The sequence below is a fragment of the Artemia franciscana genome, chromosome 14 (genome assembly GCF_032884065.1).
Source record: "Artemia franciscana chromosome 14, ASM3288406v1, whole genome shotgun sequence".
Taxonomy (NCBI): domain Eukaryota; kingdom Metazoa; phylum Arthropoda; class Branchiopoda; order Anostraca; family Artemiidae; genus Artemia; species Artemia franciscana.
Window position 1 is genome coordinate 33,928,353 of NC_088876.1, and position 286,679 is coordinate 34,215,031.

At 34.9% G+C, this 286,679-nt stretch overlaps 6 protein-coding genes and 1 long non-coding RNA gene across 13 annotated transcripts; 2 read left to right on the forward strand and 5 right to left on the reverse strand.

Moving 5' to 3' along the window:
* Positions 1-214: 214 nt before the first annotated feature.
* LOC136035620 (uncharacterized) lies at positions 215-1,907 on the reverse strand. The gene is made up of 2 exons (XR_010619484.1): positions 1,564-1,907; positions 215-776 (listed from the first exon to the last, which is right to left on the reverse strand). It is a non-coding gene; the product is annotated as an uncharacterized LOC136035620 (long non-coding RNA).
* Positions 1,908-20,057: 18,150 nt separating this feature from the next.
* On the reverse strand, positions 20,058-43,369 carry LOC136035621 (rab5 GDP/GTP exchange factor-like). 2 transcript variants are annotated; one of them, XM_065717508.1, is made up of 2 exons: positions 43,255-43,369; positions 20,058-21,929 (listed from the first exon to the last, which is right to left on the reverse strand). In XM_065717508.1, exon 2 carries the CDS (start codon positions 21,791-21,793, stop codon positions 20,174-20,176), a length of 1,620 nt encoding a protein of 539 aa, XP_065573580.1. In that variant the 5' UTR covers positions 21,794-21,929; positions 43,255-43,369; the 3' UTR covers positions 20,058-20,173. The 2 variants fall into 2 exon arrangements, with proteins under 2 accessions (XP_065573580.1, XP_065573579.1); XM_065717507.1 differs by lacking the exon at positions 43,255-43,369 and adding an exon at positions 37,420-37,721.
* Positions 43,370-81,953: 38,584 nt separating this feature from the next.
* LOC136035628 (uncharacterized) lies at positions 81,954-157,708 on the forward strand. The gene is made up of 9 exons (XM_065717522.1): positions 81,954-82,085; positions 100,902-101,064; positions 109,255-109,366; positions 120,237-120,339; positions 122,146-122,336; positions 129,961-130,094; positions 149,065-149,317; positions 152,295-152,411; positions 157,457-157,708. The coding sequence occupies exons 1-9, from the start codon at positions 82,043-82,045 to the stop codon at positions 157,607-157,609; spliced, it is 1,269 nt and encodes a 422-aa protein (XP_065573594.1). The 5' UTR covers positions 81,954-82,042; the 3' UTR covers positions 157,610-157,708.
* On the reverse strand, positions 153,922-200,743 carry LOC136035626 (DNA-(apurinic or apyrimidinic site) endonuclease 2-like). Of its 5 annotated transcripts, none has more exons than XM_065717519.1 (8): positions 200,666-200,743; positions 197,606-197,749; positions 193,764-193,847; positions 185,445-185,629; positions 177,168-177,386; positions 175,023-175,649; positions 166,403-166,606; positions 153,922-154,077 (listed from the first exon to the last, which is right to left on the reverse strand). In XM_065717519.1, the coding sequence occupies exons 2-7, from the start codon at positions 197,715-197,717 to the stop codon at positions 166,406-166,408; spliced, it is 1,428 nt and encodes a 475-aa protein (XP_065573591.1). In that variant the 5' UTR covers positions 197,718-197,749; positions 200,666-200,743; the 3' UTR covers positions 153,922-154,077; positions 166,403-166,405. The 5 variants fall into 5 exon arrangements, with proteins under 5 accessions (XP_065573591.1, XP_065573592.1, XP_065573588.1 ...); XM_065717520.1 differs by lacking the exon at positions 153,922-154,077 and adding an exon at positions 165,801-165,819; XM_065717516.1 differs by lacking the exon at positions 153,922-154,077 and having other exon boundaries at positions 166,337-166,606.
* LOC136035783 (piggyBac transposable element-derived protein 3-like) lies at positions 159,572-161,017 on the reverse strand. Its single transcript, XM_065717757.1, has one exon. The coding sequence runs from the start codon at positions 161,015-161,017 to the stop codon at positions 159,572-159,574; it is 1,446 nt and encodes a 481-aa protein (XP_065573829.1).
* Positions 200,744-214,337: 13,594 nt separating the features above from the next.
* On the forward strand, positions 214,338-221,895 carry LOC136035841 (uncharacterized). 2 transcript variants are annotated; one of them, XM_065717802.1, is made up of 2 exons: positions 214,338-214,504; positions 221,093-221,895. In XM_065717802.1, exons 1-2 carry the CDS (start codon positions 214,487-214,489, stop codon positions 221,822-221,824), a joined length of 750 nt encoding a protein of 249 aa, XP_065573874.1. In that variant the 5' UTR covers positions 214,338-214,486; the 3' UTR covers positions 221,825-221,895. The 2 variants fall into 2 exon arrangements, with proteins under 2 accessions (XP_065573874.1, XP_065573872.1); XM_065717800.1 differs by lacking the exon at positions 214,338-214,504 and adding an exon at positions 217,550-217,697.
* A 2,240-nt stretch (positions 221,896-224,135) lies between these two features.
* LOC136035629 (selenocysteine-specific elongation factor-like) lies at positions 224,136-278,465 on the reverse strand. The gene is made up of 9 exons (XM_065717523.1): positions 278,160-278,465; positions 273,348-273,517; positions 269,858-269,960; positions 261,297-261,457; positions 251,238-251,394; positions 246,489-246,641; positions 232,893-233,018; positions 225,879-226,235; positions 224,136-224,306 (listed from the first exon to the last, which is right to left on the reverse strand). Exons 1-9 carry the CDS (start codon positions 278,428-278,430, stop codon positions 224,155-224,157), a joined length of 1,650 nt encoding a protein of 549 aa, XP_065573595.1. The 5' UTR covers positions 278,431-278,465; the 3' UTR covers positions 224,136-224,154.
* Between the last annotated feature and the right edge of the window lie 8,214 nt (positions 278,466-286,679).

Here is a 286,679-nt window from a genome sequence, read left to right on the forward strand (position 1 = left end):
CATTGTCTTTGCAAATAAATAAATTGTCAGGTTTTACCGACTCTTGAACATGCAACATATAATGGTCCATGGGAAAACAATCTGTATTCAGATCTATACCTCATGATTCTAATGATTGCCCTTGAGCTTTGTTGATGGTGATTGCTAATCGACCATTCCCTGTCCCGGTGTCCCGGTCGTCATTTATATCCCCCTGTTTCCCCCGGTGTCCCCGTTGTAGTTGTGTCCCTGTGTCCCGGTCGTCATTTATATTCCCTGTGTCCCGGTCGTCATTTGTATCCCGGTGTCCCGGTCTGTATATACATTCGTTGTTTAGTTTTGTTTTTCTCCTTTATTTTTTTCCTTTTTTTTTCTTTTTTAGTTTATTTAGATTTTTAGATTTTTTAGTTTTTTTATTAGTTTTTAGTTTTTTTTTCTTTTTAGTTTTTTTGTAGTTTTTACCTTCTTTTTAGTTTTGTTAGTTTTTTTTTTTACTTATGTCCTGGTCGTCATTTATACTCCCTGTGTCCCGGTGCATTGTTGATTGCTAATCGAACATTCCTTTTGTCCTGGTCGCTTTCTCTTTGAGTGTCGTCATTTATTTTTTTCCTTTTTTTGTCTTTTAGTTTTTACCTTTTTTAGTTTTTTTTTAGTTTTTTAGATGAAATTTTTTTTTAGTTTTTTCCTTTTTTTCTTTTTAGTTTTTTATTGGTTTTTACCTTTATTTTAGCTTATTTTTCAGTTTTTTCCTTTTTTTTTAGTTTTTTTTTATTTTTTATTTTTTTTTAGTTTTTTACCTTTTTTTAGTTTTTTTTATTTTTTTTAGTTTTTTAGCTTTTTTACTTTTTTTATTAGTTTTTAGTTTTTTTGTAGTTTTTGCCTTTTTTTTAGTTTTTTCAGTCTTTTTTTTAGTTTTTTATTGGTTTTTACCTTTATTTTAGCTTATTTTTCAGTTTTTTCCTTTTTTTTAGTTTTTTTTAGTTTTTAGTTTTTTTAGTTTTTTACCTTTTTTTAGTTTTTTAGCTTTTTTATTAGTTTTTAGTTTTTTTTGTAGTTTTTGCCTTTTTTTAGTTTTTTTAGTTTTTTAGCTTTTTTATTAGTTTTTAGTTTTTTTGTAGTTTTTACCTTCTTTTTAGTTTTGTTAGTTTTTTTTTTTACTTATGTCCTGGTCGTCATTTATACTCCCTGTGTCCCGGTGCTTTGTTGATTGCTAATCAAACATTCCTTTTGTCCTGGTCGCTTTCTCTTTGAGTGTCGTCATTTATTTTTTTCTTTTTTAGTTCTTTTAGTTTTTAACTTTTTTAGTTTTTTTTAGTTTTCAGTTTTTTTAGTTTTTTACCTTTTTTTAGTTTTTTTAGTTTTTTAGCTTTTTTATTTTTTTTATTAGTTTTTAGTTTTTTTGTAGTTTTTGCCTTTTTTTTTAGTTTTTTGTCCTGGTCGCTTTCTCTTTGAGTGTCGTCATTTATTAGTTTTTTCCTTTTTTTTTTTAGTTTTTTATTGGTTTTTACCTTTATTTTAGCTTATTTTTCAGTTTTTTCCTTTTTTTTAGTTTTTTTTTATTTTTTATTTTTTTTAGTTTTTTACCTTTTTTTAGTTTTTTTAGTTTTTTTAGTTTTTTAGCTTTTTTACTTTTTTTATTAGTTTTTAGTTTTTTTTTGTAGTTTTTGCCTTTTTTTAGTTTTTTCAGTTTTTTTTTTAGTTTTTTATTGGTTTTTACCTTTATAGTTTTTTTAGTTTTTTAGCTTTTTTATTTTTTTTATTAGTTTTTAGTTTTTTTTGTAGTTTTTGCCTTTTTTTAGTTTTTTCAGTTTTGACGTCACCTAATCCAGTTTTTTCAGGTGACGTCACCTGACACATCCATCCACACATCCATCCACACATCCATCCACAGACAACTTATTTTTATATATATAGATATATATATATATATATATATATATATATATATATATATATATATATATATATATATATATATATATATATATATACTAGCTGTTGGGGTGGCGCTTCGCGCCACCCCAACACCTAGTTGGTGGGGGCGCTTCGCGCCCCCCCCAAGCCCCCCCGCGCGCGTAAGTCGTTACGCGCCATAATAGTTACGCGCCATTGTAGTTGTGTCCCTATGTCCCACCTGTGAATATAGATATATATATATATATATGGTTTTAACTACGTAAAACTTGCGAATATACAACATTCTTTGCTGTCCCATTGTCTTTGCATATAAATAGATTGTCAGGTTATCCCCCTGTTTCCCCCGGTGTCCCCGTTGTAGTTGTGTCCCTGTGTCCCGGTCGTCATTTATATTCCCTGTGTCCCGGGTCCCGGTCATCATTTGTATCCCGGTGTCCCGGTCTGTATATACATTCGTTTTTTAGTTTTGTTTTTCTCCTTTATTTTTTTCCTTTTTTTTTCTTTTTTAGCTTATTTAGATTTTTAGATTTTTTAGTTTTTTTTATTAGTTTTTAGTTTTTATTTCTTTTTAGTTTTTTTGTCCCGGTCGTCATTTATATCCCCCTGTTTCCCCCGGTGTCCCCGTTGTAGTTGTGTCCCTGTGTCCCGGTCGTTATTTATATTCCCTGTGTCCCGGTCGTCATTTGTATCCCGGTGTACCGGTCTGTATATACATTCGTTTTTTAGTTTTGTTTTTCTCCTTTATTTTTTTCCTTTTTTTTTCTTTTTTAGTTTATTTAGATTTTTAGATTTTTTAGTTTTTTTATTAGTTTTTAGTTTTTTTTTCTTTTTAGTTTTTTTGTAGTTTTTACCTTCTTTTTAGTTTTGTTAATTTTTTTTTTTACTTGTGTCCTGGTCGTCATTTATACTCCCTGTGTCCCGGTGCTTTGTTGATTGCTAATCGAACATTCCTTTTGTCCTGGTCGCTTTCTCTTTGAGTGTCGTCATTTATTTTTTTCTTTTTTAGTTCTTTTAGTTTTTACCTTTTTTAGTTTTTTTTTAGTTTTTAGTTTTTTTAGTTTTTTACCTTTTTTTAGTTTTTTTAGTTTTTTAGCTTTTTTATTTTTTTTATTAGTTTTTAGTTTTTTTGTAGTTTTTGCCTTTTTTTTTAGTTTTTTGTCCTGGTCGCTTTCTCTTTGAGTGTCGTCATTTATTAGTTTTTTCCTTTTTTTTTTTAGTTTTTTATTGGTTTTTACCTTTATTTTAGCTTATTTTTCAGTTTTTTCCTTTTTTTTAGTTTTTTTTTATTTTTTATTTTTTTTAGTTTTTTACCTTTTTTTAGTTTTTTTAGTTTTTTTAGTTTTTTAGCTTTTTTACTTTTTTTATTAGTTTTTAGTTTTTTTTTGTAGTTTTTGCCTTTTTTTAGTTTTTTCAGTTTTTTTTTTAGTTTTTTATTGGTTTTTACCTTTATAGTTTTTTTAGTTTTTTAGCTTTTTTATTTTTTTTATTAGTTTTTAGTTTTTTTTGTAGTTTTTGCCTTTTTTTAGTTTTTTCAGTTTTGACGTCACCTAATCCAGTTTTTTCAGGTGACGTCACCTGACACATCCATCCACACATCCATCCATCCATCCATCCACAGACAACTTATTTTTATATATATAGATATATATATATATATATATGGTTTTAACTACGTAAAACTTGCGAATATACAACATTCTTTGCTGTCCCATTGTCTTTGCATATAAATAGATTGTCAGGTTTACCGACTCTTGAACATGCAACATATAATGGTCCATTGGAAAACAATCTGTATTCAGATCTATACCTCATGATTCTAATGATTGCCCTTGAGCTTTGTTGATGGTGATTGCTAATCGACCATTCCCTGTCCCGGTCGTCATTTATATCCCCCTGTTTCCCCCGGTGTCCCCGTTGTAGTTGTGTCCCTGTGTCCCGGTCGTCATTTATATTCCCTGTGTCCCGGTCGTCATTTTTATCCCGGTGTCCCGGTCTGTATATACATTCGTTTTTTAGTTTTGTTTTGCTCCTTTATTTTTTTCCTTTTTTTCTTTTTTAGTTTATTTAGATTTTTAGATTTTTTAGTTTTTTTATTAGTTTTTAGTTTTTTTTTCTTTTTAGTGTTTTTGTAGTTTTTACCTTCTTTTTAGTTTTGTTAGTTTTTTTTTACTTATGTCCTGGTCGTCATTTATACTCCCTGTGTCCCGGTGGTTTTTTCTTTTTAGTTTTTTATTGGTTTTTACCTTTATTTTAGCTTATTTTTCAGTTTTTTCCTTTTTTTTAGTTTTTTTTTATTTTTTATTTTTTTTAGTTTTTTACCTTTTTTTAGTTTTTTTAGTTTTTTTAGTTTTTTAGCTTTTTTACTTTTTTTTATTAGTTTTTAGTTTTTTTTGTAGTTTTTGCCTTTTTTTAGTTTTTTCAGTTTTTTTTAAGTTTTTTATTGGTTTTTACCTTTATTTTAGCTTATTTTTCAGTTTTTTCCTTTTTTTAGTTTTTTTTAGTTTTTACTTTTTAGTTTTTTACCTTTTTTTAGTTTTTTTAGTTTTTTAGCTTTTTTATTTTTTTTATTAGTTTTTAGTTTTTTTTGTAGTTTTTGCCTTTTTTTAGTTTTTTTAGTTTTTTAGCTTTTTTATTAGTTTTTAGTTTTTTTTTGTAGTTTTTGCCTTTTTTTTAGTTTTTTTAGTTTTTTAGCTTTTTTATTTTTTTATTAGTTTTTAGTTTTTTTGGTAGTTTTTGCCTTTTTTTAGTTTTTTCAGTTTTGACGTCACCTGATCCAGTTTTTTCAGGTGACGTCACCTGATCCACAGATCCACACACAGACAACTTATTTTTATATATATAGATATATATATATATATATATATATATATATATATATATATATATATATATATATATATATATATATATATATATATATATATATATATATATATATATAAATATATATAAATAAGTTGTCTGTGTTTGTGTCGAGTGACGTCATGTTTGTGTGTCGACTGACGTCATGTTTGTCGACTGACGAAATTACAGACCGGGACATCGGGACACAAATGACTACCGGGACACCAGGACATCCATATATATAAAAATAAGTTGTCTGTGTGTGTGTCGAGTGACGTCATGTTTCTGTGTCAACTGACGTCATGTTTGTCGACTGACGTCATTATAAGGATTGAGCTGTATGCGTCATGAAGTTGTTTGTCGACTGACGTCATATTTGTCAACTGATGAAATTACATACCGGGACACCGGGACACAAATGACGACCGGGACACAGGGAATATAAATGACGACCAGGACACAGGGGCACAACTACAACGGGGACGCCGGGGGCACAGGCGGGATATATAAATGACGACCGGGATATATATATATATATATATATATATATATATATATATATATATATATATATATATATATATATATATATATATATATATATATATATATATATATATATATATATATATATATATATATATATATATATATATATATATATATATATATATATATATATATATATATATTCTCTGAGACAAACCTGACTGTCATACATAATAATGATAGATGGTAATAAGCTTACCTAAGCTATGGATGTCCCCTCCGCAATCCCTCGCTCTTTACGCTAAAGTTTGACTCTTTGCCACAATGCTACTTTTTAAAACAATTAAAAGCTTTAGCGTAAAGAGCGAGGGATTGGGGAGGGGACAACTCATTTCATATACGGAGTAATTTATGTTCGTTTTAAGTTTTAATGTCGCTCCTTACTTTCAGCTAAAAAAAATTAGTTTTTTTTATTTAATTAGTAATTAAGGACGTAAATAAGGCTTGGTCAAATCCAGACAATCCATTTGGATTTAAGGAAGGCTATAGTCGGGAACACGTTGATTTTGTATTTGATAGCGTTCTGATGGATACAGAGAACAGCGGCAAGTTTCTCGTCCTTTGGGCTCATAATGTCTCTCGTGCTTTGGATTCTACTATAAAGACTAAGAAACTAAATAAACAATCATAGCAAATAAACATACAACATGTACTAATATAAATGATTTCTTTTCCTCATAGGAGTCGATGTCCCCTGAGTGTTTGTTCATGATGTAAGGTTGTCTTCTCTGCACTTTGACTCCCAGGCCTCATGTATGTTATCTTTTTCATTTTATGTGTTATTAGCCTATTCTTCTGTTTTTTTTTTATGTGGTTGCTTACATTGTATTTTTATAGTATCCCCCTTGTATCCCTGGCCATGGAACCTTTCGAGGAGGAATAAGAGTATTGTATTTCCATTTTGTATTTATTGGTGAACACTTTTCTTCTTCAGAATGCTATTGTACTTTTTCTTCTTCACAATACTACTCTACTTATTCTTCTTAAGAACACTCCTCTACTTCTTATTCAGAAGATTACTCTACTTCTTCTTCAGAATACTATTATACTTGTTCTTCTTCAGGATAATATTCTACTTTTTCTTCTTCAGAATACTACTCTACTTCTTCTTTTCTTTTTCTTCAGTTATAGTCAGAACCTATTTTAACAAAAGGCTAAAAGCCCAGATTGAAACCTGATTTCATCAATTACGTTCAACTTTTTGTCTGTCAGAACCGCCCACACGCGCAGTAGGGTAGTGGGTTAAGATTTCTGAACCAGTAGGCATCCAAATATAATATTTTTATATTACGATGAGAAACATGTAATTGCCACAAGGTATTGAACGTATTTAATATGTATTTAGCGTTTAATATATTATAAGGTGGCTAAAGGTTTAATTCTAATATCAAACAGTTCGTGGTAACGAACTGTAGAAAGGAGCGACCCGTCTCAATAATAAACGAAAATCTAAAAAATAGAATTTTGATACTACTAGATATAGCAAAAGAATCAGATTTTTAAGCTGATTTTAAGTATATAAGTTTCATTAAATTTAGTCTTACTCATCAAAAGTTACGAACCTGAGAAAATTTGCCTTGTTTTAGAAAATAGGGGGAAACACCCCCTAAAAATTAGAGGATCTTAACAAAAATCACAGCGTCGCATTCAGCGTATTAGAGAACCCTACTGTAGAAGTTTCAAGCTCATATCTACAAAAATGTGGAACTTAGTATTTTTTGCCAGAAAACCAATGACGGGTGCGTGTTTATTTGTTTGTTTTTTTTCCAGGGGTGATCGTATCGACCAAGTGGTCTTAGAATGTCGCAGGAGGGCTCATTCTAACAGAAATTAAGTTTTCTAGTGCCCTTTTAAGTGACCTAAAAAATTGGAGGGCACCTAGGCCCCCTCCCACAGTCATTTTTTCCCAAAGTCAACGGATCAAAATTTTGAGATAGCCATTTTCCTCAGCATAGTCGAAAAACATAATAACCATGTCTTTGGGGCTGACTAACTCACCCACAGTCCCCAGGGGAGGGGCTGTGGAAGCCTAGATTTGAAGGCGTTCGACCTATTGAACGAAAAGCCTGGCTTTGGAGGCGTTCGACCTATTACGCTTACTCCTATTTTTTCAAAATTGTATGAAGGATTCCTTGCAGATTTGCTGAAGGAAAAAATCCTACCTCTTACTGACCTGAAGCAATTCGGAAACCTAAAATCAACTTATACTTCCCACTACCTCGTTTCTCTTATTGACCACATAGGGAAAATCCTCGAAGAGCCTAATTCCTGGCTAAACTTAATTTCCATTGACCTTCAGAAAGCCTTTGACCTTGCTAACCACAATATTTTAATTTAGAAACTAGAAAGCGAGTTCAATATCGATCCCTTCCTGGTAAAATTGGTTGCCTCCTTTTTAACAAATAGATAAGCCGTCCTGGCCGAGTGGGTTGGTGCGCTTGATTCGGGATCCTTTGTCTAAGAGGACACGGGTTCGAATCCCAGTGTACCCAATTCTTCGGTTTGGGACGGGGGTCAGTGGCGTGACTCTGTAAGCTTAGCCAGAGTCGACCCAGCTCTAAATGGGTACCTGGAGAAATCTGGGGAAGGTAAACAGGAAGGGTGTGCAAAAGCACAGGATGGCTGGCCCCCAACCCTCCATTACACTTCCTGGCAGAAGGGCCAAGAAAATGAGATCAGCACCGCCGGTAATGACTGTAAAGTCTAATGCCGTATCCTTTCCCTTTTTTTTCTAACAAATAGATCGTAGGTGGTTAAATACCAGAACCATTACTCAAATCCTCTCCCTATCTACAATGGCATACCCCAAGGAACTCTCCTAGGCCCCCTCCTTTTTTCAGTCATGGTTAACAGCCTCGCGAAGGAAGTTACTGACCGTTGGAAATTTGTTGATGACCTAATGATTGTTGAAAGTTGCTTCAGAAATTTAATAAGCGACCTTATGAGTATTCTCAATGAAATTCGAAGTGAGGCTTAGGAACTAGATATGACTATAAACCCCTCTAAGTCCATGATAATGCCGATTTGTTTCCTCAAATCCTCGCCCTGTTTTCTTAATCCTATCCCTCCTGAAATTTATGCGTCCTCGGTTAAATTACTTGGAGTCACAATTTCTCCAAATTTAAAGTTGGATATCCACGTTAAAGATATAATCCATAAAGCTCATGCGTCTATCGCCCTCCTTAAGCTCCTAAATAAATATAGCGTCCCCCCCTTCTCACTCCTTAAGGTTATATACGTCTTTTGTCCGCCCGCATCTTGAATATGCTTGTCCAGTTTGGCACCCTCTTTGGCAATCCAAAAAAGAGCCTTGCGAATAATTTTCAAAAGAAGGCAAGGTGCCTTACTCTCTGCTCCTAAAAAAAGCTAGTTTGGAAACCCTTGAGCGAAGGAGGTCGTCGTTGTGCCTCCGTTTTTCAAAAAATGCAATAATGAACCCTTGGACGGCAAGTATTTTCCCCAAACGTCACTCACTATCCAGATTACGACAGCCTCGAGCTGTTTCTGAGCCTATCCCAGTTTTGTCCCCCATTCGCTGCGTTACTTCTAGATATGAAAAAACCTTTGTCCCCTTCATCGCAGAAAAAATAAATAAAATAGCCAACTAGTTTCTCCCCCCTTTTTTTTCATGTGAGGTGCTTTAGGTCGTTGCACTAATTTGCTTGCCCCCCGCTGTTTTGGTTTAGTTTCCCTTTTAATTCATATGTGTTTTTCGTGTGTTTTATGCTTCGTTCTTTTTTTTTTGAGTTTTTGGAGTGTCTCTTTTAATTTGTAGATATATATGTTTATTTCTTATTCTTTTCTGTATTATTAGATTTTTTTGTCCCCTTCCCTTTTTTTCTGACTTGTATTTGTTCAAGTTTAGTTTGACCGATTTTTTTTTGTTTGGCTCATAATTTGATTATTCATTATTATTAGTGTTTTTTTTGTTTGTTTGCTTCTTTAGTCGACTCCGAAGTCCAAATTCGGGCCTTTGAGGGCTTGTGATAGTGATCTTTTTGAAATAAATATCTTATCTTATATCTTACAAACTTTGACCAGCGTTTACATACAGTAATGGTTATTTGGAAGTGTACAGACCTTTTCAGGGGGTTTTTTGGTTGGGGAGGGAGGGTTTAGGGGAGGGGGCTACATAGGAGGATCTTTCCTTAGAGGAATTTGTCATGGGAGAAGAGAAATTCCATGAAGGGGGCGCAGGATTTTCTAGTACTATTTAAAAAAAAAAGAAAAATAAATATGAAAAACTTTTTTTCCACTGAAAGTAAGGACCAGCATTAAAACTTAAAACAAACAGAGATTATTACGCATATGGGGGGTTCATCTTTTCCTAAATACCTCGCTCTTTACCCTAAATTATTATAATATAAATTATTTAGTGTAAAGAGCGAGGTATTAACGATGGGGCAAACCTCCTCATATACATAAAAAAATATACGAATATAGAAGTTCGTTACGTAAGTTAATTTGTAAGTTACGTATATTTTTTACTAATAAAAAACGTTCGTTAAAAATTGAAAATTCTAGTTACCTTTTTAAGTAACCGACAAATTGGAGGTCAACTAGGCCTCCTCCCCCACCCTTTTTCTCAAAATCGTCTGATCAAAACTAAGAGAAAGCCATTTAGAAAAAAAAAATTAATACGCCAATTTCGTTTTAATTATTCATTTGCGGAGAGCCAAAATCAAACATGCATTCAATAAAAAAAAAGGAGCGACATTAAAACTTAAAACAAGATTTCAGTTTATTTTAAGTTTTAATGTTGCTCCTTACTTTCAGCTGAAAAACTTGTTTTTTTATTTAATATTATAAGGAGGCTAAAGGTTTAATTCTAATTGAATAAATAAAATTGAAAAGTAAAATTATTTTTATATAAATAAAATTGAACAAATAAAATTTGAATAGCGTAATGTCTATTTTTATCTCGATACTGTAATAACTGGAAAAGAGAATATTTGTAACATAATTCGCTTTCAATGAAGCGCCAATGACGCACTAATATTCAGATTTTTTAAAGTTAGGAAAAGAGGCAGTAGCTAAATTCTTGTTTGTAGTGTAACTAGATTTGTCGCGAACGGTCATAGGAAGAAATAAGGTTAAACTAAATATTTGATATATAATGATGAAGACTGCTGAAAAGTTTATCAGTTCAAAATTTGATTTTACTTTTTTTTCTTGCTTTACTCTTTTTTTTACGTTAATTTCTTTTTTATTTTCAATGTTGTAATAAGAATGAAAGAAAATAAAGTGCAAATTTCAATAAAGCGTCAGTGATGCAGTAGGTTTTGGACTTTAACAGTTAGGGAAGGAGACAGTATCCATGTTCTTTTCTAAATTGATTTTTGTTCGTTTCAAACTTATTTTGCATGTTTAATCAAAGCTTTATTCGTTTTAAGGTTTATTTATTAATTTATATAAGTACATGTTGTATGTTTATTTGCTATGATTGTTTATTTAGTTTCTGTTCGTTTTTGGTTTCATTTATGCTACGATAGTAAAATATTTGTGTTCGTTTTAAGCTTGATTTGCATATTCAGTTAAGTTGTACTTGTTTTAATATTTATTTATTCGTTTATATTAATTTAACAAAAAATAAGAACAAAAGCAATATGAACCAGAAAGATGGAACAACAATAACAATGCAAGAAGAGATAAACAACATTATTTAAAAGGAGCGCCAAAAACAATTGCTCCCCCTTGCTTCCCACACAAAAAAAGCATACCAAATGTATTTAAGCTACTCCAACCAAATCAGGGTAATAAAAGTCTTGCCTAATACAGGCTAGATTTTAATTACATATACTTTTAATGGAGAACAATTCTTATTTCCACATTCTCTTCTTTACTTAATTAGTCGCAATCACTTTTTTCTCATTGTTAGAGGTTTTTGGTCTTGTTTGGTTTTTATCGGCATTGAACATGCTTCGTTTTACGTGTATTTTTACAAACAAAATTAGCGTTCTTTTCTTATCTTTATTTCTCCTTTTTCGGTGGTTAGCGTTAACCCCTCCCCCCTTTATAAAATTCCCCCAGAAAATAGCCCTCCACTGATCTCTCTTGGAAAATTCCACCCCCTACACAAATAACTAGAACTCTCAATTTATGATCCAATGAGCACATTCTGAGTTTTCTGCGACCTCAAGTTGGAGGTGTGGATGAGGAAGGGACAGTCCTCCTCTAGAGAAAAACCTCTGCTCATTTTGGGGTTTAATTTTATTCTTTACTTTCATTATAACAGCCTAGACCAGAAATATTCCCAGAAATCGTAAGAGAGTGAATATCAGTTTCACATTTTCGAGATGTCTTTAAAGTTTCTTTTGTACTCCCTCCCCTAAGAAACCTTAACTGGAAAACACCGTTTTGCTGGGAAACTTTTCCACCGAGAAGGGGATCACTGGCATGATTTTAAAAATAATCCGAAACTAAATTATTTTTCAAATGAAAAAGTGCTGAGAAAAAAATTTCACCCCAGATCACCTACAAGAAATTTTCTGGTTGGAATTTTTACTAGAATAGAATTGTCTTGGGGACATTCCCGTGAAAAGGTGGGAGGGCGTTTTTGTGTCAAGACAACTTTCCACGGTGGATTTTTTCCGTGGGTGAAGGGATCTTTCAAGGAGGGAGGAGTCGGATTTCTCTGTGTTATTAAAAGATCAGAAATTGAATTAAAAAAAGTTTCTTCAACTGAAAGTAAGGAGCAACATCAAAACTTAAACGGAAAGGAATTGTTGGGTGTATGAAAGGGGCTTACCCCTCATCAAATCCTTGCTCTTTGTACTAAAGTTTTGACTGTTGTCTCAATTCCTTAAGAATGACTCCTGAAACACAATGACCGATTAATAAGAATAATAGGTTTTTTTTTTCAATTAACAATCACCTCTCATGAAAGAGTGTCGGTAGGTGCAGAGTGGGGAAAGGGGATAGTGCCTAAGACCACCTCGAGGGAGCCAGAGGACTTTCCAGCAAAATCTGATTAACAAACAGAAATAAAAATTTTAAAAGATACTTTTTTTACTTAAAGTACAGAACAATATTGAAAAAGACAAAAATTAGTCTATATATGAGTGGGGCTGCACCCTCCTGAATTTCAAGCTCATCAAACTAACGTCTCTATTGGTTTGACAAAGCTTTTTATTTTAATTAAACGACCCTAATGTTTGTGTAGTTTTTCTCAAGGAATTGGGAAAAAAGGCAGACCTTAGCGTACAGAAAGGGAGGTTTAAGCGGGAAAAGTCCCCTCATATATTGAAAAATTTTGTTTATTTACAGTTTAAATGTAAGTCCTAAATTTTAGTTGAAAATTTTTTTCTATTCAATTTCATAAAAGGGTTACTAAAATAAACGACGCATCATTAACACGGGATTCTGATTAATGGACAATTCTTCTGGGCTTGGTGTGTTTTGTTGGATGTTTTCAGACTTGAGAAAGCTCTTCCTAGCGAATTTATCTACTATGGGCTGCCTCCCCTTAGTAGCATAATATTTGTAGAAATGGATATACAATGAGCAGAAATTAATAGGCTTGAGAGTGTCTGTGCAGGATTTCGACTCTTATTGATAAAAGAGTATCGCCAAGTGCTGAAAACCATGTTGTGACAATTATAATCCCAGCAATGCGCAGTCTCCCTTCATACTCGAAGTCCCAGGGACTTCTTGCTGTCAGGTTCTAACCCGGCTTAAGCGCTTCGGTGTGGACTTGAGAAGATGTGTAGGTCCCCATCCTGCATAGGCATCCAGGAACAATGCTTTTCCTGAGGCCAAAATGATTTCAATGATTTAAAGAACAAGAAAATTTGAGCTTGGAATGTTTTGACGTTAAAAAATGAGTATCATATCGACATTTTGACGGACGAATTGAGACGATTCAAACTGAACTCACCAGGATTTTCAACTAATATCCCAGGGATAGGAAGCATGACATTAGGTTATGAATAATTTGATTTGAACTGGAATGATATTGGGAAAACAATTTATGAAGTTGCTTTTGGTATCTTAGGGAAGAAAGTTAGGACTGCAGAGTTAGGTTTTAAGTTTAATAGTGAGAAAGGGTTTGTACAAGAACTATCTGAGTGATAGATCATATGAAAACAAAAGGAATGTAAAGAAAGTGGAGAAAGCATTAGAATATGAGCGAAGGAGCTGTGAAATGAAAGTCATGGATAAAATTGTCGAAGATCTGGAAGATGCGATTAAGAGAGAACAGTCAATCTGACCTGTCCCAGTTAAAGACGAGGATGGGTCCACAATTAGTGATAAGGGAAGAGTTAAAGAGAGATGGGCAGAACATTTTGAGAATGTGCTAAACCAAGAGAGAGTTGCAGGAAAACATATAGAAGAAACCTAAAAAGTTTATGATACCTTAGATGTGAAGGAAGATTTGTTTTGTGAGGAAGAATTAGCGACAGTACTAAAAGAATTAAAAAATCATAAGGCTCCAGGTGCTGATATTGTGGTAAATATGTTTCTTAAATATTGCAGCTCTGAAGTTAGAAATAAGTTACTATTATGAATGAATATGAGTTTGAGAAAGGGGAAGTACCTAACAATTTTAGGAAAACCCTAATTAAACCACTATACCAAAAAGATAAGAGTGAGTGTGGTAATTATCGAGGCATTAATCTGGTCTCTATAAGTAGCAAATTGCTTAGTAATCAGATACTTTTTAGACTGAGAGATGCTGTAGACAAAGTTTCAAGAGAAGGACAATGTGTCGGCCAAGTTTTCACTATTAGGTTAATAATTGAGAAATACCTCAATCATCAAAAACCTTTAGTCCTCAGTTTCGTAAATTATGAACAAGCATTTGATTCTGTTGGTAGAAGAGTTTTAGTAAAGGTTTTATCCTTGTATGGTAAACCCTTTTATATGGGTCATTTTGATAGATTTATCTTAAGAGGCACAGGAAAGGCAACGGGAGAACATGAAATCAAATGGGGGGGGGGGAAATTCTTCTGGACTTAGATTTTGCTGATGATTTAAGTATCCTAGATCAAAATGTGAGTAAAATGTATTAGCTTTTAGAGGTTTTGCGAGTTCAGGGTGCTGGAATAGGTTTGGAATAAATGCCAAGAAGACTACGTCACTAAGGCTAGGAATAAGTGAAGATGAAAAGGTGACATTGGGTAACTAAAAGATTGATAAGATGGACAGTTTCACTTACCTTGGTAGCATTATTAGTAATGACGGTGGGAGCGGTGATGTTAAAAATAGCATAGTCAAGGCTCGGGGTATTTTTACGCAGTTAAAAACATTTTTTAAGAATAAGAAGATAAATCTGCAAACCAAGATTAGAATATTGAAAGCTAAAGTGATGACAGTGATCGAATACAGCTTGGAAACATGAGCGCTCCGAAAAGCAGATGAAGATTCACTAGATGTTTTCCAGACAGATTGCCTACGAATTGTTCTGGGTATCTGGCTGACTGTCCGTATTTCATACAGTAGCCTGTGCGAAAAGTGCGGTTCAATTCCGCTGTCAAGGGCAATAACGAGAGAAAGTTTGAGATGGCTAGGGCATCTTCTGCGGAGGAAGGATGGCAAATTCCCATAGATTGTCCTTTTTGGCCAACCGTCTAGGGCTAAGCGGAAAGCAGGTCGTCTGCAGTTGGGATGGAAGGGTGTAATAAACAAATATTTAAAGTAAATGGGAAATTCCTGGGAGGTTGTAAAGAGGGAGGCTTTGAATAGACTGGGATAAAGGAGTGTGGGTAACTATTTGGCCTCAGACGGTTTTGTGCTGCGGTAAGTTATTAGTAGTAGCATTGAATATTATGAATATTTTAATAACAAATAACTATATTATTGAAAAAATCAGTGCCAGCCTGGAAGTATAACGATTTCTGCTAATTTTTCATGTGGATATATTCTGGTGGAATCATCCGGGGGGTATTTTCCACGTTATTCAACGTGGATAAACAGGCTGAATCGTCCGCAAGCAGTTTTACAGGGAGGAGAGATCGATGGAACTGTCAGCAACAGGTCGGCAAGGATGGAACTGTCTGGGGGGAAGCTTTACTTCATCTTGGATGAAATTTCACAGAATTCCGCGAGGGGGAGGGTTGTCTCCTCCATATATGAAGGGTGTCCATATACTTATCTTGCTCTTTACGTAAAGTGTGACTGTTGGTCCCAATTTTTTAAGAGCGTTTACTGAAACACGAGGGCTTTTTAATTAGAATAGAAGGCTTTTTTTAAAAGAGCTTACAGCTTTAGCGTAGAGAATAAGGTAAAGAGAAGGGGGCAAACCTTCGCATAAGGAATAAATCTTCCAAAATTAATTTGCGAATTTATATACGGTGAGCCCAATTCGAACATGCAGTAGTTGAAAAACGTCCAAAATTTAAACGAAAAAACGAGATTGTTAATTGAAAGTAAGGAGCAATAGTAAAACTTGAAATAAACAGAAAGGATTCCGTATATGAAATGGGATTGTCCTCTCCTTAATGCCTCACTCTTTACGCTAAAGTTTTTATTTTTTTATAAAGAAGGATTGTGACAAAGAGTAAAACTTTAGCGTGAAGTGTTGAGCAGGCAATAGTACTTTTCATTTACGGAATAATTTCTCGTTTTCAGTTTTAATGTTGTTCCTTACTTCCAGTAAAAAAAAACTCGTTTTTTTCATCTAATTCAAAAAAGAAAAGCCCATTGCTTACACATAGCATTTGTTATTGGGAAGTAAACAGACATTTTTCGGGAGGCAAATTTTCTCTGGGGGAATTTACAGTGGGATGCCTCCTCTTAAATACTGCGCTCTTTACGCTAAAGTATAACTTTGTATCCCAATCCTTTATGAACAAAATATGAAACACGAGGTTAGTTGAATTGGAATAAGATGGCTTTTTGAACATTCTAAATAACGTTAGCGTTAAGAGCGAGGTATTGTGGAGGGGATGTCCTCCCCCTATCGTAATAATTTATGTTCGTTCAATTTTTAATCCTTGCTTTCAGTTGAAAAAAAAACTACTTTTTTGCTTAATCACGAAAAGGCACAAGCGATTCTAACACTGAAATGTCGCTGATTTTTAATAGCCCAAAATAACCAGTTATTTGTCTTTATCCTGAGGCTTAGCCCGTGTAATTTCAAATCTATATTTTATGGTATGCATTTATATCATCGAAGCTTGTCTTTATATTATTCAACATTAGGGGAAGATTGTGCAAAACGGTCTTTAATTACAATGTTCGTTATTGAACTTGGGCGAAGCGAAGAGTCAATTAATTTGATAAAAAAAAAAAGAACAAGAGCTAAGAGCTCATATGGCACTTGTGACGAGGTGGGGAGAGCCAAGAACCAAGAGCTCATATGGAATGAGCTATTGCAAAATTCTAAAAATCAATAGATTGATTTAAAAGGAAAATCAGAGGCTTAATACCGGTCAGGATTTAAAATAAGAGCTCTGAGACACGAGGTCCTTCTAAATATCGAGATTCAGTAAGATCCGATCACCCATTCATACGTTAAAAATACCTCAATTTTCTAATTTTCCTCTCCCTTCAGCCCTCCAGAAGGTCGAATCGGGGAAAACGACTTTATCAAGTGAATTTGTGCAGGAACTTGACAAGCCTGCCAATTTTATCGTCCTAGCACGTCCAGAACCACCGAGCTCTCCAAAGCAGGGGACCCCCCCATGACTCCCCCAAAGAGAGCGGATCCAGTCTGGTTACACTAATCACGTATCTACGACATTTGCTCATTCTACCCACATTCTACCTACAAGTTTAATCCCAATTTCACCACTCCAAGCGTTTTCAAAGATTTGCGGTTTCCCCCTCCAACTCCACCTAATGTGAACAGATCTGGTCAGAATTTAAAATAAAAGCCCATAGACATGAATTCCTTCTAAATATTAAATTTTATTAAGATCTGGTAGCCCATTCGTGTTAAAAATACCTCAATTTTTCATAATTAACACACACCCCCAAAGAGAGCGGATTCAGTCCGGTTATATCAATCACATATCTAAGACTTACGCTTATTTTTCCCACCAAGTTTCATCCCAAAATCTCCACTCTAAGCGTTTTCCAAGATTTCCCGTTTCCCCTTCAACTCCCCCCAATATCCCTGGACACGGTGGGGATTTAAGAAGAGCTCTAAGACACGATATTCTTCTACATACTAAATTTCTTTTAGATCCGATCACCCATCCATAAGTTGAAAATACCTTAATTTTTCAATTTTTCCTCTCTCTCCAGACCCATAGATGGTCGAATCGGGGAAACGACTGTTATCAAGTCAATCTGTCCAGGTACCTGACACGACTACCAATTTTTATCGTCCTGGCACATCCAGAAACCCCGAACTCACCAAAGCACTAGAAATCCCCCCAACTCCCCCAAAGAGAGCAGATCCGGTCCAGTTATGTCAATAATGTATCTAGAACTTGTGCTTATTCTTCCCATCAAGTTTCATCCTGATCTCCTCACTCTAAGTGTTTTCCAAGATTTCCGTTTTCCCTTCCACCCACCTATATCCCCGGGTCCAATTCGAATTGAAAATAGAGCATCTGAGACACAAGATCTTTCTATATATCAAGTTTCGTTAAGATCATATCACCCATTCTGAAGATAAAGAAACTCACTCAGTTTTCCCGTTTTCCAAAATTTCTGATTTTCTGCTCCAACTCCCCCCAACAATACCAGATCTGGTTGGGATTTTAAATAAGAGCACTGAAGCACAGGACCCTTCTAGATGTCAAATTTCATTAAGATCTGATCACCCCTTCATAAGTTAAGACCCCCCTCCAAAACCTCCCCAAAGAGAGGCAATCCGGTCTGATTATTTCAATCACGTATCTAGGACTTGCACTTATTCTTCCCACCAAGTATCATCACGATGTCTTCACTCTAAGCGTTTTTCAAGATTTCCGATTTCTTACTCCAACTCCCTCCAATGTCACTGGATCCGATCAGGATTTAAAATAAGAGCTCTGAGACACAAGGTCCTTCCAAAAATCAAATTTCATTAGGATCCGATCACCTGTTCGTATGTTAAAAATTTTCTGAATTATCGAATTAGGCCCCCCCCCCCCAAATTCCCGAGAGAGCAGATCCATTCCAGTTATGTCAATCACGTATCTCGGACTTGTGATTATTTTTCCCACCAAGCTTCATCCCGATCCCTCCACTCTAAGCGTTTTCTAAGATTTTAGGTCCCCCCCAACTCCCCCTAATGTCACCAGATCCGGTCAGGATTTAAACTAAGAGCTCTAAGACATGATATTCTTCTGAATATCAAATTTCATTGAGATCCGATCACCCGTTCGTAAGTTAAAAGCACCTCATTTTTTTCTATTTTTTGAATTAACCGTCCCCCCACTCCCCCAGATGGCTGAATCGGGGAAAAGACTATTTTAATTTAATCTGGTCTGGTCCCTGATACGCCTGCCAAATTTCATCGTCCAAGCTTATCTTGAAGTGCCCAAACTAGCAAAACCACGATAGACAGATAGACCGATAGAACGACAGAAATTGCGATCGTTAAATGTCACTTGGCAAACACCAAGTTCCATAAAAAAAAGAATCGGAGATATCGAAATCATTATAACAAATATTGAAATAATCTAAAAATATCTATATATTATTTAATCAAATTATCGCCCAACACATCGAATTTAAAGCGAAACCTCTCAACAAACTTATTTAATAACGGACTCGAAGCATAACAGTAGTTCGCTTTGGATGCATGATCTAATTGTCCATAGGCAGTTTTCCTCTGCGTCACCTTTGTCAACGTAGCACCAATCAGTCATTAAAAAGGAAAATGTGACTTAAATCATACAAACAAGGTGGAACATTTTTCTGGTGTTCTAACCATAACTGTCTTCTTCAGAATACTGCTTAACTTCTTCTGCTTCAGAACACTACTCTACTTGTTCCTCTTCAGAATACTACTCTACTTTTTCTCCTCCAGAATACTACTCTACTTAGTCTTCTTCAGAATACTACTTTACTTCTTCTTATTCAGACTACTATTCTACGTATTCTTCTTCAGAATATTAATCTATTTCTTATTTTCTTCTTCTACTTCACAATTCTACTTTCTTCTTTTTCTTCTGAGAACTTCGCTACCTCTTCTTCTTCAGAATACTGCTCTACTACTTCTTCAGAATCCTACCATATTGTCTTCTTCAGAAAACTACTCTACTTTTTCTATTTCAGAATACTACTTTACTTCTTCTTCTTCAGAATACTGCTCTACTTGGCGTATGAAACAAGAAAAAAAAGAAAAAAAGTAAAAACAATAAAAAAACAGCCAGAAATAAATAAAAGACAATTCACCAATTAAATTGGACAAGTATTCTTCGATTCTTTTATCTTCAAGTATTCTTAAAATGTATTTACTATCCTAATTCTTCTTCTTCTTGTTAACTTCCTTAAGAAAAGAGATAAGCTTCTACATTTATCAACATTTTTGAACGACTTTTTGACCTATTTTTCAATCTTAAAAGCGTTGCAAAGCTAATTCGAAATACTTATCCCGCAGATAGGTAAAGCTATCGAATGATGGTGAAATTGTTTTACGTTAAAACAGAAGATGCCCAAAAAAATAACATACGAAAAATTGCACTGGGAATATTAACTCAATTAAATGTACCAGACCTTAAAGGTAAGAGAACATAAAGATAAAAAGACATAAAAAATAGGGGGACATAAATCCTGAAGAGAATGAGAAAAGCTTCAATCAGCTAACATTTAACGTATCTACTGTTCAGATTCATCAGGTTCGCCTGAACAAAGAAATAACTCAAAGTTCTCTAATAAATCACTCAGTATTTCATTCTGGAATTTTATTTTTAACTCGTTTTCAAAAAGACAATTTAACAATACCTAGTCCTAAGGAAACCGTTGAATTTTCATCGCGGCAAAATTTTTTTTTTTTTTTTTTTTTTTACTGAAACTTGGGTATAACTGACTCTAGAGCACTCATGCCAAAGGCATCTACTTCAGAGGGTTCATTTGCTTCACAATGTATCACCGGAATTTTTTTTCCACCAACAAAAAATGCTTCATCCACTTGACTGAGTCCTGAAGAATGTGGACCAACTACAGTTGGAACTAAAGGAGGTGGTAAATCTTGGGGAGCATCGCCCAGAAAATCTAAATTCGGTCCCTTCAACTTCATTGGATACTGAGCTAGCACCTCCTTAACTTCCTTGGCAATATTTTCATTGAAATCCTGAATCTCTTTTTCAACAAGTACTGTATCACTTTCAAGTTCTTCATACTTTAATTGCATATCTTCCAACGTTTTTAAATTGTTATACATTACCTGTAATCCTTCTGATTGATAGTGACCATTTCTTAGAGCATTTAATGGAAATAATTCACCCGACATATAGGAGTTGAATTGCTCTTCGGTTAAATCCAGATCTTTCCCCGACATTTTCTCTATAAACTCAATAGCGATTCGGAAATTGGTAAAATAATATCCACTTTCACCTGATTCAGATCGGGCAGGATTGGCAAAATGAGTGATATACATAATATTCGACCACAATCGGGGAGGATTAGCCCTAAGCAGGATATAGATGAGCGTTGGTAAAAGATCATCCGCAGACCCACCAGTGTCACCCGAATTTTCAACAGACTCGCCAACAATCTGAAATGATAATTTACAGGTTTCTACAATCAGCTCAAGTTTGTCCTGAGGAATCCTCTTTGAATCGATTTCTATAAGATTCGATATTGCTTGTACCATTAGTTTTTGGACGGAGTCCAATTTCTCATTTACAACACAATCAATCATTTCTGGAGTTATCCAATTCATCTGCCTTATCTTCTTTTGCAAACTCAAATCTTTATCTTCCTCGACTGAGAAGCCATTATAAGTAAGCTTACGGTACAATCTTGTACAGAGGTACTGTTCAACCTTATCGGCTAAGGACTCCACATCATCAGAGCTTAAATGGTTAAAATTATGTTCTAATTTATCCTTGAAGCTTTGATATATGTCCTTGAAGATATTTGATAAATCTTCGTTGTGTGTTTGTTCATCATTAAGAGATTGCTCAATTTTCCTAAAAGCCTGCTTCACGAAGGAGAAAACCTCAGATTCGATATGAGAACCATGAGTCTTTAAAGAGGCGGATATGACTTCGACAACCCTTCGAGATTCTGGACTCAAGCTACGATCTTTAGAAGGACTCTTCCTAAGAAGCTTAGTTGCTGAACTCTTACCAAATGAAGGACTTGCAAGCTTTCGACGCTCATCGATACGAGGCAAAGACGATTTTGCTGATTGTAAAGTAGTTTTCATACTCTCACCAACGTCACTCACTGATCTTGACACTTTACTTTTCGTTTTCTCTAAAAAATCTAAAGGTTTTGCACGCGCTTTTCCAATGTTACCAGCCTCTTTACATTTTGAGCAATATCCACCCCATTCTGAATTACCATAAAAACCACAAGAATTTTTGCAAAGCAAGTCGACTTCACTAACGTAAAACCTCGCTGGAGCTTCTGATCGTCGTGAATGTCTGTTCTTCGAACGAACTTTCACAAAAGACATTTCTTCTCTAAAACTCCACTACTTCTTCTTCAACAAACGACGGATGAGATGCCACAAACAAAGGTGTATAACGTCGACGAAGCTCAAGTGCCTTCTCGTACAGGGGAATGTCAAGATAAGCAGCAGAACGATGAAACTAAAACAAAGAAAAAAAAACTTCAAAAACTAAGAAAGCTATCAATACCACGACAAAGTTCATTTTCAATATGAGGTGTAACATATCATTGTGAAGATAGAGGACGAATGGAAAATTGCAGTCTTAACAGTACCGACCAAAAAGGAATCCGATTGTTTAAACTGTTTAAATGGATATTTACACAACCATATACTACTAGTACTAAAAACTGACTGCAGCACCAAGCCACCTGAGGCCAACTCAGCTACGTACGCTTCTCCACCCTCCCACTCTATTCAAAGCCTCCCTCTTGACACCCTTTCAGGAGGTTCCCATTTCCCTTACGTCATCCTCCCACCGCGGTCGGGGACAAGCTGCTTTCCGTTTGACTCTAGACGGTTGGCCGACAAGGACAATATTTGGCAATTTTTCATCCTTGATCCGCAGAAAGGGCCCAAGCCATCTAAGCATTTCTCGCATTATCTCCTTTCTCTATGTACTTTCGTAAAGCCTATTATTTCAGTCAACCAAAAGATCAGTTTCAACAGTGTCACTGAATAATATTAACGGTAATGTGTTTTTTTTTTCGAAAATTAGCATGCATTATTTTGGTGTAAAAAATCTAGATAGGTGAAGACTTAGAAAAATTCGTTTAAAAGATCTAAAGCCGAACTGGCCAGCCATGACGAAAACAAAGAAATGGATACAAAGACGAAAAACATGTCCATGGCCATTAGATGAAAGTGAAGAGAAACAACAAAAATTCAACAAATATTTAGCCTTAATTTTGGACAAATATTTCTTCACGTAAATAACATCAGCTTGATAAAGTTATTCATATATAGTTACTACTCATTTAATAAGATGATGGATCTGGAAATCCTAACTTAAAAAAAAAAAGATAAAAAAAAGAAGATAGAATTCGACCTCATAACCAAAAATACTTACTGACACAAATTAAGTAGCCTATGGTATATGCTTTGAAAAAGTGGCTTTATTTTTCTTTGAATATCATTTGCTGCTTGTAATTTGATAAATAATTCCTTGAATTCTTTTGAATTCTTTTTTTTTTCCTTTTTTTTTGCACGAGGGACGGCTTGTATGAAAGCAGACGGGGACATGGTACCTTTACACTTATTGGCTAGGACTCTCCGAAAAAAGTTTTTTTTTCATTTATGGTTTAAAATTGAGCCATTTTGTTCTAAAACTGAAGTACAAGATGACACAATTTCAGGCCATAAAAATAATGTTTGTGCCTTCTCACTTGCAAAATAGTGTCCTTAGAAAGACTAAATGCGTTCTTTAAGTGGAGAGCTCTATTCAGTTTAAATATTATCTGCATTATTCATAAAATAAGAAATTAAAAAAAAAGCTAAAATCTAACCTCATTGAGAATATAAATTTAAAAAAAAGCGAAAATACTCAATAAAATAAAGAATATTACACGAAATTGAAAAATGAACAAAGATTGTGTTTACATTGCACCTGTAATTTTTTTTAGTTGATACTTAAATTTTGTATTAATATTTGAGCTCACACAATAAAAGCAATAAATGGGCAATAAAAATGGTGTTTGTCCAAACTTATTTCGTGTGCAACTAGGTTATCTAGGGAAAAAAGTCCGTTTGTGTGTCAATACGTGGTTTGCTGACAGTACAATTCCATTGCTTTCCATAATTTTCTTCTGTAGTTCCCGTAACTGTTAGTAATGTATTATATTTTCATCATATTTTGGTATATTTCAGCTAACTTCACTTCCTGAGCGGGGTTGCTTTAATACATAAGTACCCTATATCTTTAGGGATAAAATGACTCCCCCCTGTACGCGGGGAAAGGTCTGAAAGTTATAAAATTTGCACATTGTTTACGTATAGTATTTGTTATTGAGAAGTATACACAATATTTTTTTCTGGGGGGGTATGCTTTGGGTGGGTTTCCATAGGGAGAATTTTACGTGGAAAGGGAAATTTACAGTGGGTGAACTTTGTAGGGGAAATTTATAATGGGGATATTTGACATAATTCCTATACGAAACATTTTTAATTGTCTTACTTTCTCTTTGCCAACTCAATTTTGCAAGTGACTTATACTATGGGGAATTATCCGGAAGTATTTTCAGCATGTTTGGATTTCTGGGAAAAGAATTCAATGGAAGGGGGGATTTCTGGAGAGATCGAGAAAACAATAAAAATTAACATATTTTTCAAATGAAGGTATGCTAAGGACAATTTTTCTGGCTGAATAGTCCGCAAGAAATTTTACGGAAGGGGGTGGAGTGTATTTTATGTTTGATTAAATTTCTTTGGAGGAGTTTCATGTGAAGGGGAATTTTCCACAGAGGGTGAGCCAGATTTACCTGCCTTATTTTAAAATGGTCAGAAATTAAATAATAAAATTCAAGTTTTTTTCTTATTTGAAAGTAAGGAGCAACGTTAAAACTCAAATCAAACAGAAATTATTCCGTATATGAAGGGGTTGTCCGTCTTCTCAATACCTTCTTTGTTACGCAAAGATGTGACTGTTGTCCCAATTTTTGAGGAACGGCTACTGGGCGATTTAATTAGAATAGCAAGTTTTTTTAAGTGTTAAAAACTAGCGTAAAGAGCAAAGTATTGACGAGGGGGCGGCCCCTTCATACGGAATAATTTATCTTCATTCTGGGCTTTAATCTTGCTCCTTGCTTTCGGTTATTTTTTACTTAATTATTTAATTCAGTTTCTTAGAACGAGTGTCCAAGGAAAACACACTTTCAAATTTAGCTTCCAAAGAAATTTTCAAGACAAATTTTCTTGAAAGCGTTATTACCCGAAATTGTGGTTGGATACCACGTAATATTGTAATCCGTGAGCCATTTCTAGGCAAGTCAAAGAGTAAATAAAACTGCATAAATTGCTCCAAAAAAATGTATTCTGGCATTAGTTTTTATGTCCTCATAAAAAAATTTAATAAGTGAATTTATACTTTTTTACTGTATATTGTGTCAATGTTGCGGTCCTTATCCTTGGACTTTTTCTATTTAGGTTAGGTTAAGACCCTGCTATGGTTTTCTTCAATTTACCGAAAAATTTCTTTTTAATTTAGTGGTTTATATATCCATAATATCCAGCTACTTCAACCCCCTTCCACCTCCCGCATATTTCTCAAACATATTCTTAATCTTAGAACGAGTGTCCTGGCCGAAGAAGAAAAATAAAGGGTTAAGAAGAATGAAGGTGCTTTCCTCGACAATAAAACAGCATCCATTTAAAGAAGAACTACATTTATTTTCATCAAGTTTGGATGTAGCTGGAGTCTTGCGACCTCAACCTAGGATTTCTCGTTGTTTACTTCGGCAAAGGAGGTATCCACGTGGAAAAAATCAACCGCAACAAAATTTTTGGCAACAGAAAATGTTTTGTACATTAATTTTATATGCAAGCTTTAGTACCTGATATTGTAGACGAAAGAGCGCCACAGAATATGGCAATCTGTGAGCCATTGTTAGGTAAATTGACAGATAAATAAAACCCTCACAGATTCACGTTAGGTTAGTTTCTAGCTGAATTATTTTATACTTATGAATGCAATTACTCTATATTGCGCCTAAATACATGATTCTTAGCGGTCCTTGTCATTAAAATTTGTCTATTCAGGTTAGGATACGACCCTGGTAGGGTTTTCTTCAAAATTACCATTCATTTTACCTGTTTATGTAGTTAGAGTGTTCCAGCTAATTTCCCAGCCTATTTTTTGCAAATGCAATTAAAAATCATAGAACGATTTCCATTGGTAAACCCAAAGAAAAAACTCAGTTTTGAATCTGATCTTCAACGAAAATCTCAAGTTGTTTATGTATTTATAGTATCCTGATAATTCCGCTCCCCACGACCCAAAGAAAACACTTTTGAATTCGACTTTCTAAGATTTTTTTTTAGCTGTTTGCCCCCCCCCCCTCCCGGATGATTCGACGGTTACCCCTCGGAAGATTCTCCTTGCGATTGTAATTTTCCTCATTTGATAAAAAAAAAAACTCCAGTTCAATCAAAATTCCGTCTCTTGTACTTTTTTTCATCTGTCACGGTGCAATATATTCGTACAGACAAACATGGTTTAACTGATTCATTTCAAATGTCCAATTTATTTCAAATTCATTTCAATTCATACTAGTCAAACCACAAATTCTTGATTGATCTTGATAAATTTTTATTAGACTTTAAAAAGATTTTTATTAATTATATCAATATTAAATTACATTAAATTCATATTAGGTTATATTTAAATTATGTTAATTTATACATTAAACTAAATTAATCAATGTTATAAATAAATAGCAATGTTATCCTATTATAAATAAGCAGCATTTTAAAAAGCGATTATACCATTCTTCCATCAAAAAATATTAGCGGAAATTTTTACAATGATACATAAAAAGGGTAAAGATACTCCAAAACCATTGTTGGCACAGAGGACAATGGTTGCTGGGTCGTATTTACAGAGAGGGGTAAAAAGCCTGTCGCCTAACCGTCCGGCAGTGGGAATCAAAACCGGGGTCCCGTATTGCCAAGTAAAAGGTCAATCAGGGGAGTAACTCCAGCATTTTTAATGGGGGAGGGGGGTAGCAAGACGAATCCATATCTGGATAATCAAGGGAGATGGGCTATATAACAGTTTTTTCTCCAATTTAGGGGGAACTGCCCCCTTGTCCCCCCCAAAACGACGCCCCTGAGATCAATCCACTGTGCTACCACATCCACATCATATACCACAACCATGTATATCTTAAAAATAGGAAAATTGGGGCTTCAATTTTCTTGGGTATGCAGTTTTTTAGTACTCATGAGGAGGGAGGATAAACAGAAAAAAACCTGACCAAAAAAGAAACTAAAATAAAAAATAACCCAAAAACATACACTACCAAATTGCTTAAGGAGGTCAAGCCTTTTCCTTGGGAATCAACAAATTGTTGATTTTCACAGACAAAAGAAGTTGTTAAAGCACTAGTTTTCCCAGTTTGCCCTAACGGGTTGATGTGACAAGTCTGACGAAAATGTGGCACTACATTAAAACCTCATTTATTTTGAAACAACCAAACAAACAAAAACTTAGAAAATGACATTTTTCAAGTATTAACAGACCTAATATGATCTAATATGGTATTAACAGACCTAATAAGGGAGGGGATGTATGTAATTTGATGTCCTTTTTACTTTGAAAACTAAAAATGTGCATTAAGCATTTAAGCAAATTTCTACTACATAATTTGTTTGTGTACATTTGCATTTTCTGTTGTTATTACTGATTTGAGTTCTACTGAATCATACAGTTTAAGTTGGTGGTGCGTATCATTAGCAAAACTTGGAAATATTACTTGCACTAGGTCATCATTGCACATGGCGTAGATAGCTGTTTGAGGCATCTATTTAGATCATTAATGTATACAGTACAAGAAATAATAGGGGACCCAAGAAAGACCCCTGTGGCACATCACACTATACTGTCATCTCTTCTGACAGAACTGTGCCTAGCTGTACTCTTTGCGTTCCTCTTTCTAGAAATGAAGCTGTCAATTTCAGACTTTTAAAATGGAGTCCAGCATTTTCAAGCTTAACCAATAAAATCTCATGAATCAGCACAGTCAAAAGCCTTAATAGTATCCAGAAAAATTGAAGCCAAAAAAGCTAAAGTTAAAAATTGAAGTTACGGTGGTAAGTAATTTTGCTTTATGGTGTGTATTAATAAAAAAAAGAAGATTTTTAGCTAACTTCTATGATAAACGTCTAGATAAGTCAGGTTTCATCACTTTTTCAAAAAATTGCATAGCCTTTACGATTCTCCTATCATTGTCTATATTCTTATTTCTTAATTTATTAATTAATTAATTTATAAATTACTTATAATTATTTAATTTATATAATTAATTTATTAATTATTAATTAATTTATACATCCCGCCTGTGCCCCCGGCGTCCCCGTTGTAGTTGTGTCCCGGTCGTGATTTGTGTCCGGATGTCCCAGTCTGTAATTTCTCTTTGAGGTTCCCGGTCGTCATTTATATTCCCTGTGCCCCGGTCGTCATTTGTGTCCCGGTATGTAATTTCATCAGTTGCCAAACATGACGTCAGTCGACAAACAACTTCATGACGCATACAGCTCAATCCTTATAATGACGTAAGTCGACAATCATGACGTCAGTCGACACAGAAACATGACGTCACTCGACACACACACACAGACAACTTATTTTTATATATATACTAGCTGTTGGGGTGGCGCTTCGCGCCACCCCAACACCTAGTTAGTGGGGCGCTTCGCGCCCCCCAAGCCCCCCCGCGCGCGTAAGTCGTTACGCGCCATATCAGTTACGCGCCATTGTAGTTGTGTCCCTGTGTCCCACCTGTGAATATAGATAGATTTATATATGTGTTTCAAACTACGTAAAAATTGCGAATATACAACATTTTTGGCTTTCCCACTACTGGGAGCTTTCCGTTTCCAATTGCCAGCAATTGATCTGAAAATGTTTGACCAGAGTCATCGTTTTGCAATCGGACACGCATATTTTTAGTTAATTTTAATATTTTTATGTGTGCCCATAAATTAGAATTTTTCAGGCAAGCATTCATTTCGTCTGCAGGAGTTAAACTACGTAAAAATTGCGAATATACAACATTCTTGGCTTTCCCATTGTCTGTGCATATACAAAGCCGTATGTACTTATAATGACGTCACATGCAAACGCTCTTTTTACAAACAAACAAACATGCATACACACAACTCGTTTTTATATAGATATATAGATAGATAGATACAATACAAATTAACTGCGTAAAACTTGCGAATATACAACATTCTTCGCTGTCCAATTGTCGCTGCATATAAATAGATTGTCAGGTTTACCGACCCTCGAACATGCAACTTACAATTGTCCATGGGAAAAACAATCAGTATTAAGATCTATACCACATTTTTCTAATGATTGACCTTGAGCTTTGTTAATGGTGATTGCAAATGCTAATCGAATTGGGAATTGCAATCTTTTAAATTGAAAAGGCAGATCCGTTGGAATCATGGGAATGCGAGGAATAAGAACAGCCTCACCCTCAAAAGGCCCTGTCAAGATTGTGGCCTCTATTTGGTTTTCCATTGTTTTTTTTTACGGCAAGTCGCGTGCCATTGCAAAGCTTTGGTGGGTTGATATTTCTTAAAAGTATTATTGGTACGCCTATTTTTAGTTGTAGCACGTGTGGTAGAAACCCTGAAAGATCTATGGAATTTAAAAATTCAGATGGATAATTAACCGCTTCATTTGGTTCCAAAACTGTGTCTACTGACTTGTAAAGGACTGCCTGGTCTCGAATCTTGGTCAAAACAATATTGTTGATTTCGTGGACGTCTATATTTTTGGGTGCGAGAATCGCTCTTTCACTTAGCCATTTATTATTTCTATAATTTTTTAGAATATTCGGAAATACTTTTTCAATCAATTCATTTTTGGACGTCACTAAATTACAGAAATCAGCAGGTAGTTGTATACGTCCTGAAATTGAGTCTATCGTATCATAAATGTCTTTTTGTTCCGACGTTAACTTGGAAATGTTATTTTGTACATACGACAATAGATCACTCGTACTGTAACTTTGTTCACGATCCAATTCTACACATGTCGAAACAGCAGCGATACGGTTAGGTGAAGGCATTCCCAAATCCTGAAGAGGTTTGTTTGCCATACGTACGCACAAATCTTCTATAATAACTAAAGTGTAGTTATAAATTTCTGATGTAAAATCAAAAGTCATATCTGACGTCTCTAACTGTTTTCGATGGAGTATATCTTCGGACATTTTTGACTTATATTTTTCCCATAACTCTGTAGGAGCTGATGGAGAGCAAGTTGTTAAAATGATGCCAAACAATGCACGAATTTGACTTGGGATTGACGTTTCGCACGCGTCATTGATGCAGTTATCCCTGTGTTGGTCATTCTCCAATAAATTCAGAGCTTGGCATGCACTACGGTAAGTGTCATGTATAGTACCGTTTACAGTTCTCAAATACTCAAAGGATGTCGGACCGGGTACATTCACCAAAAGCAGGCGTAGAAAGAAGCATTCATGTTGATTGGGGTGAACGGTGTAGAGTCTTCCTATCGTGGTATCTTTGAGGATGGTAGGTTGGCCGTCGACTGACTTACCCTGTTTTCGACGTTCAAATACTTTATTTTTAGTATTCCACGTGTAATACGATGTTTTTGATAATAATGGGGAATATGGAACAACCCACTGGTTATCTACTTCGATGGTGGTACCGTTGTCATTGTAGGTTCTTCAGTCATTTTACAATTAGAAATTTCTCTTTCAACGGTCTTCTTACAATTAAAAATTTGTCTTCGAACGATATTCTTAAATACCTGTGTCCTGGTCGTCATTTATATTCCCTGTGTCCCGGTCGTCATTTGTGTCCCGGTATCCCAGTCTGTAATTTCTCTTTGAGTGTCCCAATCGTTATTTATATTCCCTCTGTCCCGGTCGTCATTTGTGTCCCGGTCTGTAATTTCTCTTTGAGTGTTTTTTCTTTTTAGTATTTTTTAGTTTTTTACATTTTTTCTTTTTTCAGTTTTCTTTTTCTTCTTTATTTTTCAGCTTCACTATGAAATACATATCGCCGAACCTTTGTTTTTTTAACTAAAATCTGGTAGGCATTGATGACCTTATCCAAGTCAAAATCCCAAACCCAATCATCATCGCTATCATTTTCAGTTTTGATATGTTTTGACTCTCGCTGTCCAGGTGGATCTTCATCTAACTGCGCGGTTTTGCGTTCTTTAGCCTCAAGCCTGTTTCCTTGCTGTTCTTTTGATTCCTCGGCACGCTTTCTTTTCTGACTTTCTCTATCAGCAGCAAGTTTTTTGGCATAGACTCTTTGAGCATCTTCATCGGCTTTTGCCATTGTAAGTTCATCAGTCATTTTAAACTTAAACATTAATAGATTTCTACGTGAACATGTATGTCTTAAATATCTTTAATGACGTCACCGTCATAGCAAAAATGACGACAACTAACTTCATGACGTCAGTCGACACAGAAACATGACGTCACCTAATCCACAGACAGACAGACAACTTATTTTTATATATATAGATATTTCTTATAGTCTATTAATTGTCTATTTCTTCAGTTATATCTATATTTCTTGTTTTGAAAAACCCTCCCCACTTCTACAAAAAAATTCCACGTGTATGCTAGATTTACATAGAAACCGAATTGCCAGTCACAACTAAATTATCGTCTAATTGGCCCGGAACCTACGCCTCCCTCAATTGGCGAATTCTCCCAGGGGACTACTTATCACTGAAACCTATTGAGAAGTCGTGATTTGATTATGGAATTTGATTGAAAAGATAATGGAATTGTGTTAGCAAAGTTTTCAATCAAAACCGGTTGCCGTACAGGAAATTCGAAGAGCTTTAAAATTAATTAAATGACATTTCATTTGAGATGATTTTTGGCATTTTCCTATCAAGTATGTTAGTGTTTCAGGGATAATCATTTCCTGAATTTTAAAACGAAAATTCTCAACCGTTTGATAGAAGAAAAAAAAAACAGAATTTAAACTTCCTAATTATATACGTCTCTAAAACTAAATATATGTATCAAACAGTTCGAGGTAACGAACTGTAGTAAGGAGCGACCCGGCTCAATAGTAACCGTTGCCAGAAGACAAATCACGGATGTGTATTAATTTGTTGTTTTTTTCCCAGGGGTGATCGTTATCGCCCCAGTGGTCCTAGAATGTCGCGAGAGGGCTCATTCTAACGGAAATTAAAAGTTCTAGTGGACTTTTTAAGTGACCAAAGAAATTGGAAGGCACCTAGGCCCCCTTCCACACTCATTTTTCCCCCAAAGTCACCGGATCAAAATTCTGAGATAGCCATTTAATTCACCATAGTCGAAAAACTTAATAACAATGTCTTTGGGGACGACTTACTCCCCCGTAGTCCCCGTGGGAGGGGTTGCTAGTCACAAACTTTGACCTGTGTTTACACACAGTAATGGTTACTGGGAAGTGTACGGACGTTTTCAGAAGGATTTTTTTGGTTTGGAGGGAGGGGGAGGAAAGTTTAGGTGGGTGGAGGGGGGCTACGTGGGAGGATCTTTCCATTGAAAAACTTCTCATGGGGGAAGAGACTTTCAATGAAGGGGCCGCAGGATCTAGCATTATTTAAAAAAAAACAATGAAAAAATAAATTTGAAAAGTTTTTTTCTACTGAAAGTGAGGAGCAGCATTAAAACTTAAAACGAGCAGAAATTATTACACATATGAGAGGTTTACCTCTTCGTAATACCTCGCTCTTTACGCCAAAGTATTTTTAGTAATTTCAACGATTTATTCTATGGCCTTTGTAATTCAAGGTTCATTCTTATGGAATTGGGACAAAATTTAAGCTTTAGTGTAAAGAGCGAGGTATCGACGAGGGGTGAACCCCCTCATATCTATATATATAAAAATAAGTTGTCTGTCTGTCTGTGGATCAGGTGACGTCATGTTTCTGTGTCAGCTGACGTCATGAAATTAGTTGTCAGGTGACGTCATGTTTCTGTGCATTGTGTCGATAACAACGTTGGAGAAATTTTCTTTTTGGATGCGCCAGGAGGTACTGGTAAAACGTTTGTGATAAAACTGATTCTGGCATCAATTCGATCAAAAAATGATATAGCGTTGGCAATTGCGTCGTCCGGAATAGCCGCAACATTGCTGCCTGGTGGAAGAACTGCTCATTCCGCTTTGAAATTGCCTCTGAACTTGCATTCTACAGAAACTCCCACGTGCAATATTTCCAAATCATCTGGGATGGGTAAAGTATTGCAGCAATGCAAACTTATTATTTGGGATGAGTGCACAATGGCACACAAAAAATCGCTCGAGGCTCTGGATCAATGCTTGAAAGATTTGCGAGGGAAGTCGAAACCCTTTGGCAGCACCTTAATATTGCTTGCGGGAGATTTCAGGCAAACATTACCTATAATACCTAGATCAACTCCTGCAGACGAAATGAATGCTTGCCTGAAAAATTCTAATTTATGGGCACACGTAAAAACATTAAATTTAACTACAAATATGCGTGTCCGATTGCAATACGATGACTCTGGTCAAACATTTTCAGATCAATTGCTGGCAATGGGAAACGGAAAGCTCCCAGCAGACTCAATTTCAGGACGTATACAACTACCTGCTGATTTCTTTAATTTAGTGACGTCCAAAAATGAATTGATTGAAAAAGTATTTCCGAATATTCTAAAAAATTATAAAAATAATAAATGGCTAAGTGAAAGAGCGATTCTCGCACCCAAAAATATAGACGTCCACGAAATCAACAATATTGTTTTGACCAAGATTCGAGACCAGGCAGTCCTTTACAAGTCAGTCGACACAGTTTTGGAACCAAATGAAGCGGTTAATTATCCATCTGAATTTTTAAATTCCATAGATCTTTCAGGGTTTCCACCACACGTGCTACAACTAAAAATGGGCGTACCAATAATACTTTTAAGAAATATAAACCCACCAAAGCTTTGCAATGGCACTCGACTTGCCGTAAAAAAAACAATGGAAAACCTAATAGAGGCCACAATCTTGACAGGGCCTTTTGAGGGTGACGCTGTTCTTATTCCTCGCATTCCCATGATTCCAACGGATCTGCCTTTTCAATTTAAAAGATTGCAATTCCCAATTCGATTATCATTTGCAATCACCATTAACAAAGCTCAAGGTCAATCATTAGAAAAATTTGGTATAGATCTTAATACTGATTGTTTTTCCCATGGACAATTGTATGTTGCATGTTCGAGGGTCGGTAAACCTGACAATCTATTTATATGCAGCGACAATTGGACAGCGAAGAATGTTGTATATTCGCAAGTTTTACGCAGTTAATTTGTATTTTGGAACCAAATGAAGCGGTTAATTATCCATCTGAATTTTTAAATTCCATAGATCCTTCAGGGTTTCCACCACACGTGCTACAACTAAAAATAGGCGTACCAATAATACTTTTAAGAAATATCAACCCACCAAAGCTTTGCAATGGCACGCGACTTGCCGTAAAAAAAGATTGGAAAACCTAATAGAGGCCACAATCTTGACAGGGCCTTATGAGGGTGAGGCTGTTCTTATTCCTCGCATTCCCATAATTCCAACGGATCTGCTTTTTCAATTTAAAAGATTACAATTCCCAATTCGATTAGCATTTGTAACCACCATCAACAAAGCTCAAGGGCAATCACTAGAAAAATGCGGTATAGATCTTAATACAGATTGCTTTACCAATGTACAATTGTATGTTGCATCTTTGAGGGTCAGTAAACCTGACAATCTATTTATACGCACAGACAATGGGACAGCGAAGACTGTTGTATATTCACAAGTTTTACGTAGTTAATTTGTATTGTATCTATCTATCTATCTATCTATCTATATAAAAACGAGTTGTGTGTATGCATGTTTGTTTGTTTGTAAAAAGAGTGTTTGCATATGACGTCATTATTAGTACATACGGCTTTGTATATGGACAGACAATGGGAAAGCCAAGAATGTTGTATATTCGCAATTTTTACGTAGTTTGAAACACATATATAAATCTATCTATATTCACAGGTGGGACACAGGGACACAACTACAATGGCGCGTAACTAATATGGCGCGTAACGACTTACGCGCGCGGGGGGGGCTCGGGGGGTGCGAAGCGCCCCACCAACTAGGTGTTGGGGTGGCGCGAAGCGCCACCCCAACAGCTAGTATGTAATAAAACATACGAATATAGAAGTTCGTTACGTAAATAATTCGTAAATTACGTATATCTTTACTAATGAAAATGTTCGTAAAAAATTAAAAGTTCTAGTTGCCTTTTTAAGTAATCAAAAATTGGAGGGCAACTAGGCTTCCTCCCTCGCTCCTTTTTTTCAAAATCTTCCGATTAAAACTATGAGAAAGCCATTTAGCCAAAAAAAATTAATATGCAAATTTCGTTTTAATTATTTATGTGCGGAGAGCCAAGATCAAAACATGCATTAATTAAAAAACGTCCAGAATTAAATAAAAAAATTTTTTTTAGTGAAAGTAAAGAGCGACATTAAAACTTAAAATGAAAAGAAATTACTCCGTATATGAAAAGGGCTTTTCCTCTTCAACGCCCCGCTCTTTACGCTAAAGTTTTTTACTGTTAAGAAGTTAAGTTTTACTGTTAAGAAGTAGAGTTAAGAGAAAGTCAAACTTTATCGTAAAGAACGGGGCGTTGAAGAGGAAAAGCCCCTTTCATATACGGAGTAATTTCTGTTCGTTTTAAGTCTTAATGTCGCTCCTTACTTTCATTTAAAAAAACTTGTTTTTTTTTATTTAATCTCCAGCACAAAACAAGAGAAGTTTAAAGTTTTTTCAAAGATTTCAGGGAAAGTAAATGTCGTCTTCTAGTTTTCTGTCGTTCATTCGAATCGCTTATGCAAGCTCTACAAATTAAGGCCCTGATTAAGTGAACTTGAAAACATCGAAATTCAAAATTGAAGTTAGGGTAGCCTTCTGTCTCTCAATTCTCTAGAGACCGTCGATTGTCAAAAACCCTTCAAATAGCACTTATTTATTGGCAGAAATAGCAGGTTAATTATACCAGCTTGTCAATCTGGTCCCTAGGGCGATCTGAACGATTCTTTCTGGCAAAAAAACTTAGGTAGCTGAAAATATTCTATGGGACTGTTCGAAAACAGGAAAATACATCGAAAAATGGTTCCAATCATCTTACAGGTTATTTTCTTCTGCTCATGATAGTATCAATTTTTTTCTAAAAGCAATATCCTTCATAGAGTACACTTGTGAAAAAGATCTAGACATTTTCTAAAATTTCTAAGCAATTAGAGGAAATAGGGCAAAATTTTGCAAACATTTTGTAGCATCTTCAAGAAGCTACAGTTTGATATTAAAAGCGGTATTTTTAGCTGAAGAATACTTGAGTACTATTTAAATATAAATCTTCAATTTTAACATGGAATTTTCAAGTTCCATCGGGTCACTTAATCACAGCCTTAAGGCCAGACCGCCCAATCAATTCTAAATAGTTTGGCCACAAAAACAAAAGAATTTACAATGGACGAGATAGGCTGAATCCTTATGGTATCAAATCCTTTTAAGAATTAATTTCTGATCTTCAAGTAATGTTGAATCGGATTAACGACGCTTCTTGACTACTTAGTCGTTACTTCATCATAGGATTAACGACACTTCTTGACTACTTAGTCATTACTTTGTCATAGGATTAACGACACTTCTTGACTACTAAGTCATTACTTCGCCATAGGATTAACGACACTTCTTGACTACTTAGTCATTACTTCGTCATAGGATTAAAGAAACTTCTTGACTACTTAGTCATTACTTCGTCATAGGATTAACGACACTTCTTGACTACTTAGTCATTAGTTCGTCATAGGATTAACGACACACCTTTCTTCGACCCTGCAGTGTATTGGATTCAAACATTGGATGCCATATTAACAAGCAGAGACCAAATCCACTGCGCCACCATAGGATTTTCATCTAGTTTACCTATCTTCCATACATTTTTGAATTAATCACTATTTTGATATAAAGAAAGAAAACCGCAAGGAAATTCCACTTTGAATTCCAAGTTGGGAATCCATTCCACTCCACTTAGAAATTCCAAGTCTTAGAGACACATAAGACATACCAATATATTCGTCATTCAGCCCTCTAATATTTAAATATCTTTCTTGAAAATTCTTTTTTGAGGTATCAAACACGTAATGCCCCTGAGCCTACTTAGGTATGCCATTATATAGATACATGATGGATTCCAAAATAACATGATAATTGGAGAAGGCAGCAGTGGTAAGCATATTTAAATACCATTCACCATTTCTTTTTTTAAAGGTATCAAACAAGTAGTGCCTACAAGTTAACTTCGGTTTGCCATTTCATGGATATATGATGGATCTTAAAAAAACAATGATAATTGAAGAAGGCATCAATGGTAAGCCTTGGACAAGTTCATTTTTAGGTTCATCATGGCGTACTTTGCTTTATTTTGTTAGCGTTTGAGGTCCTTTTGAAACGCCATTTATATGGTTTTTGTCCAAGAGAATAGATAAGGGGTGGGGGTGGATTACATCATTTTTTTTTTTTTACATTTTAGACAGCTTTTAAAGGTCAGTAAGATATTGCTTTGTGTTAATAAATGTACGAGACTTATTAGGAGATATTAGGTATCTCCATGACCCAGGGAGCATCCAGAATTTTGTTTGGGGCAGGGGGTTATTTTTGGTGGTGGGGTAGAATAGAAGCTCAAAAAGCTTATCAGAAATTTATTCATATACTTTTTTTACGTTTTTTCAAGTCGGAAGAAAATTCCTGAGGGAGGTAAAAACCTGGTCCTTCTTCCCCCCTTGGATACGTCCTTGTCCATTAGATATCTAATATGCAGCATAAATTGCAAAAGGAAGCAACAGAAAAGATAATAGAAAATTTTTTACCACAATAAGAACAAAAGCCCTCTTCCTCAAATCAAGACAGGCTTCACCAAAAATGAACAAAGTTTCTTCTAGTGGTGGTAACTGTTTACAAAGCCGAAAATCACAGAACAATTCATACGGTCCACCAGACTCACCCACACTTGACAATATCCCCGTGTTCACCAACGGATCGTATACAGAAATTCTGGCAACAATGCGCACTCTACGATTAGTCCAACCTTCTAAACTAGTTAGGGATGATAACTCTTCAACGGTAAAGTTTACAAACGGAAGTATAGTGTCGCCACAAGGCATTAACTACTCTATATCCTCAGGGTTGGGCAATGGCATGCCTATTTCTCTCATATACGATTTTCCAAGTTTTTCTCCTTTTTTAAGATGCTCCTGGGTTACTGGGTTTTCTGGCTCCCAAGGACGAGGTCCACGCTTATTCTCCCAGTTATTTAAATTCTTCTGAAAAAAAAAAAAAAAACAGCATCGATATAATACCTGAATATGATAATTAATAAGACGACTAAGAGCTGTCTCAATTACAGAAAAAATATAGCACTCGGTCAACTAGCAAGTGCCATAAAAAAAAAAGCTCTTTAGGTTTATTATACTATTTTCTTTTACAAATTTCTCAAGAAAAATTCACAAAAAAAACAAAGCATTTGGCAAGGGCAGATCTAGAGCAAAATCTTAAGGGCGTCAAAATTTACCAAATTGACAAATTTATTTATTTTTTTAAGTGAAAAAACACGGAATGAGGGTGCCAGATAAACATCTTGGGGGAGGGGGTACCCGCATCCCATCCACCAATGGCGTAAGGTACCTAATATCTTTAGATTCGACAATAAACCCACATCAAGTGCCTAGATTACAATATCTAATTATATATATTCTAAAAGCTCAGTTTAAAGAGTTAGTGAAACATTCTGACTCCATTTTTTCCCTTTACCCTGCTATATTACTTTGTTTACTATTAAAACAATTTCGTACTAAAGAGTGATGCTACACCATTTTCATCACAAACACAATTTCCCCGGCTAAAACCAACTTGTTATGAGGAATTTAAAAAAAAACGCGAAGTGTCATACATGATGTAATGTTTTAGCATTAAATGGCAAATCTATGAACACGTTTTATTCATCTGAAATTGTTGTTTCTGTGTTATTCTTGGAGGCACATATACCATCAAAGACTCGTTTCATTTTTGAGGCTGGCAGCAACATCAAAACATAGATGTCACAATTGAATAGCGAATTATCCGGTAATAACCCTAACTTAGAAGGTTTTTTTTCCCTCTCTCTCTCTCTCTATACTTCTGTGCCTGTTTCGTTATTAAAACAATTTCGTACTGAAAAGTGATGCTACATCATTTTCATCACAAACACATTTCTTCAGCTAAAATCAACTTCTTACAAGAAATAAAAAAAAGAAGTGTCATACACTGTGTACTTCAAGTTCTTTTTATTCTTTGACTTTACATATTAAAAAGTATTCACATAACATCCCCCCCCCCAGCAGGGAGACTGGCTCGAAAGCCGGGCGGCAATACAGACAGTATAAACAAACAAACCCAGAAGAAACGGATGTCATCACACTTCTCACTATCTCACACCAAAAAAAAAATGCCAAAAAGCATTTACTAAAATTATTGTCATGATTTATCTGATAGCTGAACGGCCGGGAGCTACTCACAGATTAATATTTACTAATTAGCAGAACTTTGATTTTAGTTTTTAATTAGTAGTGATAGACTCTGATCAAAAAAAGATTCATATGTGTTCCAATAATTTGTAATAATGTTTCTAGGTGAAAATCTATACTGTTCGGAGACAATGAAAGACAAGAAGCTTACTTAAAGGACAACGAGTATTCTATGGTCGGACTGAGGAAGGGCCTGGAAAAAATGATTTAATTTCCTTTAGCTAACAAACACGAAAAGTACACATTGGAAAGCTAAAATTTGTCTAGCCAGAATGATATTAAAATAGCTGTAAAGACTTCGTTGGAGATTTACAGGGAAGAGAAACTGGGGAATAAAATAACATCTTATGGATTCGCATTGCTTTATTTTGTAACTTCACTACTACTACTACTACTAATATTAATAATAATAATAATAATAATAATAACTCACTGCAGCACCAAGCCGCCTGAGGCCAACACAGCTACGCACGCTCCTCCCTCTTTACACCCTCCCAGGAAGTTCCCATTTCCTTTAAATCTTTATTTATGACATCCTCCCAACCCAGACAAGGACGACCTACTTTCCGTGTAGCCCCAGACGGTTGGCCAAATAAATAATCGAATGATAATTAATTTACGAATGAACAAGATAAAAATAGATTGATTTTAAAGCATAAAAAGGAAAAAAAATAAGACGATGCATTACACCACCGTTCCTTCCCAACTTAAGCCTTAGGCTAGTGATAAAGAGCTTTCCAGCTTAAATTCTGGTCAACAATGACTCCAAGATACCGAATTGTATAATGTTTTAGCATTAAATGGCAAATCCACAAACTAATTTTGTTCATCTGAAATTTTGTTTCTGTGTTGAGTTACCTTGTTTCAGTTGTTTCTGAGTGGAGTTAAATTTCTCTTGGAGTCAACATATGCCATCAAACACACACTTCATATTTGGAGCAACATCAAAACACACAGATTGCAAAATTTAACTGCAAATTATCAGGTGAGTAAAATACCCTAATTTAAAAGTATTTTTTCCTATCTACTTCTGTGCCTATTTCGATATTAAAACAATTTAGTACTGAAGAATGATGCTACAGCATTTTTGTCACAAAGATATTTCATCAGCTACAACCAACTTGTTAAGATAAATTTATAAAAAAAAACAACGCATCAAACTATGGTGTAATATTTTTACATTATATGAGAAATCTTAAACCTAAATTTATCCACTTCAAAATGTTTTTCACTTTGTCTTTGAATGTTTCTTTTTTTTAGATGGTTTATGACCTCAAACATATACTTCAGATTCGAAGCTGGTACCAACATCAACATGTGCCTATATTGCAAAATATAATTACAAATATTCTCAAAATTTCATTTTTTTAAAAAGGGAAATAAAATACCCTAATTTAAAAGTTTTTTTCTCTCTCTACTTCTGTGCTTATTTCAAAATTAAAAACTTTTTACAATTCTACAAATTTAGGGAAATATTGGGAGCCGGTTTATATGTACCCATATTTCAGATATATGTTGCATAAACTGCAAAGAAATACTTTCTGTTTGCTTTAAGTTTCATATTTGCTGATAAAAAAAATTGGTCATTTTAAATAAAAGGGTCATTGTAAATAAAATACCCTAATTTTAGGATATTTTCTTTTGTCTGTGCTACCATGCCTATTTTAATATTAGAACAATTTAGTATGGAATAATGTTGCTACATCATTTTCTTCACAACGGTATTACACCAACTATAGCCAATTTGCTATGAGAAATAAATAGTCATATTTAGTATAATATTGAATTCAATGACCAATTATGCTGACGATATTCTAAATATAAGGCGTACAATAAAAGGAACTGAATCGAATTTCCATATTCTTAATGCTGGGTATGGAGCACTATCTACAGATTAGTATGGGTTAGTTTCAAGGTCGCAGCCAGGGGGGAGAAAGAGAATTAACAAGTTTGGAACCCCCACCCACCAGAATTGTTGTCCAACTGATAAAAAAGTAACAAAAATGCATGTAAACAGCTTTTGATTTGTTTCGTTAAGTCTTTTTCGTACCCTCCCTCCACTCCCCCTGAGCAAAAATCCTATATAAGCCCTTGGTTAGTTTCCACGTTTCATCACCCACAGTGTATTTTTTTTTATTCTGTAAATTTATGGCGCCAGGTATGATTAAATATCTGGTTTGTCCTTAGTCTTTTATCAAGGCTTTTACATGACCTTTTGACAGAGTCAACAGAGAATATATTCCCACATGTCTTGGCTAACATACAACTTTTAAATAATTAGACTTCTTATTAAAAATATACCAAACTAGTCAAGTTAAACTAAAAGAATCAACTAAATTAATGAAAAATAAGTTTTTTTTTAACTAGAAGTAAGGGACAACATTAAAACTTCAAACAAACAGAAATTGCTCTGTATATGAGGAGGGGGTTGCGCCTTCCTCAGTCCTAGTTTTTTATGCTATAAGTCTTAAAAGCTCTTTAAAATACTAATCATTCAAATTAAACTCCCTTGTGTTTGAGCAGTCTTTCTTAAAGGATTGCAACAAAAATTCATACCTTAGCGTAAAAAGCGAGGGTTGGGGATGGGGAACTCCCATCTTATACAGAATAATTTCTGTTCCTTTAAAGTTCTAATGAAGCTCCTTACATTCAAAAAAACTTATTTTTCAAACCGTACAGGAAATCCCCTTCCCTCCCTCAAGTGAACTTGCCCCTGGAAAATTTCCCCTTCCCCAAAAAATCCGTATATTTCCCAATAACAAATACTAGGCTATGTGTGAACTATGAGCCCATTGCATAACTAGCAACCCTTTCCCCCAGGACTCTGGGGGGAGGTATCATACCCAAATCCATAGATATTGGGCCTATCAACTATGCTGAATGAAATGGCTATATTAAAATTTTGATCTGATGTCTTTAGGGGATAAGAGGCATTGGAGGGGGGGTTAGTTACCACCCAGCCTTTTTCAGTCAATTATAAAGTGTACTAAAATTTTTGATTTCTGTTGAAATGAGCCCTCTCTCAATATTCTAGGACTATTGGTTCAATACGATCACCCATAGGGAAAAAATGCATCTGTAATCTTTCCTCTGGTAAAAAATATGAATTCCATATTTTAAAAAATAGGAGCTTAAAACCTCTGCAGTAGGGTTCTCTGATATACTGAATCTGATAGTATGTTTTTATTAAGATCTCTTGACTTTTTTGGCATGTTTCTCCCTTTTATGAAAATCCGAGAAATATCGCAACCTTGTAGATTTAGATGGATAGCATTAAACTTAATAAATTTCATATATTTGAATTACTGAATAAAATTCAGTTCTTCTGATCTATCTATTGTTATCAAAATCCTGTTTTTAGAGTTTCAGCTACTATTTGGCTGAGTTACTTCTTACTGACAGTTTGTTACCACAGACTGATTTCAAAGTAACTTTTTTTGGATCCAGTCCAAGATATACTTTACTTCTCGGTAGGCTAAATAGTCAAATCCATACAGAAGGGAATCTTGTTTCTGGGAAGGTTTTTTTTTTTTTTTTTTTTTTTTTTTTTTTTTTTTAAATCTATCTAGATTCTCCTCCGTTTCCCAAGTCTTGTTCATCCTTTTGCATGATCTAAAAGTACTGTTGCACTTTTATATGAATCACATTTTTCACGTGGGTGCAGTCTATGACATACTTTTTTTAGTGGGTAGGCCACACAGTTAAACTTGATAGAGAGAAAAATATGAGGATTTTTTTCCAGAGGCAATTTCCTCTGCACACAATTTTAAAATGTAAATCAACTTTGATTTATGTGTTTTTTTCACGAGTGTTTTCTCATCTTTCTATTGACATGCGCCATTTTTTCTTTTCTTTTTTTTTGGGGGGGGGGGGTGAAAAAACTTAGGAAAGACATAAAAACGCATTGCTTATATATTGATTTTACTTTTACTTTTTACCAGTTAGATACACATTTATTTATTTTTTGGGAGGGGGGGGGGGTCAGCCCCCTATTTCCCCCCTTGGTGAAGCCTCTTTCTATACCATTTAATGGGCTGATATTTGTTTATGAAACATTTTGGCAAGCAGGTGTTTAAAATATATAAATCCATACCAATGGATCAAGCTAATACAGTCTCAGATATGCTTAAATTATTTATTTACCAGTTTAATTTTTTCAAATTCGGAATCAAGTGTAACTTCACCAGGCTTTTTCATTTTTATTCCATGTTTTTCTGCTTCTTCAACAGGTATACGCCTATTTTTAGCAGCATCATATCTAGAAACATCAAAAATTATTAAAGCTATATATTATGAAACTTGGCAAAATAACAAAATAAAGAGTCCAAAACAATCGAAACTCTTTTTGTCTCAAACATATCTTAACTGCGTCTTGTAACGAGACATGTGCTCATACACTTGAGAATAAAGGGAACTTTGCCCAAATAAAAATAAAAAAATAGTGGACTAGAAATTTACTTCATTGACGTTTCACACCTGTTATAGCATCATTACATTTAAGAATATATAATACCTATTACAGCTAGAAATTATAAAAATCAACGTGTAACAATTAGAATCTTACTTTCCCAAACTCATATCTTACCATGGAATTTAATGAAATAAACACCTATACACCCTGAATGGATTCAATAGTGTCTTCCAAAGACTTTTGTAAAGCTAACTCCTTCCATCCCCCCAAAAATGACTGAAAAAAAATCCTTTTCCCTTGTTTTTAGCCAGTTTTATTTAAATTTGTAGAAAGAAATATTTAATACGCATTGTAGGTCTAAAGGACAATGACAAGAATAAACAACAATTTAATGATGAATTATCATATAAAATTGAAATTGAAGTCCTATATTTCTCAACACATGTCTCAACACTGTCATATGAGGCACAAATATGCCCTTGGTAGTTAGTTAAGTTCATTAATAAAAATAGAACTTAACAAAATGCATATACATATATATAATACATGAAAAACAAAGTCAATTAACTAAATCTTCTAGTCTACCCTGGGGAAGATAGTGAAAGGTTTGCTTTCTGACTCCCCCGCCTTAAAATTTAAGCCCAAAAATTGCTTTTGTTCAGGTTTTGGTCCCTGTCCTCTGATGAAAAGCATATGTTACCCTCTCTCTAAGGGTCGGACCTGACGATACCGGCTTAGAGCTCTAGTTTATGCTCAGCACCATGCTATCAATTAAATATAAAAGTCCAAACCTTAGAGTAGGAGTACTAGAGTCATAAAACAACAATACTGAAAATGAGTTTTAGGAATAAAATCATCCCATCCATCTTCTACGTTGTCTAATTTGAAACTGTTCCATTTATTATTCAACTGTTCCTAGAAAGTTTTCTTTTATAATTATCCTCCTTGATTCTGCCAACCTCATCCTCTTTTGCTTAAAATTCTTTTTCTCCTCTTAATTGTGATACTTTCTCTATACCTTTTCTTGATTCATTGTTGTGGTTGGGTATAACTCTTACTAATAACTTTTCAAGTTTTTATCAGCACTTTGTTCCAGATATTTCTAAAAGAATACATTTTGGATATAAAAAAAAATTCTCAATCAAGGAAAATATAATAGACAGGCACTGGCAAAACTCTACTTTAACTATTATGATCATTCAGTCCTTTACACGGCAAAAATTTTCCTCATCCTGGGAAAAAAGAACTTTTCCTGAGAAAAATCCTGAGAAATAAGGACAGGTGCTGGCAAAACTTTACTTTAACCATTATGATCATTCAGTCCTTTACATGGCAAAAATTTTCCTCGTCCTGGGAAAAAGTGATTTTAAAAGATTTTAGAGTAGTTATTTCAGATATTGTAAGTTTTTTTCTTTCATTCCTCCTTGGACACATAACCAGATTCTAATTATTAAACGTAATATAGGCTACATGATATTAAAGTTAAAAAAGCTACACAGGAAGCTCTCAAATGCTTCACTTGATTGACTTTCTCCTCACAAATGCCTTGTTAAATTTTTTCTTCAGTTAACATTTTTGGCTTTTGTATGTTTTGTATTTTCTGTCTATTTTTAATTTTATTTTTTATTCTGCATTCTAATACTTATGTGCAGTGCTTTTGTGGGTTATTAATAACTTATTATCATTATTAATGATGACAAGGATATATAGCCCAAATTATATATACTCATAGAATTTTCAATACTTCAGTTCTTTTCTTCTGTTTATTCTGCAGTTCTTGTTTATTGTTATGTTAATAAGAAGAAAAGAGGTCCACTATTGAAAATCATTGAGTATACATAACATCGGCCATATATTTGTCTATTTGGAGGGATAGGGACGGAAATTAAAGATTGGTGGCCCATATTTTAGAATGATACAAGTAAGGTTAATGAATTACCATAAAATGCAGCTTGGAGTAATCTAAGGATTTCCTCCTTGTAGGCTCAGTGAAGAATTAAAGACGAGTTAAAGACTCATGGGCTTCCCAATCATATTTACACTCAACATCACTCCATTCAGCATCCACTCTTGATTTGAAAGTGTCAAGACAAGTTGCAGAGACGGCATATTCTGACAGTCTATTCCAAAGGCTGGTGGCTCTGTTTGAAAAGAACTGATTTCCCTGGTAGAGTCTGCATGACATCTTAGACAATTTCTTTGAGTGACGTCTGATAGAAAAGGGTGGCGGCACACGAGAATAATTCAAGGACGATATTTGTTGAAATAAGTTTGAAGGCAGTTATGAGGTGACAAAGACGTTCACAATAAGGGACTGTTTAGGAATTTGCTAATCAATTTCGTTGCTCGCCTTGGTGGTTTGCTGAGCCAGTTTATTTTCGTAATTTGATTTTAATTTTTTAGCATTATTTGTAACAAGATTTCTGGCTACCTGGTATCTTTCAAAGTTAAATGAGTTCCAATCTTTGCAATACCTTTTCCATGCTTTGGATTTTCTTTGGATGATATTAAGCAAAAAAGGAGTCAGATATGGCAGTGTTTTAGGCTACCTAATCATCATGACGCTAGTATGTCTCATTTCAGCACCAAGTAATAAAGTTTTGAAGATATGCCAAGATGTCTCAAGATCATCATCTGTGGTAAACCTTCAATTAATACACGCCAAATCTCTACATACAGCTTCATAATAAATAAATGAGCAACGTTTATAAGTAGTTTGTTTGCTGTGAATATTAATTGAAGAGAGAATTGTAACATGGTCGCTTTTTCCAGAGAGGGGGCAAATAATCATTGCTTATCAATATCTCAGGACTAGAAACAATAACTAGGTCAAGAAGGGATGAATTCTGATCACTACGAATTCTTTTAGGCTCATTCACAGTTTAATCACAGATAATTGTTTGATAGATAAGATGCAAAGGGAGAACCTGTAGTTTGTTTTTTGATGAACCATATTCATCAATCAATAAAATTTCTGGCAGGTTGAAATCACCAGCTATAATTGTCTAAAAAGATTTGATTTTTAAGATATCAGATACCATTTTCCGAAAGGGTGTATTCGCTAATAATCTGGCTTGGGGAACAAGGGCTATGATATGCACATGCAAAGCATATTATATTATCGTAAATAGTTAAAGTTAACCACACTGTCTCAATCCAAGGTCTATAATTGTTTGTGGAAATAATTACACCCACCTGCAGTTGCTACCTAACAAAAACAGCCACTCTACAATAAGGGTCCAATAAATTTGAAAAAAGTTTATAACCATTGATGCTGATGTAAGATTTTGTAAGTTTGTTATTGCTAAATTTGGGGCACACTTCCACAATTGCAAGTATACCAGCTTGTTCTTTTAAAAGAACAGAGGTGGCCTTGTTCTGATTATTTGAAAAACCATCAGCATTGGTACTGACAATTTTTATAATGTTTGGGTGAGGTGATGATTTAAAGTATTTTGTAAAGGTGATGCTGACAAAAAAAAAAGTTAGAGAAGCTAATTATAGGTGTGTGGAAGGAGCCAAAGGACGAAGCAGGACTTTCATTTGTGATAGACTTGAAGGATGGTTATTTGAGTTCATTAATACTTAAAAGCTCTTTACTATATGCTATATTACTATTTACACATCTTACAGGGCCTGTAAAAGGGGCATCTAATAGTCCATGGCCTGGTGGGAATGCCCTCTGCCTGGACAGATCAAGTTTGCAATAATCTTTTCATGGTTGATGGCCAGGTTTGGCTCACCTAGCTCAGTCTGGCACCTGAGTTCAGCAGCCAAGGATTTCCTTTTTTCCCAGTCTACCTGAGATGCATCTGCCCTAAACTGTATTTCTTGTCAGGGTTCATACAATCTATGCAAGATACGTTTTTTTACATCTAGGTTTTGAACAGAGAAAAGAATGGGAGGGGGACAACTTATGGTGGATTCTTGGTGACTTACACTTGCCAGTCTGACTGGTTGCTGGGTGATCAATGGCTTATTGGTATGTAGAATCCACCTAAAATTACCTATGCTTACATCAGTAATGCGTACTGCTCTATAAGATGTTTTATTTCAATTGCTTATTGCCATCTATTCCTGACTGCAAGAGGATACCATATGCAACTATGCTGTATTTCCTCCATTCCCTGTCCTTTTCCTGTCTGAATATTCTGCGGATTTTACCATCAAGTTGGAAGTCAATAGCCTGTTTCATTTTTGATGTTTCCTGCTGCATTACTGCGCTAACATGTTCTTTGGCCTCTAAAACAGTACATCTATCAGCCAAGTTTTTTTCTAGGTCATCAACATGCTCTTTGACTACATCTATCCTAGGGGTAATGTCATTTTTGAGCTCCTCTACCATGCCCTTCACTATTTCTACAATAACCAAGGCACCTGGGACCTTGGAAGTTATATTTGAAATTTCAGCTGGGGAACTAGAGTGCTTGCAGAATGGAAAGTACCACTGCATATCTCCAACACTTGAAATTTTTGTAAAAAGCTCTTACTCTGGGAGAGACATTTTTAGGCAGTCTATGCAGAGCCATTTTTCACATCCGTCACATATAACAGCTTTAGAGTTTGGGCAAAGACCTATTTTGCAGCCAGTACAGAAATCTAGGGACTTGGCTGGACTACACAATCTGTGTTTGCAATCTTGTTTAGACGCCATGCTATTAAAGAAGTTTCTAGATTTTTATGATGTTTAAACTGATAACATATATTCATTACTGCATGTATGCAAACATAGAATGTTTTTGACATTAATATCTCATAAATCAGTAAAATCCCAGGGGGTTAAGCACTCAAGTTGGGATTTGCTAAAGTACTGATTTGTATATTAGGCAAGGGTTAAAGAATGTATTGGAATAGTAGCCTACTATCATCCTTTAGCTTGTAAATTAATCAAGTATAAAAAATACCTAACTTAGACAGCCAAAAATACTAGAAATTGGCCAGCTTAGGCCTGTACTTGTATATTTATCTTAAAGATCATAGGAACAGCAATTGGTAAGTACATTTCAGTGGTTTGTGCTGCATCTCTACTTTTCAGAAGGCAACATAACGAACTATCAAAATTAGTTTAGAAAACAATCACTACTATTATTCTTTGAGATGTACAAATAAGCTTTGCCCCACCCCTCCACCTAATGGTCAAACATATACCCCAAAATATATATAGAAATAATGAAATTTCTATAAACTGAATTTGCTGGTCTATTGTTTGTTTGCCACTAAATACATTTGTAGAAAAGAATCACATACAAAAATTCATATTTTACTTGTTATACAATTTGGGGTAGGATAAGACACCAGTAGTCAAATAGTGCCTAACCTCAGAAAAATATTCTTAATTAAAATGCATCTTTCCGAAACATGAACAACTGGCTCTATATTCATAACTGCATGAATGCAGGTAAAGAATACATTTGACATTAATATATCATAAATGAATAAAATCAAAGGAGTGGGGTTAAGCACTCAAGTTGGGATTTGCCAAAGTATTGATTAGTATTTTTTTAAAGTATTAAAGAATGTGTTTGAATAGTGTTTTTATCTTTTAGCTTGTAATTAATCAAGCAAGAAAAAATTACCTAACTTATCAAATTACTTTAAACACTTACTGCTATCATTCCTTGAGCTGTACAACCCCCCCCCCCACCTAATGGTCAAACATATACCCCAAATAATACAAAAATAATGAAAATTCTATAAACTGAATTTGCTGGTCTTTTGCTTTTTTGTCACTAAATACATTTGTAGAAAAGAATCACATACAAAAATTCATATTTTACTTGTTATACAATTTGGGGTAGGATAAGACCCCAGCAGTCAAATAGTGCCCAGCCTCAGACAAAAATCTTAAGCACTCAAGTTGGGATTTGCCAAAGTACTGAATAGTATTTTTTAAAGTATTAAAGAATGTGTTTGAATGGTATTTTTATCTTTTAGCATGTAAATTAATCAAGCAAGAAAAAATTACCTAACTTATCAAATTACTTTAAACACTTACTGCTATCATTCCTTGAGATGTACAAAAAAACTTCACTCCCCCCCCCCTCTCACCTAATGGTCAAACATGTGCCCCAAATTGTATAAAAATAATGACAATTCTATAAACTGAATTTGCTGGTCTATTGTTTATTTGCAACTAAATAAATTTGGAGAAAAGAAACACATACAAAAAATCCATACTTTACTTGTTACACAATTTGGGGTAGGATAAGACCCCAGCAGTCAAATAGTGCCCAGCCTCAGACAAAAATCTTAATTAAAATGTATCTTTTCTAAACACAAACAACAAGCTCTTAGTCTTGAACACGATTTATGTTTGTTTCGTTTATTTTCTTTATTTCCCTCAAAAAGTGAGGAGTAGGCTACAATATAAAGATAAGAAAAGACAAATGATAACACTTACAATCAAAAAATATCAAATATTGATAAAACACTTAAAAAGAAAAAAAAGATGCAAAAACACTTGCTAAATAATTTAACCTGTAAATCACCAAGAGCCAGAACTGTTACTAAAAAATGGAAATAAATTGTGGCCTAAAAGGATAATTTCCACCTTGTCTTTAAATGTTTTATATTTTTTCTTTATACAAACTATGGAATCGTCCGCCTTAAGCTTTAAAACAATCTCAGTGTTACTAAAAGAAAGGGGGAAATCAAGTAAAAATTTACAAAATTTAAAAAAAGAAACTTTAATGGGCAAAAGATCAGAAGGTCTGAAATTACGGAAGAGGAGGGATGGGAACAATATGTGAGGCAGAGCAACAGCGCTATGTATACGACCAAGGACGTCCCAACAGTAAAGTCCCCGAAAACGAATTAAAAGACCAAATGCCTTGATTAGTTTCATCTGAACATGCTGAATAAAAGACTACTGGCGACAACTGGAAAATAACACTATTGCCGCAATCGAGAGTCGCCCTGACATTATCCTCTAAACAATTTACAACAAAAAATTGACATTTTTCAAAATGATAGAAAGGCCCAAATCTTCTAAACAATTAATTAAAATATTAAAATTAGAAACAACAATAGACTTGGACTGGCTTAGATGGATAATGTCATCAGCATATGCAATGTAAGACAGATTTCAAGATAATGAAACAAAAGAGCAAGAAAGAGAATTAAGGGCAGTAGCTAAACATGGATTAAATATATAAGGAGAAATAATTCCTCCTTGTCTAATTCCTCTACCCAGTTGAATTAATTTTGACTGAGATGAAGACAAACTCGAACAAATACGGATCTTTAATCCAGAATAGCCAGAGCAAGGACTCAAAGGACAGCTAGGGGCAATCCAGCATGGATTAAAGCTAGCAGTGCAGAGGCAGGAAAAATGTTATCAAAGGCCCCTTTGATATCAACCAAGAGGACATATAGTGATTGACCAGAAATTCAATAACTTTGCTGAAAGATGCATGGGCGTGGTCACATCCCAAACCTCTCTTGAAACCAACTTGATTAGAACCAACGTCAAGAATTTCAAAAAGATCCTTAAAACACAACTCGAACACTTTCCCAATCATAGAACACCTAGTAATTGGCCTCCAGGAACTACAAGATGACAAGTCTTTCTTCCTGCTCTTAGGAATAGACGTAACTATGCCAATACAGAATGACGATGGTACTAAGCCAGTCGTAAAAGGTTGAAAAATGTCAGTAGTCTGAGGTGATTAGAAAATACACCATCATGATCCTTAGCTGACTGCACCTTTAACGTTTTGATAGCTTTAGATAACATATCCTCATATATCCTGTAATCAGTTTAACAATTCTTCAACCTTTCATCTAATTGCAACACAACACTGTTAGAATCAAGCAAAGTCGACAACTTAGAAAATTAATTTTCCCACTCTTTTAGTGATGGTGTGAAATTAATATCAGGTGTGTTAGTCTGCCTGTTGCCTCAGGGAACCTTCCAAAGGAGATTCTTCTCCTTGTTATTATCTATGTTTGAAGAAGCTTCTTCTATGATCAGGTTATTATGATGGCGGAGCTCTGCTTGGAATTCGGCCTTTCTCTTTTTCATTAGCAAAAAAGCTGGATGCAAATCTCTAGGCTTACCAAGCGCCCGTCATTCCCAATACGCTTGTTTTGCCGCCTTATTAGAATTTACCAAAAACGGATTGAGGCTCCAAAAAGGTTTCTGCACACCCAATCTTATCCTATTAGTAGGAAAATCTGCCGCAGCACCATACTTTAAGCAATGGATTATTTCAAAATATATACAATTAATAGTCAAAATGGATTACTGTCCATTGCATCCAAACTATCAGGAATAAAAACTTTATCAATTAAAGCCTCAACTCTTTCTTGGTAAAGCAGTTTAAAATTTCAATTCCAATCAACCCAATCAAAAAATTTAGGAAGCTTACTAACTGAAATACGAACTGGGGAAGGATGAGAAGGCAAAGGGGGTAAAAGGAACTGAAGCAGCATGTGGTCACTAACAGGGAAATCTTCAATTACAATAATGACAGACAAAGGATCACTTGGGTTAGAAGAAAAAACATAATCAATATTAGTTATACTACCACTCCAATGAATATAAGTAAAATCCTGGGACTTCAGTAAAACAGAAAAATTAGGGAGACAAGATGACAAAATTGTACCCCTTTCATTCGCTATGTTTGGATCACAGTTAAAATCACCTAAAATAGAAGTACGAAAATTCGACTGTAAGCTAGAGACAAAACAACTAAGATTAAAACAGCATTGAGCAAATGCATCAAAAGAAATATCATCATGGTAATCAGTCAGGAAATAACAATTAATTAAAGCTATGTTTGAAAAACTACAAGCTAAAAAACGTGTATCAATTGCTAGAATAGTTGCATTAAGAGACTTGGGTAAAATAGTAGCTAAACCACCAGAAGGATGCCCACCAGTCAGTATAGCAGGAAGAGCAAAAATATCATGCTTAGTAGACAAACTAGAAAGCAGACTCAACAAATAATCAAGGAGGTGGTGTTCTTGAAGACATAATCATGATGATTTTTCATCAAAAAACTATGAAGTACAGGTAATTTCCCTAATACATTTGAATCAAAGGATGTAACACAAAGTAATTCATTCATTTACAAAATTTCTTTAAAATTGGACACCTAAAGCTGTAAACTGGATGATCATTTGAGCCACAACTGGCACTTGACATGGGGAGTCTTTAGTAGAAATGTGATTACCGCTACATCAGGCACATTTGAAACATTCAGATTTACATTGATTTTGAACATGGTTAAAACTTTGACATTTAAAACAACGCCTAGGCTGAATACAATCACGTTCCACTCAGAAAGGCTTCTAACCAAATTTGATGCCATGTGTGATGTAAAAATGCAGGTATTCTTCCGTTTGAAAAATAACTTATAGTTAGCAATTTTTCTAGCCAATTAAACTTGATTATACCTGGAAAGCCCAATGCATAGGCACTAACATTAAAATCAATGTCAACACTCCTGATAATTCTAAAAATTGCCATGGCTTGGATGTTATTATGCTTTCAGGAAAATCAACCTTTAGATCACAACTGAACTTCAATGCATCTTGACAAGGTACCAATACCATAACATTATCATTAGTTGCTTTAACATAATGAATATTTGCACACCCCATCTCATCAAATTCTTTCTTGTGGTAGACAGGATCCTTCAGTAGGAGAGTGAGTGGGTTTTTTATCACTATGGTCTCTAATGGAACAGTCTTTAGTAGGAGAGGCAACAATTCATGGGGGGAGGCACAGTGGGAGGACTGAGATCAAGATCATTGCCAGGCATTATTTTTTTCTCTAAATTAGATTCAACTTGATAGAAGACAGTGTTTTTTCAATCTTCCAGGAATAGTTGTAAACATGTTTATCAAGCCAGACACTGATGTCAGGCTTCAATACTGGACATTCAATGAAGCTCCATTGGACAATTACAGGCCATAAGAACTGCTCTGAATCAAGTTCTACTATAACACATACTGTGTTCAAAGACCATACAGTCTTTTCGGCTGCTTTTCCTCTCCTTTCTTGTAATCTACTAGCTTTACAACACAGACATGCAAGCAGCATTTTTGATACATTCAACTCTTCTACATGATAGAATCCTGCCATTGCATTAGATATTTCATCAATGCTTATTCCAGCTTTCAGCAAACCAAGAACAAAGAATAATATTGAATTAACTACAACATGCAAAATTCCCGTCTCAGACACAAAAGTCTTATCAAAATCGCATGCATTGAGAGGCTGGCTTGTGATGTCAGAGATATTGTCACTTAAATTTACTTTGTTGGAATGATTATTTGGTCTTGAAATAGACTGGACTGACAGGTTCACACTGTGGCTGCATGAATTTTCAGCTACAAAATTGGTATATGCAGGAATGGATTTTTCACTGCTGATTACTGGGGCAATACAGGAATTATTATTAGAGATGCAAGATTCATGAACTTCATTGTTATTTGAACAGATTAAGCAAATCCAATTTGGTTTTTCTTTTTGCTCAGTTGGAGACATGCCTGCACACTGTGGGTGAAACAACTTGATACACTTTGTGCATTGCAGGGTGATCCCCTTGCCATAAGATTGACCACAACCAGGGCAAATAAATATCAACATTTCTCACTCATTAGGTCTGGGACTAAACAAGCAAGGCAAAAAAAAAGACAGCAAAAAAATCGCCACTAAAGTCCCAAAACATTGCAACAAAGTCACACTAAAGTAGACCAGTTTTACTCATAGTTCATAAATATCCAATTTAAACCAGATAGGTTTAGATAACTAAGGTTGGTTGACAGTTAGGACTGGCTGACTACAATCTTTGAAAACTTATGGTTTTTCAATATTTAAATTTAGATGAAACTTACCCCTATAGTCTGCTACTACTACTAACAACTCACACCAGCACCAAGTCGATCTTTGAAAATTACAGGCTTAAAAAGCAGGATGGAAATACATTTTTCATATAGCTTATTGTTTGAAATATGACCAGTCAGATGGGTACCCAAAACTATCTGTAAGCTATTGTTCTGGAAAACATTTAACAAGCCTGAATTTATCTTCTTAAGCACCAATGTCTTGAGCCATATTTGGCAACTGTAGCTTCCAATATTCTCATCTTGGCTTCACAGACTTATTGTCCTATATTTCCATTTTTTCAAACTTCAAACAGGGATGGAGGAGTTTGAAAATCTTAAGATGTAAAAGTTATAGTAAAAAACAACAACTCATCTATAGGGAAAATACAGAATTACTTCTATGATAAAAAGGAAAAGCACAAGTCTAATTAGTGCATTATCAGTTTATCAAAGTTACAATCAAATAACTCAAAAATCTCTATAATCAAAGTGGGAGAGTCAATGGACTAGATGATCCCCTTTACCTGGTCTGGATAGATCATGGGTCTTTAACCCTAGGAAACTAGAAGGATCCATTTTTTCCTCACCTGGCAGGAATATGATCTTCAGCAAGCTGTCAGAAGAAGGAACATCAAGCTTCAACAGTGCAAAATACTTGTATTTGTTAATACCATCCCAGAAGAACAGTGCAATGAACCAACATCCATCCATGGAGCTTGGTGGGTAATTTGAACTTACTTTGGCTGCTGTTCCACTTGAAAGACTGTAAGGCCACCACTAGCTGGCTCATCAACAACTACTTCAGACTCACTCTTGCATTCTGACACATTAGGTGCGTTGAATTTGCACCTTGAATCCTCAACATTTCTAATGCTTTCCCCTGGTGCAATGCTTATGACCTTTGTGAATGATGGTTCTTGCTGATTTCTAAAATTGCAAAGCTACTGATCATCCAACTGTACCTGGTTGCTATATAACAAATCTGGAGCTTCAAAAGAAAAAATCTCATATTGCTATCAGCTGCAATTTAAGGTAATCACATGGTGCCTGTTTTTATGTTTCTTCTGAATTCAATAATTGCTTCTAGAGCAAAATCCATTTTGAGCCCTTAATGGGGTCCCAAAAGGTAACATAGTACCTTACCTATAGTTTTTAGACTATGAAGTAAAGCTAAAAACTAATTGGATATAAAAATTTGTTTATAAAAAATGCAATAAACAACTTTCCATGGTATTTTAGTGCCATTTTAGCAACAAAAAAGAAGAACAAAAAAAGATAAAGGGGAATTATCAATACTACCCATGCAAAAAATGTATTTTTCCTTGTTCTTCAAGGCAGAGGCTATGAGAAATAATAAGATTAATTATTATTCCTGAATCAAAATGCAAATATGCAAATGCAACCCCTCACACTGATGCTCCTATAGGCTATATATCAAAAGGAATAAGTATAAACAAAAAGAAAACACAAACAATGAAATTTGTACTGAATAATATGCATGATGTACAAGTTAACAATATTATCATGTTTCCTTCCTTTATTGTCTACTTTTCAAAGGTAAATTTATATATATATTCATATAATTTAGCTAGAGAGAAAGTGAATACATCTCTTGCTGCCATTTTTTTTTAGCTCATTCCAAATTTTGAGCCCTTATTCAATAGTAACCAAAATTTAAAAATTTTCATGGGGTTAAAGGTATTCTTTATAAATGACAGCAAATCTGACTAAAGGTCAATAATAAAAGGTAATACTATTGAGAAGGGAACACATGGAGAAAATAATTCCTACTTCATGATATGTAGAACAATTTTAGTTAACAGATTTTGCATGTAGCACTCATGTCATCCATTTTTGTTAAGCTTTTTCTCACTTTTTATAACAAATTTATTAGTTTTTAATAAGATTCTGCCACTGCATCTCTATTTTTCAACCTTTGTACCTGTACAATGAATCAACAGTGACAAAATAAGAACAAGAAAAACCAGTGTTAATTGGTGAATTGCATAGGAAATATATAATTTGGGCTATATATTTGTAGACTAGAGGGGTGAAAAGTATAGTGGAGCTACAGTCAAAATATATTAGTTACAATTATTCTGCACATTATGAAGTAAGAGTGGTTTTTTTTTACCATGTTTCCTTCTCAATAGCTCCTACTATAGAGTTCCAGTTCCAAAAATTGTAGGGAGGTATATGGACTAACAACAAGTCCTTTCACCTCTTTGACTTCTTCTTCAGAAAAACTAGCTACTGGAAGCGCTATTCTGCTCCAGTCTGCGAACAATGGATATATACAATTATGAACAATAATAAACTGTTATTGATTGTGGGAAGTGCGAGTACCTGAGCTACCTGTCCCCAGCAGTTTAAGGCACTAGGCCGGCCGGTACCAATACGGCTCTTCCTACTCATTCCCGCTCTCTTCTGCACAATCAAAAACTATGGATAAATTGCGTCCCATTAAAAATTGACTTCTTCAAGCTTTAATCCTTATTAAACAATATTTCTCTTCTTTAAGGTATCAATTGCTGCCTTAAATATCTTACGATCAATTTCCCATGGCAGGTTAGAATCCAGGATAGCTGTATAAGTATTTGGAATCTTAGCCAAGGAGCAGAAACGCTTAAGAGCAACAGTCTCCTCACTCTGAGCCTGGCAATCAAATAAAATATGCTGGATTGTTTCCTCTGTTGAAAAGCAGATTCGGCATAAAGGGGAATGATGTAGCTTCCAATTAAATAACAAGCTATTTAGAAGTAGGGCACCTGATTTCAGTCGGTAATGTAGCACTGTATTTAATCTTGTATGAAATGGAGATAACATTAATGTACTGTGATTAACTTTGGATCTTTGCCTGATAATATCTCGTGAATTGAGGTCAGAGGAAGGACTAGGAGATAACATGGAAGCCTTTGCTGCTAGAGAATCAGCCATATCATTATATTTTATACCTTTATGACTAGGAACATGTTGAAAATAAACTTCATTTTCCTTGATCTTAAGATTAAGAAGCTGTCTTCGAATATTATATAAATCTTTGTCATTAGCAATTCTATTAATATTTTGGATCAGTAGTAATGCTGATTTAGAGTCAGAGAGACAGAGTATATTTTCAGATTCAATGTTATAATTTATAAGAGCATCCAAGGCCAGGCGGATGGCACATAATTCAGCAGACAGGATAGAAGATCCCAATGGGAGAGGAGAATAAATATTCAAATTCAGGGATGGGATACATGCTCCTGCTCCAGCTCTTTCCCTCTGGACGGATCCATCAGTATATATTTTTCTATAGTTGGGGTAAGCCTTTGAGATGTGTTCAGCCAAAATAGTCTGGATCTCATAATTAGGAATCAAATCTTTACTAATAGAGATAAGTTCTACTTGACAGCTTGGAGGACTCATTTCCCATGGGGGGGACTCAGTAAAGGGATATGCATGAAGCGAATGTTGATTCCAGTTTGGGACCTCCAGTTGAAACTGATTCCATGATGAATGGGCATTGGGACAGGCTGACTTCTCAGCAAAGGTATGTGCATATACAGCATGCTTGGCTCCATAAGCCTGGATTTGCGAGAAATACTTTATCCTTAGACTAGATGCTCTTTCACTTAGGGACACCAATCCCGACAGTGTTCTTAACTTTGACAGAGGAGTATGCTTATGCACACCCAAAGCTATTCGAATAGCAGAATTTTGTAAAGATTCAAGGATTTTGAATGAGGATGGGGGACGAGCTGAAAATATTTGAATCCCATATTCTATATTTGAACGAATATATAATTTGTAAAAATCCAAAATAATCTTTGGGTGACATCCCCACTTACTTCCAGCAAGTCTTTTTAGAATACAAAGTCTCCGAATAATAAGAGATTTCAAAGAATTAATATGTTCATGCCACTGCATTTTAGAATCCATTAATAAACCAAGTAACTTCACTGAATTGCAATATGGGATCTCCCTTGAGAAAATTGTCAGTGGATTAGGAGGATCTAGAGTACCATTAGTAAATATAATGGCTTTAGTTTTACTGATTGATATTGGAAAGCCAAATGCTAAAGAGAATCTCTGGACTAGACTTATATCATGTTGAATAAGGCTTTGAAGAAGGCTAATATCCCTTCCTGACTTCCAAATGATCAAATCATCTGCATAAAGGCCAAATGATGCATGAGATACTTGAAATTCAGAAACATACAAGTTGAATAGAAGAGGACTCAATATTGCACCTTGAGGAAGTCCTCTCGTAATGGGGCATTGCTCACTTCTAGACTGATTTACTTGAACGTAAAAATATCTATCAGTTAGAAAAGACTTTATAAAACTTATAAAAGGATACGGGAAGTCAAGATTTATTAGGATTTCCAATAATTTATTGTGGACTACATTTCCATAGGCATTCGACCAGTCAAACAGAACAGCCATTGTGACATGTCTTTTTTTGAGGGAGTTACAAACATCAGTTTCTAGCCAGGTAATGTTATCTAAAGAGCTATGTCCTTTTCTGAAACCTGTTTGTTCACTAGGAAAGAGATTGTTGACTTCAGAAAACCACTCAATTCTTGATAAGACAAGCCTTTCCAGAACTTTACTAAAGGAAGGTAATACTGATATAGGACGGTAAGACTTGAGACCATTAGATGAATAAGAAGGTTTTAAAGCTGGGAATACCTGAGCAATCTTCCAGGCATCTGGGAACTTTTGACTTGACCAAATAAGATTATAAAGACTTAAGAGGGCTGTATGAAACACCTTTGGGGACTCAAGAATCCACTTCATATAAATACCATCATAACCTGGGGAAGACTTGATGTTAAGAGAATTAAGTGCTACACAAAATTCATCTTGGGAAAAAGGTTTCATCAGAGTACCCTTATAAGAACAGGTAAGAGGGAGATTACAAAAGGGAGGTCGGCTGGGATGAAAGTCTGAGCAATCATTTTTAAAAACATTGGAAACAGATCTGCCTTCTTTTTATCTGATACAATTGGATATCCATCCTGAATGATATCATATCTACGGTCATCATTAGGCTGCTTTCCACTATTTAGTTGGCTAATGAAATTATGGACCTTTGAAATTGGGGTTCTAAAACTGATACTTGAGCTGAAATTCAGCCATGTACTCTGTTTAGCTCTCCTACAAATTAGTTTCACCTTAGCACATGACTGCTTATAAAAGATTGCTGTTGACTGAGATGGGTGCTTTTGAAACATTTTACGAGCCTTTCTTTTTGCCAGAACTGCAACCCTACACTCATCATTCCACCAATTCTTGGGTCTTTTGGAGCCATTGTAAAAACGTACCCTAGTCATTGGAATTGCCGATTTAGCTGACTCCAGCAGGATTGATCTCAAATTAGACTCAATGGCATTAATATCATAATTAGGAGAAACAAAGGAAAAATCTACTTCATTTAATATCTCACGAAAAAGGGACCAATTACCTTTGGAGTTGATAAATGTAGGGACGTAGGGTTTGGGAGTGTAGCATAAATCTTGAAATGATGTAAGAATTGCACAATGATCAGATTGGAGAGACAACACCTTTACCATCTGAACTAAATCATAATATGAAGAAGGACCTAGAAGCAAATCTATAGTTGAGAAAGAGTTAGAAGAAATATTATACCTGGTCTGAAAGTCAAATGGAGTGAAAATCAAGGTGTCAGGAAAATTGGACAATATGTACTCTATTCCTCTTCCTGCTTTGTTGCTACCTGCTGATTGTTCCCAGAGAGGACTGTGGGCATTAAAATCACCAAAAATAAAGGTATTATTACCTGATAATTCTGTTTCCAAGATACTTTGGATGTCCTTACTCCCACATGGATTATAAAAGGATTTTATGGCAAGATGGTTACCATTAGCTAAGGTAATTAATATGCCTACAACATCTATTTCATCCCTGTAGATAGTTAAGGGTTGAGGGGAGTGTTGGATTGAATCATGAACAAAAATTGCCACACCCCCTCCCTTTCTGTTAGTTGATCTATCCCTTCCTGTAGCACTTGTACCCAGGCATTTTGATTTCTTGTACTGATGAAGATTAGTCTCTTGTAGACAAATAATTCCTATTCTCTATCATTTGCACATTGGATAAGATCAGCAAGTTTATTTGAATTTAAAGAGACGCAATTCCATTGTAGGATCTGCAGCTTAGTTAACATAGGAAGGGTTGAATAGGTGACATGCATGATATTTTGAGAGAATGGATGATAATTCTGTTCCTATTTCATTGAAAATAGAATTGGAAAAGTAGTATTCTGCAATTTCTTTTGTTATACTGGCTTTTTTATCTTTAGCCATATTTGATTGTAATATTAGGTCCACTGATGCAACATATTTAATTAAATTAGTAATATGAGGTCCAACTCTATCTTGCATAGTTATGGCTTGAGTAGAAATATTAGGAAGAGCTGCCACTCTTTCAGACCAAGATTTAGGCTTAGTTTTAGGATTGTTGAGGGATGGGCTAGCTTCAGCCACCTTGGGATGCTCCTTAGCCAATGGAGGGTAAGAAGTCTCAGTAGGAGGTATGAGTGCCTGATTTGGGTGGTTCTTGTGGACCTGTAGCCAGGGTTTTTGAGGAAGGGCTAAATTCCCTTCTTTGGCCTCATTACCTCTTGGACCTGATGGTACTTTGGACCGCTTGGCCAGCTCCATTGCAGCTATTGGGAAAGGAACATTTTCTTGAAGAGCAATCTTTAAAACTTTAGCTCGTTGAACATATTTAGGACATGAATTGTGATCTGTTGATTGATGTCTACCATCACAGTTTGTACATTTAGGCACTTCAGTGCATCTACTTTCTGTAGACAGGGAGTGATTACCAAGGCAACTAGGGCACCCTGGCACAGAAGAAGAACAATACTTAGATGAGTGACCAAGCTTAAAACATTTTGAGCATTGAAGAGGTTTTTCTTGGTATATTTTATGAGCTTTTTGCTGACCAAAAAGGAATACTGAGTCCAATTGGGAACAAGCAGGTAAGATAAAGAGGACACTCTTACTACTTCTTGTTCCCTTAGAATCTAGTTTGCCCATACGATGAACATCCAGAACCTCCAGCATTTCCCCCTTATTGTTCATAAGGCCATCTTTCAAGTCGTCATTTGACAGTTCCAATGGTATGTTGTACAGTACTATTTTCTGAGAATTTTTCAGGGTTGGTTTCCACCATTCAGGTGTAACAGGGATATTGCCAATTTTATTTAGGCTAAGGGCTTTGTAGGCTTCATTTCTGTCTAGAAACATAACCATTAGTGAACCATCTCTGTTCACATTCACAGTGAAGCTGCATCTAAAAGTTTTGAAAAGATTCATTCTAATGTTAGTAATATTTTTGATAGAGAAGGATTGATCTTTTACTGTTGGAGCAAAAAGGATAATGGATTTGTCCTTTATCTCCACAGCTGGATTTGGGTTTGAGAGTCCCATTATTTCAGGAGGACTCATAGAAGGTTTTTTTCGTTTCTGTTTTCTGCCTACTGTCTGAAAATCCTCATTTAGCAGGTTGTCAGTTTCAGAGATTGGTGGCTCAGAGACAGTAATCATGGTTTCATTCAGGCTATCATCATTGGATATTGGAGATACAACAATAGGAATATCAGCTTCTGATATCCAATTAGATGCTTGGCCCCCTTCCCTGAGGGGGCTAGAAGTGTTAGGAAACATTGGGTTCAGGAAAATTCCAGAAACTCTAACCACGCAATAAATTTATATGAAAAGGCAAAATAATACTTCTCAAACAAAAGTAGTAGCAAGAGCTTTAATTCCCTTCACTCAGAAAATAAATGAAATCAATAATATAAATTTTTCATCAATTCATTTGGGCAAGACCTTTGCCCAAATTTGTTTTCAAAATAACATTTTACAATTAAGACTAATGAAAATAATAATCACAATTCCTGATCAGCTACAAATGGTGTTTTTTCTGGTAAAATTCTAGTTAATTGACTTCTTGCTATCTCAGAAATGGCTTAGGTTAGGAAAATGAAACTTTCAGGGATGGGTCTACAGGCTAAAGTATGTCCTGGGAAGGTATTTTAAAGTACACACCTCCACTCCTTCTCTCTCTAGAGGGCCCTGAAATTTGCCTACATGACAGGTCTATACCTATTGAAATTCTGACAAAACAACATTTTGCCTTAATTTTCAGTTACCAGTTGCTTTTTCTCTGCCTTTAGTTCTGAAAATTCAACTCCTGTTATTTGAGTAGAATTTTGAGCCATATCAATGGTTTTTTTCAGAATTTAGGAAATCTATTTGTATATCTTTAAAACCTTACTGAAAACAATTTTGTTGTACTTCAATTTAGCAGAAGATTTATTTTGCAAGGTTTCACTTTTATTAACACACATTTTTAAAGGTCATCAAAGGTCTGGACCCTCTAGAGAGAGAAGGAGTGGAGTTAGTTGCTTCAAAATACCTTCCAGGGACATACTTTAGTCTGTAGGTTTATCCCTGAAAGTTTCATTTTCCTAACCTAAACTCTTTCTGAGAAAGCAAGAAGTCAATTAACTAGAATTTTACCTTTTTTCTTACTAGACAGTTCTTCTTAGAGTAGGCCTATATTTTTAAATGTTTGGTTAATATGGGATGTTTTGAGCTCTTTTAGGGGTAAATATAAAGCAATCCACATTTCTGACCGACAAATAAAGTGAACATACCACTTGATGCCTTTTTTATGTTTTTTCTAAATATAATAGGCTAATCACTTTTGTTACAAATTCAACTTTAATCCCTTTATAGACCCTCAACAATGACACTTTTTTCTCTTATTATAGATACAGCTTATATAGCATCACTCTTGTTAAAAACCCCTTTAAAACTCAAAATGAAAGCTGCCATAGAAGAAATTACTGAATTTGGAAAGAACAGCAAACACACATCAAGTGATAAGCCTAGCCTATATTCAATACCTTCCCAACCAAGTTATATGAAGATGTATAGCCTATAGATATTAACTTTTTAAAAATTATTTCAAATAATATTTTGGCAAATTACATAGGCTGGGCTAACTCTAATTTAAATGAAAATAAATTCCAAACCAATAAAAGCAAACCATAAAAGCAAACCTAAAAATAGCCTACAACTCAATTGAAGTAATGGAGAAACACATTATTAGGGCTATGTATATGTGACCATGAGGATAACAGGCACATTAGTGAGTGAAGCAATTATTATGTTTGGGAAGAACATAAAAAAGGAATCAATTGGCCTAGCCTAGCCATTAGTGGTAGGTCAATTCCTGAGAGAATCTTATTCAACTGGAAAGTAGGTCTATTTTAGGATAGTTTTCAAGATTTCATGGGCTACTGTTTCCTCCTAGAGGGTGAGAATGCAGAACTAGGCCTAACACTGAAATTGATTTGCCTAAAGGTAGTCAAAACAAGCTATTCAACACACCTAATCTGTGCAAAGTACTTCAAACCAAATGAACCACCAACAACCAAAGCAATGAATGGAGCTCCGAATCTAATAAATCGACTTCTCAAAAATCCTCCCACTTGTTTCATAATACAATTTCTTTTGCAAAACTACTTACGTTTAGTGTTTTCTAATGCCATCTATTATAGTAAAGTCCTGACTGATTAAAGGCCTACACACAAAAAGTATTGGTAACTCATAGTTACCCATATACATATTCCCGTGCCTTTTGGCCTACACAGACGTACCGTTTTGAAAACATACACAAGTGAATGACTAGTTGGTATATTCTTAGCAAATCGCATGAAAGTTCCAAAATAGAAATTCAACAAAGACAGTTTATTTGACCAGCATACCACTACGCAACCTCAATTTATTGGTGGCACACCGGCGTGCCACCGGTACCATCGGTGTGCCGCGGGTCTATTTGTTCTTAGCCTTATATTTTTGTAGTAATTTATTGATTTTGGTGAACTAATTAAGGTCTCCCGCCAAATAACTTTGTCAAAATCTATCAAAATTGGTTTCTAACCAAAAAATGGATATAAAGTTTTTCTGAGAAGCTTGTTTGCGAGAACTTGTTTTCTCATTTGCAGCAATCCTCTTAGTTTCTATCAGCATAGTTTAATAATTTATTTGAAGTGACTTGAAGCAAATTATATTTTCTTGTCCCTATGTCCCTATGGTCTTTATGTCCCTGTGCTTAAGTTTTCAACGTATTTCATTGCAAAGTTTTCGCTCTTTTTTCATTCTAATACAGTATTGAAAAAGCCATGGCATTTTAAATCTGTTTTTAGCTTCTCATCCTGAAAACTGGGGAGGAAAATATCTTCAACTGATATTATTTTTATTTTTTAACGCAGATGAAGACATTAGCAAAAATTAACGATTGAAAGTCAGGAATACTTCTAAGAAGCCACGAGTTGAAAATGTTCTTTCGCTATACAACCAAGGCCATATTTTGACTATTTTATTTTATTGCTCACTGTTAAACTTTGGCAAAAAAAAGATGAAAAACCAAATAGGTCAAAACAACGTAAAAGCAATAAATTTGATAAGCAAATAAAAATAGAATGAAGCATCCAATTGCATTTACATGTATTGTGGCTTCTAACGTACAAATCTTGTCCTTGTTAAGACTTTTTAACTACGTCTAATTTAAATGTTACAGAGTATTTGAAAGAAGTTTTTTTTTTTCTTCTTCCCCCAAACGATCTGAATTGTTAGTTTATTTTGTGTTCTGCTACGCATAAAGAACACAAGCTGCTTCGCTGATGTGAGATCGTTGGGTTGAAAAGTATACTACTGTGATTTCTGAGTTTCATTTAGTACAATGACAACTATAATGAAAACACAGACATGAAGAGATATTTTAACAAAAAAAATCCTCTATAAAAACACCCGTCTTGGTTTCTTTGCACAGCCCTTGCATTTTGGTACTAGAGGACATTCATTGAAGCTCTCCATGCATCGTTCCACGAGTAGACATAGAAGCCACCTCTTCAGCCAAAGAATCATCAATATGTGGAACCAGTTCTCTGAAGAAACAGTTTCTGCTACTTCAACTGACATGTTCAAGTCCCACCTTTATAGGGAATGACTCTGCCAAGAGTTCCTTTACAATTGGGAAACTGCAGAGTCCTCCACAAGAGTCTAGTCTAATAGCCACAATCTACACCAAACGAATTCTTTTTTTCATGGAGCATCACAAGGATGGATAATCCTTATATCGCTCCAAGCTGCGATTTCAGGTAATTTAAGGTAATGAATAGATGCGAACACTACCATTTATTGAAAAGCAAAAGATGAAAAAACCTGAAACAGGACTCTTGATGCTTTAGATTTGGAATGTTGTTGTTCGTGTCGCGTTTTCTACCAATTTAAGTTTGTCAGTTTATAATAGGCTGCTTGCCCTTGGAGTTCTAAAGGAATTCGGAAGACTCATCTGATTGTTTGGATTTGAGGCATCGTCACTCGGGGTGTTTTAGACAGATTTGAAACTCCTTACTGAAAGGATGACTGGCGTTAACTGACGGCATACTGCAAGGAAAAAATAGATGACGTGTCATGGTTCGCCGCTGTTCTCACTAATAACTTTCTATTTGCCACGAAAAATGAAAACCAGTTTGGCGTTGGGGTTTGTTGGTAAAACCATTAAGTAAGCTATTAAAATTTTCTACAAATATTATATCGATTATGAAAGGTAAAATTAGATAAAAGCAGAAAAAATCTGTTTTGATGTTGTGTGACTGTTGGGTCTTTGTACTATTTTAAGTTCTTTTCTTGATCCCAAAACACCGAAAGGACAACTCGTTCCTGTATCCTCATAATGGCGTTAAAGTGGACCTTTCACAAGTTTGTCTAACCAGAACCAGAACTGCATTGCGTGATGAGTGGCACCTTTTAGGGAAATTATAGCCTGCAACATAGTATTGCACTGAAATCCGATTAATGGACGATTTATAGGGGCTCTGTTTGTTTTGGTCGGCTTTTTAGGGATAATGAAACGCATCCCAATATGAATTTTGTAGGCATGAGCACGTAATGAGTCAGAGGTAAAAGGTCCCAGATTGCTTCTGGAGAATCCCAACTCTTATTAATGGAAGAGCATCACCAAAAGAGACCATGTGTTCACATGCATAGGCCTAGAAATTGCTAAGAAAAACTCTATTTAACTGCAGTTCCCGGCATTGGCACCCATAATCTAAATTATAAGGTTGAGCATCTATGAAAAATACTTTATGTCCTTGAATATCCATATATACTTTTTTATTTTCATTAGGAAGCACCTTATTGTACAGACACACAATTTTTCTAATAAAAATTTAAAACGTTGATGACAAAAGGTTTGGGGCTGACACCCTCCTCCCTTGTGGTCCGCCATAGTTCCAAGGGACTTCTTGCTTTCCGGTTCTAAGCTGGCTTAAGTGCATGTAGAATCAGGAATATGTATTAACCTCTGACCTATGTTGGTGGATCCTATTACTTTTCTGAGGTATAACAGTTTCAATGACTTAAGCAATGTGAAAATTGCAACATGGAACGAAACAACATTATAAAACAAATATCATATCGACATTTTGACTGACAAATTTAGACATTTTTACTTGACTTGTTAATAGTTTTGGAAACTATTGTCCGAGGGGTAGGTAAAATTTGCTCATATCGTATAGATTTTATTTACTCAGGTAGAAAGGAATAGTTATATAGCCAGGGAGTAGTGCTCATGATGAATAACTAAGCCGCTTAGTCTTACTCAGGCTGGGAATGTGCTAATAATTAAATTATAGGGCACTTGCATGAAATTCTCCCAACCGCTCAAGAAGTGAAGTTAAGTTAATCATAATCAGATATACCCAAGTATGATAAAAATATAATACTTTACAAACTAATTCGGGCTATATATTTGAACATTGTGGGGATTAGGGTAAAGTACATCAGGTCTGTATGCAAAATGTGTTAGCTGCAATTATTCTGATACTATGAAGTAGGAAATGTTTTCTGACTTCACAATGTCCAAATACTTTACCACCACACCCCTTAATGTGCAAATATATAGCCCAAATTACATGTTACCCATCCATTCTCTCACTTCTCTTTGTCTTAACTCCGCTAAGTTGAAAAAAAACTATCGAAAGAAACCGGTTTACTGTGCGTCAATGTATGAACAATTTGAGGGGTAGGGGGTATATCATACAAGTACCATTATAGTTTTCTATTTTTACTATTAAAAGACGAGAGGTATCAGTTATAATAGTATATACCCCCCGTAGGTTTGACTGATGGAGATACGAATGACTCAAATGAATTTTACTTACAGTTATAGGAACAAATAATAGGTATCCCAGGTAGAAATATTGTATTTTTATAAGTTCATTTTAATGCCCGGGTTGTTAGAAATAGTGATAGATGGTATCCTTGCCTACATTTGGTAAAGACACAAAAAAAAAACAATAGTCATAGACTACTTACTTTTTGTAGGTATAATATGTCGTTTTTACCACTGAAGTAATTTGGTTATAAAATGACTAATAAGTTAACATGGTATTCACATGATTGCAAGACAGCTAGCCTTATTAATTATGTTATGATAAATTAAAGACTTTGAGGATCAAAACAGGACACTATGTTATATAGCAGTGGTGTTACTGATGTCAAAAGTCACAATCACCTTCTAGTAGTGTCTAGAGTTAATCCAAAGATGAAATTTAGGAAGTATAACTACTCTTAGGGAAGCTATCACATTGATAGACTCAAGGATGAAAATATGAGAGAAACTTTCCAGCAAAAGTTAAATACTAAAGTAAGAAACGTAGTTCGGAATATTAGTGAAAACTTTTCAAGCTTCGAAAAAAGAAGAGAGTTTGTACAAGAAGAATTTTAGTTATAGACCTTCTGAAAATAAGAGGAATCTAAGGAAAATGTAGAAATCTTTATAATGTGAATTAAGAAGGTATTATGTAGAGGCCATGGATTTGGAAAATATGAAATATGCAGCCAGACAGTATAATAACAAAGCATTATACTTTGTTATAATGCTTTGTTATTATCAACTTTTCAACTAAAATGTTGAAAAATTTAGAAGGGGTAGTCCTTCTAAACATGTCCCAGCTAAAGGTAGGAACAGCGTCTTATTTAGGGACAAGAAAGGTTTAAAAATAGACAGGCGAAACATTTTGAGGATTTGTCAAACCGTTATACTTTGACTAACTTTGACTTAACAGTCTTGCTCAGCAGAATCACCAGCGAAGAGGGAACTGGTTGACAACACCGTCAGTCTTCTCCAAGTAGCCCTGTCCAGGGCTAAGGATGGGACCTCATTTGGGCTGATGTTGTGATTGAGAAGGCGTTGGCTCATTACATCAGCCCATCTAGTGCGTGACCCTACTGGAGAGTGTTTCCAGCCATTTCCCGAGGGATTGAATTCCGAGATGATCCTTGCGTGGGTATTTAGCAGGAGACGGAGTAGGTGGACGTACCACCTTAGAGAGCGGGCTTCTACTTGGGTTGAGAGGTTCGCCAGCTTGAAGGTCTTCAGGGTCTCAGTATTGCGGATCTTGTCATACCATTTGAAGCCTTCAACTCGACACAGATGTCTATTATATAATTCTATAATAAAGAATTATCTGTCTTTAAAGAAAATTAAATAAAAAAAACCAGTTCTTTGAAATGAATGTAAGGAGCGACATTAAAACTTACAACGAACACAAATTACTCCGTATATGAAAGGGGCTTTTCCTCCTCGACACCCCGCTCTTTACGCTAAAGTTTTTTATTGTTTTAAAAAGTAGAGTTGCGAGAAAGAATCAAACTTTAGCGCAAGGAGCGGGGTGTCAAGGAAGAAAAGACCCTTTCATATACAGAGTAATTTCTGTTCGTTTCAAGTTTTAATGTCGCACCTTACTTTCATTTCAAAAAACTTGTTTTTTTTTTATTTAATTTCTGAAAGTTTGTGAATTAATGCATGTCTGATTTTGGCTCTCCGTACATAAATTATTAAAATAAAATTTGCATATTAATTCTTTTTTTGGCTAAATGGCTTTCTCTTAGTTTCGATCAGACGATTTTGAGAAATAAGGGGTGGGGAAGGAGGCCTAGTTGCCCTCCAATTTTTCGGTTACTTAAAAAGGCAACTAGATCTTTTAATTTTTAACAAACGCTTTTATTAGTAAAAAATATACGTAACTTAAGAATTAACTTACGTAACAAACTTTTATATTCTTATATTTTTGATTATATATATGAGCGGGCTGGTCCCCTCGTTAATACCTCGCTCTTCACACTAAATCTTGTTTTGTCCAAATTCTTTAAGAATGACCACTGAATCAGAAAGGCCGTAGAATAAATAGTTGAAATTACTTTAAAAATTTTTAGCATAAAGATCGAAGTATTTATCTCCTCCTAAATACCTCGCTCTTTATGCTAAAGTATTTTTAGAAACCCTCATATGCGTAATAATCTCCGTTCTTTTTAAGTTTTAATGCCTCTCCTTACTTTCAATTGAAAAAACTTTTTCATGTTTATATTTTCATTGTTTTTTGTTTTTTTAATAGTAATGCTAGAAAATCCTGCGCCCTTTTCATTGAATTTCTCTTCCCCCATGAAATATTCCTCCAAGGAAAGATCCTCCCATATAGCCCTCTCCCCTGAACCCCACACCCAAACCAAAAAAATCCCCCTGATAACGTCGGTACACTTCCCAGTAACCATTACTGTATGTAAACATTGGTCAAAGTTTGTAACTTGCAGCCCCTCCCCCAGAGAATGTGGGGGGTAAGTCATCCCCAAAGACATAGTTATTATGGTTTTCGACTATGCAGAACAAAATGGCTATCTCAAAATTTTGATCCGTTGACTTTGGGAAAAAATGAGCGTGGGAGGGGGCCTAGGTGCCCTCCAATTTTTTTGGTCACTTAAAAAGGGCACTAGAACTTTTCATTTCCGTTAGAATGAGCCCTCTTGCAACACTCTAGGACCACTTGGTCGATACGATGACCCCTGGGAAAAAAAACAAACAAAAACATACAAACAAACACGCACCCGTGATTTGTCTTCAGGCAAAAAATAAGAAATTCCACATTTTTGTAGATTGGACCTTAAAATTTGTTATATAGGGTTTTCTGATACGCTGAATGCGATGGTGTGATTTTCGTTAAGATCCTAGGACTTTTAGGGGGTGTTACCCCTTATTTTCCAAAATAAGGCAAATTTTCTCAGGCTCGTAACTTTTGATGACAAAGACTAAATTTGATGAAACTTATATATTTAAAATCAGCATAAAAATCCAATTCTTTTTATATATCTTTTAGCATCGAAATTCCGTTTTTTAGGGTTTCGTTTACTATTGAGCCGGGTCGCTCCTTACTAAATTCGTTACCACGAACTGTTTGATAAAGACAGGTAGGGCAAGAGTCTGAATTTTGACTTCTAGTTCTTTTTCTTTTTTCGTAAGTTGTGTTTTTTCTTTGGCGTATAGTTGATGATTAATTGTGTTTTATGCCCTATTTTTCTTTTCCTACTCTTGTAGTGTATTTTACAATGTAACGATAGAAGGTAAAAATAGATAACATTTTTCAATTTTATAATAGAGAGTGTTATCTGCTCTTTACGAAAATGACAGTTTTAGCGTCCGAATTAAAATTTAAGTGCCTAGTTTTTTTCATTTTTCGTCACCTGTGTCTATTACTTTGTCTTGTAGTTGATGATTATATGTGCTCCTTTTTCGTTTTTTTTCTTTCTATACTCCCCAATGACAGATTCAATATCCAAAAAACAGTTTATGTTTCAAGTTGCTTTCTTTTTCTTAGCTTGTGTCTATCACTTTGTCGTACAGTTGTCGATCATTTATTTTCCTATTTTTACTTTATGTACTCCTCACTGACAGATTCAATGTCCGAATAATGATTTAAGTTTATTGTTTCTTTCTTTTTTCATCGCTTGTGTCTATCACTTTGTCGTATAATTTATGATTTTTTGTGTTTTTTTTCTTCTTTTTATGCTTCCCTAGTGAATTTTTGTAATGTAGAGAAAGGGGGTAACAATAAATTATCACTATTTTTATTGCAATATGCTGAAAAAATCAGAAAAATCAGAAAAAAACACAATCACAATTTCTTAAAGTAATCTAGATCACTACTCGTAGGTCCAATTTACTGAATTATTTAGTTTTTTATTGTTCGGTAAGAGCGACATGTATTCTGGTTAGTGACTAGTTGAAAAAGCAACTCAGTAAAACATGCGGTCTTCTAGCAAAAAGTAAATGGCAATTTGACAACTACACGTTTGGAAAGCTTTATAATTTTTTTTCTTTTCTACTCATTTTTCCAATCTATTCACCTTTGTTAATCATACCCCAAGAAACTGACTATTTCAGAATTAGCTGATAGGCTTGAAAGCAGCAAAACGTTGATGTCAGGCTGGAGTTTTGCATTGTTAAAAATCTTTCTAATATTTCCGAGCATTTTCCTAATAATCCTTCCTGATATCTTACTAACATATTTACTTTTTCTACTAGATGAATTGAAATCCAAAAATTAAATGGTTAAAAGATTTTGGAATAGTTTGCGAATATCCTCCTAATATATTTACTTTTTCACTAAATGACTTAACATCCAAATATTAAGTGGTTCAAGGATTCTGGTTTATCAAACAAAATCTTCTTTTCTCAGGATCAGAGAATTTCTTTTGATTCTATAATAAAGAGTTTAACTGTCTTTAAAGAAAGTAAAGACAGGTAGGGGCAAGAGTCTGAATTTTGATTTCTAGTTTTTTTTCTTTTTTCGTAAGTTGTGTTTTTACTTTGGCGTATAGTTGTTGATTATTTGTGTTTTATGCCCTATTTTTCTTTTTCTACTCTTCTAGTGTATTTTTATAATGTAACGATAGAACGTAAGAATAAAGAACATCTTGATTCTATAATAGAGGATGTTATCTGCCGTTGAAGAAAATAAGGACGTGGGGGGCACTTTTGTTTTTGAGGAAGATCTTCTGACAGTCTCAATGTCCGAATAACAATTTAAGTTTCTAGTTGATTTCTAGTTGAATGTCCGAATAAAGATTTACTTTTCTAGTTGCTTTCTTTTTTCTTCACTTGTGTCTATTACTTTGTCGTACTGTTGACGATTATTTGTGTTCCTTTTCCTTTTTGTTCTTTTTATACTCGCCAATGACAGAATAAAATGTCCGAATAACGACTTAAGTTTCTAGTTGTTTTCTTTTTCGGTCACTTATGTCTATTACTTTGTCGTATAGTTGAACATTATTTGTGTTCCTTTTTCTTTGTTTCCTTTTTTTTTTATACTCCCCACTGACAGATTCAATGTCCGAATAACAATTTAAGTTTCTAGGCATTTTCTTTTTTTGTCAGTTGCGTCTATTACTTTGTCGTATAGTTGAGGATTATTTGTGTTCCTTTCTCTTTTTCCTTGTTTTTTTTCTTTTTATGCTCCCCACTGACAGATTAAGTGTCCGAATAGCGATTTAAGTTTCTAGTTGTTTTCTTTTGTCGTCAGTTGTGTCTATTGCTTTGTCGTATAGTTGACGATTATTTGTGTGCCTTTTTCTTTTTTTCTTTTTTCCTTTTTTTTTTCTTTTTATACTCCCCACTGAAAGGTTCTATGTCCGAATAAAGATTTACTTTTCTAGTTGCTTTCTTTTTTCTTCACTTGGGTCTATTATTTTGTCGTACAGTTGACGATTATTTATGTTCCTTTTTCTTTTTTTTTATACGTGCCACTGACATAATAAAATGTCCGAACAAAGAACTAAGTTTCTAGTTGTTTTCTTTTTTCGTCACTTGTGTCTATTACTTTGTCGTATTGTTGACTATTATTTGTGTTCCTTTTTTTTCCTTTTTTTGTTTTTATACTCCCCACTGACAGATTCAATGTCCGAATAACGATTTAAGTTTCTAGGTGTTTTCTTTTTTCGTCAGTTGTGTCTATTACTTTGTCGTATAATTGAGGATTATTTGTGTTCCTTTCTCTTTCTTCCTTTTTTTCTTTTTATGCTCCCCACTGACAGATTAAGTGTCTGAATAACAATTTAAGTTTCTAGTTGTTTTCTTTTGTCGTCAATTACGTCTATTACTTTGTCGTACAGTTGAGGATTATTTGTGTTCCTTTTCCTTTTTTTTCTTTTTATACTCGCCACTGACAGAATAAAATGTCCAACTAAAGATTTAAGTTTCTACGTGTTTTCTTTTTCCGTCAGTTGCGTCTATTACTTTGTCGTATAGTTGAGGATTATTGTGTTCCTTTCTCTTTTTTCTTTGTTTTTCTTTTTATGCTCCTCACTGACAGATTAAGTGTCCGAATAATGATTTAAGTTTCTATTTGTTTTCTTTTGTCGTCAGTTGTGTCTATTACTTTGTCGTGTAGTTGATGATTATTAGTGTTCCATTCTCTTTTTTATTTGTTTTCTTTTTGCACTTCTCATTGACAAATTCAATATCTGAATAACGATTTAAATTTCTAATTTTTTTCTTTTTTAAGAACTTGTGTTTATTACTTATTCGCATAGTTGGTGATTATTTGTGTTACTTTTTCCTTTTTCACCATTTTGACTCCCCACTGATAGATTCAATCTCCAAATAACAATTGAAGTTTTTAGTTGTCTTCTTTATTCGTTAGTTGTGTCTATTATTTTGTCGTATAATTGACAATTATATGTTTTTCTTTCTTTTTTCCTTTTATTCTTTCAATATTCCCACTAACAGATTCAACATTTGAAAAAAAAAAATCAAATTTCAAGTTGTTTTCTTTTTTCCTCATTCGTATCTATTGCTTTGTCGTTTAGGTGACGATTATTTGTGTTCATTTTTCTTTTCTTTTTTTTTATGCTCCCTACTGACAGATTCAATATCCAAATAATAATTTAAGTTTCTAGCTGTTTTCCTTTTTTATCACTTATGTCTATTACTTGGTCATATAGTTGACGATTATTCGTGCGCCTTTTTCTCCTTTTCCTTTTTTTCCTTTTTACACTCCCCACTGACAGATTAAAATGTCCGAATAACGATTTAAGTTTCTAGTTGATTTCTTTTTTCGTCACTTGTGTCTATTACTTTGTCGTATAGTTGACAATTATTCGTTTTCCTTGTTCTTATTTTCCTTCAATACTAAGATAAGATAAAAATAAGATAAGATTTATTCATCACGAAACACACGTACAATATTACATTTTACAATTTCCCCAAAGGCTCTTTGGCCTGTAAAAAAGGGGAAAATGAACGAGCCACTTACTCAGAGAAAAAAAAAAAAATAATCACTTACTCAAAGAGAGAAGAGCAAAAAGGAAAAAAAAAATAATCACTTACTCAAAGAGAGAAGAGCAAAAAGGAGAAGAGAGGAAAATATAAATAAAATGAAAAACTATAGAAAAAAAAACTAAATAGACTAATAGATTGAACAGACTAAATTAATTATGTAGATCTGTAGATAAAAATAGACTCCAATGAAATAATAAGAAAATATATATGCATACATACACGCATATACACATATAAAAAGAGATAAAATAATTTCTAAGAAGCCAATGAATTTTTAATATTTTTTTTTTGAACAAATCGAATGAGTGGCACCGTCGAGCTGATTCGGGCAACTTATTCCATACAATATAACTCGCAATTAAAGGATTAAAGTCTGACCTTACACAAGGAGTAAAAGGAACTTGAAAATGATTTTCGGTATTGCGAAGATTATAATTATTCTGATCAGAGGTGAAAGATGGCTGAACACTTAGGGGACGGGGGAGGTCACCATGAAGCTGAGAAAAAGTAAAACATGCACACGAAAGAATATACAGTGACTCGAGATCAAGTAATGGGATAACTCTTGAACGGTTAGTTTCCTTAATGAGGTTTCTAGCTTTATTATAAACCTTAGAAAGTGGTTTTAACAGTGAAGGAAAGGTTGACATCCATACTATTGGACAGTAGGAAACGTAAGATTGGATCAAGGAGTGAAAAAGGATTTCCAAAATTGATCCAGGGAAAATATGTTTGAGTTTCCTTAAAATACCGAGACTCCTGCATATTTTCATTTTAATCAAATCAATGTGACGCTTGAAAGACAAGTTTTCATCAACAAGAATGCCCAAAAAACGAACATATCGATCTTTAGATCTGTGAATTATCCCATTTGGCTGATGAATTTCTGATAACTTGGGATAAATCTGAGAAACATGCGAAAATATCAAAAAATTTGATTTTGAATAATTTAGGGTAAGAAAATTAGCATCAAGCCATGAAATTACTCTCTCAAACAAGTATTCCAAGTTTAATCGAAGCTCGGATTCACATTTCCCCGAAGTCCCGAGTGTGCTATCATCAGCAAAACAAACAAGGACATCAGAAGATGGCGAACTATAGCTGGAACTATGGGCAAGGGAAGGTTTAGGATGACAGAGTCTACAGCAATGAATAGGTTTCTGCTTTTTTACTGCGTAAAAAAAAATCATTTATATAAATCAAAAAGTGGCCCTAAAACTGATCCCTGAGGGACGCCAAAATTCACTTGTGATTGACAGAAATTAAATTGTGGATTGACAGAAATTAACCTATCATTCAAATAAGATTGAAACCAAGAAAATACATTACCCCTAATGCCAAAATGAGACATCTTCGATAGAAGAATTTCATGGGTTAAGGAATCGAATGCCTTGCGAATATCCAGGAATATAGCAGCCGGAATTAATCCCGAATCCAATTCAGAATGTATAAAATTCAAAAGGGTCATACAGGCATGCTCAGTGGAGTGCTTCATTCGGAAACCAAATTGAAAATCATTAAGAAACTATTTAGATTTTAGAAATTTAAGCAGACGAGAAAGCATAGCCTTTTCAAAGATTTTACTAAAGACTGATAAAATTGAAATTGGTCAATAATTCTCTGGATCATTTCTTGGTCCACCTTTATACAGAACAATAATCCGAGCACGCTTGAGAGGATCTGGAAAAACCCCATATTTAAATGAAAGATTAACAAGTTTTGTAAGAGGCACAACTATTGAAGGAAGAATAGATTTAACTACCTTAGTAGGAATAGAATCTGGCCCAGATGAAGATGAGTCTTTCAAGCCATTAACAATTTTAGTAATTTCAATTTCTATTACTGGCTCTAGAAACATAGACTTAACAGAAGACGGTCCGAGGTAAGATCTAAAGTCCGACTTAGACCGAGAAAAAGTAGCTGTGGAAGCGATATTATTACCAATACTAGCGAAAAATGAAGTAAATGCTTCTTGGACATTAAGCTCACCCTCTACAATCTCATCACCAATGACCAGACTCAAAGGTAAAGAGCTATATTGAGAACCAGGTTTAAGCACAGAATTTATTGCCTTCCAAGTTTTACGAATATCCTTATTACACGCAGCAAAATTATTTAGATAATAGAGAGATTTGGCTTTCCTACACAAGGAATTATATATATTCCGGTAGATCTTGAATTGACAAAGACGAATAGCACTCGTTGAAAGTGTAGCGCATTTATAATACCTCCAGAGATTATTTTTCCTTCTCCAGCTTTTGAGAATTTCCAGATGTCATCCATGGGTTTAGAGGAATAATCCTTTTAGACTTGCGATTAGAAGGTGGTACTTTGCAAAGGCTAAGAATAGCCTCTTTTATGGTTCCTTAAAACGACTCAAATAAACAAGAAAAATCCTTGTCATTATCAAATAAGCTCCACGAATTTTTCGCTAATTTAGAACCAAGAAGAGATAACTCATTCTCACCAAACCTAATAGAATAGGAATCAAACACTTGAGCCCGGTTATTCCTTCTCCGATTAAAACTGAACCGAGAATATATGGGAAAATGATCGGAGATATCAGTAACTAAAATTGAGTTTTTCTTCAAGCAAAGCATAGAGAAGATATTGTCAATCAAAGAAGCTGTAACATTAGTTACTCGTGTGGGGATGGATGTAGTTGGTAGAGTTCCTGCGGCAAGCATGGTTGAAAGAAAATCAACTGAAGCCGAAGAATTTGAATCCATCAAATTTATATTAAAGTCACCCATTATGATTAACTGACACGGACGTTTCAATATTATGTCGAGTATTTCTTCAAGATTCCGAAAAAACAACAAAACCGCACCACTAGGAGAACGGTAAATATTGCCTATGATTAGATCAATACCATTAACTCTAATTTCTATAAATTGTGACTCAAAGATACATTCAAAATTCCTTGATAAGTCATCCCGTAAGCAATAATGCAAATTACTAGATATATACATGGCAAGACTTCCTTTAGTCATCTTGCAGCGGTTTATATGTTCCATTTTGTAGCCATGGATATCCAATAGCATTTCATTGCAAGAATCCATAAATGTCTCGCACAAACCAACAACATCAGGCTGTCCATCCGAAACTATTTGTCTTAAATTATCTATTGACGAGGAAAGACCCTGAATGTTAAGCTGAAGTGCAGTCAGAGAATAATTTCCATTGGTAACCTCCTCTCCCCCCAATTCCGAAACATATTTACTATTACAAACAGGGTTTATATTAGTCAGGTTTTGGTTAACCTGACCCACATAATTATTCACAATACTAATTAGATCAAAAGGATTATTTTCAAGCTCGCAAAGGCGACTTAAAATATTGACAAAAGCAGGTTTTACTTGGAGTCCATTTAAATCACCAGATGAACAAAAAAGAAATCTTTACCTAAATCTATTACGAAAGAAAAACCTGTCAAAGGATTATAGACACATAAATAATTTATAGCACAGAAGGTACTATCGGGATGAACCATGAGCATGAAAAAAAAAAAAAAAAAAAAAAAAAAAAAAAAAAAAAAAAAAAAAAAAAAAAAAATGAAACAGAATAAAAAGAAACTGTAAAAAAGAATGACTTAGGAAAGGATACGCATCAAGATAATATTAACCAGTGAGAGTAAATGAAATCTCCTACCAAAACAAATCTCTCTAAATGGAAAAAAAGCAAGAAAGAAAAAAATACATATAAAACGGAAAAAAAGAAAAGAAGAAAATATAAGCAAAAACCTTACAACAAAATAAACAAATGTAAAAAAAACACTAATCATAACATATGAAACTAAGTAACTAAATACAGTCGGTGATAGAACGGATTTTCATGACTGTTGACCCTGTACTAGGCTTTGCCAAAATTTGACCCTGATCTGACCAAACATTTCGTTGACCATACTTGTCTTTCGCTGCGTTCAAAATGTCCCGGCGACGTTTAGTTAGAGACTCCGATACAAAAACACCAGTTGAAGCAAGTTTAGCTTTTGCTTTAAACACTCTACGGGCCACATCTTTGCGAGAAAATTTAACAACGATCGGAGCAACTCTAATAGACCTTTCTTCATGCTGTGTAGTCGGATTATTCAATCGGAGACGGTATACATTAATCAAATCAGAAGAGGAGACGTCTGTCACAGACATTTTGCTATTTATAATGCGAGATATTGTCGTACGAGTGTCCTCACCAGGTAACTGTTTTACCCCATGAAAAACAAGACTATCGAGTAAGGATTCCTGATCATAATCATCAAGCTTTTTTTCTATTCTACTAATCCTCTCCTCCAAATTTTCAATTTGATTTCTCAGACTACTTAGAGTCTGCTCAATTTTTACAAACTTTGGATTAAACTCGAGTGTTACTGAGTCAAAAACCTGGCTGACTATCAGTTCAGTAGCCTCTTTCAGTGACCTTGGGTCTTTAAACTTTTCAGTCACTTTCTTTGTTATATTATCCAGCAGATCACTTCTGGTCTTCTCTAGTTGGGCTTCAGTTGCAACTAATTTGTCATAAATTGGGGCAATACTTGAAGAAACTGGGTTAGACCCTAATTTATCACTTGCTTTCAGGGCTAAAAAAGTCTTAGAAAGAGTTTTATAAACTTCGGGGGGTTTTGACAGCAGGTGTGGATGAATCTATCGTTTTAGGGTTATATTCTTGAAGATTCGCTTCTATTAGCCTAAATTCATCATGACTACCGTAACAAAAGACCAGATAAGTGGGCTTTCCGTACGAATCCTTTCCTATTTGCAAAATTCTCACAGGCCATAGGGGGTAGTTCTTGAGTTTAGCTAGCGCAACATCAAACTGCTTGAAACGCTGCATCTTTAACAGTATTTTATTTTTAGAAATCGATAAACAGAGCAAAAAGACTTATCTTTATGTGAGGGCCGAGCCTCCCTATTGCATCCAAGTGGATTCAAATCCAACCTGTATAAAGTCGGCCTAAAAGACTTTCCTTCGTATCAGTGAGCAGTGCACTTTCCAAAGAGGGCCAACAATTTACCAATTCCACAATAAATAATCCTCCAAAAAATTTCAGTCCCAATTTGCAAAACTTATTTCAGTAAGTGCAAGTTACTTCGTAACAACACATCTAATTCAAGGCAGTAGTTAGCTCAGATCATGAACAATGTGAAAAGATAATCCGATTAGTTTATATGTTGTAACCTTGAAAACTGGTAAATGCGACTGCATTGAATGAATGCTAGATGCAAACTCAACTAATGTTATTTGGACTAATGTCCAAATAACGATTTAAATCTCAAGTTGATTTCGTTCTCGTCATTCGTATCTATTACTTTGTCGTGTAGTTAACGATTATTTGTGTTCATTGTTCCTTTTTTTCATTTTTTTTCTTTTTATGCTCCCCACCGACAGATTCAATGTCCAAATAGCAACATAAGTTTCTATTGTTTTCTTTTTTTGTCAGTTGCGTCTATCACTTTGTCATATAGACGTTTATTTGTGTTCCTTCTTCTTTTTCCTTTTTTATTTTTAAATTCCCCACTGACGTATTCAATGTCTGAACAACGATTTAAGTTCCTAGTTGATTTCTTTTTTCGTCATTTGTGTCTATTACTGTGTCCCATAGTTGATGATTTGTTTTGTGTTTTTTTTTCTTTTCTTTTTCTTCTTTTTATACTCCCCTAGTGAATTTTCTTAATGTAGAGAAAGAGGGTAGAAATAAATTATAATTATTGTTATTCCAATATACTGAAAAAATCACATCATCTTAAATATCAGCCTTCAAATTAAACGTTATTTAAAAATAGAGATTCTATTAACTTTAAGGGCTATATATGTCCAACACAAAAGCTTAAGTGAGGTTCACACTCAGGACTCAGTCAAATCTCATTTACGAAAGTTCGACATAGCGTATTTCCCGCCTAACCTGATCTAATGTAATGCTGACCAATCTGATTCAACTTTAAATGGTTGACACTTAGCACTAGACTGAGTTTAGCGTCTGAATGCCATTTTAATGAGCCAAATGGCAAATTCTACTGATCAGCATATATACTCTTAGCAAAAATGTCTTAAAGCTCCTCTATTCAGATTTTCCTTTTCCATAGAGTATTGTTATATAATTATTATAGTATTAATTATAAATTATTATTATAAATTATTTTAAATATTTTGTTAATAAATAAAATTAATAATAAATATTAAAATCTACTTTTTATTTTATTAATAATTAATAAAAAATAAATAAATTATTTTAATAATAGATAATTTATTGTAGATTATTATAGTATAGTAAATTATAGTAATCAAAATATATTATTATTATAATTACTGTATTATTCCATAGAGTATACAAACTAAAGTATTATTGTAATTTCTTTAAGCTTGTCATTAATTTTTTTTACCACAAAAGTATTAAGCCAAGTTACACTGTATGGGGATCGTCATGCATATTTTAAGAGACTTTTTTATCTTCCCATTGAAGTTTTCATGTGCCACAGCGCTAAAATTAGGATTGTATCTTGTTTGTGTTTTAGGTCAACTTTTATCAAACACAAGAAATTACTACATTGGCTTATAATAAGGAGCTGTATAACAATGTCTGAAAGGTGCGTACGCATATAACTCATGGGTCCTTCCTTGTGTACAGCATAAAATTATAAAAAAATCAAAGAAATAAGAAAAACTGATATTCAATGTTTTATGCTTCTTGAATATTTTCAATTATAAGAAAAGAGCCAATCACTTAGGTTTTATTCACTGCCTTACTCATTGTCTTCACAAAATTCATCGAAATGTGCTTTTATTTTGTCTGATGGTAAGGCAGTGTGGTCTTTTTATTATTTACTTGCTTGGTAAGGTTTTTCAGCAGCAGGTAAGATAGAGAACGCAAAAGTATAGTGAAGACCAGCGTTGCCAACATCGTTCGATTTTGGTACAAATTATAGGTTTGATACATTTGAATATTGTTTTTTTTTTGGTTCAATACAAATTTTACCGTACATTTTAGTTTTGCTTTCTCCTTTCTAGCTTAGATATTTCATGTTTTGGTTTAGCAAAATTTTTCTTCTTTTCACGGCACCTCTTTCTCTAGCAAATAGGATTAAAGTTTTATTAATGTTTTGGCTCAGTGCACTAAATAACAGAGACAAGGCATTGAAATATTATTTTTTTCTATAATCGGACTCCGACTAATTTAATTTACTTCAGCGTTAAAGTCATTGCTGTGATTTTTTCTTTGTCATTTACCTCAACTGTTTTACTTATTTTGTTAAAAATAATTAACTACTTAACAGATTAATTCAAACAAAAGTAAAAAATTCTAATCAAAAACAAATAAAAAGCTGTCATTCACTGTCAATGTCCTTAAAAAACAATAAGACAAATCTAAATTTACCCACCAGTAATTGTCCTTAGTCTTTATGAGATAAGATATAAATCAAATCCTGACATTTGCTTGTTTGTGAAAAGACGAAGTAAATAATTTAGTAATAAAACTGATTTTCAATCATGAAGACTTTTCTTTTTCTATTTTTTCCCTTGGTGATAACAGGTAAGAGTTCATTTGATAAAAGAGGTTACTGGTGCAGCATGAGAGGCTTAAAGTAAGTTTTACAAATGTGACGTGCTTATCTCTGGTGCTTAATAAATTTTAGAAAAAAAAAATTACTACTTCTAACAACTCGCTGCAGCGACAAGTCACCTGAGGCCAACATAGCTACGCACGCTGCTCCACCCTCCCAATCTATTCAAAACCTCTTTACATCTTCCCAAAAATTTTCTACTGTCCTTCAATCTTTCTTTATGACATCCTACCCTTCATTCATTGACGGCTTGCTTTTGGGTTGGCCCTAGACGGTTGGCCGACAAAGAAAATCTTCGGCAATCTGTCATCCATCGTCCTCGAATAGTGTCCTATCCGTATGGATGGCAGGACTGACAAAAGAAAAGTGGAACAGAAAAGGTGCTATCTCATGAAATAATACTCCCTTCATTTTATGTAAAATAAATATAATTGCATAGAGGTAACACTAATTATCTTTTTATACTAAAGCATTAATTTTTAACTTTTATTATATTACGTCTCCGACTCATCACTTAAAATAACAAAGATATAAAAATAAATACCCCTTGGACCCGTCTTAGTTTAATCAATACCAGGAAATCATTACTTTCTAGAATTGTGTTTTGGTTGTATAAAAATTTTGTTTTCCTTGTTCACAGTGTTGCCACTTCGAACGGATAAAATAATTAAGCAAAACTAATTATTTAAGTTTGATAACGCTGTCTGTCTTCAAAAAATCAAACAATAACAATCTCCTTACTCACAAAGACAAACACACCTTTTTAAGCTGTTTGATGTCATATTTTTTTAATCTTATTTGTTGCTTCTTTTTACTTTATCACTTGCTACTAAGAAAAACCGTATAACCACTCATGGAGGTCTTTTTCATCAAAAACTGAAATTTCGGTTTTAATAATTATTTACGATAATTATGGTTGAATAAGTATTTACTTGACCCATTAGGATAACGTGAGAAAAATAACTGAAGGAATAAGACAAAATGTTATTTATGAGGCCTCTCCAATATCAAACGCTTTTAAAAAGCAGCGAATACAATTTAGCAACTACAAAATATGATTCTGGACCAGTGGTATCAAATGACGAAGATATAGGAGGGGGCACTCAAAGCTTAGGGGATACTATTTTGCTGTTTGTTTCAGTTTCCTATTAAAAATGGCATAAAAACGTTTTTTTTATAAAAGTTCCAAAAAGTCTTTTTTTTAAAGCGGGGAAAATATAGAGGGTGGGGGGAAAATATACCTCCCACCATGACCAACCTGTCAATTAACTTTCCAGGTCTGAAGACAGGCTGACTTTTTCACTCTGGTTGTTAACTTTACCAGAAAACCAATTTCAGAAAACGAAATCTTCAACGTTAAGAATACATATGAATTTCTTTATAATAAGAAATAATCAGGAGCATAGCAACAATGTTGTTTTTGGAGAGGTCAAAATTGTTCTAGGTAGGCTGAATTTTCCCTGAAAAGACTCGTTTATATATCTATATATATAAAAATAAGTTGTCTGTCTGTGTGTCTGTCTGTCTGTCAGGTGACGTCATGTTTCTGTGTTGACTGACGTCATGAAGTTAGTTGTCGTCATTTTTGCAATGACGGTGACGTCATTCAAGATATTTAAGACATGTTAGTTGTCGTCATTTTTGCAATGACGGTGACGTCATTCAAGATATTTAAGACATATGTTCACGTAGAAATCTATTAATGTTTAAGTTTAAAATGACTGATGAACTTACAATGGCAAAAGCCGATGAAGATGCTCAAAGAGTCTATGCCAAAAAACTTGCTGCTGATAGAGAAAGTCAGAAAAGAAAGCGTGCCGAGGAATCAAAAGAACAGCAAGGAAACAGGCTTGAGGCTGATAAAGAAAGAAAGAACAGAAAGCGTGCCGAGGAATCAAAAGAACAGCAAGGAAACAGGCTTGAGGCTGATAGAGAAAGAAAGAACAGAAAGCGTGCCGAGGAATCAAAAGAACAGCAAGGAAACAGGCTTGAGGCTGATAGAGAAAGAAAGAACAGAAAGCGTGCCGAGGAACTACCAGAGCAACGCGGAAGCAGACTTGCTGCTAAAAGAGAAAGTGAAAAAAGAAGGCGTGCCGAGGAATTACAAGAGCAGCAAGAAATCAGGCTTGCTGCTGATAGAGAAAGTAAGAAAAGAAAGCGCACCGAAGAATCACAAGAACAGCAAGAAATCAGGCTTGCTGCTGATAGAGAAAGTAAGAAAAGAAAGCGTGCCGAGGAATCAGAGCAACCTGAAAGTTATCGCCTGGCATTGAGGTACAACCCAGTCGATGATTATAGCTTGAGTAGATGTGTTCAAATCGGGACAATGTCTAAAATTTGTCCCTATTGCAAGGCCTTGAAATTCAATGGTGAAACAATGGGAATGTGTTGCGCCTCAGGAAAAGTTAAACCTCCTCTATTGGCTGCACCACCAAAGCCATTGAAGACTTTCCTTACTGGAACTACGTCAGAATCTAAGGTTTTTTTTGTCACAAATCAGAAAATACAACTCATGTTTCCAAATGACGTCGTTTGGAGCCCAAATCGAAAATCCAGATCAATTTATGTCTACTTTCAAAGTGAAAGGGCAAATTTATCATAGAGCAGGGTCCCTTCTACCATTCTCAGGCGAGAATCATAAATTTTTACAATTGTACTTCATCAGTGATAGAAATTCTGAATTGAATGCACGTTGCGAAATTTCTCCCAACGTTGAAAGGACAATCGTTTCCCAATTGCAACATCTTTTCCACGAAAATAATAATTTAGTGCGTCTGTTCAAAACAGCCATCGATTTGATGCCTACTGATACGCATAAAATTGTTATTTCCGCTGACAAAACGCCTCCTGGCCAACATGTGCGTAGATACAATGCTCCAACTATCGACGAAGTGGCAATCGTTATGGTCGGTGATCAGTTTTTACCTCGAGATATTATTCTTCATAAGCGAAACGCTCAGTTGTTAAGAATTGCTGAAACTCATCGATGCTACGATGCCCTACAATATCCTATCATTTTTTGGGATGGAGCCGACGGCTATCACTTTAATATTAAATTGATGAATCCAGCCACTAACAAAGAAATGAATAAGAAATGCAGTGCAATGCATTATTATTCCTATAGACTAATGATTCGGCAGGATGAAGAAAATTATATTTTAAAATGCCGTGAATTGTTTCACCAATTTGTCGTTGATATGTATGCTAAAATTGAATCAGAACGTTTGCTATATATCCGCCTGAATCAGACCAAGCTCCGCTCTGAACAATACATTCATTTGCGAGATGCAGTTATAAATGACGGTAATACCACAAACGTTGGAAGATTAACAATTTTACCTTCGTCATATGCTGGCAGTCCCCGTCATATGCATGAATATGCTCAAGATGCTATTGCGTATGTTCGTCTCTATGGTCGTCCAGATCACACGTGCTACAACTAAAAATAGGCGTACCAATAATACTTTAAAGAAATATAAACCCACCAAAGCTTTGCAATGGCACTCGACTTGCCGTAAAAAAAACAATGGAAAACCTAATAGAGGCCACAATCTTGACAGGGCCTTTTGAGGGTGAGGCTGTTCTTATTCCTCGCATTCCCATGATTCCAACGGATCTGCCTTTTCAATTTAAAAGATTGCAATTCCCAATTCGATTAGCATTTGCAATCACCATTAGCAAAGCTCAAGGTCAATCATTAGAAAAATGTGGTATAGATCTTAATACTGATTGTTTTTCCCATGGACAATTGTACGTTGCATGTTCGATGGTCGGTAAACCTGACAATCTATTTATATGCAGCGACAATTGGACAGCGAAGAATGTTGTATATTCGCAAGTTTTACGCAGTTAATTTGTATTGTATCTATCTATCTATCTATCTATATAAAAACGAGTTGTGTGTATGCATGTTTGTTTGTTTGTAAAAAGAGCGTTTGCAAATGATGTCATTATTAGTACATACGGCTTTGTATATGCAGAGACAATGGCAAAGCCAAGAATGTTGTATATTCGCAATTTTTACGTAGTTTAACTCCTGCAGCCGAAATGAATGCTTGCCTAAAAAATTCTAATTTATGGGCACACGTAAAAATATTGAAATTAACTACAAATATGCGTGTCCGATTGCAAAACGATGACTCTGGTCAAACAGTAGACTCAATTTCAGGACGTATACAACTACCTGCTGATTTCTGTAATTTAGTGACGTCCAAAAATGAATTGATTGAAAAAGTATTTCCGAATATTCTAAAAAATTATAAAAATAATAAATGGCTAAGTGAAAGAGCGATTCTCGCACCCAAAAATATAGACGTCCACGAAATCAACAATATTGTTTTGACCAAGATTCGAGACCAGGCAGTCCTTTACAAGTCAGTCGACACAGTTTTGGAACCAAATGAAGCGGTTAATTATCCATCTGAATTTTTAAATTCCATAGATCCTTCAGGGTTTCCACCACACGTGCTACAACTAAAAATAGGCGTACCAATAATACTTTTAAGAAATATCAACCCACCAAAGCTTTGCAATGGCACGCGACTTGCCGTAAAAAAAAACAATGGAAAACCTAATAGATGCCACAATCTTGACAGGGCCTTATGAGGGTGAGGCTGTTCTTATTCCTCGCATTCCCATGATTCCAACGGATCTGCTTTTTCAATTTAAAAGATTGCAATTCCCAATTCGATTAGTATTTGCAATCACCATTAACAAAGCTCAAGGTCAATCATTAGAAAAATGTGGTATAGATCTTAATACTGATTGATTTTCCCATGGACAATTGTACGTTGCATGTTCGAGGGTCGGTAAACCTGACAATGTATTTATATGCAGCGACAATTGGACAGCGAAGAATGTTGTATATTCGCAAGTTTTACGCAGTTAATTTGTATTGTATCTATCTATCTATCTATCTATATAAAAACGAGTTGTTTGGATGCATGTTTGTTTGTTTGTAAAAAGAGCGTTTGCATATGACGTCATTATTAGTACATACGGCTTTGTATATGCACAGACAATGGGAAAGCCAAGAATGTTGTTTATTCGCAATTTTTACGTAGTTTGAAACACATATATAAATCTATCTATATTCACAGGTGGGACACAGGGACACAACTACAATGGCGCATAACTAATATGGCGCGTAACGACTTACGCGCGCGGGGGGGCTTGGGGGGGCGCGAAGCGCCCCACCAACTAGGTGTTGTATATACCAACTAGGTATATATATATATATATATATATATATATATATATATATATATATATATATATATATATATATATATATATATATATATATATATATATATATATATATATATATATATATATATATATATATATATATATATATACTAGCTGTTGGGGTGGCGCTTCGCGCCACCCCAACACCTAGTTGGTGGGGGGCTTCGCGCCCCCCCCCAGGCCCCCCCGCGCGCTTAAGTCGTTACGCGCCATATTAGTTACGCGCCATTTTAGTTGTGTCCCCGTGTCCCACCTGTGAATAGAGATAGATATAAATATATGTTTTTAACTACGTAAAACATGCGAATATACAACATTCTTCGCTGTCCCATTGTCTGTGCATATAAATAGATTGTCAGGTTTACTGACTCTTGAACATGCAACACATAATTGTCCATGGGAAAAACAGTCCGTATTCAGATCTATACCTTATTATTCTAATGATGTGTCCCTGTGTCCCGGTCGTCATTTATATTCCCTGTGTCCCGGTCATCATTTGTGTCCCGGTGTCCCAGTTTGTAATTTCTCTTTGAGTGTCCCAGTCGTCATTTATATTCCCTGTGTCCCGGTGTCCCGGTCGTCATTTGTGTCCCGGTGTCCCGGTCTGTAATTTCTATTCGAACAATCCCTGTGTCCCGGTCGTCATTTATATATCCCGCCTGTGCCCCCGGCGTCCCCGTTGTAGTTGTGTCCCTGTGTCCCGGTCGTCATTTATATTCCCTGTGTCCCGGTCGTGATTTGTGTCCGGGTGTCCCAGTCTGTAATTTCTCTTTGAGGTTCCCGGTCGTCACTTATATTCCCTCTGTCTCGGTCGTCATTTTTGTCCCGGTCTGTAATTTCTCTTTGAGTGTTTTTTCTTTTTAGTTTTTTTTTTAGTTTTTTACCTTTTTTCTTTTTTCAGTTTTCTTTTTCTTCTTTATTTTTCAGCGTCACTATGAAGTACATACCGACGAACCTTTGTTTTTTTAACTTAAATCTGGTAGGCATTGATGACCTTATCCAAGTCAAAATCCCAAACCCAATCATCATCGCTATCATTTTCAGTTTTGATATGTTTTGACTCTCGCTGTCCAGGTGGATTTTCATCTTATTGCGCGGTTTTGCGTTCTTTAGCCGCAAGACTGTTTTCTTGCTGTTCTTGTGATTCCCCGGCACGCTTTCTTTTCTTACTTTCTCTATCAGCTGCAAGCCTGTTTTCTTGCTGTTCTTGTGATTCCTCGGAACGCTTTCTTTTCTTACTTTCTCTATCAGCAGCAAGTTTTTTGGCATAAACTCTTTGAGCAGCTTCCTCGGCTGTTGCCATTGTAGGTTCTTCAGTCATTTTACAGTTAAACATTTTTCCGTGAACAAATGTCTTAAATACCGTTAATGACGTCACCGTCATAGCAAAAATGACGACAACTAACTTCATGACGTCAGTCGACACAGAAACATGACGTCACCTGACACACAGACAGACAGACAACTTATTTATATATATATATATATATATATATATATATATATATATATATATATATATATATATATATATATATATATATATATATATATATATATATATATATATATATATATATATATATATACAAGGAACTGATATTCTATAGTGTTAGTGATTAGATTGCTTGCTCTTCTAATATTTTTGAAATATTTTGCTGTATCAAAAAAGAAATCTACAGTAAACTACAAATCTTGTATGGCATTGCTGTTTTGGCCAAACGGGTTTGAAGCTATTTCAATAAAATACAAAGACTCATTCTGTGGACAAGGGTACCAAAGTACTTGCAAAGATATTAACATTAGGGGTAAGCAACTCAGGCGTTTTATAAATACGGTAATTTTGTAGCTTGTTGCATAAAACTTAATTTTTTTTGCATGCTGACCAATGTTTTGCTAGTGGATGTAATGATGTCCTAATTCTCATCTTTTGGTCAGAAGTGCAATGGGTAGTTGAGGGCAAATCATACTCTTCTTCTCGTATTTTTCCCCCATATTTCTCGAGGTACCTATTTAGAGCTGGATCGTCTAGCTGAAATTGCTGAGTCACGCCACTGACCCCTGTTCCAAACCAAATAATAAGCCAAATCAGGGTTTGAACCCCCTACCCTTACGGAAACAGTATTTCAAGTCTAATGTGCCGGTACAAGCTGACCTCCATTCTAGTACTATTTTTAGTTTGTTCCAGACCTTTAATATAATTTTAGACTATAGTAGTACTGTTCTTAGCAAATCAATGCATTAAGATATTACATTTTTAACAAAAAACAATTTTAAAGATAATTTTAGGACCCTTTTCTTACTTCTTAAGTTGTTCTTTTGTAAAAATCTTTCTGTCATCGAAGTTCTTTCTCTGATGTTCAGTTTGCCATAGAGATCTTAGCGCTTTGATGAAGGTAAAACAATAATCTAAGTTGTCAAAAGCAAGAATTTAGGTGTGAGGTCTTTGCACATTGATAAGTGAAAATAACAAGCTAATTGTGGCTAAACATGAGGAGGGTGTCGAACTCTGGCTCAGAGATATTACATAAATTTGACGTTACATAATATTTGAAAGGATTCACACGTTGCTTGGTATAAACCTGACCTGAGGACCAAGATAAAACTATGAAATAGCCATAGCTTCTGGTGAAAAGGTTCTCAACTACGCATTCTAAAACAACCATCATTGACAGTTTTACATAGTTATTTATTGAGAAGCTAGGTGTCTGGTGACAACAATACCGCAATTAAAAAACAGTGTAAATAACAATTTTTAAATGAAAAAGGAAACTACTGCTACTACTACTAACAACTCATCGCAGCACCAGACCACCTGAGGCCAACAAAGCTAAACGCGCTCCTCCACTATCCCAATCCATTTAAAGCCTCCCTATCCACACCCTCCAAGGAAGTTTCCATTTTCTTTAAATCTTTCTTTATGACATCCTTCCACCCCTGCTGCGGATGACCTGATCTACGTTTATCCCTAGACGGTTGGCTAAAAGTACAATCTTCAGCAATCTGTCATCCCTTATCCACAGAACATGAGATAGCCATCTCAACCTTTCTGTTTTTATAGCCATAGTAAGTGGGACTGAACCACACTTTTCGTACAGCCTACTGTTTGAATTACGGTCAGTCAATCTGGTATCAAAAACAACCCGTAGGCAATTTCTCTGGAAAAAATGTAGCGAATCTTCATCCACTTTATGGAGTGCCCATACTTAAGAGCCATATTTGACCACTGTCATCACTGTAGCTTCTAATATTCTAATCTTGGTTTGCAGGCTTATCTTCCTATTCTTCCAAACTTTTCTTAACGGAGGAAAAACACCCTGAGCCTTAGCTATTCTACTCCTAACATCCTCACTGCTCCCAACGTCTTTACTAATAATACTACCAAGGTAAGTGGAGCTGTTCACCTAGTCAATCTTTTCGTTATCCAACGTCACTTTTTCGTCTTCTCTTATTCCTAGCCCTAGTGACTTGTTCTTCCTAACATTAATTTTCAAACCTATTCTAGCACCCTGAACTCGCAAAATATCTAAAGTTCATTCATTTGGCTCACACTTTTATCTAGGATACTTAAATAATCAGCATTATCTAGGTCCGGGAGAGTGTTTCTTTCCCATTTGATTCCTTGATCTTCCATTGCCTTTCCTGTGCTCCTTGAGACAAAATCGATCAAAATAATCAATTTAAAGGGGTATAGCACTCAACCCAGCTGAACTCCTGATTTAATGGGAAACCAGGAGCTAATCTCATTTCCTACCTTAACTACTGCAGTGCACATAGCACTGATCACCTTGATACATTTGTCCGGTATATAATACAAGGATAAAACCTTTGCGGAGGAGGAGCGTGCGTAGCTGTGTTGGCCTCAGGCGGCTTGGTGCTGCTGTGAGTTATTAGTAGTAGTAGTAGTAAACCTCTTCTATCAACAGAATTGAACACTTGCTCATAATCTATAAGACTGTGGACCAAAGGTGTTTGATAAATCAGGCACTTCTCAAAGTTCACCTAAGAGTGAAACTTGGAGGACACATCCTCTAGCCTTACGAAACCCGCACTGTTCTTTTCTTAAAACTTGTCTACAGCATCTCTCGGTCTAGAAAGTATCATATTACCAAGTAATTTACTACCTACAGAGAACACACTAACACCTCGATAGTTACGACACTCACTCTTATCACCTTTCTTATACAGTGGTTTAATTAAGGTTTTCCTAAAATTGCTAGGTACTTCCATTTTTTAAAATCATATTCATAGTTTTCAGTAACTTATTTCTAACCTCAGATGCACCATATTTAAGAAACTGATTTACCACAGTATCAGCATCTTTAGCCTTATTATTTTTTAATCCTTTTAATACTGTCGCCAATTTTTCTTCGCAAAACAGATGTTCCCTCACATGCAAGGCATCACAAGCCTTTTCATTTTCATCTATATCTTTTCCTGCAACTCTATCTCAGTTTAGCACATTCTCAAAATGTTCTGCCCATCTCTCTTTAACTCTTTCCTTATCACTATTTTTGGCCCCGTTCATACCTTTAACTGGGACAAGTCCGGAATGACTAGTTCCACTCAATATATTAACATGCCAGGCAACTATTTTACTATTATGCTGTCAAGTTGCATCTTCCCGATCCTCGGCAATTTTTTCCATGACCTCCACTTCACACTTCCTTATTTCATATTTTGATGCTTTCTCAACTGTCTCTACGTTCCTTTTGTTTTCACATGATCTATCACTCAGATAGTTCTTGTAGAAGTCGCTTCTCCTTTTTATTGAACACTAATCTTTTCCAATAATATTTCTAACTGCGGTCCTAACTTTCTTCCCTAAGACACCATCGGCAACTTCATAAATTGTTTTCCTTAAATAATTCCATCCATCTTCCACAATGTCAAATTTTAAACCCTCTAGCTTAGCATTCAACTGTTCCTGGAAAATTTCTATCAAATTATCATCCTAGAGTTTACCAACATCACATCTTCCTACGAGGTAGTTACCCTTCCGGAATTTCAACTTTAAATTAACCTTGGAAACTACTAGATGGCGATCTGTACTTCTAATACAATATACGCTAGTATCTTGTATTGATTTTGTCTGTCTTCAGTTTACAATAGCATAAACAATAAGGTTTGTTGTCTTACCATCACGTGAATACCTGCTAACTTATGGGTCATTTTATGACCAAAACCTGTATTGGTTATAACTAGAGAGTCATACCTACAAAATTGCAACAGTCTTCAGCCATTAGCGTTTTCTTTTCCTACACTAAATTTGGCTAGGATACCATCTAACTCTATTTCTAACCACCTGAGTATTAAAATCTCTTAATAAAAATACCATTTTTCTACATGGGACTCTGTCTATTTGCTACTGTAATTGTAAGTAAAATTCATCTGAGTCAATAGGATCTTTGTCACTTGGTTCTACATGGGCATATACTACTAGGACTGATACCCTGAGCTTTTTAGTCAAAAAATGGGTGATTATTATTCTATTATTAATACCTTCCCATCCTAAAAAAAAGACTTAGCAGCTTCCTGATTCATCATGAGCCCTACCCCCTGTCTTTGTACTCAATCCTTCCTGCCTGAGTAAACAAATTCAATATCAACTAATTTTATACTTCCTAACCCTGGAATAGGAGTTTCTGAAACTGCTAATAAGTCAAAGCAGAGCATCAATTCACTGTGCTAGCACAGAATAAACCTAAAATACTGCAGTAAAATTCAGAATTCATTTATAATTAAACAGCTTTTGAAGATTTCCATTGCTGAAAAGCGTAGATTACCTCCTGTTCAGCAATGGATCTTGATCTCATACCAAGACTAATAATAATCTTGTATCCCCTGGTATCTGAACTTAAGATGTTGCTTGTGTTCAACAATGGATATAAGTAAAGAAAAGTATTTAAATAGTGAACAAAGAATAAAATAGTTTAGAACAAAATAAATACTAAAATAGTATGAACATAATAAAATAGTATGAAAAATAAATAAATAGTGAACAAAGAATAAATAGTGACAAAATTATTGGCTGTATGTGCAAACTAAAGGTGATGTCGTGCTTGTTTCAGTTCTTTTTGATAGATATTGAGCGAAAAGCTGGAAATATTGTTATTATCAAAGTTTGATAGTTTTACATGGACGTTTTTTCCTACGCAGCCTATAAACTACAACGGTTGTTACCACAGTAGGCTAAATTTCCCAGCATATATGGGTCTAAACCCTGTAGCGTTTTACTAATTATATGATTTATTTAAACCCAGGCATCTGGAAGACTGGAACAAAAGGCATTATATAGTAACAGCAAGCAGTTAATATCAAATAAGCACAAGCACAGCAAGCAGGCATATCATTATTTAACATGCATGATATTACATCCTCCTTCTTCCCTAGAAGAAGATTCTTATCACTTACTGGCAGTGGAGACCCAACTGTTAGTACTATTACTAACGTCTCCAAGAGAAGGTGCTAGGCTCGCTTCTCTTCACTTTGTACGGACACAAAACAAACTAGAGAATTCCTCATATAGAACTGACTTAACACACACTCGTGAGAAGGCGCTTGGCTCACTTCTCACCGGGTATTATATACACTATGTACAGACTTCAACTTCTCTTCTTTTGAGATTTTTGTTGGTAAGTTCTCAAGATCAATTTGATTGGTGGCTTACTCTGCCTCCCGTACCTTGATTTAGTTACTGGTATAACCACTGGTACTCCCTCCTTGGGTGGGCTTGGGCTACTGGTAGTACGGAGCAGGGCTGTTCTGTCAAGTGAGGGAATGTCTGAGGATGCAGTAAACGGTGTTTCGTCTGCACGAGTTAGGTCCAACGCTGGGGGGATCACAGTAGGAGTAACTGCATCGCTTCCAGCGCATTTTACTGGACTACCTTTGTTCTGTACTGGTGTCGATGGCTGTGCATTTGATATGTGTTTCCGATTCCTCTGTAGAATTGTTCCAGCTTCGGTTTCGATATGGTACGTTCTAGGGCGTGCTGCTGGTGCTATGATACTGGCGGTGCTCCACTGGCCATCAGTTTGTTTCTGGTTGGTCACTGTGTCCCCCGAGTGGAGTGTAGGCCTAGACTTGGCATGTTTGTCAAAGTATCGTTTCTGTCTTGACTGGGCCTCTTCCCGCTTCAGCAGGTACTTTTTAGTTGGAACCACCTGCTTCCGCAGGTGCTTTTCTGTGCAGGGTAAGGTGGAGCGTAATTGGCGGCTCATTAGCAGTTGTGCAGGGGCGGCGTAGTTGTCTACGGGTGTATTTCTGTATTCCAGCAGACCCAGATACGGGTCATCTCCGCCTTCACTTGCCTTGGTGAAGATGTCCTTCCAAGTGTGGACAGCCTTTTCTACCATTCCATTGGACTGCGGGTAGATAGGGCTGGATGTCTTGTGCCTTATGCCCCATTCTTTGACGAGCCGTTCAAACTCTGCAGATGAGTATTGTGTTCCGTTGTTTGAGATGATGGTGTGGGGGATCCCATGTCGAGCAAAATGTGCTTTTAGTTTACTGATGACTTCTTTGGATATCAAGTTTTTCAACAGGTCGACTTCAAAGAAGCGGCTGTGATAATCAACTGTTATAAGATATTTTGCTTCATTCCAATCAAATATGTCTGAGCGTACCTGCTGCCATGGTACTAATGGAATCTGGGAGTTCATGAGAGGCTCTTTCTGGTTGTTATGGCTATGTTTCTGGCAAGTGGGACAGTTTGTATTTAGCGTTTCGATATCACCATTCATCTTTGGCCAGTAGACGAGCATCCTGGCACGTTGCTTTGTCTTTTCCATACCAAGGTGGGAGACGTGAAGTTGCTTGAGGATTTGGGGTCACATCTTCCTTGGGATAACGATCCTTTCACCTTTAAATATGATGCCATTTATGTATGACAGCTCGTGTTGAAGGTTCCAGTATGCAAGGAGATCCGTGGCACATTGCTTTCTGGTGTTGGGCCAACCGCCTTGTATGGTTTCTCTGAGATGAATCAGGTGCTCATCTTCCTTGGTATGAAGTCGTATTTCCTCGAGTCTTGCATCGCTAACAGGAAGTACGCGTGCAATCTGGTGGACATACACTTCGATTTCTCAATTGAGCTTCTCGTCGATGTCAGGTAGGTACAGCTTTGATAAAGTGTCTGCGACTGGGATTTCTGTCCCTGGTCTGTAACTGAACTCTAGGTCATAGGGTTGAATCCGAAGCATCATTCGTTGAGCTCTGGCAGGTGCTTTTTGACGTGGATTTCGTAGGATGGTTTCAAGTGGGCGGTGGTCTGTGGTTAGTTTTACATGCCTGCCATATATGAAATGATGGAAATACTTGCAACCAAAGACTATTGCGTATAATTCCTTCTCAAGCTGTGAGTATTTCTGCTCAGCTTTGCTAAGGGAGCGTGATGCATATGCAAAGACGTTGCCGTTTGACGAGATGTATGCTCCTAGACCGTGTGATGATGCGTTCACAATGAGGTCGATGGACTTGCATGAGTGGTCAAAGTATGCTAAGTTTGAGACTGTTGAGTGTTTGATATTTTGGAGGGCTTCGTCATGCTCCTTGGCCCACTTGAACTTGGTGGCTTTACTGAGGTCACGCAGGGATTTATTCTATGTTGATAAGTTTGGGATGTATTTTGCGAGATAGTTTAACATACCCAACAGAGTTGCAAGTTCTTCTGAGTTTGATGGTGTAGGCATGTTGTTGATAGCTTCGAATTTGTCAGGATCTGGCTGCATTCCTTGTTCACTAATCACATGTCCGAAATATGTCACACTTGTCACACAAAAGCTGCATTTGGCTTTGTTGAACTTGATACCTTTTACTCTGGGTCTCTCAAGTACAGCTACTAATCGCTTATTGTGTTCCTCAAGAGTTGAACCGAAAACCAGGAGATCATCAATGATGACAACAAACCCGTCTAATCCCTCAAGAGCCTCTTCCATTCTTCTTTGGAATTCATCCTGGGCAGAGATGATGCCAAACGGTATCTGCCAAAGATGGTATTGAATGTTGCTAAGTCAGCAGATTCATCATCCAACACTAGCGACCAATACCCCGACCTTGCATCCAGTTTGCTCAAGTATTCTACCCCATGGAGTTTGGAGGTTACGTCTTCCAGGGAGGGAATAGGGTAGAATGGTCTTCTGATTGACTTGTTCAAATCTACAGGGTCGATGCAAATTCTTAAACTGCCATCCTTTTTTTTTCTATGGCGACCATCGAATTCATCCAGTCAGTTGGTTTAGAGACTTTTTCAATTATTCCTTGTTCTTCCATCCGTTTAAGTTCTGCTTCTAACTTTCCTCGAAGTGATGAGGGAATTCTTCTCGCTGGGTATGCTATAGGGAATGCATCGTCCTTCAGATACAGATGGCACTCTCCGTCCAATTTACCTATTCCTTGGAAGACATCATTGTAGCTACTGATTATTTTATCCGTTTTTGTCTTTTCAATTGCGTGCATGTCCTTGCATGTGCTTTTCTCAACTTTACTGACATTCAGTACAATTTTTACAATATTCAGGTCAATGCTTGACCGGAATCCGAGAATTGGCACTGAATCCCTTTCGAAGATAAAGAATAGTAGGGTTTCAGCCTTGCTTGATTTGTGCTTGCAGCTCAGCTCGCTTACACCTCTAACGGGAATTTTGGATCCACAGTAGCTTGTGAGTTTCTGAGAACTTTGGTTCAGTGATGGCGGATGTGGTAAGGCGTCAAAATACTTGGCAGGTAGAATGTTAGCTTGTGCTCCTGTATCGACCTTGAATTTGACAGGTAAGGAGTGGTTCACCTCCAGTGTAATAAGGGCTTCATCTCTACTCTTATTGGTTTTGTTCTCTATGGTATATAAGAAGACATCCTCATCTTCGTCACTATTGTCGGCTGGGCTTTCCTTGTATTCGATCACCGCATTCACTGATTTGCTGCTTTTGCACACACGTGCAAAATGATTTGGCTTTTTGCACTTTGCACAGGTTTTTCCCTTTGCGGGAGAAGTGTGGCTAGGTGAGTATACTCCTCCACAGAAATAGCATTCCTTTGTTTTTCTAGATGACACAGATGCATCTTCGTATTTTCTGACTGGATATTTTTACTTCTGGACAGCATCAATTTCTTTCTTGATTTGTTGTGGTTCTTGTACTTTAAATGTTCTTAGCTGTGCCTGGGTTGTTTGGTAAGAACGGCATTTGTCAACAGCAAGTGCCAAAGTTAGGGTATCACCTTCCAGAAGGTCTTTCTCTAATTTTCGGGTCTCTGATGCCACTAATTATTTTGTCCCGAACCATTTCATCAGCGCTATCATAGGTACAAGCCTTCACCAGGATTTTCAGTTCTGTGATGTATTTCTCTACACTTTCTCCTTCACACTGGTCACGTTTCTGGAATATATATCGAGCAAATACACTGTTGGTGACTGGTGCAGCATATTCGCGGAATTTCTGCAGATAAGTTTCTACATTGTTTGTTTCTGCAGCAGTGAGTGGGAAGGCGTTGAATATCTGGCGCCCTTTTTCTCCTGCCCAGATGAGAAGGTAAGCACTTTTGCTTTCTGCCGTCTTTCCAGACAGGGGTCCCAGAAACATCAGTTTGGCATGCTCTTCAAAGCGTTTCCATTCATCGCCAAGGGAAGCTGAATCCCAATCAATACTTGGTGGCTTTGCTTCCATTTTCTGACACCATGTAGCGTTTTACCAATTATATGATTTATTTAAACCCAGGCATCTGGAACAAAAGGCATTATATAGCAACAGCAAGCAGTTAATATCAAATAAGCACAAGCACAGCAAGCAGGCATATCATTATTTAACATGCATGATATTACCAACCCTAAAAGGGTATGTCTCTGAGCAAAATGAGAAGTGAATAATAGTCTTACACTTTGAGGGGGAGAACTGAGGAAGAGCCTAAGGATCTGCCTTTGGAAAAGAGGTGAACACATGAATTGTGAAACAAAAACTAGCGATTGTCTAAAAAAAGCAACTTCAACAAACCAAACCCTTGTCTTTATCAGAAGATTTGGGAATAATATATTAGAAAATTCTAAATTTTGTTATACAAACAAGTTTACATGACGAAATGGAAAAATTTCACACGATCAAGAGAAATCCCCTCTCGACTTCTTATGTATCCCTCCTCCCAACAAAACTCTTTTGAACGTCCACGTCTCTGAGCTTTCGCATTCTAATAAGCTTTTGCATCTTAGTGTAGCTCTGGATCGTAGATACAGAATTTTCATGGGGGGGGGCAAAGAGGGGGTACTATTGAAGTAGGTGCTATTCAAGCAGTAGTGAAGAAAAGTAACTATTTAATAAATACGCTACTTGGTAAATTCAAGAACATTACGCAATACATTATAAACAATAAACACACACAAAGAATCATAAATATAAGTGCTAATACTTGGCTTTTAATAAAATTGTCAGCAATGACCTGCAGTAGACGACAGTAGTAGATCGTGAACAAGCTTTCGAGTGGGTGAAGGTGAATGTCGTACACACTCGGCTGTTTTCAGCCAGATTCACCACTAATGCTGCAGCACATATCCCCTCTCCATTTCAACAAGCCTTCACGCCCAACAAAGAATGCTCAACCTCATAATTGAGCCAAGGTCTATTCTGATAGCCCCAGGTCTCGGACTTTTCACTTACTCATAATTTTGAATGGATTTTAACTCTGTAAGATTTAATTTGTTACACTAAATTTATAAAAATGTGGTTCATTGAACTGTTATTTATCATTTTTTTATTAAATTGATTTTTTGGGGTTCACCAATTTATACTAATAGACAACATAAATATCAGTGGGCCACATAAAGCCGAACTGAAAACCATAGGCAGTACAATAGCGCTCTCTAAGCAAAGATATTGGATTAGTCAAAGTATTACCACAGATTGTGTAACCTTACACTGTGACATATTCCCCACACTTAAATAGCAACCGTGTTTCAAATAAGAAAGTGTTCGAAATATAAAGTTAAAATTAATGAATTTTCTATTCTTTGACAAAGAAATACCTGAAAATCTGAACAGTTTTTAGCATCATTGCAGCAGAAATCTTCAGTTAATCAAAAATTGCCAGGGATGCTAAATGGAAGGGAAAATTGATTCCTAGAGTTTGAAAATTACCTTCCCCTTTGTATCTTTGTTGAAAAAGTTCTATAAGGTTGCATAAAAGTTTTTCTTGTGTAAATCAGGGTATGGGGGAGGGGGGTATACAATTTCGGTTGGGGTATATACAGAAACATCAATTTTAAGTCTACAATTCCCTTCACAAGCAAAGCTCAGTCTCCTAGTGCTGCATGATAAAACTGATAACAATAGAAGAAGAGAATGGGTTGGTACCACTTACATGTGCACAAAAATTTCTAAATTGTAAGAAAAATATAAATAATTTTTTGAAATTAGCTTTATCACTTGCTTCAGACATGTCGTACAGCATGCTGATATAGAGATAAATGTACCATAAGTAGCATTAGCGTTATCTGAAACGCGATTAATATCAGTCATAAATCCTGGCATATTTTGGGGCTTTTTTGGGGCTGGTTAATTGAAATATTTTGAAAACCAATTTGACCTATCTAGTTATAGTACGAATATCGTTATAAAAAGCAGCAAGTCTTATATATATTTTTTTTTTTAATGATTTCTGTTTCATTCAGGAAACTATATTTACTTTCTTGTTCTTCAATGATTCTCTTTCTGTCTTATTTGTCGATTGCGGAAGATGTATTCATTTCCACTTTTTAAAGTTTTAAAACAATAAAATTCATTCTCGAACTGCTAGATTTTAGGAAGTAAAATCAACTTAAATATAAGAGAAACAATTTACTTGAACAAATATGGTAAAACAGAAAGAATAGAAGATTTCCCAACTTCTCCATTAACTAGGCTCACATTTTAACTTGATTATAAATTTTCAAAGGCAGTATATTTGGAAAATATTAATTTGAAACATGTTATGAAGTGTAATGAATTTTTCTCGTTCCCCTTATGTTAAAAACGAGCTTGGGCTAATCAAAAAAGTTATCTGCTCAAAGTAAAGAGCAAATTTGACGCTTAAAACGAGAAACAGTTTTAAAGCTACTTATTAAATTATTGTTTTTTTTTCAAATTACTGGAGAGGCAACTTCCCCCCTTACCCCCCTCTAAACGACGCCACTGGTGTATTTTTATATGAAGCAAGGGGGTGATTCTCCCCCCCCCCAGAGGTCCCCCCTAGCTGAAATCTAATATCTTCAGGAATCTTGTCAAAACTAAGATAGGCCTACAAAATCCAAGCATATAGAAAAATAGATCAATTTTCACCAGTATATATTTGCTTTTACGGTACTATATGGCTTATATTTTTAGTTTTCACTCAGTCATTTACTATTGAATTGGGAAAATTTGCTCCAACTTGCTCCACCCCCAGTATTTCTATCAAATTACGCCTCTGCTTTGCATATAAGCCTAAGATGTTGGGTAGCCTATGACTTAAACAGGACTCTACCACGAGCCTTAATTCCCACTCACACTATTAATTTTAGAAATTTTATTTCAGGGACATTCCATACAAGTGAGTTCCAGTTTGAAAAATTTTTCCCAGATTTTCTAAAAAACGAACTTAGAGCCAGCAAGATTTCAGAACCGTCTCAAGATATATTTCATACTGATGAAGCAGGATTCATAGAAATAGGAGCTAAGAAATTTTCATTCAATACAAGGTAAGAAATAATAGTTCCTATATTTTTTGACAACATACTTTAGACAAAACGAACAGTTTTTTCTAATGAACGGAATAAACAATTTTCCATTATCTTGCTATCGGGATTACACCAAAATTCACATAAAATCATTTTTGAATTCCTTTAATCGGTTTGATCATAACCTAGAGTTCATCTCCCGAGGTATTTTTAGAAACGAACTGCGCGAAGGAGTATTTTTGAAGGGGGAATGAAAACTGTATGTGCCTTGAACAGCCACAGAAAGAACTAATAGAATTAATCTGAATATTTGATATATAATGATATTTATTTTATGAAAGTTCATCAGTTAAAAGTTTTACTTTAATTTCTATGTTTATTTTCGATATTCAGTAGAAAAATCTTGAGGTTAATCTTGAAGTTCAAAGGTTTATTCCGTTGTAATTTTCATCTTATTTTCAAAGCTGTAATAAGTACAAAAGAAAATATTTGCAATATAATTCGTTTACAGTAATGCGCCCTTGAAACAGTAGGCTTTAGACTTTTACAGTTAGGGAAGGGGGCAGTATCCAAACCCTTGTTCTTAGTGACTTTTGTTCGTTTAAGCTTGATTGACATATTAAATTTAAGTTTTTTTTTTAATTTATATTAGTACCTGTTATTTTTATTGCTAAAATTGTCTATTCAATTTCTTTCTGTTTTTGTTGGGGAATTATTGGGGTTTTTGTTGGGGGGGGATTGGAGTGGTTTATATAACTAGAGGGAGGAGCGGGCTTAAGGAATTGGGGTGGAGGGAGTTGTATTTGGATGAGGGATGTTACCCTGGGGGTGTTTGAGAGACGGTGACTGTCTTTGTTTCTTGTTTTCCTCTCATTATTATTTTAATTAGTATAAGATGCTCTTAGGAACATTTATGTAGGTGTAGGGATGTATTTGAAAATGTTTATGTAGTTATTCGCTACACGCTTGCAAAATTTAAATTTTTCCCTAGTTTAGTGATTTATATCTGTAATAGTTTATATTTTTGTTTATTATGCAAATAAAACTTAAAAGTTAAAGTTTTTGAGTTTCATTTATTCTTTAATAGTAGTTTCTGGTCATTTTGAATTTAAATTATTATAGGAATTTACTTCTGCTGATCTTAAGCTTAATAAGGCCTTTAGTTTTTTTTTTTTTTAACTTCGTTTCCAGTAAGTCTTTTTTTTTTTAATTAATCATCCAAATAATAGCCATTGTTACAAAAAAAGAATAAAAATTATAAGTTAAATAAAAATAATAATGAATGTGTATGAGGAATAATTTGCTGGTTGCTTTATTGGCTAGTGTTGGAAGGTCATATAAGAGTACACCCCTCATTCCTGTGAATGTTTGTTGTAACACCAATAAAGGAAACATTTCTCTCTGTGCATTACTTTTTGCTCACTTACTTTTGACCTCTACTGCACTCTTATATGACCTTCCAGCATCAGCGTGGACGTGCTACTTGACCTTTTTTGTCTTGTTATTTTTCACACTTGTCCTCTGTAGGACGTGAAATTGCATCTATCTAAGATAGCGTCTTGATCATCTCATGTCAAGACGACATGAGATGTCGTCATCTCATGGAGTTTGAACGACAAAACTGTTTCGACAATATAGATTTTATGACGCAAACTGGATTGTATCGACAATTCAGCTTAGTTATCTTATTTGAACCATTAAGAGGTCCACCGGCTCCCACAATTGTCACCCCTAATGTCATATGACGCCTTTTGTATTGTAGAACCTGATATCTGATGTAGACCTATTTTAGAGATGATAACTGCCTCTCTCAATACAAATTACTTTCTTGTAATTAAAAAAGAGAAATCATCTTTTTCGTCTTTCCATTAATCTTGATTATTATGATAATGTCCTATTTTCTGTTGACGTAATTGATGCCTTGACGAATTTAAACCACGTTGTCCAAAATACCTACCGTTTTCAATAATACACAAAAGAGGTTAAAGCCGCTTAGACTCTTGAAGAGGAAAGGGTGTTAGCACCACTATCGTTTAAGTTCTAGCATTTAGAATCTGTCAAGACTTTAAATGTCTCAAAGTTTTCTTTTGTTGCTAAGTATTTGGCAAAGTAGGCAAATAATTTTTAGGGTATCTGAGCCCATTGAAAAAAGTGAAAATTGTCAAATATCAAAAAGTCAAAATTTCAGGTTTTTTCTTTGAACGCGTAGGTCGATGTGTCAGTAAAATTTTACGACAATAGCTTCTCAAGTCTAGGTGAAAATTTCCCGAGGGTAGAAATCGCCGTTTTAAGCTTACCAAATGTTTGAAGCTGTGTTGCCACTTATGCCGCATTTCGTGGCATTACACCGCGATTCTGAGAGAAATGCCGCATAAAATTTTGATCATGCTGCACGCCCCGATTATGCCGCGAAATGGCTTTTTATACCGCATTTGTTCCCGTATGTAAAATTTGTCCAACTTTAAGTTTCTTATCTTTCTTAAATGTCTTTGTTGCATAAAATGGGGATTTCAAAGTTTCACGGAAGTCAACTACGGACCTTAATTAATGACCCGTCGGTCGGCAGCTTGTCCCCTGGGAGGCCAGTGTGTTCGAAGGGGTTTAATTTATTTTCGCGGGTTTGACGAAACTTTGACGTTTGAGTTTCTCAGTTCATCTCATGACCTCTGTCAGATCAGCCCAAGTGTTTTCATGCCAAGTGTTTTCAGAAGTGTTTAACACTTCTTCATCTCGATCAAACATTAGACAAAAATGGCCGTTGATGTAGATTAATTTTATAATTATCTTTTTCAATCTTTTTTTTGTAAGTATATAATTTATATTTTAGTGTTACGAAGGAGTCAAAATAATCGAAGGTCTCTAATAGTGGTTTTATAGAAGTAAACATGCTAGAACAAAAAGATACTTAAAAGACATAACATAGTTTAAAGATAAAAGTATCTGAAAAGTCATCTCATTTTCATCAAATTTTGTCAAATTGGTGAGAAAGAAGTTTAGCACTTAGTTATGTAATTGGATATCAGTTTTTCTTTTGGGATGACTTTTGAAAAGTGCAATTTCGGCAATATAATAGTCGTTTTTGCAGTGGACCGTATATCAGATATCACGGTAACTGCAAAACGACTAACTGCAGATCCGCAGTTACCGTAGTAACAGGGGTATCAGCAAAAACGCAACATATGTGTGTTTACGTCATACTTACTGTGATTCGACGTCATATCTGCTTTGACGAAACTGATCAAAACTTCCTGCCTTACTTCTGCCGAATTTCCGACTTCAGCCGGATTCCTGGCGAAGGATTTATCCGGAAAGAACAAAGGGTTCTCAGCAGGCTGGTGCTGGAAGAAATTAAACTAATGCAGGTTTGTTTCTTTCACCAGCAAGTCAATCCATGAAAGAAAGGACATAATAGCTAAATGTTTCTCTTGTTTATAGACCAAACGTGTTACAACATAATGGCAGAAGTGATAGATATCGATCAGGAATATGAGGACGGTGATAAAGACTCAGACGATAGTGAACCCTCCAACAAAAAACCGAGGATCACAAAGAAAAGCGCAAACCAAAGATACAAGACTGAGCGGGAAAGAGAATCTGACTTTAATGAATGGTTACGAAAAGGAAAGGTGCAAACCGGTCAAAACAGTGTTTCGTTTGTAAAAAGAGGGAAACACGACGCAAAAAGGCACAAACAGACCAAAGCTCACGAAGAAAATAAAAAAGCGTGGATAACTTCGTCTTCTAAGACCATGCCATTTAGTCTTCATTTTTCTGGTGATTCAAAAATCGAAAAAGTGGCCACTGTTAAAGCGAAGCTAATGACATTTCTCGTTGAGCACGATTTACCCTATTCGCTTTCTGAAGACTTGCTGAAACTTGTGAAAAGTATGCCAGGCCCAGATCTTCTAAGCCAGGCCACTCTTGGTAGAACTAAAGCAACTAATATTACTCGACAAGCGTTGGCCCCTCATTTTCATGAAAAGCTACTTGAAAGCCTGAAAATGAATCTTTTCTCCGTAGTAATTGACAAGACCACAGATTCCTCTGTAGCCAAACAACTTGCTGTTTGTGTCAGCTTTTGTGACGAAGCAATGAATGTGCAGGTAGATTTGCTCGCTCTTATCGAATGCAGCGACGGATCAGCGTCTGGTCTATTCAACCAGCTAGTGAAGGTGACGGATGATGTCAAGAAGGCGGGTGTTCCTCTACAAAACTGGGTCGGATTCTGCTCTGACACAACGAATGCCATGATGGGGATAAACCACTCAGTCAAAACACATGTTGAACGGAAATATACCTGGGTTACAGTTGTGAAATGTAGCCGCCATCTGTGTGCCCTAGTTGCAAGTCATGCTTGCAAAAAACTGTCCAATAGCCTCGAAGATCTATGTCGGACTTTGTGCAATCACTTCAGGCACAGTGCAAAACGCCAAGATGCATATAGGAAGGAATTCCAAGTCTTTACTCAAGTGGAACAACACAGATTCCTTGCTTTGGCTCCAACACGCTGGTTGTCGTTTCAAAACTGTGCACGCCGTATTCTCGAACAGTGGGATACTCTTACGTTGTACTGGGACTCGTTGGTACTTGATGATCCCTCGCATGCTAATGATCATGTAAGAATGACACTAAACAACCCATACTCGAGGGTTATGATGTTTTTTGTCGAGTACGTGTTGGGAGAGCTGAATGAGTTCAACACCATCTTCCAGTCTGAAAAACCCCTATTTCACCTCATGAAAACCCAGGTGGAAAAACTTCTTCGGACATTAGTCATGAACTTTATGAAGCCTTCATATGTTAGAACAGTCAACCCTATTGACATCAATCCGCATGACGAAGTGAACTATCTTCCCGACAAAAATGTCTATATCGGCTACAAAGGGTACGATTTCCTTGTGGGGCTCGAAACGAGAGAAGTTACCAATGGCCGTTTTGTAGTGGAAAGTCTCCGAATTCGTCGCTCCGCGAGGGATTTCTACGTCGAAGCTGTTCAATAAATTCTTGACCGTTTTCCATTCTCTGAAAAGATCTATGACCTGGTACACTTGCTACCCCAAGCTCTAGTTATGAATTGAAAGTTCCCAGTCTTCGTCAGTTCTTCGACTACTACGATTCTGCGCTTTGGAATAAAGCAAAGCTAGAGCAGGAATGGCGGTCTATACCGAGTGTAGCTCTACCTAGTACTGTCGATCTCCCTGACGTAGATGACATGGACATTGTCGTTTACTGGCGCCACATCTTGCAAACGAAGTCACCAAATGGTAGTCGGATGATCCCAAATGTCGGGAAAATGGTTCAGTACTGTTTCTTACTCCCTTTCTCAAACATTATTGCCAAGCGTCTCTTCAGTTTGCTCCAGGAAGTGAAAACTGATGAGCGAAACCTACTGAGTGCAGTGACTCTTTTGGCAACACTGAAAACCAAGTGTGGCCTTAAGCGCAATTCTAAAGGAGGGCTTGATTCGGGCAAGTCAGTGCTAGAGCTGGAACCCAGACTAGTCAAGCGTGTACTCAAAGTGAAGGCTAGTGCCTCTTCTCGTGACTGTAACGTTTTGAACCAAAGCATTGTGTATGGTCTGGCCAAAGATATTGTTTGTGACACACGTGAACAGTCTGATTCCGATTAATCTTTTCTGTTTGTCTTGTATTATTTATCTGAAATTAATCTTGTCTGTTTGTCTTGTATTATTTATCTGAATGTCCCTTCTTGAAGCTTTTGATATTGATTTTCATTAAACATTAATCGAAAAAGGTTGAGATACGAGAATCTATTTAATTATTCTATTGGATAGGCTTGAAGGCCCAAGGGAAAATCGCTTTTAATTTCTTCACTATTCACTTCACATTTATACGGTTTTCCCACCGTGGACTTTCCTTGCTGTGGTACCTCTGCACTTTTACTTCTGTTGCGTGCTTGAATGTTTGTTCACGGACTGAGCTGACCTTGCTTACCTTTGACCGCTGAAAAGAAGGATAGACAGCAAGTGTTTTCTTAAATTTATGACAGATCTTCACCACACTTCACTTGACACTGAATCAAAATTCATTTTAAAGCGAGATTTTTTACCCATTCTCTCTCACAAATACAAAACACAGCTTTTCCGAGAAGTTTGGGCATGCCGCGGTTTTTACCGCATTTTGGTTCAAGGATGCCGCGGAAATGCCGCTTTTTGACGAGGCCGGTGCCGTGGAGCGGTGCCGGTCGAGTGGCAACACTGGTTTGAAGTTTCCGTAGAACTCTTTCAAGCTGCTTCAGAGGAAGTGCTGCCTTATATGCAGTGTTTATGAGGTGCTTCAAGCTCCCTGGCCCTTCTTTGATGTTTAGACGTATATTCTAAAATTTGAGCTTCGAGGGAAACTGAATGAGTGAAAATAATAAAAAGCAATTTTGAACAGAATTAGCATTCTAGTATTTGCATTTTCAACTTGCTGCAAATCCCAATCCCAATCTGCAAATTCCTGATTATTTTTATTTTCGTCCTTTTCTTCTTCTTCTTATGCTTGCGAGGTTTCTAGATGGAGCCAAGTATCTATTAATCTCTTCTTCTCTCAATTCCTTGCATTGACGATCTTGTCTTCATAATTGAATTCAAATAATATCTGCGAGTATGGGTAACACGATGCTAGTAATAACGATGTTTTTTCATAATGGTTATCATTAATTTGTATAGTATTCCTTCTAAATTGGGGAATAGGAAGGGCAACAAATGATACAAGGATTTTCAAAAGTTGGTATTGTCTTCTACAGTCCTGATCTAATGGCTTGTATTCAAACAAAACACACCGAATGTTTTCGAAAGTCAGATTTTTGTTTATGCGAAAGGGGATTTTGGTGGATACATATTTAAAATGACGGCAAATTTGGGAATTTATGGCTGAACTAATGTAACAAGTGTCATCTGACATTTTCCTTTAACCATGAGCTAGCATTTTATTTTATTCAGCATAAAAGTTTTATTCAGCATATATCCAAATAGTTTGGATACAAGCAAAGCAAATAGCAAATATTTCTTGCCCTGGTGGCAATCCTGCACATAGGCCAAACAATTAGGCAAAAAATGATAGGACTAACCTTTAGATTGGGGGAAGGGGGCATAAAACAAAGGCATTTACTTGGCAGCCTCTCATTTTTTTTTTAATAAAAGGCTTCATCGGGTCATTTTAAGAAGGAGATAGCTTCACTTCCCTTTTATCCAGATAAGATTTTGAAACTATCTTATATATATCTTATATGAAACTATATATATATATATATATATATATATATATATATATATATATATATATATATATATATATATATATATATATATATATATATATATATATATATATATATATATATATATATATATATATATATATATATATATATATATATATATATATATATATATATATATATATATATATATATATATATATATATATATATATATATATATATATATATATATATATATATATATATATATATATATATATATATATATATATATATATATATATATATATATGCTGCAGTGACAAAAAGATCACAAACAATATGAGTGCTATGTTACTTTGTCTTTTTGTTTGATAAAAGTACTTTCTTCTACCAAAACAAACCTTAAGGCTAATCTTAGGTTTTTTTTTCTTCTTGCTGATCGGAGTGTAATAATGATAGAGAATCTGCTTAAAAGAGCTCGAGTTAAGGGAGAAAAATAAAGACATCCTTAGAGATGGAGCTCATTTCTACTAGAAAATGATTGTGATTTGGTTATGAATTTAATCCTAAAATCAAAGTATATAAATTGGGTCAAAATTATAACTATTCATTCCAAAAATGGTTATGAAAAGTTCCTTGTAGCGAAAACTAAATCCAGGATCATTGACTATCCAAATTTTTGAAAAATTAGACTCTATTTTGGGTTACTTTATTCATTAGGGATTAGCATCAGAATGTAAGTTGGAAACCAAATTTAACCGGAACAAAAAAAAAAGAATTGCTGCAAAAAGAAAACCCCTGAATTGGGTCCGTAAAAGAAAAAAATACTTGCTATGAACATTACTGGTTTCTTATTTCGTTTTTGCGAGTGAATCCAACGTCACACAAGTTCAGATTGTTAATAGTAGTTAATAATAATTAATAGTACTAATAGTAGTTAATAGTAGTTGATTTATTGATACTTTCAATTTATAGTCCGAACCCAATTGTTTCTGATTCTAGAAAAGTTTTGGTTAACGAGCTTGCCGACAAGTTGAGTGTCAGTGACGTTTTGGTCAACCCGCAGCGAAAAACAATTGAAGTATCACTAAGAGCAGAGTCAGTGTTTCTTCAGGTAGGTTATACCAAACCCCTTCACACGCATAAACTGATGGAAGGGGGCTTCACTCCAATGCCTCCCTATCATTCCCATGGATTTCATGGTTTTCCTTATGCTTTCCACATAATATGTCCATTTTGCGAGTTTTACAAAAATTAAACCTATGCACGAAATAAATCCCCATCTACGTGCCTGTATCAGTCTATCTAAATAGTTTTCATGGATATTGAAGAGGTAGTCGGCGTATCTTGCCTTCTTATGCCACTGAAAAATAATATATTTTATTTAACCTAAATATTTTTCTGTAACAAAATAATTAAATAAAAATAAATGAACTAAAATAAATAAGGACAAACCACAGGCTGTACAATAATTTTTTTTCTACTAAAATATTAAATAAACTAATGGAGAAAAGGGTGGGTTTAAATATATGTCAATGATCCCAACATCTGATTTAAAAGTAGGTAGTTCGAGAGATTTTTGGAGGTCATTAGCGGGAGATCAGTAGTTGGAGATCATCAATCGTAAAATAGACTTCAAGTAAGTAGTATTACATGTTTAAATGATTTAATAATGTCATTTGGTATAGCAATTGCAAATACTCAGTTTTTAGTTTCAATGCTGTAAATAATTGTAATACCTAAAAATAACTTGGTTCTTTAATATAAAATGGAAACCTCCTGGACAAGTTTTTCCACTCCCCTTGGACAAGTTTTTTTGTTTCTCAGAGTGATGGTTAATGCTAATGGTGTTCTTTGGTATAATAAATGTCTTCAGGATAAATCGGTAGAAATTTAATAAAAAAGTAAACAGAAAGAGCAGGGGAAAAAATCAGAGCAAAAGGAACAAAACGAAGGAAAAAATTTAATGAAATGTAACAGAAGATGCACAAAAATAGTCAAAATCTAAAATTAAAACACAGAAAATGCACAGAATTCATTTCTTGTAAATTCATTAGCACTAAAACTACGTAGTCTACACAGTTCCATTACTTTAGACAAAAAAACCACGTTATTTCTACTGTCACAACCAGAAATTAACGTAAAGAATAAGGCATCCCGGAATTGTTTAAAAAAATAGTTATTTCTACTGTCAATAAAATGCTAAAACTGTAAATAAAATGCAATTATTCTACTGTCAAAGAGTTATAAGTTAACACTGTCATGGAGTTATTTCTAATGTCACAACCAGAAATTAAGGTAAAAAATACGGCATCCCGGAATTAAGTCCCGGGAGGGACTTAACAGTCCCTCCCGGTAGTACTGATCCCGTTTAAAGGTCATTCAGCCATTAAGTGTAATGGGGTTTGGGGGGCAGCCAACTTTTGCTTTTGAACCCCCCTCCTGTTTAACTTCCCAGAATTCTCCAGGTACCCATTGAGACCTAGGTCAAGTCTGGCTAAGCTTGCAGAGTCACGCCACTGACCCCCGTCCCAAACCAAATAGCCGGTAAAACCAGGACTATAACCCCTGTCCTCATGATCAAGGAATTTCAAGTCTGAAAGTAGTGTAGCTTTTCGTTTATGTGTCGAATACAATAGATTCACGCGAGGATTTTGTAACAGTGAATCTATTAACATGTTTAACATGTTGGAGCAATAGACTCATTCTTTAAAGTATTAATTTAAAAAAAAAACTTTTTCCACAAAACATGTTTTTCAAAAGAAATTAAAGAGCTCTCCTATGCCAAAAATGATCAGAAATAAAGTCAAATAACCTTCCAAGCGTAAAATTACCTCAAATAAACGTCAACAAAGTACGGCTAAACAACCCCATGCCTTCTCATGACCAGAACATAATTCACACTTTACAGGAAAAAAAAATACATTTTAAATGATTTTATTTTTTTTTTACTTTAATAAATAAGAAAACATCAAAACTTTAACGAATAAATATCAGTATATGTATATTAAACTGACTATCCACGGTCATTTTTCCAGTCAAGTGCAAATTATATTCTGGTTTTGATAAGTCAAGGGGGTTATCAGCCCTAACCGTGTTAAATTTTTTCTTGTTTTGAGCTTTACTCAGATATTTATTGTAAATTCTGTTCGTTTTGAATTTCATTTGTTATTTAATGTTTATTTTTGGTAGTTTTACGCTTGGAAGGTTATTTTACTTTATTTCTGGTCATTCTTGGCTTAGTAGAGCTCTTTACTGTTCTTTCAAAACTTATTCTGCGGTAAAAGTTTTGTAAATTAATTAATGCAAAAAACGACCAAATATCTCTGTTATATCCTAAACAAGTATAAAATCCTGTTCCTACGTTCTAAGTATGAACAATATTTTCAGTTGATCAGCTTTTTAAAAGAACTTATACGCTTAACATTGAATTCCCCAATATTCCACGGTTTAAAGGCGACTTTATACGATGCGCAACACAATGCGCTTTTTATGCAAATATATTTTCATGACGCAGACTATACCAAAGCTCTCTATTTGAGGGGCACTTTGTCATTATATAGCCAATTTTAGAAGCATTATGCCATATGCAGCCAATTTGAGAAGCATTATGTCATATATAGCCAATTTGAGAAGTATTATGTCATATATAGCCAATTTGAGAAGCATTATGTCATATATAGCCAATTTGAGAAGCATTATGTTGTATATAGCCAATTTGAGAAGCATTATGTCATACATAGCAAATTTGAGAAGCATTATGTCATATATAGCCAATTTGAGAAGCATTATGTCATATATAGCCAATTTGAGAAGCATTATGTCATACACAGCCAATTTTAGAAACATTATGTCATATGTAACCAATTTGAGAAGCATTATATCATATATAGCCAATTTGAGAAGTATTATATCATATATAGCCAATTTGAGAAGCATTTTGTCATATATAGCCAATTTGAGAAGTATTATGTCATATATAGCCAATTTGATAAGCATTATGTCATACCTAGCCAATTTAAGAAGCATTACATCATATATAGCCAATTTGAGAAGCATATGTCATGAATAGCCAATTTGAGAAGCATTATGTCGTACATAGCCAATTTAAGAACTATTATGTCATACATAGCCAATTTGAGATGCATTATATCGTATATAGCCAATTTGAGAAGCATTATGTCATATAGAGCCAATTTGAGAAGCATTATGTCATAAGCCAATTTGAGAAGTATTATGTCATATATAGCCAATTTGAGAAGCATTATGTCATATATAGCCAATTTGAGAAGCATTATGTTGTATATAGCCAATTTGAGAAGCATTATGTCATACATAACAAATTTGAGAAGCATTATATCATATATAGCCAATTTTAGAAGTATTTTGTCATATATTGCCAATTTGAGAAGCATTATATCATATATAGCCAATTTGAGAAGCATTTTGTCATATATAGCCAATTTGAGAAGTATTATGTCATATATAGCCAATTTGATAAGCATTATGTCATACCTAGCCAATTTAAGAAGCATTACGTCATATATAGCCAATTTGAGAAGCATATGTCATGAATAGCCAATTTGAGAAGCATTATGTCGTACATAGCCAATTTAAGAACTATTATGTCATACATAGCCAATTTGAGATGCATTATATCGTATATAGCCAATTTAAGAAGCATTATGTCATACATAGCCAATTTGAGAAGCATTATGTCATATACAGCCAATTTAAGAAGCATTACGTCATATATAGCCAAATTGAGAAGCATTATGTCGTACCTAGCCAATTAAATGAATATATTAATAATAGTTAAACAATAAAACAATAGTTACCATATAAATGAATAAATAAATTGTGTCATTGGCACTTTATTAAAAAACAATCTGTGTCTTGAACAGTCTTGAAAAGAAATAATAAAATTAGACTGAAAATCTTATATATTACAGTGATATGAATTGTTGAAAGCTCATCAGCTCTGGATTCTATTGCACTGCAATTTTTATTTTATTTTCAAAGTTGTATTAAGTACAATAGAAAACATTTGTAATATAATTCCTTCTAGTAAAGCCCCAAATACGCAGTAGGCCTTAGAATTTTATAGTTAAGGAAACAGGCAGTTGCCAAACTCTTGTTTGTAGTGAAAACTATATATCTCGTGAACAGTCTTGGTAAGGACTACTAAATTACATTGAATATTTGATATGTAATAATATTAATCGCTGGAAGTTTATCAGTTTAGTTATATTTCCAATAGCGTAGCAAATGCAAAAGCAAATATTCGAATAAAATATGTATATATAGTTCGTTTTCAATAAAGTGCCAATAATGCAATAGGCTTTATACTTTTACCGTTAGGGAAGGGGGCAGCATTCAAATTCATTTTGTATTGGTTATTGTTCGTTTCAATCTTGATTTTCCTACTCAACCTAAGTTTTACTTGTTTTAAGATTTATTTATTGATTTATATGATATCTCTTGCATATTTGTTCGCTATAATTCTTTATTTAATTTCTGTTCGTTTTGGTTTCATTTATTCTTTAATTGTAATTTCCAGTCGTTTTGAGTTTGGATTATTACAGATGTTTATTTCAGATGATCTTAATGTTTAAAATGGCCTTTACTTTTCATTGAAAAAATTCTTCTTTTGAAAAGCTTTTTTAAATAATAATCTATAAAAGTGAAAACGATAGGTGTTTGATGACTGAGGTACTTCTCAAGAATTAATCTAAGAGTGAAAGTTTTGTCTCTGTATGCTCTACGCTTCATCGACTGCACTGTCTACAACATCCCTTATTCTAAAAAGTATCACCATATTAAAGAATTTGTTACCAACAGTAACCATGCTAATGCCTCTATCAGCTGAAACGCTTAATATGTGTCAAACAAGGCGTCTTTGGTATAGATGATAGAAAGGCGGAACAGAAACAGCAGAAAAACCAAGAAACCAAAACCGTTGAAAAAAACGACAAACCAAAAGAAAAAGCAAAAACAAAGGGCAAAAATTAAATAAATCAAAATCCAAAACTAAAAGACACCAAATTTACCATATTTATGTCAGTATTAACAATACTAAATGCATAATTTTGTTACCACAAGAGAAAATCCAGGCATAAACAAAATCTGAACTATCGAATAAATATATTTATTACCAAATCTGAGAAAGTATTGTTTCTGAATCCCCCCCTCCATGACTGAGGTCGTCCAAATAACTTTAAATGTAGACTCTTATATTAACCTTAAACGCTTATAATATAGTAACCTTTTAGTAATCTTTGACCCTTATGCATTTTTCCCAAGCCTATTAGAGTAGAATAGGAATATATTCTAGGGGTACAGTCTTTGTGGCATGTTTCCAAGCCTTTTAATAGAACAATATTCTTTCAAAATGTCTCTGAAGTTGTGCTTGACCTACATTTATTATTAATTGGCATTAAACATTAATTTTTCGAGCACTTAAAACTCTTTTTGATTGAAGGTAATCGAGAATTCTAATTTTTTTAATGGAAGCTCAAAGATCAGTAATACATCCATTAATGATCAAAGAGACTGCAGGGAGGGCGACATTTTCTATAACAAAATCATAAACAAATATACTTATTTCCTATACATGGAATCAGAATCAGACTGGAAGCGAAACGCTAAGGGTGTATTTGGGTTAGACGGTCCTACCTCTGGCCCTCCTTACAGAAATTTTATTTTGTGTTTAATCTGAAAGGGCCGTGAACATTAAGCGGAAATTGCGCTCCGCCTAATTCGCGCCAAAATTGGCAACACCAAGCAAAGTAATACTACCCGCTATATAACAAGTAGGATTACAGTAGGAAGAGGACAGATGCCGCTAATCATTTTGTGTGCCAAATCTCCCAGATGCTCGGTTGAACTCCTTTAGTTTTTATACAAACTGATAGGGGTGTCATATTTTCATCAGTAAATTCTGTTCTGCGTTTATCTTGCATAATGGAAACCTAGACCTTAGAAAATTTGCAGTATTTGTTCTCTTAAGAAGAAAGTTTAACACCACTGAGAGTTTTTGACTTTCCATCAGAATACAAAGTGTATATTTTAATCAGATACAAAACAAAATAACAGGACTAAAAAAAAACTATTGCACTGAAAAAAGCGATGTTAAAGTCTTCGAATCTCTTTTCACGTCTTCTAAGACGTCTTCAAACTCTATTGAATCACGCAGCTCTCGCTCATATGACATCAACTTGACTGCTTCCCAGAGACCATTTGATATTGCAGTTCTTAATCTTGTCTTAATCAGCCTCAGTTTTCTAAAGGATCTTTCATAGCTGACTTGGGAAAACGAAAGCCACAGGAAATATTCGTAGGCAAGGAAAACTAAGTCTTGAAGTGTAAGCTAATGAACACAGATTGGGCCTTAATAGAGACCGATACACGCTAACTATTTAGTTGTTACACGATATGCAGTAGCTTGAATCTCGCACATCCTTCCCTCTACATTTAACTTCAAGTTCAAATCCATCACCACATTCTGGATCAGGCCTATCTCGTCTATTTTTACCACCCATGCTAATAATGTCCACGTAAACTGAGGCAAAACTTTTAAGAAAAACTGTTTTGAAGAGCCGACGCTGACGTTTCACCTTGACACACGAGGCTGAACGTGGTGGGTTGCAATAAATATACGTCAGAAATAAGCCGTTTCTTGTCTAAGACATTTCTTTCAGGCTACTTCTTTTTTGGTCAATTACTAACCTGAACATTTTGGCTCAAAATAGCTGTTCTGGATGTTCAGGTCAAGAATCTATTGCCATTTTTCCCGGTTTGTACCTTTTTCTGGCAACACAGCAAGCTGGTAGCTCTGAGCTGATTTAAAGGTCCAATGAAGTGGCCTCTAGAAAGCTCTGGAGCTTTGACATGAACTTGGAAGTGTTTTCTTTGACTTTAATAAAGGAAATGGTCTCTAGATCATTTCTCGATTTGTCAACCGTTTTCCAGGCTCTCAAAAAATCCAACAATCAAGGGGTTAGGAATGTTTTGTGCTCCATCACCTTACTCAGTAGTGAATCGGCTTAAGATGAAGTTTTGAGTCAATAGAAATGATGTTTTCCACTGAGGACAAAATGAACGCTGCATCTACGTACAGGGAATCGTCACCAAAAAACATCCAAACAACCAACTTCTCTTTTACCCACCAAAGAATTTCACTAATTTTCTGTAAACTTTTCAACTTCGACTGTCTTGCTTTTGTGTTCTCTACTTGTCGTCACAACAAGCACCTTAGTTTGTGGGACTCAGTAAAGAAATTTGAAATTCTGGTCATGGTGCAGAAGATATTCCTCACTTCTGTCGTAGTGCAACAATCAATGACGCTAACAATTAGAATATGGCTGTAGCACCGGACATAAACCGTGCATGAAACGTAGTTTTTAGTGTAAGAACAAAGTCCTTTAAATGCGCCTCTCATTTTAGAAGCATCGTCAAACGATTCTTCAGCTATCTTTTCGTACTTAAGTCCGTGTTATTTGATCTTGACTTGTAGAAGTGCATTCATACCCTTAGTATTTGAATACTGTATCTTTTTTCACCGATTTCGGTTACTACAGCTCACTGCAAGTGTTTCAAAATACTCCTTGTCACCCTCTGAGCCGTCTTCTTAGAAAGAAAAGTGATGAGTAAGCCACGATTCTTAGCTGCGTCTCTGGATTTTCAAATCGTATCCATGTACAATTCTCTTTTTCTGCTATCCTTTTCGATGGCGTTTACGTTACGTTTCGATAGCACGTTTTGATTACGTTTCGATAGCAGAAGTTTGATCTCAAAGAAGCCTATGTGGTTTATTCGCGGCTTTATTAGAAGCTGAAGCCTCTTCTGTTTGCAAGGTGCTCTAAAAGGTAATCCTTGCCTCCCCAAGAGCTTCACGACCTCAAAAACGTGATCAGTACTTGAATGTTTTGCAAGATTTCTTCCTTCAGTTTTCAAGCCAAAGCATTGTTTATGTATTATCCAATGTTTCGGTAGTTTTCAGCTTGAGCGTATAAATGAGCCGCAGCGACATAACTTCTCAACTTTGCACGTGCCTGTATTTTCTCCTGGGCTTGCCTAAAATTGGTAAGCCGAGAAACAAATTACGACTTTCCGTCAAAAAAGGCGACGCAAATGCTATAAAGAATAGCTTTTATTATCATTTATCTAGTTTCAAGAGTGACCCAGGATCATGAAAAGGAGCTAGTGGTAATTTTTCGTTAGGAGATTGAACCCAAGTCAAAGCTAGGCTTTTCTATTTGAGGTGTGTCAAATAGAAAGGATGTACGCTCATGAAATTGAATTTCTGAACTATTGCCAATTTTGGCGGCAAGGAGTAGGAAATCGACAAAAAAATAATGGGAAACCTGATTCACCATAAGCTAGCCTTGTGTCTGGGTCACCACTTCCAGTTTGGTTTGGATACGGCATAGATTCCTCAGCTAATGACTCCACTGATCTTGAAGGCGTCACATTATTTGAGGATGTGAGCTAACCCTCTGTTGAAACTGGATCGACGTCGCATGCTTCTTTGATGTGGTTCTAAAAATTGAAATTTAAGCTTCAGAACGCTGAGGCACAAAACCAGCCAAGGTAGGGTGAAGATCTCAAGACTTCTGTAAAATATTACTGGCATGGAAGCTAGGACGCTGAACCTTGGTTCAAATGCACCTGCTAACCATCCATCAACAAAAGCCAGGTTTTATCAAGGCTCAATGATCAGATAGGATTTTTGCACAATCCAAGGACTGCAAAAAAAATCCGGTCTGATCATTCGTTTTGGGTTTTATGAAAGCAAAAGTTGAAAAAAAATGATCGAAGAAAAAAAGTTGCCTTTTTAGGCGTTATTTGACGAGCCCTAATCTCCCAAGACTGGAAAAAAACGCCATAAAAACACAAACGTTAAACTAAAGCAACAATAACTTGTATGATTGACTCAACGGACCTCGAATGGGTGGGACTCTGACCGAGCTGTAATCGTCTAAGCATTTAATTTTGGCAGACCAAAATCTGCCCTCTAAGTAATCAACAGTGACAGTCATGTGAATTAGGTCTTAGAATTTGGTCTTAGATTCCAAGACCAAATTTTAATCCCAGCCTCCAAATAGAAAAAAACGGCTTAAAATATTACCGACTTGAGTTCTCTATATAAATGATAACTCTCTCTTTTTTGTGTCTTTACCAGCATCAAAAAATTCTATTCTTCGCTTCAGTTCTTTTGAACCTCCCTTAACCTTTCCATCATTACTTCGTCCATGTTCTCACAAGTTTTAAACTGATGAACACGATAGACAACATTTTACGCTTTTTCTTGTCTAAAATACTTTTACTTAGGAAAACAAGACAAATTTATTAATTAACACTTCCCAACAGTAAACAATGATGCTCCAGCATATCATGACTCTCCTCCTAGCTTGCAACGGAATCGGGCAAAAAATGACAAACCGTGAGTTAAGTGACAAATTCTGTGCTATATCTATCAAATTTCAGCTCACGAGCCAACCTGTTTCATACCAGCATCTGGTCCTTCCTAAGGCAGGATGCTGGTATATAAGTTAAATCTGAACGTTCGCTTATATTACCACAGCCGAAAAATTGGCAAGAACAGTTTGTTGTTGAAAATTATTTCAACCGCACTTCCTTACGTAGAAGAAAAAAATAAACAACCGACCAAAAGGGGTCCGAAACTAACCTTCCCAGGGGTAATTGCCCACTTGCCCCCTGGTGCGGTCTGCCTTTGCATGAAATCCAATTCCCTGTATAGGAAATGAAATCCTATACATGGAGAGACACTATAGAAGACTTTTTTTTTCACAAATTCTAGTTTTTTTGGCAAGAGACTGAAGCCGGTTTAGCCTCGATTCCCTTGATAATCTAATAATCGACTTAATTACTTTAATTTTTGTATAGGTTCCTGCCATAGAGTAAATCAATTGTGTTTAGTTATTGTTATAATAATATTACCAAGGCTAAAGGTATGAAAATGGAACTTCAAAAGAATATAGAGGGTAATATTGAACTAGATTAAACACACTATGTGCATACAGACTATCAAAAGAGCATATCGACAATATCACGGTAATGGCTTAGAGTGTTAATTTTAAACCTCCAGGGCTTGATAAAGGGGTGCTGTTCAACTGACCAAAAGGCAAGAAGTGCATACTATTACTTCTACTTGTGCTACTGTTACTACCATTAGTGCTACTATTTTTCTTACCACTACTACTAATACTAGTAATACTCATACTATTACCACTGTGACTAGTTCTACAGCTAAGGCTAAGGTTATGAAGATGAAAGTTTCGTTGAATATTGAGAAGGAAGTTGAACCGAATTAAAAAAAAAAAAAACTGTGTCCATGTAGATTGTCTATATCTTAGGGTCAGCTTGGAGCACGAAGCTGAAACTTACAGGGCTTGTTTTAGGGAAGAAGGGTAAATAGTGTCAAAGAGCGTACATTCGTAGCAATTCACGTGAATTTAGGCAAGGGGGCAAAATGTGGTTTTCAGTACCTAGGGAGGGACGAATTTGTCGTTTTCTTCGTAATTTGCTCGATAGAAACATAACAAATTACATTTTTTCAATATAAAGTTTTTGTTAGGAGAAACTGTTTAGAAGGGACACTGGCCCCCTGCCCCTTATCCCAATTGATGCTGTCTGTAATATCTTGTAACATTTATAAAAAAGAAACACTATATTTAACTGCCATTATTTGTGATACGGCTAGTCGTACTGCTAAAATTATATTTATGCAAATGCAAGAAAGATTCACTTGCAAATTACCAAATGTAGAATTAAGTTATAAAATGCAGTCGCATTTATTATACGGTTATTTATAATGGATTCAGCTAACGCTTGTGTTGTTTTACAAATGAAAATTGATAGATGGGTTACATAATGAATAACTGGGATTTGACAGTTTTTAACTCTGAAACTTTTAAAAAACTATTTTCGATGTTTATTCTATTGGTTTTTTCTTTTTCAAGGGTGAAATTGATGTACTCATTGGCAAAACTAGTACAAACAGCTTCTTTGCTCTGAAAGGATCAGAAGTTATATTTACGGCAAAAGCTTCGTACCAAGTTCAAGGTAACTAATAGGTCATACCAAAGCCTCGTCTGGATTGACACAATTCACCCTGCTAGCAGCAGGACTAGCTTTGAATGGAGAGCTAATCTGAGCGTTCAATTTTCCAATCCCAGTCACCTATCCAAAAATGATCCTTTAACAAAAAATGCTGCTGGCAAGGTGAATGATCTCAATAAAAAACTACAAAATACATGTTTCGTCTCAAGTTTTCACCTCAGTGGCAACAGTTAAAAAGATGACAACGACGTAAAACAACAGTGAAATCTAAGCTATTGAATGCGGCTGCTAGTTCTCATTAAAATTTTACTTTCAAATTAATTGAGAGGTATGGCATGTGTTTCAAAACCTTGGTAACTATGTCGAAAAATAGAGTAGAATATGCATTTTCTGAAAATAAATTTAACTTTTAGAACGTAAATACCACTGGCACAAATTAGTTTGCCAGTGAACTTCATCATATGCTATTGAAACTTAAATCCAGAAAAAATATTATCTGCAAGAATGGTTGGACTCTTCCAAACGGACCTTAATTAAAAACACAAAGAATTCCAATTTTATGGTGATTCTAAATGATTGAATTTCGTCTAAGGATACCCTTCAAAAGCAACTTGATGAATTAAAATTATGAGGGGGAGGGGCACCTTCCCTAATCCCATATGACTGCACATGTTTAACTATAAATGCCCCAGAGATCCCTTGCAGAGTTTTGACTACGAAAGTGCAAAACTTTTATTTAGTTTGTATATAGTATATATATATATATATATATATATATATATATATATATATACCACCGTAACTGGGGCAGATTAGTAGCTTCACCATATGCTATTGAAATTTAGATTAAAAAAAAGTGTTATCTGTGAGAGTGGTTTGACCGAAGACAATTGCCATATTTTAGGTCTAAGGGCTTATTGACAAACTTTAGAAGAAATACCACCATATCACAATATTTAAAATATTTAATATTGAACATGGGAGTCGATATAGTCCCCCATGCTTAAAGGTCTCTATAGAGCCCTTATCCCTCAAAAACTATCGTCAGTTAGTGACAAGTGATGAAAACAATCACAAATGATCATTGTTGCTGCTAAAATCGTGCCGACGATAATAAAATATTACAAACCCTCAGTTTGCAATTTAAAGTGAATACAAAGTAAATTCTATAAATGTTAATTTTTTAAAATGAAAGCAAAGAACGATACTAAAACTAGATACAAATATAAGTTCCCCTACATAAGATGGGAGTTACTTCCCTTTCAATCTTCCGCTTCCTGTGGAAATATTTAATTTTTCTCCTACCTACGTTTAAAGAACAGTTGCTAATCTATTTACTTTCCAAATTAGTGGTTAAAATAAGACGATTAAATTCTCAAGTGAAGCCAGTTTCTACTTTAGTTTTTGCGTAAAGAATGGGTAGGTTATCTGAAGCAGTGTTTGGCGTACTTCCAGAAAATTGACGCAGAGATGGCGTTGTTGGCTGTTTTGATTTTGGAAAAATTCAAAATATCGAACAAATGACAAATTTTCTGCTTTAAAATGCATAGTCGAGCCAGTTTTTTGCCTATATTTTGGCTAGAGAGTTTCTTTAAACAATTACCCTCTCTTTAGGAAAAATTGTGTTTCAGCCCTTACGTGATCAAATTTCTAGATAACTGTATTTAAAACAAAAAGTAAAAATTTTGACATACATTTCAGGTATGTCTGATTTTCTTTGGTTTTCATGCAAATGGGGTGATTATAAATTATCTTTTTTTTAAGGCACACAAGTTTTTATTTGGCAAGAGATTTAATTTTGAATTTTAGGTGGAAGCTACATCATCGGCAAATTTGCTGTGGAACATTCTAGCAAAGGCTTAGGATCATATTTTGCAACTTTGGATGCCGAAACCTCTGTCAGAAATCACCTTGTGTCAGAAATTTTCAAAAAATATATGAGACAGTTCAACACTGACATTTCGAAGTTCTTAACAATTAAAGTAAAGGAGCTTATCAAGGTATGCATTTATTCACCCATGGAAACATTTTAACACCCTACCAGTGTTGCTAACGCTTTGCATTAAACAGTACCAATTTTCTGACTAAAATTGTACCACATGAGATTAATATGATCTGAACAGCAGATTAGAAATTTGCCATAACAAGAAGAAAAATTTCAACAAATTAAAAACTGAACACATATCCAAGTCTGAAAGGAGAGAATAAAACCAGCCGGTGCCGAAAAAATTGATTGTACAAAAACTTTCCAAATGTATCTTATTTTACTGAAGCTTTTAATTTGTTCCAATGCAATATAGTTGTACCACATTAAGCCCGTATATCGACTGTATCGAACTTCTGATTAGAATAATCGTCTCAATGTTTTGATACGATAGCTGTCTCAATGTTCTCAATATATGGTCCTGGTGTACTTGGTAATTTCTTTATGTGAACCTAAGAAGTAATAAGAGCTTATTAGTTCATTGAAACACTTTGAATTTCATCCTGAGAAAGAATTTCTATTAGGCTGAAAGAGAATAAAATATTAGTCTGAAAAGTTTTTGAGCGAGCAAGGTGACCCTTCGGGTGTATTGAGACCACACTACTACCTATAGATTTAATGATGAGAAAATATTCCATAATTGGACCCCCAAAGTAATCCTTCAGACGCATAGAGACAAACACTCCGAGCTATAAATTCAATTTATGAATTTACTCCATAAAATGTGGGTAAGTGGTCCCTCTTTTTACGCTTAATATTCTAAAGAGTCTTCCAAATTTATTCAGGGGAAGGTTGTCTTCATTGTCGGGGCTCCAAGGAGGTCATTGAACAGATTGTCAATTAATTTGATGAAAGAATCGTTCTCGGGAGCCTGAAAAAAGAATGAAATTGTTATTCCCTTGAAGTATTTATGATTGAAACCTATTGGGCAATGGCCTCAAACTCTCTTCTCCAAAAAGGGTCTCTCCTCCAAAAGGGTCTCCTAAAAGGTTAAGTTTTCAACAATAGAATGTATTATATTTATCTATTTTTCTCTCTTAGGAGTGAGGGGGTCTTCAACTACAAAGTCAGGACCCCTATAGTAAACTAAAAAGAATATACAGTAGCTAGAAAAACTGCAAGTTTTATTTACCGAGGATAAATAAGCTTTATGAACGAATATCAATGAATTTCACTTACTATTAGACGGTAAATTTTGCCGTGGGGCTGAGGAGGCCCAAAAGAGACAGCAAGTCCATTTTCACATTGTGCAGGCGGCACACCTCTCAAAAGCCCCGCAGCTTGACTGTGATGAGGCTCCGGGGCTGAAGGAGGCGTATAATGTTCGTTTAGGTTGGAGGGCTTCTCCCTGCTTTTCAGGGGGTCGAAGGGGGCACATTCTCGCCTCGTATGAAGGGCGTTGTTCCTGAAGGCACGGCATTCTTGCCATACACTATGAGAGTTAGTCTCGAAGGCCCGTAGGCTTCACTACCTTGCTTGCGGAGGGCGGAAGGGTCCGTAATCACCCTAATTTGTGGGGGGGGGCGTTTTTCTTGAAGGCACGGCATTCTTGCAATACACTATGACAGTTGGTCATGAAGGCCTTGCGGCTTCACTAAGCAATAAGCAATATGGACCTCCATAAGCAATATGGAGGATAGAAGGGCCCTTATTCTCCCTCCTTTGGGGGGGGGGGCTCGGAAGAGCTGGAAAAGTCACTGTGTATATGGGCAGCATTCTCCCCGCATTTTATAATCCTTGGTTTCTTTGCCAGAGGCGGGCATTGGTCTGAATTTTCCTTATAAAGAAATAAAATCGTGGTTTCCCACGCAGTGTAAAAATACATCTTATTTGATCATTTATGGATATGAGATTTCATAAGAAAAGGACATATATGGTTAACATATATATTTTTCTCTTAGCATTCAGAATTAACCCCATCTCCCCCCCCCCCTATTCACCTTGAAGTTGCCCACCCTTAGGGAAAAGGACGTAATGATACGAAACTATAGGGGCAGATGTTAGCAAATGCTGTGCAACGCCAGGGGGATTAACGAGTGGAATATAAACTTTAATAGGGATTCAAGGGACCTCCATAAACTTAGTGAGGGGGTAAGCCAAAAATGAAAAATTTAAAGTATTAAATTTCACAAAGCGTAAATATTTTCTTTGATTTTTTATTCCTTCTACATTACAATAAGGGAAAAAACAATCTTGACATTTCAGCTCCAAAGTTTTATAAGTGTTTTTAAATTTAATAAGCGAAAAGATCTGAAAAAAATTCAACTTTAATAAATCATCCCCTTTGCTCTCATACCCTTGGTGCATACTTACTTCCCCTTTCTTTATCTTATTAAGAAACCTTTCGCAAGATCTATATTGGCCCTCCTGCTTAGATTGTCAATTTTATATGCAAGTATTTAAGATTAGAAGTAGTTTTCACAGCCCCACGATGATAAAAGAAACCTTTTTCAAAGAACGTTATAGAAAAAGGATTTTACAAATTTTGCATATCGAGCCGTCTGAGAATTTTAATGCTTCAATTCCAGTCTGAGAATTTGAAACTCCGACCACAATACATTAATCAAATGAGAATACAAAGGCTTCGCACATATTTATTTTAAAAGGTGGTAATATAGGCTTGGTACATGCTTCAAAATAACTTCCCAGGACAAGTCTTAAGACCCGTTTCATTTCCCTAGCCCATCTCCTTTCAAAAATAGCAAAAACTAGCTGAACTTGATTTTTTTTTGGGGGGGGAGATTTAGACAACTTTTTTATGAGAAGCACTTATGATAATAGACTACGCTAGAGAAAATTATAGGTGAAAAATACTACCCACGTCCTCATTTAACGCATAACGGATAGATAAGTTGCATTTATGTAACCATTCCACGCGAAAAAGGAATTTGTTTCACCTTACAAAGCAGTTATTAGAAGTGACCCTTTTGTTAATTAACTTACGCTCGATTTATGCTCTATTTCCTTGAATAGATATTGACCATTTAAAATGGAACTAATCACATTCCCCATAAGGAAATATTAATCATAACTAGCTCTACTTTCTTCGAAATCAAAGATTTAGTGTAAATATACCGTGCTTTTGCGTCATTTTATGCAAAGATTTAACTAACTAAAGTCATCAGTTTTGTAGACAAAGGATATATTTCACTGAAATACAAAAAAACCCTTTTTTGCACAATTACAGTGAGAAATATCAAAGCACCCCACTTCCTTAATTAGCTAACAACAGGCCGGTGGTGATAATGCGCTGTAGTTAAAGGCTTAAACCCAATAGTTGATGGATAATATTTTACTCGTATTTAACCTGTCCACAGGCTAGTTAAAAGCATATTGAAATTGCAGATGAGAAAAAGCATATATTTTAACGCAATAAATTAGATATTTATCGCGATAAAACTTTTTATGGGAGGGGGTAGGACTTTAGCTGTTAATTCAATATAGTGATTTATATCAGCTCAAATTTGACTATAATATTGACTCTTTTTGGGTGGGAGAGGGGGGTATATAGATAAAGGCTTACCTGTCGACATCTTTAAGACATATCCATTTCAGAAATCAACTTTTTTCACGCTCCAGATCTAATAAAAGACTGATGGTGAAGTTTGTTCAATACCCATTTTAATGCTCCCAGGGACAAAGGTAAGTACCTAGTTCCGGTAGAAGAATAACGGATCACGTGACATTTCTGTTGCCTTGAAATAGCGGGATATCTATTGTTTACCAACAAGCTTTTGTTCCTAGGAAATTCAATGCATGTCTAGACTCTATAACGGTTCTGCTAATATAAAATGGCGGGGAATTCATTGTTTGCCGGCACAAAATGCCTGTGACCGTAAAGTACGAAAATATTGGATGATTTAAGGACCATTATCTTATTTGAAGGGGTTCTGAAGGTTTTTTCTGGCCCTCGTGGGTTTTTAAACATAACGACCAAAGAAAACACAATTTAGTAGGACCCCGAAGGTTTTTTAAAGAATCAAAGAAACTACTATGTAGCAACCAAAGAAACGCTGATTTAGTAGGCCTCCGAATGTTCCCCCTTATTACCTTGGGACTTTAAGTAATTAACATATTCATCGTTTAAAAAACTCACTCTATGACGTAGGTGCACTTCACCGTTACAGATGCGCTATTGCGTAAGACTCAGGTGCGCGTAATAGCTTCTTGAGGAGCGTAGTAGCTCCAAATGAATGCCCCCTATCTGTCTACCATAAACTGGAACCCCGTCACTTCCCACATATGTGTCAAGATTGTTAATATATATATATATATATATATATATATATATATATATATATATATATATATATATATGTATATATATATATATATATATATATATATATATATATATATATATATATATATATATATATATATATATATGTATATATATATATATATATATATATATATATATATATATATATATATATATATATATATATATATATATATATATATATATATATATATATATATATGCCCCCTATCTGTCTACCATAAACTGGAACCCCGTCACTTCCCACATATGTGTCAAGATTGTTAATATATATATATATATATATATATATATATATATATATATATATATATATATATTGAATAGTTGATGATTTTTCTAACTTAAGTTGTAGAGGATGCCTTTGACATAACAAAAAGGAATTATCCTCCAGAGAAGGCTTTAAACCATAATCGGGATAGTAGACGGACTGGTCTTTTTTAGAAGTATAAACACAGCAAAAGAGAAAAATTGAATAATGAAGGGTAACAAATTTGTAGTTGATCATAATTAGCCTTCGCTTTTCAACGTGTTTTTAATAATTTGCTTAGTAATTATAGAAATTTAATTTACTTTTCCTCCGTTAATAAATAAAAAAACAGAGTTCAACTATATAAATACACAGCCAACTTTTGATAGCTCTTAATAGACTTGTAAAAATTTTTAAACATTAAAATCTTTTTGATATTTGCAAGTCCTAATGGTACAGTTTGGAATAACTTAGAAGGTTCTGTCAGCAACCTTCTTTTTTCCCCACTTATTGAAATCTGTCAAAGGAACCAATTCCTTTGACAGACAAAACTAGTTTGGAGATAAGCCAGTGTGGGGAATTGAACTCACCGAGTGTGCATTAGAATCAACAACATGAACTTGTTTCACATTCTGCGCGTCACCTTTTTTATTGTATCCATTGGGAACAATGGCGATGTTTGCTTTACCGTGTATTTTCATACTGATAAAGATTTTGCTGTATACTTTTTTATTCAAAGTGAGCAACTCTTTTCTTATTTTCAATCAAATATCCAATTATTTTTGTATATATATTTTATTTTGCATTAATATGAATTGTCGTCCCTGAGGGGCATATTCCCTAAAAGCTGTTTAGTTACTAGGACAATCAAGTGAAAATGTGAAAGACTGTAAGTCGTGGTGTCAAAACCGAGTTTTCTTACTGATCCGAGATTATTACAGAATATGAACTGAATAATATGATATTATCCAGATTTTTGTAAAAAAAAAAAAAAAAAAAAAAAAAAAAAAAAAAAAAAAAAAAAAAAAAAACTAGCAAGGTAATCAGTAATTTTTCCTTTGGGTGTTTATTGATGTATTTAAACTCTAAACGCTTTTCAAAAAAGATTGTTCATGCTAGGAGAATTCAATATCTAGAATATTTTATGATATTGGAGGGAATTGTATATCAGTTTGATTTTCTCATTATTTTTTCCGACTAATGTCATTTTTTTTTATCTTAAACCTGTTTTTAACCTCTTTCAATTGTAGCCTATTTTTAACTTCTGTTAACCTCTTTGATGGTATGGCTTTTATTCAAATGTTAAGTGATCTTAATGTTAACTTAAGTGAGCTTTTATGATACTAGGAAGGGATACGCCAGTAGTCTTATCAGAAAATCTTGCTTGCCTCTTTTCTTGCAGATCTTGCATATTGTATATCATTTTAATTGATTTAACACATATCAGTTTTATCTATTTGATCAGAAGATCTTGCTTGTCTACGTTGTATTTTTATCTGTTGTTCTAATATTTTTGTTCATTTTTATTTTTCTCTCTTCAATTCTTGTCTAGCCTTACCACGCATTTCTTTTTTGGGATGTCTTTTCTTTCAGATCTTGCATATTGTATATCAGTTTTAATTGATTTAACATATATCAGTTTTATCTATTTGATCAGAAGATCTTGCTTGTCTACGTTGTATTTTTATCTGTTGTTCTAATATTTTTGTTCATTTTTATTTTTCTCTCTTCAATTCTTGTCTAGCCCTACCACGCATTTCTTTTTTTGATGTCTTTTCTTTCAGATCTTGCATATTGTATATCAGTTTGACCTGATCGTCTTAGTAAGTTTTTTATTTAGGCTTCATTATTTTCATTAAACATACATAGTTTGGTATAGATGTAGGACAGTGATTCTTTAGGAGGTGGCATGTTAAAACACCATCTTATGCTCTTTTTTATGATTGAAGTCACGTGTTGTAATAATTCCCCCCCCCCCCAGTGATTCCATTCTTAGCCTTAGGATGTACATACAAAACTAAAAGTTGACACTAAAACAATGAAATTCTTACTTTATAACATGCAGACTATTTATATTAATCAGATTATCTTGTTTCGTGCCATTATCATTCGTATATTTTACTCATTTACAATAGTACTTGTATCGAATATTCAATCAGTCACTCAGGCTAATTTGCCTGATTCAATCAGGCAAAATTTGCATTTACTGACAAAATTATTTTCAGTTCATTAATTAGATAGCTATTTACTTTTTAATTATTTTTTTCATCATTTAGATTTTTTTAATTGTTTGATTTGTATTAGCTTATTTTTATTTGATTAATTAATTAATATGTGATCAAATATTTTCGTTTATTAACAGTGCCCTCTAATTTTTATAATAAAAATAAAATTTCGGGATAACTTCAAGTCTACACAGCAGACACAGTTATACAACGGATCAAAATATGGAAACAACTCAAAGTTAATATAGTATAAATGTTATATAAGGGTCCATCACGGGGGAGGGGGGGCAACATCAGGGTACCATCCATTATTCTGTAAAGGAGCAACAAATAAGGAATCGAGTGTACTAATTTTGTTTTATGTTAGTTTTGCACATCGCCTAGTTATTGAGAAATTCGGATTGGCTCAAATTGCTGCTAGTTAAGTTTTTGTATTAGTAAAATCTTGTTGTGAATGGACCTTTAAAGTTTCATGCCGAGAAGACGCCTCACTTAAAGGCTTAGAACCAAGGGAATACAACTTGAAACAAATCAGGTTGTATTAATTCTTAACGATCTATTTTTTATTTTATTTTCTAAAAGACTAACGTCTAAAGTATTTTCAATACATGGGTTATTTCTTATTGTGTGTTAAATTTCTATCTGAAAATACACTTGACATTGTTAATCCTTCAGAAATATGATTAATTACTTAAATATATGCATCTTTTGTTTGCAACGACTTTTAGAACAGCCTTTTTGGCCTCTGAAACTCCTACTGTCCCCCAAAAAATCTTTAAGCCCTTAAACTACATCCCTTGAAACTAGATCAACATATAATACCTATTTAGCTTTTATGCATGGTTTTAAGAACCTTAAATTATTTTTTTGTCATTTTTAGGTTTTCAAACACGAGTCTCGAGAAATTGGTAATGCCAATGCCTATATTGATGAAGTCCTCATTCTGGTTCGAGAGAAAGTTATTTCTGATGGTCTTGATAGAATTGTATTGCCGAATATATCCCTCTCTTTCAGGTAATTATATTTACTTATAGCCATACGGTATATATATATATATATATATATATATATATATATATATATATATATATATATATATATATATATATATATATATATATATATATATATATATATATATATATGCAGTCTTGAATATCAGTCTCACGCTGCTGCAGATAAGTGAAACTTTCAGCACCCGTCAAAAAGAATACCCCTAGGTTGGGTTTCAATTTAACTCGAAGATGTCTGAAAATGTTCTGTTTAACAAGAAGTGCTTACCTCCCCTACTAATAGAACTCGAAAAACTTACCGTTAAGCTTAACTTACCGATAACTAAACCGTTAAGCTCAGCCAGGTCCTTCCTTCAACCCACGAGGTCGCACCTCATTGACCATCTTAATCGTCAAATTGCGGCTAGTTATGCCTATGTTATTATATGCAAATTCTTTTTCAACTGTCATGTACTCGCTGGTCTTTATAACCCAGTAGCCCTCCCTCACATCTTACATATTGCTCCATTCCGAAAAAATCCTCAAAATCTAACTAATGTAAAATCCCTTCGTTGTTTTTTCCGTTTTACAAAATGTTTATTGAGCCTATCAACTTGGCATATAAATATTTTATTAGTTCAAAGTTATAAAATTCTTGAGCCTGTGCTGGGATATCTCTCAGGCTAGTGCTAAACATATTGAAAAAAACACTACTGTTTACGAATTAGGTCCGCTCCTAGTGCAGTAATTAAATAAAAAAAAAAATTTCAACAAAAAGTAAGGACCAACATTAAAACTTAAAACAAACATAAATTATTAGCTATATGAGGGGAATCTGCCCCCTTCACGTCACCTCGCTCTTTATGCTATAATTTCACTTTTTGTTTCAATTATTTAAGAATGGCTCCTGAAACGTAAGGGCCGTTTAATTTGAATTATAAGCTTTTTTAAAAGTACAGCTTTTGACGAGCCTTTAGATCAATACATAAAAGGGCTACTGAAGTGGGGGGGGGTGAAGGTAGAAATTAACTTCTAAGTTTCACTCAAACTAAGCCTAAATATGGATGCTGTGGGTGATAGTTCCCTTCTTAATGTAGAAATTTTATTCTTGTTTAACATACAGGAGTTAATTTATAGTCTTACTGACACAAACGATGGAGAAGCAGAGAGGGGTGGAATTCTTGAGCATGTTTAGGTAATTTAAAGGGGGATCAGGTGATTAAAGATCTGTGTTTTTAATGAGGTTTAAATGGAAATATCAACTTTGATATTATTTTTATATTAGACAGTTGGTGATAAAAAAAACTGTAAGTGAGAAGCTATAATTGTAAAAAAAAACCTAAAAAAGGGGAATTTGGCTCACATTATATACACTTAAAGAGCTGTATCTTTGTGATGATTTCAAGCGGGTAAATCTCTTTAAGTTTAAGTCATCCATCAAATGTTAAGAGCCTGAAAAAATATGTCCAGTAGTTGAAAAAGGGAAAAAGCAACCCATAGAGGATGAGTGATTTCGATGAAAATTACGCCGTCGAATACACCATATACGAAAAACATACTGTAGACGTTCCAAATCCTTGTCTACAAAAATACGAAATTCTGCCTTCTTTTTTTTTTCGACAAGAATGGTCACGGATGCATGACTACTTGTTTGTAGTTTTAGTCCCAAGAGTTATCACGAACCATTGGTTTGATATATTGGAAGAATACTCAGCAGAAAGAAAATCAAATGAGCTATTGGCCTTTTTAATAACCATAGGATATCATGCTGAAATAAAGGAGAGTTTTCTACCATCCTGGGCCCTTCTTGGTCACGACATGGTTTTCAGCAATCGGCGATCTTTTGTATCAACAAGAGTCGAAACCCTGCACAGACAGTCTCAAGCCTATTACCTCTGATTCGTAACATATTCATGCCTAAAAATATTATGCTACTACAGGATTATGCTGCTTTACATTGTGCTTTCCAGTTTAAGAGAGTATGGGTAACTTATGAAAGTGGAAACTTGCACTAGTCTTGACCAAAAACTATCAACACTATCAAGCGTTGGGCAACACGGGCATTTTTCAAGTTTCTTAACTGTTTTTGTTAGGAACTGAGATCAGACACTTATTATTATTATTAACTAGCTGTTGGGGTGGCGCTTCACGCCACCCCAACACCTAGTTGGTGGGGGCGCTTCGCGCCCCCCCCAAGCCCCCCCGCGCGCGTAAGTCGTTACGCGCCATATTAGTTACGCGCCATTGTAGTTGTGTCCCTATGTCCCACCTGTGAATATATATATATATATATATATATATATATATATATATATATATATATATATATATATATATATATATATATATATATATATATAATATATATATATATATATATATATATATATATATATATATATATATATATATATATATATATATATATATATATATATATATATATATATATATATATATATATATATATATATATATATATATGTTTTTAACTACGTAAAACTTGCGAATATACAACATTCTTTGCTGTCCCATTGTCTGTGCATATAAATAGATTGTCAGGTTTACCGACTCTTGAACATGCAACATATAATGGTCCATGGGAAAACAATCCGTATTCAGATCTATACCTCATGATTCTAATGATTGCCCTTGAGCTTTGTTGATGGTGATTGCTAATCGACCATTCCCTGAGTCGCCATCGTCATTTATATATCCCCCTGTGCACCCCGGCGTCCCCTTTGTAGTTATGTCCCTGTGTCCCGGTCGTCATTTATATTCCCTGTGTCCCGGTCGTCATTTGTGTCCCGGTGTTCCAGTCTGTGATTTCTCTTTGAGTGTCCCGGGCGTCATTTATATTCCTTGTGTCCCGGTGTCCCGGTCGTCATTTATATCCCCCTGTGCCCCCCGGCGTCCCCATTGTAGTTGTGTCCCTGTGTCCCGGTCGTCATTTATATTCCCTGTGTCCCGGTCGTCATTTGTATCCCGGTGTCCCGGTCTGTATATACATTCGTTTTTTAGTTTTGTTTTTCTCCTTTATTTTTTTCCTTTTTCCTTTTTTTTCTTTTTTAGTTTATTTAGATTTTTAGATTTTTTAGTTTTTTTATTAGTTTTTAGTTTTTACCATTTTTTTAGTTTTTTTAGTTTTTTTTTTTACTTATGTCCTGGTCGTCATTTATACTCCCTGTGTCCCGGTCGTCATTTGTGTCTCGGTGCTTTGTTGATTGCTAATTTATATTATATTTATATTTATATTTTTTATATTTATTAATATTTTTTTAGTTTTCTTTTTCTCTTATTTTTCAGTTTTTTCCTTTTTTTTAGTTTTTTCTTTTTTAGTTTTTAGTTTTTTTTGTTTTTTACCTTTTTTTAGTTGTTTTAGTTTTTTTAGTTTTTTAGCTTTTTTAGTTTTTTTATTAGTTTTTAGTTTTTTTTTAGTTTTTGCCTTTTTTTAGTTTTTTCAGTTTTTTTTTAGTTTTTAGTTTTTTACCTTTTTTTAATTTTTTTAGTTTTTTAGCTTTTTTAGTTTTTTTTCTTTTTAGTTTTTTTTGTAGTTTTTACCTTTTTTAGTTTTTTTTCTTCTTTTGTATTAGTGTGAAATAATTCAGACGTCATATGCGGACAAACACGACGTCACTCGACAGACAGACAGACAGACATAACCCACAAACAACTTATTTTTATATATATTTATTCATATTTTTTTAGTTTTCTTTTTCTCTTTTATTTTTCAGTTTTTTCCTTTTTTTTAGTTTTTTTCTTTTTTAGTTTTTAGTTTTTTTTAGTTTTTTAACTTTTTTTTAGTTTTTTTTAGTTTTTTTAGTTTTTTAGCTTTTTTAGTTTTTTTATTAGTTTTTATTTTTTTTGTAGTTTTTGCCTTTTTTTTATTTTTTTCAGTTTTTTTTTAGTTATTAGATTTTTACCTTTTTTTTAGTTTTTTTTAGTTTTTTAGCTTTTTTAGTTTTTTTTTCTTTTTAGTTTTTTTTGTAGTTTTTACCTTTTTTAGTTTTTTTCTACTTTTGTATTAGTGTGAAATAATTCAGACGTCATATGCGGACAAACATGACGTCACCTGATCCATCCACAGATCCACACACAGACAACTTATTTTTATATATATAGACTAGCTGTTGGGGTGGCGCTTCGCACCACCCCAACACCTAGTTGGTGGGGGCGCTTCGTGCCCCCCCCCCAAGCCCCCCCGCGCGCGTAAGTCGTTACGCGCCATATTAGTTACGCGCCATTGTAGTTGTGTCCCTGTGTCCCACCTGTGAATATAGATAGATATATATATATATATATATATATATATATATATATATATATATATATATATATATATATATATATATATATATATATATATATATATATATATATATATATATATATATATATATATATATATATATATATATATATATATATATATATATATATATATATATATATATATATATATATATATATATATATGTTTTTAACTACGTAAAACTTGCGAATATACAACATTCTTTGCTGTCCCATTGTCTGTGCATATAAATAGATTGTCAGGTTTACCGACTCTTGAACATGCAACATATAATGGTCCATGGGAAAACAATCCGTATTCAGATCTATACCTCATGATTCTAATGATTGCCCTTGAGCTTCGTTGATGGTGATTGCTAATCGACCATTCCCTGAGTCGCCATCGTCATTTATATATCCCCCTGTGCACCCCGGCGTCCCCTTTGTAGTTATGTCCCTGTGTCCCGGTCGTCATTTATATTCCCTGTGTCCCGGTCGTCATTTGTGTCCCGGTGTTCCAGTCTGTGATTTCTCTTCCCGGTGTCCCGGTCGTCATTTATATCCCCCTGTGCCCCCCGGCGTCCCCATTGTAGTTGTGTCCCTGTGTCCCGGTCGTCATTTATATTCCCTGTGTCCCGGTCGTCATTTGTATCCCGGTGTCCCGGTCTGTATATACATTCGTTTTTTAGTTTTGTTTTTCTCCTTTATTTTTTTCCTTTTTTCTTTTTTTTCTTTTTTAGTTTATTTAGATTTTTAGATTTTTTAGTTTTTTTATTAGTTTTTAGTTTTTTTGTAGTTTTTACCATTTTTTTAGTTTTTTTAGTTTTTTTTTTTTACTTATGTCCTGGTCGTCATTTATACTCCCTGTGTCCCGGTCGTCATTTGTGTCTCGGTGCTTTGTTGATTGCTAATTTATATTATATTTATATTTATATTTTTTATATTTATTAATATTTTTTTACTTTTCTTTTTCTCTTATTTTTCAGTTTTTTCCTTTTTTTAGTTTTTTCTTTTTTAGTTTTTAGTTTTTTTTTGTTTTTTACCTTTTTTTAGTTTTTTTAGTTTTTTTAGTTTTTTAGCTTTTTTAGTTTTTTTATTAGTTTTTAGTTTTTTTTTAGTTTTTGCCTTTTTTTAGTTTTTTCAGTTTTTTTTAGTTTTTAGTTTTTTACCTTTTTTTAGTTTTTTTTAGTTTTTTAGCTTTTTTAGTTTTTTTTCTTTTTAGTTTTTTTTGTAGTTTTTACCTTTTTTAGTTTTTTTTTCTTCTTTTGTATTAGTGTGAAATAATTCAGACGTCATATGCGGACAAACACGACGTCACTCGACAGACAGACAGACAGACATAACCCACAAACAACTTATTTTTATATATATTTATTCATATTTTTTTAGTTTTCTTTTTCTCTTTTATTTTTCAGTTTTTTCCTTTTTTTAGTTTTTTTCTTTTTTAGTTTTTAGTTTTTTTTAGTTTTTTACCTTTTTTTAGTTTTTTTTAGTTTTTTTAGTTTTTTAGCTTTTTTAGTTTTTTTATTAGTTTTTATTTTTTTGTAGTTTTTGCCTTTTTTTATTTTTTTCAGTTTTTTTTTAGTTATTAGATTTTTACCTTTTTTTAGTTTTTTTTAGTTTTTTAGCTTTTTTAGTTTTTTTTTCTTTTTAGTTTTTTTTGTAGTTTTTACCTTTTTTAGTTTTTTTCTTCTTTTGTATTAGTGTGAAATAATTCAGACGTCATATGCGGACAAACATGACGTCACCTGATCCACACACAGACAACTTATTTTTATATATATAGATTACATCAATTGAAATAATTATTCTTGTTGCTACACTGGAAAAAAGTCAAGAGTCACCAAGTGCTTTTCATTGCTAGCGCCAGTTCCTGTGCTTACAGCTTTCTCATACCCTCTGCTTTCCAGTTTCATAGACAATGATTCTTTACCCTGAAGAATTCGTATCAGAATACTCCCTCCTGGTTCCAGGGTGTGCTTATAATCTTGCCGTTAATAACGGAGCTGAAAGGTACTGTCTTTAATAACCCTCCCGTTGCAAAGATCTTTTTTTTATGTAGCATAAAAGACTATAATCACATGCCTACCGGCATAGGGGTGGAAAAGTGAATAGGTGCATCACGAGCGTCATCGGATATTTCTTTGGGTGGGATGGGGGATGGCAGATATTACCAGGAGCTTTGTTTTCACATAATTTAAATAATAGCATTTCTCTTTTGCAAATAAATATTTGACGAGTGCATGTTTTTTCGAGGATGAATATCACTATCGAAGTATTGTTTTACGAACATTAAACTTACAAAGCAGGAGTTGAAGGAAGGAATAGTAAACCTATTTCACATCTAGGAGAGCCTATAGTCAAACGGACGGCTCGGGGCGAAAAACTGATAGTTAAGGGTAACCTTGTCAATTATTTGGATTAGAACAGATGCAACAATATATTATTCATGCTGATTCCAACCAAGTAAATGTATATATTTTAATCACTCATTAAAACTATTAGCATATGAAGCTCTACACACATTTAAAACAAGGAGTTTAAACATTCCCACGAAAAGAGGTATCATCTTGATTGAAATTGAAAAGAAATCCTGAACGTTCTATCAGCAATATATTAAATAAGATCTTTTTCTCCAACCATTGCTGTGCAAAATTTAAACCTTGATTGAAAACGTCAAGTTGAGGGGGTGTAGTTTTTTTGCAATTAGGATAGTCTCGAGAAGACTTTAAAAAGTGAATATGAACTCAATATAATAATTCAAGTCACTCGAATGAAAGTAAAGAGTGACATTAAATCTAAAATGAGTATAGATTATTCTAAATACCACGGAGGATACTTACTCCTCAATCCCTCGCTCTTTAAACTAAACTTTGCTTTTTGTCCTAATTTTTAAGAATGACTGCTAAGACACGAGGTCCATTAAATTAGAAAGCATCTTTAAAGCATTGTAAAACTTTAGCAAGAAAGGCAGGGGGTTGGGAAGAACGTAGCCTCTCTAATATCAGAATAAGTTATCTTCACCTCAAGTTTTAGTGCTGCTCTTCGCTCTCATCCGAGAAAACTTTTTCATTTAACCCTAAGGAAATCTGGAATTTTGTCAAACAAACGGGTGTATCAATTCGAGTATATTAAAACATGTTGAACAAAATTCGTATATTCGTACTAAAACTCGTAACAAATGGGTATATTAAAATTCGTTTCTATCCAACGGGTATTTATTTATTTATTATTTATTTTATTTTCTTCATTTTCCTCAAAAAATGAGGAGCAGGCTACAATATAATATAAAGTAAATTGTGGCTTAAAAGGATAATTTTTCCCTTATCTTCAAATGTTTTATATTTTTCTGTACACAGACTACAGGATCCTTCACTTTAAGCTTTAAAAATCTCAGTGTTACTAAAAGAAAGGGGGAAACCAAGTAAAAATTTACAAAGTTCAAAATAAGAAACTTTAATGGGCGAAAGATCAGAAGGTCTGAAATTACGGAAGAGGAGGGACGGGAACAATACGTGAGGCAGAGCGACAGCGCTATATATACGACCAAGGACGTCCTGACGATAAAGACCCCGAAAACGAATTAAAAGACCAAATGCCTTGCGTAATTTCATCTGAACATTCTGAGCCAGGACTGGTTTAAAATCTCTTTTCGAAGCAGCATAACATAATCCCAAATAAGTGACCATTGGCGACGACTGGAAAATAACACCATTGCCGCAATCGAGAGTCGCCCTGACATTATCCTCTAAACAATTTACAACAAAAAATTGACATTTTTCAGAACTGATAGAAAGGCCTAAACCTTTTAAACAATTAATTCAAATATTAAAATTAGAAACAAGACTAGACTTGGACCGGCTTAGAAGGATAATGTCATCAGCATATGCAATGTAAGACAGATCTCGAGATAATGCAACAAAAGAGCAGAAAAGAGAATTAAGGGCAGTAGCTAAACATGAATTGAATATATAAGGAGAAATGATTCCTACTTGTCTAATTCCTTTACCCACTTGAATTAATTTGGACTGAGATGAAGACGAACTCGGACAGATACAGATCTTTAAGCCAGAATACCAAGAGCGAAGGACTCGTATGACAACTAGGGGCAATCCAGCATGGATTAAACTGAGCAGAGCAGATGCATGAGAAATGTTATCAAAGGCCCCTTTGATATCAATCAAGAGGGCGTATAGCGGTTGACCAGAGATTCTCGCTTCTTGAATAACTTTGCTGAAAGATGCATGGGCGTGGTCACATCCCAAACCTCTCTTGAAACCAACTTGATTAGAACCAGTGTCAAGAATTTCAAGAAGATCCTTCAAACACAACTCAAACACTTTCCCAATCATAGAACCCCTAGTAATTGGCCTCCAGGAACTACAAGATGACAAGTCTTTTTTCCCGCTCTTAGGAATAGGCGTAACAGTGCCAATATAGAATGACGATGGTACTAAGCCAGTAATAAGTAAAAGGTTGAAAAATGTTAGTAGAGTAATAAGAAAAGAAGAAGGAGCAAGTTTAAGGTGATTAGCAAATACACCATCATGATCTTTAGCCGACTGCTCCTTTATTGATTTGATTGCCTTACATAACATATCCTCAGAAATCATGTAATCAGTTGAAAAATTCTTTTCATCTAATTGCAACACAACACTGTTAGAATCGTGCGAAGTCGACAACTTTGAAAAATAATTTTCCCACTCTTTAGCGATGGTGTGGAATTAGTATCAGGCATGTTAGTCCACCTATTGCCTCGGAGAACATTCCAAAGGAGATTCTTGTCCTTGTCGTTATCAATGTTTGAAGAAGCTTCCTCCATGATCAGGTTATTATGACGACGAAGCTCCGCTTGGAATTCGGTCTTTCTCTGTTTCATTAGCAAAAAAGCTGGATGCGAGTCCCTAGGCTTACCAAGCGCCCGTTATTCCCAATACGCTTGTTTTGCCGCCTTATTAGAATTTACCAAAAACGGATTGAGGCTCCAAAAAGGTTTCTGCGCGCCCAATCTTATCCTGTTAGTAGGAAAAACTGCCACAGCACCATACTTTAAGCAATGGATTAATTCAAAATAAAGACAATTAATAGTCAAAGAGGGATTACTGTCCATTGAATCCAAACTATCAGGAATAAAAACTTTATCAATTAAAGTCCCAACTCTTTCTGGGTAAAGCGGTTTAAAATTTGGATTCCAATCAACCCGATCAAAAAATTTAGGAAGCTTATTACCCGAAAAACGAACTGGGGAAGGACGAGAAGGCAAAGGGGGTAAAAATAACTGAAGCGGCAAGTGGTCACTAACGGGGAAATCTTCGATTACGATAACCACAGGCAAAGGATCACTTGGGTTAGAAGAAAAAACAATGATCAATATTAGTTGTACCACCACTCCAATGAATATAAGTAAAATCATGGGACTTCGGTAAAACAAAAGAATTAGGAAGACAAGATGATAAAATTGTACCCCTTTCATTCGCTATATTTGGATCACAGTTAAAATCAGCTAAAATATAAGTACGCAAATTCGACTGTAAACTAGAGACAAAACGACTAAGATTAAAACAGCATTGAGTAAATGCATCAAAAGAAATATCATCATGGTAATCAGTCGGAAAGTAACAATTAACTAAAACTACGTTTGAAAAACTACAAGCTACAAATTTTTTATCAATTGCTAGAATAGCTGCTTTAAGAGACTTGGGTAAAATAGTAGCTAAGCCACCAGAAGGACACCCACCAGTCGGTGAAGTGGGAACAGCAAAAATATCATGCTAAGTAGACAAACTAGAAAGCAGATTCAACGAATGATCAAGGAGGTGGTGTTCTTGAAGACATAATAACGATGATTTTTCATTCAAAAAACTATGAAGTACAGGTAATGTCCCTAACACACCATTTGAATTAAAGGACGTAACACGAAGTAATACATTCATTTACAAAATTTCTTTAAAATCGGACACCTAAAGCTGTAAACTGGATGATTATCCGAGACAAAACTGGAGCATTTAACTGGCGCTTGACATGGGGAGTTTTTAGTCGAAATGTGATTACCGCTACATCGGGCACATTTGAAACATACAGATTTACATTGATTTTGAACATGGTTAAAACTTTGACATTTAAAACACCACCTAGGCTGAATACGATCACGTTCCACTCGGAAAAGCTCATAACCGAATTTGATACCATGTGTGATGTGAAAATACAGGTGTTCTTCTGTTTGAAAAATAACTCTTACAGTTTGCGATTTTCCTAGCTGATTAAACTCGATTATACCCGGAAAGTCCAATGCGTAGGCACTAACATCAAAATCAATGTCTGCAAGTTACAAACTTTGACGAGTGTTTACATACAGCAATGGTTATTGGGAAGTGTACAGACATTTTCAGGGGGATTCTTTTGCTTTGGGGGGTTGGGTTGAGGGGAGGGGGCTATGTGGGGGTATCTTTTCTTGGAGGAATATGTCATGGGGGAAAAGAAACTCAATGAAAAGGGCGCAGGATTTGCTAGCATTACTATAAAAAAACAATGAAAAAATAAACATGAAAACGTTTTTCAATTGAAAGTAAGGAGTAGCATTAAAACTTAAAACGAACAGAGATTATTAAGCATATGAGGGGTTCTAAAAATACTTTAGCATAAAGAGCGAGGTATTTAGGAGGAGATAAATACATCGCTCTTTATGCTAAAGTATTTTTAGTAATTTCAACTACTTATTCTACGGCCTTTCTGTTTCAGGGGTCATTCTTAAAGAATTGGGACAAAACTTAAGATTTAGTATAAAGAGCGAGGTATTAACCCGGGGACAAACCCCTCATATCTATATCTATGAAAATAAGTTGTTTGTTTGTGTGTCTGTCGACTAACGTCATGTTTGTGTGTCGACTGACGTCATTATAAGGATTGAGCTGTATGTCGTCATTAAGTTGTTTGTCGACTGACGTCATGTTTGTCAACTGATGAAATTACAGACCGGGACACGGGGCCACAAATGACGACCGGGACACAGGGAATATAAATGACGACCGGGACACTCAAAGAGAAATTACAGACTTGGACACCGGGACACAAATCACGACCGGGACATATAAATGACGACCGGGAAACAGGGACACAACTACAACGGGGATGCCGGGGGGCACAGGGGGATATATAAATGACGACGGGGACACAGGGAATGTTCGATTAGCAATCACCATCAACAAAGCTCAAGGGCAATCATTAGAATAATGAGGTATAGATCAGAATACAGATTGTTTTTCCCATGGACAATTTTATGTTGCATGTTCAAGAGTCAGTAAACCTGACAATCTATTTATATGCGCAGACAATGGGACAGCGAAGAATGTTGTATATTCGCAAGTTTTACGTGGTTAAAAACATATATATATATATATATATATATATATATATATATATATATATATATATATATATATATATATATATATATATGTATATATATATATATATATATATATATATATATATATATACTAGCTGTTGGGGTGGCGCGAAGCGCCACCCCAACACCTAGTTGGTGGGGGAGCTTCGCCAACCCCAGCCCCCCGCGCGTAAGTCGTTACGCGCCATATTAGTTACGTACCATTGTAGTTGTGTCCCTATGTCCCACCTGTGAAATATATATATATATATATATATATATATATATATATATATATATATATATATATATATATATATGTTTTTAACTACGTAAAACTTGCGAATATACAACATAATTTGCTGTCCCATTGTCTGTGCATATAAATAGATTGTCAGGTTTACCGACTCTTGAACATGCAACGATAATGGTCCATGGGAAAACAATCCGTATTCATGCCCTTGAGCTTTGTTGATGGTGATTGCTAATCGACCATTCCCTGTGTCGCCGTCGTCATTTATATATCCCCCTGTGCCCCCCGGCGTCCCCGTTGTAGTTGCGTCCCTGTGTCCCGGTCGTCATTTATATTCCCTGTGTCCCGGTCGTCATTTGTGTCCCGGTGTCCCAGTCTGTGATTTCTCTTTGAGTGTCCCGGGCGTCATTTATATTCCTTGTGTCCCGGTGTCCCGGTCGTCATTTGTGTTCCGGTGTCCCGGTCTGTATATACATTCGTTTTTGAATTGGTCTTTTTTTTTAGTTTTTAATTTTTTACTTTTTTTAGTTTTTTTTAGTTATACCTCATGATTCTAATGATTGCCCTTGAGATTTGTTGATGGTGATTGCTAATCGAACATTCCCTGTGTCCCTGTCGTCATTTATATATCCCCCTGTGCCCCCCGGCGTCCCCGTTGTAGTTGGTTCCCTGTGTCCCGGTCGTCATTTATATTCCCTGTGTCCCGGTCGTCATTTGTATCCCGGTGTCCCGGTCTGTATATACATTCGTTTTTGAAATTGTATATGATAAAAAAAAATTTGTATTTTTCCTCTTTTTTTCTTTTTAGTTTTTTTTTATTTTATTTTTTTAGTTTTGTTTTTCTCCTTTATTTTTCATTTTTTTTCTTTTTTTTCTTTTTTTTTTCTTTTTTAGTTTTTTTAGTTTTTTAGCTTTTTTAGTTTTTTTATTAGTTTTTAGTTTTTTTTTCTTTTTAGTTTTTTTGTAGTTTTTACCTTTTTTTTTAGTTTTTTTAGTTTTTTTTACTTATGTCCTGGTCGTCATTTATACTCCCTGTGTCCCGGTCGTCATTTGTGTCCCGGTGCTTTGTTGATGGTGATTGCTAATCGAACACTCCTTGTGTCCCGGTCGCTTTCTCTTTGAGTGTCCCGGTCGTCATTTATATTCCCTATGGTGTCCCGGTCGTCATTTGTGTCCTGATGTCCCGGTCTGTAATTTTATCAGTCGAAAACACGACGTCAGTCGACACACAAACATGACGTCACTCGACAGACACACACACACAGACAACTTATTTTTATATATATAGATAGATATATATATATATCTATTCACAGGTGGGACACAGGGACACAACTACAAAGGCGCGTAACGACTTACGCCTTCGGGGAGGCTTGGGGGGCGAAGCGCCCCCACCAACTAGGTGTTGGGGTGGCGCGAAGTTCCACCCCAACAGCTTATACATAATAAAAATATACGAATATAAAAGTTTTTTACGTACGTTAATTCTTAAGTTACGTATATATTTTACTAATAAAACGTTCGTTAAAAATTAAAAGTTCTAGTTGCCTTTTTAAGTAACCAAAAAATTGGAGGGCAACTACGCCTCCTTCCCCACTCCTTATTTCTCAAAATCGTCTGATCAAAATTAAGAGAAAGCCGTTTACCCGAAAAGAGAATTAGTATGCAAATTTCATTTTAATAATTTATGTGCGGAGAGCCAAAATTAAACATGCATTAATTCAAAAATGTTCAGAATTTAAATAAAAAGAAACTAGTTTTTTTAACTGAAAGTAAGGAGCGACATTAAAACTTAAAACGAACAGAGATTACTCCATATATGAAATGGGTTTTCCCCTCCGCAATCCCTCGCTCTTTACGCTTAAGTTTGACTCTTTACCACAATTCTAATTTTTAAAACAATTAAAAACTTTAACCGTAAAGAGCGAGGGATTGCGGAGGGGAAAACCCATTTCATATATGGAGTAATTTCTGTTCGTTTTAAGTTTTAATGTCGCTCCTTACTTTCAGTTAAAAAAACTAGTTTTTTTATTTTTACTTCAGTGGAATGATTGTTTGGTCTTGAAATAGACTGGACTGACAGGTCCGCGCCTCGGCTGCATGAATTTTCAGCTACAAAATTAGTATTAGCAGGAATGGATTTTTGACTGCTGATTATCGGGGATAAACAGGGATTATTATTAGAGATGCAAGATTCATGAACTTCATCGTTATTTGAACAGATTAAGCAAATCCAATTCGGTTTTTCTTTACCCTCAGTTGGGGAAATGCCTGCACACTGTGGGTGAAACATCTCGAGACATTTTGTGAATTGAAGGATGATCCCCTTGCCACAAGATCGACCACAGCCAGGACAAATAAATATTGACATTTCTCATTCCTTAGGTCTGGGGCTAAATAAGCAAGGCCAAAAGAAAGACGGCAAAAAAAAAGTCGCATTTACCGTTCCATTAAGCTTATAATGCAATAAAATCCTTCAGGTTAAACTTGCAACACAGTACGTCTGTGCGGTACGGACACTCAGATCTTCAAAGCCAAAGGGGTGTGTGACTATCCCCCGTTAACAGGATATAGTTGAGCGAGAAATGAGTTTATTCAATTCAGATACACTAATCTGCTCATATAATTCTATAAATTTAGTCACACTAAAGTAGACTGGTTTCACTCACAGTTCATAAATATCCAATTCAAACCAAATCCTTTTACTTTGAACTCTGAATCAATATAATCCAGTTATTTGAGATGTTCTCACTTTGAAAGCTAGTTCAGTACTGTACTTTGAAAGTACTAGTTCAGTAGTTCAGTATCGGGCATTCGGATATTTCATAAAAAAGTTATCTTTGTGAAGACGAAAAATATCGTTGTTTATGATATACAGTCTAGTATAAAATATATAGAGATCTTAGAAAACTGAAGGACATTAAACAATTTTTCAATGCGCAGTTAATAAAATTTACAAAAATACGTGTTATTTCTTATCAATATTTCCATCAATTTCTTATGGGTTTTTTTCTTATCAATTTTTCTGACAAATGTAGTGTTTAGCTCAAGAGAATTTTATTGTTTTTTTGTATGCTAATTTTTTTATTCAAGGTCAAGTTTATTTACTTTTATTCAAGCTAAATTGTAATTCAAGATTATTTGAGGATAATTAAAAGCAGAGATAATGGTGTTCAGCGGAACAAAATTTAACGGAAAAAGCAATATATTGAGTAAGTAAAGAATTATAAAAGAATGAATAAGATAACCGAAATACAATAGTTAGTTATTATAACAGGTGTTTGAAAGAAGCCATAGTTACGCAGATAGATATGATAAATATATGATTTGAAGATAAGTATGAAAATGAGTCCAATAGGATCGATTAAAGTAACAGTAAGTTTGCGAAGATAGACATTGTCAAAATTGCTATTTTACCTCCGCCCAGACTTTGAAAAAGACATTCTCTCCTCCATAATAGATTCGTGTATCCAGAGGAGGGTCAAATCCCCTGGATACACGAGGATCGTGTCTCCAGATCGATCCAGAGGATCGATACTTGCCTCGGGTGCTGAAATTTTAGGGATACAACATTTATTACAAATAACCTAACGCTTATAATCATTTTGTAATTTGGATATTTTATTAATAAAGTAGAGGGTGCAGATAATAAATTAAGATAATTAATGAATTTTTAAATTAATTATTAAAATAAGATAAATTAAAAAATGATTAAAAAACAATAATCAAAACAATTAAACTAAACTGATTAATGTTACTTGTGTATTATACGGCACTCAAGTTTTACGCTGCGTAAAACTGGAGAACAGACCAGTTTCTTCGTTTATTTCTTTCCGCCTAGCGTTAGGCAAGACAAAGACAAGTGACGGAAAATAGAAGGAAAATATTTAATTTGGGCTATATATTTGTACATTGAGGGGAAGGGAGGGGTAAGGTATTTGGACAGTTTGAAGCTAGAAAACAATTCTTACTTCATAATATGCAGAATAATTATACCCGACACATTTTGCAGGCTGACCCACTATAATTTACCCCCCACCACCACCCACCCCCTAATTTCCAAATGTATAGCCCAAGTTTGTTTCTAAAGTATTATATTTTCATCATGTTTTGTGATGTTTCATTAGGGTTGAGTGTAAAAAAAAGGTTCTTACTAAATGAAGCACTTGAGTGGCGCATAATGCATAATTACCTAATTAATAACAAGTAAATAATTCAATAGTAAATTGAGAAATAGATTACTAATTAATTAATAAGTTCAAAATAATTTTGTCAATAATGAGAAATTTTGTTAGAAAATTAGAGGTTGTGGCCTGAAAAATTATGTGGGAGATTAGGGGAGGAGCACTGATCAAGATTTTGTCCAAGGCGCAAGGGAAGCCAAACCACCATTGCATATATCGACCTACATATAAGATAATATTAGATTTTTTAAAATTATAATAGTAATTATAATTCAATTATGTATATTTTTGAACTAATTATGGTTTAAAGACAGAAGCTCACAATTTTCTGTCAAGAGCTGCATTTATTGTTGTTTTTTTATTCAGTTTCAATAAAAACTTTTCTTTTTATTCCCAAAAAAAATTTTGATCCTTAAATAGTAACAGCTTAAGTTTTTGTATATTTGTTTTAAACGTGCTTAGGACGGTTTATATTGTGTTTTTCAATGACAACTTAGAATGAAGAACGAAAATTTTCACTATATGGGAAATATAAAAAAAATTGACTGAAGATTCTTGATTTATTCTGATCGCACATATAAAGTTTTTGTTTAGCTTAATATATGATTTCTACCTTTGGTATTACAAGAAAAATTTGCTTGTAACTTATTTCAAACTGCTTAGATATGTGTAATATTTCTTTTAACATACTCGTAAAAGTTTTAATTATGTTTTTTTTTCATTTTAAATTTCATAATTTCATGAATTTTTTTCCTCGAATCACTTTTGGCTATTAAAAAGTCCACAAGTTAGTGTATTTTTTACCGTCAAGTCACTTTTGGCTCTTAAGAGGTCCACAACCTCATGTATTTTTTTAATCCTCAAATCACTTTTGGCTCTTAAGAAGGTTAAGAAGTAATAAAACGTTCGTTAAAAATTAAAAGTTCTAGTTGCCTTTTTAAGTAACCAAAAAATTGGAGGGCAACTACGCCTCCTTCCCCACTCCTTATCACAACCACTCTTAAGAAGGTTACTAACACTTCCAGTTTTTAATCATAAGAATTGCCAGATTGTTAAACAAGACAAATATTTTCAAGATGCGGGTGGACAAATGAAGTATGAATCCAAATGAAAACGGAAGAGGCCAAATTATTTAGGATCTTAAAGGGGAGGATAGACTCACTAGCTCTATGGATGGTACTTTTGACATGTATATCCCACTTTAAATTAGAAGGAAATTGTGATGCCAAGTAATTTAAAAGAGGATGCGGAAATTTCAGGAGGGGCAAGATTAAGAAAGTGGGCGAGTAATCAAAAAATTGGAGGGCAACTAGGCCTCCTCCCTCGCTCCTTTTTTCTCAAAATCTTCCAATTAATTGCAATTAACTAATATGCAAATTTCGTTTTAATTATTTATGCGCAGAGAGCCAAGATCAAAAATGCATTAATTCAAAAACATTAATTCAAATTTAAACGAAATTAAACAAAAAAAAACAAGTTTTTTTTAAATGAAAGTAAGGAGCGACATTAAAACTTAAAAGGAACAGAAACTACTCCGTATATGAAAGGGGCTTTTCCTCCTCAACGCCCCGCTCTTTACGCTAAAGTTTTTTACTGTTTAAAATGTAGAGTTAAGAGAAAGAGTCAAACTTCAGCGTAAAAAGCGCGGCGTTGAGGAGGAAAAGCCTCTTTCATATACGGAGTAATTTCTGCTCGTTTTAAGTTTCAATGTCGCTCCTTACTTTCATTTAAATAAAACTTATTTTTTTTGTTTAATTAAGAAAAGGGGCGAAAAAGTAGCGAAACATATTGACATTGTCATAGATTTGGAAAGGTTTAGTCTCATAGATCTATCAACAAATGAACTAGCATCATTTCTATACAATCCTAATAACGGCTTATGCCAGATTTGCCTCTCACCCACTCAGACTATCTGTCTTGGCTTTTTCTACAATTAGCCATGGTTTGATGCCCACAAGTACTTGATTTAATTCAAAATCAATGTGAAGTTCATGTCCAAGGCCTCGAAATGCAATGGCACGAAGAAACAAAAGTAAAGATAAAGAATCAGTTGTCACTTTGGTGGCCATATTTTTTGTCGCCAGAAGAATTTCTTTAGCGTCCGACCAGGGTTGAAACATTTGCTTCATTGGTATCTGGTACTGTTTTTGAAATAAATAGCAGTTTCCAGGACGGGCAATGTTACCCAACTTGTCTTTTTTCGATGAAATTTCTAAAACGACTCGATTTCCTTTCAATAAAATATACAATCTAAAATTGAAAACGTGTTCACTAAGTAGAAAATTTCTCGGAGAGTTGATTAGTTTGCTAGCAGCAAGATAAATATCCTATAGGTTCGCCATTCAACGCTCTTTCTTAATGTAAGAACCATGTTTACTTAAAGTCGACTCTCGGAGAGTTGATTTGGTTGCTAGCAGTAAGATAAATATCCAATAGGTTCGCCATTCAACGCTCTTTCTTAATGTAAGAACCATGTTTACTTAAAGTCGACTCTCGGAGAGTTGGTTTGGTTGCTAGCAGTAAGATAAATATCCAATAGGTTCGCCATTCAACGCTCTTTCTTAATGTAAGAACCATGTTTACTTAAAGTCGACTCTCGGAGAGTTGATTTGGTTGCTAGCAGTAAGATAAATATCCAATAGGTTCGCCATTCAACGCTCTTTCCTAATATAAGAACAAAGTTGATTTAACATCGACTCTCGGAGAGTTAATTAGTTTAATAGCAGCAATATAGATACTCTATAGATTTGTTTGAATTCGTTAAATATAAAGAAAAACCTCATGGTAATATATAACAAAAACGGTATAGTACTACTGATGGCTGAAAGTCTTTTTTGGTTCCTCGCCCCAGTAAAGAACTAAAATATACTAATTTTTGTAGTCAAGATGTTTGGCTTGTTGGGACAGTCTATGGAGAATGTGGTATGTATGAAGGGGTGCTTGGTGGCTTTGAAACCATACATAGAACAAAAGACGATGCCACGCTCGAATTTAATGATCCAAATCTGACGGTAAATGCCACTGTGGGCATAAACAATGGACTTCTTGGCTATACTGTCAGTATAAGTTTCATGGATATTGGACCAAAAGCGACCCTAACCGGAGTTTTATCTTATTCAAACATTTTCTTTGAGGTAAGAACCCTGAATCGGAATAGTTAGATTTTGTTATGTCGATATGTATTTTTTTGTCTCGGTTAAGGAATAACAATTGTCATAAAAAACCAAAATTTTGTTACTTCTGATATCATTATAGAGAAATTTTTATTACTTACCCTAATTGGAGAAAAACGACATTAATACAATTGCTTCTAGTTTACAGAAATTAAATTCTTAAAGATATTACTTTTCTTTGCAAAACTTAGTTTTTCTGTTGACATTATATTGGCATGATGACATTTTCTGATGATCATCTTTCTCTAGTGATTTTTTGAATTTTTATTTCCATGTAAGATAAAAGGCATTTATTTTTTAAAAGAATAAGCACAAGTGAAGCATGATCAATTCACAAATAAATTAGTTTAGAAACCCTAAAAACATACTGCTTACACTAAGAGATTTATTTTTACAGATTGAGCAAAGTAAAATTCAAACGTCAGTATTTTAATGTCAAATATCGAACCCCCAGCAAGACTTCAGTTAATGGGGGGAAGGGGGGGGGGTCCTTGTTATCAATCACAGAAGGAACGGTGTAGTAGGGTGTAGGACAGTGGTTCCGAAACTTTGGGTCACGAACCACCAGTGAGTCACGAACGAATAATTGAGTGGGCCGAGGTCGTCAGCATAAATATTTGTAATGCCCAAATTCCGTAGTGGCGAGTAGTGGAACTTATTTGTCCTAATTAAAATGGAAAAAAATGGAAGACCGTTAAAATAAGAAACACGATTTAATTTTTTTATTACTTACATAACTACACCTGCAAGTTTTCTTTTACAAAGCTATTTAAATGGGAAGGATGTATTTATTTTTTATTTTTCTTCATTACAGTTTCAACATCACCTTCAACTTTAGTTATTTTTAATCGCAGTAACATTGATATATCCAATTTATTTCTGTACTTGGTTTTAATTTGAACCATAGCCGAAAATCCAGCCTCACATAGATATGGCTAGTAAAGAGAAGGAGGACTTTCATGTAAATAATGACGAAGACCACACTGCCTTTCCATAATACAACAACAAAAGAGAGAATAATGAGGACTTTTTTCCCAAGACAGTGAACCAACAAAACCTATTTGGATATTTCGGCCCTATATCTAAGGGCCATCTTCAGCAAAGAAAAAATAAAAAAACAATAAAAGACTTACAATAAAAGTTCTCAGTTAAAAATCCATTTTTTTTTTTTTTTTAATTTTAAATTTAATTTAAAATTTCATGGCTTCTTCAAAGAGGCAAGGATAGGTATCAGCAACTGACAACCAGAATTTTGACAACAAACTTGCGTTTGTTGACATACTAGTTGAAAGTCGTCTCGATATGGGCTAGAGATCCAACATCAAACTTTTTCATCTCTTCCCCAAAAGAGTCGTCAAAATTGCTTATCAGATAGGAAACTTCTGATAGTATGTTCATCTTAGCTGTACCTGGTTTTAAATAACGAAAGTTCTAAGTTTTTCAAAACAATCATACTTGCTATTGTCAATACAACTTTTCCACAGTATACACATAATTTTATCACAGAATTTTATAGCTAACTGCAAAAATTTCTGATCCACTAGAGTCTTGCAAAAACAAGTTGAGTTCGGTTAATTTGGAATAAAATATCTGCTCAATAATCGAGCCTGAGAATGAATTCCTTGTGCAGTAGATGTTTAGCTTATTTAGTTATTCCTTCAAAATAAACTGTAACTTCATTACGCAATTCCACTAATCGTATCAATGCTTTTCTCCTGGATAACCACTGAGCTTCTGTATGACGAAGAAGAGATGTATCACGGCTACCCATTTCCTCACGCAGTTTTTGAAATATGCGAGCTCGTAAGGGTTTTTGTTTAATATAATTTACAATTTTTACAGTTGTATCAAGTACTGTTTTGAAATTATCGGGGAATGTATTGTGTACCGGTGCTGCTCAATGAAGACTATACTGTGTCCACAAAGCACACAGACTTTGTTCAAGAGCTCGCATAACCACACTGCTATTTTTCTTGCATATAGCCCGATTACCGTCAGTGCATATACCGACACAGTTCTTCTACTGTAAAGTTTTTTCTTTTAAATGGGAATCAATTGTATTGAAAATTACCTCAGCAGTTCCACGACTTATTGGCTAGCGGGCTAAGATGTATTCATGCCAGTCGTTCTGGCATATATAACGCACACAAACAATCAGTCGATATAGGCCTTGCACATTGGTAGACTCATCTAGTTGTAGAGAATAATACTTAGTACCCTTTTTCTCTAAAACAGTAAAATGGTGGGCGCCAAGATCGAAAAGTTTTGTTAGATGCGTTGGAGTCCAGAAAAAATTCGGGACCATTGGTGTGAGGAGTAGATGCCCTTTCAAGCAAAAGCGAAAATGGGGCTAAATTCTTGCAACGACAATACAATTGAGGTATATTCAATCTCAAATGAGATTAACTCGTTACACTTGCTTTCTTGAAGTCTTTTCTCTTTACTCTGCTTTCTCTTTATTCTTCTTTCTCTTCAACTTCTACTTTTTAAGCATTTGTTTGTATCTTTTGGTCCTTTTTTATGATTTTTTTAATGAAGCATTTATATGCATTAGGCTTGCACTTTAATTTCAAGGTAGTTTTGCTTTTAATTTTGTTGTCAAATTATAAATTTGTTCTAACAAATTACGGATAATATTTGTGATATTTTTTTTTAGAACAATTACAAAATGAGAAGTAAAGAGTCGTATTAGCGCATTAAACGGGTTGATAATAAGCCATGGTATATGTCAGATTTAAAATGAAAAGAATATAAATGAATAATAATGTTATTAGTTTTCTCGCATGAGAATAATGTTTTTCTCGCAAGGGTTTTTACACCGAAGCAGACTAACTCTATTTTTTCACTTTTTTTAGTCTCTTTAAAGTATTTTTATATGTAACTCAGTCTGTTTTTACCTTGCCTATAAATTTCAATATTTTTAAACTTAATTTTTCAGACCGTAATTGGTTTAAATGACCTCTCAGTGACTATGTCAAAATTCGATATACTTGACATTGGTCATATTGATATTGTGATTGAAGGATTGGCACCTTTCAACTGGCTGGCAGAACTGGTAAGCATAATCAAACTTATCTGATAAAAAAGCTTCAAATGTAAATTGAAAAGTAATTTAGAAGTATATGTGGGCCAGACACACCTTGGGTGTGTTGATTTTGACGAAATTTAGTCAAATGGTTTTCTATATGGGATAGTGTAAGAAAGGCCGTATCCAGGAGGATTAGAGTGTTTGGAACACCCCCCCCCCCACAAAAAATTGCCCAATTCGTAAAAATTTAACAAATATGCAAATAAAAAAATTTTGATGCGTGTTTTAAAGCTATTTTTGTGACCCTCTCTCTCCAATCCTGGATACGGCCTTCAGTGTAAGCAATATCAAATAGCTCACCCAAAAAGAACACCAAAAGAATAGAATTGAATCAAAACTTGGTAGATACACAACACAGAATAAAAATACAAATACTGTCAACAGAGGGTAGACAAAAATGAAAATACACAATTTAAAATTCTTCAAAAAAGGTAACTTACTCTATTTGAGACATATTTTTCTAGATTCAGAGAATTTGCGAGGTTTTGATAAAGAGCTAATTATCAGCCTAATTTAGAGTATACTGGTGCTTAGAAGAATCGTCCGTTGGAGCCATCTTAGGCCCATTCACATATGAAATTAAAAAATTTAAAAGATTTTTTTTGGCTAAAATTTTTCTAAGAATTGTCAAAATTTCAGGTCAGTACCACATTTTCGTCAGTGTTTCATTACAAACTGTGAAAATAAATAAACAAAACTATCTAGTTAGCAAAAGTAACGTTATTTGTTTGTTTGTTTTTTAAATTGACATCGACCACTATCGGCCATTATTTGTAGAAAAAAAACCAATTCAAACATTCAGATTCAATTTTTACTACCCCTGTAATTGCATATTTTGAAATAAATTAATTTTCCTTAAAATGCGGCTTAGATGGCTTTGCGTAGCTACTTATTTTAATTATAATTCTTTGGCTATGTCTAATCACTGTGTGTACTGCATAGGTGGAGAGAGGTGGCAATAATTAGGTATTACGAAGGCTTTAATAATGTAGAGATCAAAGAGTATGGATGACTTATAAGAGTGGAAACTCGTGTGCTAGTGTTGACCGAAAAATGTCAGCACTATCTAGCGTTTGGCGCTTCTTCGAATTTTTTTCAGTATAATAATAAGGAAAATTACTTTAATTGGTTTTATTGGTAGAATTGGGTAGCAATAAGTTTCTGATCTCAGTTTCTGACAGAAAAATAATTGAAAAGCATTAAAAAATGCCAAAAGACGCCAAATGATGGCATTGTCATTTTATTTACCGATATTAGCGCCAGTTTCTACTCTTGTAAGTACCAAGTAATTTACTGTAAGTACCTAGTAATTACCAAGAACCTAGTAAGTACTAAGTACCCAAACTCTTTGGCAGAATTACCAAAGCTGCCTCTTTAAGCTGTTCTTTGACGATATAATGTTCTAATGAAAGTTGAATGTCTAATGAAAAAAATATATTACTATGAGAAATAAAAGCATGTTAAAAAGCATGGAAAAATTCGTATTTTTCCCAAGGTGACTGTATCAAACCAATGGTGACACCAAACATCAAGATCACACTGTCTGCGATTGGAAGACAAGCGATAATGAGAAACAATATATAGAAGCCTGCCGAGTAGCCGTGCCATGGTTCGCCACCACTATATATTTCATCTACAAAAGCAGGAAATTAGGAAAGACTTTGTGCAAGAAACAATGACAAGAAAAAATACAAGAAATAATGGCAAGATTTCCGGGGCATATTCTGATAAAGAGAGAGTCTGTGCATATTTGCATGTGCGTTAGTATATGAATCTTTATGCACATGTGTGTGTTTGGGTATGTGTGCAATTAGGCATATTAGTGTAACTAGGCGCGTCCGTACTTGATGTGTGTGTGTGTCTGTTTGAGTGCATATCTATGTGGGTGTGTTTGCGTAGGTGTGTGCGTGTATGTGTTTGTGTATGAATACCTATGTTTGCTTGTGTGTGTGTAGGTAGATTTATGTTAGCAGATTATTTATTGTGTGTGTATGTATGTCTGTATTTGTGCATGTGGATGTTTTTGTGAGTGAGTTGCTGTGTTTATAGCTGTTTGTGTGTGTAAGTTTGTTTTTTTTGTTTTTTGTCAGGGGGGGGGGTTGTAGAACACTGTGTGCTTACATCAGTGAGTGCTTTCTGTTTGAATATAAGTGATGGCGTGTGTCGATCTGTATACAATTGTACTTGTATGTGTTTTTATGTGTGTTTCTCAACAAATGATAAAATTATATTACATTTGGGTAGCTCAGCTACCCATTGTCAGCTACCCATATTGTAGCAAAGCTGTCTGTTGGTACTCTTTTTATATTTACTTTCTTACACTAGTGTTTAAATCTTAGATCTAGCAATTTACAATTACTTTCAAACATGACTTTTCAAGCTTTTCAATGTCCAAGTAAATTTGAGAGTGATATACTCCTGCTTTCAGACAAATTTTGGATCTCCGCTACAGCCAAAGTCGAAGCTCATCACACCTATGACGAGTGGCTTAAGAACGCCAAAAAGTAAACATTCTCGAATCCACCATAATATTTTAAATATTCATTCTTCACTCTGTCTATTCACTTTTATTAGTCATTCTCTCTTCATTAGGCCTCAGGAAGAATGATCCATTTTTTTCTCGAACAATTCACTTTTAGAGTAAACCTTAAGAGGTAATTATGGTTGAAAACTGATGTTTTATCGTTGATATGCATTTTACCTAAATTTTAAAACCTAACTGTGCAACAAACTCGCAGAGGGACCTCCTTCTTAAAGCTTTGTGCCATCCTCTGAAAACCTTGAATCGCGAAGTTTGTTCATATGTTTTTACAGTTATCATAAAATGTGCTTGTATAGAAGACTTCCCCCTCCCTCCACGTCCTTGCTGTGTGCAAATTTGTCGTGAGACTTTTTGAAGGGTCAGTCCAAGAGTGATTATTTATTCTTAAGTTACCAAGTATCACATTTCAAAATGGGATAGGGGTAGGAAGCTTCATGCATTTCCCTATGATTTTAAAATAGAATGTTAACCAAAGCTTCTAAGTTGCTCTTAAGCAGTTGGGAGAAAACGTCAGATTTTAATGTCGGTACCAAGGTGTTGAGTTAAATTTTATCGTAAATTTAGGCGAGGGGTTGAGGAGGAGGAAACACTTCTAATATAGAGTAATTTCTTTTCACTTTTGGTTTTATTGAGGTTCCTTTTTTTAATTAAAAAACTGATTTTTTAAAATGTGATTTCTCTTCGTTGATAAACACGCTCTAAGACAACACTAAGTATACAAGACTTTTGGGGAATAAAATGAGAAGATATAGCTAAAAACTACCCAAAAAAGCGAGGGCAATTTCAGCCAGTAAGCGAAAAGACAACAGCTCGTCGGGCCTCCAAAAAGCTGTTTCGAGTGCTAAAAAAAATAACCATACAAAGGCCATACAAAGAGCGTTTACGTCCATTAAAGCTTCCTACTCTCGCATACTGGAGGAAACGTGGCAAAATGATTATGGCCCACAAAATTATTTCCAAAAATTTTCTTCCTTGTCTTCTAACAGAGCAGAATAAATACTGTGTTTTTTCTGATCTGTTAGAGTCTACATCAAAAGGTTAGTTTGTTTTTTCTTTTTGAGCACTGAAGATGACTTTTTGAAATATTTTTGTTTGTCTTTTCAGTTCCGTTCTGTCCACTGGCTGAAATTATCATTGCTTTCTTGTATATTTTTATTTATATTTTCTCATATTTTTGTTGTTTTTTTTTCAAATGTTTGTTAATACATAGTTTTAACGATATCTTTAGAAACGACGGCCACCCTTCGTGCTGGTAAGAATATGAACCATCCCAACACAAATCACCCCACCAATATTCAGGCTTAGTCCAAATGAAGGGAAACCAGATATTAATTTCCCCCCCCCCCTATCAAACACTTTTATATATTTATCTGAAGGCTATTAGAAATTTAGGAAATTTTGGCATAAAAACTACCATTTCATGGTATTATCCACACCTCTGCCTCCATACCTAAGCAAAGACTCTACTGCCCTCCTCAACGATGGCTGATGCATAACTATATATCACTGTACATGACTCTAAAGAAAATCAAGTGAATCAACTTAGGTAAAATCTTCAAATAAATGTCTATATACCGTTAATTTGAATGAACTATGCAACTCTTTGGGATAGAATGCGCCACCTCTGGCGCATTCTATCTGCACCCAAAGATGCCACATAAATACCTCTGAGGCTGGAGATTTCAATATCTAATGGTTCATTTACACATTGCAGAAATCCGCCTGGATTTTGCAATGCGTTTGGAGATTTCGTCCGTTTTCGTGCTTAAAAAACTCTCTAGCTTTCCACAACGATCTGGTCAGTTCGTTGAGGAAATTTTGAGAGTTTTTCTTGCACGAAAACGGACAGAATCTCCAAACGGATAGCTAAATCCGGACGGATTTCCACAATGTCTAAATAAACCATAGGCTTTCAATAGTTTTAAATCGTTTGGCTGTTTCAGAATTTTCAAGTTTTGCGCCACTCAATATTGTGCCACAGAATGGCAGAAAACACTACTTTCCTCTGGTACAATCTTTTCGGCTACTTAAAAAGGTCACTAAAACTTTTAAATTCCAGTCAAACAAGTCGTCTCTGTTTTCTAGGACCCAATTTCTAGAACTAGGATTCTTAGGGCTATGTAGATACGACAACCCCTGGAAAAAACGAACAATAAATACACACGCAGCATTAAATTATTTGATTTGTATATTCATACCCAGGGATACGATTAAGGGGGGACTCCCCCAAAGTTCCAAGGAGTCGGTGCGCAACGCCGAAATCTTGGAATTTAACTTATGTTTCTAGTTTAATTTAGCGTGTGCGTCAGCATTTGTCAGTACACTGGACGATTTTGCCGGCAGATTCTTTATATTCCCCAAAATCTCAAAACTCAAGCTGCGCCCTGATCATTTCACCGATGTAAATCTTAAAAAAGTAAGTCAAACAATTAGGAACTAAAAAACTGATATTAAATTTGTCTTCTTTCAGATAATTGGGACTGTTGTAAACACAGTCAAAGGAGTGGTCAAAGAAATACTAGAAGGCCCAATGAGGAGAATTATAGAATGGGCAATCAATGAATACGTCCAGTCTATATTAAACCCATCGATTGCCATCGAAGCTATCCGTCTGGCCTTATAGGTGCTGTGTGTGGTTTGGCCATAGTGAAAAGTAGGCTAGTATTAAGTTCCTAATGGCGTGTGGGATGTAAAGAACCTTCAATATAAACCGTCTGGATCATTTGCGATTTTTAGTTACAATTAGCTATTAGGGTCGGAATCAGGAGTGGGTGATATCAGAATTTTTCAAAATATCAACATCATGACATCCGATTTTGATGTTTTGGGACTATTTGTGCCTGTTATATATTCTTTCCCTTTTGTAAAACTATTTTTCAGAAAACAAAGTTGACAAGGAGGGTAGGGGGTGGTATTTTCATTACTTCACATTTATCATAGAAACAGGGCAATTTTCGCTGGATTAAATTTGCCAGATATTCTGTCTTTTAAATCATCTGTGGAATAGTACCAATGGTAACAAGGATTATTCCTTTTTGAGCATAATATTGCCGTTCCACAACAAAAAGCAGCTAATAAATTTCAGTTCTAGAAGCCAACCTTCTCCTCCAAAAGACAAGAGGAGCAATTCCTTCCCAAAAATGCTAAAGTTGACATGCTTCATTTGACATCTAAGCTATAAGTAACAAGAACACAATTACCCTCCCCATCTAGGAGGGGAGAGAACGGGGTGAACCTGGACGCAATCCTTTGAGACGGCATATCTTCGAACCCATTGTTTTGTATTGTTCTGACTTCATTATAAAATGAGTATCCATTAAGGGTTTCCATTGAAACCCTGGAATCTAACATGAAATCATGGATCAGTGATATTTTGGGAATTTCTAGCCCCATTACCACTGACAATGTGTATCGACTGGGATCGAAAACAAGCGATAACACTACCACTAGGCGAGGCTCATCCAAAACTGCGGTGTTAAAACCAGTTTTTCTTTCCCTTAGCAACTATAAAGATATGCAAATAATTATGCGTTATAATGGGGAAGCTTAAAGGTTCAGAATCTGGCGTTGTGTCTGATCATCCTCCCAAATTTGACAATATCGGGAACGGCCTTCTTGCTAAGGCTAAAGGTCTGCGCGAAGCTGGAAAATGTGAGTCCTCCTGGATCAAACAAAAGGGAGCATGTCTATGGCTAGAAGCGCGTCACCTAAACTGTGAAGAGTGGGTCAAATACGATAACCATCATGAAGCTTAACAGTTAACAGTGAACTGCGGTAACAATTATAACTATTATTTAAAAAGACTATTACTCCTTTTTCTTTTTTTTCTACTGATATTAAAGTGTCAACAGTATGAAGTTATTTTTTATGGGGTTTTGTCGTGATAAGTGGTGGTTTTTGCTGTTAGTATGGGTGATATATCAATGTGTAGAGAAAAATATTTAACTTTTTTTCTTTTTTTTTGGGTCTTCATCGTGGTTTATTAAAAATGAAAAACCATGTCTTTTCATGTCTTTTCTTGTATTCTCTTTTGTTCTTTTTGTTTTTCACTGTAGATGTAGATCAGGTTCTTAAGTGTACTACTGTATTTTATCACATTCAGTTATTAATTTTACTTTCTTTGCCTTTTCTCCTGCCCCGCTTGTGGGCGTGCCCAGCTATTATTTATCAACTAAGAATTAATTTTAAAATTTACAGATGTTGGGAATAGGCTTGATAGGCTAGAGGCAAATCCGCTTGACCTTAAACAAATTCTAGCGAATGATTTAGAGAAAGAGGATTTTGGCAAGGATTTACTCCAGGTTCATTTTGGATAATATTTTTGAATTGTCATGGTCTTATGAGCAAAATGGATTTTCTATCGACGTTTCTTCCCAGTCATGATGTTTTGTTGATTGGGGTGTGTGAAACATTTCTTAACCCTTTCAGACCTGAACCAAGAAGGGGTTGCGTAAAAATTCTGAAAATAGCAGAGAGCGATCCTGGAGGTTCAACTAGAACAGATTTATTTTCTTTAAATTTTTACTTCATTCCATATCCAAAATGTGAATGGTTACCATATGGTCACGTCAGGTATATACAGATACTATTTTAGGGGAAAATTTGTGAAACAGTTGCGATCTGAGTTCAAACACAGTCGAACTTTGCACTTCGAACACAAGATTCGACTGGTTCCACCCCTAACGCACTTCTCATAGCGACACCTTCCCTTTTCAGTCGTATCCGGAAAATGCGAGGTCTGGTCAAATCTCACTGATTCCGAAGGCATCCCATCTCGCGAGGTAGTCGTATTGCGCTTGGTCACTGATAAGGATGGTCTTCCAACTCGAGGACTTTGAGATACGCCAGTAAGAACCAACCCACGAGCAATGTCCATTTTGAAGTACAGCAGAGACATGTGCTGAACATTGATCTGCTTACACTGTCGGCGGTGTATCAGCCAGGCGTTGTTCACAGCCATGTCAAAGAAGTAGTACACAATCCTCATATACCATTTCTTAGAGTGAATGTCAGTCCTGTAAATCTCCAGGAACATGTCAGCAAGATCTACGCCCCCCATTGATTTGTTGTAGTCACGGACGATTCGGGGGCGATCAACTTTGACGTATTTCCGTGTTGTGCCATCCCATCTCGGACACTTATCAATTGGGGTGACTGCACAGTATGAAGAAGCCAAATGGACTGGTTTGTTGTCATACCATTTTACTATCGATACTTCTGAATGTCTTTCAAAACGGAAGTCCACTGACCCTCGTCCTTTCTTCTTCATGTTGGCGTCGGTATCTAGAACAGCGACCCTCATTCTGTTGCTGCGTATCGTACCACATGACTCAATGCCATATTCAACCCGGAGCTTGTGAATGAGATCGATGCCAGTATAGAAATTATCAAAGAACAACTTGAAGTTCATGAACCTTGGCAGATTTTCTACAAGCCGAAGGACAACGTCAGTACCTTGGGCAAGTTCAGAAATTTCAACAGCTCCTTTTCCTGTATATATCTCTGTGTCATACACTATTCCGCTGATGCCGGCTCTCGTGAAAACCTTTACACCCCACGAGTGGGGCTTGTCCTTCAAGTACTGTCGAAATCCAATTGTTCCTTTGAATGGGATCATCTGTCCGTCAATACTTTGGATCTCTTCAGGGTCTATTTTTTTCAGATTCTCCCTGAATGCGTCGTATAGTCTTCTGATCTTGAACAGTTTATCATGACCAACCTCCCCTTTCGGTATCATTAAGGTGTCATCGCAAATGTGGAAAAAAGACCTCAAGCTGATGAACCTATCTCTGCTCATGGTATCAGCCACCGGGGAATATCTTATTCCATTCTCCCAGTACATTCTAATAGCCGGAAGTTTGAGAATGCTCATAAGCATTTGAACTCCAAGAAATCTGCGCAGCTCTTCAAGGGAAAGTTTCAGAGCAAGATTCTTCTTTCTCATGGCATTCAGATTCGTTTGGTCCACAATGTTTGAAAGAATGTCTTCTGTGATAAACATTCGGAAGACATTCGAATTGATCCGTGTCATCGCCATTGTCTAACTCGAACCTGCCAAGCATTGCTAAAGGGATCCTCTTCATCTCTTCCGTCTTCATTGCCATAACAGTTGAGAAAACGTAAAGGCTGAAATTCTTGATCTGGATTGTCTGGTGCCCAGTTTGGGTCGTCGTCGTCGGAAGAGATATAGAGATCTGAATCACAATCAGATATGAATAAAAGCCTTGCTGCTTCTTCTGCAGTCATTTTCTTGGTAACTCTTCTACTTCTTTCCTTGATCAGTCTCTCTTCCAAGGGCTTGGGACCATGACCTCTCATGGAGTCAGAGCTCGTGCTTGGATCAGCTGAAAAGAAATTCAAGGTAAGTGCATCACTTAATAATAACAATAATAATAGTATATTGCAATAAAATAGGCCATTGGCCTCAACACTTGCCTGAGGCATCCCACAAAATACCTTTTTTAACCCTTGTTTCAGTAAAAAGGAGGAACAGAAAGAAAATGTGCCTATTCCCGATCATAAAAAGGACTTGCTGCCTCGTTTGCTGTACAAATCTGCCTAGGTATGGTTTGGCACTGAATGCCTGACGTGACCATTTGGTAACCGATCGTTAGCAACCTTGTTTGCGGCTAAACTACAGCTCAGAATTAGACTAGTGATATCTCATTCGAAAGAACGCATTCTTAGCTACAAAATAAGATCATAATCAGGCTCTGAACTTACCAGAAACGTCCAGGTCATCGAGGTCGGAATCTGCACCTTTCCTCTTTTTCGACATTTTATGTTTTGTCTAAACTTGGACGCTCGCTCGACCAATCGGGTAAAGCCTTGAGGGACAAGAAATTCAAACGCGACAGAGTCAAGCAAGCGCTATCTAGTGGACAAGAAATCACAGTTGTGACTTTGTCGAGTCGAGAGAAAAAAAATAGGAGGCGAGTGGTATTCGTATGGTGACCATAGGCATGAAAGGGTTAATGATAATCTTTCTTCTTCAGTCCAAATTCAAGTTTATAATTTCTTTGAAAAATCACGAGTATTGAAAAATAAAGGAGGAATCGAAGGTTATATACGTCATGATATTCATTCGCGAAAAATAACAGAATTTGATGAATTATATGAGGAAATGAAATTTAAATTTTTAATTTTACAATTGAAAATACATAATTAGAATATTGCGAGTTGCGTTTGTTAGAAATCCCTCATGTATCACCTTCTTCTTTTTCGTCGTCACTTAATACCCTCATGAAGCTAAAATCATGCAAGTATAAATTAATTTGATTTATGATTCACATCAGAAAACAGATAAAGAAATGAATGAGTGCAGACCTAGCAAAAATACGATATTTCTATCGATGTGCTTGTCGTATGATTTATTACCACTTTGTAGCATACCTACAAGAATAACTGCAACGTCGGCATCACTGATCACTGATCGGCATCACGGCATCACTGATAATATTCTGACGAATTTTGAAACATTTTTAATAAGGATAGTATTTGTGGACCCTTATGATCATTTCATGTTGTCTTCTAATTTAAAAAGTGAGCTTAAACCGAGCAAAAAAAGATTTCAAGAAGTCACGGATACCAAATAAAAATACGCTACGACTATTAAAAGAACGATTAAGTATTATAAATGACAATAGACCTTTCGAATCTGAGGATGTGAACCATGTGATGGATTTATTTTTAAAGATGCTTAAGGAAATATTAAATAAAACATGTCCTGTGAAAAGGATTAGTCTGAGACATTATCAGCCTCCGAATAGGCTGTGGATAACTGAAGGCATACTAAGATACATAAAGTTTAAAAATCAATTATTCAGGGGGCAACTTAACTGTCCATCTGATGAAAATATTTCTGAATTTAAAAGGTATAAATTCAACTGTCAAAAATTCTTCGATTGGAAAAAAAATTATCATGGCCGAGAGTTTGAGAAAGTTTGTTTGTCTTCGAAAAAGACTTGGTCACTAATTAACGAATACCTTAGTAAGGCGAAGGACCAAAGTATTCCAGATGAAATGTGCATGCCTGAAAGTCTTAATGATAAGAAGGAAATAGCAGATGCCCTAAACCGGCATTTTGATAAAATAGGTGAAAAATATACAGAGTCCGCTGCCTCATGAAGATCAAGTAGTCAAAACAAAATTATTTTAGAAAATTCCTTCCGCCATCACATGGTAAGTCAATATTTTGAACACCGGTTTCTGAACATGAATTATAGAATGTACCACCATCACATGGTAAGTCAATATTTTTAACACCGGTTTATGAACATAAATTATAGAATCTACCGCCATCACATGGTAAGTCAATATTTTTAACACCGGTTTCTGAACATGACTTATAGAATGTACCGCCATAACATGATACGTGAATATTTTTAAAACCGGTTTCTGAACATGAATTATAGAATGTAGTTACTATTTTGAAAAATGGTTATTCTGAGGTACTGATGGATTGTCAACATTTCTGTTAAAGGAAATTGAACTTGATATAGTAAACCTGGCATTTAAAAACGGGAGTTTCCTTTGGCATTAAAAGATTCAAGAATATTGGCTTTTTACAAAGGAGGGGAGAAAAGCTCATGTCGGCTTTTTCTAAAATAATTGAACGTTGTCTGTATAATAGAATAGCGCGTTTTTTAGATCATTTTGAAATGATAAATCAGCTACAGTTCAGATTTTGGAAATGTCTTTCTACCGATCATGCGGTCCTATTACTAACACAGTATGTCCATGATATTCTTGACCGTGGAGAAATTCCAGCTGTGATTTTTCTTGACATTAAAAAAGAGTTTGATTCAATATCTCATGATATTTTAATACATAAGTTGGATCATTACGGTATAAGAGCGCGAGCAAAATCCCTAATAGCATCTTGTATTCAGGACTGTTCTCAGTATGTTGATGGAGGTGATGTTTCATCAGAAATGACTCGTCAATCTAATACCGCTGGTGTCCCGCAAGGGTCAATACTTGATCCCCTGCTTCTCTTAATTTATGTGAACGACCTCAATAATTCAATGAGAATATTTGGTTCAAATTTACAATTTGAAGATGGCACTGCATGCACTGTCGCAGGGAAAGATGTGAGCTGTTTGAAACTTGCGTTGGAAGAAGCTTTCAACCATCTTCTATTGTGGCTTGAGTCAAATTACCTAGCTCTTAACGCTGATAAAACAAAATTCGTGGTTTTCTCGCGATGTAACGATACAGTTCCTGAGATTCAACTAATTGAATCAAGTGATTTCAAAATAAAGATTTCACGAGCAGCAACTATGCGATACCTCGGAGTACTCCTTGACTCTAATCTATCATGGAAGCCTCATGTATCTAATCTGCAGATGAAATTGGGGAGACATATAGGGATAATGTGAAGTCTCAGGTTATCCTTTCCCTTTGAAGCAATGAGATAACTTTATTATGCACTTATTCATTCTCATTTAACGTTTTCATCAATTGGTTACCTTAACACATTTAGTTCTCATGTTACGCCAACTCAGAGACAACAGAACAAAGCTTTGCAGGTCCTAAAGAGTTATTTACCTTCCCCTAGATTATATCCAGCGAAGTCGTCACATATCAGGTGGACAGAGGTCAAAGCTCTGAGGTGAAATGAGATTTACTTTATTTGACCTCTGTAAATTATCATAAATTGAATTCAATCCAAATTCACCTGTATCTCTGTTTATGGAATTATTCTTGAATAATCTTTTTTAATTTCGACTGTTTCCCTGAAAATTTGCTTTAAACCTTGGTACCTAGAAATCAAAGAAACATTCTCAAACAAAATAAAATGATTTGGATAATTAAAATAATATGTCAGATAAATCTAATGAACCGAAGCCGAAAAGGTTAAGATTTGCTTTCGCTGTTGCACTGTAAAAAATAAGAGCAATAAACTATATGTAATTAGTTTATTGGGTATAAATTTTGTTTGTTTTTATTAATGTCTTTTAATTTTACTGCTGATGAAGGACACTGCATGTGTTCGAAATATCCAGTTAAAAAAAATTTATATTTGTTTCACTGTCAATTAAAAGGTTTCATCCCTATTTTGAACTGTTATATTTTCATTATTTTGTTGTGGATCTGTCACGGGGTTAATACTTAGGATCTTAGGCATACTGATATAGCAGCTTGTTATCAGCACAAGTTGCTAATGGCATCTATTTTTTACAAGTACATTGACTGAACAGTTGAACGTTTTTGGAGCCAACGCATTGGGCACTGAAAAGCCAATTAAGAGAGAGAGAGAGAGAGAGAGAGAGAGAGAGAGAGAGAGAGAGAGAGAGAGAGAGAGGAGAGAGAGAGAGAGAGAGAGAGGAGAGAGAGAGAAGAGAGAGAGAGAGAGAGAGGAGAGAGAGAGAGAGAGAGAGAGAACGGTTTATTACACAACTTTTGTAACTCTCGCCTAATTTACAGTTGCAAAAACATTACATGTTAAACATAGACGTTAAAAAAAAAATGCCGGAACATCGCATGTTAAACATAGATGAAGATAAACATTACATGTTAAACATAGACGCTAAAAATAGCAAAAATGAATTACAATGTCGGTATGTTCGTGCGCGTATAGGTGTCGGCTTGAGTTTTTGTCTTGTTTTTCTGTTTGGTGGATCATCTGCGGGGAAAATAACACGGTGATATGCTGCTTGTGTTACGTTTGGCAGTTGAAAATTCGGCTCAGCAGCCACGGAAGCGTGCAAGAGAACAAGCAAACTCACGACAACAAAACTTTAGAGGAGTGGAAACCCCAATGAACCGTTTTGGCCTGTAGACTTGAATATAATAACACAGCTGAATTTGAGTCAACCAATGTCTTTTGCTCTGGAAAGAATTTAAATATACCTCTTCCACCTTTGACACATTTCTTTCGATTAGTTATTCCTCAGCAAGGTCGACAAAAAAGGCCAGAATCGGTGCCAAGTTTCCCTGATCACAATCAACTCATAGGATTGCATCGATGGAGCATATCGATGTTTTACGATTTCATTCAGTAATTTTTGTAATTATTTTAATAAAAATAAAAAAATGCTACGTAAAGTCAAAGACTATCTGACTCTTCTGCAACATGGGTGTCTAAAATTTGTTTATATACATTTTTGTTACTTTTTTACAAATCGGACAAAACTTTCAGGGTTCAACCCCATTATTCCAGCCCCCCCCCCAAATCCCTGGACACGGCTTTGCTGTCATGTGCTTTCATTCCCAAAGAAAGTTGTTCATCAGAAAACTGTGTCAAAATGAGAGTCCATGGAAGAAGAAGAAAAAGAAAAAAAAAGACATTCAACCAATTGAGAAGTCAATTAATCCTTTATTTACAGCATAAATTAATCTTTGGAGATACATAGTTATGTTTCTTTATTTTATCTTATCGAATGTACAGAAAAAATTACAAAAATAAATAAACCTGTCATTTGATCCACTGAAAAAAGTCGCACCTAGCCTGAGGATCGCCAGCATGTCCCTCCCCTCTTGGACATACCCAGAATTGGCGGCCATAATTGGCTCCTTTCTTCTTGACCGTCCTTAAGAGGCACGACTCTGTATGGCCTTTACACTTTGGGGGTTTTGGGGGACCTTTCAATACCTTTTTCCAAGCAGTTATTGTCTCCTGTAAAAGAAAAGAAAATTGTAAACGTCTTACCAAAACGAGGTAACCTTTATTATTCAAACACATTAAATTACAAATTATATTGTAAAACGTTAGCAGCTGATGATAGAGAAAAATCGGGAGACTAATTTCAGTCCATCTGCTGCTAGCATTGATCTTGTCCAGGGCCATCAAAGACAGCACATCAAACAGTGGGACTGCTTGTTGGTCCCGCAACTCTTTTGTCAACGAAGCCGACCAAAGGTTGCAGCAACACTTAAAGCTGCCCAAGCATCGCAATTCTGATCATATGTTAATGACTGCAAAAATCATATTACAAGTCTATCTCAACACCATAGATGCTACTAAAAAATGTGGCAAAAATTTTGGGCAAGACAGTGCGGAATCAAGTTAAGTTCAGTTAAAAGCAAACAGAAATTACCACAAATAAGAGAGGAGTTACAGCTCTCTCAAGCGAATAAAGACTTTAGTGTGCAAATTGCAAAGAACATAATGTTAAGAACACCACGGCTCCGCTCAGGCCCATATTTACCAATAGGCCCACAAGGCCCGGATCTAAGGGCGCAGAATGCCAGGGGACGAAAAAAACATCGCGGAGTGATTTTTCTGTGAATAGGCAGTGCGACAGTGGAGTGCACCTGGCACTTTGACTCAAAGAGTCAAACTTTTCAAGACTTTTCAAAGTCTTTGAAAAGACTCATTGAGTCTTTTGAAGGTGCCAGACGAGTGGCATTCTCGAGCCACTCGAGGTATTCTCGAGCCGATTGTAAACAATCGGCAAATGAACTAATGTCACCACACTCCACTGTCGCACTGCCTATTCACAGAAAAGTGATTTTAAAACAGTACAGGGATTCCGTGGTCACAAATAAACTGTCAGATGTGTCCCAAGAATGACAGCTGAGAGATCGGGATCACCGAATTACTTTTTAATTACTTTTGCGTCTTTCATTACTTTTGATTCTTCAGTAGCGTTCTGTTCAGTACTTTCACTATCCTCGAATTATCGGGGATTTCCTCCAAAATCTTGCAAAACAGACCGGCAAAAATACTTGGGCCTAGATATATGGATAGATTTATTTTCCGTATAACAGTAAAATAATTAACAACAATCTACAAATCCCCACAATGGCTCCATGGCCTGTAGGAGGGGGACTATGAAAAAATCACACAGACATTAAACATTTAAACTCTTAACATTTAAACATATAAATATAATATTAACCTTTAAATATATAAAAATAAACATTTAAACTTTTAACATATAAAGCATTTGCTTCATAAAATGGAGAAAAAAAACAATTAAAAAACAAGGAAAGTTCATTAAATAAGCTTTATCAAACTGCAATGAATCACAACATCTATAAATATAATAACAATAATAGTAATAATAAAATGGATAGCAGTATATACGTCAAGGAAAACTTAATCACATGAAAAAAAAAATTGAGTCTTTTGAAGGTGCCAGACGAGTGGCATTCTCGAGCCACTCGAGGTATTCTCAAGCCGAATGGGGAAGGGTTCTCCATGTCAAATGAAACGCAAGAGGAGGATTAAAATAAGATCTTATTGTTGGTGTATGCGGAATTTGGATATTTAGAGACCTACAGACCAGATATTTTGACTAATCAGATACAAAAGAAGACGTAAATCTAAGGGACGTAGGGATATCACCATGGAGCTGAAGAAAAGCGAGAGAAGCGCAGGAAAGAATATAAAATTTTTCAATATCAAGTAACAGTTTAGTTTCTGGATTAGATTTATGGCTCCGTCGTAAGTATTCGAAAGCGGTTTGAAAAAAGAAGGGAAAGTAGACATCCATATGACTGGACAATAAGAAACAAAAGAATGAATTAAGCTATTAAATAGGATTCTAAGAATTGGTCCAGGAAAAATATGTTTGGGTTTTCTTAGAATACCAAGGTTTCAGCATACCTTCATTTTAATTAAATCAATACAGTGCTTAAAAGATAAATTTTCATCAAAGAGGATACCTAGGAAACGGACATGACTATCCTTTGGTCTAGTAATAAAGCCTTTGAATATATGAATTTCAGATAATTGAGGATAAGCCTAAGATATACGACAAAAAACTAAAAAAAATTGTTTTAGAAATATTTAAGGCAAGAGAGTTAGCATCAACCCAAATTGAAACTCTCTCAAAGAAGTCTTCATTTCCTGGCTCGAGTGAAGGCTCACCCAGTAGTTGTTCAGTTATAGATGACGGGAAAAAATCGTCATTGACAAAAACGTTGTCATCAAATGGGCAAATACATGTTGCTTGAAAACCTGCAGTGATGTTCGATGAGGTGAATGAAAGGATAAGCAACAACGAGAAACAGGGGGATTTCATACAGAAAAACTGGAAATGGCTTTGCTATAATGATACTGCAGAAAGTACAAGACCCAGGATCAAGTGGTTGCAATTTGTGCGATGTAAATGGAGGCAAGGTTAACATGATCACATGATTAATTTTTGCTACCTGGATGGCTTCAATTGATAAGTAAGATTCGTGTTATCCATAATAAATAGCTGAGGTTTTTCTTTGTTTGGCATTACAGTGGAGACAAAATGATGAAGAAACTCAATGAACATTGAAGCAATGGTCCAGCCACTGTCACTAACGCCAGCAGCAGTACCAGGTGGAGCCTCCAAAGTCATCCTTGCTGTTGTCTTTTTTTTGGGAAGACCAGTATTGGTGGAATTAAGTGTACAGATGGTGAAACACAGTCAAGAATTGTCACAGTCTGTCCTTAACGGAACAAAGTTTGTCTTTGACAGCAAACAGTTTTTCAAAGTTTGTCAAGAACACAAGGTATTTTAAAGGGCATGCTATTAAAAGAGCACAAAATTTTTCTTTGACAGCACACGGTTTTTCAAAGTTTTGACAAGACCAAAAGGTATTTTAAAGGGTATGCTAATAATGTACACAAAGTTTGTCTTTGACAGCACACAATTTTTCAAAGTTTGTCAAGTACAAAAGGTATTTTAAAGGGTATGCTATTAGTGTACACAAAGTTTGTCTTTGAGAGCACGCAGTTTTCAAAGTTTGTCAAGAACAAAAGGTATTTTAAAGGATATGCTATTAAAAGTACACAAAGTTTGTCTTGGTGTTCCTCAAAGCAACATGAAATATTCTGTTCGATTTGAAGGTGAAGGTTTGTGGTTCTGATAATATACATTACAGAGCAAGTGAAAACTAGATTTTGTTTGAATAGAAGCTGTATATTTAAAAAAAATTCGTTATACAAGGACAATGACAATTACGTTTGCAATAACACTTCACTTGACAATAGTATATACATCTGGAACCTCTTTATTCCTCTTTACCTCTTTACCTGTATATCCCTCTTTAAGTCAAACAATCTTTGTTTCAAGTCAAATCATGTTTATGGTATTGAAAATAGAATTAAAAAAAGAATCAAAGGATGATTTTCGTCCTTCGAAGGATGAAGGAAATTGAAGGACATTTTTTCAAACTTATCGAAAAAAGAATATCAATAATTTATTTTTCGGGGGAATAAACAGGAAGCTATTACTTGTTTCAAACACAATTTTGCTGATTGAAATAAATTTCTGAGGGACGTAAATGGATAATTCATCCGTGTCATATAAGCTTCATAAAAGTTAAAGATGTATTAAATAGCCGAATCGTCGTGGATTCACTGGTCGGAAGATTGAGTTGAAAATTTCTGGGGAAGTTTTATATGGGGGAAGGGAGGACCTGACAGGACTAGGAAATTTCTATTCTGGGAATGGAGACAAAATATTTTCCCTTGTCCTCAATAAACATTATACGCTGCAGTTTTGTTCCATTTTTAATGCCGTCTTGGGAATACTTTCATCAATACAAGTAAATTCAATAGGATACCATTTCACCAGCACCATTTTATAGGCATGCCACCTTCTGAACGAACATTAAGTTTTTCAAAGCATTTCTTGGTAAAAAGTTTTCAACGGTTTTTGGAGGTACTGGTTGGTGACCCAGTAGTGACATAATTTTCAATCCTTCATTAATTAAATAGAGGTACTGTTTAAAGATGTAAATTATAAAACTCTCAGTTTCTATACTTTGTATAATACACATAACGGCGTAGTGCAATTTTTTTATTTTCAGCAGATCGTAAGCCAAAGTATATTTATATACAGCCAAAGCCATGTTTTGAAATGCTGATAGCTAATACATTACATTATTATATTATTACTAATTACATTATTAACTTTTCAAATTCATTTCTTATATTTAAGTAAGTAGAAATTTAATCAAAATCATAATTTTTTATATTTTAACGGATACAACAAATCAATGCAGTAAATACAACTCCACATTTTTGTTCGATATAATGTAAACGAGCCATTTCACGTCAATAAAGATAATTCTTTATCCAAATCACAGTGATCAGGGTATATATCAACAGATGTTTTAAACCAAAACTACTTAAAAGTGACAGTTTATGTCCTAGTCACTCATCCTCAGCTTTCCAGATTGACTGAAAGGGTACAAAGGGTTCTGGGAACTACAACCCTGATTTTCTCGGAGATTTTGGAGTTTTTAAACGATATTAAAATTACCTTGTGATTCCATCACATTTTCAAATGAAAAAGTCAATGAAAATGAGCTAGCTTATAATGTAGATCTGCTGTGCAGAAGAGAGCGAGAGTGAGTAGGAAGAGCCGTATTGGTACCAGCTGGCCTCTAGGCCTTAAACTTCTGGGGACAGGTAGCTCAAGTACTCGCACTTCCCATTAACCAAACAGAAGGGAGGAGGAGATGACAAAAAAGGGTATACCCTCATACAAAACCTGGAATTGGAACCTCGTGACGAAAGCACTTTTGGAGGCCTGTTCTCCAACAGGAAGAAGAGGTCGTAACGGACAAGTGAAGTCCTTCGATCAAAGTATGATAAGAAGAAGAAGAAAGAATTTATTATATATTTAGCGCAATATTATTTATATTTAATACAACTGATATTTAATAATTTGGTACCTTCTGTTCTGATTTCATGCAAATTGTACAGACTATGTAAGCAATGCCATTTCCGCTTTTTTCAGTATATCATCAAGTTTAGTACATATATCTGCGTAAAAAGCTGGTTTACTGAAGTTACTCAAATTTAATTTTTGTTTAGGGTTTTTCTTACACTTTATTTATTATTTCCTGCGTGGTAGTTTAAATATTTTTTTCTATTTTAATCTGTTCTTCAGGGTAATTACACCTGTGTTATTTTAATGTATACTTTAATTGTGTTTTAATTTTAATGTGTACTTTAAGCCAGGGATTTTTATTGACCTGAAGAACATTGTCGTCTTTTTCGCGTCTGTCATTCTGACAAACAAGATCTTACAAGTAATATAGGGCTTCCCCATCAATATAGGGCTTCCCCCATCACTCCATTTTTTTTCCCAAGATGTACATTTTCATCAAAGCGCTTGATGTAGATCGGCAGTAGACACTTAAATCCTAGTAAATACAATCTACATCATGGTGACAGCGGTAGCATCACGCTAGTAGAGAACGAGCCACGACCCGTAATAACCAAAAATAAAAATTGTATTACAAGTAGTGATTCGGGAAAAAAATCGCCATTTATAGCTGATTATGAAATGGTAAATATTATCTTTATTATTCTTTAATATCACGTTCTACGGATGAAGGATGACAGATTACCGAAGATTGTCCTTTTTGGCCAACCGTCTGGGGCTACACGGAAAGCAGGTCGTCCTTGTCTGTGTTGGGAGGATGTTATAAATAAAGATTTAAAGGAAATGGGAACTTCCTGGGAGGGTGTAAAGAGGGAGGCTTTAAATAGATTAGGTTGGAGGAGGAGCGTGCGTAGCTCTGTTGGCCTCAGGCGGCTTGGTGCTGCATTGAGTTATTATTATTAGTAGTAGTAGTAGTATTCTTTAATAGTAAAATGTAATTTCAAAAGACATCTATGGAGATTTCGGGAAATGGGTTCAATTCCCTGCAAAATGGGTCGAACCAAGATTTTGTTAGATTTTGGATCGAACCAAAATCTACACTATTGGGATCGCCATGGCCGAAAAAACTATACAGGAAACTTAAAGCCCTTTGGCTTAAATAACAAGGACAATTATTTTGCATGGGTAGCACTGATATGTCATCTATTTTATTTTTATTTTCCATTACTAGTTTGGCATTGGAGCATTACTGGAAGATATTGAAGGGTTCATTTGAAAAGAAATGGCTATACTTTTGCAATAGCAACACTTTTATTGCTATATAGTATATATTTGTAAGTAAGTATATCTACTTACTTTTGTCAGCACCAAAACATAATGTTAAAAATAAAATCGATTTTTCTGGCAAAAAAATGCAACTTCATACACAAAATTATGAATGAAGTCATAATTGCAGACTACAACCATAGTTGACGTTGTATTAAAACTATCTGAGAATGTCAGTTGCAATAACGAAATGTACCAATATGAAAAAGCTGACAGGTCAAGTCACCTTAACAGATAAGGTTGGTAATTCCTGAATTCATCTTGCATTAAGATCCACCATTAATGCATAAGGAAATAAGGTTTTATGGCCGAGTAGTATATATACTTTTGTAAGTAAGTACATCTACTTACTTTTCCAAGCACCTAAACATAATGTTAAAAATAAAATCAATTTTTTGGGCAAAAACCTGTAGCTTCATATACAAAGTTATGAGTGACATCATAATTATAGACTACAACCATGGTTGACGTTATATTAAAACTATATGAGAATGTCAGTTGCAATAGCAAAATGTACCAATATAAAAAGCTGACAGGTCAAGTCACCTTAACAGTTAAAGTTGGTAATGCCTGAATCCATCTTGCATTAAGATCGACCATTAATGCATAAGGAAATAAGGTTTTATGGCCGATTAGTATATATACTTTTGTAAGTAAGTACATCTACTTACTTTTCCAAGCACCTAAACATAATGTTAAAAATAAAATCAATTTTTTGGGCAAAAACCTGTAGCTTCATATACAAAGTTATGAGTGACATCATAATTATAGACTACAACCATGGTTGACGTTATATTAAAACTATATGAGAATGTCAGTTGCAATAGCAAAATGTACCAATATAAAAAGCTGACAGGTCAAGTCACCTTAACAGTTAAAGTTGGTAATGCCTGAATCCATCTTGCATTAAGATCGACCAATAATGCATAAGGAAATAAGGTTTTATGGCCGAGTAGTATATATACTTTTGTAAGTAAGCACATCTACTTACTTTTGCAAGCACCTAAACATAATGTTAAAAATAAAATCAATTTTTTGGGCAAAAACCTGTAGCTTCATATACAAAGTTATGAGTGCCATCATAATTATAGACTACAACCATGGTTGACGTTATATTAAAACTATATGAGAATGTCAATTGCAATAGCAAAATGTACCAATATAAAAAGCTGACAGGTCAAGTCACCTTAACAGTTAAAGTTGGTAATGCCTGAATCCATCTTGCATTAAGATCGACCAATAATGCGTAAAGAATTAAGATTTTACGGACGAGTAGCTAAGACCCCTCCCCCTCCCACCAAAAGCCATCTTCATAAGTTAATGAAGTTACAATATATGTCATATACTTATTGGTCTTTTTCATAATTCTGTGAAGTGAAAGTGGATTGATGTCAAGAATGCTATAAAGGGGCCAAACATGTGTTAAATAGCCAAAAAGTCTTTGGAATATTCTCGTTAAGACAAACATAAAGCTTTCACGCGGAATTCCAGAGTTTCTTGAATTATATAGTTATGAATCATTTTGTGCCTTTTGATTTCACATAAATTGCATAAGTTAGAAAATCAATAGCGTTTCCCTTTTTTATGGGATTAACACCAAAATTTTGATAAATTTCGAGTTAACAAACTGGTCAATTGAATTCATGCTCAACTTAAATCTTTATGTTTACAATTTTCCCAACTATTATTTCAGTGTTTTTGTTATTTTACTTTATTGGATTATTTAATGATTATACCATTTTATTACATTATCATTATATTATTTTATTACTTCTTGAATCGTGTTTTAACACTTAAATCCTAATAAAGTATTTCGTAGGGGTTCAAGACTTATAGAATAACCAAATTGTGTTTTGCAAAGGCAGGTAAGCCAGGTAAGCTCATAGAAATCTAAGCCGGAGCGGCCATATTATGGGAATAAGATTTTCAGCGTCTCTACTTTAAATGAAGACTCCATACCATACTAGGTCGGGGCACGAAGCCTTCAGGCCCCTCACCTCAAAATTTTATTCAAAGAGTATTTCTACAATGTTACATTTCCTTCGTATAGTGCATAAGTTATTGTTTTTTTTTTCAATTTTATTTGGAATTAACTTTCAAGCAAAATTGAGAAAATTCTGCGGTATGACACAAGGGTTCCATAATAATGATGAAGATGTTACTTACTTGTGACGATGATGGGGATACAGTTGATTCTATTTCTTCTTTAGTTGTCCCCTTTTCTTCTATAACTGCAGAAACAATACACTCTTCTTTTTTGTAATTTTCGTCTTCTTCTTCTATGCTTTTCTTCAGTGTCAGATTTTCCTTCTTCACGAAACTAAGCATTGTCTGCTGTCCACTAAATCTCCGTTTTACACCACGAGGACTTTCCTTCACTTTTTCAGACTTATGGACTTGTGTAAACGTCTTTTCCATTTTACTAAAAAATCCGATTAGTTTCTGCTGCTTCCCAGAAAATTCCTTATAGAATTTAGAACACGAGCTGGGTAGATTTTTTGCAGGGGTAGGTCTACCGTCAAACTTGGCTTCCACGGGACAATGGTCACTTCCCATAACTTCAGGTCTAATATCACAATGAGTACAAAACTTTGCAAATTCGCTATCGCATACTATGTAATCAATCCGTGTGCCATAATTATTGCTTCTTGCATTAATGGAAGTGTTCCAGCACGTATAAGCACGCTCGCGTCCAGGATTGAATTTTCGGAAAAGGTCAACAAAATATGGTTGATCATTTTTTTCTTTTAAAATTTCACTTAACCATTTTCGACTCGGATTATCCTCAAACTCCTATAAATAAAAATTATACAAAAAAGAAATTAAAAATCAACTAATTAAATAAAATGAAAAAAATCGCCTAGAGAAGATTTTTGTTCCTTTATTTATCTTCCTTTCATTCACCGTTTCCCTTCATTTGTTCCTTTCTTTTCTCGTATCAATCTACCCATTCTTTCGTATCACTCTTGATAATTGTATCTTTCTTTTGATTGTATCTTGATTGTATCTTTCTTTTAATAACGTTGTTAGATAAATAAGTAAAAACAAGGCATGTTCCATTGCACATAAGCTCTGAAATATCTAAATTAAGTATTAACATAATCATAATATTAATCGCTAGTTTTAAGTGATGAGGGCGAAAATCATCAATTTCAATTGAACTGAGAAATCATGACGTGAATTTAATTTCTCCTTCCTGTTTATCCTTCACAAAAACTTATATGATTTATATTCTCCTGGGAGGGATTGCCATTCTCAGCAATAATTTTACTTTCTTCTTTTTGAGCGGTGCAAAAACGACACGTTCCTTCATTTCATTGTAATTTTGAATCGGTTGTCTAACCGCAGACTTTACTGTGCAATGTTTTCGTTTAGAATTACATGAGACTCTCGCTGTCGTTTATTCCATACCTTTTGCTTTAGCTATTCGATTTCATTTGTCACATTCACATTCGTCATAGATAGCAAAAACGATACGGTCACCCGAGGAAAAAATGATGAAAGCTGCTCTTTAAATGCATATGAATGTCGTCATTCACATGATTGTTTTCTAAATTAAGGCTCTAAACGAATTTTCCCAAAGTCGTGATTTATCTAGATCGTTAGCGTACAATGTACAAGGGTTAGCATACAAATTTTCAGATACAAATTATGGAACTGTTTTCGAGAAAAAATATATACAAACAAATACAATTATGCTTGCCAAATGTGCTATGCCGCTAGCCAGTTTGTGTATTTCAATATATTTGTTTTTTTACGGTATAAAAAATATTATGTGATATGGTTCCAAAATATTTGATTTGTATGGAATAGTAGAGTCAACAATAAAAAGTTATGAAAAGATTGCTAATTATATCTGTTGGTCTTGGGTTGATAGCTTTGGCTAATCACGACGAAATCTTAGGTTCAACGCCAGAAGCAATTTTTCAAGCGAATTATTTTTAAATCCTTTTCAAAGTTTACTAAGAATTTAAAATCAAGATTATTCCAAAAATTACTTTGAAGTAATCTAAAAAAAAATTAGGCTTTATATAATAAAATGTGTCTTACAATCAAAGCCCAGAAATGGTTTCAATTTCAGTCATTTCAGTAAAAATTTAAATCTAAAAAAGGACAAAATATAAATAAAAAAATAAAGGTTGCATTAGGCAGTAGTTCACATATTTTACCTATCCTTGGTTAGAAAGAAAAATCAGGTAAGAGGAATAAATTTAAAAAGATGGAAATTATAAAACGGATATGGAGAATAATAAAGTAATCAAATAAGGCCAGAAAGATAGAAGTATAATACAAAATAAGAAAAAGACTTACTAGATTATTCGCGCCTTCACAATGGTCTATCCTTTGATGTGAGATGTTGAAATCTCCAGCCAAAATAACAAATTTGCCAGATTTTAATAGTTTCTTTGCACGTAAGTTCAGTAGTTCTAAGAATTTTAGCTTGAAGGTCAGACGTTCCGGTTTTTCTGGGTCTGCACGAGGAATATACAAGTTGAATATAACGACATTCTTTGGGACACCCTCTGGAAGCTGAAGAATACAACTATTTCAAGGTCAATAAGGTACAAGCAGCATGACACCCTTATTAATATGACTAGTGTTTCCGACCAGATATTTATTCCGAAACATCTAATAAATCTTAGAAGGCGACAGAATAAACCTTTCACATCAATGGGGTTGAATTAGGAATAGAGAGGCCATATACAGCTTAACTTTGAATCACATATAAGCCACCAGTAACCGTTTGTTTTCCAGTCAGTGTTGTGACATATGCGATTTAAATAACAGAAAAAAAAATTGTAGTAAATTATTGTTTTGGCAAAATGCCAAAACTATTCAACAACGCCGTGAGTTACTATGTTCTCAAGTAAAACAATTCAAAATAGGGATGAAACCTTTTTATTGACAGTGAATAGATATAAAATTATTTAACTGGATATTTCGAACACATATACAGTGTTCATCATCAGCAGTAAAACGAAGTTATCTACTATGTTCTCGAATGCAGGAATACATCCAAGAAACTTACAAAGATCCCATTTAACCGGAAAATGATAGGCCTGTATGGCGATAAAGTTAGCATATACAGGTTATTTGTTCTTCATTTTTATGGTCACAATGAACACTACGATTTATAGGAAGCTGTGATTAGTGACTGCCAACAGGGATACTTACTGGAAAGGACAAAACGGTGCAGCCTCCAAATACTCAAGAATATTTTCTTATATTTATATATATTCCATAATTATTGCGAAATCGATCTGTTCTGTAGTCTTTTCAATAGCCCCTCCCCTTAAACAGCAAACACAATTTTAGTAATTACTTCAATTTTATTCAATTGCAGTCACCTATGGCCGTTAAAAGGGTGGGTTAGGCAAAGGCGGATCTATGGCAAAATCTTGGGGGGTGGGCAATATGACAAGGGCGCCAATAATTTACCAAACTGACAGGTTTATTTAAAAAAAAGAGCGAGAAACAGAAAAAAACACAGAATGATGGTGCCAGAAAAATATTAACGAAAAGGGGGGAGGGTACCCACCGCTCCCCCAGATCCAAGAGTGGGGAAGAAGCAATTGAGCCAGGCTGCCTCAGACACTAAGACTGGAGGGGCGCATCGGCTGGGACTTCATTTATTTTGAATTCGGGAGGGGGTGCCATGTTCAATTTTGCCCAGGTACTGCAAACCCTAGGAGCGGCCCTGCGGCCATCCACCTACTGAAACGTCTTTCTGACACCGTATATGCCACCAATGGCCCTGGAGGATCTTCGCCCTTCTATACCCCTTTTCCAGATCTCAAAATAGATACTTGTGTAAATTTTAAGTAGATCTAGAAGCCCAGGCACAAGATGTTATTTTAAAATACTACTTCATTTTTACCCAAGTAATTATTTACATAGACGGAAAATCAAAAGGTACTATTTACCTTAGTTCTACCCCAAGAATGGCGCATGGACGGATGATAGATAGACTTATCTATTAAAAAATGAACTGACATCAATTTTATACAATCCTAATATAGGCTTATGTCAGATTTGCCTCTCACTCAATCGGACTATCAAGCCATGACTTGACGCTCAAAACTACTTGATTTTAATTCAAATGAACAGAAAAGTACGACAAACAGGAGTAATGCTAATGCTCACTATTTCTTCTAAAGGATGGAACGCCATTTGCATATTACTGAAACAAATCATTTAAAACATTTTGCCTTTGATAACGAAGATATTGTTAGGAATGAACATTAATATATATTAAACAGTCAGTCGAAACTTATTATCTGTTTCAGTAACTTTGATGTTTGACTTTCTTTTTTGTGACTTTCTTTCTGTTTTGACTTTGACTTTCTGATATTCTGTTTTGACTTTGATAACGCAGACAGGAATGAACATTAATAAATATTACACAGTCAGTTGAAACTTATTATCTGTTTCAGTAACTTTGATGTTTGACTTTCTTTTTGTGACTTTCTTTCTGTTTTGACTTTGACTTTCTGTTATTCTGTTTTGACTTTGATAACGCAGATATTGTTAGGAATGAACATTAATATATTTTAAACAGTCAGTCGAAACTAAATATCTGTTTCAGTAACTTTGATATTTGACTTTCTTTTTTGTGACTTTCTTTCTGCTTCTTATTACAAATAGAAACACAAAGCTCGAAATAAGAATTGTTTTCAGTAAAGCGCAAGCAACGTTCTGATCTTTGAAAGGCAGATGAGGCGTTAGTCATACTCCTGTTTGTGGTTATTTCTGTTCGTTGTAAGTTTGACTAGATTATTTATTATAATTTCTGTTCGTTTGTTTTATTTATTTATTCATAATGTTCATCTTAAGCTTGAGTTATTATTCAACTTTATTTTACTTGTCTATGTCTAAATTTTGAACTTTACTTTTCTTTTTCACTATATTTACATATATATATATATATATATATATATATATATATATATATATATATATATATATATATATATATATATATATATATATATATATATATATATATATATATATATATATATATATATATATATATATATATATATAGCAGGTAAAACCTTTCGCTAAGACAGTATAAAAACATGTAGAAGTATCAAAATTACTGAATATTTCAGCTTAACACTTGGAAAAGTTTATTAACCTCCCCCCCCTCAAATACACAAACAAAAAAACACCCTAAAAAAGCCATTAAAAAAAACTATAGAATAAAAAAAATTAAATGGTGAAAAAATAGCATAATTGGAAACTATATACAACGGTTAATGCACATTCTAAACAACTCCATAGTGTTTCTTCTTCTCTTTATAATATTGCTGTTTATATTATAAGTTTATATGGTATAATATGTTTTAAGTTGTTTATATGTTATAATATTGTGTTTATCCTCTTTATACTATTGAGTATAATATTATAATACCGTTATTATATATAATGTACGCTCTATGCATAACAAAGAAGTGTCACAATAACACTAAGAGAAAATACACACTTGGAGAAAAAAAAAATTGTGAACAAAAAGAAAAAGAGAAACAAAAAAAGTGTCACAGTAACACTAGGAGAAAATACACACTAGGAGAAAAAATAAAATTGTGAACAAAAAGAAAAAGAGAAACAAAAATTACAACAGAAATTCCGGATATATACTGACAACTTAACTTTTTAACACTTATTCAACAAGAGTGAAATACTATGAGGCTTTATCATTTTACGTTCAAATAAAGATGTTTTTTGTATGTATGTATGTGTGTTTATGTTTATTTCCCATCATATTGCAAAAAAAATACAAAACTGACGGAGTAATACGAGAAAAAAAAACAAAGAAAAAGTAATACGAGAAAAAAAACAAAGAAAAGAAAAAAACGCACTTCTAAAAAACGAAATCAAACCCAGCATTTATAACATGAAAAATCTATCGGAAAGCAATTAGCAAAGTGCTATTACTGTCCAGGCGTGTTATATAACACTCATTTCGCTTTTCTTGTACACACTGGACTAGCTACTCCGTAACGTTGACAGAGTTGCATTACTGGTCCATATAAGCAATCTAAGCAGATATTTTGCATCTTTGTAAAAACACTTCACTTAATGTCACTGACATCTGTCTGCGAGAAAAGAGACCAAAATGGGGCAAGCGCAAGCAAATGGGGAACTACAAAAGCATTATATAAAGTAGCAAGGATGCGACAGTTGAACTTGAACTTCAGCGCTACGAACAGGCTATATGCCTTCCTAGTTTTATTCGTGATCTAATACTCTATTCTAGACATCAATTTTGTTGTTTCACGCCTTTAGATGAAACATTCACCGCTTCAAATCAACCTCAACATAAAAAAAATATATTTCTGAAACAGCTAGATGAGCAAAATATTTGGAATCAGTTTATTTTTCTGAGCCGGGTAGTCAAAGAATTCTTTATCTTGCAATTTGTTCCGGGTCAAACCATTCCCTTCCTGGACTGTTACAGCTTACAACGCTAGGCACTGGACAAAAGGCACATCAGTGGAAAATCGACAATTCTGTTGCAGGAGTTAGCAAATATACGAGACAGTTCATCCATTGTTTGACAAATCTCAAGAACACCGAACCGTCGGAAAACGTAACTATTACGAGTCTAGATGGAGATACTGAAAATTAGTTGCAGAGCCTAAGGAACAACAATCAGGTTTGCTATTTATCAGAGGCGGAGAAAAGTTTCCAAAAGGGCGTCAAAAACAGGGCATGTGATTCGAAATCGTGCTATATAAACGACCAGGAGCTGCCTTTTCAAATTGGCCCTTTACCTTGGCGATAAGCTTAAAAAATCGTGCCCCCCCCCTGAACGAAAATTTGTTGATACAGTACTGATTTAAGCTAGTTCTTAATCCTTAGATAACGTTATAATTACTTTCTTTGCTTCCGTTCTTGCAAGGTGTGAAACAATTGATATACATCTGTTATATAAAAACTTCAAAAAAGTGAAAAACAAGGGGGTAGGGGTAGAGGATCCCTTAGCGTAAAACTCGTAATTTTCTTCGTAATTTAATTATATGTATATAATATCTATGTTTTTGCGACTAGTCCAAAAACTTCAGGGGGTTGAAACCCCCAAATCCCCCCTTAGATACGGCCTTCCTTTGACCTAATATAAAACGAACTAAAGTGAGTTGATATGCAATTAAATACGAGAATTTATCAAATATATTTATTAAAGGGATTAAATAAACGAAAACAAATAACGGTTACAAAATATGCCCGAAAAACACAGCAAAATACTTGATTTTCATAGTGTCCAGAATATCATACATTCAAGATGCCCGAAAATCTATTCCAAAAAATTCCAAAAAAACTGTATAATTTCAAAAATAGGGAATTAAATGCTAACAAAAAACTCCCATTATGGAATAAAATTCAGCATGTATTAGACACCTAAACGCAATATAAGTAAAAAGTGATATTTTTCACTTTTTTATGAAGAGAATGAATATATATAAATCATGCAGTGTACGACCTGAGGGGGGAAAACCTGTCCTTATATTTAAAAAAATATGATTTAATTTTGATAGTTATACTTTATTTCGGAGCGTAATTACACTGAACGAGCTTTTTTTTCTCAAAGCATTGCTGTTTAAATTTAAATTTCGAAACGAACAGAAATTATTCCATATATAATAGGGTCTGCTCCTCGACCCTCTCCCCCACACTTTGCACTGAAGTTTTACAAGACTTTAAAAATACTCCAAAATTAATTTTCAATTGGGTTTGAGCAGTCGTTCTTAAAAATAGGAAGAACAACTAAATTTTTAGTGAAAACAAGGTTTTTGCTAAGACTCTGAAGTTAACCCTGAAGTTTCACAATTCTTTAAAAATAGCTTCAATTCCAACTCAAAGTCCCCTGTGTTTTCTGGTTATCAATTTTTTTTTTCTAGTTATCAATTAGATTAGTCATCACTGTGTGTGTTTTTTGGCACGATTTTGAAGATCCTACTAAGACTATGTTAAACCGGTACCATTTTTCGTTAATTTACTGTGTTTCTTAGTTTTCTGTTTAATAGAAAACAACAGTTGGTTGTTTTTCTAAGTAATCGGTTTCCTTTTCAGTTGAAAATGATAATTAATTTTCTTTTTAAATGATTTGTTGAATTCTCTTTAGTTGAAAATGATGGCCAGTTTGATGTTCAACAAGAATAAACACAAAAAGATATCTAACGATTTCATAGACATTCTAACCTGATTCAACTGACCCAATAGCTATGTGTTGCAGCTGACTAGGCTGTGTTGCTATGTGTTGCAGCTGACTAGGAATGTGTTGCAGCTGACTAGGCTGTGTTGCTATGTGTTGCAGCTGACTAGGAATGTGTTGCAGCTGACTAGGCTGTGTTGCTATGTGTTGCAGCTGACTAGGCTGACTAGGAAAATATTGACATACATTGTATGCTTTGGTTGTGGACGGTCAAATTAAAGATGATAACTCCTATTGTATATGCATTTACTTAGAACGTTCATCATGTTATTTGTTGTCGTTTTTAAAGACAAAAAAAGTCGTCATTTTGTTGTCATTTGTTGTCATCAAGTTGTCATTTTTAAGGAACAGGATGACAAAGTAAACTTTAGCGAAAAGAGGGGGCGAAGGAGAGGACAGCCTCTTCATTTGAGGAGCAATTTCGGCTCTTTTCAAGTTTTCATGTCGCTATTTACTTGAATTTGGAACAAATTATTATTTTATATTTAATTATGTACTTAAGTTAACTAATATGCATTTCCTTTTTGTAGCATCAGACCAAATACTGTATTCTTACATTTTTTGTTAATATATGAATGAATATTTAAAATAAAGATTTGAAACTGGAATGGAAAGCAAATCTCAATGTGTAAAAAGATTGCCCAAGGTCAAAAGCCCTTAATAGAAACAAGTCTTGGTTAACTTGTTCTACTCTAATGTTGGAGAGCATATATTATTAAGGAATACTTTGAGCCACGAGTTATAAGAATTCCTTGGTCTCTGTGAAACCCAAGCGTCTTAATGATAATCACCCTGCTGGAATTGCATCAACAGACTTAGAATAAAGCTCAGCTTTTTGCCCAATGAAAAGATTGGGCAAAAAACTGGATTGGGCAAAGATTGGGCAAAAAATCAATTGCAAAGAAGCAAAGATCGCTCAATGTCAAAAGCCCTTAATAGTAACAAATCTTGGTTAAATTGTTCTGCACTAGTGTTGGAGAGCATATATTATTAAGGAACACTTTGAGCCACGAGTTATAAGAAGTCCTTGGTCTCTGTGAAACCCAAGCATCTTAATGCTAATCACCCTGCTGGAATTGCACCAACAGACTTAGAATAAAGTTCAGTTTTATAAAACTATAACTCAATTTGAAAGATAAAGCCTAAAAACAGGAACAGTAGTGTTATTCACGAAAAATTTGAGGAGGAGCAAATGATATTTTTTAATATCTATGGGGGGGTAGACAGATTTGTAGTTTTTTTCACCGAAAATCGCAAAAAAAAAAAACATTTTCAATGGAAATACACCAAAAATTATTTTCCGAAATTCAGAGGAAGGGGTTACAAAAAATCTAGGGGGCACAGGCCTTTATTTGCCTCCCCCAACTTCATTGAAGCAACTGGTAGGTAGAAATATCCTCTTAGTTTTTGCTGTTGCAACTTTATACTGACTCAGTCTTGTAAAATGATGGTTTAGAACTTTAGGCTAATGAGCAACAAACTTGCAGCTAACATTGTGACATCTTTTGTCTACGTAGTAGAACTAGAACACACATTGGCATATCGGAAGACACATAATTGGCTCTAATCAAAGTCACTTTTATTCGTATGCCATTTGGCAAGGACCTATGTTTCATTTAGCCCCAGACGAATGGCCAAACAGCACAGAGATGTCAAACCCTAGAATTTATGCATTAGACTATTATTGGATATTTTGGCAGTTCTGCTTCGAGAAAAGGAAAATAAATATTCGGTTCTCGTAGAAGCCCTCAACCTCGTAATACATTTCACAGGGAAGAAGGGGTTTACAGTGTTTACCTTGTTGGTTTACGTTTTTTCTCTAAAAAAAAAAATACCACCGTTTAATTTAAGTAAATAAAAATAAAAATCTTATTCCCATTTTTAGTTCCTGGCAAAATTATGCTGTCCGTTCACTTTTTGAATATTTATTCCCTAAAAATGTTGTGTTTGAAGTAAGCGTCATTGACCTAGAGGTTTCGTAATACAAATTCCGTAATACATTTCACTGGGAAGAAGGGATTTAAAGTGTTTACCTTTTTTTTCTAACCGGGATTTGGATTTTGATCCATATCATGTCACTATTTTAATGCTGTCAGTTTAACCATATGGAACACTGTGGCACCCTCTATAAAAATCACGGCAGGATGTCAGTATTTTCGTAATCTTTATTGACCGAACAAAGAATGTTACCGAACTTATTTCTTTTTACCAAGTGAACAAAAATATTGGGGGGAGGGGTTCCTCTTCAGAAAACCAAAAACAGGGATGCCGGACCTTAGAATTTATCAATTTAACTCGTTATTAGATATTTTGGTAGTTTCACTTCGAAAAGGAAATAAAACTATCCGTTTCTCGTAGAAGATACTTACTTGAACTTCATGCTCAGTTATAAAACACCTGCCTTCACTTTCGAGATCTTTTATTTCTTCGTCAGTAAAATCGACCAAATCAGCATAGTCCTCAACCTTTTGGTTAAGATTTGCACCAAAAATACTGGTTAATCCTTCTTCAGCACGAACAGGTGTACATGATGATCTACAATAAGTGGCAACACCTTCAAGTAAAATAAATATTTACTTTAGTAGCTCAGGGAAAGACCTGGTGCATAAGGAAGGCCTTGAGTATGTCTTCAAGACCTTCTTTGAGAGAAAAAAATGTAGGACGAGAAAATAAATGGCCAGAAAAGTGGGCTTGAAACCTCTTTTCCCAGTCACTTTTCATAGAAGGCACTGAAACTTGGGAGGCGTCTAATTCGATTAAAATTGAATGTTCTCGCAGCAAGAGGTCGCGAAAAAAGTTTCATCAGTATTTTTGTATATAAAAAAATAAATAGGCATACAAAAGTAAAAGAATAAGGACCTAGATAGTAGTTTTGTAAAGAGTATTTTGGCAGGCCTAAATATATTTTATCTTCTTTTTCTTCTTGTTCGGATTAGTGTAGAGACACTTTCACATAATTTCAAGACCAGAATCAAATTCTGAGCCCTGCAGTGTATTGCTATGGCTGAGTTCAAACTTTGGGTGAAGTGCTACTAAGCTGAGACTAGAACCACTGCGCCATTACAGGACAATGTTTTATCAACGAGCCATGCTCTTTGAGTCCATCTATAGAATTCTGAGAATACGCAGAGTAATCGTGAGTGACAACCATAGGAATGGAAGAAAGAATAGAGTACAAATTCTGCAATAAACTTTTCTCTGTAAGAAAAAAAGTCAATGGTAATATTTTTCTGAATAAAATAGGAATGGAAATAGGAATTTGAGCGAATACAATACCTCATTCTGAGTACTATAGGCTACCCGAAAGAATGAAAATCTTTTTGTCTCAATGAAGGGAGATAACCCCCTCCTCTATCTATATTTATCTTAAGGCCCATGGAGAGTTAGACAATTTGAGCATTAAATACGCTCTTTTTGTCGTCTGCTCACTCCCTTTTTTCCCTTATAATAAGGAGGGGGATCTCGCGAGAAACTTATTTTGCATGCAAAAGAACTAGTTAGGCTTTAAAATTACAAAGATATTTGTTTTAACATAAATTTCTTGTCCTTGTTTATCAAAATGTGTTGCTTGCAATTTCATATCTCAAAATTATGACACAAACCTGACAAAGCGATCGAGCAAAAAAAATGTTTCGTGAGATCAGTAAGCTGTTGACTGAACCTAACAACAAAGAAAAAAATACAGCATATAGTCTCCGAGTGTTTACATTATCTGAAAAAAAAATACGGGTAACTAGGAAAAATTGGAATGAGTTTGAAACTTTACGGTAAAAGGTGGAGACCGTTATAAACAGCCTAAAACCGGGGGCGTTAATTTTCGAAAATATAAGAGGGGTATATACCAGAATCCAGGGGGGTGGCAATTTTTTTCGATTCTTTAAATAAAAATACCGAAAAACATTTTTCGAAAATCCAAGAGGACAAAAACCTAGCGGGCATCCCTATCCCTCAATTGGCATCCCTGTGTGAATGTTTTTATTAATTACTCAACGATTCACAAAACGACTGAAAGAAGACCTCTAGAAACTTAAAATTCCCGGTAATAAGTTCCATCATCTGAACGGAAATTCTTGATCTGTATTCTCAATTTGAAAGGCCAAGGTATTTCCAGGTAGATCTGCCACTCCTTCGTGATTTATTCCATATTCATACTTTTAAAGTCATGCTTCTTCCTTGATTTTTTTTTCAATTTCCAGACTTAACAAATTTCATTTTAGAGCAAAAAACATTTTATGTGATTAGTCAACTATTCCAACTATAGAGTGTTCCAGACTTGAAATGCTGATAAGATTAGATAAAGATAAGATTTATTCATCACGAAACACACATACAATATTACATTTTACTATTTCCCCAAAGGCTCTTTGGCCTGTAAAAAGGGGGGAAATGAACGAGCCACTTACTCAGAGAAGAAAAAAAAATAATCACTTACTCACAGAGAGAAGAGCAAAAAGGAGAAGAGAGGAAAGTATAAATAAAATGAAAAACTATAGAAAACAAAACTAAATAGACTAATAGATTGAACAGACTAAATTAATTATGTAGATCTGTAGGTAAAATAGACTCCAATGAAATAATAAGGAAATATATATGCATACATACACGCATATACACATATAAAAAGAGATAAAATAATTTCTAAGAAGCCAATGAATTTTTAATAATTTTTTTTGAACAAACCGAATGAGTGGCACCTTCGAGCTGATTCGGGCAACTTATTCCATACAATATAACTCGCAATTAAAGGATTAAAGTCTGACCTTACACAAGGAGTAAAAGGAACTTGAATATGATTTTCGGTATTGCGAAGATTATAATTATTCTGATCAGAGGTGAAAGATGGCTGAACACTTAGGGGACAGGGGAGGTCACCATGAAGCTGAGAAAAAGTAAAACATGCACACGAAAGAATATACAGTGACTCGAGATCAAGTAATGGGATAACTCTTGAACGGTTAGTTTCCTTAATGAGGTTTCTAGCTTTATTATAAACCTTAGAAAGTGGTTTTAACAGTGAAGGAAAGGTAGACATCCATACTATTGGACAGTAGGAAACGTAAGATCGGATCAAGGAGTGAAAAAGGATTTCCAAAATTGATCCAGGGAAAATATGTTTGAGTTTCCTTAAAATACCGAGACTCCTGCATATCTTCATTTTAATCAAATCAGTGTGACGCTTGAAAGACAAGTTTTTATCAACAAGAATGCCCAAAAAACGAACATATAGATCTTTAGATCTGTGAATTATCCCATTTGGCTGATGAATTTCTGATAACTTGGGATAAATCTGAGAAACATGCGAAAATATCAAAAAATTGGATTTTGAATAATTTAGGGTAAGAAAATTAGCATCAAGCCATGAAATTACTCTCTCAAACAAGTATTCCAAGTTTAATCGAAGCTCGGATTCACAGTTCCCCGAAGTGCCGAGTGTGCTATCATCAGCAAAACAAACAAGGACATCAGAAGATGGCGAACTATAGCTGGCACTATGGGCAAGGGCGTAAAAAAGATCATTTATATAAATCAAAAATAGCACTGGCCCTAAAACTGATCCCTGGGGGACGCCAAAATTCACTTGTGATTGACAGAAATTAAATTGTGGATTGACAGAAATTAACCTATCATTCAAATAAGATTGAAACCAAGAAAATACATTACCCCTAATACCAAAATGAAACATCTTCGATAGAAGAATTTCATGGGTTAAGGAATCGAATGCCTTGCGAATATCCAGGAATATAGCAGCCGGAATTAATCCCGAATCCAATTCAGAATGTATAAAATTCAAAAGGGTCATACAGACATGCTCAGTGGAGTGCTTCATTCGGAAACCAAATTGAAAATCATTAAGAAACTCTTTAGATTTTAGAAATTTAAGCAGACGAGAAAGCATAGCCTTTTCGAAGATTTTACTAAATACTGATAAAATTGAAATTGGTCGATAATTTGCTGGATCATTTCTTGGTCCACCTTTATACAGAACAATAATCCAGGCACGCTTGAGAGGATCTGGAAAAACCCCATATTTAAATGAAAGATTAACAAGTTTTGTAAGAGGCACAACTATTGAAGGAAGAATAGATTTAACTACCTTAGTAGGAATAGAATCTGGCCCAGATGAAGATGAGTCTTTCAAGCCATTAACAATTTTAGTAATTTCAATTTCTGTTACTGGCTCTAGAAACATAGACTTAACACAAAACGGCCCGAGGTAAGATCTAAAGTCCGACTTAGACCGAGATAAAGTAGCTGTGGAAGCGATATTATTACCAATACTAGCGAAAAATGAAGTAAATGCTTCTTGGACATTAAGCTCACCCTCTACAGTCTCATCACCAATGACCAGACTCATAGGTAAAGAGCTATATTGAGAACCAGGTTTAAGCACATAATTTATTACCTTCCAAGTTTTACGAATATCCTTATTACACGCAGCAAAATTATTTAGATAATAGAGAGATTTGGCTTTCCTACACAAGGAATTATATATATTCCGGTAAATCTTGAATTGACAAAGACGAATAGCACTCGTTGAAAGTTTAGCGCATTTATAACACCTCCAGAGATTATTTTTCCTTCTCCAGCTTTTGAGAAGTCCGGATGTCTTTGATAATTTGGTTTGGAACGAGAGTCAGTGGTGTGATCCTGTAAGCTCAGCCAGAGTCGACCCAGCTCTAAATGGGTACCCGGGAGAAATCTGGGGAGAAAACACAGGAGGTGTCCGATGATTTAAACTCAACCACGTATTGCACTCCTGGACAGAGGCATTGAATAACGAGATCGGTACCTGCACAGCGCAGACCATTGGTCAGCATACGAAAAGGAGATCGAGTACAGATTTTTTATAATAAACAGATAAAAGATAAATTATAATGTAATATAAGATATCAAATACAAATATACAATGTATATATATATATATATATATATATATATATATATATATATATATATATATATATACTAGCTGTTGGGGTGGCGCTTCGCGCCACCCCAACACCTAGTTGGTGGGGGCGCTTCGCGCCCCCCCCAAGCCCCCCCGCGCGCGTAAGTCGTTACGCGCCATAATAGTTACGCGCCATTGTAGTTGTGTCCCTATGTCCCACCTGTGAATATAGATATATATATATATATATGGTTTTAACTACGTAAAACTTGCGAATATACAACATTCTTTGCTGTCCCATTGTCTTTGCATATAAATAGATTGTCAGGTTATCCCCCTGTTTCCCCCGGTGTCCCCGTTGTAGTTGTGTCCCTGTGTCCCGGTCGTCATTTATATTCCCTGTGTCCCGGGTCCCGGTCATCATTTGTATCCCGGTGTCCCGGTCTGTATATACATTCGTTTTTTAGTTTTGTTTTTCTCCTTTATTTTTTTCCTTTTTTTTTCTTTTTTAGCTTATTTAGATTTTTAGATTTTTTAGTTTTTTTTATTAGTTTTTAGTTTTTATTTCTTTTTAGTTTTTTTGTCCCGGTCGTCATTTATATCCCCCTGTTTCCCCCGGTGTCCCCGTTGTAGTTGTGTCCCTGTGTCCCGGTCGTTATTTATATTCCCTGTGTCCCGGTCGTCATTTGTATCCCGGTGTACCGGTCTGTATATACATTCGTTTTTTAGTTTTGTTTTTCTCCTTTATTTTTTTCCTTTTTTTTTCTTTTTTAGTTTATTTAGATTTTTAGATTTTTTAGTTTTTTTATTAGTTTTTAGTTTTTTTTTCTTTTTAGTTTTTTTGTAGTTTTTACCTTCTTTTTAGTTTTGTTAATTTTTTTTTTTACTTGTGTCCTGGTCGTCATTTATACTCCCTGTGTCCCGGTGCTTTGTTGATTGCTAATCGAACATTCCTTTTGTCCTGGTCGCTTTCTCTTTGAGTGTCGTCATTTATTTTTTTCTTTTTTAGTTCTTTTAGTTTTTACCTTTTTTAGTTTTTTTTTAGTTTTTAGTTTTTTTAGTTTTTTACCTTTTTTTAGTTTTTTTAGTTTTTTAGCTTTTTTATTTTTTTTATTAGTTTTTAGTTTTTTTGTAGTTTTTGCCTTTTTTTTTAGTTTTTTGTCCTGGTCGCTTTCTCTTTGAGTGTCGTCATTTATTAGTTTTTTCCTTTTTTTTTTAGTTTTTTATTGGTTTTTACCTTTATTTTAGCTTATTTTTCAGTTTTTTCCTTTTTTTTAGTTTTTTTTTATTTTTTATTTTTTTTAGTTTTTTACCTTTTTTTAGTTTTTTTAGTTTTTTTAGTTTTTTAGCTTTTTTACTTTTTTTATTAGTTTTTAGTTTTTTTTTGTAGTTTTTGCCTTTTTTTAGTTTTTTCAGTTTTTTTTTTAGTTTTTTATTGGTTTTTACCTTTATAGTTTTTTTAGTTTTTTAGCTTTTTTATTTTTTTTATTAGTTTTTAGTTTTTTTTGTAGTTTTTGCCTTTTTTTAGTTTTTTCAGTTTTGACGTCACCTAATCCAGTTTTTTCAGGTGACGTCACCTGACACATCCATCCACACATCCATCCACACATCCACAGACAGACAACTTATTTTTATATATATAGATATATATATATATATATATATATGTACATTATTTATTTGTATTTTATATCTTATATTACATTAGAATTTATCATTTATCTGTTTATTATATAAGGGTTGGCTACCTGAAAAAAAAAGTTTTTTTTTAACTGAAAGTAAGGAGCGACATTAAAACTTCTTAAAACGAGCAGAAATTATTCCGTATATGAAAGGGACTGTCCCCTCCTCAAGGCCCCGCTCTTTCGCTAAACTTTTTTATTGTTTTAAAAAGTAGAGTTGTGAAAAAGAGTCAAACTTTGTCGTAAACAGCGAGGCGTTGAGCAGGGGAGAGTCCCTTTCATATACGGAATAATTTCTGTTCGTTTTAAGCTTTAATGTCACTCCTTACTTTTATTTCAAAAAAACCTGTTTTCTTTATTTAATTTCTGAACGTTTTTAAATTAATGCAGGTTTTGGTTTTAGCTTACTGTACGCGAATAACTAAAATGAAATTTGCATATTAATTTTACCTTTTTTGGCTATATGGCTTTTTCAGAAGTTTTGATAGGAAGATTTTGAGGAAAAACGAGGCGGGGGAGGGGGCCTAGCTGCCCTCCAATTTTTTGGCTACTGAAAAAGTCTACTAGAATTCTTAATTTATTTACGAACGTTTTCATTAGTAATAAATATGCGTAACTTACAAATTAACTCTCGTATATCATATCATGGGGTATATCATATACCCCATGAGTATATCATATATGGGGGGGGGGTTGCCCCTTTGTCAATACATCCCTCTTTATACTAAAGTTCAGAATTTGTTCCAATTCTATAATAATGACCCGGGAAACATAAAGGCCCTTTAATTAGAATAAATAGCTCTTTTAAAATTATTAAAAAATACTTTAGCGCAGAGCAAGGTATTTAGTTTGTTTTAAGTTTTAATGTTGATCCTTAGTTTCTATTGAAAAAACTGTTTGTTTTTTTGTTTTTTTATTTCTCATTGTTTTTTTAAATAATGCTGCAAAATCCAGGGCCCCCTTCATGAAAATTCTCTTCCCCCATGGAAAAATATTCTCACGTAACAAATGACCCCCCAACCCCACCATACAAAATCCTCCCTGAAAACGTCCATATACTTCCCAATAACTATATGTATATGTAATAATATATGTAATACTATATGTAAATAATGGACAAAGTTCATAACTTGCAGCCCTATCCCCGGGGACTGTGGGGGATTAGGTCATCCTCAAAGATATATTTATTAGATTTTCGACTTTGCTCAACAAAATGGCTATCTCAAAATCTTGATCCGGTGACGTTGGGAAAAATGAGCGTGGGAGGAGGCCTAGTTGCCCTCCAATTTTTTGGTCACTTAAAAAGAGCACTAGAGCATTTAATTCCCGTTAGAATGAGCCCTCTCGCGACATTCTAGGACCACTGAATCAATACAGTCATCCCTGAAAACAAAAAACAAAACAAAAAAAAATAAATACTCACCCGTGATCTTTCTTCAGGCAAAAATTACAAAATTCCGCATTTTTGCAGATATGAGCTTGAGCCTCTACAATAGAATTTTCTGATACGCTGAATCTGATGGTTCGATTGTCATAAGATTCTATGACTTTTAGGAGGTGTTATCCCTTTTTCAAAAATAAGGCAAAATTTTCTCCGGCTCGTAACTTTTGACGGGTAAGATTAAATGACGAAACTTATATTTTAAAAATTAGCACAAAAATCCGATTCTTTTGATGTTTTTCGGTTTTTTAGAGTTTCGTTTACTATTAATCCGGTTTGTTCCTTACAACAGTTCATTACCACGAACTGTTTGATCCTGTCTTGAGTAAACTTCTAGGACATCATCGACTAATGCGTTAAATGATAACTGACCTTGATCACCTGAACACTGCTTGAACTATTTGAAATATCAATATGAAGTTTCCATTTTGGTCAGCGTAATGTAACCAAAATGTAACCGCAATGCAACTTTAATGTAACCAAAAAGTAATTGTCACCACAGTAAACATATTTTAAGATTTTTAGCGTCTCATAGTGTCTTTAAGATTATTAACTGTTTTTAAGGTTTTAATACTATTAAGTGTCTTTAAGATTCTTTAAGTGTCTCATATCTCAATCTGTTCACAGACTGGCGCAACAAATACACAGCTTTCATAGTTACAGAACTAAATTTTACCTGAGTAGCCAGTCCGTTTCCTCGAAAAGGCAAAATAAGATGAGAAGTCATCAACGAGGGCTATTGATTCTGTCAGCATATCTCCTGAATAAGAAAAAGAAAAAATAAGTCCTCCACTTGCTTTTGACAATTACCAAAATCGACCATAAGAAAAAAAAACACACAGTATCCATTAACCACTTTGCATATAAAAGATACAAACGGATCTTATTCAGATCATGTTGTATCTACAAGAACAGACTTAACTAATGTCACTTTCCCTAATCATCTTGTAAGTAATTTCCAAACTCACCAAATTTCCTCAATTAATTGGCCTTTAAGCTTTCCCCTGGTATGTAATTAAGTTGAAAAAAAAATTTTTTAGGGACATAGAAGCAAATTATAAACCATAGATAAAGGAACCATGATTTCTTGAAGTACACTGGCCTTCCATAATGTAAAAAAAAGATATGATCAAAAAATGTGGTTTTAGGGCCAAACGAGAACACTGAATAAACAAACAAAGCCAAGGATTGAAACCAAGAATTTGGTTTCATTTCATATAGTTTTTGGGCCTTAATCGAATTTTGTTCATCTCTTAATTTTCGGGGTTTTTTGTTTTGTTTTTCAAATTGACTTTCTACGTTTCTTTTGTTGATTTTTTCTTCGACATTTTTCTCAAATATATTATTTTGTTTCCCGCTGAAGAAGAGAGGCGGTTGTGCTCTCGAAATATTGACTTTGTTTGATCATTCAGTCTCGTTTGGCCTTAAAAACCTCATTTGTGATCGTTTCCTTTTTTTACAAGATAAAGGGAAAAATGCTTGAATGAGAAATAAGAGCAGGATCTCTAAGAAATAAGCGTCAGTTTCTTCAGTATCTGAATGGTCAATCAGAATCTCAGCTTAATATTCAGTATAGCTGATATAGGAGCAGAAACAAATACGTTTCCAGCAAGCAATTATAATTTCATGTTTCAGAAACTTCAATTACAACCAACCAGAAATGTACTTACAAGATATACAGGAGAGAACTTGGCAGTTATTGAAATCACACTGCTAGGAATCAGATGAAAGGGTCAGATATAAGGAATCAGGGCAAGCTTATAGCTTACTACAAGCAATTCCCAGCAAGCAATAACAAGAGTAAAAGCTCTTTTTGCCACATATGGCATATCAAAGTCCCTTATGTCTGGCAATGGGCCTCAGTTTTTATGCAGAAATCATGTAGGAGTAGGAGATGTAAGGATCAGAGACAAGGAATCAGGGTAAGCTTATAGCTTACTACAAGCAACTCCCAGCAAGCAATAACAAGACCAAAGGCTCTTTTTGCCACATATGACATAAAACAACGTTCCTTATGTCTAGCAATGGGCCTCAGTTTTTATTAAATACGTCAAAAGACTTCATAGACATGGAGCGTTGACCAAAAAACATCCAGCCTCAATTATCTCAAATATAATGGATTCAATGGAAAGTTATTCTAAGCTGCAAAACAAATCATAGCTAAAGCCATAAACACCAATCATATATCCATATCTGGCAATGCTAGAGTACCAAAAAATACCAGCTGATGAACTGGCTTCCCCAGCTCAGTTGCCCATGAGCCAAAAACTAAGATCTATTTTTCGTTTACCTCCAAAACGACTGGATTAACAGGAACATTCACCATCATCTCCACCTGGATTGAAAACCTTGCTGCACACCTACAAGCCCAATAGTATCCCAGACGCCATCTCTTCACGCAGCCACATCTGCAGGAAAGGTAACTATCCAACCCAATGATGCTAGAACATCATTTGCAGTGTCATCTTCAGATCAACTCACTCAACTAGTAGCCAACCAGGCACACAAAGAACTACAGTAGACATGCGAAGGAGTCAAAGTGGCTCAACATCAAAACCTACTGAAGGAAAGAAGATAAAGAACATTGTCTTGCTTGCTTGCAGCTGTCCTTACCATTGTGCTATGTCAAATATTTAAGTAATATGCCTACTTTTTATATGTGCTTATATACTTGCGTTTTTGTTACAGGTGCTTGGATTTCCAGAACACCATCAATAGGTGTAAATATTCTGCAATCCTCATGATTGGGGGCAAGCATATTCAGTTGGACCAAGTCAGGGTCAGTTATGAATTGTGAAAGGATCAAACTTGGAGCTATTAAGATTTGGTGCGGAGGGAGGAGGGATAAATATTAAATTTCCTGTAGAACAGATACATTCTGATGATTTTGTTAGTTATTTAATATATCTATCAATTTATCTTTACATTTTTTAACACTTAAAGTACAAAGGATTGTGAAAATGCAATTTGATTGTTTGAGTTGGTTAAGCAGGAACTTATAAAACCATTTGTCTAGAAAAGATCAGGAATTCCATAAAACCCGCGAAACCTCCCAGCAAAACCTTCCATGAAACCAGTTTCAACAAAAACAAACCTTAATACATAGTTATGCAGCTTTTGGTAGAATTTGGAGCCAAAAATAAAATGAAACATGAGTGAAAAATCATCTAAAACATATGGGACTAAATAGGTGTAGTTGTAAAGTGTAGTTGCTTCTTGGTTTCCAAAAAATTACTTTATTATTTTATTTTCATTTATTTATGCTAAAACGAAAAAACAAAAATTCTTATAAGCATAATAAGGTTACTTAGCCCAAGAAGCTTCATCAAATTTAGTTGATTGGAATTGCTTTTTTATTTTCACATTTAAACAAGGCAACACTGGCAAAAATGTGGTAATTCTCTTGAAACTATATAATGTAATTTCAAGATTATGAAGCTACATAATCTTGAAAATTTTAGAAAATCATGTGTTCTGTGTAAACAGGCTCAAAATGGGTCCAATGGGCAAACAATGTTTCTAATTAGGTATTCGTGATTTTTCAAAAGAAAGGATTAAATTTATGCTCAAAGACTACTTGACATAATTAGGCAAAGCAAGGAACCCAAACAAAATCATATTAATTAGTTACACACTGTCATTTTCATCAACTACTAATTTTAATGACAATACAGAAAGTGTTTCCACTTTCCAATCATGTATCCCCATAAAATTTGATGAAGCAAAGTAAAAAAAATTGTGCAAAATAGTATGTAAATTATATAAAATAAAAAGCCAATTCTTGTCCAGACTCACTATATTCCTTCAAATTATTTCAGGAAATTAGCTTTTAGGACCAAAAAGACCATGGGCAACTGCATAGTTTTACCAGGAGGAATTCAACCCTATAACTGTTACTCTGGATTTTGAAAAGAAGAACTGTTTTGCAAGAAAACTGTTGTTGTGTCCTATTATAAGTTTATGCTCTTCTTTCACATTTCCCTCTCCCAAAAACAGGACAAATTAAAAATACCTGTACAACACACATTAATATTTTCAAAATAGCCTAGTAATAATAATAATAATAATTTATTTCTTATCCACAAAAACACAATAAAAATATTAAAATGTGGAGTAAAAACAATGAAATACACACAAAAATGAAAAACATACAAAAAATAAAACTAATGACTATAGAATTTTTTTTGCATTAAATAAAAACACACACAAAAAGAGAACTAGAGAGAAATAAAAAAAAATTAAATACAAACAAGAAATGAAATTCACCAAAAAAAGAAGTCAATGAAAGATAACTATAGAAAAATTTTACAAGTTGATTATGTGGAGAAAGCCCATCAAAAGCAGTAGCCTACCTGAGAGCTCCCTGTGTAGCTTTTCAAACTTCAATGTTATATAAGGTATACCAATTATAATCCAGTTACATGTTCAACTAGGAATGAAAAGGAGAAACTTACAGTACCTGAAATAACTACTCCAGATTCTTTTTAAATTAATTTTTTTTTAGGATGGGGTACTCACTTGTTATTTTGGTTTCCTGAAAGCAGACTATGTCATAAGGTTTCCTCAGCTCTGTATTATAATTCTTATTTGATCTAATCCCATTAATGTTCCAAGTAACAACAGAAAACATTTGTTGAGAATACTAACAAAGAGTAATCAAAGCTGAAATGAGAAAAAAAACTATATCAAGCTAAGAAAAATATGTGCAACCTAGTAAAGGATGAACCATGGCCTATAGTAGGCCTAACCAGAAATTAAAAAATGTGTTATAAATTGGCAAGTGAGAAAAATTAGTATTTCTAGCTGATTCAGGAATGGAATTGTTATCTAAACTAGTCTTAACAGTAAAATATTATTTTGAAAACGAAATTAAGAGAATTTTAAAAACCCCTAAACAAATGGTTTTGGACCAAAACAAAAAGTACAAAATTTGGATCATCAAAGGCAAAACCCTATACAGGAAACTTACAGTCACTTGGATTAATCAACATGTAAAATCACTTTTTTGCATGGTTAGTACTGATGTGTCCTTTCGTGTTTTTTTCTCCACTGAAGGCAAAGCAACACAACATCATAGAGAGCTGTTTAAGGGCCCATTTCAAAAGAAATTGCTACATTTATGTGCTTTTGCAATTGACAAAATTGTATTATACAAAAAGGAAAAAAGAAACAACTGTACACAGATTTAAAATAAGATAGAGTGAGGAGGGGGCTCAATGAATATTGTTAGTTTATTGCTCTTCAGTACTTTATTTAGATCCTTATATGCATAGGGGTGGGGCAATTTTACCCTCTACTTCCACCAGTGCAGAATTGAGAAAAAATATACACATTACATTCAACAAGACAATTTAAAGAGACAAAGTTAAAAAACAATCACTAAAATGCGAGAGCTCTTTCTCAATTTTTTTTTTTTTTTTTTTTTTTTTTTTTTTTTTTTTTTTTTTTTTTTTTTTTTGTTAGTGTTTGTGTTCAATGTTTGACTTCTTAGATTATCCTGTGGACTTTTTCTTTTATAATATTTTTTATTCGAAAAAAGATTCTGCTGTATGTTAGGCAGACATGGTAACCGCTACACCATGGTAGTATTATTTTATGTTTCTCTAAAATTTGAACATATGAGCATTCAATTTTTGTCTTTACTGCAATTTTAAGGATAAATCAACATATCAGCTGTAATCTTAATTTACATAATTCAAAATGGATGGAATGTTTTAATTCCACAAAGACACAGGAAAAAAGATCTTCAAAGGAGTTTTTCATTCATGATAGGTCTATTTGGACAAGAGAAGCTTTCTAAGTATCAGCTTTTTCTTTCACTTTCAATTTATTCATGCCTTTTTTATTTTCCTGCTTTTTCTTCTTATTAAAGCATCCCATTAAGTACATCAGATACTTTCTAGTTATCAAGTTTTTTAATTACAGAAAAATAAATCTTTCAAAGAAAAATAAAGAGCCATGACAAACCTAGGAAGCACAAATAGGGTCCCATAATAAATCTAACTTAATACAGCCAGAAATTATTATCAAAGAATATATATAACCCCAAAAAACAGACATTAAAATAAATAAACATATCAAACATAAAGATAATGAAAACTGCCATAGACAGATAATAAATCTCAAAAAAATAAAAATTATAATGAATACTTTAATTAAATTTAAACTGACAAAATTACTACAAACAAAACTTTGTTGGTCAAAACTGAAAAGTATTTTGACTCATATACTTAGTTTTAAGTACATACTTATATGAACCTTTATAAAGATCAGGTATTTCTAATGAGTTTGGCTTTTATTTCAATGTTTTAGGATAAACAGAGGAGGTGATGAGCAATAACATACAGAGTTTTAGTTAGATGAAAATAAGCTATAAAGTGGCCACTATTTGCCAAGTGAAATCCAAAATATAAATTGATAATGTACTTGCACTTTTTATACATTTACTTTCTATTATACTAATTGCCTTAAAAATAACAATGTTATAAAAGCCACACCACTTTGCAAAAAAATAGCTAACCCAAATTTTATGACAGCCAAAAAAGTAATGATATCAATATTTCCATCCCTGTGCCATAGCAAGACTCAAAAACAAGTTCTCAACAGCAAAAAGAAGTTAAAATATTGTTATTCAACCCTTCTGCACAATCCTGTAATATCTTTTTGACAGGCTAAAAAAAAGTTGGGATTTTAAATTTCTCCTCCTTGTTATTACAAAATGAAGATTTTAGCTTGCCAGTTGGTTTTTGCTATAATACAGACAGATTTTCTTGATAAATTTACATTTCATTCAATAATTTTGGGCAGTATACATTATCAGTAGGCTAAAATCTAACAGAGACCCAGAAAGTAACTGAAAGTTTGTTTTAAACTTGTTTCTGAAAGAAAAAGTTAACAATTAAAAACTTTTAATAGCTCAACTACTAAAAACCAATTACAAAAAAATTGTATTTGTCCCAGCCAAGCAAGCAGTCCCAACCCCAAATCTGCCACTACTTTAGGGGGGAGCATAAACCCTCTGTACCCCCACCTGTATCTGTCACTGTCTTTACCCTGACATAAGCCTTACCCACTCCCCCTTAGGTGCAAAATATACCTAAGTTGCATTTAGTCTATGCAATGCAATGAGTTTTCTGTAGGCTAGGTCAATCTTTTCTTTGAAGTAATTTAACAGTTTACCAAAATAAAGGGAAATGCATTGCAAATATACAATTCAGTATATATGTTTGCAAATTAGGGGAGAAGGAGGTAAATTTCATTTCCAAAGCAAACAAATATTATACTTGGATTCAGGAGAAATTCTAATTCTAAAGGTAGCCTACTTCTTGGGTAAGCCTTATATTAATCAAATATTTACCAAATGTTCTATACTATTTCCTTGAATTATACACAGGCTAGGACCAAATAAGAGACCATAAGGGGGGGTGTAGTGCATTTTCAGAAAAATGTCAAATATAGGCCTATACAAAATGACCCAGTTCATGAGCTGGTACAAATTTACAGCCTACAGGTACACCTGCAATCTCTTTCCGTTCATACACTTAAAAAATAAAAATCTAGATTACGAATTCACTTCACCGTCTAAATCATTGAAAAAACATATCATAGGATATCTTTTTAAATTTTTTTGCGGAAATTGTTCTTGTTGCCATAACAAAAATATGTTTGGACTTTTCGCAAGTCCTAAGCATAGTACAAAATGTATATGTTGAATTGTGCTAAATTTGCAAATGTTGGAGACCTAGAAATCCTTAGAATCGCCACTGAAGTTTTCCTTTCCAAAAACAGGCAAACTAAACTATTATCTTCCTGTCCTTAGGACTCTTTTGTTGGATTAATATATTTTTCTATTTGGGCCTTTTAATTCGTTTTTTATGAGCCAGATTAAAATAGTTTAAAGTGACAAAAGTAACCTACATTTCGTATGTTGTAACGTTGGACACAGAAGAATGAAATCCTTTTCAAGGGCAACTAGAACTTTTATTTTAAATCGAATGAGCCTCTCCAAATATTTCACGACTACTCCTTTACATAAGAACCTTGTATGTTAACAATGGGCGGCTTGCATAACTTACAGACCTTGCCATGAGGCTCTGGGGGATTTCGTCACTCAAAAGGCACAGTCGTTTGGTCTCTGAACTATTTTGAACAAATTAAGTATCTTAATATTTTGACCAGATATTGGGGGGGCTAGTTGCCTTCCGACTGCTTTTGACTTAAAAAGAGCACTAGAACTTCCTACTTCCAATTAAATGAGCCCCCTTCCTAATTTTAAATGACCATCTCTTCCACAAAAAAATTTCTGTATTGACAATGGGTCACTAGCATAACTTATGACCCTTGCCTCGTGGGCTTTGGAGGGGTGACAATCCAGAAGACATATTTACTGGATCTTTCAACTATGTTAAACAAAACGGTAATCCTAAAATTTTGATTGGATATGCCTGGGAAAAGAAATAAGAGTGGAGAACACTTTTGATTCTCAAAAAGGACACAAGCACTTTCAATTTCCAATCTAATGAACTTATTTGAAAGTTTGTACAACAACTTCTTTTATCCGAAATGCCTTGGTCGAAAAAAACAAAACAACAAATAATACATTGTGCACACTCTGCTCTTTACTTAGCCAGGACGCTACTGTGCTGCCTATGATGATCATTACAGGCATTTATTTTATGACTCTATGAAACAAACAATTACAAGAAGATAGGACGTGTTAAGATCTTAACTTGTGTTTTAAACCATGCTATTGCCTAATATCTGTAGAATACTAAAAAAAAAAACTAAGTATGGGGGTTGAGTTGCACGAGGGTGCAGTTAAATGAGGCTCAGCTGCCCGGGGGTTCAGTTGCACGAGGGTTTAGTTAAACGGGGTAAATTGAAAGACTATCTATACATCCAGGTCCTCGAAGTAACATGTGTGCAATAGCTTGTGAACCTTTTGGGGAATTAAGTCCCAATTCTTGAGTACTGTAACAGAACGTTGAGAGAGAGAATAGGCCGAGAGAAATTAGTGACCATACGCTTGTAATTTGGGCACGACTAAGTAGTGGGATAAAAAAAAATCCAATGTGCTGTCAGGATGTTAGAACAAAGTATCTGAAATATCTTATAAACGGCTGAGGATATTAACGTGGTAATGCTACGGGGAGGGATAATAGACATTGAATTAAGGATTAGTGGAAAGGGTAGAGCTACTTTAAAAGCCATTTTGTTTAAATTGGCTGATAAGCTTAGTAAATGTGCTGTCGGTGACAATATGGCTCCCACAGATCCTGGGGCAAGGTTTCTAAAAATTACTTAAGTAGTATTTTTTTAAACATAGGTATTATCTAAGGAATCGCTATGAAGGTCGAGTTAAAGTGTCAGGGAGTATTGAGGGGGAAGACGGAGGCAACCATCAGGTTCGAACTTTTAGAGTGTTATTGGAACAAGTGGAACTCGCATTTTTATTAAATACAGCTAAATATTTTTTCGACTATGAGTTTATGGGACCTCTTTCAATCCATGTTTAAGTTCCTTGGTAAATTAAAACGTATTATGTGTGGTCATGTGATAAAACATTGTATCGCCAATATTATTGGAATGTCTTTGGAAATCGTGTATTCAGAAGTGGGAGAAAGATTGACCCACTAATCGTTTTAAATTTTTCTTGCTAAGAGTCCCTGTTTGACTAGAATATATTTCTATTGGTATATAATTTAGATCTAAGAAAACTATATGCACCCAGGTTATCAAAATAGTGTATCTGCATTATCTCAGTATCACCTTGAGGCATAAAGCTGAAATATTAAGGGGAGGCTAGGCCACGTGTTGAGTTCAAATTCTGACAAGGGTGTGGACACTGCAGCAAATCAAAGGAAAATATGAATTCAGGCTATCCAAATGATATATCTGCAGGACTTCATGATTTTATTTTAAGACAGGGGTATGGAAGGGGGGAATACATTTTTCCGATCCCTATTGCATTTTGTTTCTCAAATCAGATGCAAAATAACATTCATAAATTTATTGGTAGGTGGCCCCCAATACAGACAGCAAATTTGAAACTTTTTGGGCTGTGTTTGTTTGTGATGCTCAAGAATGGAAGTAACTTTTTTTGTTTCTGATAGGTTTGCAGCTTATAAGGTGTTTAGACAGGACATAAGTAAAGCACAAATATTTTGAAAATTGATTGTATATGTTGGTCGTATTTGACAATTGAAACTGGCGAACAAGTTTGACCTACTCACATGAGATTAGACCTGTAAGGAGTAGAGAAAAAGATAAGGTGGCCATAATGAAGACAAATCAATGGAAAAAAAGTTTTTTTTATAGATTTTTAACACCCAAAACAAGCTTGAATCTTTTTTTCTTATATCAGCTAGAAGTTTACTTGGCATGAATGCTGATCTAAATTAGCTAAAGAGGAAAAATGATATTTTGAAGAAAATGGATTATGTTGATTCTTGAAACCCCCAAAATGGGCTAAACATTACTTTTTCACCGACTGGAGTGAAGCTTCCAGGGTAGATTCGACCAAGGGAAATTTACCAAAGATAATGAGTTTTGGAAGAATCTTTCATTTTTCCCATTGATCTGTTTTAAAACTTCAGACGGAAATTTAGACTCAAAATTGAAAACTGAAATTTAATTTAGATTTTGTCACTACCTGAAGTTTTAAAACGGATCAATGTTAAAAAAAAAAAAAAAAAAAAAAAAGCCCAAACTTACTATCTTTTATAAACTTCCCTTCGTTAAATCTATATACTCAGGATGCTTCACGCAGAAAAAAGTCATGTTCGGTCCATTTTGGGGCTTTAGAATTAATACAATCTATTTTCTTAAAAATTTAATGTTTTTTTAATTTGCTCGTTTGGGACAGCATATATGGCTTCTAGTTTTCTAAGTGATCGAAGAAATAACAGATTTAGCAAGGCTGTATCCCGTGAGGTAGACGTTTCGACCCCCCCCCCCCCCCACGAAATGTTCCGACTTGTAAAAACGTAACAAAAACGGACATAAAAAAAATTGATATTTTTTTTAAGTTTTTTGTTGACACAAGCTGATGCAGCCCAATTAATTTTCAAATTTACTTTTTGTATAGAAGTACTCCTGACAAAAAAACGTATCATTGCCAATTCCCAGCTCATTTGAAAAAAACCCAATACAGATCGGAAACTATATTTTTTTTTTCCCTAATCCACATCCCTGCTCCTAAGTAATAAATACCATGTTCCCTTTTCCCTCCATCCCTAAACACTCTCAAAGTTTTAACTCAATTGTCAGTTATCGTTTTTGATTTGTGTCAGTTCCTGCACCCTCGGCAGAATTTGAGCATCAAGAGGCACTCTAGCCTCCCTTCAAAATGTCAGCTTAATCCCTCAAGCTGATCCAGAGAGAATGCAGATACGCTACTTTGCTAATCTAGGTCCACATGGTTTTTCCAGGTCTAAATTCCTATTTTAATGGAAAAAGTTCCCAATCTAACAGGAATTTTAAGAGATTACAGGCCCAATCTTTTGATCCTTGAAATCAGTTTCTGTGTAGATGTTAAAACGAACAAAAATTATTCTGCATATGAAAGGGGATGTACCCTCCACAAAGCCCCGCTCTTTGCGCTAAAGTTTTTATTGTTATAAAACGCAGAACTGTGAAAAAGAGCAAAACTTTAGCGCCAAGAATGTGGCGTTGATGAGGGGATATCCACTTTCATATACGGAATAATTTCTGTTAGTTTAAAGTTTAAGGTCACTCCTTACTTTCACTTAAAAAAATATTTTTTGAATTTAATTTCTGAAAGTTTTTAATTAATGCAGGTTTTTATTGTGGCTCATCGTGCATGAATAATTAAAATGACTTTTGCATAGTAATTTTTGCTTCATTTGGCTAAATGGCTTTCTCAAAGTTTTGATCGGACGATTTTGAGAGAAAAAGGGATGGAAGAGTGGGCCTAGTTGCCCTCTAGTTTTTTTGGTTACTTTAAAGGCTGCTAGAACTTTTAATTTTATTTACGAACGTTCTTATTAGTAATAAATACACGTAATTTACAAATTAACTTACGTAACGAGCTTCTTTATTCGTATACTCTATTACGTATATGAGGGGATTGACCCCCTCGTCAATACTTCGCTTTTTACACTAAAGTTCAAATTTGGCTCCAATTCTTTAAGAATGACCCCTGAATCACAAAGGCCGTTTAATGACAATAAATAGCTCCTTTGGTATTAAGCAGGAGACGAACCCCCAAATATATGTAATAATTTCTGTTCGTTTTAAGTTTTAAGGTCACTTCTTAATTTTAGTTAAAAAATCATTTTTTTTTTATTTAATTTCTGAAAGTTTTTAAATTAATGCAGGTTTTGATTGTGGCTCATCGTGCACGAATAATTGAAAAAACTTTTGCATAGTAATTTTTGCTTTTTTGGCTAAATGGCTCTCTCAAAATTTTGATCGAACGATTTTGAGAAAAAAGGGGACAGGAGAGGGGGCCTAGTTTCCCCTTTCATTCGTTTGGTTGCTTTAAAGGCCACTAAAACTTTTAATTTTATTCAAGAAAGTTTTTATTAGTAATAAATATACGTAACTTACGATTTAACTTACGTAACGAACTTCTTTATTCGTATATTTTATTACGTATATGAGGGGGTTTACCCCCTCGTCAATACCTCACTCTTTACATTAAAGTTCAAATTTGGTTCCAATTCTTTAAGAATTACCCCTGAATCACAAAGGCAATTTAATTAGAATAAATAGCTCTTTTTAAATTACTGAAAATACTTTAGCATAAAGAATGGAGGTACTGAGGAGGAGCCTCTTCACATACGCAATAATTTCTGTTCATTTAATTCTTAATGTTGCTTCTTACTTTCACTTGAAAAACCTTGTTTTTCTTATTGAACTTCTCATTGCTTTTTTAAATAATGCTGGAAAATCCAGCCCCCCCCCCCCCTTCATGGAAATTCTGTTTCTACATGATAGATTCCTCCATTAAAAGATGCTCTCACGTAACCCCTTCCCTCTGCACCCCCACCACCTGAAAAAATCCCTCTCAAAACGTCTGTATACTTCCCAATAAACAATACTATACGTAAACAATGGACAAAGTTGACAACTTGCAGCCCTTCCCCCAGAGACTGTGGGGGGATTAAGTCGTCCTCAAAGACATAGCTATTAGATTTTTCGACTATGCTGGACAAACTGGCTATATCGAAATTTTGATCTGGTGACTTTTGGAAAAAAAGAGCGTGGGAGGGGGCATAGTTGCCCTCTAGTTTTTTAGTCACTTAAAAAATGTACTAGAATTATTAATATCCGTTAGGATGAGCCCTCACGCGACACTCTAGGACCAATGTGTCGATAAAATGACTCCTGGAAAAAAAAACGCATCCGTGATCTTCCTTCTGGCAAAAGATACCAAATTCCACATTTTTACACGTAGGAGCTTGAAACCTCTACAGTAATGTTCTCTGATACGCTGAATCTGACGGTGTGATTTTCATTAAGATTCTATGACGTTTAGGGGGTGTTTCCACCGTTTTTTGAAAATAATGCAAATTTTTTCAGGCTCGTAACTTTTGATGGGTGAAGTTTATATATTTAAAATCAGAATGAAAATCCGATTCTTTTGACGTATCTATTGGTATAAAAAATCCGTTCTTTTGAGTGTCGGTTACTGAGCCGTGTCGCTCCTTACTACGATTCGTTACCGCGAAATGTTTAATATCAAGAACTTATTTTGATCCCTTATACACTTGACAACCAATTTATAATATGTATTATAAAATCAATAATCTTGATTGTCATGTTGGTGTTTTTTCCTGTTTTCGGTGTTTTTTACGCTTGTTACTTTGTTGTTGTATTTACTTATCTTGTTTGTTATGTTATGATCAACATGACAATTACAAGCTCAATGCTCAAATTCGCTGCTCAGAATCACATCGTCTTCTATCAAACAGTTCGTGGTAACGAACTTCGTGGTCAGAAATTAAATTTAAAAAATATTTGTTTTAACTGAAAGTAAGGATTAGCCTTAAAATTTAAACTAACAGAAATTATTCCGCATATGAAAGTGGATATCCCCTCATCAACGCCACGTTCTTGGCGCTAAAGTTTTGCTCTTTGTCACAGTTCTACGTTTTAAAACAATAAAAACTTTATCGCAAAGAGTGGGGCGTTGAGGAGGGAACATCCCCTTTCATATGCAGAATAATTTTTGTTCGTTTTAAGTTTTGAGGTCGCTCCTTACTTTCAGTTAAAAAAAACTTGTTTATTTATCTATTTGTGTATGGTATGCATCTACCTCAGTAGTTCCCACCGCAGCAATACCCCCCTCCACAGCAATATTCTCCTAAATAGTATTCATTCCAACAGCAATACCTTCCTTAGCAATATCCACCCCCACAGCAGTACCACCCACTGCCTTACTAGCAGCAGCAGTATTCAGCTGATCAAGGTCAGTTATCATTCAATGAATACCTCGGGCAAGTCCCAGAAGACAGTTCAACAGGATCAGAGTGATTAAGATGATTATAGCCAACTTCTTAAGTTTTCTCTCTTGGAGTTTTTTATGCTGTATGTGAAAATAAAAGGTGGCGCAATGCTAAGTGCGACCTAGCATTGTGGTAGGTGGCATTGGACAATAAAGTTAGGGGTCGTCTTATAGAACAGAAAGTCGGGAAAAGCAGAGGAAGGGCTCATTCGATTATACATTTGAACTTACAGTGTCTTTTTTAATTGTCGAAAACACAATGTGTTACGAGTTAGGAATGTCTTCTTTCTTCACTTGTTGTGTTTACCATTCAAGTTTGACTCAAGTTTAAGCAATAAGCAAATTTGTCAATAAACTTTTAATATTTTAACTTAATCAAAATTGCTAAAACCTTAACTATGGTAATTCAATAGCTACAAAAATAGTATTATTATGTTTGTGGGGTATGTGCCCACTCAGAAAGGGTAGGAGGGTCAGAACTTCAGAAAAGGTACCAGAAAAAAAGTAAATATATAGCAAATTCCAAAAAAATTATTAATAGTTTTGAGTTGCGTATGTGCCTGTAAACACCTAAACAGAAACTGATTTCAAGGATCAAAAGATCGGGCCTGTAACCTCTCAAAATTCCTGTTTGATTGAGAACTTTTTCCATTGAATTAGGAATTTAGACCTGAAAAAACCATGTGGACCTAGATTAGCAAAGTAGCGTATCTGCATTATCTCTGGATCAACTTGAGGGATTAAGCTGACATTTTGAAGGGAGGCTAGAGTGCCACTTGGAGCTCAAATTCTGCCGAGGGTGCAGGAACTGACACAAATCGAAAACGATAACTGACAATTGAGTTGAAACTTTCAGAGTGTTTAGGGATGGAGGGAAAAGGGAACATGGTATTTATTACTTAGGAGCAGGGATGTGGATTAGGGGAAAAAAAATATTGTTTCCGATCTGTATTGGTTTTTTTTTTAAATCAGCTGGGAATTGGCAATGATATGTTTTTTGGTCAAGAGTACTTCTATACAAAAAGCAAATTTGAAAATTAATTGGGCTGCACCAGCTTGTGTTAACAAAAAAATAACTTAAAAAACATATCAAAATTTTTTTATGTCCATTTTTATTACGTTTTTACAAGTTGGAACATTTCTTTGGGGGGGGGGGGGTCAAAACGTCTACCTCACGGGATACAGCCTTGCTAAAACGAGCAAATAAGAAAAAAATTAAATTTTTAAGAAAATAGATTGTATTAATTCTAAAGCCCCAAAATGGGCCGAACATCACTTTTTTCTGCGTGAAGCATCCTGAGTATATAGATTTAACCAAGGGAAGCTTATCAAAGATAGTAAGTTTGGGATTTTTTTTTTTTTTTTTTTTTAAGATTGATCTGTTTTAAAACTTCAGGTAGTGACAAAATCTAAATTAAATTTCAGTTTTTAATTTTGAGTCTTAATTTCCACCTGAAGTTTTAAAACAGATCAATGGGAAAAATGGAAGATTCTTCCAAAACTCATTATCTTTGGTAAATTTCCCTTGGTCGTGAATCTACCCTGGAAGCTTCACTCCAGTCGGTGAAAAAGTAATATTTAGCCCATTTTGGGGGTTTCAAGGATTAATATAATCCATTTTCTTCAAAATATCATTTTTCCTCTTTGGCTAATTTAGATCTGCATTCATGCCAAGTAAACTTCTAGCTGATTGAAGAAAAAAAGATTCAAGCCTATTTTGGGTGTTAAAAATCAATAAAAAAAATTGTTTCCATTGATTTGTCTTCATTCTGGCCACCTTATCTCTTTCCCTACTCCTTACAGGTTTAATTTCATGTGAGTAGGTCAAACTTGTTCGCCAGTTTCAATTGTCACATACGACCAGCATATACAATCAATTTTCAAAATACTTGTGCTTTAATTATGTCCGGTCTAAACACCTTATAAGCTTCAAACCTATCAGAAACTAAAAAAGTTACTTCCATTTTTAAGCATCACAAACAAACACAGCCCAAAAAGTTTCAAATTTGCTGTCTGTATTGGGGGCCACCTAACCAATAAATTTATGAATGTCATTTTGCAGCTGATTTGAGAAACAAAATGCAATAGGGATCGGAAACATGTATTCCCCCCTTCCATACCCCTGTCTTAAAATAAAATCAATAAGTCCTGCAGATACATCATTTGAATAGCCTGAATACATATTTTCCTTTGATTTGCTTCAGTCTCCACACCCTTGTCAGAATTTGAACTCAACACATAGCCTAGCCTCCCCTTAATATTTCAGCTTTATGCCACAAGGTGATACTGAGATAATGCAGATACACTATTTTGATAACCTGGGTGTATATAGTTTTCTTAGATCTAAATTACATACCAATGGAAATATATTCTAGTCAAACAGGGACTCTTAGCAAGAAAAATTTAAAACGATTAGTAGGTCAATCTTTCTCCCACTTCCGAATACATGATTTCCAAAGACATTCCAATAATATTTGCGATGCAATGTTTTATCACATGACCACACATAATACGTTTTAATTTACCAACATGGATTGTAACATGGATTGAACTTAACTTAAACATGGATTGAAAGAGTTCCCATAAACTCATAGTCCAAGAAATATTTAGCTGTATTTAATAAATATTCGAGTTCCACTTGTTCCAATAACACTCTTGTTACTTTTGCTTTTTTTCCCACCAAGTTTCATCCCGATCCCGTCACTCTAAGTGTTTTCCAAGATTTTAGGTTTCCCCCTCCCACACCCCCCCAATGTCACCAGATCCGGTCGGGATTTAAAATAATAGCTCTGAGACACGACATCCTTCCAAACATCAAATTTCATTAAGATCTGATCAACCGTTCGTAAGTTAAAATACTTCATTTTTTCCGAATTAACCGGCCCCCACTCCTCCCAGATGGTCAAATCGGAAAAAAGACTATTTCTAATTTAATCTGGTCCGGTCCCTGATACGCCCGCCAAATTTAATCGTCCTAGCTTACCTGGAAGTGCCTAAAGTAGGAAAACCGGGACCGACAGACAGACCCGACTATTTTTAATTTAATCTGGTCCGGTCCCTGATACGCCTGCCAAATTTCATCGTCCTAGCTTACCTGGAAGTGCCTAAAGTAGCAAAACCGGGACCGACAGAATTTACGATTGCTATTTGTCACTTGGATAATACCAAGTGCCATAATAAAAACTTCAATTGACTCTAAGGTTTTATAATAGCAAATTGCAAATGTATTTTCTGAATAAGGTCCAATAACTATGCTTTTGGTGATGACATTTGGGCTATGCATTTGAATATTGGGGAGATGGGTGTGAAGTATAGCAGGTCTCCACGTAAAATGTGTTAGGTGAAATTATTTTGCATATTATGAAGCAAAATTGTTTTCTAACTTCACACTGTCCAAATAATTTACCCCCAAACCTCTCTAATGGCAAATATATAGCTCAAGTTATATGGTTTCCATCTATTTTGTTACTTGCAGTTGTCTTATTTCATGCTAGGCCGAAAGAAAATAACGAAATAAACCGGTTTCATAGGGCATCAACGGATAAAGAACTTGGACTGTTGGCGGTATAGTACGTAAGTACCGTTACAAAATTATGATCCTTTAAACTCAAATAGATTGTAGTTAGATCATCAGGAGGTGTAGTTCCGTTACTAGTGCGATAAACTTTGAATCAGAATGTCTAGTTTTCAAATAATTAATTGTGTTTTTTTTTAATTATGGTTTTGCTCTTTATATATGAGGTTAAAAGAAAAAGAAAACAAGTTTTTTAACTGCAAGTAAGGAGCAACATTAAAACTTAAAACGAACAGAAATTGTTCTGTATGTGAAAGGAGTTGTCCTCTCCTCAACAGCTCGCTCTTTACGCTAAAGTTTGACTCCTTGTCACAACTCTATTTTTTAAAACAATAACGAACTTTAGCGTAAAGAGCTAGGCGTTGAGGAGGGGACAACCCCTTTCATATACGGAACAATTTCTGTTCGTTTTAAGTTTTAATGTTGCTCCTTACTTGCAGTTAAAAAACTAATTTTTTTATTTAATTTCTGAACATTTTGAATTAATGCATGTTTTGATTTTGCCTCACCGCACATGATTAATTAAAACGAAATTAGCAAATTCATTTTTTTTTTGCTAAATAGCTTTCTCATAGTTTTGATCGGACGATTTTGATAAAACAAAGGGGTGGGGGAGGAGGCCTAGCTGCCCTCCAGTTTTTGGTTACTTAAAAATGCAACTAGAATTCTTTATTTTTTTACGAACGTTTTTGTTAGTAATAAATATACGTAACTTACGAATTAACTTACGTAATTAATTACGTTCTATATTTTTTTTTATCACGAATATGAGGGAGTTCGCTCCCTCGTCAATACCTCACTCTTTACACTAAACCTTGAATTTCGTACCAATTCTTTAAGAATGACCCCTGAATCGCAAAGGCCGTAGAATAAATAGCTGAAATTACTAAAAATACTTTAGCATAAAGAGCAAGGTATTGCGGAGGAGGCGAACCCCCTTATATACGAAATATTTTCTATTCGTTTTAAGTTTTAATGCTGCTCATTACTACCAGCTGAATTTTTTTCTCGTTGTTTTTTTTATAATAATGCTAGAAAATCCTGCGCCCCCTTCATGGAAATTCAGTTCCCTCATGGAAACCCCTACCCACCCCAAACGCGAAAACGTCGGTACACTTCCCAATAACCATTACTATATGTAAACAATGGTCAAAGTTTGTAACTTGCAGCCCCTCCCTCGGGGACTGTGGGGGATTAAGTAGTCCCGAAAGACATAGTTACTAGGTTTTTCGACTATGCTGAACAAAATGGCTACCTCAAAATTTTGATCTAGTGACTTTGCAAAAATGAGCATGGGAGCGGGCCTAGGTACCCTTCAATTTTTTGGTCACTCAAACAGGGCACTAGAACTTTTAACTTCCGTTAGAATGGGCCCTCTCGCGACATTCTAGGACCACTTGGTTGATACGATTACCCCTGGGAAAAAACAACAAACAAACAAATAAACACGAATCTGTGATCTGTCTTCTGGGGAAAAAAAATGCTAAATTCCTCTTTTTTGTAGATAGGAGCTTGAAACTTCTACAGCAGGGTTCTTTGATACGCTGAATCTGATCGTGTGATTTTCGTTAAGATTCTAGAATTTTTAGGGGATATTTCCCCCTATTTTCTAAAATAATCCAAATCTTCTAAGGCTCGTAACTTTTGATGGGTAAGACTAAACTTGATGAATCTTATATATTTAAAATGAGCATTAAAATGTGAAATGTAACTATTGGTATCAAAATTCCGGTTTTGAGAGTTTCGGTTACTATTGAGCAGGGTCGCTCCTTACTACAGTTCGTTATCTCGAACTGTTTGATTATTTTCCGCCAATTCACTATTTTTGTGAATTGTAAAATGTTCCATATACTGATTTTGGATCAAAATACGCCCCTTGTCACTTAGAGGTCGGAGAATTGCAGGCACATGGTTCTGGAACCACTCAAAGCTGCATCTTCAAAGAAGGGTTACTTAATATTATATTTATTTATTCATATCACTTTTTATTACTAGTCCAAACCTGTATGCCTAAAGTATTTTAGTGTTTTTCAGAGGGGGGAGGGGATGTTTAGTAAAACAAGATAGGCAAACCAACATTTTCCTTAAGTTTTGAAAACCTTAAAAATCTCTTTAAAAAAATCGTTACTCTTTCCTAGCTGTCGAGGTTGACCACCTTCAAAAATCGTGTATACCCTCTTGTGTAGCATGGATTTCTCGGCATTATTTGAAAAGACATCAGAAATTAAATAAAAAAAGTTTTTTGAACTGAAAGTAAGGAGTGAAACGACATTAAAACTTAAACGAGCAGAAATTATTCAGTATATGAAGGGGCTGCCCAACTCACCCTTAAAAAATAAAAAGATTATTGTGGTGTTGCTCCTACATTAAATTTAAATTAAAAACGGGCAAAGATTAATTTTTTAAAAATAAAGTTTTTTACGGAAGTAAGGTGCGAAGTTGAAACTTAAAACGAACAAAAATTATTGCTTCACAGTCTATCTAACATAAATCAATAAAACTAGTGCAAATAAACCAACTAATTATTAATCTCTATTTTTGCGATTATAGAAAACTAGCACTTTACTGAAAACACAAAACAATATAGGAGTTTTGGTACAGTAATAGCAAACCAATTTAGGATACTTTTCATAATATAAAAATGAAGTATTTTAGGATTGTTGATTTATTTTCCTTTTCATTTAATTTGATTACATTTCTGAACAATGGTTCAGTCCAATGATTGGATGTCGTTTTTGGTTTGAAGAGGACATGTCATGATGTGTTTTAGACAAGTTCGATGTGAGTATTATAGACGAGCTTTAAAATTTTATTATAACTTGTAATTCTCTGTTCTATAGAAGGTTTCACTTTCATAAGGCAAAGCTTTTTAAAGGCCACTGCCCTCTGTAGGGAGAAGTAGTGGAGGTAGGTACTTCAAAATACCTCCTTGGGACTTACTTTAGTCTTTACACCCATCCCTGAAAGTTTTTTTTCCCTAATCTAACCCATTTCCAAGATTGTGAAAAGTAGCTAAACTAGAATTTTAAACAAACTTTATTGACTTTCTGCAACTATTTTCAAGTTTAAAATTGCGATTAAATTTTCGGAGAATTTGTCAAAATTTAATATATTCAAACTTAGCATAACCAGGGCAGCAAATTAATAAACATGTGACCTAATTGCACATGATATCCTAAAAATTATTCAATATTCATTTTACACTCCTGTGGGAGAAAAGGAATCGGTTGATTTATTATATGCTAATGCCAGTACGGAAGTTCAAAGAATTTGGGCATATATAACCAAACACTCATTATAGCAAAATAAAAAAAATATTTAGTCAAGTTCTTAAAGCCGACAGTGACACATCAAGATGATTTTGGTAAAATTGGTAAGTAACTTTTTGACTTTGTTTTTGGAGTTTAAGGTTGGTCTTCACTTAGTATTCTGAGCTTTAAACGATTTTTGTAACGCTAAAAAAAATTGAATTTACTACTTTTTTTGGTATGCTGAAATTTCGTATTTGTTATTCTTACAACGTTTATTACAATTCAGCGTTATATAGAAAACTTTAAAGATAACTTATTCCTACATTTTCGTTATGTTCAAAATAAGTTGGCTGTTGTACATGTATGTATATGTTGGTTGTACATTACAAGTAAAACTGGCTAACAAGTTTAAACAGGGGTTAAAATTGCAAAAAGTAGAGAAAAGACAAAGTGACTTAAATGAAGACAAATCAATGGAAACCAAAATAGGATATTCGATAAATAGGCTAAAACATGTTTTGTCTTCGATCAGCAAGAAGCTCACATGGCAGGAATGCTGATCTATATTAGCAAAAGAGGAAAATAGTATTTTGAATAAAATGTATTACATTGATTGTTGAAACCCCAAAACGGACCAAAGATATACTTTTTTTCCGATTAGCGTAAAGCTTCCACGGTAGATAGATTTGATCAAGCGAAGCCTACCAAGGACAATGGGTTTATCATATGGGTATATGGGACAATTGGTATTTTAGCTTTAAATTTAAATTTTAGAAGAGCTTTAGAAAAGACCTTATCCTTGTTTTTTATACCAGACAAGTACATTACAGTGATTAGTCCTATGTATGAGAATAATACTGTAATGGTTAAGGTAGGAAATAAGGATAGTGGACAGTTTTGTATTAAATCAGGCGTTAAGCGTGGTTGAGTTCTATCTCCCTTTATATGGATCATTTTGATGGACTTTGTCTTGAGGGGCAGAGTGAAGGCAATGGGAGACCACGGAATAAATTAGAGAAGAGAAAATATTTTGGACTTAGATTATAGTGAAAAAAGAAATCATAAATGGAACAGCACAAACACAGAAAAAACGCCCACCACATAACAGAATATAAAAAAGACTGTTTTCCTACTTTAGTAATTAAGATAGATAAGTACTTGAACGAGGCCTTAACCCTACTCACCCATCCAATTACATAGGTATGCAATTATTATGCTGATGATTTAAGCATCCTAGATGAAAGTGGGAGCAAAGGGTGTTTTTTTGCAGCTAAAAAAGTTTGGAAAAATAAGGAAGACAAGTCTGCAAACCAACATTATAATATTGAAACGTACAGTGTTGACAGTGGTCAGATACGACTCTGGAGCATGGGCGCTCCGAAAAGCGCATGGAAATTTACTAGATATATTCCAGAGAAATTATCTATGGATTGTTCTGGGTACCCGGCTAAATGACCGTTTTTCAAACAGTAGGCTGTACGAAAAATGTAGTTCAATCCCGTTTTCTAGAGCTATAATGATAGAAACATTGAGATGGCTAGGGCAAATTAAGTGGATGAAGGATGACAGATTGCCAAAAATTGTCCTTTTCGGCTAATCGTGTAGGGTTCGACGGAAAGCAGGTCGTCTTCGTCTGGGGTGGAAGGTGGTCATAAAGAAAGATTTAAAGGAAATGGGAACTTCCTCGGAGGGTTTAAAAACGGAGGCTTTGAATTGATTGGGACGAAGAAGGAGAGTGTGTAACTTTGTTGGCCTCAGGCGGCTTAGTGCTGCGGTGAGTTGTTATAGTAGTAGTACTGCCTTAAGCTTTGAAACAGATTAATGTAAAAAGAAAATCCACCCAAACTGATTATCCTTGGTAAGTTCCCCTTGGTCAAATCTATCGAAACTTCACGCCGATCAGAAAAAAAGTAATATTATGCCCATTTTGGGACTTAAGAATTACTACAATCTATATTATTCAAAATTTAATTTTTTCTTATTTGGTTGTTTGATCCAGTATTCATGCCAACTAAGCTTCTAAACGATCGGAGAAACCACAGATTTAGAAAGGCTATTTGCATGGAGCTAGTGGGTTTGCCCCCCCCCCCAATCGAACTGTTTTCCGACTCGTAATTACGTAACAAAAATGAATTTAATTATTTTTTTATATGTGTTTTGAAATTTTTGTGATCTCCCCCGCCCCAAGGATTTTTAGGAGCTAAAAATCAATGTCTTTGTCTATCTGGCTTGTAAGTTTAATCCCATCTGAAAGTCAAATTTGATGGGCAGTTGCATGCGTCACACAACCAGCATATAAAACACATTTTGAAAATATTTTTCTTTTCATTGACACCTGCTTGATCCTGTATGCGCGCTCTATAAGTTGTAAATCTATTAGAAAAGAATGACTCATTTTTGGACATCAAAAGCCGAAGTAGTCAAAACTAGTTTTCAATTTGTTTTCTGCATAGAAGTCCACCTGATCAAGAAACATATGAATGTAATTTCTCAGGTGATTTGAAAGACAAATATAGCATAGGTAGAACACAAATTTTTCTACCCACTACATCCCTGGTTCAAAATAAAATACATTCCCCTCGTCTCTCTCATTCCCAAACACTGAACGTTATTATCGAAATTCCGTTTTTTAGCGTTTCGGTTACTGTTGGACCGACACTCTCCTTACAGTTCTTTACTGCGAACTATTTGAAAGGACTCTGACGAAACCCTTGAATAATCTTGATAAGTGGGGTTAATTCACAACAGTTGCAGGGGGAGGCGTCAAAATGTATTTTTCACAGTTTAGGTGAGGCAATTTTGTCCTTTTCAGCGAAAATACCAAAAAAGGCATTTCACCCTCCAATATCTGAGGGGAAATCCTCCTCCAAGTGAAAGCCTGGATCTTGTTGCAATTTCCATCTTTTGATTTGTACTTCCTGTAAGACTGTTAGAGAAAACATTGAACGTTCTTATAGGTTTTTGTTTTAAAAGAGAACTTTGTTGGCTTTCTCTAAGTATTTTCACGTTTAAAATTGCAATAAAATACCCGACAAATTTTGTCAAAATTCGATCCATTCAAACTTAGCAAAACCAGGACAGCAAATTAATAAACATGTGACATAAATGCATACGATATCCTGAATGATATCCTAAAAATTATTCAATTTTCATTTTACACTCCTTTGGGAAAAATGAATAGTTTGATTTATATGTGGATGCTGGCACGGAAGTAAAGAGAATTGAGGAATATATAACTAACCACTCATCAAAAAAATTACTTAGTCAAGTTCTTAAAGCTGACGGTGACACATCAAGATGATTTTGGTAAAATTGGTAAGTAGCCTGACGACTGTTTTTGCAGTTTTAATTCGACCTTCTCTTATTATTTTGAGCTTTAAGAGATTTTTCAAACGCAGAAAAAAGGTCTTTGACTACTGGTTTTTGGTATGCTGAAATTTGATATTCGTTATATTTAAAACGTTACACTTGTCTTTTAATTTGCTCCTAAATTATCATTATGCTTAAGTTAAAATTAAATATGAAACAAAGCAAATAAATATATATTTAAATAATCCGTACAAATAACAATAATATAAATAAATATAAATAAGAAACAATCCATTAATAGATACAATTGTTCCACAAGGATAATGTTCTGTTGTGAAATGTTCAACTAAAAACAATTAACCAGAACATTTATTTGGTTCCAGCGTTATGTATTATTTGGTTCCATATCATAACGATATGTACTTTTATTTTTCAAAATAAAAATAACAAAATTTTATTTTTCAAAATTATTTTCAAAAATTAATTTTTGAACATTTTTGAATTAATGCATGTTTGATTTTGTCTCACCGCAAATGAATAATTAAAACGAAGTTCGCATACCTTTTTTTGCTATATGGATTTCTCATATTTTTGATCGGACAATTTTGATAAGAAAAGAGGTGGGGAGGAGGCCTAGTCGCCCTCCAATTTTCGGTTACTTAAAAACACAAATAGAACTTTTTATTTTTTACGAACAATTTTTATTAGTAACAAATATGCGTAACTTACGAATTAACTTACGTAACCAACTTCTATATTTGTGTATTTTTATTATGTATATATGGGGGGTTTGCCCCCTCGTCAATACCTTTCTCTTTACACTAAAGCTTGAATTTTGTCCCAATTCTTTAAGCATGGCCCCTGAATCACAAAAGCCGTAGAACAAATAGTTGAAATTACTAAAAATACTTAAGCGTAAAGAGCAAGGTACTGTGGAGGAGGCGAACCCCCTTATATACGTAATATTTTATGTTCGTTTTAAGTTTTAATGCTGCTCATTACTTCCAATTGAATTTTTTTTCTCATTATTTTTTTAAATAATGCTAGAAAATCTTGTGCACCACTTCATGGAAATCCTCTTCCCTCATGATAAGTTCCTCCATGGAAAGATCCTCCCATGTAACCCCATCCACCCCCAACGTGAAAAGTCCCCCTAAAAGATCTTTACACTTCCCAATAACAATTACTATATGTAAACAATGGTCAAAGTTTGTAACTTGCTGCCCCTTCTCCGGGGACTCTGGGGGATTAAGTCGTCTCCAAAGATATAGTTATTAGGTTTTCGACTATGCTGAACAAAATGGCTATCTCAAAATTTTGATCCGGTGACTTTGGGAAAAAATGAGCGCGGGAGCGGGCCTAGATGCCCTGTATTTTTTGGTCACTTATAAGGGCACTAGAACTTTTAATTTCCGTTAGTATGAGCCCTCTTGCAACATTCTAGGACCACTGGATCGATACAATCACCCCTGGAAAAAAAACAAATAAACACGCATCCGTGAACTGTCTTCTGGCAAAAAATTCAAAATTCCACGAAGCTTGAAACTTCTGCAGTAGGGTTCTCTAATACGCTGAATCTGATGATGTGATTATCGTTAAGATTCTATTACTTTTAGGGGGTGTTTTCCCCTATTTTCTAAAATAAGACAAATTTTCTCAGGCTCGTAACTTTTGACGGGCAAGACTAAATTCGATGAAACTTTGAAGCTAAATCTGATTTTCTAATTAAAATCAGAATAAAAATTTGATTCTTTTGGTGCAACCATTGGTATCAAAATTCCATTTTTTAGAGTTTCAGTTACTGTTGAGCCAAGTCGCTCCTTACTACAGTTCGTTACCACGAACTGTTTGATAAAAAAATACTTTATTGACAAAACTGTTTTTATATTCTCAGCTGAAGAAAAAAAATGAAAATTCTAAGCTGTGTATAAAGGATAATCCGGAGGAAAATGTAGATTAGAGGGATCAATGGGATTAAGTGTACATTAACCGCTAGTTTGCTGATCTTCAGGGGCGATAAGTCCCAAAAATATAAGCATGGACAAGTATTTGTTTTAAATTAATTCTTAATGAAGACAAAAAATGTGTGTGTTCAAAGCTTAAGAAGGATTATTTTTTTTTCGTTTTGTTTTACAACGAAGATACCGGAAAGACTTCTCATTGAAGTAACTCTAATAGCTTCGTTTCCCTACGTAGATCAGTAGCGACATTTGTGTTTATTATTATTGGTGGTGGTTTTATTTGTTTTTAGTTCTCTCTGCTGGCCGCAGTCACGTTTGATGTTTTTTTGTTGAGTTTTATCTCTTTTTGTTGTTTGATTTTTTATGCTCTTTTTGTTATTTTTATCTCTTTTTGCTTTACTGATTCCTCATTTGCAAACAGCTTAGAAAAATATTTCTAGTCATTATCTCAGAAGTGCAAAACGCCAAATATGATTTCTTGGCGAGACAACGACAAAATGTTTTATTTAGGCCCTTTTAATCAAGTTTCAGCGAATTTATCTTGTATTTTCATATTTCCCATTGATTTTAAGCAAAACAAAGCGTCTAAAATTATTGATAAGACTCAAACCTAAAATCAATCCCAGCCAACAACACAAATGAGAATTTCAAGCACTGAAAGCTATATGAAATTGTTTGCATTATTAATACGACGTGAAAATTTGGCTTTTAAACTTTTTTCTTTGGAAATGATTGAAGCTGGGTAGCTGCCAGACCCTGACCAAGAGTGCAGCATCTTACTCCTGTTTGTTATAATTTCTCCTTGTTTTTAGTTTGAATTTGAATTTATTTCTGCTTGTCTTATGTTTTAATATGGCTCTTTAATTTTCTTCAGAAACCATTCCTCAAATACTAGCTTAATATCGGAATACTTTTTAAAATGAACGTTCTTCAATTAAAAGCCTTTTTTGAAATATACCCCCCCCCCCAAAAAAAAACAGCATAACTTCTAGGATACCTTGACATGTATATGGGTCAGTGAATAGCAGGCGTTGATGAATGTACATATTTCTATCTAATACCATTAGCCAAAGACCGTATCGGTAGTACCATTAAGTGAGGAAAGAAACCGCATTTTCCCCTTCCCTCAGCAAGAAATTCGAAGTTCCTTACTAACCCCTCCCCACTAAAGACCGTATCGGTAGTACCATTAAGTGAGGAAAGAAACCGCGTTTTCCCCTTCCCTCAGCAAGAAATTCAAAGTTCCTTACTAACCCCTCCCCACAAAAATCTTTTCTGAAACTTTTCACTCTATCCTCCAGCTCTGACACAAAAAAGCGCATACCTCTTGCAATGATCGAAGAACCAACGAACTCTGACTTTACTTACCCGTTGTATGACCTATCGTGGATATCTACATATTATGGGTGCTTACCAAGTATTTATATTAATTTTTTCTAGGTATTCGCTTTCGTGGTTGCAGGTATTATACCTATTCAAAGTCAAGAAGTCAACAGCACTGATGCTGTAGTCCGTGACCGTCGATGGTTAAAGAAGAAAGTAGTTGGTGGTAGAAAATCAAGTGCTGCTGGAGCGACCTCAGTTGTAGCACCACAACCCATTCTTTACTACATACCTGTTGCTACTCCAGTTGTAACAAAAGAGGTCTCAGCAGAAGTAAATAAAGCAGTCACCTTGCCTACTCCAATGGCACTACCAGTGCCGCCGCAATATCCTATGCTACCACGGTATCCGCCCCAGCAGTATCCTCCGCAACAATACCCTCCTCCTCAGCAATATCCACCCCAGCAACAATACCCTCCTCAGCAATATCCACCCCAGCAACAATATCCTCCTCAGCAATATCCACCCCAGCAACAATATCCTCCTCAGCAATATCCACCCCAGCAACAATACCCTCCTCAACAATATCCACCACAACAACAATACCCTCCTCAACAATATCCACCCCAGCAACAATACCCTCCTCAACAATATCCACCCCAGCAACAATACCCTCCTCAACAATATCCACTCCAGCAGCAATATCCACCGCAACAACAGCAGCAGTTTTCACCTGAACAAGGCAAATCATCATTGAATGAATTGCCTGAGGATTTCCCAGAAGATAGCTCTAATCAAGATCAGAGTGATCAAGATGATAACTGGGCAACTAATGAAGTCCAAGCATAATTTATAACCTTTTCCTTTTGAAGTTTTATTTATGCCGTATTTGAAAATAAAAGGTAGAAGAATTATATGTATTATTGATTTTAAAGTAGATAATTAAGCTCAAAAATAGCAACTAAGTATAATAAAGATAATGGTCCTCTTATAGAAACGGTAGCCGTATAAAGTCAGGGAAGGGCTCATTCAATTGCAAATTCCGACTTACAGTGCCTTTTTTAACTGTACAGCACATGATGCGTTCCTAGTTACAAAAATTTTCTTTTTTCATTGGTCATGTTTACCATATTGACCTAAGTAAGCTGGTCTATAAGAGTATATACCTAATATTTCAATTAAAAAACAAATTAAATATAAAACAAACGTTAAAAAAGTTATATTTAGCCACAAAAGACAATTGCGATTAAAACTGAAAGAAAAAATGGAAATATCAAGCATATTTTTCGCAGTTTTCTAACAGGTGCACGATTAATCGATGCATGTCTAACATTGTTTGGATATCAATTCTGACGGATCATGTACGCGCATACCACACCTTGCTTTTGGCACTTTTACTAAAGAGTAAAAACACCGGTATGCTTCCATTAAAAAAACAGACAAGACGTTTTTTTTAGGGGAAGGGGAGCTTAAAATAATTCACCAAATATTTCCCTGAAAGAAAATAACTTTTCAATTTACCTGGCAAAATTTCCGTTCAATTGACACTGTTCAATTGAGCCCCAGCCCCTCGTGCTGCGATTTTGTAATCTCAATTGTAACTATTCACAGTGTTTGTTATTTTCATGTACTTATTTCTCATCAACAGTTGGTTTATAGTAACAATTTAAAAGAACAACACAATAAGCGAGTGTAATGTTCAGCTTTCGACTACATCCAGGCACTAGGGGAGAGAGGGGGTTTAGCTTTCGACTGCATCCAGGCACTACGGGAGAGAGGGGGCTTGGATACATCTGTAACTTGAAAGAGAGTATAGAAATTAATTAAATAGACTGAGTCAAACATTTTTTAGGAGATGAGGGGCTCGTTCGCAATACTCGAAAGGTCCAACAATTATGTCTCCTGGGACAGCATGGCCCCTAAAGCCCTTGGGGAAAGGCTGTAAATTTTGCAAGATCCCAATTGTTCACACACATGTTTTATTATTGGGAAAGGAGGGAAGGGCATATTGATCCTGGGTGTCCGCAAAGTCTGAAGATATGAAAGGGAGAGTTTCAGAAAAAGTTGAATCATTCAAAATACATTATGATAATAGTAAATCAAAAGACACTATGGTAAATCCAGGTTGTCACAACGTAATACCAGCAACACCATGGGAAGGCAGTAGCAGTTTTAGCCTTCAAAATCCTGCCAAAAAGCCCCCCCCCCACAGAAAACTTCCCTGAAAAGCTTATCCTAAGGAAAATGCCCCTACGTAAAGATTCCCTCAAACAATTCCCTCCCGACTGCAAACATTCCCCCGAAACCTTCTCTCCACATTTACAAATTAAGCAACCACAGAGAAAGTAAAAAAATAAAATAATTCTGTATATGAATTTTAAGAAATTCCCTTCGGAAACATTCCTCGAAACAGAAAAATCTTCCCATGGAAAATCCCCTGCCGCAGAAAACTCTTTCGAAATATTTCCTTATGGTTTCCAATAACAAATACTATATGGAAACAATCGGCAATTGCAGGGGCCTGCATCCTTTCCCCAAGGGGCTGCGAGGGAGCATATCATCCCAGAGGCATAGTTATTGGACCTTTCAACTATGCTAAATCAAATGGTTATCTCAAAATTTCATTAAATGTCTTTGGAGAAAAAAGGGGCGTGGAAAGGGAGCTAGTAACCCAGGGTCGTATCCAGGATTTTTTTTTCGGGGGTTATTTTACACAACGATTTTTTCGGAAAGGGGCTACACAAAAAACCACGAAAATAGATAAATATTTTATTTATATCCATTTTTGTTACCTTTTTACAAGTCGGACAAACTTTTCAGAAAGGGGGGGGGGGGTCAAATTAATACCTCTTTCGAGGTATTAAGTGTTATCAATATTTTTTCTTGATTAGAGTCGGTTACTATTGGGCCGAGTAGCTCTTTATTTACATTTCATTACCACGAACTATCTGATAGCAAAAGCTCTTTGTAAGAACAACTGATTTTGTTATATACAAAGGTAATTGAAGTTAATGAGGCAAAACTTTACGACAAAATAACGCTAATAAAAAAAGAAGCTAATATAGATAAACCTTTCAAGTGAAGCTAGCCAAGTAATGGTAAGTTGGAACCCAAAGTTATCCCTATTTATTATATGTCATATATCTAATACCTTAAGATATTAATTTGGGAACGTTAATTTATTGCAAAATTTTCTTCCGCTGATCATATGAAAAACGTTTAAAATTTAGATAGACGTTCACTACTTCGTTCTTGGCTTCTGTTTCCAATTCAACCTTCTCCTTTTTCTTTGTTGTCTTCAATTTTGCTTGAGTGTCAGACGATAAACAACCTGTAAATACATGACAATGATAAGATGGAAAGAAGGCCATATCCTGGTTGAAGGGGTTAGGGGGTTTGAGCCCCTCCCCTATAATTTTTTGTCCGGCTCATAAAAACGTAAAAAAATGGTTTTTCCTTGTGATTTTTAACTATGTGACATTTGAAGATTTGAATGACACCACATTTATGTCACATGAGGGCTAAACATCCGAGCTACTGACTATAGCTATGAAGGGAAGAGAGAAAAAGCGCATTAAGCAGGCTTTTAATGATGATTTTTAATGAAGTGACATTTGACGATTTGAATGACACAATATTTATGTCACATGAGGGCTAAACATCCAAGCTACTGACTGTAGCGACGAAGGGAAGAGAGAAAAAGCGCATTAAGCGGGCTTTTAATGATGATTTTTAACTATGTGACATTTGAAGATTTGAATGACACCACATTCATGTCACATGAGGGCTAAACATCCGAGCTACTGACTATAGCTACGAAGGGAAGAGAGAAAAAGCGCATTAAGCAGGCTTTTAATGATGATTTTTAATGAAGTGACATTTGACGATTTGAATGACACAATATTTATGTCACATGAGGGCTAAACATCCAAGCTACTGACTGTAGCGACGAAGGGAAGAGAGAAAAAGCGCATTAAGCGGGCTTTTAATGATGATTTTTAACTATGTGACATTTGAAGATTTGAATGACACCACATTTATGTCACATGAGGGCTAAACATCCGAGCTACTGACTATAGCTATGAAGGGAAGAGAGAAAAAGCGCATTAAGCAGGCTTTTAATGATGATTTTTAATGAAGTGACATTTGACGATTTGAATGACACCATATTTATGTCAGAAAAGGGCTAAACATCCAAGCTACTGACTGTAGCGACGAAGGGAAGAGAGAAAAAGCGCCTTAAGCGGCTTTTCCAAGTGATTTTTAATGATGTGTCAATTGACAATTTGAATGACACAATATTTATGTCACATGAGGGCTAAACATCCGAGCTACTGACTGTAGCGACGAAGGGAAGAGAGAAAAAGCCCATGAAGCGGGATTTTTCCTTGTGATTTTTAATTATGTGACATTTGACAATTTGAATGACACCACATTTTTGTCCACATTTGTTAGCCCACATGAGGGCTAAACATCCGAGTTACTGACTATAGCGACGAAGGGAAGACAGAAAAAGCGCATTAAGCAGGCTTTTAATGATGATTTTTAATGATGTGACATTTGATGATTTGAATGACACCATATTTATGTCAGATGAGGGCTAAACATCCGAGCTACTGATTCTATCAGTAGCTACTGATGACTAACGACGAATATTACCCACCTCTAATTCTGATTACTTAAAAAACAAACATAGTTTTTCTAAGGGAAGTAAAGCCTATATAATATATATTGAAAAAACTAGCCCAAATAAACCAACTGGTGATATTTCCCTATGTTTTTAGGATTATAGAAAACTAGCGCTTTACTGAAAACGCAAAACATTATTGGAGTACAGTATGTACAGTAAAAGCAAACCATTTCAGGATACTTTTTCGAGAAAGTTTATTTAGTCAATACTCACCAGGTACACGAACTTTAACTTTTCCACTTTTACCAAAGGACCCTTCAATCAACCCATCTTCACCTGTTGACAGCTTCACTTTCAACCCCGTGAACAGGTCCACATTGGTCTCTTTCTTAAACAAGTCTTTCACAATAACTTCTTGCTCATTTACCAATCTTTCTATTACACCTTCTTTCTGTTTTGTCTTGTACACTTTTAATTTAGGCAGCTCTTTTGTTCTATATTGGTCACTGTGGAATATTTCTGATAAGCGGCCATAGAATGCTAACCGACAAGTGTTTGTATGGATGTCTGTGTCGAACTTCGACGTGATTGTCAACGAATTAGGGATGACGAAAAGTGGTTTCTCAAATTCTAGAATAATTTAAAGACAATAAGTAAATTAATTAACAATAAAATCATTAATATAAATTAACTAATAATAAAATTAAATCTAATAAGAAAATTAATAACTAACTAAATTAATATATTAAATGAAAGACAATAAGGCATAGACATACAATAAAGTAACTTGCCACTCTTTGGTTATCTTCACCCTTGGACTAAACATGGATTTGTTCTGGATGGAGCCACCCTTGGATGGAACATGGATTTGGAGGGAACTATTTCGATTTGTATCATTGTTTGTTAAGCCACTGTGGCAAACACGCTAAAGTGTGTTTACGATCCAGTCATAGTTGCAGAAGCAGCTGTAACCTACTAAAGAATGAATTCCATCCCTTAGTGAACAAATTTTGGTTACTGTGGTGGAAGAAGAGCCACCATTTGAAAATGAATGAGGCACAGTAACTGCTATTTCAGGTAGTCCTAATAGTAAAAGCTATTTGCAAAAACAGATCTACGGAAATTTCGAAAAACAAACTGAAACCCCTCGAAAATGGTGTAGGGTCGAAATGAAAGCTGTTTCATTAGAATTAACATGGTCGATAACCCCATATAGAAGAATTATAGTCTCCCATTTTCAACAACAAAAAAAATACTTTTTTGCATGAAAAGTAGTGATGTATCTCTTTTCCCCAATGGTAATCACACCGAATCAGTGGTCATAGACTGTTGGGAGAGGGCTCATTTGAAAAGAAAACGTCATATCTAGTGTCTTTTTTAAGTAATAAAAGATAATGGCCGAATGAAATTCGAATTTTACAAAAACTGCATCATCACATACAAGATGACTTAATAAGCGTATCTTCTGAAAAATTGCTTAAAACAAATCTTATGTAATAAACGTATATAAATAACGCAGTAAACGTAAAATATAAACGTAATAATTAAAATAGTTGCCTACCATTCAAAAAATATAGGAAAAATATTTCCCCAAAACCAACTTCACCGACAAGAAGAGGTAGCCGGCACTGAGTAATCAGTACATAGCTTTGTGAGGAACTGCCCTTTCATTTGCAATGGTCTCCCAAGGATTAATAATGACAAGTTGCGTGATAATTCTTTTAAAATAAAATTCGACAAACACAATTCTAGGGAAAATATCCCAAGAATTGGTAAATTATAAGTAAATTGTGTAGGGTAAATGATTGACTAGTGGCATATCAGGCATTAAGCTTTCAGTGGTCTGGCACCATTTTGGTAATTTTATTGGTAAATTGGTAAAATCTAGGTAAATTTTAGGGTAAATGGTTGACTAGTGGCATATCAGGCCTTAAGCTTTCAGTGGTTTGGCGCTATTTTGGTAGTTTTATTGGTAAATTGGTAAAATCTAGGTAAATTTTAAAGGGTAAATGGTTGACTAGTGGCATATCAGGTCTTAAGTTTTCAGGGGTCTGGCACCACCAAATTTTCCTAGGCAAAAAACAAAGCAAAATGATACTGCGGCACGACAGGCGTCTATGCCACAGGCACAAACTTTAAAATTTTCTTTTAAAAAATATTTTTTTGGCTGACCACAAGGAAGAAACTAATTAACTGATTACTTTAGCAGAAATGTTATTTTTATATATTTTAGTAGCAAAAATGTCCACCAAAATATTTGTAGAAAACCGGAAAATTTAAAGAGCATTTCTTTTTCACCTGATTTTTAAGCAGTCTATAATACTACTAGCAAATAATATATCTTACCCCTGGTTCCCATTGCTGTGATTTCGCGCAAGATCCTGGGACATGCGACAAATGACACAAATCGTGCGACAAACGACGCAAAACCATCCGTTTTGCTGCAATGTCGGATGCGTTGAATAATTTCAACTCATACGACAAACCGCATGCGTTGTTCTGATTAAAAAAGAAAAAAATCATAACCAAAGTCATGGAGCTGATTGAAAAGCTAATTTTGGCCTGATTTGAATTCTTCTAGAGTTTGTCGCAGCGACCCAAAAGTCTGCGTTTCTTTGTGAACCTCCATTCGATTCTGTCGTACGTCTGTTCCACCAGGAAAAAAATTGTGTTGGGATTGAGGCAGCAGTGGGAATCAGGGGTTAGAGTACTCCTGGGATACATATTGTGGGGTACACAGTTTATGTGTTCTTGAATCTATAATTAAGTAATGTAAAACGAATATTAAATGTCATTCTGAGAACCTTTTCCAGATTGCAAGAAACACGGCAAATAAAAATAGTATTCCAATTAATTTTTTACAAGGAACTTAGAAAGTTTGCCTTCAGCCACCCATTGTATAAGTTTACGTGATTGGCTAGGTGGTATGGAGATTAAGTAAAATTTCTATATATTTTCAACTGTTTGTACAGACACAGTCATTTTCAAAGTCAAAATGTAAAGTCAAAATAGCAAAGAATTATAAAAATAGTTCATAACTGGAAAAAATTAAAAGATATAGTCTTGTTTCATTCAATGACTGATGCGTCTCTGGTATGGTTTTCTTTATTAACAATTTTATTTCGTTATAAACAGATTAGCTGAACATTTTCCAAAAAAATTAATTCTGGAAAATTAGCAAGAGAATTTTGAACATTTAAGCGTGTAACTCTAAATAGGTCATTAGAGAAAAGGTTAGAAATAGATAACAGTAAGGGCAAAGGGGGTTGGATAGCCAGCCATCCTTTTCTTTCACACACCCTTCGTGTTTATCTTTCCCAGATTGATCCAGGTATCCAATTAGATTTGGGTCGACTCTGGCTGAGCTTACAGGGAAACACCATTGACCCCCATTCTAACTAAATAACCAGCAACACCAGGACTTGAACTCCCGTCCTTTCGAACAAAGAATCACTATTCTCTAGTCTAGCGCGCTAACCACTCGGCTAGACTTACAATTATAACTAGAAACGCAAGATAAAGGCCTCAGAGCCCGAAATACTAGCCAACTCTTTCCCCATATCATCATATTTTCCTAACTAGTACTACTAACAACTCACTCCTCCTCCATTCCGATCTATTCAAAGCCTCCCTCTGTACACCCTCTCAAAAAGTTCACGTTTGCCTTAAATCTACCAGTCAAAATACAAAGCATATTTAAATAAAACAGGGTTTTGCCACCTCGGTCCATCTTAGGTCAATTCATAGCTGGAAACTAAGATTTTCTTTTTGGTTGTTTCGACATTATGAAGTATTTCATTACCACATTTTTGTCAGTGTTTGTCACTTTGAACCGTGAAAATACTAACCGTGGAAATACAAATAAGCAAAACTAATTAGCTAAAATTAACATATTTTAATTAGCTAAAGTTGTCTGTACCAATTTTTTGTCAGTGTTGCCAATTTGAACCGTGAAAACAAAAAAGTAAACTAATTAGTTAAAATTAACAACAAATTTTAATTAAAAAATTACTTAAAATTAGCAGTATCAAATTTTCGTCAGTGTTGCCACTTCCAACCGTGAAAATAATCAGCAAAGTCTATTAGCTAAAATTAACAACACACTTTAAAATTACCAGCACCAATTTCCGTCAGTGTTACCATTTTGAACACTAAAAATAAATAAGCAAAACTAATTAGTAAGATCAACAACAAATTTTAATTGTAACAAATTAACTAAAATTAGTAGTATCAAATTTTCGTCAGTGTTGCCACTTTGAACAGTGAAAATAAATAAGCATAACTAATTAGCTAAATTAACAACAAATTTAATTGACAAAAATTAGCAGTATCTAAATTTTCGTCAGTGTTGCCACTTTGAATCGTGAAAAAAATAAGCAAAATAATTAGTTAAATTAACAACAAATTTTAACTGACAAAAATTGAAGAAAATTTGCAGTACCAATTTTTGTCAGTGATGCCACTTTGAACAGTGAAAATAAATGAGCAAAACTAATTGTTTAAAATTAGCAACAAGTTTTAATTGACATTAATTAACTAAAATTAACAGTATCTAAATTTTCGTCAGTGCTGCCGCTTTGAACATTGAAACAGAATAAGTGAAAACAGTGAAAAAAAATTTGCTTAATTTGAATTATTCCCGTTCTGTCAGAAAACGCAGAATTGTCAATAGCGTTTCGATTCCCAATAAGCAAGAAAAACAGCCAGGTTAGGTTTTCGCTAGAAAAAAAAAACAACATAAAAGTGATATTTCCCAGCATCAAAAATATGTCTACGTATATCAGGTATCGCTCTGTATTTGTCAGATATCTGTCAGGGTTAAATATGCTGACTGATACAGACTTACTAGTCTGTAAGGCTTACTAGTCTTACACTAAATTAGAATAAGATTTGCTTCAAGAATATAATTTTGAACTATAATTTTAAGACTTACTAGTCTGTAAGGAAAATCAGAAGCTTAATACCGGTCGGGATTTAAAATAAGAGCTCTGAGTCATGAGGTTCTAAATATAAATATCAAACAGTTCGTGGTAACGAACTGTAGTAGGGAGCGACCCGGCTCAATAGTAACCAAAACTCTAAAAAATTGATTTTTGATATCAATAGCTACATCAAAAGAATCGCATGTTAATGCTGATTTTAAATATATAAGTTTCATCAAGTTTAGCCTTACCCATCAAAAGTTACGAGCCAGAGAAAATTTTCCTTATTTAAGAAAATAGGGGGAAACACCCCCTAAAAGTCATAGAATCTTAACGAAAATCACACCATCAGATTCAGCGTATCAGAGAACCCTACTGTAGAAGTTTCAAGCTCCTATCTACAAAAATGTGGAATTTTGTATTTTTTGCCAGAAGACAAATCACGGGTGCGTGTTTATTTGTTTGTTTTTTTGTTTTGTTTTTCCCCCAGGGGTCATCGTATCGACCAAGTGGTCCTAGAATGTCGCGAGAGGGCTCATTCTAACGGAAATGAAAAGTTCTAGTGCCCTTTTTAAGTGACCAAAAAAATTGGAGGGCATCTAGGCCCCCTCCCACGCTCTTTTTTTTCCCAAAGTCAACGCATCAAAATTTTGAGATAGCCATTTTGTTCAGCATAGTCGAAAACCATAATAACTATGTATTTGGGGATGATTTACACCCCCAAAATCCCTGGGGGAGGGGCTGCAAGTTACAAACTTTGACCAGTGTTTACATATAGTAATGGTTATTGGGAAGTGTACAGACGTTTTCAGGGGGATTTTATTTTGTTTGGGGGGTGGGGCTGAGGGGAGGGGGCTGTGTTGGAGGATCTTTCCTTGGAGGAATCTGTCATAGGGGAAGAAAAATTCAAGGAAAAGGGCGCATGATTTTCTAGCATTACTATAAGAAAACAATGAAAAATAAACATGAAAACATTTTTTCAAATGAAAGGAAGGAGTAGCATTGAAACTTAAAACGAACAGAGATTATTACGCATATGAGGGGTTCTAAAAATACTTTAGCATAAAGAGCGAGGTATTTAGGAGGAGATAAATACCTCGCTCTTTATGCTATAGTATTTTTAGTAATTTCAACTATTTATTCTACGGCCTTTCTGATTCAGGGGTCATTCTTAAAGAATTGGGACAAAAGTTAAGATTTAGTGTAAAGAGCGAGGTATTAACGAGGATACAAACCCCCTTGTATACATAATAAAAATATAAGATTATGAAAGTTTGTTACGTAAGTTGCTAATTTATAAGTTACGTATATTTTTTACTAATAAAAACGTTCGTTAAAAATTAAAAGTTCTAGTTGCCTTTTTAAGCAACCGAAAAATTGGAGGGCAACTAGGCCTCATTCTCCACCCCTTATTTCTCAAAATCGTCTGATCAAAACTAAGAGAAAGCCATTTAGCCAAAAAAAGAATTAATATACAAATTTAATTTTAATAATTTATGTGCGGAGAGCCAAAACCAAACATGCAGTAATTCAAAAACGTTCAGAAATTAAATAAAAAAAACTAATTTTTTTAGCTGAAAGTAAGGAGCGACATTAAAACTTAAAACGAACAGAAATTACTCCGTATATAAAATGGGTTGTCCCCTCCGCAATCCCTCGCTCTTTACGCTAAAGTTTGACTCTTTGCCACAATTCTACTTTTTAAAACAATTAAAAGCTTTAGCGTAAAGAGCGAGGGATTGCGGAGAGGACAACCCATGTTATATACGGAGTAATTTCTGTTCGTTTTAAGTTTTAATGTCGCTCCTTACTTCCAGCTAAAAAACATTAGTTTTTTTTATTTAATTCATTAAGATCCGATCAATCACCCACTCGTAAGTTAAAAATACCTCAATTTTTCTAATTCTTCTTCTCCCTTCAGCCCCCAGATGACCGGATCGGGGAAAATACTTTATCAAGTCAATTTGTGGAGCTCCCTGACACGCCTACCAATTTTCATCGCCCTTGCACGTCCAGAAGCAACAAACTCGCCAAAGCACTGAACCCCTTCCCTTAACTCCAACAAACAGAGCAGATCCGTTCCGGTTATGTCAATCATGTATCTAGGACTTGTGCTTATTTTTTCCACCAAGTTTCATCCCGATTCCTCCACTCTAAGCGTTTTCCACGATCGTGCACTAGAAGGCCATAGAAATCAGCCATAAAAATTAGCCTTAAGCCATAAAAATTAGCCTTAAGTCATAAAAATGCCAAAATCCCACATTCAATTTCATACTAATTTCACTAAAACCAAAAGAAGTCATATATCTATGACCTGAAACAGAAAAAGCGATTTAAATTCGCATTAAACTCTGAAAATTCTTACCCAAAAGACAAAACTGTGTACCAGGTATTGCAGTGTCATTTGACTCGTCCGCCCTGAGCTTGACTGTATCCAAAAGGTGATTTTGATGAACATATTCTTTGTCATAGTCAAATGATTCTTCCATGCCTGAAACATCAATAGACCCATTTATTCAAAGCCCATTTATGCATTAAGGAATTTGAAGCATCAGATGACGAGGATATCAGATGACGAGTGAGGTCATAGTGAGTACTCTAAATCCAAATCACTCGTGGGGGATGAACCCCTGAGGTTAAGTCAAACGGTAATGGTCCAAAGTTGAGTGTATCATAAAATAAGTATATAAATTGTAGCTAAATAGTAAAGAAATTGTAACCAAATGTTAAGATGACAAATCCAAAATAAAATTAAATATTTTTAAAATATTTTAAATAATTAAACAGTTTTACTATAAATAATTCTTTAATTTAAATACTCAATATGATTAAATAATATCAAATAATTAAAGATTAAATCAGATTATTAAATTAAATATAAATAATTACTTTTTGCACCGGCACCCCCCTTTAAAAAAATGGTGCGCCACCCTTTAAAAAACAAATTGTTGCGTCCCGTTAATTTATCTAAAAATCAAATTTCATAAATACTTAACTGATATTGTAATTTATTTAATGGGCTACAAAATAATATACAATATTACGTAAGAATATAATAAATTTATTATAAGAAATATAATAACAAAACAAAAAAAAAGAATATATAATTAATACTGCGATTTAATGCAACGGCTGAGCTTATTTTTCAGCACAAAGTTTCTCAAACCGTGGGATATCGCGGTTCTCAGTTCCTTTTGAATCATTAAGCGAAATCGATACTTTGTTTTTAAGTATTAAAATCGTCTTTTTTGTATCCAAAACGTGTGGATTACGTATACTGCTGATTCATTTTTTTTACACCAGTTCAACTTTTTTGGTTTGTATTCGAAAATAATATTTTGGAAATAGCTGCATCCCCCCTTGCAACAGTCTCGTGCCCCCTGGGGGGGGAGCCCAACAGGTTGGAAATCACTGCCTTACACACAACATGCAAAAAAAATGAGAGTAGATTTTGGCTTTTCTGTATTCCTTTCATAAGACAATTAGAAGAGACCACGCCTACCTTGACCTCGCGAGACAAAAGCACTTCCAAGCCCGTAACCGGGCATAAGAGTAATAAGAAAAAAAAGTGGTATACTTTGACGTTATTACTGCTATACGCAATATTCACGTTATAGTCAAAAATTGAAGTCATTCACCAATTAAGACACGCCACTACACCAGTGAGGTGGGTCTTTAGCAGTGCTGCAACAAGTACTCCAAATTTTTACTTATCAAGTATTAAGTACTCATTGTTTTTTTACTTAAATATCAAGTAATAAGTACTTACCAAATTCTTACTTAAGTATCAAATATCAAGTACTTGCCAAAATTGTACTTAAGTATTACTTCAAGTACTACTTCAAGTATATATTCTATATATATATATATATATATATATATAAATATATATATATATATATATATATATATATATATATATATATATATATATATATATATATATATATATATTTCTGATATAAAGCCCATACTACCTTTTTTAAAAGCCATTCTGAAGGCTTCTTAGCCTCTTCCCTTGCTTATAAAATGTCCCTGTTCATTCCTCTCTTGGAAATCTTAATCAAGAACCAGAATTTCCATTTTATCGTTTTTAACCGTTTCCCTTGTTCGGCTGGTACACACTCAATGAAGTCCAAGAAAATAATCTTAACGAATTTTCAACACAACGGCTTGAAAGCAAAAGACTTTCAAAACAATTAAGTGCTGTCAAAAAACTCCTGATTGGATCAGACATATCACATGACAGGATTAACACAGTGTGCGTAGAGTTGAACTTCTGGTGATTAGTGTTCAGTCAAATCTGGCACGTTTGAAAAAACACACGGTTATTCTGAAACATGTGGGAATGATAAAAAAAAAGATTGAAAATATTTTTTCCCTTGTTTGGCTGGTAGACACCCAACGAAGTCCAAAAAATAATCTGAACCAATTTTCAACACAACGGCTTGAAAGAAAAAGACTATCAAAACAATTAAGTGCAGTCAAAAAACTTCTGATTGGATCAGACAGATCAAATGACAGGATTAATACAGTGTTCATATAGTTGAACTTCTGGCGGTTAGTGTTCATTCAAATCTGGCACGTTTGAAAAAATACAGGGCTATTCTGAAACATGTCGTAATGGTGGAAAAAATATTGAAAATAGAAAAATAAACTTTGGATTAGCTTTAAAACAAATAAAAGGTAATAAAGTAGTTCATTCTCTTATTCAATAAGTAAAAACCTTAGCAACAAAAAACTCAAATTTAAACGTAAGGAGCCAAGTGAGTCAGTTGCAGACTTTCTTTTTATAAGAGAAACCAAAGCTCAATAATCAAAATCAAGTGATGACATGTCTCGCCCTAGGCACCTTTACAAGGAAACTGCCTCAAGTTCTCAAGTTAAATTTCAGACACGCTATGAAAATGTATGGCATCTATATCCTTTGGATGGTTTTCACTCAAGCAAGCTGCATACTGTGTAGTCAATTCAGATGGTCGGTAAAACTCCCTACAAACATATATTATAAAATCACCGGCCTGCAGCAAGCCCGCTGATTCAGACGCATTCTATACGGCTGGTGAAACTGCAGAATGAATCAATGAATCAATGAATGAACTTTATTATGCGTAGAAGTATAAAAAACAAACAAAAAGTACTGAGTATTATAAATAAACAAAAACGATAAACAGCAAGAAAACAAATTCAAACTAAAAAAAAGACAATATGGACTAATTAACCAGCATCAATATGGAAAAAAGGCTGCAGAGGGTCGTAAACATGAATAAAGTAGATAGTCTTTTTACATAGATCATCACTGGAAGACTGAATCCAAGAAGGCATATCTATTAAACCAAATCGAGCAATTATTTTTCTGTTTTGGTGCCATCTAGGAAGCCGGAGGAGGAATTTGCAATATCTGAAATAAACCGCAAGTAGAGTATGGGGATTTTTCTTACGAAACAGATGAGCCATGCCTGATAAAAACAAAAGCACAGGAGCGCAATAAGCATTATAAATCATGCACAAACCGTTGCGGTTGTAACAGCTTTTGTTTTGGGATATTTTTCCATAAGCGACGCGAAGGTTTTTCACGGCTTGATTCACTAGAGATGAAAAGGTAGTGGAAAGTGTTGGACCGAGACACAGACCAAGGCAACTATCTAAAGAAGAACATGGCAGAATTGCAGTCCCAGCAACGAGTGGAGCGACCGCATAAGGGCTATTAAAACAAATAAACTCGCATTTAGACGCATTAACTGACAGTTCAATCTTAGATAGTTCATTGGTTAATATAGTAAAATTGGAAAGCAATCCACGGCGAGTCCGGGCAACAAGAAGAACGTCGTCTGCATATGGAACAGAAGACAAACCAATATTACCGTAAGAAACAGAACTTTTAAGGGGACGCAGGAACGATGCAAGCTCACATTTAAATATACTAGAAGACAATACGGCAGAAGTTGCAACCTATCTATTTCTAGCAGCAGTTTTCACACCATGAAGTTGCGAAAACCATGAGACTAAGTCGAAAATCTTCTGAGAAAAAAGGAATAAAACAAGAGCTAAGAGCTCATATGGCACTTGTGACAAGGATGGAAGAACCGAGAGCTCATATGGCATGAGCTCTAACAAAATTATAAAAATCAATAGATTAATTTAAAAGAAAAATCAGAGGCTTGATGCTGATTGGCATTTAAAATAAGAGCTCTGAGACACAAGGTCCTTTTAAAAATCGAAATTCATTAAGATCCGATTACCCACTCGCAAGTTAAAAATACCTCATTTTTCTAATTTTTCCTCTCCCTTCAGCCCCCCCCCCCCCCCAGATGGTTGAATCGGGGAGATCAACTTTATCAAGTCAATTTGTGCAGGTCCCTGACACGCCTACCAATTTTATTGTCCTAGTACGTCCAGGAGTACCAAACTCGCCAAAGCACTGGACCCCCCTAACTACCCCAAAGAGAGTGGATCCAGTCCGGTTTCGTCAGTCACGTATCTACGACATTTGCTTATTCTACCCACCAAGTTTCATCCCGATCTCTCCACTCTAAGCGTTTTCCAAGATTTCCGGTTTCCCCCTCCAACTCTCCCCCAATGTCACCAGAACTGGTCGGGGTTTAAAATTAGAGATCTGAGACATGAGTTTCTTCTTAATATCAATTCAAAAATACTTCACGAACGGTCACCCGCTTTTGAGTTAAAAATACCTTAATTTTTGTAATTTTTCCGAATTAACACCCCCTCCAACTCCCCCAAAGAGAGCGAATCAATTTCGGTTATGTCAATCACGTATCTAGGACTTGTGCTTATTCTTCCCACCAAGTTTCATCCTGATTACTCCACTCTAAGCGTTTTCAAAGATTTACAGTCCCCCCCAAATCCCCCCAATGACACTAGATCCGGTCGGGATCTAAAACATGAGATCTGAGTTACGAAGTCCTTCTAATATGAAATTTCATCCGATGAAATTCAAGATCCGATCACTCCTTCGTAAGTTAAAAGTACCTCATTTTTTCTAATTTTTCAAAATTAACCCTCCCCCCAACTCCCCAAAAGAAAGTGAATTCATTCTGTTTATGTCAATCACGTATCTGGGGCTTGTGCTTATTTTTCCCGCTAAGTTTTATCCCGATCCCTCCACTCTAAGCATTTTCCAAGATTTTAGATTTCCCCCTCCAATGTCACCTGATCCGGTCGGAATTTAAATTAAGAGCTCTGAGACATGATATCCTTCTAAATATCAAATTTAATTAAGATCCGATCAAATTTTTCCAAATTAACCGCCCTCCCACGCCCCCCCCCAGATGGTCGAATCGGGGAAACAACTATTTCAAGTTTAATATCCTCTGGTCCCTGATACGCCTGCCAAATTTCATCGTCCTAGCTTATCTGGAAGTGCCTGAACTAGCAAGACCGGGACTGTTAGACCGACAGACCTAAAGAATTTGCGATCACTGTATGTCACTTGGTAAATACCAAGTGCCATACAAAGTAATTTTTCTCTGGGGACGGAGTATTTGGTTGAAGGTTGGCTTAAGTATGACTTATTTTCGAAAAGGGTTATTACCAGGCTTTAGGCAAGCCATGGGTGGAAGTACTTATAGGCCCTACTAAACTGAAGGAAAACTTGACTTTCTTAAAACTTGAAACCCCCTCCCCCTTGCCCTGTTTTAGATAGGGCTTGTGATATCAGAGCTCGATATGAGCTCTGATTCTAGTCATCTTTGGTCTTGCTTTCATTTGGATGCGTTGCTCCATTCGCAAGTTATACTAAATTAAACCAAAAGCTTGACTTTTTTCAGCACTTAAAACCCACTCCCCCTCGTTCTATCTGAGCTAGGGTTTTCATCTCAAAACTTGATGCCTGTCACGGTATTAGGCACCTGTGATTCAATCTTCACTGAGATGCATCAATCTCTCGCAAGCTACACTGAATTAAATGAAAAACTCAACTTTTAATTAAGCTTGGGTCCCCATCCCAGAACTCAATGCATATCATACTCTTAGGCATCTTTATTCAATTTTCATCAAAATTCATCTCCATATGCAAGTTACAGTGAATTAAATGAAAAAAATCGAATTTTTTTTAACACTTAAAGCCCAATTGCCCTAATTGAGCTCAATTTTAATCCAAATAGTTCAATTTCAACACAAATCTGACTGGCGGTTCTCCCGCTATACTCAATTGCACAGACGGGCGGACAGACAGACAGACAGATCTCAAAAACCAATCTTGATGGATATTTTCCACTATCCAAATACATGATGATACCTGAATGATGATATGCCATTGTTTTCCTTTTTTTTGGATCCAATTAGCCAATATGGCTACCTAAGAAGTTGCAAAATCCGTCCGTCCGTCCGTCTGTGTAATCACGTATAGGGGGAGAAACACTAGTTGGATTTGGATGAAAATTTTGGTGGCCAGATTTGGTGCCAAGGATCATGACACACATCAAGTTGAAAGACGAAGACCCTAGCTAAAATAAAACAGGAGGGAGAGGGCTTTACTTGCTAAAAACAGTTTTTTGTTTAATTCAGAGCAACTTGCGACTGAAGTGATGGATCTGAATGAAAATTAAAGCAAAGAGGCCTAAGACCATGACACATATCAAGCTTTGAGATAAAGACCCTAGCTCAAATTTAACAAGGGGGAATGGGTTTTAATTCCTGAAAAATTTAAGTTTTCTGTTTAATTTAGTATAACTTGCAAATGGATCGGAATGAAAACTAGACCAAAGATGCCTAAGATCAGGGCTCATATAAAGTTCTGGTATCACAAACCCTATCTCAAATAGGGCGAGGGGGAGAGGGTTTCAAGTCTTAAGAAAGTTGAGTTTCCCTTTAATTTAGTAGGGCCTATAACTTATGAATGGAGTGACAAATCTGAAGTCAGATTCGTCTGAATACCTGAATTTGCTGGAACGAATTTGACAAAATACCACTGGATTGGATCCAGCTAGAATTCCCTAGACTTGTTTATTGTATACAACATTTCGACGGGCAAAGATTCATAGCTTCAGTAGTTTTACCAATAATATGGTTCTGAAGATGATGAAATGGTAGAAATCTGGTTCAGTTGACGAGATGACAAAACTTAAACACTAATTTCAGAAATATAAGCCTAAATAGACTACAGTATGTAACATTTAGCACAAAACAAGGGATTTTAGCTCACTGTCGACCAGTGAACTGTGAAATAATTTCAATTTTCTTTGAAATATAACTTTAAAAAAAAATTAAACCAAGCGTTAATCATAATATAATTTTGTTTTCGTCAAAAACAAATACCTTATTTCATATCCAAAAATAGGGCATAGCTGTATCCGAGTTTGATTTAAATCTAAAGGTGATGTTTTCTTGTACATTGCCAAAGCACATACACACAAAATTTCCGTGTCAAAGGTAAAGTATTTGGAAAACAAGTTCATTAAAAGTATCTTAAGTAATAAGTATTTCGTAATCTTACTTAAGTATCAAGTAATAAGTACACCCTAAAGTTTTTACTTAAGTACAAGTACAAGTATTGGAAAATTTTACTTAAGTAGTACTTCAAGTAAAAGTACTTCAAGTAAGTGACAGCACTGGTCTTTAAGCAGTACTATTACTAACATATAAAGGCAAAAGAAGTTCAAGAGATGCATAAGTGAAAGAGAAGTTTAAGATATTCATAAAGTCAACAACAACAACAAGCTCAAAAGAAAAAAAAACAATTTACGTTGCCACGTTATCGCAGCAGCAGCACTTGGTCAGCTTCACCGGCAAAAGTGTTACAAGAGCACCGTTTTAATCAGGAATCTGAGGAAGGCAGTTGAGGTGGCGCGAAGCGCCACCCCAACTGCTAGTATATTTATATATATATATCATGAAAAGAGAAATCACCAATGCTACAGCACAAACACACACAAAAAATAATAAAAAAAAAAAAAAAAAAAAAAAAAAAAAAAAAAAAAAAAAAAAAAAAAAAAAAAAATAAAATAAAGAGACAGAAGGAGAAAAGGAAGACTGTTTTCCTAAATTAGTGATTAATATAGACCAGCACTTGAATGAGGCCTCAACCCTACTCATCCATACAATCACATAGGTCAAACAGCATAGTCACACACAATCAACCATAAGGAATAATCCATGGACAGGCAGTCATGTCGTCAATAAGTATAAGTCGTCATTTACCGAACAATAGAAAAAATAATATAGACAAATAATTCAGAGGCAACACCCAACATAAGGGCTCATCAGGAGAATACACTGGCCTATATTGGGTTTCGCCACTCTAAATTCTCTACCCAGCACAGTGTTGTGGCTACCACAGAATATCCATGGCATCCCCGCGTCAGGTATCACCCCCAAATTACATGCCTATGAAAAAAAAACAGCAAATGTAAAACAACCAAGTAAAACCAAAACCAAAACAAGCTTATCCTGTTAATATATCCCTCCCTTTAGCAACAATAGGTAAACTAAATATTATAAATTTTACCAAATCACAAATATTAACACATTGCAAAAAACCTGAATGAACTAAACAATTATAGAATTCATCTTTACCATGTGGCTAATTTTTCAAAAAATTACGCTCAATTAGAAACGCAATTCAAAATAAATGGCGCTGTGACAACATTTCTCGAACCTCCCAAATTAGTTAAAAATTTCTTTAAGTATTTCTAGATAATTCTTTTGATATTTATTTAAAAGTTCGTTATAATGAAAACTAAATTTTTTAAATTGCCAAGTTAATTTATTTGCAGAAAAACCTCTTGATATCAATTTTTGGCTTAAGATTTTACATCTACTTTTAAAATCAATATAATTACTACAAATCCTTGCATAACTAAGTAACTGTGAGAAAAACGCTGAATATGTGATATTTGAGTGTATATTACTTTCAGGGAATGGGAAACTAATCACTTCAAAATCAAAATCATCCGTTTTATTATACATTTTAAAACTTAATTTATTATTATCACAAATATTAATATTTAAATCTAAGAAATGATCTTCATGACCAGCGCTATGACTAGGCTCAAGAATAAGCTCTGATGGATATATATTTTTAGAAATATCAATGAAATCCTTACAATTTAAGACCAAAATATCATCTAAATATCTTTTATTATTTGACAAAGCATGTTTTAAATTAATTGGATTATTCTTATCCATCATATATTTATATTCTAGTTGACTTAAAAACAAGTCAGCTATAAATGGGCTGGCATTCCCCCCCATGGGAATTCCCATAATTTGCTTGTACAAATCACCCCCAAATCTTATATAAGTATTGTATAAAACAAATTCCAATAACTCAAAAATCATATCCAAGCTGTAACATCTCAAGTTAACTGTAGTATTAAAGCAGTTTGTCCATATGGCTTTTTTATTATAACTGTCTATTTTTAAGAACCTTTTACTAGATAAGAGGAAAGATTTCTTTATAACAGTTTTTAAATTATCAAACACTAAATTAAGTGATAAATTAGTATACATTGTCGCAAAATCGAAAGACTCAATTCTTTTAGCTGAAACCATTGTTAAAGAATCTATCACCTGCAGTGAATTATTAACACTCCAATATGGATTAAAATTCGAAAATTTTTTAATACCAGAACAATAGGTTTTAAGTTTATTTACAATTTCCTTTAAAATTAAAGAGAGGTCAGTAGCAGCAATGCGGGTTGGACATTTAGCTGCTCCTGCAATAAACCGTGGTTTAGGGGGATTCTTATGAAATTTTACAGTCCAATATAGGAAAGGGAACTTTTTATCATTGTCATTTATTTTAATATTAAAATTTTTAAAAAGTATTTCTTCAGTCTTTTCAATTAAATTCTCATCCTCTATATTTACCTTTTCATAAACATTAGTTGTGCATAACTCCCTTTTTAAGATATCACAATACAGTTTCTGACAAATTATGGCAAAATTATTATTAGCTTTATCCACTGGCACAATTACAAATTCATTCTTTAGATTAGCAATTGCTTGTTTAATCTTCGCATTATAAAATAATGATTTAGTGTTACTATTTTTTAAGTTAGAATATATTTTATTTCTTACTCTACTAATAATTAAATTCTTCCAACTTTGAAAACTCTCTTTATTTTTATTCTCTTTCTTACACCACTTATCAATAAATAAATCAAAATCATTTTCCAAGCCATCAAGAACACTCGATGGTTTCAGATGATGAGAAAGACGGAAATTAGCCCCTTTATTCATTATAATTTGAAGATCATCTTGCTTTATTATTGACAAGTCCCCTGTTATAACATGTTTGTAAGTAGGATTTACAAATGGGCCAAGTTGCTTACAATTACAAACCGGTTTCCAATTTATATCGCTATCTAGTTTTTTTAGTATTAAATTATAATAAAGTATTAATATATATATTAAATATATATATATATATATATATATATATATATATATATATATATATATATATATATATATATATATATAAATGTGTAATAGAGGCTACCTTTAAATTCATCGGAAGAAAATATTAACTTTGTAGCCAGTTACAATAAAGTTATAACTAACTAGGAAAAGTAAACTAACTAACTAGTGTAACTAAGTGTAACTAAGTGTAACTAACTAACTAGTTAGGTACACTAACTAGGAAAAGCTATTCGCACCTTTTTGATAAAAAAACATCACAGTCTAACAGTAGAATATTACTTTCAAGTCTAAATTGTCAGTGAATTTTAATCTAAATTCTTCCTTTTCACTGTACACTTTAAAATTAGAATTGTAAGCCCCTAAAAACCTTTTATATCGTACATATCATGCAATAAAATCTTATCAATCCTAGTTGGTAATACATAGTCATCCCCTACTTTTCGTAGTCATACTACCATAGATACATGCTGTTAAAAATGAAGGATTGGTCATTCAGTAATGGCATCATTTGGTAATACATCATTCAGTAATACTACTTAACCCATCATCGTTGAAGACGACCGTGGTCTAACAAAAAATTACGTTTCTGGCTATAAACATTCTAATGATGCAATTTTCATTTCAAGCTGGAACCTTTTTTGAGGGGTTTCAGGCTATTTTTCTAAATCTCTAGATATTTGTTTTCCCTAAAAAATTTTATCATTAAGATTAATCGAAACAATAAACCAATAACAAATCAGGTTCACAAGAGGATCTGTTTCACAGTTTTTTGGTAAATCACAATTTTTTGGTAACACAGTTTTTACCGTAACCATTTACCCTAATTTACCATCAATCATTTACAATTTAACCATTTATTTAACCAACTATTATTATTTAACCAATTTAACAAATACAATTTAACCATTTACCCATTTACCCTAAAATGTACCTAGATTTTACCAATTTACCAATAAGATTACCAAAAATGGCACCAGACCACTGAAATATTAAGGCCTGATATGCCACTAGTCAGCCATTTACCTTATAAAATTTACCTAGATTTTACCAATTTACCAATAAAATTACCAAAATGGCGCCAGACCACTGAAAGCTTAATACCTGATATGCCACTAGTCAACCATTTACCCTATAAATTTACCTACATTTTACCAATTTACCGATAAAATTACCAAAATGGCGCAGGACCACTGAAGGCTTCACAGTTTTTTGGTAACAGTTTTTTTTGGTAATTTTTGGCTATGAACATTCTAACAATGCAATTTTCATTTCAAGCTTGAACATTTTTTGAGGGGTTTCAGGCTATTTTTCTAAATTTCTATAAATATGTTTTCACTAAAAAAGTTTATCAACAAGCTTAATCGAAACAATAAACCAATAACAAATCAGGTTCATAAGAGGGTTCTTCTCTCGCTTTACAGTTTCTTGGTAAATCCATTTTTAAGTTTACGATTACTGTGGGCTAGAGTTCATTATTTCCTAGGTTATGGCGAATGCCACAACTATGATGGTTTCAAGGTTCAATCGGGTTTAAGGTTCAATCGGGTTTAATTAAAAAAAGGAAATAACTAAACTTAAAGTACACTGCTCTGTGACAAAACTCACGTTGAGACCCATCACGTTGAGACCGGTGAGATGGTTGTTCAAAAGGCTCCTAGTTAATTTTTCTGTGTAGCATATCAAATTAGTTTTTATTATTATGATAATAATTATAATAATAGTGATAAATTAATACGATCTTAGTCACTTCAAGGATTAAATAATTCTCTCAATTGCTGCCGTTATATGACGCAGTATTATTGCGTAAATACAATCTGTGACGTAAATACTTTCCATGATTTGCTGAAATGTTGGCATGGAATAGAATTTATTTCCACACCACATATTAAAATATAAAGCAAGACTTCAAATAACGAAAATGTAGGGTGGGGAGGGGCAAAATGCATTTTAGAACTCTAGAGGGCGGGAGCTATATCGTTGATTTCTCCACTTTTTCAATAACAATACCACAATCGATATTTTTAAGTGAAAAAAAATCTGGGGAGGGGAGTCAAGGCAAAAAAAACACCAAAAATTTGCGTAATAGGCACTCTAAGAACCGGTGAGATGATGAATAAATCATTTCCTAACTGAAGATACCAAATCGATTAGTTAATCCGACCCAGCAGTTCTTCGTTCATCAATTCCTTTTTGAAACTGGTAATTGATTAATCTTAGATGATTGTTGTTTGATTTCCCTTTCCTGAATCAATACGCGGATACATTATCAAGTAAAATTTCAAGTCGAACTATATCAAAATCATGCGAATAATACAATCATTTTAAACAATCATACCGAACTACTACTATGCTATTAGTATGAATTCTATGTCGCTGTATATTAATTATTTAACTTTGTTATTATTTATTTATTTATATTTAATTATTCAATTATATGAAGTTTTAAACTAAACTTGAAAAATAACGAATGAAAGTTCCGGAGAGATTCTCAGACCTACCTCCGGTAGGTTATAACAGATTATGCACTATTTTACATATTTCTAATGAAATATAATATAAAAAGAATTTTTTCCTTCATAAACGGAGGAGGGTGAGGGGAGGCCGAGCCTCAAAATTGTGTTTCTGGACCCTAATTTCAGGTCTGAAGAAAACAAGAAACACATTTCCGAAAAAGTGCCTAAACGACTGTCGGAGAAACGGTTACAAAGTTTTAGAGGAGCTCAATTTGCGCTGCTTATTCAAAAAAAAATAACAAAATACAAAAAAAAATTTAAAAAAAATTTACATTCTGCATAACACATACTGACTATGATGATTACAATGGAGGAATCACCATACATTTGTGTTTCCAAGTTTCTGACATCGAGCATAACCCATATTGGCTATGGTGATTCCAATGGAAGAATCGCAATGGAGGAATCATCATAAAAGGGCATTTGTATTTCCAAGTTTTTGACATCAAGCATAACCCATATCAGCTACGTTGTTTCCGAAGTTGATATCACCATACACAGACATTTGTCTTCCTGTGTATGGCAACAACTTATGCACTATTTCATGTATTTCTAATACAATAAAGCATACAAAGAATTCTTTCCTTCATAAATGCAGGAGGGGGGAAGCTTGATGTGTCAAAATTGTATTTTTGAATCCTAATTTGAGCTCTGAAACAAGAAGGTATCTAGGGAGCGTTAGGGGGTTTGTCCCATCCCCCCATGGAATGATTGTCCGACTCGTAAAAACGTAACAAAAATTAAAATAAAATACAAATTTTTAATGCATTTTAATCGCTCTGCCCCCCCCCCCCCAAAAAAAAAAATCCTTTTGTTTCTCTGTTTTTTTTACGAGAGAAAAAAGAAAGCAAAAAAAAAATTGTGAGCGAAAACTACCCAAACTTTTGAGGTAATTCAGTTCAGTTTGAAGACAAGGGGGCGTAGAACATAACCTCTCTTCACTTGAGACACTTACGATACGCTTCACTCTTTTAACTTAACTCATTTCTTGACAACAATGAGCTTGACAATAATGAAGTTGACAACATTTCTTGACATTTCCTACAATATAATCAAAGTCTTACCCTTTGCACCATAAAGACCAAAAAACGATACAGTAGCCATACATGTGTCATGACCCATTGTTACGTGCATCTTCGAATTCGTTCGAATTTCTTGTTTGTAATAAGGAATTCGCTTCACTTTCATTATGCCAGCATACGCCAGCACAGCCACTCCTAAAATAAACGCGCCACTGTTAATGATGCAAATGTTGGGGGGGGGAATGGGGTAAAGTGAAGCAATACCTTTTTGGGATGCATTAAGTAATTTAAAGTAATTTATTGTGATCCAAAATGGCCCCCAAAATTCTCTTCAGCATCCCAAAGCCCCACCAAATCTACATTTACCTCTACATCAAATGCTCAAGATATTAATTTATTGTGATTCAATATGGCCCCTAAAATTCTCTTCAGCATCCCAAAGCCCACCAAATCTACATTTACCTCTACATCAAATGCTCAAGATATTGATTTATTGTGATTCAATATGGCCCCTAAAATTCTCTTCAGCATCCCAAAGCTTAACCAAATCTACATTTACCTCTACATTAAATGCTCAGGATATTAATTTATTGTGATCCGATATTGCCCCCAAAATCCTCTTCAGCCTCCCAAATCCCCACCAAATCTGCATTTACCTCTACATCAAATACTAAAAATATTGATTTATTGTGATTCAATATTGCCCCAAAGTTCTCTTCGGCATCCCAAAGCCCCACCAAATCTAGATGCATATATATGAATTTCGTGACTACGTCCTGGCTAATTTCAGTTCAGTTCAGTTTATTAACATCAAAATAAATGGACAACAATAACTTTCTACTCCTACAAGACTCCACGGCCCGTTATATAGGGGTTAAACCAAAAATAAATACCAAATAAAGAGTCTTTTCTTTAAAAAAAAAACAAGAAATCCAATTAAATAATTTTGCGTTATTTTTACTTACCACTTCGTCCTCGAAATTCAAATCCAAGTCCACACCATCTCCCACCATCACAACAATTAAAATTAAACAAATAAACGTGCTCAAGCCTAGCATCTAGGGATATCGCCCTACCCTCATTATTCATCATATTATTAAACATATAAAAATATTAATTCAAACCAATTCAAAAATAATTTTTTTCTCAAATTTATTCCCCGTTATATTTATCAACCAAAAATATTTTTAGTTGGGTTTTAAAGGCATTAAACGAATGAATGCTACGGAGATTATCAAGGAGACTGTTCCATATTTTACTACATGCTATTCGGGGATTAAAATCTGATCTTACAGTCTTAGTTTGAGGAGCTCCTTGAATTAACTAAATCGGGAAAGAAAGAATTGAAACAGCGAGGCAGTTCACCATGAAGATACTTGAAAATCATTGAAGAGCAAGAGACGACACAGAGTGCATAAGTATTCAAAAGCACTTTTAGATGTCCTTTATTAAATTCGTTAACTAACTGGCGAGCTTTTTGATGAATTACTTTAATCAGATGGAGCAGAGACTGGAAAGTAGACATCCAAATCGAGTTGCAGGTAGATATAGTTGATAAGGACGGGCGTGCCTTGCCAGTTCTAGAAAATATGAGAAACTGTGATTTAGCGATATTTAAAGCAAGTCGGTTAGTATCAAACTAGTGGTAAGACCGCTCCATAAGCATGTGAAGTTTAACCTCCAAAGCTTGTCCCGTGTCTTCAGCATATAGAATGTTGCTGTCGTCAGCGAAGGCAACTAAATTTTCATGAGGGGATGGCAGAATATCAGAAGATGCCACCGTATTTTCTTTTTCGTGACATAAGAGTACAACAAGCAGAAGGAATCGCGTCCTTTACCGCTCTAAATAAATCGTTGATGTATATTAAAAACAGAGTAGGACCAAGAATCGATCCTTGTGGTACTCCATAGTCTACACCAATGGAGTTTAGTGAGTCAGGGTCCATGGAAATCGTTCTATCTTGTAAATAAGAATGAAACCATGATAGGGCTGAACCTCGTATTCCCCTATATGAGACAGTTTATCAAGAAGGATCTTATGAGTAAGACAATCAAAAGCTTTCGGCACATCAAGGAAAATAGCGGCTGGTATTTTTCCAGAATCTAAAGCGGTATGAAGAAAACTGATGAGTGTAGTGCACGCTTGCTCCGTAGTATGTTTCGATCGAAATCCGAACTGATGATTGTGCAAAAACTCCTTAGATTGTAAAAAACCTGTGAGCCTTTTTTGCATCGGCTTTTCAAATATTTTTGAAAACACTGAAAGAAGGGAAATTGGTTGGTAATTTGACGGGTCACTTCTGTTCTCACCCTTAAATAGAGGTATCACTCACGCAATTTTTAGGGATCTAGGACTTTCCTTTTTCAAACGACATATTAATAAGCTTTGTTAAAGGGCCAAGAATTGAAGGGAATATGGTTTGCATAGCTTTAGTTGATATGTATTCTGGGCCAGATGATGATGTACCTTTTAAACCTTGAATGTGTCTTGCCACCTCTGATTCCAATACATGCTCTATAACAATATATTTAAGGCAAGGAGATCCCATGAACTTGAGATGTTGGTCCTGTGTGAGGGAAATCGCGCTTCCACCAAGTCCCTTGACAGTCTTTTCGCCAACTGAAGCAAAATATGATGCAAGGCAGTTCTTAATCTCACAAGGGCCCTCGATCAGTACCCCGTCAACATCAAGCTTCGTCGGAATGTCAGGACTATAAGATGATGGTCTAATGACAGAAAGGATGACTTTCCAAGTTTTTCTCATGTCCGTTTTGCACTCCAGAAACTTTGACGCATAACACGAGCTTTTCGCTCTGCGAATCAATGATTAAAGGCTTTTAGTATTTTCAAGAAGTCAAGACAGCCGTCCTGGCGAAGTGGTTGACGCGCTGGAGTGGAAATTCTTTGTCCAAGGGGCACGGGTTCAATCTCAGTTGTAACCAGTTATTTAGTTTGGGACGGGGGTCAATGACATGACTCTCTAAGCTCAGCCAGAGTCGACCCAGCTCTAAATGGGTACCTGGAGCAATCTGGGGAAGATAAGCAGGAAGGGTGTGTGAAAGTACAGGATGGTTGGCCCCCACCCTCTCATTGCACTTCCTGGCAGAAGGGCCATGAAACGGAGATCAGCACCGCCGGTTTGGACCTTAAGGGTCTAGCACCGTCTTACTTACTTACTACAAGATAACTAATGGACCCTTCAGGTCAACAGACTAGAAACTTGTGACTCGGAATTTGCTATTTTGTTTAGTATAAATTTATTTTGTTTTAATTTAAATACTTTAGTTACTCTACTGATTATGATGATTATTTCATCGAAATATCAAGAGCTTTTGATTATATTTGTTTCACTGTCTAATAAAAAGACATATCCCTTTTTGGAGCTCTTACTGGTTTCGTTATAAAGGTTTTTCATATTAGTAAAAGCATCAAGAAAAATCTCCAAGACGCTCAATCGCATTTGCTTCCCTCTATATACCTCTGGTACAACAAAACTTGTTATGGAGAAGTGATATATTCATCAAATATCACTTAAGAGAAATCTTCTTTGGCGTCTTCGGGAATATTTGAGATACTGGCTTTGCAAGGGTTGCTTGTAAGCGCGGCCATATCCGAGATAGGAATACTGATATTGAATACCCTGTCACCAAAATTTGTGTTCGACTCGTAGAAAACTTACCAAAAATATATAAAAAAATAAACAAATTTTTGGTGCGTTTTTTAGGGTTTTCGCAAACGTCCGCAGCACCTTCGAAAAAATACCCCACCCCCCTAAAAAAATCTTATACTGGATAATTAGTTACAGATTAATACAGATTTTCATGGAATACAATATACAGTTATATGGAATATTCCCTTCCTGGTGAAATACCATTATAGAAACTTAGATAGCCTCAGACTTATAAAAAATATCAGAATATCATAATAGAACTACATAGAATGTTAGACTTATAAACTAAAAAGTTAGCTATCAAGATTATGACTAGACAAACATAAATGAACATAGTTCGCCTAGCCATACATAAAAGTAACTTATCTATAAACATACAAATATATCAAGTACAAATACGTTAGATATATTAAACATAAATTTAAGTTTAAATATAAACATAGGTAAACATGGCCTAGTCGTTTTGCAAACTAGAAAAGGCAAATCCTTTGAAAAGATGATAAGTTGTTGAGAATATCTGAGAGTTTAACCTGAAAACACCAAAGAAATTAAATTATTATGATACACGTAGAATTAATCAATAATGAGGGGGGGTCAAGGATTTTTTTCGATATATGCTCAAAATATATACAAACAATATATACAAAAAATATACAAAATATATACAACAAAAGTGACAGCTCACTTTTGTTGCGAAACAAGGGAGGAGGGACATGCGGACGATATTCTAGCTCCCAATTTCCTATTGAAATTTCACCGTGACACTTGTATACTATAATCCCAGTCAAAGTTCAGTTTAAAAGGTCAAACATACACTTTAAATGTAGCTTTGGATACTTTTCAGGGAAATTCTGGCAGCACTGACAAGGCCGTATTCAGAGTGGGGGGAGGGATACAAGGTTTGAACCCATCCTCCCAGAAAAAATTCTTGTCCGACTCGTAAAAACGTAGTAAAAACACATATAAACAAATGTTGATGCGCTTTGAAGTTTTTTTTTGTAACCCCTGAAAAAAATCCTGGATACACCCTTAAACACTGCTCTTCATATCACCCTCCTAACAACAAAAAAAAACAATCCCCAACTATTCATTTAAACATTTTGTCTTGCTTACGTCTTACCGGTTGAAGTAACAATGCCTCTTTCAAAACTTTTGGCTTCTAGTTGCGTTACGCACATTCCAATGCGGTCCCCTTGTATGGCTTTCTCCACGGGCTTCTTAAACATTTGTATGGTTTTGACCTTTTTTGTTACTTGAAGAGTGGGCACTTCAATTGTCTGAAAGTAAAATCGTTAGAAAACTGAAGAAGGCAATGCTCATGATGAATATTGTCATCGTGAAATAACATCTCTTTTTCCTTAACCCATGTGTGTAAGCATGACTTAGTAACTTTTCGCACAAAAACAAGTACTTAATAATTAAGCACAAGGGCGTATCCAGGATTTCTCTTCGGGGGGCCGAGTTCTTTTTTTAGGGGAGGGGGGTTACAAAAAAAACTTCAAAAACATGCCAAAAATTTGTTTATATGTATTTTTGTTACGTTTTTATGAATCGCACAAGAATTTCAGGGGGGGGGGATTCAAAAGTGGTACCACCTGGATACGGCCATATTTGAGCATTTTATATTTTACTAGTAATTATGGTATTTCCTAATATTAAGCACTAAATGGAATTAAGTGATTAAATTGATTACGAAAAAAATAACTAATTAAATATTTTTGAATAAAGTACTTGAGTATTTAATATTTAAAACTTTAATATTTACCTATTATTTAATAGTTTGATATCTACGTGTTTGTGTAGAATAACAGACACAAATTTAAGACAGCTTTGAAATTATTGCCTACAAAAACCCATAGATTGTTATAGAAGACAATTATATGCTATGAGGCAAAAAAAGTCTATGTGCTAGCACATTACAGAAACTGTGTTAATAAACAAAGTTTGCACGAAATTTCTATCCGATTGGTGGAAAACAGGGTTTGAAGTGGTTTAAAATGTAACATTTTGTTATATTGTTATAAAATATAACCCTTTATGCAAGCACATGAAAATGAAGTTTGTCTGAAGAAGGTGGCTCAGGGCGTATGTCCTCCCGACGATCAATATCAATTTTTCACGATTTATCCTGTAATTTTTACGTTTTTCATATCATTCACTAATTTTTTCACTTGTTTATTTTCTGGCAAAAAAAAAATATTAGTATGAAACACTTGGATGCAATAAGTAATTAAAAATACGATAGAAAAGACAAAAGAACAAGTTTGCATCTTGTGTCATTTTTGTAATTTGGAGGGGAACAGGGAGAGGCTCTATCCTATCCCCCAATGGAACGGCTCCACAAATAACCAATCATACCTCCACATAAAGAAGTAAATGGAGAGGGGAAATGAAGTTCAACAATTCTAAAAAAAAGATAATGAATAAATTTTGGTTCCTCAAATTCAATTTATCAAGTTTATTATCACGAAATTCATTTATCAATTGTTATTTTCAAATTATTTGATTAACATTATTTTTCCACATCTGTAATTTGTTATTATAATTTTTACAATATAATTTATTATAATATATAACATAATTTGTATTTTTACTATATTATTTAATTATAATCGTATTCCCATATAATTTTGTTTTCTTATAATTAACTGAATGTCTGTTTTATTGATTAAATAAATAACAATTTACTTAATGAATAAATCAGTTATTATTATCATCATTTATAATTTAATTAATTTTATTTGTTAAACTGAAACTGTGGTGGACCAATAGCTCATCACGCAAAAAAAAAAAAAAAAAAAAAAAAAAAAGCGGACCAAAGCATTAAACCATCATAAAGAAGACAATTATGCAAAAGAAATTTCTAATTGTTCTCTAAAATTTTAGGTTGGAAACTCTTCGGTGCACAGACATGCGCCTAAATAACTTCATCGGAAGCTATTGGTAGGTTTCTATCAAAGAGAGAAACAGACGTACTTTACAATAAAATATCCTTTATTTCTACTGCTTTATTTTTAGACGTATTTTCGCGTCATCTCATAAATCCTGAAGGTTTACGATCGCTTAGCAAGTTTTGAGACTATTATCCATTATTCTGAATACTATTAACACTATTTAATATATCATGTTTTTCTTAATTACATAAAGTGTATAAGCGAAGAATGTGAACAAAAAGAATAAGTGAAGACGAAGGGGTGATACTGGGTAAAAATCAATTGGATATCATTTGCCAAGGTAGCATGATTATTAAAGATAGTGGGTGAAGTGAAGATGTTTAAAGTAGAATAACCAAGACCCAGGGTGTTTTTTTCACAGTTGAAATGCGTTTAGAAGAAAAGGAACATAATGTGCGAACCAAGATTAGAATATTGGAAGCTACAACAGTGGCCAAGCATGGCTCTGAATCGTGGGCACTCCAAAAGACAGAAGAGGATTTATTAGATATTTTCAAGAGAAATTGTCTACGGATAGTTTAGACTACCCATCTGACTGACTGTGTTTCAAACAGTTAGCTGTATGAAATACGGGGTTCTATCCTGCTGTCTAGGACTATAACGAGAGAAAGGTTGAAATTGCTTGTCGCCCAACCGTATAGAGCCAAACAAAAAGCAGGTCATCCCCGAATGGGGTGAGAGGAGGTCATAAGGAAGAACTTACAGAAAAATTGAACTTCTAGGGAGGGTGTAAAGAGGGAGGCTTTAAATAAAGCGGTATGGAGGAGAGGCACGTACACAGGGGGGTGGGTCTTCAGGACCCCCTCCCCCGAAATTTTTTGAAATGTTTAATTTCCGCATGGTTTCTTGAGATTTCTGGCAAAAGTAGGACATTTATTAAGAATCTAGATACATATGTGAAGCCTTTTTTTTGGTGATTTTACAGCATGCAATTATCCGGTCAAGTCACTACCCAATTATTAACCCATTTTCTGTCTAACTTTTTACCCTCTTTGAAGAAGGGGAGGGTGGGGTTGGTTCGGACACGAGGTGAATCTGGACAAGCGCTTCTCTTCCTACAGCGCCGTCTGCTAATCAAGAAAAAAACACTGTAGACCTGCCATCTAGCATTCTACTTGCGTATGTAGTTTTTTTTACCCCACGTGCAGTTGTTTTGGAAATATTTAAAAACAAGAGCTAAGAGCTCATATGGCACTTGTGACGAGATCGGCAGAGCCAAGAGCTCATATGGTATGAGCTCTAGCAAAATTCTATGAATCAATAGATTAATTTAAAAGGAAAATCAGAGGTTTAATGCCGGTCAGGATTTAAAATAAGAGCTCTGAGGCATGATGTCCTTCTAAATATCAAAATTCATTAAGATCCGATCACCCACTCACAATTTAAAAATACCTAATTTTTTCTAATTTTTCCTCTCCCTTCAGCCCCCCAGATGTTAGAATCGGGGAAAACGACTTTATCAAGTCAATTTGTACAGCTCCCTGACACGCCTACCAATTTTCATCGTCCTAGCACATCCAGAAGCACCAAACTCGCCAAAGCACTGAACCCCACCATCTAACTCCCCCAGAGAGAGCGGATCCAGTCCTGTTACGTCAGTCACGTATCTATGATATTTATAAGCATTTTCCAAGATTTCTGGTTTCCCCCTCCAGGTCCCTTCAATGTCAACAGATCTGGTCGGGATTTGAAATAAGAGCTCTGAGACATGAGTTCCTTCTAAATATCAAATTTTATTAAGGTCCAGTCACCCGTTCTTAAGTTAAAAATAACTCAATTTTTCCATCTTTTCCAAATTAACAACCCCCAGCTCCCCCAAAGAGAACGGATCCGTACTAATTATGTCAATCTCAGTTTCATCCCGATATCTCCACTCTAAGCGTTTTCCAATGTTTCCGGTTTCCAAGATTTCTGTTTTCCCCCTCCAACCCTCTATGTCCCCAGATACGATTCGAATTGAAAAAGGAGCATCTGAGACATAAGATTCTTCTATATATCAAGTTTCATTGAGATCCGATCACCCATTCGTAAGATACCTCGATTTCACGTTTTCCAAGAATTCCGGCTTCCTCCTCCAACTCCCTTCAATGTCACCGGATCTGGTCGAGATTTAAAATGAGAGTTTTAAAGCACAAGATCCTTCTAGAAATCAAATTTCATTAGGATCTGATCACCCGTTCGTAAGTTACAAATACCTAATTTTTCCTAATTACTCCCCCCTCCAACTCCACCAAAGAGAGCGGATCCGGTCCGATTTTGTCAGTCACCTATCTTGGACTTGTGCTTATTCTTTCTACCAAGTTTCATCCTGATCTTTCCGCTTTAAGCATTTTCCAAGATTTTCGCCCCCCCCCCCTAATGACACAGGACCTGGTCGGGATAAAAAATAAGAGATCTGAGTTTTAAGATCCTTCTAAATATGAAATTTTGTTAAGGTACGATCACTCTTTCGCACGTAAAAATACCCCATTCTTTCAAATTACCCCCCCAACTCCCCCCCAAAGAGAGCAGATCCGTTCCGGTTATGTCAATCCCGTATCTAGGACTTGTGCTTATTTTTCCCACCAAATTTCATCCCGATCCCTCCACTCTAAGCATTTTCCAAGAGTTTAGGTCCCCCCCCCCAACATCCCCTTCACCAGATAAGGTTGAAATTTAATACAAGAGCTCCGGGACATGATATCCTTCCAAACATCAAATTTCATTAAGATTCGATCACTCCTTCGTAAGTTAAAAATACCTCATTTTTCTAATTTTTCAGAATTAACCCGCCCCCCCCACACTCCCCCAAAGAGAGCGAATCCGTCCCAGTTATGTCAATCGTGTATCTAGGACTTTTGCTTATTTTTCCTACCAAGTTTCATCCCGATCCCTCCACTCTAAGCGTTTTCCAAGATTTTAGGTTCCCCCCTCAATTCTCCCCAATGTCACCGGATCCAATCAGAATTTAAAATAAGAGCTCTGAGACACGATATCCTTCCAAACTTCAAATTTCATTAAGATCCAATCACTCCTTCGTAAGTTAAAAATACCTAATTTTTCTAATTTGTTCAGAATTAAACAACCCCCTAACTCCCCCAAAAAGAGCGGATCCGTTCCGGTTATGTCAATCACATATCTAGGACTTGTGCTTATTTTTTCCACCAAGTTTCATCCCGATCCCTCCACTCTAAGCACTTTCCAAGATTTTAGGTCCACCCTCTCAATTCCCCCCAATGTCACCGGATACAGTCGGGATTTAAAACAAGAGCTCAAGTTAGTAAGTTAGAAATACCTCATTTTTTCTAATTTTTCAGAATTAACCCCCCCCCCTACCTCCACCAAACAGAGCATGTTCCGGTTATGTCAATAGCGTATCTAGGACTTCTGTTTATTTTTCCCACCAAGTTTCATCCAAATCCCTCCACTCTAAGCGTTTTCCAAGATTTTAGGTTCCTCCCCTCCAACTGCCCCCAATGTCACCGGATCTGGTCGGGATTTAAAATAAGAGCTCTGGGACACCATATCCTTCCAAACATCAAATTTCATTAAGATCCCATCACCTGTTCGTAAGTTAAAAATACTTCATTTTTTCTATTTTTTCCGAATTAACAAGCCCCCCACTCACCCCCCCCCCCCCGATGGTCAAATCGGGAAAACGACTATTTCTGATTTAATCTGGTCCGGTTCCTTATACGCCTGCCAAGGTTCATCGTCCTAGCTTGCCTGGAAGTGCCTGAAGTAGCAAAACCGGGACAGACAGACAGACCGGCAGACCGACAGAATTTGCGATCGCTATATGTCACTTGGTTAATACCAAGTGCCATAAAAACTGAAAAAAAAACAAGGTAAGGCATCCTTTATCTTCTTTACTATCAGATTTAATTCAGCCTATATTAATAAACATTTAGCTTTCTTAATGCATGACACGTTTAACTTAGACTTTGTTAAGTTGTTTCGATTTTGGTTCTTGGCGCCATCTGTAAGTTCTGAGGTGTAAGTGAGGTTCCAGGCTTTTTCTTTCAGGTGGGGTTGGTTCGGACAACTAAAGTGGGGTGCATTCAGACATTGTCCGAACCAACCCCACCCTCCCCTAATTAGCGATTGTACTGTTGTTTTCCTTTTTGTAAAGAGTTTGCTTTCCACAGTAAAATAGAATTATCCTTGATATTAGGGCGTTTATCCCCCTTTTCAGGATAAAGTACAGCTTTTAATGGATCAATTTTGGAAACTATCATTTTTCATTAAAATCAACGTTTTCGCAATAGAAGAACTACCCCCACAGCACCCATATTGCACTGTTGACCCTAAAATTTCCCTTTCAGTGGGATATAATAGATTAGTCACTGGTTCTAAATCGCTATGAACATAACTTGAGCCTAAAACGTACTTTTGAGGCTTCAATCTTTTTCTCGCCATCCACGAAAAAAAACCCACCGAACTCTTTTTCTAGTTCCTTTTTCTGGCTGAAAACGATTGAAGAACAGATTGACCGACAACAAATGTGCCTTAGGGGTCCTTATATACCCAATTTCCACTGGATCAGCGTTTTAAAATCGCCATTTTGTTTAAAATACTCGAAAGATCGAATACGATTATCTCCGCGGTTAACATGGCACCCACAGTCCCGGGAGTAACAGCCCTAAATTATGCCTTAATACTCTTAAAGAGCTCACAACAGATGTTGAAATGAGATTCCTCCAGCATTTCTACGATTGCTTGTTTGATACATTAGCAAAAAAAAAATATTAATAATAAACCATGTAACATCAGAAATTTTGCATTTCTTAGTTAGAGACTTGGAAATTCTGTTTAGAGAATGTTAGGAGTCCAGAAATAGACAGTGCAGTTTCCACTAAGATCAGATCGATTTTGGTTGGGCAGGGGACTTTTTTTTTTAAATAATAAAAGTTTACGCATTCTACTAACTTTTAACGGGTACCATTAAACTTAATAAATTTGACAGGGTTAGAATCACCGTAAAGTGAATATTCTAGGATCTATATGTTGCCACCAAACATGCTTAATTTTTGTCTCTTTAGATTTTCCATTACTGTTGCCACCGATGGTTCTTTATTTACAGGTCGTTACCAAATGTGAAAATGCCGAAAAAAACGCAGTGTTCTCGAACTTTGGAGCAAAAAAAAGGCGAATTAGTGATGTTGAATCAGAAAGAGATGGCAATATCGAAGTGAATACTGCCGTCGGTAATGAACCTTCGTCTCCACCTCACGAAAACGTACCCTTTGGAACCGAACCTAGGACTTCAGCTCAGCAAATATCAGCAAATGCTGAAGTAATGAAAGCTGAAATAAATATTGACATTGAGCTTGACATAGGAAGTTTTTTTGACAAAAGAGGCTCGCTTTTTGATGAAAAAAGGTACAATTTACTCAAAAGGCCTTTTAAATCCAACAGTAAGTATCCATTCCCGGTTCAAGTCATAGGAACGAAAACAATGAAGTTTCGGATTAGCTGGATGGATAAGTATGTCTGGCTAGTTTTTTCGGTAGTAAAAAAAAGGGTGTTTCTGTAAATATTGTACCGTGTTTGCTTCTGACCAAGCCAGACCAGGTTTCTGGTCAGCTTGTTTTAGAGCCATATGTTAACTGGAAAAATGCACTGGAAGACTTTTCTAAACATCAGACTAACTATTACCACAGAAAAGCTGTTATTTGGGGTGAGAATTTTCTGGCAGTCTGAGCAGGCAGAAAACCTCTATCGCGGAAGTTTCGAATACACAGAAAAGAGAAGAAATAGAGACAAACAGAAAACGGCTCCGTCTTATCGCTGAAAAAAATACTGATGTGTGAAAGACAGGATATTGCTCTGTGTGATGATGAAGACTCTGGGAAATTTACCTTTGTTGAGCATGTAAAAAACGATGGAAATTTCAGGACCTTGCAACGCTATCGGATGAAGGACGATCCAGTGATGAAAGATATCTTTGAGAGAAGTGCAGACAATGCCAGGTATTGCAGCCCAAGAATCCAGAATGAATTCATTGATATTTGTGCGCAGCTAATAACCGAAAAGATAGTTGACCAAGTTAAATCTGCCAATTTTTTTACCATTCTTGCAGACGAGACTACAGATATATCAAGGCAGGAACAAATGGCTCTAGGGCTTCGATTTGTGGAAAGTGAAATGCTGCAAATTAGGAAAGATTTCATCGAGTTCGCCGTTGTTGAGGACTTGCGCGGTGAAAGCCTTGGTCAGTTTATCCTAAGTCGAATTGAGAAACTTGGTCTCGACATGAAACTCTGCAGGGGACAAGGGTATGATGGAGCTCCAAACATGAGTGGACATTTGTCAGGGACCCAGGCTTTTATTTCGAGCAAATATCCGCTCGCCAAGTACGTTCACTGTATCACTCACTCCCTAAGCTTGGTCCTGACGGCCTCGAGCAAAATAGCTGAGATCAGCACTGTATGATGGTAATTCGTGAAACAGTTAATTTCTTTCGCTTTAGTGCAAAGCGAAGCGCTATCCTAAAAACTTTACTGCACTTAATCTTAAAGGCTTGTGCGGAACTAGGTGGGTCGAAAGGCATGATGCTACTAAGATCTCAAAATAGTTGATTGTGCCTATCTTTAAGGCCCTAGAGGAGATAGAGACGGACGGGGACTCGATAACGTCGTCGAAACCCAGAAGTCTGCTCAACAACATCCTGAACTTGGACTACATAGTGGCCCTCATTGTGATGGGTTTTTTTTCTTGGGTATACATTGAATCTACCTAAGCTGCTGCAGTCTGAAAACATAGATATGGTTATGTGCGTTCAGTGCGTCGAAAGTGTAATAGAAATGTTCAAAGAAATCCGAAATAGTGCCGAGGGAAGGTTTTATCAGCTGTTTCTGGAAGCAAGTTTCTATGCAGAGAACTAGGAATTACTCTTGTCATGCCACGAAAGAGGAACCTTGTCAAAATCTCAAGTGATATCTCGACAGAAAAACATATAGAATTTCACAATCGCGTCTGCATTCTCCTCCCATTTGTAGATCAGCTAATACAATCACTTGAATCTCGATTCACAAAGCACAAAGTCACGCTGAAAGGCCTCAGCGGAATACTTTTGTTGTGAAACAGCCTAGCAGCGATCTTAAAGAACTGATCAAGTTATATGTCCCTGATCTAACGAGCCCAGACTCCGCTGTGATGGCTGAACTTGAACTATGACGAGCTAAGTGGCTGAAAGTAGTACCCAGTCTTTTCCTGAAGACAGCAGTGCAGAGTTTGGCTGAGTGCGAACGTGGAATATTTCCAAATGTTCACAAGTTACTGACCATCTTTTGCGTAATTCCCACGTCTGCAGCATGTGTTGAGAGGTCATTTTCATCGATGAAAAGGACTAAAACATATCTTCGCAGTCGGATGAGTGAAGACCGACTGAATGGCTTGGCACTCTTGAATGTCCACAAAGATGTTCTCGTATCAGTCAATGAAATTTTGGAAATATTTGCTATTAGCTCTGCTCGAAGGTTACGGTTTAAAGTATAGATAAAGTTAATATGTATTTTCCGATATACGTGCTTTTTGCATTTATTTAGTTACTAAATAAAAAAAGTGCCTGATGGAGGAGGACTGCCTGTAACTGTATTGGCCCAAGGCGGTGTGATGCTGCGGTGAGTTGTTAGCATTAGTAACAAATAAAGTTTATATAACCTATTTATATGAGCTTACATAGGTTTATCTAACATATTTATTTATATGATATACAGTTTGTATGTTATTTATATTTCAGTATATTGTGTAGCATATTATAAAGTATACGTACTATCTCTAAAGCTAAGGTTTCAACATTTCAAAATAAGACGAGGATTTTGTAATCATTCAATAGCTAGTATTCAGCTTTATCCTTTGAATTACATTTTGAGATTTGCTTTTCACTGTTTTTTTTTTTTTTTGAAAAATTCCCAGAAAATACGTGAAAAACATGAAAGAAACTTTTCCTGTTTTGTAATCAAGTTTAGATAACTCTCTAAAGGCTCATTCACATTTATCTTTCGTTTATATATATATATATATATATATATATATATATATATATATATATGTTATTCATTTATACATCAAATGAAAACTCGTTTATATACGTTTTTATCATGTTTTTATGAGTCGGACATAAATTTCGACGGGGGGGGGTATTCCCCCTTGGATAGGGACTTGCTTATAAAGTATAACATTGTAAAGCAGTGAAATCGCCACAAACAAATACTTTGAGAGAAAGAGCAGAAATAACTCACATCACCCAAGGCGACACTCCCAGAAAGAATTGTACCAGTCATCACTGTCCCTTGTCCCTTGAGACTGAAGCAATGATCAACAGCCATTATGAAAGGCCCATTTCCTAACCTTTTAGGAATAAACAGAAAATTCTTCATTTCTTCGAGAAGTTCATTTATACCTAAAGTAAGGAATAGTTACTTCTGCATTACCAGTGGTGAGTGAAGTGTCTTCAAATAAAAACTAATTGTCATGACCAAACCAAAGGGCTAATCTGAATTTTTGGAAATTTTATACGAGGACAAAAATGAGCCTTTGAAGAACTTAGCAGGAACATTGAAGATTTGGCAAAAAACTATTATATATATATATATATATATATATATATATATATATATATATATATATATACATACATATTATCTTTAAAGTAGTCTTAAGTACTCCCTTTGAATATGTTACAACCTTGAATCAACAATCTTGAAATTTGAAAAAACCTTCAAAAAATTGAGTAGAATATTGAACCAACTATCGTTGAAAACAACCCTGAAATACAACCTTGAATAGTAACCATAAACAAGGTTACAACCTTGAACAATATTGCTACAGCTTTGAATATAGAAAAATAATGATCAATCTGTTCACTATAAGCAACTAAAAACAATGTGTTTTACTTTAACTATTTTTCTGTTTAATTAAATACATTTCGAAATAGAATAGCCTTTTTAAAATTTCGGACTTGTGGTCTCAACAACAAAAATAGGACACAAGAATAATGCAACCAAATGTATTTCTGGTTGAGGTTCCCTTGGTTCTGAAGCTGAATCTTTGAATGAGGTGCCATTATAGTCCGAAATTTTGATAAGTTTACCATAAAAAATATTAATAATAATAAAAATCGTAGCCAGAAACCATAAAACCACACTTTTCTTCAAACATTTATTGTCCTTGATAAGCTCACCTCACCTTACTCCAAAATCAAAATTTGTGCAAAACTTCTTTTGATCTAGTTCAAAATCCCACTCACAATTCCCTAAAAGTTCTAGCTTAATACCTTTGACTATCCTTTGATATTGCAGGTATGCCTTTTTGAAAAATTCGATGCACATAGTGTCTTATAATTCAGTTCTACATCCCCTCAATATGCCCTGAAAATTTAAGCTTAATACCCTTAGCTGTTCCTGAGATATTGCATGTACACCCTCTAGACAACCTGGATGTACGTAGTATATTTAATTTTACTAAACATTCCCCTTAGCATGCCCTAAAATTTTGAACTTAATATATTTAGCCGTTCCTTTGAACTTTCTGATACGCCCTTTTGACAATGAGGATGCATATAATGAATTTTGATTTACTTTGACATTCCCCTCAACATGTCCTGATAAGTTTCAACTAATATTTTTAGTCATTCCTGAAATTTAAAAAAAAAACGCTTTTTTGACAGCATGGATGCATGTAATGTCTTTTGATTCAGTTCAGCACCCCCTCCCCAACACACCTTGTAAGTTTCCGTTTAAAATCCTTAGCCTTTCCTATGATATTGAACATATTGACAAACTGGATGCAGATAGTTCCTTTTAATTTTGTTCAACATGCTCTTCAGCCCCCCCCCCCAGAAAATTTGAAAACAATGCCCTTAGACATTCCTGGGATAATGCAGATACATTCTTTTGACAACCTGGATAGAAATAGTATGTGATAATAGGATGATAATAGAGTCATTTGATTTAGTTTTACATCCCCTTCAACATACCCTGAAAATTTCAACTTAATACCCTTAACCACTCCTTGAGGCATTGACCTTTAGACAACTTGCAGGCACATAGTGTATCCCGACTCAATTCACCATCCTCTCAAGATTTCCAGAAGGTTTCACCTCAACACCCTTAGCTTTCATAGAGATTCGGGATCAAATCTGTTCCTCTTTTCCAATAGTTAGTTTAAAAAGCTTTTTTCACAAAATAAATTTTTCAAAGAAAAGCCAAGAGCTCTATGCCAAAAGTGAGCAGTCAAATAATCTTCCAAGGGCAAAATAACAAAAAACACTATCAGTAAATAAATGAAACTCAAAACGAACAGAAATAACAATAAATAGCTGAGTCAAACTCAAAACGAGCAGAAATTAAAATGAGTAGGGCTGATAACCCCCATGCCTTCTCAAGATCAGAACATAATTTGCGCTTTACTGAAAAAAAAACAAAAAAAAAGTTTAATTGACATATACTGATATTTATTCCTTGAAGTTTTCATAGTTTTATATTTATGAAAGTAAAAAAAGTGAAAACATTTAAAATATATTTTGTTTTCAGTAAAGTCTTTATAAGTCGTTTTTGGCAAAAATTGGCAACGCTGACACAATTTTTTATAAATGACAATCATTCTAAATCCATGCTCGGATTTAATGTTTGCCGAAAGCCATTGTTCCGCTGTGCCTGTTTTGTTACCTTTACTTTGTTCATAAGGAACAGTTATTCATTGTTTTCAAATAATGAGCCCAATACAGTAATAGAAGCAAAATACAATATTGTTACAAATTTACGCTTTTATATACTGTATGTTGTGTTATTTTTCACATATTATAGTGTAAATTTCTTCATTCTAGTCTTTTTTAAGTATCTATTAAGTATTTGGTGAGTATCAATCAGTAAAATTACGAAAATCCAAGTAAAATTCCTAGTAGAAAATCTAAACTAAATCTAATCCTAAAAAAAATCTAATCCAAAAGCTAAATTCTAGAAGAAAATCAGTAAAATTACGAAAAACAATAGCATCTATTGTTTTTTGTGTGTCAATTAAGTTAATTGATTAGTTTTATCTGTTAATTTATGTCAGCTATGAAAATCGAAATGTTCAATAAAGTACTGTTAATATTACCGCTGGTTTTTATTGTTTTTTCCTAATTTTGCTAATCATGGTAGCATGGTAGCATGGTAGCAATAGGAACCCGACCATAATTATTTACAAGGAAGAGTTAAAGAGAGACGGGCAGAACATTTTGAAAATGTTTTCTCTTTATTAGTCCAATATGTTGCTAAAGGGTGACGCTTATTACTACTATTACTACTTTACCCAAAAAATCATGAATTTCTAGGGTTGAAGTAGCAACACAGGTAAAACAACTTTTTTTTTTATAAATGAGACATCATTCAAAATTCACGCTCAGATTTACTGTTTCTTAAAATCCATTCCGCTGCCTGGGATAAAGGTCAAAAATGCATACCTTTCTCAATAACATATACTATATGTAAGCAATGAATGGATTGCCTAACTTAAAGGTCTTAACGTGAGGGCTCTGGTGAGGGGAGTGGTTTCATTCTCAGACATAACTTGCAGACTCAACATAACCTTTAAACTACGATGAAAAAAACTACGATCTCATTTTAATATGAGTGAAGCTGACAACCCTCATGCATCCTCAAGATTAGATACAAATATTTTGTACTTTACTAAAAAACACTTGCATGAATAAAGAGTCTTTAAATTTAGTTCGAATTTGTCTTTTTGATCGTATCCCTTTCCATTTTCTGAATGATAGAAAATGATAAGCGTATAACGATCTGCCCCTTTAAGCATTCTCTAGAAGATCCAACTTAACACCCGAATCAATTCTTGAGATACGCTATTTTGACAATTTGCATGCACATATCGTCTTTTGATTTAGTTCGTATTTCCCCTCAATATGGAATAATATGGTAGTAGTAATGGTGGTAGTTGTAGTAGCATTGTTAGCATACAAATATTGTCTTTTTGATCATATCCCGTATCATTTCCTGGATTTTCCAAACTAATAGACTCAGTTATTCCCGTGTTACACACTTTTGACAATCTTTATACACATAACGTGTTCAATCTAGTTCAACACTCCCCTCAACATTCTCAGAAAGACTCACCTAAATACTCCTCGTCTTCTTGGAAAGTAAGGTTCAAACAGGCATACCTTTTTCACTAACATATAATATTTGTAACCGATGAACAAATTGCCTAGATTGCAGCCCTTGTCCTGAAGACTGTGGGGAGGTTGAGATCCCCAAAGACATATTCACTGGACCTTTCAACAAGGCTGAAAATAGATCTCTTAAAATTCCGATCGGATATATCTTGGCGAAAGATAGGTCTGGGGGGGCTGAATGTCCTCCATTCATTTTGACTCTTAAAAAGGGCACTAAAACTTCCAACTTCCAATCAAATGAGCTCCATCCAATGCAAAGCTTATAGAGCAAACCATTGCATAAAAACCTTATATGCCCCGGGGCATAACTTATAAGTCTTGCTCATGGGCTCTCGGGGATTGTGTCCACCCTAAAGACACTGTTATGGACTACTTGTAACAAAATGGCTATCTCACAATTTCAATTGAATACGTTTCATGAAAAGAGGATGTCAGGGAGGGCGGGGGTTAGTTGCTCTCCATCATGTTTTACTCGTAAAACGAACTAGAACTATACATTTCCAATAAAAAAAAACCTTCTAAAGTTCAAACGACCATCCCTTTCCTAAAAACCTTACATGCCTTGAGGCATAACCTTACCTCCAGACTCTGGCGGATTCTGTCAACCCCAAAGGCCTTATTATATGATCTTTGGACTATTTTTGAACAAATGGCTATCTAAAAACTTCTAATGGATGCATTTATGGAAAACACACGGCAGGGGGGGTGGCTACCCTTTGATCACTTTGACACACAAAATGGGCACTAGAACATCTGATCCTTTCAATTTCCAATCAAACGAGCTCTTTTTCAAGTTTCTGCGAAATTTCCTTCGATAGGAAATGCCCTGGTCTAAGAGAAAAATTAACACATAGTGCCCACCTCACTCTTAACTAACGCTAATGCGCTGCATTTATAAATAAAATATGCAAGCAATGGGCAACCTGCATAATTTAAAAACTTTGAACCAGGGGTTATAGAGTGTCATGTTTTCCCCGGGAGCATAATTATTGAACATTTCGACAATTCTGGAAAAACAAAGTTATCTGAAAATTTTCATCGAACATTAGGGGAAGAAAGGGCGTGAGAGGAACTGATTGCCCTCCAATTTCCAGTCGAATGAGACCCCTCCAAAGTTTCAACAACAACCCCTTCCATATGAAGTGGCCAAGGGAAAAAAAATAAATGAAAGATACATTGAAGCCATGTTGCTCTTTACTTATGCAGTGCCAATGAAGCGCCAAGACTCTTGATTTTTTTTCAAGGATTCGGCAACACTGTTCAACACACAAATCTTTTCCAATAAAACGAAAATGACACTCAAGTCGCTAAGAGGGTTTGTGTGAGTAACACCACTTTTGTTTATAGAAATTAACCCTGCAATTTTTTGTTACACTTGTGTTATGAAAAATGAAAAGCACACAACCCAAAATACATTTTTTTTTCAATAAAGCGCAAACGACGCTTTGGCCTTTACAGGGTTTATGGGGGGGGGGGTCCCTACTCCTGTGTGAGTTAATTAACGTGAATTTAAAGTTTCATTTGACTTTCCAATTCAATTTTAGATCATTTTAGAATTCTCACCTGTAGCAGCATCTGTCATCATTCATTTTAATTTCTGCTCATTTTGAGTTTCATTTATTCATTGAGGGTAATTTCTGTTGTCTTTAAGTTTGAATCATTATATGACTTTACTTGATCTAGTCTTGTGTTTTAATATAGTGTCTTTCTTTTCCGTCAAAAAGATTTTTTGGAAAACGTTTCAATTTCTAAAAAATAATTTGAATTCAAATTATCGCAGCTCAGAGTTACAGGAAAACCCGACCCCGTAGTTAAGCAAAAACTGGCCTCCATATTTTTCCACCTCTATGCTCACAGAATAACTTAAAAGCTTGAATAACAAGTCTCGAATTTCATAGAGGGTGTACCCCAATACATCAATCTATATATATAAAAATAAGTTCTCTGTCTGTGGATCAGGTGACGTCATGTTTCTGTGTCGGCTGACGTCATGAAGTTAGTTGTCGTCATTTTTGCTATGACGGTGACGTCATTAAAGATATTTAAGACATATATGTTCACGTAGAAATCTATTAATGTTTAAGTTTAAAATGACTGATGAACTTACAATGGCAAAAGCCGATGAAGATGCTCAAAGAGTCTAGGCCAAAAAACTTGCTGCTGATAGAGAAAGTCAGAAAAGAAAGCGTGCCGAGGAATCAAAAGAACAGCAAGGAAACAGGCTTGAGGCTAAAGAACGCAAAACCGCGCAGTTAGATGAAGATCCACCTGGACAGCGAGAGTCAAAACATATCAAAACTGAAAATGATAGCGATGATGATTGGGTTTGGGATTTTGACTCGGATAAGGTCATCAATGCCTACCAGATTTTAGTTAAAAAAACAAAGGTTCGGCGATATGTATTTCATAGTGAAGCTGAAAAATAAAGAAGAAAACTGAAAAAAGAAAAAATGTAAAAAACTAAAAAATACTAAAAAGAAAAAACACTCAAAGAGAAATTACAGACCGGGACAGAGGGAATATAAATAACGACCGGGACACTCAAAGAGAAATTACAGACTGGGATACCGGGACACAAATGACGACCGGGACACAGGGAATATAAATGACAACCAGGACACAGGTATTTAAGAATATCGTTCAAAGACAAATTTTTAATTGTAAGAAGACCGTTGAAAGAGAAATTTCTAATTGTAAAATGACTAAAGAACCTACAATGGCAACGGTACCACCATCGAAGTAGATAACCAGTGGGTTGTTCCATATTCCCCATTAGTGCAAAACGTCAACCCCAAGTCAAATTCGTGCATTGTTTGGCATCATTTTAACAACTTGCTCTCCATCAGCTCCTACAGAGTTATGGGAAAAATATAAGTCAAAAATGTCCGAAGATATACTCCATCGAAAAGTTAGAGACGTCAGATATGACTTTTGATTTTACATCAGAAATTTATAACTACACTTTAGTTATTATAGAAGATTTGTGCGTACGTATGGCAAACAAACCTCTTCAGGATTTGGGAACTTCACCTAACCGTATCGCTGCTGTTTCGACATGTGTAGAATTGGATCGTGAAAAAAGTTACAGTACGAATGATCTATTGTCGTATGTACAAAATAACATTTCCAAGTTAACGTCGGAACAAAAAGACATTTATGATACGATAGACTCAATTTCAGGACGTATACAACTACCTGCTGATTTCTGTAATTTAGTGACGTCCAAAAATTAATTGATTGAAAAAGTATTTCCGAATATTCTAAAAAATTATAAAAATAATAAATGGCTAAGTGAAAGAGCGATTCTCGCACCCAAAAATATAGACGTCCACGAAATCAACAATATTGTTTTGACCAAGATTCGAGACCAGGCAGTCCTTTACAAGTCAGTCGACACAGTTTTGGAACCAAATGAAGCGGTTAATTATCCATCTGAATTTTTAAATTCCATAGATCTTTCAGGGTTTCCACCACACGTGCTACAACTAAAAATAGGCGTACCAATAATACTTTCAAGAAATATCAACCCACCAAAGCTTTGCAATGGCACGCGACTTGCCGTAAAAAAAAAAAAACAATGGAAAACCTAATAGAGGCCACAATCTTGACAGGGCCTTTTGAGGGTGAGGCTGTTCTTATTCCTCGCATTCCCATGATTCCAACGGATCTGCCTTTTCAATTTAAAAGATTGCAATTCCCAATTCGATTAGCATTTACAATCACCATTAACAAAGCTCAAGGTCAATCATTAGAAAAATGTGGTATAGATCTTAATACTGATTGTTTTTCCCATGGACAATTGTGCGTTGCATGTTCGAGGGTCGGTAAACCTGACAATCTATTTATATGCAGCGACAATTGGACAGCGAAAAATGTTGTATATTCGCAAGTTTTACGCAGTTAATTTGTATTGTATCTACCTATCTATCTATCTATATAAAAACGAGTTGTGTGTATGCATGTTTGTTTGTTTGTAAAAAGAGCGTTTGCATATGACGTCATTATTAGTACATACGGCTTTGTATATGCACAGACAATGGGAAAGCCAAGAATGTTGTATATTCGCAATTTTTACGTAGTTTAACTCCTGCAGACGAAATGAATGCTTGCCTGAAAAATTCTAATTTATGGGCACACGTAAAAATATTAAAATTAACTACAAATATGCGTGTCCGATTGCAAAATGATGACTCTGGTCAAACATTTTCAGATCAATTGCTGGCAATTGGAAACGGAAAGCTCCCAGTAGTGGGAAAGCCAAAAATGTTGTATATTCGCAATTTTTACGTAGTTTGAAACACATATATAAATCTATCTATTTTCACAGGTGGGACACAGGGACACAACTACAATGGCGCGTAACCAATATGGCGCGTAACGACTTACGCGCGCGGGGGGAGCTTGGGGGGGCGCGAAGCGCCCCACCAACTAGGTGTTGGGGTGGCGCGAAGCGCCACCCCAACAGCTAGTATACCATAAAAAATATGTGAACTAAGTTCAATGTTCCGTATTTATGTATGTTCTTCTTTTCTTGCAACCTTGCGCAGAGGAACTGGCCTCAGCCGCATACCTGTCAGCTAAAACGAGCTACCGTTCGCAACAGTTAATTTTTCCTGATTTAAATCTTACCAATGGGATCATTTTCGTTTTCATTTGGTTTTGCCGACACAGGAACTATTAGCGCATCCTTAAACTTGGTTTTCTGAAGTGTCAAAGATATCTTCTTCTTCATCTGGAAAAGTTTTCAAAATTACTAAGGCCCTCAGGAGCAACACATCCACTAAAATCAAACATCCCGCAAATTATTTATAAAAGCTTTTATAATTTGAAATCTATTCACGCAGCTTGGTACGGGTTAGTGTTGAAAGATATTCGGGGTGCCTCTGAGGGTAGTAGGCACAAATAGGGGGACTACTACTACTACTAATTTCAGCCACTGGCCGTCCAACCCAGTGTCTGATCAAGAGACAAGGTATTTATAGAATATGCTACGGAGATGCGACGGCCATTAACATTATGGCCATTGAGTAACTGTCCCAAGACATATCAAGCGCCAGCCATAGCACAAGAAAACATCCCTTGAGGAGTAATATAAGGTGGGGAAAGAACTTATCTTATATTATTTTGAGGGTCAAGTGCAGCTTGCCGATTATGACTTACGAGAGACGAGTGACACTCTTTTGTGGAACGACTATATATATATATATATATATATATATATATATATATATATATATATATATATATATATATATATATATATATATATATATATATATATATGTATATATATATATATATATATATATATATATATATATATATATATATATATATATATATATATATATATTTATATATATATATATAATGAAAGGAGAAATCACAAATGCAACAGCACAAATACATTAAAAAAAAGACAGAAGGAGAAAAGGGAGACTGTTTTCCTACATTAGTGATTAATATAGATCAGCACTTGAATGAGGCCTTAACCCTACTCATCCATACAATCACATAGGTCAAACAGCATAGCCATACACAATCAACCATAAAGAATAATCCATGGACAGGCAGTCGTGTCATCAGTAAGTATAAAGTCGTCACATACAAAACAATAAAAACAGTGAAAAAAAAGAAAAAAAGACAAATAATTCAGAGGTGAAACATACAAGACGAAATTATTTCTCATGCAACACAATTAAGTAACCAAAGTGGCTATGCAAGTTCTATTATTTTAACTATGGGTAGTATCTAGGAACAAGTAGGAAAAAGACGTGATTACCGTGGTCTGCCAAGCGGCTGAGTTAACATAATCAGTCAAGTAATACATTTTTTTCCCAAGCTTTTCACCTATAAGCTAGCTATAGCTAGCTTATAAGCTAAGATATAAGCTAGCTATAAGGATTTACAGTAACATGCTACTATGTTGAAATATAAAATAGCCTGCAATATATATTTTTGAGTTTAAATCTGTGTGTGATCTATATAATGTAAAATATAAATATATAAAATGAAAATGAAAACTGCAAAATGAAATGAAAAATATAAAATGATAAATATAATGAAAAAAATATAAAATGAGTATAATGAAAAATATAAAATATAAAATGAAAACAATATATAAAATGAGTTTAAATCTGTACGATAGATTTTATTTAAACAATATCTTAGATTAACCTGCCTTTCCGTTTATAATCAAACTGAAGCGAAAATTTACATAAATAACACAGACTAAAAGGACTTTTTATTCTTTTATGATTTTTTGACTTTTTTTTTTATTTTTATGAGATTTTTAAGCTGATTTATGTTATTCTATGGATATTGAATCAAAACATGAAATCAACTTTTCTCTGTCAGCTAAAGTTTTTGATATAGCATTAGCACTACATAACAATACATAGCACTATATAGCAGTGCACGAAATATAGCACTACCCATTATAACGGATGAAACTCTTGATTAAAACTTCAAAAAAATGCATAAACTACTAGTAAATGTGCAAATATTTCATGCCTGGAAGCCTTAAGCAGTGAAAAAAGAAAAAAACTACAATAAAAGGAAGAAAAAATAAAATTAAAACTACAATCAACAGCCAAAAATACAATAAAAATAACAAAAATAAAAGAAAAAAAATCATATAATCCCCTTTTAATTGGATCTGTATAATGTTTGTTCACCCTATTGGAGTTGGCTGGAACTTTTACAAAACATTCTCTAATGTTTAAGATGAGAATTCTTATATTTTGCCTCTTTCTGTTTGCTGTGCAGCAATGTTCCACCTCTTTCTGATATTTTCTTGTATTTTTTCGATATTCAATCAAGTTTTTTTTTTCTGTTAAGGGCTTCTGGATATGAAGCTAAAATAATCAGACACTTCTTGGTATGATTTTTAAACTATCTTTGTTTAGAGTTTTACTTATTATTTATACTGTTTCAATTCATTTTATTTATAAACTATATCCCTAACTTATATACTAGAAGTCATAGTAATGACATCCCCCTAGCATAGATCTGAATGATGGGTGCTTTGAATGGCTAGGGAGGGTATACCAAATACTCTTCAGAGGAATTGTCCAAGGATGATTATAGGTATAGGTGGTAGTTATAATTATAGGCACAGTTATAACTATAGACAGTCATTAAAACTATAGTATATAGAGAAAAAACTATGCGATCCAGGCTATAATCAAGCAAAAGCTAGGGTGGCAAGGTCAAGTGAAACGATGATGATGTTTGCATTGTTATGGGCAATTTATCACAGGACCAAGCCATCTGATGCCAATTTTGAACTTTCACTCCTTACTTTATCTTATGAAGCTTGCATGTCCTTTAATGTATTTATTATGCCCCCCTGCCCCATTTACTAGCCTCCTGTGTTTCTTTTGGCATCAGATAGAAGCAATAGAACGTTGTTACCAAAAAACGATATTTGATAACCTGTCATGCATCATAATTACAATGAAAATCAGTCATCCTAACACTTCCTTGCTAAAAATGTCGTTTTTTCGCCAACACACAAGAAACTAGACGTTCTTGAGGAAAATTGGAGGAAATCTTAAGAAAAGATTTTTTTTAGTATTAGTTTGAGGCCCTGTCATTGGCTGTCAAAATCATGCTTATGTAAAAAATACCTCCTTCTGACTCCTGAAAAAAAAACTAAAAGTGTGTTTCACAGATAAGTAAAGAACAGTATTGATGCCTTTAAACAAGCAGAAAGAGTCATAGAACAAAGCAAAATTCAAAGAACAGAGAAATTATCTCAAACACGAATTGGGTTACTGGAACCTGAAACCCCCCATATATTACCTCAATATAACAAATCAATTCACTTCTAGAATAGCTCATTCCACAAGCATTCCCTGTGTCTGGTGTTTTATGAAGGCACTAACATTAGAGCATACAACAAAAGTTCCAGTGATGAATTCAGGCATGAATAATAGTCATTTGCAGAATAGAGTGCAAACCAGAATATGCCTACATAATTCAAAGATTTAGGGTATATTACATTGATTCAAAAGATAATTATGGCACATGAGTAGACCCACCTCAGAAAGTGCAGCGGATATCAACAGCCAGAAAAAGCCATTTCGAAAGCGTTAACTCAGTTAAATAAACTTACCTTTTCAATCATCAAACTTCTTTTATCCTTTGGGTATAAATCAACTTTGTTTATGACTATCAACATCTTATCACATGTTATTTCTCCAATGACAAGGCATTCTGCAGTTTGAGTTTGAAAACCTTTAATTGCATCTATCACAAGAACCATAGCATCTATTATTTGAGCCCCTGAAATAGTAATATAAAGTACGTAATAATGTATGTAATACAAATAGTAATGTGTATATAAAAAATAATGTAAAGTATATAAAAACGTATGTAATTAAATAAGAATATGCACATAAATAATTATTTAAAATACAAAATGATGTACATCATACAAATAATACTGTGTTTATAAGTAATAATGTAAAGTATATAATATCGTGTATATAAATAATAATGTAAAGTATATAATAACGTATGTAATTATAAATAATAATGTAAAGTATGTAATAATGTAAAGTATATATTCATCAAAGTTTTTAAAGATGAACAAATTCAACAAACCAAACTAAAAACTGACTAGCCTAATTATTTAAGGATAAACAAACAGATGGAAAAGAGAATACTACTGAGGAAGCACAGGCAAAGCCACATCCAAGGGGGTTTGGAGGTTTGGAGACCCCTGAGACGTTTGTCCAACTTGTAAAACATAGCAAGAATGCATATAAACAAATTTTTTTCGTGTTTTCAGAAGTTTTTTGTACCCCTTCCCCCAAAAAAATCCTAGATACAACCCTGAGCTGTATCATGATAGTAGGAGCTGAAATGTCAGAGGCAAGATTTTGATGCTTTCCAACCAATTAAACTTACTCACGTTTTCCCCAAATGTTATGGAAGCTTTTTAGCTGAGTTGTAAAAAAAAGGATATTCCCAAATGTTGGCTTACAAGCCAATTACAAGTTTGTTAGATACAACATCTAACAAACTTGAAAAACGCAATACTTGGCTCAGTATTAGAGCAATATTATAGACTTACAAAAATGTTTTGATTTAATTAACCATATTGGTACAAAAACTATTGAATGAATTCCATGTAGGCCTATTTAATGAAAACAATTCTGTTTTTTCTCTCCAATAGAACATAAGCAGTAACAGTTTTAGGCCACATAAAAAACTGCAGTAAGCAGTTTTAGGCAATGCATACAAAAATTATAATTGCAACAATTTTTGTCAATTAAGTACCTTAATAGGAGTGTAAAAATATAATATAATTTAATATAATATAATACAAAACAGTCTGTATACTTCCCTTTAACAAATAGTATACATATATAATGGTCAAATTTCATAACTTACAGGCCTCTCCGAATGAACTACTAGGGGGGGGGGTGGCTGGGTCAGATAACCCCTATTTAAAAACTTTGATTGGATGGCTTGGGGGGGAAAATGGGTGTTGGAGAGGCCCCCTCACATGGACATTTTTTCTAGCAAATTGCCTTCCAAGTGAGATTAGTTGTCCTCCAATCTTTTAGGCCATTTAAAAAGAGCACTAAATTTTTAATTTCTATTCAAATCCACACGTTATCAATCTTCTATGACCATTATTTTTATATGATTAACTTCTGGAAAAAATTAAAATAAACATGCATCCATTATCTTTCTTCTGGCAAAAAAAAAAAAAAATACAAAATCCTACATTTGCTATATAGGAGCTTCTGCAGTAGGTTCTCTGGTATGCTAAATCTGATGGTGGGATTTTCATTAGGATTCCTTGACTTTTGGGGGATGTTTACCCCCTTTTTGAAAAATCATGCAAATTTTATCAGACTATATCAGGCATTATCCCCATTAGCTGTTAGGCGGGGGGGCGGGTCAGATAACTCCTATTTAAAAACTTATTGAATAACTTTGGGGGGGCGTTTTTGAGAGGCCCCCTCATATGGCCATTTTTTCTAGCAAATAGCGTTCCAAGGGGATTAGGTGTCCTACAATCTTTTAGGTTATTTAAAAGGAGCACTAAATTTTTTATTTCTATTCAAATGCACTCACTACCAATCTTCTATGACCATTATTTTTACATGATCAACTTCTGGAAAAAATTAAAATAAACATGCATCCATTATCTTTATTCTGGCAAAAAAAAAGAGAACACAAAATCCTACATTTGCTATATAAGAGCTTCTACAGTAGGTTTTCTGGTATGCTAAATCTGATGGTGGGATTTTCATTAAGATTCCTTGACTTTCAGGGGATGTTTAGCCCCTTTTTGAAAAATCATGCAAATTTTAGCAGGTTATTAGCTTTTGATGGGTAACAGTAAAAATAAATTTTATGATTTACAGTTAGATAGATAAATAATTTTTTTATTTGCAACAACCACATAAATAAATATGACAAACCAGTGCACATGCCTGGTGGCATACTTTAGCACTGACAATATTACAATGTTACTTACACTACTACAGTTACTTACATTAATAATAAATTCTTGATACATTTTATATATTTGGAATCAGCACAATAAGACAATTCTTTGATGTGTCTATTGATATTAAAATCCTACTTTTGTAAAATTTTGGTTACTATTGAGCTGAGTTGCTCCTCACTGACACCATGAATCGTTTGATACAGAATTAATTCCAAGAGACAAGGGAAAGATGAAGGTAGAAATTGATTTATAATCCATAGGGCAATAACCGGGAATTTCCTTTTTGGTGATTGCTCTCCCATGAGCAAGGAGGGGGCAAAATAAACTCTAAAAACACATCAAAATATGAAATAGATATTTAATCCCTCTTGATATTCTACAGTTATTATAAAAGCAAAGGGCAACATTTAACCCCAAAATGAGAATTCTGTATAGGAGGGGCACTGCCTCTTCCTCAATGGTCATAGAAGCTTTGGAGGGCAATTTTTATATCAGAAACTGAGAGTTCTAGTCCTTTTTTAGAAGTTGAAAATGATTGGAGACCAACCAACCATGGGGAAGGGGGATCAATGTTGGCTCCCTTCAATTACATTTATTGTATCTCTATAAAGATTGGCATCTTTATATTTCTCTGTAGCCATCATCAAAGGAGTCAAATCAAGCTGTAATAAAACTGCCAAATTAGGGATAGACTTCTGCATGTAAAATTGGACCAGCCTGTTTGCAAAGTTACAATAGATACAGTTTTGACAAAATTGGAAAAAATGGAGGAAGGTGTGCACCACCATCCTAACATTTTTGCTGTTTAATAAAATTTTCACCAAAGTCAAAAATTTTGGCAGAAACAGGCATCATGGCAAAGCCATAACACCCATTTCTAATATTTCTCTTCCATATATTTCCATGTAGCATGATTTAACATAGCCTATGTATTTGATTCCTACTTGCTACTCAATTTGTGTAGATTCAGTAGTTTTATCACACTTCTTCCCCCTAACTGAAAATTTGGTGGTTTAGCACATTCATCAGGTACCCAATTGTTATCAAACTTGGTGAATTTGGTAGTTGTATCATAGTTTGTACTACTCATTTGCATATTCAGTAATTTGACAAGCTCATTTGGCTTCCAATTTTGGTGGATTTGGTAGTTCTATTGTGCTAGTTTGACCTATTAGTAAATTTGGTGATTTATGGTGTTCATTTGGTTCCCTTTTGCTACTATAGAAACAATTTGGAGAAAAAACCAAAGGAGATATAAACCATATTTACATTATTATTAATATTACATACATTATTATAAACTTTACATTATTATTCATATACAGATTATTATATACTTTACATGGGAGCTTAGTAATTAAAGGGCATAGACTGTAAGGGTTCAATTGACAGATCTCTATAACCATGGAGACGAAATCATTATCATGATGTTCAGGTCTGCCGAGATGGGTAGATTCCCTTGGGAATGATCCAATTGACAATAGGAACTGTACTTGATACCTTGACTCAAAGACAAACACAATTATTGACAATAATTTTATTTTCTTACTTCATATACAACTTCAGGTAAAATGACTTCAATGTCAGTTAGCAGTATAATACGCATCAAAGACAGAGTACTGAATAATACTGAATGCTCTCCTGATTTCCAGGTCCACCTTATATATCCAGAATCAACCCAGATTTATAAATTGAGCACTGGGTAGACTGACCTCAGAAATGTTGCAATACAACTTGTTCTTTTAATTATCCAACATATGGCCCAACCTCTTCACAAAAGATTTATTACAACAAGGATTTTCACCTCTAGTTTGTTGACCAAACCAGTAATAGAAATCTGGTTTCTAATTGGCTTTAATCAAAAGTTACATTTTTGAATCTAATTTTGATAGTTTAAAAAGTATCATTTTTGCTTGCTGTAAAACTTATGCCAAAGGTAAAAAGTATCTTTTTTTGCTTGCTGTAAGACTTGTGCCAAGCGCGCAAATCCTATGAGATGATGAATTTACATTTTAAAATCTTTAGATGTATAAGAGATTCTTTTTTTAAAACTTTTTAAAGTGAACAAAAGAAGGATTTGGTTCTGAATTCTGTAAGGGGGAGGGGGGTTGCTGGTCCATATGTTACAGGAAGGTATTTTAAAGTACTCACCTCTACTCTTTCTTTCTCTAGAGGGCCCTGACCTTTGATGACTTCTAAAAATATGTGTGTTATAAAAGTAAAACCTTGAAAATAGATCTTCTGCTTGAATGAAGTACAACAACATTGTTTTCAGCTTCACAACTTTGATCAATTGATAGCAACAACCCTGATTAGGAGCTTATATTAATTAAATCAAGACATTGATGTTGAAATGATACCTAATCCTACCAGTAACAGGTATTCTAAGTCTAAAATAACCTAGGCATACCTAACATGAAGACTGTTTGATTTTAAAAAAAAATCTGTATCAAGTACCTCCAATAATTGTCTTTATTAATGATGCATGCCCAGGGCAATCAACAACAGTTATTTGGAACTTTGAGGCAGCTGTTTGTGATCTTAAGTGACCTGGAACATCCATGAAAAAAGAGCTAAAACCCAAGTCTAAAGTAATTCCTCTCTCTACTGACTGTGGATTTTTATCAAAACTTGCAGTTGAGCCAATTGTACTTAATGCTTTTGACAGAGATGTTTTTCCACTATCAACATGTCCAAGAATTCCTATATTAAAGTTGATAACATCCATCTTCACTGCCGACACACGTTCTTGGAATTCAAATAATTTTTTATGCTAGCTATATATCAAGAATCGGTATTTTTGATTTTTGACGTAGCCATTACGTACATCTTATTTATATAATTAAAAATTATAAGGATTGCACGTACATTTTTGAAACATATTAAACTCACCCATCAAAACTTTTTTACTAAAAAGCTAAAGTTTCCTTCTATGTCTTTGAGTTTGTAAGGAAATTCCTTGATAGTGAAGATTCACAACGGTCCAAGACAAGAATTCGACAAATTAAAATAATCCAAAATCCTCGGCTTAAAAATTAATCATTTGTCATCTCTAATTATAATAATAATTTATTTTTGACCCGCTACAAAAAATCAAAGCGGAATACCAATAAATAAACAAAACAAACACTACACAAAACAGAAAGAACAAGAAACTAAAACTCTGACTAAGTAAGATGATAATGTCGAAATAACATGGAAAGTAAGTCTAAAAAGTATTACAATTTCCCATGATTTACTTTATTCTCCATATATCGAGTCTGTTTGTGTCCATTTTATCAGCACCTCTTTCTAGATGCGAACAATCTAAAATAAATTCCTGCATAAATATTTGATATACATTTCAGTGGCACTGACAAGACTTCGTGAAACGAGATGTTTTTTTGCTTCAAATGTGGCCATCGAAGAGATAGAATACGATTGATCATATCTATAATTTGAAACTAAATAGCCTCCGGATTCTGATGATGTTCTACCCTTCGATATCTAAGTTTTGGTCCAGTAATGACGGTGGTCAAGTAAACTTCTGAAGTGTGGTCACTCCAAAAGGCGGAGGAGGATCTGCTAGATATTTCCCAAATAAATTTACTATGGTTGTTTTGGGTACATCTCTGACCAACCGTGTCTCTAACAGTAAACTATACGAAATAAGTGGTTCAATCCTGTTTTCTAGGGCTATAATGAGATGAATAGGACACATTCTGCGGATGAAGGATGACAGATTACCAAAGATCCTCCTTGGCGACCAGCCATCTAGGGCCAAACAAGAAGCAATTCGACCCTGAATAATGTGGGAGGATGTCTAAAGAATAGATTCATAGGAAATGGGAACATTTTGGAAGGATGTAAAAGGCGAGGCTTTGAATAGTTTGGCAGGGAGGAGGAGCGTGGATAGCTGTGTCGGCATTTGACCGCTTAGTGCTGCAATGAGTTGTTATTAGTGGTAATAAATATTCAATGTGGTTCGTGGACTTTCTTTTTTTTTTTAACTGCATCTCTTTACATGACCTAGTGATGTGAAATTAAACTCTATCTGAGGAATGCTCAATTTATTTTCCAGACTCCCACATTTCCAAGTTATAGCTACCTTTCTCTGTATTTTCTGTAAATTTCATCAAATTGCATTATCTAGACTCAGTAGATTCTATTGAGCAACAATGCAGCATCTCCTGATCTAGACATTACAGAACCAGAGTTCTGACCTAAGGACAGCAGAAACAAAATTTTTACTTCATGAGAATTATTACTGTTAAGGAAATTTTAGTGATCAGATTTACATTCAATTAAAGTTTACTGCATACCAGCATCCCCCCCCCCTAATAACTGGAGATAGTCCTGGGGTCAGGTTTGCAGTTTCATCCACCGGTATTATAAGCCAACTGTTCAAGAGAAAAAAAATTATGTAAACCAACGAAATTATAATAACAGCGATGATTGTCTAAATGGTTGAAAAACCTGTACCAGTTCTGCTAAGAAATACTTCCTAGTTTTCTTTCCTTCGGTAATTGGAGAGTACAGTGCGGTCTTTATGTTTATCTTTGCATTTTAAGCGTCTGCAGTCAGTAGCAGATTATGGGTGATTTGTAAGAATAGAAACTGACGTTTGTTATGGCAAGAAAAATGGGGTCTCGGCATTTTTTTCAAGCTTCATAATCGTTTTTCTGACAGGAACTGAAATCAGACACTTATTACTATACTAATTTTGCTAACTATACAAACAAAATTAATTATTTTTATTAGGTCCCACCAGTCCTTGAAGATCGTTTTGGGGCCTCTTCTTTCACTATTCTATTAATGTAACTCCGGCATGCACTTCCATCTTGTGCGAGGCAGAGAATGTGCGGTAGTCTAAGCGACGAGAAGTTGTCCGTCCATCTCTTTACGGGGCATCTTGTATGTCAAAAGCCATGTAACCGACCATCAAACGCTATTCTCGGGAGACGAGTATTATTCAAACGTTGTATGTGCCCTAGCCATGTAAACTGCTGCAGTATTAATCTTTCGAGGGTGGTTAGTTTGACGTTTAGATTATGGAGAAGCTTGATATTGAGTTTAGATGACAATAAGGTTTATGTGAGCAGTGAATGTCCATTGGTTTCTTTGGGATCATCCCAAAGAGGATGGCTGTCGTGTGGACGATGTCAGTCCAGAACTGAAAATCACGGAGGGACTCAGAAATTAGAGCTGTATCGTCGGCATAAGCAAATTTGTCTATCATTGCTCCTGCTACGAGGGCATCGAATGGGCTATCAGCTACAGAAAGCACTGCAGTTAGCTTTCTTTAAGGCCTTCTCCAGTCACAACACGGCCTCAGAACTTTGTGTACATGTCACTTACGAGGGAGACTAAAATATGTGGGATTTCAAAGTGAAAAAGAATGTGCCTTAGGCCTTTTCTCTTTCAATGGGATCAAAGGCATACTTGAAACCTATAAAAACCTGGTGGATACTGTGGTCTTGTTCAAGAAATTTTTTCATAATATGACGGGATATTAAAACCTGATAGACCGCTGACCTATTTGACTTAAAACCCGCTTGGTAATCTGGATGGCTGCTGAGCATTCTGCTCGGATGCGTCCTAGCATGACTTTTGACGTTATTTTAGTAGCATGGCTAGTCAGACTGATGGGTCGGTAGTTGCCACAGACTGCTTTTGACCCTTCTTATAGAAAGGGACTATCATGGCTTCAGTGTATGGTGAGGAAAAGTGACCTACTTACCAGACAGGTGTGGTGATATTAAGATACAGACTAACGAAGGGTTCACCATTAACTTTCAATAGTTCACACTTTATTTCATCAGGGCCAGCAGTTTTGTTGGTCTTCAGATCTCTGATGACTGCTTTAATTTCAGAACGAAGGGGAGGGGGTGGCCTTGGGTCAGTAGCGATTACGGGGAAACTGGATAGCACACCTGAGTCAGAGAAAATGATTGAATTTAGTTTGTTCTCAAAGTACTCTTTCCATCTAGATCGGATTTCATCTGTGGATTGAATATGGTTGCTGTGTTCCTTAAGGAGGGAGCAAGCCCTAAGGCCCTTCTTTTCAGCTAGTTCCCTTACTCTTCTGTACATGAAGTGTGAGTTTTATTTCTTAAAAGCCGTTTCTAATTGTTCACGTTTTTCTTTAACAAAGGCACGTTGAGTACGGTGTACTGCTTTCTGTTCAATCCTTTTAAGTTACTTGTATTGGGAAGTTCGGAGTGAGCTCCGAGATCTTGTCAGATAGGGTGGCTATGTAGGCTGTTCAAGAATCTTTGTCATTCAGAAGATCTACTCGAAATTAGGGGAGCTTTCTAAGCTGCTTTGAGGCTGTTTTAAGTCTTATTCTGAAGTTAGACACTACAAGGGAGTGGTCACAGTCAAAATCACCACCACCTAGCGAGACTATATCAGTGAAAGACGACTCCTAACTTCTAGACACGAGGATGTACTGAATGAGATTTTGAGTTCTTCCATCAGGGGAGTTCCAGGTAGTTTTACACAAAAAAAAGTGCAAAGAAACGACGCCAAGGACTAGATGGCGCTGATGCATTTCTTTGTCGACACTAGCTTCAGTTTCAGCTCTTTTAAGTTACCCATACTCTTTGGTCATAAGCAAAAATAAAATGATAATTCGGTTTCATACCATGAAATCTCGATTAAATCTTCCATATTTTATGCATCGTTGCATATGGGAGGGGGGTAGTGGGCATCCCCCAAGAAATGAACAATGTCCTCTTCAAGACTTCCAGGGAAAAACGAAAAAAATTACAGTTATTTAAAACCCAAATAATTATCAAAATACAAATGCACATTATTCATTTTTAGCGATTTCGAAACAATTTAAAATCTCAAAGTGAACAAAATAAATAAAGGGGAAAAAAAAATGAATGACGAAGACTTGGTAAGTAAAAGGCCAGTTTTAAATAGATCAAAATACCTCTAACTTCCTCACCATTTGAAATAATAAGGAAAATCCTATTTTTGGCATGGGTAAAACTAAAATGTCCCCTCCTCCCCCAGAAATGATCGTTTCAGACCAGTAGTCATAGAATTTCGGAAGAGGACTTTTTGAACAGAAGTTGCAACGTCTAGTACCTTTTTAAGTAGTGAAAGAGATTGCGCAACAGCAAAGTGCTGTTTTGTATAAAGAAACATTAATTTGTGGGGGGGGGGAGGATCAAACTATCCGAGAAAAACAAATTCTTAAAAAGCGGATCAATTTTCCATGATCTAGACCTTTTAACTAGAAGTTTACAGTTCGCAGTATTGAAAAGCGACAAAATCACATTTTAGCATGGTAAGTACAACTGATGCGTCTCTTTTTTGTTTATTATGCCCCAAAAATTATTTTACGGAATCAGAGGTCGTAAACAATCACGAGGAGCAACTAATGTGTCTAGCGTCTTTACTCAATTCGGAAAAGATATCACACCGCACAAAAGTCCCATTTCTGCCTCAAAGAAACAATTTAGTCAAATAGGGCCACGATGCCCACTTCAAAACATCATTTCTACCCAGGCTGGTAGAAATAGGGACGAATGTTATCCGAGCCCAGGTTAGTGGTAACTAGGTTACCACTACCTGAGAATGCAAATTGTCAGAAAGCTAAACAATTTTTTAAGGTCTAAAACCTTTGGCTAGAGGAGTTCGCAAAATCGAAAATCAAGGAGACTCACATTTTGGCATGGCTAGTATAGCTGTCGCGTCTCTTCTTTTTGTCCAAAAGGTTATTTACGGAATCAAAGGTCGTAAATAATCACGAGCGGGCTCTAGTATTACGCCACAAAAGTGTCATTTATGTCACAAAAAACAATATTGAACAAATAGGACCAAAATTCCAGTGAGTCTTCAACTGACATTAAATTAACTTTTTTATTAGTCTAGCAAATTTTATGCTTATAAATTGAATCAATTGCCTTGGCCCGATTGACGCTCAATAGTTAATATGGTTAATATCGATATTTAATATGGCTAATATCGTATATGTAGAATGGCCCATATTTTGACTTAAGATGCTTGTTTACCTCTGATTCTAGGCGAAATTATTGGTCTCACGTTTCAATTATTGGTTTCGTGAAAATTTTCCATTATAATTGCATTTTTCCGCTATAATGGAAGAACCGAGCGTGAATACCTTGCTAGAACCTCCAACAGATTGACTATAGTTCGGCATTGTGGAGTGACATGAGAGATGTAGCATAAGTGGGAGATGGTAACGCCGGCAATGAAGGGGGGGATGAATGCTAGGTTTTTCTTTTCAATCAATTGGACTATCTGTCTTGGCTTTTTTCTACATTTAGTCATGACTTGATGCCCCACAACTATTCCATTTTAATTCAAAAATCAAGTTCTTTCAGTTTTCATTCATAGGAGTTTGAAAACAATTACCACAAAGCTACCGGCTAGACTATAAGTTAAACTCGAACAAAAAATAATGATTTGAAAGTACTTTATATTTTAGATCAACGAACAATAAAACTCAAAAGTTTATAGAAACACAAAATAGTAACAAAAAAAGAGTCAAAATGACCAGAAAAAAAACATACTGAGCTAAAATGAACAACAATAATCGATGATTGAGTAAATCAGGAAAAGAAACAGTAGATAAGCACAGATTAGAAAATCCTCCTTTGTTACTCCCAAGATGTGTACAGGCAGTCCTAATGCAGAGGCGGTTTTAGGGGGAGATAGAGGCACTTGCCCCGGATGCAGACATTTTTGGGGCACAAAATTTCATATAATCATTTTGCATTTTTGATTTTTCACACTAAAACAGAGTAGAGGGCGCAGTTGGCAGTCAGTATAAGCAAATTAAATCCAAAATATTCATCACCATTCCTTGAAAATAAAAGTAAGTAGACTGAATTTAATCGATTTTAATGTTTTTTATGTGATATTCAAATTTTTTTAATAACTGAAAGTTCTATTAAAATTTGGCGGGAAAATTTTTACGAGAAAGGAGGGGAGGAGGGGGGTGTTAATCAATATTTCACCCCAGGCGAGAGAGGCCAGAACCATCACTGCCCTAATGACTATCTTATACTATTGTCCTTAACTTAATTGCTTAGATATCCTATTTCTACCTGTCATGTAAAGTAGTCTTTCATTGAACTACTTGATTTTAATTCAATTCTGAACGAGCTCGAATAATTTTGAAGGATTCTCTCGAATGCAAATAAAAGCTCATTTCTCAAATGCAATTAGATTTAAGAGGCGCTGTCGTCCGTGACACAAATTTCAAGGAAAGAAATATTTCTTTTTTTACTTATTCTTTTGCAAACTTTCGCCTAACCTGAGCGGTGACATTAAACTGCATCGAAAAATATTTATCCTCGTGAAACCTATTAACAAGCTGACGAACATGCATTGCGAGGAAGTAAAAACTGAGCTCTGAACGTGAAGGAGCTTGCACGATCTGGTTGGTTTAAGGCAGCCTAGTGTTAATATATTTATATTTTTATATATTTAACAACAATTTTAAAGAACACATGAGAGATGGATTTTTTATATTTCAAGTCATTTATTTCCATAGTTTTTTTTAGGCCTACAAGACCAGGCAAAGCAGTTTTGATTGAGATGCGACATAGCACATTTTGAAAAAATTGAAATTAATCACCATCTTCAAGCCCCAAAAAAGGTAGCCGAAAGCCGTTTCAATTAATCGTGTTTGGTATAGAACACTTAAGTATAAATGCAATTCAAGAAAATAATCAGTGCAATAATTTTGACTCCTAAGAATACTCAAGGTTACAGAATTTGTAGGATCCCGGCAGGCTATTCAAAAAAACTTTCAGCATAAAAAAGGAGGGGTCAATAACGTTAGCTTTACGAATAAATATTGAGCAAAATCGAATTTTTGATTGAATGGAATATCTATTTTCTACACGATCATTATCAAAACATAACCTTCTAAGAGAAAAAAAAAATCCAAAAATTTTGCATAATAATTTTATACTTTTAGACTAGACAAGACATACTACGAAGACCAAAACATTAATATAAATATAATTGTTTAGCTCGTTTCTTTAAGCATCATTGTTTAAAACCAAGCTTCCTGTACAAGCAAAACTTATTGCAGGAAACTGCTTATAATAAAAAATCATATTTAGTCCGAGGGTTACACAAGTGGACACCAGTCCAGTCCTTAAAAGGAGGGAAAAAACTAAGAACCATCCTCTAAGAGTAGAGTATCCCCTGTTGTATACGTTCGGGCGGTTTGGTCTTTTCTTCTTAAGAACGCCGATACAAGTTTAACAAATATTGTGCCTTTCCTCTAAAATCAAGAACATCTTCTGCAAGTTGGACCCCCTCCCTCCACAACTAGGTCTATCCACACCTGAAAACTCCGATTCAACGTTTGTATTTGATTGTTTCATAAATTAGGAAGTTTTCTGGCCAGCACCACAAATTCGACTACATTATTTAAACTTGAAATCATTTGTTCGTGAAGAAAGGGGTTCGAGTCTGGTGTTGCTGGTTACTTGGTTTGGAAGGAGGGTCAATGAAATGACTCAGTAAGCTCAACCAGAGTCGACCCAGCTTAGAATGGGTACCTGGAATAATCAGGGGAAGGTAAACACGAAGGTTGTGCGAAAGAGCAGGATGGCTGGCCCCCATCTTTCACTGCGCTTACTGATTGAAGGGCCAAGAAACAGAGATCAGCATTGCCACGTTTAACCGTGGAAATGAATAACCAAAATTAACCAATTACAATTTACAACGTTTTTCGTCCGTTAAAATTCAAACATTAAGCAATCTACTGATTCCCAAATATAAACTACACCTTTAAAAGGAAGCTAAACCTACATAGGCTGTTTGCAATATGCTTTAGCCTATTTTCTGTCCACCGCCTTTCTTTTTTCTAACTTTAGCGCCCCCTTTAAATTGAGGCCCCCACTAAATTTGTAACCTAATTAGACGACCCTAATTGAGGACCATATATCAAAATTATAATATATAGTATAATTATGAAAATTATTATTCACCTAACTAGAA

Excerpts from the sequence above, each read along its gene's own strand:
- LOC136035628 (XM_065717522.1), top strand. The coding sequence starts at position 82,043 with ATGAAGACTTTTCTTTTTCTATTTTTTCCCTTGGTGATAACAG. Across the intron at positions 82,086-100,901 it reads TTTTCCCTTGGTGATAACAG|GGACATTCCATACAAGTGAG; the intron begins GTAAGAGTTCAT and ends ATTTTATTTCAG. Across the intron at positions 120,340-122,145 it reads AGCTTCGTACCAAGTTCAAG|GTGGAAGCTACATCATCGGC; the intron begins GTAACTAATAGG and ends TTTGAATTTTAG.
- LOC136035783 (XM_065717757.1), bottom strand. The coding sequence starts at position 161,017 with ATGACACGGATCAATTCGAATGTCTTCCGAATGTTTATCACAGAAGAC.
- LOC136035621 (XM_065717508.1), bottom strand. The coding sequence starts at position 21,793 with ATGTCTTTTGTGAAAGTTCGTTCGAAGAACAGACATTCACGACGATCA.
- LOC136035629 (XM_065717523.1), bottom strand. The coding sequence starts at position 278,430 with ATGGATGTTATCAACTTTAATATAGGAATTCTTGGACATGTTGATAGT. Across the intron at positions 273,518-278,159 it reads AATAAAGACAATTATTGGAG|GGGCTCAAATAATAGATGCT; the intron begins GTACTTGATACA and ends TTACTATTTCAG. Across the intron at positions 233,019-246,488 it reads TGGTCTTTATGGTGCAAAGG|GCATGGAAGAATCATTTGAC; the intron begins GTAAGACTTTGA and ends TTGATGTTTCAG.
- LOC136035626 (XM_065717519.1), bottom strand. The coding sequence starts at position 197,717 with ATGTTTTCTGTTGTTACTTGGAACATTAATGGGATTAGATCAAATAAG. Across the intron at positions 185,630-193,763 it reads GAAACGGACTGGCTACTCAG|GTGTTGCCACTTATTGTAGA; the intron begins GTAAAATTTAGT and ends TTTTACTTGAAG. Across the intron at positions 177,387-185,444 it reads TAACTGAGCATGAAGTTCAA|CTTCCAGAGGGTGTCCCAAA; the intron begins GTAAGTATCTTC and ends TGTATTCTTCAG.